The 288,358-nt window shown below is 44.8% G+C and overlaps 3 protein-coding genes across 4 annotated transcripts; 2 read left to right on the top strand and 1 right to left on the bottom strand.

Moving 5' to 3' along the window:
* The first annotated feature begins 67,458 nt into the window (after positions 1–67,458).
* LDAH (lipid droplet associated hydrolase) lies at positions 67,459–179,897 on the top strand. Of its 2 annotated transcripts, none has more exons than XM_045447604.1 (8): positions 67,459–67,970; positions 81,981–82,136; positions 96,861–97,004; positions 110,806–110,975; positions 144,908–145,142; positions 159,947–160,029; positions 177,423–179,030; positions 179,293–179,897. In XM_045447604.1, the coding sequence occupies exons 2-7, from the start codon at positions 81,983–81,985 to the stop codon at positions 177,645–177,647; spliced, it is 1,011 nt and encodes a 336-aa protein (XP_045303560.1). In that variant the 5' UTR covers positions 67,459–67,970; positions 81,981–81,982; the 3' UTR covers positions 177,648–179,030; positions 179,293–179,897. The 2 variants fall into 2 exon arrangements, with proteins under 2 accessions (XP_045303560.1, XP_045303561.1); XM_045447605.1 differs by having other exon boundaries at positions 67,906–68,176.
* Positions 179,898–193,508: 13,611 nt separating this feature from the next.
* On the bottom strand, positions 193,509–200,180 carry GDF7 (growth differentiation factor 7). The gene is made up of 2 exons (XM_045447606.1): positions 198,104–200,180; positions 193,509–195,231 (listed from the first exon to the last, which is right to left on the bottom strand). Exons 1-2 carry the CDS (start codon positions 198,501–198,503, stop codon positions 194,264–194,266), a joined length of 1,368 nt encoding a protein of 455 aa, XP_045303562.1. The 5' UTR covers positions 198,504–200,180; the 3' UTR covers positions 193,509–194,263.
* A 13,807-nt stretch (positions 200,181–213,987) lies between these two features.
* HS1BP3 (HCLS1 binding protein 3) lies at positions 213,988–245,453 on the top strand. The gene is made up of 7 exons (XM_045447607.1): positions 213,988–214,094; positions 218,794–218,959; positions 222,924–223,131; positions 225,594–225,813; positions 237,427–237,590; positions 238,463–238,577; positions 243,295–245,453. Exons 1-7 carry the CDS (start codon positions 214,063–214,065, stop codon positions 243,545–243,547), a joined length of 1,158 nt encoding a protein of 385 aa, XP_045303563.1. The 5' UTR covers positions 213,988–214,062; the 3' UTR covers positions 243,548–245,453.
* Positions 245,454–288,358: the final 42,905 nt, after the last annotated feature.

The raw sequence follows: 288,358 nt of genomic DNA on the forward strand, positions 1-288,358 counted from the left end.
ATTCAGAACAACCCTCCGAAACAAAGCCTGGCCTTGGAGGCCAGCTCGGCATGCACAGAACATCAAATGGCTGGACATGAAAGGGCTGAGGAGGATGCTTGCTGGAGAGGCACTTAGCCCGGAAAACCTGAAACCATCTACTTGACTGAGGGCCGCTAACCACAGCTTCAATGAATGATTAATGATTATGGCCAGAGCTTATTGCAAACAGGCATGTGACAGCAGAGCCACTACCCACCCGCAGGACCTGCCCGTGTGATTGATGAGCCACCGAGGGGTGCAGAGGGGCTGCAGGGGGAATGGGCCAGCTCAGCCTGCAGCTGCCAGGGAGCACCCATCCTTGGGGGGAGCTGGAGGGACACCAGTGTTTCTGTTCTGGGTGGCGGGCTTATCTCATGTCATACAAGCCAACCTGCACTGACCATCCACCTAGGTGATGAGGAGAGGGCACAAGGGGCCTGGGCTAAACTCTGATGAGGACAGAGGTGCCAAAATGGATGATATGTGGCCCCCGGCCTTGCAGTGTCTCTATCCAGAGTTGTGCATCAAGAAATAAAACTCTACTTCCAGATCCACGAGAGAGTGCAAGGTGCTTCAAGAGACAACTGAGGGCTCTGTGTGGACAAAGCAGGTTGTGTGGCCCAAGACACCTCCTCCAGTCCTCCCACCACTGCTGCCAGCCAGAGACCACTTCCCTGAACCTGAAGTCACTTTTCAACAGGATTCGTAAATGAGAGAAGAGGTAGCTGAAGTTCCTACTCTCATGCTTTCTCTGTCCTTCACCAGAGAGGTAAGTTAGCCTTGTGTCCCCACCCTCTCTACCCCTCTCAACCTGCACCCTCTAGAATGGCCAAACCAGGGTTTCTATGTCCCCTTCCAGAGCCTCCTCAGTCAGAAGGCAGGTCCTGACTCAGACACATAGAATCGGTACAGACCCGCGGATTCCTTGAGCACAGACTGTGGGATCTGGCAAAGGCACAGCCCTGCCTTCAGGAGTTTGTAGTCTCATTAGTGAGGCGAGCTTGCCTTGTGTGAAACACAGACAGAACAAAGCATAGCCCCCAAACATGCTGCCAAGAGAGAGTGAGGAAAGGGAGAGTGACGTTGAGTGAGAGGCCATTGAGGGTGGCCAAGGAATCTGAGAAGGGCCTGTGAGGCCCCCTGGGCTGCAGGCCTCTTCCCCAGCAGAGCCACTGTCCAGTCTGGACCATCTCAGTGCCCAAGCCTACCACTTCCGACCAGGGTCTCCAGAAGCACCTCTGAGCAGACATGGGGCAGTGGCAGCAAGTAAGCTCAGCAGGGACCTGTGAGCTGGCTCTGAGATGACCCAGAGAGCCGGCTGGAAGCCCAGGACGACCCTTGTGGGGGCTTGGCTGCTCTGCAGACTCTGGCTCCGTTTCATCTTAATACACTCCTGCGTGTACCTGACATTGGATACTCGTCCTAGAGCATACAAATCTAATAAATTCTTGGCTCCTGCAAGTTTCTTTAAAAAATATAAAAGAGGATCATATATAAAGAAGTTGATTAATATACACCCTGGTAAAACAGCCTGGAACATCTGTGTATTAAGTTCATTTATTAAATTACACCAATCTGTATTTTAATGAGTGAAAGATACAGTACTTATTCTGTCATCCATCAAAATAAACTCAGGAAATACTTAACATTATAATCATTTTTCTTGTTTGAACACGAGTTATGAAATATGAATCCCGCACTAAGAATGCTGGACTTGCCATCATGATCAAATATGTTTTCACAGGTGCAGCAAATATTCAGTTTTCATTTCTCTCTCCAACTGTTGAAAATATAAACCATGCTTTCTAGTTCATAGCTGGGTAACATTGCCTTCCCTTCACATGGCAGCCATTATTGCAGACTTACTACCCCACCGTCTTTCTTTCCCCATACTCCTCCTAAAGTTGCTTAGTAATGAAAACACAGGCTTCTGTGGGGGCCCCTCGACATGGGCTCTTTTGGCTTAGGCTGGGCACTGTGTCCCCTTTTCCTCCATCCTTGTGGCACTTATATCCTGTTGATTAGGGACTGAGTTGCAAAAACCATTTGAAGGAAACAGTACTTGTTTGAAACACAAAAGGCAGTGGGACCTTGGCTTCACTGTAGACCACCCCCCCAGCCATGGGGCACACATGCCCACTCCTTCCCACTCAGTGACAGTTCTATTCAGACGAGGAACAGCTTTAACATGGACTGGAGCTTCAGGAGAGAGTCCAGGCTTTATCTGCGTTCAGCTCTCCCAGAATCAGAAATCCCAGGACCCACGGAGCAAGACCATTAACAAAGAAGCCAAGGTTGCATGAGCCAAGGACGGTGCTGGCCAGTGGCCAGTGGGAGCTCATTGAGACCCAGGAGCCTGGAGAAAGACTCCAACTGGGTAAGCTCCTAGGTAAAACCACAAGAGGAGGCTGAGGAAGCCCTACTATAAGCTGGCCAGGCTTGCGTCTGCTTAACTCACCCAGTGGCTCCCCATTGCCAGAAGCAAGGTCCCTGCCTATCTCTTTCATTTCATTCCTGGCCACCCCCACCCCAGTCCCCCAACAAACATACAAAACAAAGATGTAATGGGGATGGAAAGACAAAAGGTCAAGGGGTGGGGGTGAGAAAGAGGGTTGTGGGACATGGGACAGGTTGAGAGTTGGACCAGTTTAAGGAAAGTCTTGTGCTGGGCTAATGGATTTTATGCTATAGACAATAAGGAGCTTTTCTTTCTTCTTTTTTTCTTTTTTCTTTTCAATTCTTACTTTAATTCTTGGCATATTAAAAAAAAAAAGCCCAAGTCCTGAGCTGTGGACATTAAAAATGTGAAACGATGAATGCAACCATTCAGAGTAGTATAACCCAAAAACAACCTCAGTAATACAAGATTTCCTTCTCATGCTTTTAAAATGTTTACATCTAAACACTCACCATTCTAAACAACTAAACTATATATAAACTTCCTTTTGTGGTGAGGAACATTTATATGTTTATCCGTTGTAAAGCTAAAAGGGCCCCCAACCAATTCTGCTCCCTGGATAACACAATGCTAATAAATAATGAGGAGCTTTTGAAGGGATTTGAAAATTCAATAGATATGTCCAGATTTGTGTTTTAGAAATAAAGTTTACTTGGGATTTAGTGTAAAGAAGAGGTGTTTGGGAGACAGCCCTGAGCAGGCAGAGGCTAGTAGGGCACAGAGTAACAGAGGCAGGTGTGTTGAGCTGGTGTGAAGGCCACAGCAGGACACCTTCTCCCCTATGCAACCCAGGGATGGCCACAGTAGGTGTTCAGTAGAGCTTCCTCAGGAATGTCACTGATTACCTGGGTTCTCAGTACACACAGGTGCAGACCCCTGCTCTTCTGTGCCCAAGGAACCCCCAGTATCCTCAGCCTCGCCTTCTCTCAGGCCCTGAATCTGTTTGGCCCATGACCTGGAGACCTGCTGATTCTTGCAGGGGCTAGCCTAGGGAGGTACCAGCCTAAACCCTTCCCCCTCACCTACCCCATACTCACCACCATAAAAGCCCTGAAACCTGAAACAGCATCCTCCTGGATAAAGTTTCAAAACTCCATTGAAAGATTACAGAAAGTTACAGACAGGCAGTTCAGGGAAAGGAAACCATAACAGCTCACTCTCAGGGTGCTTTTCAGAGCAGATATGGCATGGGCACTGACCAAAAGAACAGACTGTCTGAATCACGGGGGCAGGGGCAGGGAGGTCCCCTGGGGTGCTAGACACCCCTGTGGATACCGGATTATGGGGAGATCCAGGGGGTCCCAGTGGAGGGGATGAGTGGGTTGGGCCAGGTGTTGGGGAGCATTTGGGGGTTCAAGCATTGGCTATTTTAACATCTGGTTCTAACTGGCTGAATCAGCTTTGCTAATGGGCACATAAAGACATTTTCAAACTCACCAGTAATCAAGGAAATGCAAATCAAAACAGCAATGAGATACCACTTTCTCAATTCACATTGCAGGGAGATGTATGCCCAGAGTCCCATTCAAGAAAGGACTTGCTTCCTACCTTCAAGGTTCAGGTTTGGCCTCAGCTGTCATGGGCACAGTGGGAAAGAAAGGCCTGACCACTTCAGCCCAGCACATGATGCTGATGGGCAACATTCACTTCACAACTTCATGCAGGGTCGGCCATGACTTGCCCAGGCTTCCCCAGGCCCACATCACAGCTCAGCCTCTCCCTCTACTCAATCTTACTCCTTCCTCCTTCCCTTATAGGTGTTGATCCCTAATAAATACCTTCTTACTCACCAAACTCCATCATGGTGCCTGTTGCTGGAAAATCCAGCCTGCAAAACAAGGAAAGTCAATTCACACACTGTGCTAGTGATAGAATACATTGGCAGAGCCACCTTAAAGAGAAATCTGACAATACTTAGTGTGTATGCTCCCTCAACCTCAGCCCTCCTGTGCCTGCATGTCTACTCCAGAGAGGCTCACTGACCCATCCACATGGATAGGCGGCCAAGGGTGGCCAGTGCAAGACAGGTTAAGGGCAAGGGAGCTGTCACCAGGGAAATGGGTGTATAACTGTAGCAAACACCCAATGTTGGGATCCCATGCAACTGAATGTATTTGTATATAGCAACACGTGGAGTTCTCACACACAGCATTGGGTGAAAAACAGAAGCAGAACCTAAGGCAAGGATCTGAGGGTAACTAGTTTGTGTGGATGGTGATCACAGGAAGAACTCGTAGGTGACAAGGGAGGTGGGATGTGGAGAGGAAAGACGGGAGGGAAGGGAAGAGTTGGTTCATGAGCAGGGCTCTTCTGTGGGCAGCTGGGCCTCCCTCCCACTGAGGATCTCAGGGGAAGAGCCTCGAGCAAGCCCAGGGTTGTAAGAAAGCTGGGTTTTATAACCTTCCTTGATTGACGACTGCTCCCAGGGGTGATGACCACCCGGCACTTGCAACCTGCCCCACTCCTACAACAGAGAAAGTTCCCCCGAAGTCCCAGGAGAATAAATAAACACTCAGTGACAAAAGGATACGGGGGACACTAGAAGCAAATGCTCCAGGAAAAAAAACTGAGATTTATAGCACAACACCTTCTGCGAAGTAAAAGCACATCATGCAATTTAAACGGCTATCCATGCATCTAAATGAAATTGTGGAAGATGGTTTGGAAGTCCATGCATGAAATGCACGGAGTGCTGTTCTCATTACCTACTGTTCAGCCCATTGGTGAAGGAAGGATCCCCTGTACTAAATAGTATGAGTCCTGCACACACAACACCTGACACGGGACAGACAAGATGGACAGCGGTTTATTAATCATGTGTACTCACAGCCAGGGGGAAGACACTGCACATGACACAGGGCCATCCGGGGCTGCACTTGGGAGCACAGGGAACCCACAGAGTCTGTAGATAACACGCATTTATTAACTGAAGGGTGGGGTGCCCCTGGTCTCCAAGGGAGAATGTGATTGGCTTGTTTGAATAATTCCACAGGCTGGCTGGGAGGTGAAACCATTAGATGGAGAACCAAATGGGGAGCAGCTGGTCCAGCTGGGAGGGGGACTAGCCAGGAGGAGAGACTTTCCCGCTGGGTGGGGACATGTCTGATAAGAGCAAGGTGGGGCTCTGTGAGGCTCAGAGAAGTCAAGGCAGCACACAGCATTTCAGGCCTTGCAATACAAGCATGTTCCTGCAGAGGGAGAGAATGGGACAGAGATGGAGGGAAAAAATAAAACGAAAGGCCTTTATGCTAGTGTGACATGAACTGGGGGCATATGTATACTTCAATTCTGTAAACTTGAGGCCCTCAGAAATAAATAATATTATTAAAAACAACAAGGAGCAAGAAAGAATGGGGTTTGGACTGGGGGAAGGGATGGGCTAGGCTCTCAAATGCAACAAGGCTACAGGCCAGGGGCCTGTGTTCTCAGCAGAACAGAAAATGCTATTTGTTACAAACTGTCCTGGGAATGATTGCCCACTGAGATAACAAGAATAGAGGCAAATAAAACTTCAAACAGAGTTTAATGGCTAAGCTTAGCCAGTTGGGTGGTAAGGCTGACTGCTCTGTGTGTGAGCAGCGTGGAGTGAGTGGGCAGGTGGACTGAGGGGCTGCAACACGGCTCAAACTTGTTTTCTCTGTCACTCAGACACTTTCCCCAGGAGAAATGTTAATGTTACCTTCTGGGGTCCACAGGGAGCACTGAGAAGACCTGGACACCTAATAAAATATAAGGAGGCAGGTTGTGATCACAAAGCTTCTAGACGCCAGGGCTTTTCAGAAACTTTGACAGGGACAGGCTGACATCAGCCACTGCAGATACCTCGGCCGGTTGGTAGCACTGACAAGGGGATAACGAAAGGAGTGTGGATCATCACAGCACCATCTGAGATCCAGCAGGAAGCCAAGTTCAGTCTGCTGCACCCACATATCTAGAGTCCCCAGATCAGATAGAAAAACCAACTTTTCTATCAAGGGAGCCCCGCCAACAAGAAATAAGTGGTCAATCAGGCTGAAGTGAAGGATTTTCATGGAGCCCGTACCCAAACATGTGGGACGGTTTCCTCCCTCTTGCTAGCTGTGAGCAATGAGACAGACTTATGGTGAAGTGATTGTTTTTTAGGGACGTTAAGATGGTTCCCAGTGACATACTACCTCCACCCACTAAACAGACTCCATTATTCATTCATTCACTCGACATGTATATATAGCATACTCATTTGCCTATCTTATAATAGGGAAATGAAACAATATCATTCATGGTTCTTAGTGTAGAAGGAGGCGGGGGGAGCAGAGAGAGCATAATAAAACAATGACCACACATACATGCACACATACAGTTGTCACCAAGCCCAAAATCAGCAGAGAAATTTGATTCTGTGGGAGTCTGAAGGTGGGCCTCAGGGTCAGGAGCTCAGGGAGATGGAAGGAGAAGGAATACATTCTAGCACAGTCCCATTCTAGAATATGTAGGATCCCATAAAAGAGCTGTTCTGGATTGAGAGACACTCACATTCATATTCAGCCAGTAGGCATTCATTTATCACTGGCTCTGGATTGAGTCCATACCTGCAATGGTGATATGACTCTGTGAGCACACCAATCTTTCAGAGGATGCATAAACAGTCCTAACTCGGATGATCTGGTGCAAAGTTCAAAGTTACCCAGTGAAGGTGCTCTTAACTCCACCCAGGGGGGATTCAACTATACCCCAGAACCCCAAGACACTTCTCCCCCTAAGAGGCCCAGCCATACAGAAACACTGAATCTTGGAAAGGGCTCCAGGATAGAAAAGAGCCAGTTATCACCCAATTTCCCTGTGCTCCATATCTGTAGCAGCTGTAGGCCTGGTTCACAGCCTCAGGGATAAACTGCTAGCCAACTGCTCTTGGGCCATGGGCCCTGAGAGTCAGGGGGTATGTGTAGCAGGTCCTATCTCTTCCATTGAGGTGCCTCAGCCAAGCCACCACCACTTGAACTTCACTCTGCCCAGCCCAGCTCAAAGGGCATTATGAGGTTCCAATGAGGAAATAGGAAAACAAATTCTTTGTTAAATGCAAAGTTCACACACACCTGAATGGTTAGAAGCAGCCATACAAAGCCAGAAACCCTAAGGACACATAGGTGAGAAAATGGCTAAGGAAACATAGGCATTCTTCTCTACCTAATGCCACCCCTACTCTGTCCCTGTCTCTATTCCAACACCCAGGCAGATGACTGCTTCTAGCCAGGAGATAGTCCTGCTCAAGGTAATATGAAATAGTACTTCCCCTCTGCTGACCTGGGGCACAGGAGAAATGGAGAGGCAGGAAAACAAGAATGGCCTGCTATGGGAGCCAAAGACTCATCTTAGTGAAGATTTCCAAATTTAATCTCTGACAAAAGGAAATGGTCAGGACCAGATGTGCACCTTGTTTGTGTAGATTGTTCCCTATCTTAATGGAGCAGAAGAGAAGCTTTAAACACTGAAGATGGAGGAGGAGAGGGGAGAGGAAGCTAAAAATACTAAAAGGCAGTCTGAATAGGTGAATCTCCTGCTAACTTGTCTCCTTTTCTTTATTATGGAACAAGGTTTATCCCCTATCCGGCCTTGAGTTAGATGGTCAAAAAATAAAAATACGCGAATCTCTCAATCTTAGGAGGAGACTTAAACAAGTGGAGGTGATGGGGTGCAGAGTACATTTGTATGGAGAAAAGACTGGCAGAGTATATGTCAAACCCTAGCAGTGTTCCATTTAGGGAGACAAACTTTCTAAATGACTGTGTGAAACTTTCTAAAATACCTAAATTTGGCATTTTGTGGCACTTTTTCTCAGAATAACAGTAGATTCTTCACATAAATGGAAACATAAAGTGCTATTTAAGTGTGGTCAAAATTGAAAGAAATTGAAGATGATACAAACAAAGAGAAAAGATATTCCATGCTCATGGGCTGGGAGAATAAATATAATTAAAATATTTATAGTACCCAAAGCAATCTACAGATTTAATGGAATCCCTATCAAAATACAAAAAGCATTTTTCACAGGGCTAGAACAATCTTAATATTTGTATGGAACCATGAAAGACCCAAAGCAATCTTGAAAAAAAGGAACAAAATTGGAAGTATCCCAATCTTAGATTTCAAGATAAACTACAAAGCTGTAGTAATCAAAACAGTATGGTACTGGCACATAAACAGACACATAGATCAATGGAACAGAACAGAGAGCCCCAAAATAAACCCACAATTACATGGCCAATTAATCTTTGACACTGGAGGCAAAATATACAATGGGAAAAGATAGTCTCTTCAACAGATGATGTTGAGAAAACTAGAAAGTCACATGCAAAAAAACTGGACCACTCTCTTACACCATACACAAAAATAAACTCAAAATGGATTGAAGACCTAAATGTGAGACCTGAAACCATAAAAATCCTAGAAAATAACACAGGCAGTAATTTCTCTGACATCAGCCATAGCAACACCTTTCTAGATATGTTTCCTGAGGCAAGGGAAACAAAAGCAAAAATAAACTATTGGGACTACACCAAAATAAAAAAACTTCTACACAGTAAAGGAAACAATCAACAAAACTAAAAGGCAACCTATTGAATGAGAGAAGATATTTGCAAATGACATATCCAATAAGGTGTTAGTATCCAAAATATATAAGGAACTTACACAACTCAACACCCCCAAACAAATTAATTCAATTAGAAATGGGCAGAAGACATGAACAGACATTTCTCCAAAGAAGACATACAGATGGCCAACAGACACATGTAAAGATGCTCAACATCACTAATCAGGAAAATACAAATCAAAACCACAAGAAACAACAAGTGTTGGTGAGGATGTGAAGAAGGAATCCTCATGCACTATGGTTAGGAATGCAAACTGGTGCAGCCACTGTGGAAAACAGTGTGGAGCTTCCTCAAAAAATTAAAACTAGAACTACCATATGATCCAGTAATTCCATTACTGGGTATTTACCCAAAGAATATTAAATCACTCATTTGAAAAGATACACACACCCCCATGTTTACTGCAGCATTATTTATAATAGCCAAGATATGAACGCAGCCCAAGTGTCTATTGATAGATGAATGGATAAACATGATGTGGTGGGGCACCTAGGTGTCTCCGTAGGTTGAGCATCCAACTTTTTAAAAATTTATTTACAGGATTCTTTTTATTTTATTTATTTATTTGCTTTAATATAATTTATTATCAAGTTAGCTAACATACAGTGTATACGGTGTGCTCTTGGCTCCAGGAGTAGATTCCCAAGATTCATCACTTACATACAACACCCAGTGCTCATCCCAACAAGTGCCCTCCTCAATGCCCATCACCCATTTTCCCCTCTCCCCTGCACCCCCTTCAACTCTCAGTTTGTTCTCTGTATTTGAGTATCTCTTATGGTTTGCCTCCCTCTCTGTTTAAAACTATTTTTTTCCCCTTTCCTTCCCCCATGGTCTTCTGTTAAGTTTCTCAAATTTCACATATGAGTGGAAACATACATCTGTCTTTCTCTGACTCATTTATTTCACTTAGCATAATACCCTCCATTTCCATCCACATTGTTGCAAATGGCAAGATTTCATTCTTTCTCATTGCCAAGTAGTATTCCATTGTATATACAAACCACATCTTCTTTATCCACTCATCAGTTGATGGACATTTAGGCTCTTTCCATAATTTGGCTATTGTTGAAAGCATTGCTATAAACATTGGGGTACATGGGCCCCTATGAACCAGCACTCCTGTATCCTTTGGGTAAATTCCTACCGGTGCTATTCCTGGGTCATAGGGTAGATCTATTTTTAATTTTTTAAAGAACCTCCACACTGTTTTCAAGAGTGGCTGCACAATTTGCATTCCCACCAACAGTGCAAGAGGGTTCCCATTTCTCCACATCCTCTCCAGCATCTATAGTCTCCTGATTTGTTCATTTTAGCCACTCTTACCAGTGTGAGGTGGTATCTCAATGTAGTTTTGATTTGTATTTCCCTGATGATAAGTGATGTTGAGCATCTTTTCATGTGTCTGTTGGCCATCTGGACATCTTTGGAAAAGTGTCTATTCATGTCTTTTGCCCATTTCTTCACTGGATTATTTGTTTTTTGGGTGTTGAGTTTGGTAAGTTCTTTATAGATTTTGGATACTCTTTATCCAATATGTCATTTGCAAATATCTTCCCCCATTCCATCAGTCACCTGTTAATTTTGTTGATTGTTTCCTTTGCTGTGCTGAGCTCTTTATCTTGAGGGGTCCCAATAGTTCATTTTTGCCTTTACTTCCCTTGCCTTTGGAGACATATTGAGTAAGAAGTTGCTGCGGCTAAGGTCAAAGAGGTTGTTGCCTGTTTTCTCCTCTAGGGTTTTGATGGTTTCCTGTCTCACATTTAGGTCTTTCATCCATTTTGAGTTCATTTTTGTATATGGTGTAAGAAAGTGGTTCAGTTTCATTCTTCTGCATGTTTCTGTCCAGTTCTCCCAGCACAATTTGCTGAAGAGACTGTCTTTTGTCCATTGGATACTCTTTCCTGCTTTGTCAAAGATTAGTTGGCCATACATTTGTGGGTCCAATTCTGGGGTCTTTATTCTATTCCATTGGTCTATGTGACTGTTTTTGTGCCAATACCATACTATCTTGATGATTACAGCTTTGTAGTAGAGGCTAAAGTCTGGGATTATGATGCCTCTCACTTTGGTTTTCTTTTTCAACATTACTTTGGCTATTCGAGCTCTTTTGTGGTTCCATACGAATTTTAGGATTGTTTGTTCTAGCTCTAGGAAGAATGCCAGTGTAATTTTGATTGGGATTGCATTGAATGTGTAGTTTGCTTTGGGTAGTATTGACATTTTAACAATATTTATTCTTCCGATCCATGAGAATGGAATGTTTTTCTATTTATTTATGTCTTCTTCAATTTCTTTCATAAGTTTTCTATAGTTTTCAGCATACAGATCTTTTACATCTTTGGTTAGGTTTATTCCTACATATTTTATGGTTCTTGGTAAATGGGATTGATTGTAGATGGGATCAATTTCTTGATTTCTCTTTCTGTTGCTTCATCATTGGTGTATAGAAATTAAACCGATTTCTGTACATTAATTTTGTATCCTGCGATTTTGCTAATTCATGTATCAGTTCTAGCAGCTTTTAGACATAGTCTTTCAGGTTTTCTATGTAGAGTATCGTGTCCTCTGTGAGGAATGAAAGTTTGACTTCTTCTTTGCCAATTTGTAGAGCATCTGACTTTTTACTTCAGGTCAGGTCATGATCCTAGAGTTGTGGGATTGAGCCCCGTGTCGAGCTCTGTACTGAGCGTGGAGCCTACTTGAGATTCTCTCTTCTCTCTCTCTGTCTCTCTCTCTCTTCCTCTGCCCCTCTTCCCCACTCGAGCTTGCTCACTCTCAAGGGGATATTAGCCATAAAAAATGAAATCTTGTCATTTGCAATAACATGAATGTATCTAGAGAGTATAATTCTAAGCAAAATAAGTTAGAGAAAGACAAATACCATATGATTTCACTCATGTGGAATTAGGAAACAAAACAAATGAACAAAGAAAAAAAGAGACAAACCAAAAAAGACTCTTTTTTTAAATGTTCATCTATTTTTGAGAGAGAGACAGAGTGTAAGTGGGGGAGGGGCCGAGAGAAGGGGAGACACAGAATCTGAAGCAGGTGCCAGCCTCTGAGCTGTCAGCACAGAGCCCGATGCGGGGCTGGAACTCACAAGGTGTGAGATCATGACTTGCACTGAAGCCAGATGCTTAACCGACTGAGCCACCCAGGTGACTCTTAAGTATACTCTTAACTATAGAGGACAGAGGGTTACCAGAGGGGAGGTGGGTGGAGGATGGGTCAACTAGGTGATGGGGATTCAAAGTACACTTAACATGATAAGCACTGAGTAATGTATAGAACTGTGGAATCACTATATTGTACACTTGAAACTAATATAACACTGTATGTTAACTACGCTGGAATTAAAATGAAAAAAACTAAAGTGTGATGAAAGCCATTTGCTTTGGTCACTATAAACAGGCATGGAGGTGTGCATGGGGTATCTCTGAGAAGACAGTAGACATGTGCAGGAGCTGGCACTGGGCACACTCAGAAGCCTTCCAAGCCGAGCAAAAGAAATAGAAAGGCAATCAATCACCAAAGAGGCAGATAACCAGAACGAGAAGTACAAGAGGGACTCATGATGGCAGGTCCCGAATACTGAATGATATCAATTAATGTGACACTATTGTTTTAAACTAGAAAGTCCTGTTCACCTGAGAAATGTTGCTGTTGTCATCACTAGTGGGGATGGGGAAGGAGCCCTCTCAAGGTCCAGGCATACAAAAGGGACAGAAACTCCGTCAGGTTTATAAAAGAACTGAACTGCTGCCCCAAATCAGGGAAATGGGAAATGGCAGCAACTGTCATAAATACCAAAGAGCTAGAAGAACCTTACAGATCATTCTAATCCAGTCTCCTCATTTCCCAGGGAGGAATCAGGGACTCGGAGAAGCTTGGGCAAGTGCTGTGGTCACACGGCAAGCCCTGCTAGAGCCAGGACCAGGATCTCGGTGGCACAGAGCTCACTGGCTCACACCTGTCATGGCTGGGGTGTGCCAGCCCCACCAGCCACGCAGCCCTGCTGTGCTGTGAGCACGCCTCCTTCAAAAGTCAGAGAGGCAGACGTGGATCCCAGGTAGCAAAAGCCCTTCTCACCCAGATTCTGAAGACAGGGCTGGACTCTCAGGAGACAGAGCAAGGACAGAACTCCTTGCTTGAGGCTCAAACATGAGCTGGCATCTTCCTCTGGCCACAGGGTGAGGGTGTGTGTGAAGACAAGTGAGTGGACACTCCTGGATGCTTTTGTCATGCTAGCATCACATTCACTAGCACCTGGGCTCGGCCATGTGGCCCCTCACCCCAACCACCCCTAGGCAGCCCCACAGCTCTAGTGGGTTTCCTCCCCAGAACGTGGGTGTGGGAAAGAATTATGGAACCATGGGTAGAGGTGTGGGTGGAGTGAGGCAGAAAGGAAAGGTGGGGGAAAGTCTGGTTTATACAGATCCTACAGCAGGTTTGGATCCTTGCTCACCACTCAGGTGTGAAATTCACCTGTTTTTCTATGACTTCATGTTTGAATCCCACTGCACAGGGGCGGCAGAAGCTTGGTCTCAAGCTCCTATTTTCTCCAGGACTGTGTATTCCAGGAAGTTCACTTAGGGCTAGGGGATGGGGTGGAAGGTCACTTAGAGGCCATCCAGGCATCCTCCCTGCTGGTCATCAGGTTTCAGTCCACACAAGTGCTCAGCAGGACCCCTCATTCCAGGCAGAAATCCTTTAGATCTGACTATTCCATTAGCTTTCTTGTGCTGCCCATGAAGGCACAGGACTCATTTTATGCCCTATTGGAGCAGGAGAGTCTTCCCAGATGGAATTGCCAACAGGTAGAGCACAGAACTCTCTATCAACCTTCCTTCACCCAGGAGGGCCCTTCCTAAAGAGGACAGGAGTGGCCATCTCTGCTCTTACTGAGGATGTCCATCTCATCTAATCTTCATACAGAGGCCTTGCTTCTCCCTTAACAGTATCAGCTTCTCAGGAGACCTAGGTGGCTGAGTCCGTTAAATGTCTGGCTCTTGATTTCAGCTCAGGTCATGATCTCACAGCTTGTGAGTTTGAGCCTCTCATCAGCTCTATGCTGACAGAAAGGATCCTGCTTGGAATTCTCGCTCTCTCCCTCTCTCTCTGTCCCTTTCCAGCTCATGCTCTCTCTCTCTCTCTCTCTCTTTCAAAATAAATAAATAAACTTAAAAAAAAAAAAAGAATATCAGCTTCTCGGGGTGCCCGGGTGGCTCAGTTGGTTAAGTGTCCAACTCTTGATTTCAGCTCAGATCATGATGTCAGTTCATGTTGGGCTCTGCACTGACAGTGTGGAACCTGCTTGGGATTCTCTCTCCCTCTCTGCCCCTCCCCCACTTGCACACACTCTGTCTCTCTCTCTAAATATATAAATAAACTTAAAAAAAGAGCATCGGCTTCTGGAAACATATGTGAAGACAAGTCTTCCCCTTCTCTGTTTCCTGCTTTTCCCATGCCTTTCCTGAGGCACTGAGCACAGCACAGCCTAGTTGTTTAAATTGGCTGAGTGGGGAGGGAAGGGCCAAATAGATAACTACAGGGAGAAAAAAAAAAACCACATAAGTCATAATGTTGCCATGTTATACATCCCATTCGTACGTATAGGATATGGATATGCAAGAAAATCCTTCATGTTTGCTGAATTTGTGCGTGGGAGTATCACTGAAGAAGCTGAAAAGAAGTGGGAGAGATCAGGCACTTGGGCGAGATGGCATTAGATGTGAAATTCCTCTATTTCTGGTCTCTCCTCAGCAGTAGCGAAGCCCCAGTGTCATCTGGAGGCTGAGGGCAGGGAAAAGCAGGCATCCACAGGAACGTGGCAGACACACCTTGCAGTGCTTCTGGCCAAAAGGGTGCCCCTCTGAGATGACAAGTTACAAAAAGATGTCCTATCCTCTACACTGACACAGTCTGGGACCAGAGAGCAAGGCCTGGCAAGCAGAGGAGGGCTGCATTCCAGCCGGACAAGCCCCGTGCCCCACCCACGCCCCTTCCCCACCCTGGCCACACACTTTTAAGCCTCACACCAACCTCATGACTCTGAATGGGAGCCGGCTACTTTTCATTACAAAAAAAACCATGTTGTGTTTTAGATAAGATTTCAAGGGAACCTGTTGGAGGGCATGGCTCTATACTTAATAATCATGGGTAGTTAAGAAATTCAAAATAGAAAACACCAAGGTAATCAGACATTAGCTGTCTGAGTACTTGGTTTATGTTGGTCTGTTGTTTTTGTTAAAGAAGGGATCTCCACCTCTCAGGTAATGAGCCAAAGCTTGAGAACAAAACATTCAAAAAGTTCTATGCCCAAAAGCTTAGTTGCTACTATAAATGGTTTTCACGTGTTCTATATCTGCGCTCCTCAATGTCAACACCACGGGACACTCTATAGGGAACACAGAACTTTAGAAATCACCTCCCAAGGTTACCAAATGATAAACAAGAGGAGAGCAAAGACTAAAGTCGTTAAGCCAGCCTCTGCACATGCCCAATTTTCTGTTAACCCTGATCACATCTGAAGCCAAAGCTGCTTCTAATCAAAGGTGGTTGCATAGCTGTTATAATACTTTCCATATTGGACATTTTAACTAGTACGTGGTGTATCAGGAGGCCTGTGCATAAACAGACTGTCAAGTTGAGCAGATATGCTCTCTCTAAGGAAAGTCTACATAAAAAAGTTACGATAAACCTCCAAGAAACCTCCCTCCCTCACTCACAATGACCCAGTGGAACACTGCTGAGCAGGTTGCCAAGTTGACCTGATTGTAGGCTGCCGTTCATGCTATGGAAGTGAACTGTTCAACTGAGGAGCTTTCTAGTATCATCTGAACCACAGAACATGAAAAATTACTATATGACTATTCTCCCATTTTTCCAAGGATGGTATAGAACTGGTATCATTATGAATGCACACAAGAGAAATTAGTTCAGTATACACTCCTGAGGTTGCTAGACCATCAATCAATGAATGAAAATCCAGCAGAGTGTTACGGAGGGTGGGAGACACTGAACTGCAGAGTGTTTATGATCTGGTTGAGAAGGTTCTGGTTTTACACACATAACCAAGAAGGAAGAATGTATTCTGGCTGTGCAGAATGGGCCCAGATGGTAGGGTTACTCAGTGGGCCACCACACAGGAGGCAGCGTCTATTGCAAGGATGATGATGCTGGTGGTCAGCTCAGCTGTCATCTGGCCTCAAGTTCCTCCAGGATAGAAGACGAGAGAGAGGTGAACACTGTGCAAAATCATTTAGAAGGGACAGCAATCAAACCCTTTGAAAAGCATGACTAAGAAATTTTGGAAAATGTGAGGGTGGGTTCAATGTCAATGAAGGATTAAGATAATTTTTCACAGAAGACACAAGGCCTGCCATGCCTTTGAAGGAAAATGTAATCAGCACCCGGCTATGGATTGTTTCCATGTGTTTATTTGTCAACAGCTTAATGAAATAATGCAAACGCGGTGAGGATGTCCCAGCCCCAGATCTTCCAACTTGGGGTGCTAAGCAGCCCACCAGGCTTGAGGGAGCTGGGCTCTATTTCCTTCTCCTGCTCCAGAAAAGCCTTCAGCTCTCAGAGGCAGGTTGATAGGGTTTCACTTCAGCGGGGACTTTGCCTTTTCTCCTCAACAATACTTTTCTTGTTCTGCCCCAGCACACACAGAACTTGAATGCCTTCTCCCCTTTGCTGGGGCCTCCTTCTTTTATACATAAAATGGTACAAGTTCCCTGTCATCATAGGGTTGGGGAAAAGGGCTTTTCTAAAACAACTGGTGTGATAACAATTGATAGATCTAATGTTTGCTCCATCCAGGGGTCAGCACTCTAACCCTTTGGTATCACGGAGAGGATGCTACGTTGGCAATGCTGGGCTCTCAGACCTGGTAATAGGCTGATCCAGGATAAGAAAACCAACATTGGCCATACTCATCGACTAAAACCTGTAATCATTTTTAAAATGTTTTGTAGTGAATTCGTTAGATTGTAAGGACGCTTTTATCTGAGACACGCTCCTTAAGTCAATCTCCTGAGGTAGTAGTGGGGGGAATAGAAAAATTATTCAGAATAATACAGAAAAAAAGCAAGCACAAGTTTGCCTGTCCAGCTCAATGTTTAGTTGTATGTAGGCCATAAATTAGAAAGAGGTTCTCACCTAGGGAAGGCCCAGTATTTTATGTCATCCTGACATTTCATAGGGAACATTTAATGAACTAAAACATGCTCCTTCTCCAAGGCCCTGATGACACAATCCCCATGTCTTTCCTGGTTGGCATGCTTCTTGTGCTCCATTATCAACCATCTAAGGCTTTACAAACACCCAAAAATGTCTGTCCATTGCTAGGGAATGATTTCCCAATCTGCCTCTGAAAACCAGTCACTTTAAATCTTCATTCATTGATTTATTCATTCATCACTCATTCATTTGGCTATCCAAAATTACCTGAGGACTTTCTGTATGCCCTGAACAATGGTAGGCATCAGAAATAGATGTACCGACCTCAGCGAACATACAGTCCAGTGGCTGAGGCAGAGGTTAACAGATGATTATGGCAGATGCAAAGAAATTAAATGGCAGAAGCGCATACAGAGGGGACACAGAGCAGGGGTTGTGAAGTTCACTCTGTCAGGGATAAGAAGACCTCACAGAGAGGGGAAGAGGAGCAGGAACTATCCAGAGAACCATCAGTCATTCCCAGGAGTTTTGATTTTCCTATTCCCCATTGGACCTAACCATACAACAGTTATAATTGTAAGGATTCTAAACCCTCAAAAATCCTTCCCTAAGATGCCAACAGTTATTGCCAGGCTGGCTGACTGTAGTCACGGTGCTCTGGCATTGGCAAACTGTTGCTGGCTGTTCAGTCGCAAGGCCCTGAGTCAGCCAATCCCAGAGAAGAACTCTTGTAGGCCCACCCTCGTTCTACAAAGATCTCCACTTGTGACAGGACCTATGTATTCTCAGTCATTGTATGGCTGTATTAATATCGGTTATTGTTCAATTTAGAAAAGAAACAAGTGGGGCTCTATGGGCCTTTCCTCAACTCCTACTCCTGCCCACATTTGTCCTTTGGCCTCCTTCCCCTCCCCCCTAGGCTGTTGAAAGTCTTCACTTTAGGGGTGCCTGGGTGGCTCAGTTGGTTAAGCGTCCGACTTCAGCTCAGGTCATGATCCCGCAGTCCATGAGTTCGAGCCCCGCATCAGGCTCTGTGCTGACCGCTCAGAGCCTGGAGCCTGTTTCGGATTCTGTGTCTCCCTCTGTCTCTGACCCTCCCCCATTCATGCTCTGTCTCTCTCTGTCTCAAAAATAAATAAACATTAAAAAAAAAAAAAAAAAGAAAGTCTTCACTTTTGCTCTGCACTTCCCTGAACACAGTGATCTCCTCCTCCTGTTTTCCAGAACAGTGGATTACAAAGTAGCTAGAGAACCAAGCCTCTTACTTACAGGAATTAGGGAGAGGTTTGAGGACGGTTCAAAGATAGGAGGACAACAGATTTTCCCATATATGTAGGTCATCTGTTTTGCCTGTCGTTAGTTGGGGATTTCTTCTTTGCTTCTTAAGAACTATAAAATTAACTTATCCATAGTCTATGCATTCAGTCACCAAAACTCCCAACTTGTCCAGTTTGAACCAGACATGCTTCACCTGCAGCTTTGGGATATGGGTGCTGGAGAAGATCCTCTGAGGAAGGATTGATTGCATAGTACTCTCTTGAGCCTCTCTCAGTTGCTCTAGGCCCATTGTAGCCTTCACTGCGGGGACCTGGCCGAAGAACCAAGAGATTGTTCACAAGTGGTTTGAAGAACAGAGAGCTGCAGCTGGGTTCTCAAGGAGCTGCAGTATCCGAGGCAGAGGAACAGGGTCCTACCACAGACAGTGGTTGGAGGGAATGAAAGGGGTAAAATGCATCAGTCATGCCAAAAGGATGCACTGGTGCCATGTGTCACATGCCCCAAGGAGGCCAGATAGACAAGGCCTGAGTGGGTATCCACTGGATTCACTGATCAGGAGGCTGCTCACAGGCTCAGCAAGAGCAGTGCCATAGGCCAGACTACAGTGACTCAGAGTGGACAATGGTGGTGACAGTTGCACAGGGAAGTCAGCCTCCCCTGGGGCCACCATAAGGCAGCCTATGAGTGGGGCAGTGGAAAGTTCAAGACCACTGTGGTAAAGCTGGCGAAAGCGCTCACCTAGAGATATATGAAAGGTCCCCTATTTTTCATACCGAGTTCATCAAGTAACAAAAGGGGATGAGTCTTCTACTCGTGGTCACTTGCTCTCGTCCTGACTCCAGCTGCTAAAGTATCTTTAGAAGGACACATAGACAAGTGCTCCTCAGCCCAGAGGCCAGGATGTCAGGCCACCATAGCTGGGGAGAAGCCAACAGAATTCTGACTGGACCCCCAGGCTCGGCTTTGGGCAACCAGACACAGGCCTAAGGATGACCCCAGGTTGGCAGCACCCCCAGCAGAGCTGCTGGGACTGGAGGGACCTGCAGTCACTGGGACCCATTACTTGGGCTTCCTGTTCAATCAACCAGGACAACACACACCAGGCAGTGCCAGTGTCAGGATCCCCCCTTTGGTTTCTGCTTTTCTCTTTTATCATCCCATGGTTGTTGTGATTGCTGTTAGTACTATTACCATCATCATCATTATTGTGGTTGAATCTGACCCAATGGGATTTGGAGGCCAACATGGAACACTGATGCAGCACAAAAGCATTTTTTTTTTATCTTGCCTCCCTCATATATTAAGTTTCAGTTTTATGGGATTAAAACCAGCTGAGGTCTGAGGGCCTCCTCAGGCCCACTTGACTACCTTCAGGCGTCCTGCTGTGGTTTGCCACCCACAGCGGCGAGGACCCTTCTGGGATGCAGACATCAGGGCCTTAGAGAGGCTGATAGGCGGGTGGTCTGGAGAAGCCTCTAATTAAAGTTCTTCAGACCTGCAGCCATGGGACCCTAACCTCTGCTTCTCAGTGTCTGAACACATCTCAAATACCAGACCTTTCACAGGACTCTGAGGGACAGAAAATCCAAAAAGTCCGGGGTCTGCACTGAGGGAGGGCGTGAGGGCTAGTACTGGGCTGGAGGCTGGACCTAGCTCACAGTCACCCCAGTTCTTCAGATGGCAAGCGTCTGTGCTAGCCCAAGGGAGGAACAAAGGGAAAAGGGAGCAAGAGCCACCATCGTGGTCTGGGTACAACTGTATGAATAACCCCCTGGGAAAAGGAACATAAAACACCCCATTCTAGAGTTCTTTTTCAGGAAATTATGGCATCATCCCTGGGGCTCCCTGGCAGATCCGACGTACCTTGTGGCTGAAGCTCACAAGTAAGCATGGACACCCCTTCCCTCCCCCACTTCCCCATTTGCTCTCAGAGGCCCTGTCAAGGCTTCCTACACTGAAAGTCCCTCTTTGCAAAACAATCCCCTGTGAGAAATGTTCATTCATTCAATAAAATACATTTATTGGATTTCTCACATGCACCTGCTTAAAACACAACACCGCAAAAGAACTTCAATGCTGAGTGCCCCTGGTTTTCACACTGAGAATGAGTTTCAGATCCCTATCTGATAGGTAGAGAGCCAAGGGTATGGGGTGGCAGAGTGGTAGGTGGGTAGCTCAGAACAGGATCGAGCCTTGCCTGCTGCACTCAAAGACTTCCCAAATTTCTTGGGTGTAAAACTCCTCTGATGTCATAGCAAACACCAGAGCACACCTTGAGGCTACTTTCAACTTGGGCTTTCTGGAGGCTGTGATAAGTGTCCCTGGAGCCAGGATTCCAATGCAGGATGTCCTGGTTCCAAAGCATTTGCTCTTCCAGCTTTACTTTGGGCTAAGTTCTCTTTTGCCTGCTCCCACAGATGTTCCTGGGACAGCATCTATCCTCTGGTTATCTTGGAAGATGTGTGTTCCCCCTGGATGTGCTTAAGAGGTGGGCTGGAACAAGGAAGACTGCAGAAATGAACACGGCAAAAATTAGTCTCTATTGGGCCACAGATAGATCCTTGCCCACTGGGCTCAGTTTTGGTTCTTCTTTCCTAGAGGGAAAATCCACACAGAATCTAGGGGCCAAAGGACACCATTGTCAGAGAAGCTGTTGGCCTCCTGGGTGCTCCAGTGGATGTAGTGGGAAGGAGAATGGATAAAGCAGAGAAAAGACCAGCCCTATGCTAGGAGAACTGCATATCACTGCGACATACCAGAAAGGAATAGAAACTGGTCTCCTACAGGAGAAACAGATTTAAGAATAAGAGTAACAGCCTTTTTATGAAAGGCATGAAGTGTCAGATCAGAAGAGAGGCACAGCAAACTGAAAGAAAAAATACAAGGAAGATACGAAAAGTGAAGAGGAATTATATGAAGACGTTAAGAATGAAGAAATGACTGATACAAAAAAGATACATTGTCAGGGAATAGCGAGCTTCTAACTTGGGTTTTCTCTAGCTTCTCTGAAAGTTAAGCCTATTTTCACAGACTATGATGGAGGAGGGCCATCCAGCCTTCCTCGAGCATGTGCATTGCAGAACATCAGTGACACTCAAAAGGGGCAAGGATAGAGTCGAGTCTAACTGGACCCCAGTATATCAGACCAGACCTTTCATCCAGTCAGCTCACAAATGTATGTGACAAATGTATGTGGATTCATGTCATATTTCTGCAACTTACAGCCTTATGGCTTAGGGCAAGTTTATTTAAGTTGTCTGGATCTTAATCTCTTTATCAGTAAAATGGATTTGTTACCTACCTCAAATAGTCATTGTGGGGTCTACATTAAATAAGATAATGTTATAAACACCTAGTAATATACCTGGCACTCACTAAGCCCTCTCTAAATGTGGTCATTCTACTTAGCCACCTGGATTTCTCGCATTTAATTACATTTCCTGGAGCAAAATATCCAAGACACCTCAAAAATTAGAGTGAACTTAAAAACCAGGCAAAGTCCAGTTAACATCTACAGATATTCAGCCATGCTTCCTTATAGTGGTTTGACCAACCTTCAAATGGCCAGAAAATAGATCCCACTACTCCAAGCCCCCACCACTATTAAATAATGTTTAGGTTATTGTTTTAGGCTACTATCCCTTTGATATGGGACTCTGAGCTTGCAAATGGCATGCTGCAGCCAGAGTATTAACAAATCCTGGCTTATCTCTCGCCTGGATGTGGTGAATGGTTAGGACACACCATATCACCCTCTGTGCTCTAACATTGCTGCCATTTAAATTCTGTAGTCAGAATTGTTTCAGGAGTGTAATATGTAATATGGGTTTTGGTTGAACATGTAAAGAACTTATACATACCTTGAAGATAAACTCTTCATTCAACAGGCTTACAGCGATGAAGGCAGAGTGTTCCATAGCACAGACATTAGAATTCAGGAGTTAATATGTAATATGGGTTTTGGTTGAACATGTAAAGAACTTATACATACCTTGAAGATAAACTCTTCATTCAACAGGCTTACAGCGATGAAGGCAGAGTGTTCCATAGCACAGACATTAGAATTCAGGAGTTAATATGTAATATGGGTTTTGGTTGAACATGTAAAGAACTTATACATACCTTGAAGATAAACTCTTCATTCAACAGGCTTACAGCGATGAAGGCAGAGTGTTCCATAGCACAGACATTAGAATTAGTTCCTTACTGTTCTTTGTATTTTCTATTGAGGCAAATGGTTTTCTCAATGGAATTGCTCCTCTGAAATGGTATGGGAATTAGAAAGGAAATACATATTTTTACTTTTCATTCAATTTTCCATAACAAATATAAGTAAAATAAGATCTATATACATGTAATGTACATTGTGTATACACAAAATACTATGTTATATACATAATGTGCTATAAGGATATGAAACACATGTTATATAGTATGTATCTATAAAAAATATTGTGTATACAGAAAATATTATGAAGATCACATAGTAACTGTGGCAGAGGCAATAATGCTAACCATGCAGTTCATTTGCTCTCCTTCTAGCCTATCTGGTAAATGCACTTTGGTCATAAATGATACTTGTCACTTTCAGATCCAATTATAGAAGAGCACATGTGATTTCTCTATGCTCCTCTTTTCTTCTGCTTTGGCAAATGAGATGTGTTCCACATGGGTATAGCAACAAGACGGTGGAGCATCCATCGGCTGGATGCCAGGAGCAGAGCCCCCTCTCCTACCCAATCTCTTGGCTGACTCACAATGAACAGGTAGCATGAGGGGTAAATCTTTGTTGTGTTAAGCCACTGAGATGCTCAGATTAATCTGTTATCCCAATATAACCTATTCTATCCCGGCTGACATAGCAACTATTCCTTGGAATTCTCTAAATCAAACCTCAAGTAGAGCTTTGAATGCAGAGTAAAGAGTAGCAGGTATTAGAAACAATGATTGCATTTTATTGTCCTTTTTCAATTTGCTGTTAAAAATCAAGTAATCACTCGATTTTATTAAAAATATTTAAGTGTTTTCCTCTTAAATCTGGATAATCTTGTTTAAAATTCCAAACTCTTTTATCTGGATGAAGTTTAAATGCTTTTAAGTCTTTAAGTTTCCTCTTATTTCTAGACTATCTTTCAAGCAAAGGGACTTTCCCTAATAACAAATAACAACATTTCCAAATCTAGTGAGGCAGAGGCCTTGGAGTTGTGTCTCACTCATACTAAAGAAGGTATTTTTATGACATTAAGATAATTGAGCTAATTCTTATAATGTAAAAAAAAAATAATAATAATAATAATAATGAGAACAGCAGCCCTCTGCCAGCATCATGGTTTATAGGAGACAAAACGAAATGGTGAAAGAAACATTTTTCACAATTCATCCACCCTAACTGGATCCAAGTGATACAGGAGTAAGCAAACACACTTCAGTGGTTGGGGTTCAAGACTATGAAGTGGGAATAATGTACTGCTTGCTGACTTCCTCATTTCACAGGGATTTGCTGAGGATTAAATGGTTAAAACACTTCGAAGATGACAAATGCTTAAGGGCTAGGCATTATTATTATCTGAAACTATTATTACATCAATTCCTTGTGTAATCAAGTATTATTATTGGAAGCACTGCAAGAAAAGCTAATCTTTGGAGATTTTCAGCTCTATTTGCAGAACAAAGGGGCATGGGTATCATTCATCCTAAGTACTTTAGACATGTGAATCAAGAGTATCTAGACAGTGAGTGAGTATTTCTTGTTTGCCCATATTTCAACTAATAAGAACTTTGTATTTATTGGCATGACCCAAAAAGCAATATGGTACTTTGGGGAGGAAAAAACTCACAAGATTCAGATTCTAGAATAAGGTAAAACTAAAATGGAACCCACCCAAACATTTTCAGCTGAGATTAAAACCCCTCCTGGCTATTTGAATAAATTGCTCTTTAAGTAATTAAAACTGTAACCTATGGTCTTTAGTAAATTCTAGTAATTTCTCTGTAGTCAATTTCAAGTATTTTCTAGCTGGCTTCTTTCCAAAGAGTACACCTGTGTGTTAGTTGAACAATGTCTTACTGAAAGATGAAATTAACTAATTTTGTTTGATTTGGATCTTGGTTAAAACTCTGAAGTTAGATATTTATATGCAGAGCCACATAAAGAACACTAGCTTAAATTATTCCACCAGGGACTATAATAAGATTTCCATTTAGCTAACAGAACATTAGAATATGCTTAGCTAATGAAAACGATTTATCTCTGTTTTTCTATCAAACACAAGAGTTGGAGGAGGAGCAAAGAACTATTATTTTAAGTATAGAACTTCTAGTGTTTTAACTTTCTTCCCTTTCCTGCTACATCTTCTTCCTAAACTTATTCACTTTTGTTTCTGAACTTTGAAAAGACCTTGATCTATTTTAATTCATGAAACCCAATAAAACATTGTTTTGACTTTAAATAATGGGTCTTTAATGCCTTTGATCCCCCTTTTCCATGTAAAGTAAAAGCCTAATGATTCCTATTAAATGGAGGGAATAAAGTTTATTCCAATAACTTTTCATTTTATGAGGGTAATTTAAGTTTTCACTTTTGTGCATTAATTATATGGGATGTCATAAATGTTGGAAGATGGGATTTGTTTATGTTTCCAGTTTTGATCTCAGTTAGTTTTTGCTTTGTATGGAATTAACACATAAGAGCACAGGTCCCACCAGCCACTCCTGTCCCACCTCAAGAGTACAGGTGTGTGCAATAAGAAGCCGGTCCCATTCACAACTGTACTACAATTCCTGAACAATCATACTTTCCATGGCCCCACAATGGCCTCCAAGAAGCCCCCATCTTGCTGTCAGAACATGCAAGCTCTCCTCACACTTGGATATGTGGGCTTTACACAGCCTTGAGGAGAAGAAATGTGGCTGATTACCCCTGCCACCCATGCTCTCTGGGGCCCAAACATGGTCAAGACTGGGAGAAATACTTCAGTTTATGAAAGGAGACTTCGAATTGTACCTCTGTGCCTCTTATATCACCTCCCCAGTTTTTGCAAACTGCCTTGGGGAGTAATAAATAGTAATAAATGTTTGTGATTTTTTGAAAAGAATATTCAGGGGTGCCTGTGTGGCTCAGTCAGTTGAGCATCTGACTCTTAATTTTAGCTCAGGTCATGATCCCAGGGTTGTGGGATTGAGCCCCATGTCAGGTTCCATGCTCAGTTTAAGATTCTCTCTCTCTCTCTCTCTCTCTCTCTCTCTCTGCCCCTCTCCCCAGCTTGCACTTTCTCTCTCTCTAAAATAAAATAAAATAAAATAAAATAAAATAAAATAAAATAAAAATTCAATTCTACAATTAAAACCTTAGAGAAACAAGTAAGAAGGATAAATAAAACTAAGTATAGAAATATGTATCATGTGAGAAACATTTAAAAAAAAAAAAAAGTAGAAGAAATGTATACTAAAACAGACTGGAATGGATGCAAGGCCCAAGTAGGCACTTAATATTCATGAGGCATGTGATCCATCAAATTTTCATGAGGCACTAAATAAGTATTCATGAGACCTTTAATTAGCCATTTGGTGGTAGTCCCATTTAACCTCCATTTGTTCTCGATGCACCACTCAGTTTGCATGCTCGTTCTGCAACGGTAGTATCCATGGGACACTAGTGATCCACAGGACTAAAGTTCAAAAAGTAGTATTTGCATCCTTGCAGGCCATGTGTTCTAAAACTTTAAACATATACATACAAGAAAGTCCTAATTGTACTAATATATATAAAGAGCTCATATAACTCAATAAGAAAGTATAAACAATAAAAATTTGCAAGAATTACAAACATGCAGATTCACAGCAAAAGACATATACGTTAAAGCATATTTTAGAACTATTTAAGATCAAAGAAAGAGAGAGTCTTTCAGATGTTCTCATAGCCACTCTCTTCTAGCTTCTCCAGTGTTGGGTTAGGACCAGGGAAAGGGCGGGGGCGGGGGGGGGGTAGCCAATGGATTCTGCACCCTCTTCTCTGTGGGCTATTGGGACAGCTTGATGCTGGCTCTCCTGTCAGCACAGTGCAGTTCCTTGGAAGGCTGTGTATTTTTCAACTTTTATAAGGTTCACCAAAACAGTATTTTTCTAGGCATTCCCAGAGATGGTTTATGTACGCTCCCTTATACTCTTAGATTTCATGTGGCTGCTTCTGTTCCAGTCCTTATCCTGGAAAACTGATGTCTCTGCCCCCAAGGTTTCCCTACTCTGAAGTCATGGTGTCTCCCAGCCCAAAATGAGGAGAATGAACCACTCCACATTCTGCATTACCACCACATTCTGCATTTTTCACACAGATTCAAGAGAAGTCAACAGCCACAATTCTTACAAGAAAGAATTCTGTTTTGGACCCTACTCAGGAGATTCAGTTGCAGAAGAAACTAAGGACCTCATCTAGATAGTCCCATGGTGTGATCCACAGAGAAACTCTTAGGGTATCTATCTCTCCATCCTTCCTTCATTTCTTTCTTCATTCTTTTTCTACCTTATCTTCAATGTATAGCCTTGCCACTTAAAGTGGGGGGGGGGGGCAGCAACATCGAATCACCTGGGAGTAGTTATGAATGCAGAACATCAGTCCTACCCCAGAGCAACTTCGTCAGAATCCACATTTTAACAAGATCCTCTGGCCATTCAAAGGCATATCGAAGTTGGAGAGGTACTGATTTCTAGAACACAATTTCTGGATTCTCCTGCTCCAGTTTTTCACATCCACATTCATGCTTAGCTGGAGTGGTTCTAGAAAGAAAAGCTTTATTCTTCCTCCTTTCTCCATCAGACTCCACCTTATACAAAGCTGTCCTTGGCAACACTTTAGTCCTATACCCTTCTTTTCCGTTTTCTGTTACCCTTTCTTGTGACCTTTGGCCTTCCCTTCCTGTTGATAAATGTCCACTCAGGCTCATTGGCTCCATTTAGCTTCCTCCCAGAGAGGCTAGAAACATACTCCAAGGATCAGCTGTGGCTAGCTTGAAGGACCTCACCCTGCCTCTTCTAATGCCAGATGTAATTTAATCATTCCCAGAGTTCAGAGGTTTATGACTTGTTTCTTGTAGTTCCAAATGTGCGGTCAAGATGCCCTGGTGTTGAGTTGGCAGGACTAATGGCTTATTTAAATATTTTCCAATTCTGCTCTTTCAGACCACTGCTTCCATGTTGCTATCACTTGGAAATATGAATTTAAGGAAATCATGAGGCTCATGTCAAGTTTGTCTTTAAACTTTTATACTGATTAAGTCAATATTCCAGCAGTTTCCATGAATTAAACCTATTCTGAAAGAAAGAGTATCTGGAATTGGGACCCAAATCTTTCCATAGGTTCTTGGATGTACTTTGTGAGTGTGATTTTGTTTCCTAAACATGGAAAGAAAATTATATTTGAAGTCCACAAAGTTAGAGGATGACTTTCTGTGTTTCTGGGGTACTTGGAGAATCCACCTGCATCCACAGAATAAAGTGCTTTTATCTGAATGCACACACATACACACAACTGCTATACCTTATTGTCCAAACTTCTTGTCCCCATCCAAGATGGAAACATACACACACACACACACACACACACACACAGGTTATCTCTAGGAAGAAAAATCGACTCTAAAACAGGTGATATTACGCATCTTATAGGCATTGGAATATTGAGGACAATTCAGCTTAAAGACATCACTTGTTATACAACTCAAGACAGTTGATACTGTGGTTTACACAGGCAACAAAAGAAAAACATAGATAAACTGGACTCCATTAAAATTAAAAACTTTTGTGCATCAAAGGACACTATCAACAGAATGAAAAGGCAACCATGGCAAGGGGGAAAAATCTTTGCAAATCATGTATTTGATAAGAGGTTAGTTAATATCCAGAATATAGAAGGAATACCTACAACCTATCGACAGAAAGGCAAACAGCTCAATTAAAAAATGGGCAAAGGCTTTTAAAAGACATGTCCCCAAAGAAGATCTATAACTGGTCAATAAACACATGAAAAGATTCTGCACATCACTAGTCATTAGGGAAATACAAATCAAAACCGCAATGAGATACAACTATTAGAATGGCTGTAATTAAAATGTTTTATCCCATTGTCTATATAAACCACAATTTCTTTATCCATTCATCAGTTGATGGACATTTAGGTTCTTTCCATAATTTAGCTATTGTTGAGAGTGCTGCTATAAACATTGGGGTACAAGTGCCCCTATGCATCAGTACTCCTGTATCCCTTGGGTAAATTCCTAGCAGTGCTGCTGCTGGGTCATAGGGTAGGTCTATTTTTAATTTTTTGAGGAACCTCCACACTGTTTTCCAGAGTGGCTGCACCAGTTTGCATTCCCACCAACAGTGCAAGAGGGTTCCCGTTTCTCCACATCCTCTCCAGCATCTATAGTCTCCTGATGTGTTCATTTTAGCCACTCTGACTGGCATGAGGTGGTATCTGAGTGTGGTTTTGATTTGTATTTCCCTGATGAGGAGCGACGTTGAGCATCTTTTCATGTGCCTGTTGGCCATCTGAATGTCTTCTTTAGAGAAGTGTCTATTCATGTTTTCTGCCCATTTCTTCACTGGATTATTTGTTTCTCGGGTGTGGAGTTTGGTGAGCTCTTTATAGATTTTGGATACTAGCCCTTTGTCCGATAGGTCATTTGCAAATATCTTCTCCCATTCCGTTGGTTGCCTTTTAGTTTTGTTGATTGTTTCCTTTGCTGTGCAGAAGATTATACACAATGGAATACTACGTGGCAATGAGAAAGAATGAAATATGGCCTTTTGTAGCAACATGGATGGAATTGGAGAGTGTTATGCTAAGTGAAATAAGTCATACAGAGAAGGACAGATTCCATATGTTTTCACTCCTATGTGGATCCTGAGAAACTTAACAGAAGACCATGGGGGAGGCGAAGAAAAAAAAGTGGTTAGAGAGGGAGGGAGCCAAAACATAAGAGACTCCTAAAAACTGAGAACAAACTGAGGGTTTATGGGGGGTGGGAAGGAGGGGTGGGTGGGTGATGCGTATTGAGGGCACCTGTTGGGATGAACACTGGATATTGTATGGAAACCAATTTGACAATAAATTTCATAATAAAAAAAATGTTTTAAATAGTAGGTACTGGTGAGGATGTGGAGAAATTGGAACACTTGTGCATTACTGGTGGGAATGTAAAATGGTGCAGTCACTCTGGAAAAGTCTGTTGGTTCTTCCAAAACACTAAACAAAAAATTACCGTATTGGACCAGCCATTCCATTCATAGGTATACACCTGAAAACAGGGACTCAGATACTTGTCTGCCAATGTTCATAGTAGTGTTATCCACAATAGCCAAAAAGTGGAAATAACCTAAGTGTCCATCAACAGGTAGACAAACAGATAAACAAGATGTAGTATATACATACAAAGGAATATTTTTCATTAATAATAATAAAAAAAGAATGAAGTTCTGATGCATATTACAATGTGGGTGAAAACTGAAGACATTATGTCAAGTGAAATTAGCCAGGTAAAAAAAAGTATTATATGATACACTTACATGAAGTATCTAGAACATGTAAATTCATAGAGACATAGATAAAGTTTACTAAGAGTTGGAGGGAGGGAAGAATCAGTAATTATTGTTTAATGGGTAGGTCACTAGATTCATACAGACAAGCCATACACTCCTCCCTCTGAAGAAAGGAATCTCAAAGAATTTGGGGCCATGTTTTAAAATCACCACACCCTCGGGGCACCTGGGTGGCTCAGTCGGTTGAGCATCAGACTTCGGCTCAGGTCATGATCTCTCGGCTCCTGAGTTTGAGACCCGTGTCGGGCTCTGTGCTGACAGCTCAGAGCCTGCAGCCTGCTTTGGATTCTGTGTCTCCCTCTCTCTCTGCCCCTAACCCACTCTCATTCTGTCTCTGTCTCTCTCAAAAAAAATAAATAAACATTAAAAAACAAATTAAAATCACCACACTCTCAGGAGTGGGTTGAATTGTGTCTCCCAAAAAGAGATGCCCAAAATCCTAAACCTTGGTACTGTGAATGTGTCCTTGTTTGGAAATAGGGTCTTTGCAGATCTAATTAAGTTAAGGGTCTTGGTATGACATTATCCTGAATTTAGGGTAGGCCCTAAATCCAATAACTGGTGTCCTAATTAGAGAAAGGAGAGAGAAAGTTAAGATGCACAGCCATAGAGACATGGGAAAGAAAGCCATGTGAAGATGTAGGCAAAGACTGGAGTTATGACAAGCCAAGGAATGGCAGGACCAGCAGAGGTTGGGAGAGGCAAGGAAGGATTCTTCCCTAGAGACTTCAGATGGAACATAGCCCTGCCAACACCTTGAATTCAAACTTCTGGCCTCCAAAACTGTGATAGAATACATTCCTGCTGTTTTAGGCTGCCAAGTTTATGAAAATTTGTTATGGCAGCACTAGGAAACTAATATACTACACCTGTGAAGAAATGAAGAATGGCGTAAGTTTTTAGCTTTTACCTCTTCCAGTCAATTTGGGGATTTGGAGGGTGCTGCTGTCAGTAGAGAATCTCTCTCCTCTACTCTTCTTACAATATGGCAGGGTCTCTGATACAGCACTGTCTACCTTTGACAATCCCTGGTGGCAAATCAAGTTCAAGAGCCCTCCGGCTGTCACTCTGCTCATGATATCCCCATTGTTCCAAATAAGAAATTGTTGATTTTGCCCCTCAGGATGGGCCATCCACTTTAGAGAACTCTGTTCTGCCAACTTTCTCTGAGATATCCAGACACACGCATCATCTCATGGTTCCTCTTGCTCAACCTCCACTGCATTTCCTCATAGTTTGTGGTTTGAGGTTATAGATGTTTCCTTTTTTGTTGAATATGGAAATATGCCTGATTTTTGTTTTCGTTGCTGCTTTGATTTAATCTCCAAGATGAGAAGGTGGCACCATCTTAACTTTATTCTGCCATTTAAAAACCCACTTAAAAATCATCCCATCCCAAATTTTGATGTTCTACAGAAGAGATTAGCAAACTCTTCCTGTCAAGGACCAGACAGTAAATATTTTAGGTTTTGCACTGCAACTACTCAATTCTGCCACCATAGTACAAAAGCAGCCATCGACAATATGTAAACAAAGGAGCATGGCTGTTTTCCCATCAAACTTCGTTTATGGACAACAATGTAATATAGTAGAGACAACGCGATGTGATTTTCGAGACTGGATCATGAAAGGCATGCAGTTTCTGTCCTGTTTTTGGAGACACAGCCACTGTGTAAACAGTCCAGCCACCCTGGAGAGTCCAGCCATGTTGGAGAGTCTTTAAATTCCTTAATGAGATACTACACACAGAGACACATGAGGGAAGCTCCTCCTCACTGCCACCAGCACCAAATATTTCTAGCCCTGTGCTCTCCATCACCGCCATCACCAGCCACATGTGGCTATGGAGCACTTGACATGTGGCTGGAGCAACTGAAGAACCGAATATTAAATTTTGGTTTACTTTAACATCAGAGCTAATGTAAAATACAACATAACTAATTTTTACACTAATGGCACGTTGAAATGGTAACATTTTGGATATAGTGGGTAAAATAAAATATGTTAAAAATTAATTTTACCTATTTGTTTTTCCTTTTTTTAAAATGTGGCTACTAGAAAATTCTAAATTAATTATGGATCACATTGCATATTTTTTAAATATTTATTTATTATTTGTTTGTTTTAAAACCATTAAAACCAGTATGATTAACATGGTGTTATATTAGTTTCAGGTATACAATATTGTGATTTAAAAATTCAATAAATACATTACTCAGTGCTCATCAGGATAAGTGTACTTTTAATCCCCTTCACCTATTTCACCCAGCCCCCTTCCACCTCCCCTCTGGCAACCAGTTTATTCTCTGAGTCTGTTTTTTTTTTGTCTCTTTTTTTTAGTTTGTTCATTTGTTTTGTTTCTTAAATTCCACATATGAATGAAATCATATGGTGTTTGTCTTTTTCTAACTGACTTAATTCATTTAACATTATATCCTCTAGATCCATCCATGTTGTTACAAATGGCTAGATTTCATTCTTTTTTATGGCTGAATAATATTCCATTGTATGTATATACCACATCTTCTTTATTCATCTATCAAGGGACACTCAGGCTGCTTCCATATCTTGGCTATTGCAAATAATACTGCAATAAACATAGGAGTACAGATACCTTTTCAAATTAGTGTTTTCGTTTTCTTTGGGTAAATACCCAGTAATGTAATTGCTTTATATTTCTATTGGAAAGAGCTTCTCAAGCACCATCTCCGGGTTCAGGAGCCCAGAGCTGGGGACCTGAGCAGATGTCGCCCACCTCACCAGGTAAGTCACATGACCTTCCACAGGCCTTCCATGCCTCTTTTCTGTCCCCAGGCATGGAACAGACCCCAAGTTCACAGTGGGTCCTGGTGGAAGTTGAAGGATACTTTGCCTGATGTTTATTGCTCCTTTAGAGCACTAAGGCATTTTAGAACGATTTTAGTTGCTTGCTTCAAATACCTGCTAGTCTCATTATTAACTGTGTGATCTTCAGCGTGTTACTATCCCTCTCTGAACCCCTTATTCTTCATGTCTAAAATAAATGATTTATTGTGAATCCATTGAACCCACCCTACTAGATCTGTGAACTTCTTAAAGATGCGACGTGATCCCTACCTGGCAGACATGTCCTGAGGATCAACTGTCAGGGTGTAAGTAGCCCAACATCTAATGCTAAATAAGCAAATAAACAATATTCAGTGCCTAAGGGTTCTGAAGGAGCAGGAAGGAAAAGCCCTGGAGAAGACAGTAGTAACTGAAGAGTTAACATCTGTGTGTGTGCACGTGTTTGTATGTGTGTGCACGCATGTGTGCACACATATGTATGTGTGCATGTGTATGCTACTTGAGGGGGATGGGGTGCAGGAAACCAACAATAAGCAAATAAACAAATAAATACATAACTTGGACTGGGGTCTGTACTGTGAGGAAGAATGAAGTAGGACAAGGAGTTACTGAGCACCAGGGTGGAGACGCTGGTTGGGGAAGGCTTCTTGCCACAGGGACCTCCCCTGAGGGTCAGTGCCAGCCATGTCTCCACTTTGTTAAGTTCCAGGCCTGCAGGGATATAGCCTTTGGGAAGAAACCTGTCCTTTAACACTGCCTCATTTTACTTTTCCTGTATCCACCTACACTGTTTCTTTTTACTCCAAAAACTTTCGTGTAACCCCAGAATCACCAGAGCAGTGCAACTTTCTAAGAAAACAATTTAACTAAAGCCAGTTGGCCTAAAATCAATCCCTCTAAAGTGAATTTGCATATAGGCAACTTGCTCAGGGGTTCATGCACCAGATGCTCCTTCCACCTCCCTTTTTTAAAAAATAACTATTAGAGCATTTTCTATGAAGTCAGTCAGTTCTAGCCTCTTGTGAAATTTAGGTTTTTGCTAATTGCTTTCTGTTTCAGTCATTTGCTAAAGGTATTTCCTATTTTCGTGTTTCTGATAAGCATGTATGTGATTCTTCCCATATGATTCATCAAACGGATCACTTTTGCAATTTCTACCTGGTTGATTCTTTGTTCCTTTATACCTGTGTGTCTCTCTGGGATTACCTACACAAATCACCCCTCCTGTGTTTGATGCATTTAATGCAGATTACTACTGAGACCGACACAAACCATTCTGCAGAAAGCTTCCTAGTGGAAAGTTTATACTATGTGCTTCTAACTTCGTAAAGTGGAAAAATAAGATGACAATACCCATGTGGGTGTGCCACACATGTCCACAGGAAGCCCATTTGGCAAGGGTGAGTTGCCATAGCCCACATGTGTGGGCAGAGCCTGGGCCGCAGGTTTTCTGACTCCGAACTCAGTGCTTCAGTGAAGCATTCTACGCTGCCTCCATTAATAATTTTCCAAATGTACTGATTATGCTGCTAATTAGTTAAATAAGACACAGCTGATCTACCATTTGCTCAAACACGGTCTCATTTGAACTTCCAAAATGTCCTTTCTTGTTACCACTACCCCTTTAATGATGAGGAAACTTGATTGAATGAATGAACAAATTAATTACAGAAAATGGAGTTTATAAACTTAGTCCAAGGATGGAAAAAAAGAAAAACTGAGGCCAGGAAATCGTTGAACAAAGTAACAAACAAACATCCTCCTTTAGAACATCTAAGCAAGTTGTTCCCAGACAAGGGAGATTTTGTACCCCCATGGGCATCTAGAAATGTCTGGAAACAGGGGCGCCTGGGTGGCTCAGTTGGTTGAATGTCTGACTTCAGCTAGGGCATGAGCTCACAGTTCTTGAGTTTGAGCCCCACATTGGGCTTGTTGCTGCCAGCCTGTCAGCACAGAGCCCACTTCAGATCCTCTGTCCTCCTCTCTCTGCCCTTCCCCTGCATGCACACTCCCCAAAATAAATACATATTTAAAAAAAGAAATGTCTGGAAACATTTTTTACTGTCACATTGGGGAGAGGGTGCTAGTGGCATCTAATAAGTAGAGACCGCAGATGCTGCGAAAACACCCTACAATGCATAGGACAGCCCCCTCCCACGAAAGTACTACCTGGCCCCAATGCCAATAGTCGCTGAGGCTGAAAAACCTTGACTTAAGGGCTGCATGTTCAAGGAGGTAAAAATGCGATGTACGCTGAGGACAAACTGATCTTGAAGGAAATGCTCTTCTCCGTGTAACCTGTTTTCCCAACAGGGCCTTTACATGTTTTGCCATTTACGGCCAAGCCCCCACATCAGAAAGAAATCCATGTTCCTCTGTCCATTTTCTCAGCCTGCAGTCTTGGGTGAGGTTCTGTTTTGCTTGTCTGTTTTCTCTGGCACAGCCCCCTCTCCACCAAGTCTCTTTAAATGAGCTTAACTCTGGCTCTCGGTGGAAAGAAAGGCCATTATAGCCTCAGGCTTTGTCCCTGCTCCCAGACCTGTTGTCTGCTTGTCTGAGTGAGGCTCCCCGGTCAGCCAGAGCGGGTGGGATCTCTGGCTGAATCTATTCCCCTTTCAGACAAGGCAAGCCCAGGAACCAACAGAGGCAAGGGAGGGTTTTCTATTTCTTTCCATCTGTCCTTCCAACACCATGCTCCCCATATCTCTGGTCTTCCTCTTCTTCTGTCTTCCCTCCCTCACTCTTACAGATGACCTGTGATATCCTTATCCCTGGTTGTCTGGGCAGCCCGCCCCATCAGTGTCTAGACCTCAGGGCTCCTTTTTTTTCTTCCTTTTAAACCTCATTCTCAGATAGGGTCTCTCAGCAAAGAGTCAAGATGCTGATGAGTGATAATTAGTGTCTGACCCCTTCCAGGCAGACTAAGGACTTTGCCTTAGCTCACAGGCTAATGGTGGGCTATCAGACATTCTAACACAAAGTGCTTCCCCATCCTTCACCCTGCCAGCTTTCAGATCTCCTTTCTAGCACTAGGAGGAGAAGAAGGGATTGTTCATGCTCAGTAGAACAATGGAAAACATGCTCATAACTCCAGGTGACCCAGCCGGCTTCTAATGGTGCCTGCATGAAACACAAGGCTGTAGACCCTAAGTCTGGTCTCCTCAGTAAAGAGACACCGGCACCTGCTTGGTGGGGGTGAGGGGCAGAACCCTCACAACATATCCCATGTTCTTAAGCCAGTGTTTCTCAGACAGGAGAGTGCATCAGGAGCCCCTCTTTTGCTTCCAGCAAAAGGCAGCCAGCCCAGCAACCCAGAAGGGGACTGCTGTCCTCCACTCTGGGGAAGGCATTCCTCTTTCTCCCCTTCAGTCTCTGGTGCTTGGAGCTGCATGGTTTGATGCAAGTTGGAGTCCTCACCAGCTCTCCCTGGTGAAAGCCTGACTTGCCCTCACGCAGTCAGCATCCTCCTCGGTGAGGACACTCCCCAGCAGGTGCCCGCTCCTCCTGGGAGGGCTGCCATGCTTCCATTTGTTTAATGCCCAGATTTCCTCTCATTCCTTCCTGGCCTGGGAGGACTCCAGTTGAAATGGCTCACATTCTTCCTCCAGGTTCTCACTCTGTTCTCTTGCCTCACTAAGTAAAGGTAATTATAAAAAGGCAATACAAAACTTAGAATTTCATCTCAGACAAAATACAAAAACATTTAAGAAATGGCCTGAAGATCCCCAAGGGGCCCTCAGTCTCGAGGGGAAACAGAAAACCCAGTTAAATACAGTTTGAGAAATGCTGTAGTGGATAATGTGCTTGCTCATGAGGCGGCAAGAGCCCTGAGGAAGGAGAGGCTGCCTGGGTGGGGTGACAGGGGGATGGGGCGAATGTCAACTGCCCTCATAACTAAATGACGTAACATCCTCAGGTGAGAAACAGGGCCTGGCTGGCTTTACTTCCCATTGAGTAAATGACTTTAAAAATCAGTGTTACTTAGCATGCAGTGCCACGTTACCAGAATATCAAAGTTTGGAAGTGATTTTCCATATAATTCAAGAGGTAAAATAAAATCGAGAAAATGTTAAATTTTTTGTTGTTGTTTTGGCCCAAATTATGCTCTACTATCTATGTGCTTCTTCAGCCTATTGAACTTTACCCTGAACTAATCATTCTCTGATTCCAGGTAAAGTTTTAACATTACCTACTACTGGCTCCACACCATGTTTTCACAAAGTAATCACGGCCAAGTTTACTTCACTTCACGCCAGCTGTGGCAAAGTAGGACAATTACCTAATGCACGCCCAACAAATGAGGTGACACTTATCTTAGGGCCTGCCTTGATGTTATCACTGCCATGGTCATCTGATGTTATTACTGTCTCCATCTAAGCCTCCTTAACCCAGCTGGCCACTCCCTGCCCTTTCCTTGAAACTCCCACAGCGATGCTACCACACTCCGTCCAAAGTTTTGCTTTGCTTGTTTTGTTTTCACAGGACATGTATGTGTTTCCAATAACTTTTTAATTTTTAAATAAGTGAAGCAGCAAAGCTCCCAAAAGTGCATTGGTTTGGGGTGTTCTCCATCCACAGATTCAAGGCATAATAATTAAAGATCATGGGGATTATGACCAACGATGGGTTGTCCTATTCTAAATTAGAAGTAGAACCAGACAGACTGACTCGAGAGAGAGCCTGCTCCCTCTTGCACCTCACACTAAGCCCTCCCAGGATGGCTGTGACCACCATAACACAAAGCAAGCACTCTGGAAGTATAGGAGAAGCAGTGATTACTAAAATCCAAGGAGATACTGAAAAATTGGGAACCTTAAGGTTGGGTAGGATTTCAAACAGTATAGAACAGGATAAAGGGCCCCCAGGAAATGGAACAACGTCTCCAGCCTGACACCATGGTAGAGAAAGACCTGAAAAAACAAATTAGCTCATCAGTATTGTTGGAGATGGAAGCTCTGGGGTGCAGGAGGGCACCGAAGGAGAGGCTAGGTAGTTGGGTCAGAGAAGACCATGAAGAGCTCTAGATGATGAGCTGGATGTGGACTTTATTCTGTGTGGATTCCAATGATAAGTGACAGGTTTTGGAACTTTAACTAGGACATTTGCTGCCAAGAGGAGAGGAGTGGGAGGGGAACTCTGTAGCAAAGTGAGCAGATCGAAGTCAGGTTGGATTGGTAGAGTAGGGCTGAAATGCTGGTATGAAGACAAAGCCAAAGCCAAAGATAAGGCAATGCATATCAAAATATTTTCCCAGTGCAAGGTCTAAGGTAGTCACTCAACAAATATTTACTGAAGTTGATGGTTCCGGGATTTGGAGTGTAAGTGACTGGTGATGACATTCACTGGGATCAGGAAAAGAAAACTGGGCACTGGGAGGGAGATTGTGGGGTAAGCCATGGGCATGTTGCGTTTGAGGTGCTTAAGAAACATCCAGGTGGAGATGACTAATTGGCATTGGAGATACAAATCTGGAGCTCAGGAAAGAGGTGTAGGACGGAGAGGAAATCATCAGTGTTTAGAGCATAGGTGAAATCACAAAAATAAATGATATCTTCTGATAACCGGAAACTTCATGGTTCTTCTGGGATTCTTGTGTTTGCTCCTTTAACTGACTAAAATTTATCATTTTCTAAGAGCCTCCATTGTACAACATATGGGAAGAAGATATGGCTCAGCCCACAACAAGCTTGACATACAGCTCATTCATGTGCACACATGTATGCAAAGAGTTACCTGCAGTATAATCCATAGGTAGCACTGTGTTCTGGTGACACATAAAAAACAGGGAGCCTAGTTCTATCTAGTAAAGATAAAGGTGGGAAATCATGGAATTGTTCACAAAAGAAAAAACACCAAAACAGAGCCTTGAAAGCTAAATGGGTCTTGGGGATTTCTTTTGTCATTGTGGTGACTGTTTTTTCTAGGCAGAAGGGGCCACCTAAGCAAAGATGATAAGACACCAGGTGGCCTGAGTTTGAACTGTTTGAAAGCTGGAGCAGTGTGCCAGAAAGATGAGTGTGACATGACTGGATCTGTGTTTTGGGAAGGCACTTCTGGTGGCAAGTGTGGACGGTGGATTAGAGCCTGCAAAGATGCCTTAACTAAGAGCTTCGTGACAAAATGCCTTCCTTCTCATCCCTTTGTCTGCTTCCCAAAGGCCTCAGGAGGGCTGGGCTCCGAAGACCCCCATTTGTGAATGAGGTGAACCATTAGAATAGGCTTAGACCTGAACGTACACGTGAATGCCTTCGTGGCCAGCAGAATGCCAGGCAGGTACAGACACAGCACTGGGGGGAATAAAAATAATGCTGCTCAAGAAAGTAGCTCAATGATTTGGTCCAATTTGTACTTACAAGTTGGTTTATCATAAATGAGATTTCTTCCAATCATTACTAGTTTTGCATTTAGCTTCCTAAATCCCCTCTGTTTTCTAAAGAATTGTTTTATATGTCAACACTGGCCCTGGGTCCAGCCACAATCCCAGCCCCAGCCCCAGCTATAGGGAAAATGCAAAGCTCCTAACTTTGAGGGACCCAAAGGGAGGGTGCCTAAGCTCAGCATAGATGCTCTTGCCAGGCTTTCCACTCGATAACTTGCATTTTAACAACTGTTAACACAAAACATCATGCTACAAAATTCGAGGGGATTTGCAAAGAAACTTTCTGGCCTAATATAGTCCCTAAATTGTATCTGAGAATATGGGATCAGGATTCAAGAGTTTTAACTATCCAAAACCTTTTTTTAAGTGCTGATTTAATTGCTCTTATCTTTAGCTGCATTTTCACACATGTGCATTTTGCACATATGTAACCAAATGAACTGGAGGCTGAATTTCTAGAGTAATTTCTTAAGAGCCAAGAAATGAGAATGGGGGATTTTATTCCACAGTTCAAGATGTACCAGCCCTAGCATGTCTGGCAACAGAGAGAAGCACAGCCATAAAAAGGACTGTCCTGGGGCATCTGGGTGGCTCAGTTGGTTGGGCCTCTTACTTTGGCTCACCTTATGATCTCACATTCATGGGTTCAAGCTCCACATCAGGCTCTGTTCTATCAGTGCAGAGCCTGCTTTGGATTCTGTCTCCCTCTCTCTCTCTCAAAAGTAAATAAACATTAAAAAAAAAAAAAAAAAAAAAAAAAAAAAAAAAAAAAAGGACTGTCCTTTGCAGTGCTGGGATACCTCTACCTGTGAATTCTCTCTCTAAGCATAAAAATGCATTGTTCGATCTGGGCCTGGGAAAGTGACCTCCATCCCACAGTGGATGATGGTGTTAGACCAGGTTCTGCATCAGAAAATTTTCAAACAATGATGACAGTCTAGCATGTGCCTTCTGAGTCCCATCTCTGCCTGCTTTCATTCTCAGCATCTCCTCTCCTCTGGTCTACAACTAATGCCTTAGAGGGAGGTTTCTGAAATTTCCTACTAAGTAGCAACCCACATTGACTCTCCAGAGCACTGCCATCCATCCATCCAGTGCAGAGTGTGGAAGAGAGGTGTTTCCTCTAGGAAACCCCAGCAAAGCCTAGCAGGACTTCCACTTTCACTGCATATGGGAGTGTATGCTGAGGGTCTCCCTAGTAAGAGATCCTACTAAGAAAAACACCCTGCTAACCAGTAGAGTCAGTGTTACCATTTACTCCCTCATAGGGCTTTATTATTCCACAAAGCTTATTTCCACCTTATATCTGAATTGTAAAAAGACATTTTAACCCCAGAAAGTCTATTATAATGTTCACCAAATTTACTACATTTAAAAAATTTTGTATATAAACCTACCATTTGTAACAACAGATGAAAGTGAACTTATTTACCCCTTTCTTTCTTACGTTTTATTTTCTTCCAATGTTAGAACAAGAAAGAGCACTGGATGAAGAGGCCAGAGTTCTGTATTTCAGTCTGAACTCTGTCAATAATGCTGGAAACCTCTGAAGGTGAATCAGCCCTTCTAAGGTTCAGATTCCTGGCCTCTCAAAAGGCACAGAAACTTTCTGAGCCACATGCCCCACAAGACTGTTGTGAGCTTCAGACAGGAACGGTGTCTGTGAAAACAGTCTAAAACCCATCGTGAGCCAGAGCAAAGAAAGGGAGCCTCAGATTTTCCACAGATATTCCACATCAAACATCACATCGTTTCAGTGTACTTAATTTCCTTTGATATTGTCCATAGCTTTGGCCCTAAATAGTTCACATTCTTAGAATTAATTTAATAATAATCTGATAACTGCTTGTGCTTCCTGCAATATTTATAGCCAACTATGAAGACAATAACCTTCTCACCTAAGAACTAACGACTATGATGGTTATTATTCCATATTTAAATCCACTTAAGTCGTGTAGTATCAGACCATCACTGAAACCATTTCAGATCTAAGACATTTGCCAATGTGTCCTCATGTACTGTCTGCTCCTGTTGGATCATTCTTTGAGTCCACCAACACTGACTAAGCAAACACTCCACAGAGAGCTAGCCACAGAGACCATGCAGCTGCTGGGAACTAAGAATTGAGTGAGAAGGGGGATAATGAGGAGCATACCTTATGGATAGTAAAATTTTTGGAGCATTTTGAGAGAAATCTTTTTTTTTTCGCAAACCTTCTTTTCAGATTTCCATACTTTATCATTAAAAATGACAACGATTGCCAAAATGTGTCTTTGGCAGTAGAGATCATATTTGGTCTAGTAAAAATCTTAGCAGCTTTGTCTTTTAACCAACAGCTCATCTAAAATCTTTTATCAAATTCAGAATGTGAGAGAAATTACAGTGAAATCTGGAGAGCTGGAGACCAAAATCAGCTGATAGAAAATTAAGTTTTGCTGCAAGCAGCCTCCTGTGCAAAAACATCTGCTCGGAGCAATGTCTGTGGTGCTGAATGCAAAAGCACCAGGTACAAGGAGCAATGATTAAACTAGATCAAATCCAGGAGTGTGTCCTGGGACTAGAGAGAGGGGTTTTCCAAAAATCTTGAGTTTTGTTTTCATCTATAATTGTGCAAAGAAATAGAAATTCCATTACGTGAAATCTGCGCACCTTTTTGGTTGCATAAGAACCATGTGTACAATTACTATGAGCTGTTATACCTAGTCAATTCTAGATCACAGGGAAAGAAGCATAGATACCTTGTAACAATAGTTAATGATCTCCTAATGAAGTAGCATTTCTGCACTTCATTGATAAGGACAATTTAAATATTTGTAACTGGGGGTGCCTGGGTGACTCAGTCAGTTAAGTGTCTGACTTACGCTCAGTCATGATCTCATGGTTCGTGAGTTTGAGTCCCACATCGGGCTCTGTGCTGACAGCTCGGAGCCTGGAGTCTCCTTCAGATTCTGTATCTCCCTCTCTCTCTCTGTGCCTCCCCGACTCACACTCTGTCTGTGTCTCAAAAATAAATAAAATTTTTTTAAAAATTAAAAAAATAATTATTTATAACTGATTATTTGAGTTTCATTTATCCATTAAACAAATATCTGTAATGCTGAAGAGTATGCTCCTATTTGGGTTTATATCTTGAGGAAAATTTGAATTGTCTTAATATTTGCTAACCATGTCTAGAATTCAAGCATCATATTTTCAAATTAAGCTTGCTTTTGCTTGATATCTTTCCTTTAAAAATATATAGACTTAGCTGAATAATCTATATTTTATTGTATCTTAAGCAAATACAGAAGGAAGCTTTTAGGAAAAAGTTAGCATGCACTGTTTTCTTTTTCCCAATAGCTTTAGAGGAAAATAGTGTGATCAGTCAAAAGCAAATGACTGAAAGGATTGACAGGTTGTAATACTGTAGGTCCAGGAATTGGGGGGTAAAGCACACTGTCTTCTTCAAGGACTGCAGAGAAGAGATTAGCTCCCTGTATTTCTAGCAGCATGGTAGAGTCAATCCTCTGAATGAAACACCCTGCTAAACACCACTACAATTTCTGAATAAAATATTTTAAGCACTTCTTTAACTTGACAAAAGGGTCAGGAATCTTCAGAAGAAGAAAAAAAATGGGGAACAAAATGAATACCAAAGTCAGCTAACTGAAACCACATAAGCACTAGAACACATGTGTGAGCTCCATTTTCACTTCGATAGAGAAAAAAAAAAATCTTGCTGCAACTCAAAATCCAAAGGCAATAAAACTGGGAGAAAATATTTGCGACAGTATCACAGATAAAGGGCTCCTAACTCTAATTTTAAAGAACTTCTAAAATTTGGGAGGAAAAATGGGCAAAAACACAGACAATTCACAAAAAGAAATACAAAAGTGGCTCCAAAACATATGAAAAGGTGTTGTCCTTACTCATGATAGGAAGAATAGACGTTAAAACCACACTGAAATGCCATTTCTTACCCAATAGATTAGCAAAATTTGAAAACGTGGCAATGTGCTCTGCTGGCAAGGCTATGGTTAGTTGATGGTTTCATACATTGCTGGTGAAGCTTCAAAAGGGAAAAAACCCTGTGTGAAGAGGAGTTTGGCAACATGTAACAGAACCACGTTATGTTCCTTCAACCCAAAAATCTCCCTAGAAATGCTAGAAATTTACCCAGAGTATCCTCTAGGATACACTCTCTAGGTTGCATGCTCCAACAAGGTGCATGTGACCCTTCGGGTCTTAGGGTAATTCTATTTTTAATTTTTTGAGGAACCTCTACAATGTTTTCCTGAGTGGCTGCACCAGTTTGCACTCCTACCAGCAGTGGAAAAGGGTTCCCTTTTCTCCACATCCTCGCCGACATCTGTTGTTGCCTGCGTTGTTAATTTTAGCCATACTGACAGGTGTGAGGTGGAATCTCTTTGTGGTTTTGATTAGTATTTCCCTGATGATGAGTCATGTTGAGCATCTTTTCTCATGTCTGTCAGCCATCTGGATGTCTTCTTTGGAAAAGTGTCTGTTCATGTCTTCTGCCCATTTCTTCACTGGATTATTTGTGTTTTGGGTGTTGAGTTTGATAAGTTCTTTATACATTTTGGATACTAACCCTTTATCTGATATGCCATTTGCAAATATCTTCTTCCATTCTGATAGTTGCCTTTTAGTTTTTGTTGATTATTTCCTTAGCTGTGCAGAAGCTTTTTACCTTGGTGAGGTCCCAGTAGTTCGTTTTTGCTTTTGTTTCCCTTGTCTCCCGAGACAAGGTCAAAGGGGTTGCTGCCTATTTTCTCCTATAGGATTTTGATGATTTCCTGTCTCACATTTAAGTCTTTCATCCATTTTGAATTTATTTTTGTGTATGATGAAAGAAAGTGACCCAGTTTTATTCTTTTGCATGTTGCTGTCCAGTTTTCCCAGCACCATTTGCTGAAGAGACTGTCTTTTTTTCCACTGGATATTCTTTCCTGCTTTTTTGAAGATCAGTTGGCCATACATTTGTGAGTCCATTTCTGGGCTCTCTATTCTGTTCCATTGATCTATATGTCTGTTTTTATGCCAATACCATACTGTCTTGATGCAGCTTGAAATCTGGAATTGTGATGCCTCCAGCTTTGGTTTTCTTTTTCAGGATTTCTTTGGGTATTTGGGGTATTTTCTGGTTCCATACAAATTTTAGAATTGTGTGGTCCAGTTCTGTGAAGAATGCTGGTGTTATTTTGATAGGGATTGCATTAAATGTGAGATTGCGTTGGGTACTACAGACATTTTAACAATATTTGTTCTTCCAATCCATGAGCATGGAATGTTTTTCCATTTCTTTGTGTCTTCTTCAATTTCTTTCATAAACTTTCTATAGTTGTCAGAACTTTTACCTCTTTGGTTAGGTTTGTTCCCAGGTACTTTGTGATTTTCGGTACAGATGTAAATGGGATCTGTTCCTTGATTTCTCTTTCTGCTGCTGCATTATTGGTGTATAGAAATACAACCAATTTCTATACACTGATTTTATACCCTGCAACTGCAAATTCATGTATCAGTTCTAACAGTTTTTTGGTGGAGTCTTTCGGTTTTTCCACATAGAGTATCATGTCATTTGCGAAGAGTGAAAGTTTGGCTTCTTCCTTGCCAATTTGTATGTCTTTTATTTCTTTTTGTTGTCTGATTGCTGAGGCCAGGACTCCCAGTACTATGTTGAACAACAGTGGTGAGAGTGGACCTCCCTGTCATGTTCCTGACCTTGAGGGGAAAGCTCTCAGTTTTTCCCCATTAAGGATAATAGCTGTGGGTCTCTTGTATATGGCCTTTATGGCCTTTATGATGTTGAGGTGTGTTCACTCTATCCCTACTTTCTTTTTTTTTAATTAATTTATTTAAATTCAGGATTTCTATGTTAACTAACATACAGTGTAGTATTGGTTTCAGGATTCATCACTCAAATATAATACCCAGTGCTCATCCCAATAAGTGCCCTCCTTAATGCCCATCACCCATTTGGCCCATCCCCCTGCCCACCTCCCCTCCAGCAACCCTCAGTTTGTTCTCTGTATTTAAGAGTCCCTTATGGTTCATCTCCCTGTTTTTATCTTATCTTTCCTTCCCTTCACCTGTGTTTATCTGTTTTGTTTCTTAAATTCCACATATGATCCCTACTTTCTTGAGGGTTTTTATCAATTAAGGATGCTGTATTTCATCAAATTCTTTTTCTGCATCTATTGAGAGGATCTTATGGTTCTTATCCTTTCTTTTATTAATGTATTGTTTCATGTTGATTTATTTGTGAATTAAGGCAAACAACAGAAACAAGAAACAAAACAATAGGGCTTCTAAGAATCTTAAGGGCCTTGTCCCATTGACTGCAGTCCCTCAGGGAGGTTAGGTAGAGGAGGGCGTATCTAGAGATTTGTGAGTGAGACTTTGGTCTAATGGAGAGGCTTATAAATTGATACAAAAGCTCACATTTTTAAAGGAAGCATATCAACTTAGACAAAAAAGAGTGATACTCAATGGGGTGCCTGGGTGGCTCAGTCGGTTGAGCGTCCAACTTCAGCTCAGGACATGGTCTCAGGGTTTGTAGTTTTGAGCCCTATACCGGGCTTGCTGCTGACAGCGCAGAGCCCACTTTGGATCCTCTCTCTGTCCTTCCCCCACTTGCTCTCTCTCACCCTCTCTCTCTCAAAAAATAAATAACAATATTAAAACAAAACAAAAGGAATGTATGATACTCAAGGAATTGTACCTGAGGGATGGTACCCCACAGAGGACCTTCGCCTGCACCTGGACCTGATCTAGATGGTGAGATACTGACTTCAAGCTGATTTTTAAAGGGATGAGAATGGATGGTCTTAGGGATAAGGGATGGATGTACTTCGCACATGGAAGGGGTGACAACTCTTATGGCCAGAGGGCAGACTGGGACAGGCAGAGTCTTTTCCAAATATGGGAGCAACAATACTGTCATTCCATTTGCCCTCCTCAGAATGTGACTTTGACTCTTCTCTCATCAATAGAAGAGGTCTGTAAGAGGGTTTCCAGATGTAACAAGTGAGAAAATACAGGAAACCCAAAAATTTTTTTAGTATACGTATGACCTGAAAGTTGCATGGGACACACTTAATACTAAAAAATATTGTTATCTGAAATTCAAATATAACTAAGCATTTTTGTATTTTATCTGGCAACCCTAGAATTTCTCCCCCTTAAGTCTGGGCGGGCTTGTGATTACGGTTGAGATGATGCTATGTGAGTTCCTGGGCTAGGTCATAAAAGGTGGTACAGCTGCCTGGTTCTCTCTCCTAGGTTGTTTGCTGGTTGGAACACAGTCACTATGCTGTCAGTCACTAGCCTGTGGTGCACATGGACAGGAATGGGGCTGCTGGTCAATAGCTCTGGCTAAGCTACCAGACAGCAGCTGGTACCAGCTTGCTAGCCATGTGTGAGAGTGATCTTAAAAGTGAATCGTGGGGTGCCCGGCTGGCTGGGTCAGTGGAGCGTGTGACTCTTGATTTCAGGGTTGTGAGTTCAAGCTCTGTGTGGTGTAGAGATTGCTTAAAAAAAAAAAAAAAAATCTTTTAAAAAAAGAGTCAATCTTTATTCCAGACCATCGCTGAGCTAGCCTAGCTCTGCCACTAAGTTTTAGGGCTGTTTGTTTTTTGTTTTGTTTTGCTTTTAGGTTTCATTTATTTATTTTGAGAGAGAAATAGAGAGCATGAGTAGAGGAGAGAGGACAGAGAGAGAGGGAGAGAGAGAAAATCCCAAGTGGTTTCCGTGAGCAGTCAGTATGCAGAGCCTGATTCGGCGATCGAACTCATGAAGCCATGAAATCATGATCTGAGCCAAAATCAAGAGTCAGTTGCTTGATGGACTGAGCCACCCAGGCACCCCAAGTTTTAGGGTTGTTTGTTATGTAACAATAAGGTAACTAGAAAAACAGGTCACATGTTATATCAATCAGGGTTCTCCAGAAAAATGAAACCCAACAGTGTAAATATATACACACAACATATAAAGACAGAGAGAGAGAGAGAGAGAGAGAGAGAGAGAGACAAAGAGACCAAGAAGGATTAAGAATTCAAGGAATTGGCTTAAATGATTATAGAGGCTTGGCAAGTCCTAAATTTGCAGGGTAGTCCAGAGGCTGGAGACCCAAAGAAGAGTTGCAGCTGCCATCCAAAGTCAATCTTGTGGTAGAATTCTCTCTTGCTTGGAGGTAGGAGGAAGCCAGTCTTTATTCAATTAAGGCCTTCATCTGATTAGATGAGGCCCACCTACATTATGGAGGGTAACCCAAGTCCACCAATTTAAATGTTAATCTCATCCAAATAACATCTTCGTAGAAATTATCCAGAATAATGTTTGACCAAATATTTTGGCACCATGGCCCAGCCAAGTTGACATATAAAATTAACCATCACACACATTAAAGGCTTGTAGCTCATGATTTGTCTAAACCAGCATTTCTCTTCTGGGCCCTAGAGAGGTCTTGACACTTTTGTATATATGACTTTATAGGAAATGACAGAAGTACACGTTCTCTGCTGCCAAAATTTACCATGATTGGCATTGAAATTGCAACTCTGGGGTGTAACATTCATTAGATGACAGAACAGGTTTGAAAAAATCCTTTTAACACCATATAGAAAATGACCCACGTGGCAGGATCTTTATCAGAACCCCATAAACTGTGAGAGGAGGGCAAGTTATAGCCTTGATAAAAGGCATATGTGTTTCCAGGCTTTGACACTAATGACTGGAGTCCAGAGATGAAAATGGATGGGAGGGTTAATTAGTACTGCCACCTCCCTCAGTACTTCCACTTACCCCTGACCTGTGGGAATGGGGAGGTGAGAACATGCAGCGCTGCTCCAGCAGTGTTTCTGCAACATACCCAACAAGGGGTGGACATGACAAGAGCATCTCTGCCCATCTCGCAAGAGTCACATGGTGGGTGGAAGAGTGTATTGCTTCAAGGAGGCCTTTCTATTGGTCTCTTACCTCTCCACTGTTGTACCTTATTCTGGCCACATTCCTTATCTTGCTTAGCCAAATCAACTTCCCCTCTTTGACAGAAAAAAAAAGGGGGGGTGGGGGGGACTCTTCGTGCTGTATACCAGAAAATATTTAAAAGCCTAAACCCAAGGTCACGAAACTTTTGCTTTCACTCAGCACAAGACTTACGGACAAGGACACTGCCTTCCTTCAGAGGGATTGTGAATGCCCTAGAACATCAAGTAAGAGGTATTTCCACACAGTGTGATCTGGTAGAGTCCAATCAAAAGCTCTGGAAAGAGGGGCACCTGGGTGGCTCAGTCAGTTAAGTGTCTGACTTCAGCTCAGGTCAAGATCTCAAGGTCCGTGAGTTTGAGCCCCATGCCGGGCTCTGTGCTGTCAGTTCAGAGCCTGGAGCCTGCATCGGATTCTGTGTCTCCCTCTTTCTTTGCCCCTCCCCGACTCGTGCTCTGTCTCTCTCTGTCTCTCAAAAAATGAATAAACGTTAAAAAATTTGTTTCTTAAAAGCTCTGGAAAGAAAGTCACAACTACCTCTGGGGCCACTGGTAGCATGTTGACTAATGCAAGCGAAATTCTCTTTAAGAAGTTGGCTCCAAGAGCAAGTGTCATGTCTCCTCAACTCAAGGGATACTCAAAAGGAGACTAGACATCCTGTGAGTACTGACTTAACTCCTTTATGGCTCATGGATAGTGAATACCTTGGCTGTTTGCTCAACTGAACATTGAATGTTCTCCAGATGCCATCTTTCTTCTTCTCCCATGGTCCATCCCATTTTCCCCAAGCTCTTCCCTAATTAATCGTATCTTCTCCCTTTCTCTCTCAACCCTCCTAGCTTAAGAAACGTCTCCAAGTTTTCTCTTATCATATAGGCTTCCAGTCTACAGTCCAGGTCCTAGAGGGGAATTCCTCCCCTTTCACTGAGACTTAAGAGTTTTGAAACACAAAAGCAAGGATTGCCTTCTTTCTGCTTTCTGCCATGCTTTCCTACCCTACTGTAGGGAATGTGGAATGTCCACTTGACTGGGTGGGAGAAGGGCCAGAAGAATACCAGGAACAAAACTGGATTCATTATTATTTCAATAGCATGATACCACAGCATGCTGGTTTTGAAAGCAGGCCGTAAGTATGAGACACCAATGACTCAGTCAAGGCGAGTGGCAACTCAGCACATTCCATTGGCAGCTACACCTGGACCCAGTGTTTCTCCTTCAAAATGCTGCTTATTCATTCATTCATTCATTCATTCACCCACTCAATGATGTTAACATTTTCAAATTTATTTTGTTAGCTATTTTTTCTGAGAAAAGGGAGTGTGATGCATAAAATATCTAATAAAATAAGTAAAGAAATAAACCTAATTTTCAGAGTCAACATAGGTCAGAAATGATATTGAATGAGTGAGCATCCAAGTTCAAATTATCATGTTGAACTGAGCAAATACTTGTGAAGAACAAAGGAAAATATCAGAACTGACTGAGGAGCACCAGGCCTTTCAGTGCAGTCAGTGCTGATAGAAACAAACATCATCCATATGCAGGTAGGATTACATATGGAAAATCCACAAGCCTCTGAACTGAGCACCTACTGTAGTTAAGGTATTTTCCCATCAAAGCTTTAGTTACAAGTATAGTGAGACATCAAGGGAAGATTACAGTGAAAATAAAAGCTACTTACCTTCAGGAGAAACTTCTTGATCGATGGAGTTAGGGAGTGGGAAGGACTTGTCTTTTGGAATCTCATTCACAGGAACTTGAACAAACAGATGAAGAAGTTACTAAAATTGCCATTCTCCCAACATTTACTATTTGTGCTATGGCTCATGAATGCCCTTGCAAATTAGATTTTTTTTTAGGGGTGCCTAGGTGGCTTAGTCAAGTTAAGCATTCAACTCTTGGTTTCAGCTCAGGTCATGATCTCATGATTCATGGGTTTGAGCCCCATGTTGGTGGCAGTGCAAAGCCTGCTTGGGATTCTCTCTCTCTCTTTCTCTCTGCCCCTCCCCTGCTCATTCTCTCTGCTCCCCACCCCCACCCCCCACCTCTGAAAATAAAATAAACTTAACTTTTTTTTTTTTACTTTTTAAAAAACACCTGTGGCTTTCTTCTCCATAAAAATACACAAACACACAATTTTTAAAATTTATTTTCTTTCACTGAAAATTGGTTTGTTCAGTGACCTGATATTAATATTGCATAGTGGGAAGAACATTGAATTGGCTCTGTCACTAACACAGGCAAGTTCATGTAACCTCTATTGATCTCAGTTCCTCATCTGTAAAATGAGAAGATTGGATTAAATGACCTCCATATGTCCTTCTATTATGATGTGTCCCTAACTGAAGGGAAGTTCAGTATTCCTTAATGGAGGGTCTTGCATTAGAAGCAGTACTCTTGGTGAAAGGTGTGGCTGGCCCCTTGATTCACTTTCCTCACTCTTTCCTCCTGAGTTCTCCCTTAATTCTTGTGGACCCTGGATGATTCTTACAGCTACCATCATACTGACTTCGGAAGGACTCTACATGGACACAGGCCCTTGCCTTGGCACCTCTGAATACTACTTAGATAGGGAAGAAACATTTAAAGTGGAAATACACAGAAAGGGCAGCATGCATCTAGAGTGAATCAACTTACAAGCTATGGCTTACTCACTTTTACTCTGTGATGCACAACAAGGGTCCCACTCAGTCTGGGTCCCCATAGGCCTTCTCACCTAAAAGTATCCTTATGGGAACGTAAATTCCTCATAGCTCAGGCTCAGAGAGGATGAGAAAGGCCCAGTTATTTATCAACTGAGTTCCCCCTTACAATTGTTCTGGTTTTATCTGAAGACTTTGCCTGGTCTCTAGATGATAGACACCAAGATGACCTTCTGGGAAGTCTCCACTCTTACCAGTACCACCAATTCAAGGATCATGCCCTGACAGAACTCAGCATGATAGTCTTGTTATTTTAGAACACAACATGGGGCGACTGAGTGGCTCAGTTGGTTGGGCGTCCGACTTCAGCTCAGGTCATGATCTCATGGTTTACAGGTTCGAGCCCTGGGTAGGGCTCTGTGCTGACAGCTCAGAGCCGGGAGCCTGCTTCAGATTCTGTGTCTCCCTCTCTCTCTGCCTCTCCCCCCTCGTGCTCTGCCTCTCTCTCCTTCAAAAATAAATGAACATAAAAAAAAAAGAACACAATACAGTAACCCCAGCTCTCCTCCTGTGAAATAACAGAGTAGGGGAGATATATATGATAAGACACCAATGTTATAACTTTGCTAGTTCTCATTTTGCAGATGCATTAGTCAAGAGTTGGTGAATGTAAGAGAAAACCCAACTAAAGACTGCATTCCACAAGCATATTTCAAAAGCACGAAGTAGATAAATAAACTTTTATCTCTCAGGTAAAAGAAGTTCAGAGGTACATAGTCCAAGGCTGTTAAGACAGCCTTACAGTGCCAGTCTCAGATTTTTCCATCTTTCTGCCCCACCATCTCTAATACATAGTGTTCATTCTCATGAGAGCCTTATGGTCCAAGATAGGTGCTGGAGCTCCAGCCAATACACCCATATTGCAAGCAGTATGGAAATATAACAGGTCAGTGCCAGATAACTGTCTGCCTTTTGAGATTTCTTAGAAGTTTCACCCACCATATATTTGTAGTTTATTGGTCACTTGGCCACAATACATTTGGAAACTCGGCACCTGACACCCCAAATAAAATTAGAAATCCTTTATGAGGGAAGGAGAGAATAGATATTGGATTGACAGTAAATTAGCCATCTCTGCTTCAGTTGGTGTGTAACAAAGTATAGTGGGAAATCTGGAGGATGCTCCAGGCAGGTAGAAAAGGCTTCCCTGAAAAGGTTTAGCATTTGAACTAAAACAAAAGAATTAATTAGCCTCCCCAGTTGGTGAAGGCCATCTAAGACTAAACAAATAGATGTGTAAATACAAAGGGATCAAAATACAGCTTGTAGAAAAGCTCTAGATTTTTAAAACTCCTACAGCAAGGGAGAAAAGACCAGAATGGAAGATTAGAGCCAGAAAATGAAGACCTTGTAAGCTGAATAGAGGACTGTGGGTTTCATCCTGTAGGTAAGAGAGAGCCAATAGGCAATTTTAAGCATGGGAGTGACATACTCTGATTTGCACAACTGTAAGATTATTCAGCACTTACACTAGGATATGTCCATAGGTGAGTGGTACAGGGGAATTCTCTCTTATAAATGGCTCACCTCAATAGAGAGTCACTAACAGATGTGATAAGGACATCTTTGGTAATGGGGGGGGGGGGAAGGAGGAGCAAGGCAAACAACTGGGCTAAAAACACTTTCCAAAATTTCCTTGCAAAGACAACACACACATACACACACACACATACACACACTGACACACTGCACATGAAACCCAGTATAAACACACTCCAAATCTGCGGAAGTTGTCAGGGAATCTTGGGACTCAGATAAACATAAAGGAGGGAAAAAAATAAGAGAAGGATAAAAAAGTCACAGATCTAATTCTGATCTATTCTTTTGTTCTGTCATTTACAGATCAGTCTCCCCCACCACCACTTAAATTCTATCTCACTCTTAACATAATGGAGAGCCAATTTTTTAATCAAAAGCCATTTTTAGGATCAAAGAGAAACATATTTCTAGGCGGATAGTATGTTAGCTATATCTTGTAATATCATATGGTGAGGGGTATTCAACTAAAATTAGAGATGATATTTACTGAAATTCTCAAAAAATCAAATGCCTCCAAATCCAGGGGGAGGCAAATTGAATCTTTTTTCTTTCAGGATATTTTTCTCAAGTACTAGCGGAAGTGCTAATGAGAGACAGGCCTCCTTGCCATCCAGTGACAAATGTAATAGGTTACATGAAACCACAGAAAATGAGTCTATTTAAAAATGTCAGATACAACACTAAAGGAAAACTCGGTCTTGTATTTTTTCCTCTTGATCATGGTCTAATAGAGACAATTCAGAAATGATTTCTTCTGAACTTGGTGATATTCATGATTGAAATAGTGTTGCTAATGATAACAATGTGTAGAATTATTACATGGAAAGTACTAATAATGCAAATCATATGGTCTGTAGATGCAGTTGCCCGCAGATTATTTTTTTCCTAGGCATATTTGATTACTCAGAGATTAGCATACTAAAACTCAGATTTGTACTAACATATTGAGAATTGGGGTTTATAAGAACAAAATTAGACATTTAAAAATCGCTTCTTAGCCTTTTAGCTAAGATCAAGTGTAAAATTAGATATTTAACCAAATTTTCTTATGCCAGCTTTGCCATGTACAATAATGACAATACAGAGAAGAAGGTATTGAACCAAAATTAATATTTTCAAATATTTTTTTGATCTTATGTTTTTGCTTAGATCTACTACAACAGTGTTCTGTAACCCATAATATTAAAATAATTGTAAAATTATAAGTACTTGCTAAATAAAAGTACAGCTCTTAATCTGTGGTTTCAAAATAAGATGCATATTTTAGACTCTTTAAATATTACCTGACTTCTTGACTATGGCCTCAAGAAAAAATTAGAACATTTCTTTTTCCTATTTAGAGGAATTTTTTTAAACTATCTTCGTATATCATGCTGATAGTTACAGGAGACACTTTTGTTCTGGAAGAGACAACATTTATAAAAATATGTTACTAAGATTATGGGTCATTTCCACTGGTTTTGAGGAATAATGAAGTCAGAATTTTTAAATTGCAAACAAGTAGAGCCAGTGTTTTCTTTTCTTTCTTTCTTTCTTTTTTTTTCGTATTATTAGCTTTCTAGAACCATGTCCCAAAGGTGATGGGTATAGAGCAAGGAATTTTCTCAAAGAAAAAAAGTTGTAACAGAGGAACTTTTCTGACCCAAGACTTAGCATCAGACAAATCACGGCTATGACTACAGATGTGTCATAAAAGCAAAGACACAACTATAAATTTTTGTAATAATTTAATTAGCAAGAATTGCATCTGAAGCCCCATAAAACTTACTTATACCTTATTTTTCAAAAGATGTTCCTACATTATATCTAGGTATACATGATATATAGTATATAGTATATAAAGGTACATATGAAGGAGTATAGAATATATACCTATATGCGTTTGTATATATATTCAGTACATGCTATAGCAGACAGTTTTGCTAGCTTATTCTACAATAACAAATAACTCAAAAATCTCCGCAGTTTACAACAACAAAGATTTATTTCTTGCTCCCATTACATGTCTTTAACTGATTGGTTGCACCTCTATTCTGTATCTTCTTCATTCTGGGACCCTGCTCAAATGAACAGTCCCAATATGGGACATACTGATCTTGGGGTAGAGAGGAAAGACAAATGGGAGAATCCTTCAATGAACCATCTGTTAACATTTCATTGTCCAAAACAAGCCATATAGCCAAGCTTGATACCAATGGGTCACCAAAACCAAGTCTTTCGGTGGAAGGGCAGGAAATTATTGGGAATAACTTTGTTGCTTAAATGACTTCCTGAAAACATATTTATCCAAACAATAGATCACTCAACTATCTCCTTCACAGGACAACAGATCTCTCAACTGGGCACATCTGCTTGTTTATCAAATGACTTTACTCATCAGAATCATGGGATACAAGCAAAGCAAAGCTCAGGGGAAAATTCATAGCTAAAAAAATTTATATTTACAAATAAGACTCAAGTTAGGAAAAAGAATGCCAAGGAAAGCAGAAGGGAAGAATCATAAATAACGCATATGCAATAATGAATTTAAAAGGAAAAAACATATAAATCCAAGAAATGTTTTTTCCAAAAATCTTAAACCTACATTAACATAAATCTTTAGGTCATCTGATCAAGTGAGGAAATGGGCAATACCATGAAAGCACAAAAGTTGGAAATGATAAGGGAGTAACCACAAATAGAGGAAACTGCAAGATTCATAAGCGAATATTTTGCTCAACTCTTAGTAAATTAACTTGAGAAACTGAATTAAAAGGGTGGTTTTAGGAAAATATAAATTGCTGTTAGTTCCAATACTACTCAAATTATTCCAGAGCATAGAAAAAAAAAAAAAAAAGGAAAGAAAATGTCTAAATTCTTCTTATGAAGCTAGTGTAATCCTGGTAACAAAAACCCTAAAAGAAAGCCACATATTAATCCCACTTACGAATACCAATATAAAATCCTACATAAAATATTAACCAATAGAATATAGTAGTGTATTAACATAACATTTTATGATTGTTTATGTTTTTGAGAATACTCCCAAAATAGTGCCCTCCATTTTCATCAGGGTTCTTAAAAAAAATCTGAAGACTAGGAATAGAACATATGGAGACCAAAACATCATCTGGATTTCCAATAAAGGCTATATTAGGGTCCACAGTTGACATGTTAGTCCAAAGGGGCTGCACAGTGAACCCCAGAATTAGATTTACTCAAATAGCATTCAGTTAGGGTGGAGACTTGCCCAGGTTATATCATGGAGAAGCAAAGACCTCCTACATGCTGTGGGAAGCTAGCTCGGAGAAGAAAACAGAAATGAGCTAAGCATGCCCGGTTTATTCTTCCAAAACTTATATATCATGCAAGTCACTCCACTTTCCTGGGGCAGAGAGAAGAAGGGATTGAGAGAGGCCAGGAATATTACATTCATTTAGATCCTTCACCTTAGAGAGAAACATTGGAAGTGGAGAATACATTTTAGCTTTTTTAAAAAAAACAAAAAAATTCATTTGGTTTGACCATGAGTCTATGGTCTACATCCCTCAAGAAAGAGACCCATAAGGAGAGTCCTGCTCTTACCCTCACGAGGCTATTCCACCTAGAATTGGGTGATCTGGGGCTTCGATGGACAAGATAGATTTCTCCCCCAGAAGGCTATGAACTGGCCCAGAAGAGTACATTATATAATAAATCCAAAGCCATGCTATCCTCAAGGCTGAAATTTTATTCTCCATTCTTTTTTCTATCTTAATTTTTGTTCCTGCTGTGCTAAAACAGAGGTTATGCAATCAGTTTAAATGACAATCTTAAGGTACTCCAATGGTAAAACACAAATCCTTTTGTTGTCTTAGAAGCCCCCAACTGGAACCTTGAGGATGCAGTCAGCTAAATCCATTTTAGAGAAATTCAAGAAATTGAATAAGAACTGGGTAATAAAAAGATATTACTGAGTTATTGTTAATTTTATGAGGGGTGATAACAGTGCTGCTGTTTCTGTTATTAAAAGTCCTTATCTGTTAGAGACTCACACTAAAATATTTAAGGTTAAAGTAGTATCATTTTAAGAATTCTCTTTTAAATGTTTCAGCAAAAAAAGCAAACAGACAAAAGACAGTCAAGTGAACATACTGTAGATGTAGTAAGTGCTAGACTGTTAGAGATGTTCAAGGTATCTCAAAATCCCAGGAGCCTAATTCTGCTGCCTAGGAAAATTAGGGCAGTGTTACTTGAGTATTGGAAAATGCATACAGACTTTTCTGGTCTATTTGGGGGTAGGGTTACCAAGGAAGGCAACTGCATTCTAAACACAGGACATGGGATATGTAAGGGCACACAGGTTTGGATGTTGAAATACACATGGAAGAGCTCAGGGCAATTCATTAGTAAAAAATGTGCACAACCTTAGTGAAAACATATAAGGTACAAAGTGTTATTTGTTTTGATTGTGCAGAGTTATGACTAGAATCAACTTTTTTCCACTGGATCATGCCATTTCAGACCAGTTAATTTTGTTAAATTATCTCATCTAGAATGCCATTTTCCTTTTCCTTTATGAAAATACCAGCTATCTTTCAAGACAGGACTCAAGAATTCCCTTCAGTCAAAAGCTCTCCTTACTCAACATATAGTTAACTGAATTCCTCCTCTTCTGACTTAAGAGCATGCTACTCACTGTGGCACTGGATGATGAGCTCGTCTACAATATCAGGACAGTTTTATGCGGGATAATCTCATCTCCTGGGCTAGAAAAAGTTAACTCAAAGCAAGTCTAGAACAATACTTAAGATCTTATAGGACTTATCTGTGGGGCATTTCCCCAGACACAGGGAGAGGGCCAGATGTAAGCAGTCAAAAGTTCACACATCTACTCAACTCCCACAGATGCTCTTTGGGGTTGATATTTCAGTTTTACTAACCAGGAACAAGAATCACCCCCAAAATGAAAATGAATGTGGTTCTATGACCTCCTTAAATGTTACAAAAATGGGTAATGCCAGAACTAAAAGCTGAGATCCTTTAGTAATATTGGAATATTAACATTTCTTTTAAAAATTTTTGTTTTAACTTTGTTAATTTCAGTTAAGAATTCTAAAGAAAAGCACGAATGAAAATGGAATCTAAGAACGGATTTGAACTCTATGGTAACAATGTGACTACATTTTATTTTTTTTAGGAACTAGGCTATGAAAAGACAGGCAAGCACGACTCTTTTAAAGGTATCTAAATCCAAGAAGGCAAAAGTTTAACAGAGAAACCATAATGCAGGGCAGGAGAAGAGTAGACATTTTAGTTCCTCTGTTATGTGGTACCCAGGATCACAGAGGGCGGTATCTCTGATGGATAATTTAGAGAGCTGAATTGTAGGCTTGGGTCTCATTAAAGCTATTAAATATGTTAGCTTGGTTGGTTTAGGCTGAGAATAAGATGGCTTTGCAATTTTTAAGATCACAACATAATGTCTTTTTAAACTATAAATTAAAAAAAAACTAACACATATGGCTAAACCCAGAGAAAGCTCAATATTAGAGAAAAACATAGATTAGCTGAGTCGGTTGGCTTTCTGTCAAGACTAAATACTTGTCAAAAGTCACATCAAGCAGGAATATTCAGCCAACGACAGGACAAAGGTACACTGAGGGGAAATATTTGGTGGAAGAGAAGGCATAGTGTTTTGGCAATAGCTAACATTCTGAAGCTTGAAATCTACTTGTTTAATATTGTTCATTTGTTTACAAAACAGAAATGATCTAAGCCTTTATTTAGTTGGTATATTCCTTTCCTATTGCTGCTTCCACAAATTACCACAAATCTGTGGCTTAAAACAACACAAATTTACTCTCTTATACAGTTCTGGAGATCAGAACTTCAAATTCAACTTCACTGGGCTAAAATTAAGGTGGTGACAGGCTTTTGTTCTTTTGGGAAGATGTAGGAGAGAATCCATTTCCTCGCTTTGTCCAGAAATTGGCTACCTACATTCCTTGGTTTGTGGCCCCTTCCTGCATCTTCAAGCCAGCAGCATAGCACCTTGTTATCTGTTTCTTTGATAGAACTGTTGCTTCCACCATCACATTCTCCTTTCTGATTCTGCCCCCCTCCACTTTGCTCTCCTATGGCCCCTTGGTATTACATTAGGTCCACCTGGATGATCCAGGATAATCTCCCCATCTCAAGATCCTTAACACATCTTAATCACATCTGCAAAGTCCTTTTTGTCATGTAAGGTAACATATTCACAGGTTCCAGAGATTAGGACATGGACATCTTTGGAGGACCATTTTTCAGTCCACAACTGTTCAACAAATGGATGATATGGAAAGACATTTTGATTTACGAAAAATTCCATTTTTATTTTCCTAGGGAATTTCCATTAAAGTCTCCAATGAAAAATAAGAAGGAATAATTTGTAAAAGTAACAATATTACTAGTCCACAAAAACTAGGTTGAACAGAGCAATTCATTTCTGAGGAATCCAATAAAATGGAAACATACTGTACTCTAAAGGAATATTCATGTGTAGCTAGTCCCAATCTCTACTTTGTCTTTAATTTATAGTGATAGCTGAACTACATCTCCCATATTTTTCTTATCCTCACTGTACCCTGCCCTGACATTAAAAGCTTCCTTATGATGTGGGTTTCATTGAGGGGAATTAATGGGTCATATTGATGGATTAAAATGAAACATTTGGAGTTGCAGTTACATTATGTATGGTGAATGACCTTGAAAGTCTTAAAAATATTATTTTAGTCTCTCTGTAATATATATACATATATATATATATATATATATATATGAGATGTATCAAATATCTAAATGTTGATGTTTGCCAGATTTAAAAAAAAAAATCATTCTTTTTATAAGCAATGAACGCAATGCTATCATTGAACAGTACTTTTGCAAGAATTTCCAAGTCTCACAGCTCAAGTGTGCTGGCTTTTAGGGCCATCTATCTCTTTGGGTCTCTGCATAATTAAATGCCAGCTGGCACAGGATAGCTATAATATAGGAGTTAAATATGGTTTTATGAATGGTTTAGCTATTGATTTTTAGCTTACATTTAAGATAAATAAATCACTAAGTGGATCAGTTTTCTTGATCTAAGGTATTTGAAAAGATATTAATGTGGATCTCAGGGTACAGCAGAGCTATCCTATGGAGGCTGCATGAAGCAATTGTATGTTTCACAAGCTTTTAGTATTATCTATACTTAAAAATTCACAAAGAGGGGCGCCTGGGTGGCGCAGTCGGTTAAGCGTCCGACTTCAGCCAGGTCACAATCTCGCGGTCCGTGAGTTCGAGCCCCGCGTCAGGCTCTGGGCTGATGGCTCAGAGCCTGGAGCCTGTTTCCGATTCTGTGTCTCCCTCTCTCTCTGCCCCTCCCCCGTTCATACTCTGTCTCTCTCTGTCCCAAAAATAAATAAACGTTGAAAAAAAAATTAAAAAAAAAAAATTCACAAAGAATAAAATTCACTATTAGAGCCAATGGAAAACCACAATTCAAAAGTCACTGATATTTATGACTAGTGGTTCTATCTCTAGAACATATATTAAGAACAAATATTAGTTTTCTTCTACACTTAGAAAAAAAACTTTATTTTCTTCTGTGTCTTTGCTCTTTTTCTTCCTCTCGTCCCTTTTTACATAATCTTCAACCTACATATCCTAGTTCAAAGGGGGTCTAACCAAGATTTTCAACTTTATGTGCAATGGAATAATGAGGAAGAGGGGAACATATTCTACGACTAAGTGCAGGTCCTTCTGACATCCTTATAACATCCACCAGAAATATTCCTTCCTATCATAAATATCTAGGTGTTAACATTTTTCTGTTTCAATCTCACTGCTATTGTGGGCTCTCCATCCCTTCTGCAGTGTCCCCAACTACTCTCTTACTTCCATGAAAGGGTCCTCAACAACTGTGGCAGTTTCTAGGAGTTATCTTCAAGTGTCCCCACATAGCTGATCTGGGCCATATCAGAAATGCAGCCAATTTTCCTCTCTTTCTCATCAGCAACATCGCCCATGAAATGCCAAGAGGCTCTGACGCTACCTCCACTGCACTTTCTTCCTTGTAAGGGCTGCATATGGTTGACAGTCCCCTAAAATCATTTCATATCCTTGGACACCGTGCAGACATTTCTGTGCTCAACAAGAGACATATTTCCTTGGTATCATATTTAGTCATGGTAGTTCCTGAGGGGAACTACTTTGGGATCCCAAAATCTCTCATAGATTTTGTGGGAAAATTACTTCTGTCTGCTTCCTGCTATAATCCTTCTCTCTCTAGGACTCAGACACGAATTTGAATGGATAGGGCAAAAAGAAGACTATTATCTGAGACCATCATCCTGAACTCTGACTTCAAATTTCTCTTCCCCTTCTAGAGCTATATAAAGTGTTTGGCACAAAACTTGGCATGTAATAAATGTTCAATAAATATTAGATGACAAAAGTCTCTGTCTCTTCTTTTGGTCATTTACATTCCTTAGAGTTCCATAATTAGTCTATTCGACATAAGCCTCAATTTACATTTTAAAGGTTGCTTTCCATAAATGATTCCTTGCCACTCAGTCATGAAGTTAAATAATCAGAAAACCTTGCATCGCATCTTTTTGTGGACATTGCTACATCAATAAAATGTGGAGTCCATTCCTGAATGTTCTTATAAATGAGCCCCTGGATGTCTCTAGAGTAGATCAGCCACTGGCCAACAGCCAGTGAGGAACAGTGACTGGCCAACAATCACATGACTGAGCTCAGCTGTGGATTCTCCAGCCCCAGGGGAGCTTTGAGATGTCTGCGTTTCTGACCAATGAGCTTGGCTGCAACCTCATGAACGACTTTGAGCTAGATCCTCGCATCTAGGCTACTCCTAGATTCCAACCTTGCATCTAGGCTACTCCTAGATTCCTGAGCCTCAGAAACTCTGTGGGATAATAAATGCCTGCTGTTTTAAGCTGCTATGTTTTGGGTAATTTGTTAAGCAATAATAGCTTGTTAAGGAATAATAGGTAACTAATGCACTCCTTACTCTTGATTCTTACCCTTTTAGCTCCCCATCATCAGACATTAATGCCTTTCATTTGTTTATTGTGTTTCTGTGAGACCAAGTGTTTTCTCTTTGGATTGCCTTTGTGTCCTCAGCGCCTGGAAGAGTTTGGAATGTAATAGGTGGTCAATAAACATTGAGTAATGAGAGTCTAAAATTTTCATGTAAAAGGTTAAAATTTTTCAATTTCATATACTGTTGTTAAATCAGTGTACAATTGTCTAATTTTTTTTTTTTTTCAAAAATTTTTTTTTCAACGTTTATTTATTTTGGGGACAGAGAGAGACAGAGCATGAACGGGGGAGGGGCAGAGAGAGAGGGAGACACAGAATCGGAAACAGGCTCCAGGCTCTGAGCCATCAGCCCAGAGCCTGACGCGGGGCTCGAACTCACGGACCGCGAGATCGTGACCTGGCTGAAGTCGGATGCTTAACCGACTGCGCCACCCAGGCGCCCCTACAATTGTCTAATTTTATAGCCATGTGTGTTTACAGTAAACACTCTTGTGGAATGTTTGCCTACTCCCTATGATCCCCTTCACTGGAGCAGAGGGCCCCTCTGTATAAGGTACAATATGACCCCTAGTCCATGTCACTGATGATTGGACGACTGCTAAAAACCAGATCCAAGCTGAGCCAATCTGAAATTCTCCCTCTGAGTATTTGGAATTAAAATCAAGAGAGTGAGAAGAAAGAGCCTCCCTGTGTGGCTGTTCCTGTGTGTCAGTCTGCACAGCCTACAATGTACTGCCATAACCACACCAAAATTAACACAGAGGTGGATTTCTTTCTTCTATGTGTTCATCCCAGGATGATCAGAAGGCTTTATGCAACAGCAGCTACTCAAGGATACAGCCTGTTGGGACAGACACCATCTTGAATGTTGTCATCACTGTGCCAAAGAAAAAGCTAAAACTTTGAAGGATCTCACACAAGGAATCAACTGCTCAGCCTGGAAGTGACATAACATTTTTCCTCACAACTCATTGGACAGAACTGCTCACATCCTCTTGGTCTCTCTCCTCCTCTCACTCTCCCCCCAAGTATAAAGGAAGTACATTCCTAGCAAATGCCTAGAAGGTAGGAAGTAGAAACTATTTGAACAGCACTAATGACTCCTCATCTAAACACAGATTGCATGAGCCATGAACAGCCATATACTTTCAGGTAGCCTAGGGATTGAAGAATGATGACAAAACAGATGTCCAGAGAGAAGTGAAGTCAGGAGAGAATTCTACCTCAGTTCCCAACTGTTTGTTTTTCTTTTTCAGGTCCTGTTTCAACTTTGTACTGAGATCTGAATGCATTCTTGCCCTTGGAGTTGGAAATCAATAATTCTATGTGGGATATGTTAACTTTGAGATGCCTATTTGGCTTTCAAGTGGAGATGTTGGGGAGGCCATCTGATCTATAAGCCTGGAACCTATGGGAGCAGTTTAGGCTGCCGATGTGACTTTGAGAGTTGTCTATAAATGGTATTTAAAGCTGTGGGGGAGGAGGGAAGCATTTAGATAGAGCAGTGGATGAAGGATAGTACTCTAAGATACGAGGCAGCTAATATTAAAGGACAGTATAGAGGTTTCTCAAAAAATTAAAAATATACCTACTATATGATCCAGGAATTGCACTACTGGGTATTTACCCAAAGAATAAAAACACCAATTCAAAGGAATATATGCACCCTATGTTTATCACTGCACTATTTACAATAGCCACATTAGGGAAGTGGCCCATGTATCCATCAATGGATAAAGAAGTGGTGGCATATACATTCAATGGAATATTATTTAGCAATGAAAAAGAATGAAATCTTACCATTTGCAACAACATGGATGGATCTAGAGTACAATGCTAAGCAAAACAAATTAAACCAGTCAGAGAAAGACAAACACCATATGATTTCACTCATATGTGGAATTTAAGAAACAAATGAACAAAGGAAAAAATAAATAAAAGAGACAAGCCAAAAAACAGACTCTTAACTATAGAGAACAAACTGACGGTTATCAGAGGGGAGGTAGGTAAAATAGGTGAAGGGGATTAAGGGTACACTTACCATGATGAGCACTGAGTAATGTATGGAACTGGTGAAACACTGTATTGTACACCTGGAACTAATATAACAAATATAACACTATGTATTAACTACACTGGAATTAAATTTTTTTAAATAAATAAAATACACGCAGGGAATGAGAATGAATGTAAGAATTATCTTCCACTAGATCTTCTGGCTGATTTCTTACCATTTAGGTCAGTTCAGATACTTGCCTGACTGCCCAACCTAATTTAGCCACTCTCTTTCACATTGTCCTTTAATTTTCTTTTATTACTTTCTTCTTTCTTACTTTCTCAATTATCTGATGTCCTTCAAGAAAGCAAAGATCCTTCTCAGAGAAGATATTTACAAATGACATATCAGAAAAAGGGTTAATATCCAAAATCTATAAAGAACTTACCAAACTGAACACCCAAAAACAAATAATCCAGTGAAGAAATGGGCAAAAGACATGAATATACACTTTTCCAAAGAAGACATCCAGATGACTAACAGACACATGAAAAAATGCTCAATGTCACTCATCTTCAGAGAAATACAAATCAAAACCACAATGAGATACCACCTCACACCAGTCAGAATGGCTAAAATTAACAACAGGCAACAACAGATGTTGGCGAGGATGCGGAGAAAGAGGATCTCTTTTGCATTGTTGGTGGGAATGCAAGCTGGTGCAGCCACTCTGGAAAACAATATGGAAGCTCATCAAAAAGTTAACAATAGAAGTACCCTACAACCTAGCAATTGCCCTACCTGGTATATATCCAAAGGATATAAGTGTGCTGTTTCGAAGGGGCACACGCACCCAATGTTTATAGTAGCACTATCAATAATAGCCAAAGTATAGAAAGAGCCCAAATGATGTCCATTGACGAATGAATGGGTAAAGATGTGGTGTGCGTATATATACGTGTATATATGTGTGTGTGTGTGTGTGTGTGTGTGTATATATATATATATGATGTGTATATGTATATATATATACATATATATGTATACATGGCATAAACATATATATACATATACACCATATATACACATATACACCATATGTATATATGTATATGTGTGTGTATATATATATACATATATATATATATATATATACACACACCACATCTTTATCCATTCATATGTATGTATATGTATATGGACACCATATGTGTATATATATATATATATACACACACACATATGGTGTGTGTGTATATATATATATATACACATATATATGTACATACACACACACATATGGTGTGTGTGTATATATATATATATACACATATATATGTACATATACAAACATACAATAGAGCGTTACTCAGCAATCAAAAAGAATGAAATCTTGCCATTTGCAACAACATGGATGGAACTAGAGGGTACGCTGCTAAGCAAAATAAATCAGTCAGGGAAAGACAAGTATCATATGACTTCACTCATATGAGGAATTTAAGATACAAAACAGATGGACATAAGGGGAAGGGAAGTAAAAAGAACATAAAAACAGGGAGAGGGACAAAACATAAGAGACTCTTAGATACAGAGAACAAACTGAGGGTTGCTGGAGGGGTTGTGGGTGGGGGGATGGGCTAAATGGACAAGGGGCATTAAGGAGGACACTTGTTGGGATGAGCACTGGGTGTTATACATAAGGGATGAATCACTGGAATCTACTCCTGAAAACATTATTGCACTATATGCTAACTAACTTGGAGGTAAATTAAAAACAACTAACTAAATAAATAAACAAACAAACAACAAAAAAGAAAGCAAAGATCTTTCTCTCTTGTCCCTAGCATCTGAAACAATACCTAGCACACAGCTGGCAATATATTTTATATATATATATATATATATATATATATTTTTTTTTTTTAAGAATAAATAAATGAATGCTGCAGTGCAAATCCATTTCACAAAAATATTTTGTGGATGATCTGTTGTAAATGCTAGAAGTGATGACAATTATACATATTCTTAGGTACAAATTACTATACATCAAGACGACTGTCCTCCCACCAAGCATTTCTCTATGACTACCATGTAATGCAGAGCCATGAAAAGAGTATGACCTGAGAAATAGCAGTAGCAGCAGCATTATCCCTGAATTTGTTTGAAATGCAAATTCTAGGCCCCACTAAAGACCTACTAAGTAAGAATCCCTGTTTCAACAAACTCTCTAGATGACTCTTATGCACACTAAATTTCATAAGCATTGATGGAGGATAAAACTAGAAAAGATTATTTGATTTCAAAATACCCAGACCTTCAAATAAATTAATACATGCATAAGAATATTAACACAGTCTTTATTCAAGGACTGCATGGAGCATAATTTGCAAGGAAGTCTCTTTCTTAATTAGACCTGGAAACCAGTGTGGAAAAAGATACTCACGTAAAAATTCCACAATGCAAGTTTACCTGGAATAAATGCCAAATGGATCCTATAAGCCTCACAGCACACTCCACTCCACTACTTGAGCAGAATCATCTGAACACAGCTTTACAGAATGCTCACCATGTCTCATACCCTATTCTAGACCTAGAGAATACAAAGATAAAAGAAGGAAGGGGTACTTGTCCTCCAGGACCTCACAGTCTAATGCTGAAGACAAATAAGCAACCTAACAGAATATAAATGGTGATATAGGACTAAAAAGGAGGGACCTCACCATACCTGGGGCACCAGGGAATGCCATTCCAAAGTGAATCTTGCATCATATTTTGCAGTTGGGGGGGTGGTGGTGGAGGGATTAGGGAATGGAGGAAGAAGAGCATACTGGACAGAGGGAAGAGTGTGCACAAAACAAATGAAAGCTTTAATGAAGACAGCACGAGCATTCCAGAAACAGCAAGAAGACGTGGAAAACAATGAGGCTGTTTCAAGTAATCAGGTATAGAAGAGTAAGTGCTTCAACAATAGCAGAGGGAGTGGGCACTCATCCAAGCATTATGTACCATATAGAGTTGTAGAATCCAGCTCTGCCAAGTGAGGTTGGACAAGTTAATTTTCTGTGCCTTACTTTATCGTGCAGATAAAAATGGAGATAATCATAGAGTGGCCATCAGTCTGGAAAGAGATTTTTGTTTTTAAGTGATTGAACTCTCTTGGTTAGGTTTTCTGGCATAGGCTTATTTAATGAAATCAGAGACATAAATCACTTGAGCAAAGCACCACAAATGTATTCACAAGGATTCAAAGAAAGGCTGCATTAGTTAATCATGTTCATTGAAATGCACACACTGAGTTGTGCATTAGTGATGAGAAAAAATACCTTGAACATATCATGTAATGCCATTGCAATGTAATCACTCATTTAGTTTGTGTATTTGTGTTGCCAGATTCTATGGTCACATGTTAATACTGACCTCATTGGGCTGTTGGGAGGATTAAAAATGAGTTAATTCATAAAAAAAAAACAAAAAAAACAAAACAAAAAACAAAACCTCTTAGGAAGTGAGAGGCTTTTTCTAAACTCATTAACTATTGTTATTAAGGAAGTAAAACTGAAAAATGGAGAGGTAATGAATAAGAGGTACCAGTCCACTGCTAACAACCCATTGGATGGTGGTCCTATCACTGGAATGTTGAATACAAAAGAATCAAAGCTTGTTTCCTAACTGTGGGTAAGATTACTGGTTTGCCAGCCTACTTGTCTGCTTCCCTCCCTGGCTATAAAACGACGTCACATTCACTACTGCATTTTTGGACAGATGAACACGGATCAGCTACTATGCGCTGGGTACTGAGAATGCAACAGTTCACAAGATCAGTGTAACTGTCTTCACGGAGCTTGGGTACGTTAAGTTCGAAATATCTCTGGAATCGACATTTTCCACATTTTTCTAAAGTGTGGAGTAGCAGAGGCTGGCCCTCTTAAGGCTAACAAACAAGGTCCACTGAGAATCAACTTTCCTATGTATATGGGTAAGGGAAAGAAAGAGACGAAACCATTAACGGAGGAAGGGAGGACAACGCGATAAGGGAAGAAGCAAACGAGATTGACTGAAATAAGAGGAGGATAACATTCAAATGAAAAGGAAGACAAAGGTCCAGAACAGCTACACCCTCCCGACGCTCTCGCTGAACAGAGAACACACGCCCCAACCCATGCTCAAGAGCCTCGCAAACCTGAGAACGGCGCGCATCTTCAAAGGACCGCCTCTCCGCAGTGGTGCCCGACGCAGCGCTATGACGTAAGGGTAGACGGGACTTCCGCTCCGAGTGCCGCCTGAGCAGCAAAGTTGGGATAGAGCCTGCTGTTTTCTAGGCTGACAGGTGAGGCATTGCCTTGGGGGGACGACTTTACGCGAGAACCGACAGGCAAGCAGGCACAGGGGAGCCAGAGACCTTCCTCTGTGTGGCTTCTCGTAGAGCCTGTGTTGCCCTGGGCCAGACGGCCCGCAGGGCGTAAATAACTGCTGCGACCGCTCGAGGTTCGGATCCACTCTGATGCTGTCCCAGCAGTCGCTCCTATGGGCGCGGTAAGGAGCCATTTGTACTAACTGCAGCCTGCCTGCGGGACGTTTATGGCGGCCCTTTTGGGAGTAGGGGCTTGGACATTGGGCAGTTGGCCGGGAAGAAGTGACTAGCAGGGGCCAGTCTGGGCCGGAGACTCCACAAAGATCAGAGTTCTTGCACCTCTAAGAAATTCTAAGAGTTCTAAGCCTCTAACTAGCCCTGGACTAGTCACTGTCTTCCCTGGAGCATCCCACTTATCCATCGGCGGGGTCATTAAAGGCTGTTTTCGTTTGACCTCAGTTTTCTCCGTCGGATCAGCCTCCTCCCCCCATCCTCTTTCAAATTTGTTACACCAGGTACCCTTGAGTATTGACTCGTGGGCCAGTCTCTGAACTTGACACTTCCCTACCACATGTTTGATGTTCAGTCTTAGTTGCTCAAGTATTTTTCTGTGGCACCAACGTCAGAACCGAGCTCCTTCCTTTGAACTTAGAATGTAGCATGTTGGGGAAACCGTTGGGGCTTTCAGTTGCCTCAACTGCTTGCCCTGCATCATGGTATTTTAAAGAAGGAGTGTGTGCCTCAATTTTTCTCATCTGTAAAATGGGATACGTTGGTATCCATTTGTTAAGATTGTTTTATCAAACAAGATAATTCTTGTGGCACTTAGAACAGTGTTTAACACACAATAAACACTCCATAATCATCCACTGTTACCGAATGACACACCCATACCCACACCCACTTCACAGCTCTCTAGATGTTCTTTGCAGCAGGCATCTTGTGCTCACACTGCTTTATAATCACTCTTCACCCTAAGGCCTTAACTGTAAATTCTTACCCTTGAGTTTTTTTATTTTTTCACACAAGGCAAGATGAGACATGTATTCTTTGATTCACAAATTCATTTCTCCTCTCACAAGTAGTAACAGAACACCTGCTTTGTGTCTTGTATGCCAAACACTGGAAGAGTTCATAGTCTATATCTGAACCCGTAGTTCTTAGCCACTTTTGTTCCAAGAGCAAATCCCTGTGATGAAAGAGATAGATACAACAAAAAGAAACCCAGAAAACTTAGGGGAAATCTCTGAAATCTTTATTCATGAAGTTTTTTTTTTAAGCTTCTTTCTAAAATGATAAATAGGAAAGTCTCTTTTGGTTCCCCCCATCCCCCATTTTTCCACCTAAAGGTGAATGCCTGCAGGATTTTGGTATAATGTGCATCATGCCCATTCCTTCTCTGACTTTCTCCTACAATACTGTGCTATTTATTCAGATTCTATAGTACTACATAAAATTTCAGAGTGCTATGTGACTGGAAAATACTGGAATAGGAGTCAGAAGACTATAGAATTGATTTTGCCATTTAAAAGCCCCATAACCTTGGACAAATAACATAACATCAGTTGTACGTCCTGTCGTGCAGGCATTGTTAAAGTCAGGAGAGAGGACGAGAATGTACTGCACAAATGAAAAGAATTACAGAGAAGGTGGTTTTGTTGTGACTGGTGAGATTATCATCAAGTCAATATAGAAAATGATGACTTCCTCTAATATGTTATTTGGAGAAAGATGAAATGAATATAAATTTAATAGTAAGCAGACTAAAAAAGGTTCTGTTTATGCATCTATTATGTGTTGACTTGCAGCTGTATGTTTTGAAGCTTACCTGTGACCGTGTGGTAAGATTCCTGGTTTTTCTCTTTAATTCCACTTATACCAATTGCAATTAAATAAATACATGTGTAGTTTCAACAACTTTCTTATTCTGACATAAATTATATACTGACAGGAAGTTGCAAAAAAAATGTATAAGGAGGTCCCCATGTGCCATTCAACTAATGTTCCCCAATGGTAGCATCTTGTATAACTATAGTATAATTTTTTAAACCAGAAAATTGACATTAATGTATCTACAGAATTTATTGAGATTTTCCCCATTCCATAAACACTCATTTGTGTGTGTATATAGCTTCATATAACCACCATTTTCTTTATAGCCACAACCTTCTCATCCTACCTCAGTCCTTAACCCCTGGAAACCACTAGTCTGTTCTCCAACTCTTTAATTTTGTCTGTTTCAAGAATGTAGTATAAACACAACCATACAGTGTATAACTTTTTGAGATTACTTCGCATTAATTCCTTTGAGATCCATTCAAGTTGTTGAGTGTATCAATAGTTTGTTTCTTTCTATTGCTGAGTAGTATTCTATGGTATGATTTACCATAGTTTGTTTAACCATTCACTTTTGAAAGACATATGGGTGGTATCCAGTTGTGAACTATTACAGTTACGACTAGTATGAACCTTTGTTTGAAGGTTTTGTGTGAACATGTTTTTATTTCTCTGGGATAAATGCCCAAGAATGCAATTGTGCTAGGTCACATGGTGTGTATTTAGCTAATTTATATGATATGATTTTTCTTCTTTACCATCTTGATATGGAGGATTACATTGATTTCTTAATGTTAAATGTACCTGAAATAGATCCCACTTGATCATAGCATATAATAATTTTTATACATTGCTGGATTCTTTTTGCTAATATTTTATTAAGGTATAGATATGACAGGCATTGGTATGTAGTTTTCTTTCTTTTTTTGTGCTGTCTTTGTCTGGTTTTGTCTTTTATCAACCCACTAGTACTCTAGAGTCTTTAGTGATAAACCCCTATTTCATTCCTAATATTAGTAATTTGTGTCTTCTCTCTTTTCATCTTAGTGGAGTTTTATTGATTTTACTGATCTTTTTCAAAAAACTGCTGTTCATTCCATTCATTTTTCTGTACTTTCAACTTCAAAAATTTTTTTAATGTTTACTTTGGAGAGAGAAAGAGAGAGTGTGCGCATGAGCAGTAGAGGGGTGGAGAGAGAGACACACACAGAATCTGAAGCAGGCTCCAGACTCTGAGCTGTCAGCACAGAGCCCAAATCAGGGCTCAAACTGTGAGATCGTGACCTGAGCTGAAGCTGGCCGCTTAACTGACTGAGTCACCCAGGCGCCCCTACCCTTTCCACATTTCATATGTAATTGTCCTATTTCCTCTATATGCATTGAGCACCACATCAAATAATGCTATGAACTTTTGGTTCAAGCATCAAATATGATTTAAGAGCTTCATAAGGAGAAGGATAGTCCCTTATATTCGCCATTGCTTTTAATCATTCCATTGTTCGTCCTCCTCTGAAGTTAAACCTTATTCACTTACTTCTTTCTGTTTGGAGAACTTCCTAAGGATAGGTCTGTAAGGGACAAATTCCTTTAGTTTTTCTTCATTTGAGAATATCTTTATTTCCCCTTCATTCTTGAGAGGTCATTTTTCTTGATACAGGGTTTGTAGTTGATAGTCTTTTTCCTTCAGCACTTGAAAAATGTTGTGCCACATTTTCCTGGCCTCCCTGATATCTAATGAGAAATCTGACATTCTAATTACTGTTCCCTTATAGATACTATTGTCATTTCTCTGTGGCTCCTTTAAAGATTTTTTTCCCTTATTTTGGTTTTCTGAAGTTTGACTATAAGGTGCTTTGTATTTCTGTAGTTAAGAAACTCTGTCCCGGTAAATATGAAAATTTATTATGTGAAAAAGATTGTATTTTAATTCAGTGGAGGAAAAGATGTTTTCTTTATTAAATGGTATTATCTTAAAGAAAACAAAGCAGATACTTATACAGGTGGATTAACACTTTAAATGTAAAAACTAGAATAACAAAAATGAAAATAAACATCTAAGAAGCTGTATGTAAAATATAGGAATCCAGAAAAGGGCCAAGGGTCAGCAATATACAAAATTCTCTTGCAAGTCAATAATAAAAAGATAATCCATTTGGAATGTTGGCAAAGAATATGAATAGACAATTCATAGAAAACAAAGTCCAAAAGCCCAGCAAACATGAGAAGATGTTCAAATGCACTAGCAGCCAGAGAAATGCAAACTAAAGAGTGCGATGTTTTATACCCGAAGACTTAAAAGAATTAAAAATAATGGTAACTCTTACTGATGATAGGATTATAGAGGGAAAGATACCTTCCTAGATTGCTGGATGAAATGTGATTCTTACACCCTTTTGGAAAGCCATCTGGCAACACCTATTAAAATTCAACCCAGGAATTCCACACTTGGGAATCTGGCCATTAGAAACAAAAGAACTGGTGTATATGGATATATGTAAGAACATGGGGATTTAAGAGTACTTATGGCAACATTGTCTCAAAATACTGGGAGTCAGTGGAGCTCCTGTCAGCAGGGAAATGGCCACATGAATTATAGTGTATCCATATTATAGAACCATTGAAAATAATGAGTTGGAGTTACACTATTTGATTTAGCAGGATTTTTGTGTGTTATTATGAAAGTAAAATACATCGGAGTGTGTATAATATGCTCCTACTTACCAAATACTGACAATTCATATTTATCAAAATTCATATAAATGTTTATGTATATGTGTATGTGATTATAGAAAGATATGGAAGACCTTATACTGAGTTAGTGACTTGAGTTTAGGAGTAATATGCATGGACGTGAAAAGCAGAGGTAGAAATGAGGCATATAAAAGATTAAAAAGTAATTGACCATTTTTTAAAAATCCCAGTATATATTATATCTCATTTATACATTCAAATGAAATTGTGCGTGTGTATGTAAAATTTCTCAAACGAAGAACATGACCCCTGGAGTCATTCAGACATCTGGGTTCAAATTCTGACTCTACCACAGTCCAGTTTACGGGTTGTGTGACCTTATGCAAATTCCTTAGTATCTTTCAGTCAATTTTCTTCTCACATGTTTTGTTGGGGTAGAGGGAGGAAACAGTAGTACCCATCTCATAAGATTTGTTGTGAGGGTTAAGTGATGACAATATGTATAAAGTGTTTAGCACAGTGCCTGGTTTATAGAAAGTACTCTTAAAATGTGAGTTCTTACTATTGTCTCACTTCTTTTGCTCTTTGACATTTGTATGTTTTTAAAAATTCATTACCAGCTCCTAACTTTCTGGAAACATTCCCCTGTGGCTTATATGACTTTACATATCTTCTTAGTTCATGCCTGTTTCTAATTGTTCCTTTTCATTTTTTAGCTGGCTTTTTTTTTTTTTTTTTTTTTTTTTTTTTTTCTTGCTTAGGGAAATTCCCCTCCCCCAAAATTGCAGCAGGAGCTGTCAAAGAATCTTTTGAGTTAGGTGACTGGGTGAATAATGGTACTCTCTATAACAACAAAGTCAGGATCTAGGATGGGATCTGTAGAGTTTATTTTTGAAACAAGATGATTTTAATTTTTGACACTTATAAAAGTTTGGTGCATCAGTGAGGCACCCAGATGAAAATGCTCAGTAGTTAGCACTCAAAGGGATGAGGGCCTGGGGCAGAACCTTTGGGTACAGTCAATGGAGGAGGAAAAGGTTCTCAGTGAGGATGGGGAGGTATCATAGAAGCCAAGACAAAGGAGCTCTTTAAGAAGGAGCTGGGCAAATCATTTCTCTACTGTGACCTTTCTGGAGCTTTAGCTCTGTGGGCCCCACTTTCTTCTGGTATTGTCGCTTATTTTCTTGAAACTTGCTGTGTTTGTAACTGAATCAGCTTCCTTTCCTCAACTAACTTCCTGTCCCCAGTATTTCCCCTTTGTGTGGACTAGTGCTTTCATTGTCCTCATCTTTAGCGTCAGAATCTAAGTCAACTTTGCACTCACCCTTCCCTGGCTTGTCATACAGAATCATTACTAAGACTCTAGTCTCTCATTCAACTCCTTTATTCCCAAACTCATTTCCTGCTTAGGTTATTTTGATAGTATCCAAGATTTAGTGTATTCTTCTGGTTTTTTTTTTTTTTTTTCCTCCGTCTTTCACAGTCTTTTTAAAAGAACTACATTGGGGTGCCTGGGTGGCTCAGTGGGTTAAGCGTCCGACTTCAGCTCAGGTCACGATCTCACGGTCCGTGAGTTCGAGCCCCGCATCAGGCTCTGGACTGACGGCTCGGAGCCTGGAGCCTGCTTCTGATTCTGTGTCTCCCTCTCTCTCTGCCCCTCCCCTGTTTATGCTCTGTCTCTCTCTGTCTCAAAAATAAATAAACGTTAAAAAAAAAATTAAAAAAAAAGTTTTTTTAAATAAAAAAATAAAAGAACTACATTAATCAAATCCTTCCCCATTTTAAAAACCATCAGACTTCCTGTGCCTTCAACACTTTCCCAAACTGTTCAGAAAAAGAGAGTGAGACGTTAAAGGGAAAAATTAATACGATCACCATTGACAAAATTGGTCAAATCAGCTTTTAGAAGGTTGTATGTATATTCTGTCCCTCTCTTAAAGGCTCAAAAATTCTTATTAGTGTAACTTGAAAAGTTCTGCAGAACTGAAATTTATGTATCTTTGTTTAACTTATTTTGGTAGGTTGTGTTTTCCAAAGTTGGCCACAATAACTCCCATACCGCATATTCTTCCTGCAATGATTTTGACATGCTTCATTTTGAGAGAGGTTCATTTTTCCTCTCTTTGAATATGGGTAGGCTGTGGCTAACATGCCACTGGTGCCATGTGACTTGTGAGGCCAGGTCTTAAAAGGTTACTGTTTTAATTTGGTCCTCTTGAGACAATTGCTGTTGAAACTCAACCATTATGTTCTGAACAAGCCCAAAATAGTCCATGTGGAAAGACCACATAGAGTTGTCCAGTGCAGGTGTTCCTGGCCAAAACCTATCTGACAGCAGCATCTGTCATCAGACATGTAAATAGAGATACTTCCAGATGGCATCTCCTGCCCCCAGTGTACATATCGCACACCCGGCTGTTGAGTCTTCTCAGCAAAGGTCCCCAACACTATGGATTAGAGATAGGCTATTCTTCTGCTGTGCCATTTGTCAATTCCCGACCCAAAGAATCCATGAATATAGTAAAATGGTTGCTTTAAGCCACTAAATTTTGGGGTAATATGTTATGTCACAAGAGTAACTGGAACACTCATAAAATATATACGATCTTGTTTGTGAATAATGACAGCTTGCTTTCTTTTTATCCAATTCACATACTTTTATTTCTTTTCTGTGTCTTACTGTATTGGCTAGGACCTCAAGTACAACACAGAATAGAAGTGTTGATAGCAGATTTGTCTTGATCTCAAACTTTCGGGTCGGAGGTGGGGGTAGGGTTGGTTTTCAGCACTGCACCCTTAATAAAATGTTTGCTCTAGGTTTCTTTTATAGATACTTATATTTCATCAAGGAAGATCCCTTTTTTTCTTTTTTTTCTAAAGAGTTTTTTCATGATTCTTTATTGGATTTTATCAAGTGTATTTTCTGTATTGGTTGAGATGGTTATATGGCTTTTCTGCTTTATTCTGTTAATGCAGTAAGTTGACTAAATTTTGAATGTTTAAACAGCCTCACATTTCTGATATATACACAATCTGATTGTCATGTATGGCCATGGTATGAATCACTGGATTTGGTCTGCTAATATTTTGAACAGAGTTTTTGCATCTATGTTCATGAGCGAGGTTGGCCTGTAACTTTTCTTTCTTATAATGTCAGGTATTGATACCAAGATATGCTGGGCTCATAAAATGAGTTAGGAAGTGATCTCTCTTTTTCTGTTTTCCGGGCAACTCTGTTAGGTTGGTGTTATTTCTTCCCTAAGCATTGACTCTCCTCTGGCCCAGGAATTATGGACTCAGTGTCTTTACTAGCTATTGGACTATTAAGAGTCTTCTAGCCTTTTTGTGTTTGTCTGTATTGGAATTTGCCCATATCAAATGTATTGGCATAAAATTCTTCATGATATTCTTTATCATTTTGATGATATAACTCCATTATATTTTTAATGTCCATGGAACCTAGAATGATAGCCTCTTTTCCCATCTTATTGGTTATTTGTGCCCTTTTTCTTTATGCGTCTTCTCAGGGGCGTATTTATTTATAACTCTTTTGAAAGGCTAACCTTTTGGCTTTGTTAATCCTCTCAAATGTAAACTTTTTTTCCTATTCCATTAACTTCTATTCTTTATTATTTTCTTTTTTCTATTTTTCTTTATTTGGATTCATTTAGTTTTCCTAACTCCTTAAGATAAATAGTTACATCTTTAATGTCCAGCCCTTTTTCCCTAATATTTTAGAAAGCATTTTAAGACTTTAAATTCTCCTGCAGTCATACCTTTATCTGCATCCCATACATTGAAATTTCTTATTTTCATTATTTATTTCATTATTACTTAGTTTTCAATTACATTGTGAATTCTTCCCTTACTCATCAGTTATTTGGACATTTATTGCTTAATTTCCAAAAATTGGGGGATTTTCTTATTATTTTTGTTATTTTTATCTAATTTCCACTGTGGTTAGAGAACATACTCTATTATTTCATTTTTTTGGAAATTTATTGAGACTTGCTGTATGGCTCAGTATATGGTCAGTTTTGGTAAATGTTCATGTGCACTTGAAAAGGATGTGCATTTTGCAATTATGTGGTACAGAATTCTACACATGCTGATTGTGTTAATTATGTTAATATAAATATTATGTAATTCAAGTTTTCTATATTTTTATTGGCTTTTTTCTTTGTTTATTATTTCAGATATTGAGGTATGTCAGAATCCTCTACCACGATTGTGGTCCAATCTATTTCTCCCTTTACATTTGCTAATTTTTAATTTATCTCTGGAGGCTAAAATATTATGTACATACTTATTTAGAATTGTTATGGTCTCCTGGTGGATTGACTTTTTGAAATGTTCCTGTTTATGTCTCATGTGCTTCTTACTTTAAAGTTTACTTTTTAAATCTGACTTCAGTATAACTATACCATCTCTTCTTTGATTAGTATTTCCATGGTTTATTGTTTCCATCCTTTTACTTTTATACATTATGTATCCTTATTCTTAATGTGTATTATTTATAAGTAGCACACAATTACTTGTTTTATTTTTATCCAATCTGATCATCTTTGCCTTTATCTAATTAGTGTAATTGGTCTATTTACATTTAATTTATTACTGTTATATTTGGGCTTAAGTAGTTTTACTGGTTGTTTTTTTTTTATTTATTTGTTACACTTGGTCTGTATTACTTCTCTGCTTTCTTCTTATATTTATATTAATTATATTCTCTATTTCTTCTTTTATTACACATTCTTGAGCAGTTCTTTTATTGGTTACTGATTTTTCTAACAGATTTTTTTTCCAGTACTGTTTTTTCTCTAGTTTTTCATATGGTTTCAACACAAACAAGGCTTTCCTTGCTAACATGGGATTGAACTTAATTCTAATGTACGCTTTAAACTAAATTTAAAACAACCCCCAGACTCACCAGATTCATAGAGTTCTCCAGTATGTTAACGTTCATTAATAGAGTAACTAAAAACTTAACAGAACTCTAAATAAAGCTTCTGCTGCTGTTTTTGTACGTATTTGTACTTCTTATGTTGTGTTTTGAAAACAATTACAAATTTTACATCTCATCACTGGGACTTAAAAAATTCAATTTTCACTTGTTTAGTCACTAAATATTCTACAAGTAGTTTTAGTACTAGTGCCCAGAAACATCATTAATTAACTGTCAGTCAGGGCTCAGGTACATGCAAAGTATATGCTCTGCTCTGTGTAGTTGTGGGACATTAACGCAGCCCTAGTGTTTTAATTCTGAAAGAAAATCATCTTACTACCTCTGTTTCAAAGTTAGTGTACTTTAATTGAAGACTATCTGGACATTGCAACACAAATTTGGTTGTGCTCATCACAAGTGCCCTCCTTGATACCCATCTCTCATTTGGCCCATCCCCCACCCAACTCCCTCCATCAACTCTCAGTTTATTCTCTATAGTTAAGAGTCTGTTTTGTAATTTGCCTCTTTTTCCCTGTCATCTGTTTCATTTTCTAAATTCGACATATGAGTGAAATCATAGTATTTGTCTTTCTCTTATTTTGCTTAGCATATCCTATAGCTCCATCCATGTCATTGGAAATGGCAAGATTTCATTCTTTTTTATGGCTAAGTAATATTCCATTATATACATATAGCACAACTTCTTTATCCATTCATCAGCTGATGGACATTTGGGCTCTTTCCATTATTTGGCTATTATTGATAATGTAGCTATAAACATCGGGGCAGATGTGCCCCTTCAAATCAGTATTTTGTATCCTTTGGGTAAATGCCTAGTAATACGATTGCTAGATCATAGGGTAGTTCTACTTTTAATTTTTTTTTTAACTTTTATTCATTTTCGAGAGAGAGAGACAGAGTGAGAGCAGGGGAGAGGGAAAGAGAGAGGAAGACACAGAATCCGAAGCAGGCTCCAGGCTCTGAGCTGTCAGCACAGAGCCTGCTGTGGGGCTTGAACTCACAAACCATGAGATCATGACCTGAGCCAAAGTCGGACGCTCAACCCACTGAGCCACCCAGGCACCCCTCTACTTTTAATTTTTTGAGGAACCTCCATACTGTTTCCAGAGTAGATGTACCAGTTTGTATTCCCACCAAGATCGTAAGAGGGTTCTTCTTTCTCTGCATCCTCACCAACATCTTTTGTTTTCTGTGTTGTTAATTTTAGCCATTTTGACAGGTGTGAGGTGATACTTTATTGTGTTTTGTTTTGTATGACACAAGTTTTTTAAAAATACTTCTATCATTTGCGGTTATTACATGCATGAATAAAGCAGAATTCTTATTGAGTAGCCAAAATGAAATGCGAATGTTATTTGGATTCGGATGCTAAAGCTAAATGAGACTCATTTATAACTCCACTTGCAAATATTTTTGTTCATTAATGTAGCCTCACTGTCTCACCGGCTGACTTTATAATAAATATTATAAATTTGAACTGTAAAATTTATACTGATCAAATGCTGCTTTTCTGTTTTATATATTGTCTAGGTTTGTGTAAGATTTAATTGGAAATTTTTTTTTCTAAATAAAATTAAACCCATTAATAAAAACAGATGAACACCTATATTTAGGTAAGTAAAGCTTACCTAAGTTACACAAATTGTATTCACACTTGGTTTTTATCCACCCTAAGTCTTGCTGGTTATCAAAACTGATTTCACTTAAGATTGCTTATAGGCTGTGTTTGTAGGTAGGGCCATCAGCCTCTACTATTTTTTTTTTCAATGTTTATTTATTTTTTTTGGGACAGAGAGAGACAGAGCATGAACGGGGGAGGGGCAGAGAGAGAGGGAGACACAGAATCGGAAACAGGCTCCAGGCTCTGAGCCATCAGCCCAGAGCCCGACGCGGGGCTCGAACTCACAGACCGCCAGATCGTGACCTGGCTGAAGTCGGACGCTTAACCGACTGCGCCACCCAGGCGCCCCCAGCCTCTACTATTATACACTTAGAACACATTGTCCCTTCTTAATTGGACACTTGTTTGCAGACCAAATCACCTTGGATTCTTAGGTAACGAAGAACTTGAAATTTCTTACTGTTAAGGTTTCCTTTGCTTTTCATTTATTTATTTATTTTTTATTATTACTATTATTATTATTATTTTTGGCTATGTGGGAATCAGAAACAAAGTGTGAGTAAAATTAAAAGATGCTCTGTTGGGGCGCCTGGGTGGCTCAGTCGGTTGAGCGTCCGACTTCAGCTCAGGTCATGATCTCGCGGTCTGTGAGTTCAAGCCCCGCGTCGGGCTCTATGCTGACAGCTCAGAGCCTGGAGCCTGCTTCAGATTCTGTGTCTCCCTCTCTCTCTGCCCCTCCCCTGCTCACATTCTGTCTCTCTCTCTCTCTCTCTCTCTCAATCTCTCTCTCTCAAAAATAAAGATTAAAAAAATTTTTTTAAATAAATAAAAACACTAAGAAATTAAAAAAAAAAAAAAAAAGATGCTCTGTAATACATAGGTTTACTCCAGGTCTCTTAGTTGTATTTTATTTGAGGTATTTTAGAGGTGTAATTAATTTTTTGTTTTCCAGATTTTATAGACTGTGTTTGAATTTCTTATCTATTGGAATTCTCATTAATTTTGTGGCTAATCAAACTCCCAACATGTCATTTGTTTAAAGTTAAGTATTTATGAATAGAATATAGTTAATAACTTTGGATTCTCTTCTAGTGCAAGTATGCGGTTTATCCAGTGTCTTCTCGGATGGTGCTCTAATTTAATGTAGTATAGAACAGTTAAATCTCATTGTTTCCAACATTTTATAAATGTAATAAGAGCTTTATAAATATACTCTGTTTTGTGACAGTTTCAGAGATTGGAGTACAGTGACATGTATTAGTGAACTAAAGATCGATACTTAAGAAAATGTGAGATGATACTTTCGTTTATTTAGTCAATTTATTTTGAATGAAGAGGAGTCCCCACTCTTTGAGTAATAATTTTTTTATTTTCTAAGTCATTTTATTTGGGAAAGTTTTAGACTTTGGGTTACACATGGAGATTGGGGTGTATGTTAATGTTTTCTTCCTTCCTGTGTCCAATCCTTACCTTAACCTAAGGTGGCTGTCAATCTGGGGAGGTTTGGGTGGTGCCGGTAGTGAGTTTGTTGACTGTTGTGCTGTGAGAGTATGGCATGACATGAATAACAAGTGCATAGATTACCAGGTGAAGTTTACCTGGTTACCTTTACCACTGTTGACTTATGTTAAAGAAAGGTGCTGTGAGTTTAGAGTTTATTTGAGGAGTTCAGGGAAGACCTCAAGTAGGAGGTAGGATTTGAGCTACGTCTAAGATGGGAAAGATTTGAAGAAAAAAATCTGGATAGACAATGCAGGATGTATCAATCTAGATCCATTCAAGAGACAGAAGCCACACAGTAACTCACATGGTTAATTTAATATAAGGAATTATTAAGCTGTGGAAGAAGAGAAACTATAAAGTTACTGTATAAGGAAAACTCTAAAGATCCCCTAGGGTTGAGAGAAAGTACCCAAGAAGAGACAAACTGGGAACGTGGGTTTAGATCTTATTTAAAAGGTGTGGTTGCAGCCCAGTGTGTGGTAGAGAAAGTTGGTGGTTGCCTGCGCCAAAGCTGATCCACAGTTGTCATGTCAGGACGTGAACCAAGACTGGTGGGAGGGTGTGCAGAGTGAACCAGGGTGCTGGTGTAGGTGTGAGGTCTGGAGCGTGTGGTGCCTGCATGAAAGGGCCACAGGAGCAACTCCAAGTAAGTTGAGGCTGATAGGCAGGTACAGAGGAAGTTGGGACACTGCTTTGGTTACTGCTGGAATGGGGAGTTGAAGAAGCTTCCTTTTTTTTTAAGCAACCCAGAGCTCTATTGGGCAAGGCACTTCCAGCCTACTGTGTGTGACAGAGGTCAGGTGACTGGCTCTTCAGTGTGCATGTGAGCTGAGGAGAGGGTGCAGGAAGCAGCCACCTGGTCTGAGGTACTATCTGGGACTCTTGCTACATTGCTGCTGCTGCCAGAATAGAGAGCTAGAGAAAGAAGAAACACATTGCAGCCAACCAAATGCTGGACAAACTGTACTCTATAGGCACCTAGTATTAGAGTAGGGTTTTGTTTGGTTTGGTTTGGCTTTTCAATCTTGGCGCTGTTGACTTTTTGGCTAGATAATTTTTTTGTTGTGAGTGTTATCCTAGGTGTTATAGGATATTTAGCAGGATCTCTGGCTAATCTGATCCTGATTCATACTCCTGTGAAGTCTTTCACTTCACTGAAGATGGGTCTCCCTGTTTCTCCTTACTCTTGTGGTTTGTTTTAATTTTGTGTGTGTGTGATCCTATAATCCAGAATAAATGAGTGGTCATATACCTACCGTATATGCTTGTGTTTATTGAAATTTGCCTTTTTTAAAAAATTCTTGAATATTGTCTTTGGCCCAAGGTTTTACATTTTAGCAACTCATTTTATTGTTTTTCTCCTCTCATTTAGAAATGGACTCCAGTATCAAGGAGGAAGTTCCTGTGCATGAGGAATTCATTTTATGTTGTGGAGTTGAAACCCAGGTTCTAAAATGTGGGCCCTGGACTAATCTCTTCAATGAGCAGAGAGCCAACAGGCCTAAGCTGCTTATTTTTATTATTACAGGTAAGTTTAAAAATGTGGATGAGGAGTCTTTATACAGATACTTCTATAACTTTTTCAGATTTTAAAGAGAATTTGATAAATATAAAAAGCTTTGTGGAAAGAAATAAAATCACTCAAACTATTGATAACAACCACGCTTAGTACTTTAGTGGCTGGGCTTTTTGTTTTTCTTCAGTGCATTTATATTATGTATATTATGTTGTGTATTACATATGCATTTTATTTTTATTGTTTTTAATATGAAATTTATCAAATTGGTTTCCATACCACACCCAGTGCTCATCCCAAGTGCCCTCCTCAATGCCCATCACCCACTTTCCCTTCCCTCCCACCCCACATCAACCTTCAGTTTATTCTCAGTTTTTAAGAGTAAAAAAAGAGGATCCTGGGAAGATGGCAGTGTAGGAGACGATGGGCTCACTGCGCGTCCTGCTGATCACTAAGATTCCACCTACACCTGCCTAAATAACCCAGAAAACCACCAGAAGACTAGCAGAATGGAGTCTCTGGAGCCAAGCGCAGACGAGAGGCCCACGGAAGAGGGTAGGAAGGGCGGCAAGGCGGTGCGCGCTCCACGGACTGGCAGAGGGGCGGCCCGCCGGCCAAGCAGAGCCCCTGAGTCTGGCTTGCAAAAGCAGAGGGACCAGACGGAGGATGTTCTGACAGCAAGCAGGACTTAGCATCTGGGAGGTCATAAGTTAACAGCTCTGCTCAGAGAACGGGAGGGCTGGAGGACAACAGGAGGGAGAGTTGTTGAGCCCTGGACGACAGAGCTCAACTTGGCGGGGAACAAAGGCGCTCGCCAGCGCCATCTCCCTCGCCCATCCCCCAGCCAAAATCCCAAAGGGAACCGGTTCCTGCCAGGGAACTTGCTTGCACCACGCAAATACCCAATGCTGTGCTTCTGCGGATCCATCCCTCCGGCAGATCTGACTCCCTCTCAGTGCCGCAGGGCCCCTCCCCAAGCGGATCTCCGAAGGAAAAGCGAGCTGAACCTGCCCCTCCCGCCCCTGTGGACCTTGCCCATCCACCCCAGCTAATACGCCAGATTCCCAGCACCACAAGTCTGGCAGTGTGCAAGTAGCCCAGATGGGCCACGCCACCCCACAGTGAATCCCGCCCCTAGGAGAGGGGAAGAGAAGGCACACACCAGTCTGACTGTGGCCCCAGCGGTGGGCTGGGGGCAGACATCAGGTCTGACTGCGGCCCCGCCCACCAACGCAAGTTATTCAAGACAGCACAGGGGAAGTGCCCCGCAGTCCCACGCCACTCCAGGGACTATCCAAAATGAAACGGAAGAATTCCCCTCAGAAAAACGTCCAGGAAGTAACAACAGCTAATGAACTGATCAAAAATAGATTTAAACAATATAACAGAAAGTGAATTTAGAATAATAGTCATAAAATTAATCACTGGGCTTGAAAACAGTATAAAGGACAGCAGAGAATCTCTTGCTACAGAGATCAAGGGATTAAGGAACAGCCAGGAGGAGCTAAAAAATGCTATCAATGAGGCGCCTGGGTGGCTCAGTTGGTTAAGCAGTGACTTCAGCTCAGGTCATGATCTCACGGTCTGTGAGTTCGAGCCCCGTGTCGGACTCTGTGCTGACTGCTCAGAGCCTGGAGCCTTTTTCAGATTCTTTGTCTCCCTCTCTCTGACCCTCCCTTGTTCATGCTCTGTCTCTCTCTGTCTCAAAAATAAATAAATGTTAAAAAAAAAAATTTTTTTTTTAAATGCTATCAATGAACTGCAAAATAAAATGGAAACAACTACGGCTCGGATTGAAGAGGCAGAGGAGAGAATAGGTGAACTAGAAGATAAAATTATGGAAAAAGAAGAAGCTGAGAAAAAGATAAAAAAATCCAGGAGTATGAGGGGAAAATTAGAGAACTAAGTGATGCACTAAAGAGAAACAATATATGCATAATTGATATTCCAGAGGAGGAAGAGAGAGGGAAAGGTGCTGAAGGTGTACTTGAAGAAATAATAGCTGAGAACTTCCCGGATCTGGGGAAGGAAAAAGGCATTGAAATCCAAGAGGCACAGAGAACTCCCTTCAGACGTAACTTGAATCGATCTTCTGCACGACATATCATAGGGAAACTGGCAAAATATAAGGATAAAGAGGAAATTCCCAAAGCAGCTAGAGATAAACGTGCTCTAACATACAAAGGGAGACCTATAAGACTCGTGACTAATCTCTCTACTGAAACTTGGCAGGCCAGAAAGGAATGGCAGGAGATCTTCAATGTGATGAACAGAAAAAATATGCAGCCGAGAATCCTTTATCCAGCAAGTCTGTCATTTAGAATAGAAGGAGAGGTAAAGGTCTTCCCAAACAAACAAAAACTGAAGGAATTTGTCACCACTAAACCATCCCTGCAAGAGATCCCAAGGGGATCCTGTGAGACAAAGTACCAGAGACATCGCTACAAGCATGAAACCTACGGACATCACAATGACTCTAAACCCATATCTTTCCATAATAACACTGAATGTAAATGGACTAAATGCGCCAACCAAAAGACATAGGGTATCAGAATGGATAAAAAAACAAGACCCATCTATTTGCTATCTACAAGAGACTCATTTTAGACCTGAGGACACCTTTAGATTGAGAATGAGGGGGTGGAGAACTATTTATCATGCTACTGGAAGCCAAAAGAAAGCTGGAGTAGCCATACTTCTATCAGACAAACTAGACTTTAAATTAAAGGCTGTAACAAGAGATGAAGAAGGGCATTATATAATAATCACAGGGTCTATCCATCAGGAAGAGCTAACAGTTACAAATGTCTATGCGCCGAATACGGGAGCCCCCAAATATATAAAACAATTACTCATAAACATAAGCAACTTTATCGATAAGAATGTGGTAATTGCAGGGGACTTTAACACTCCACTTACAGAAATGGATAGATCATCTAGACACACGGTCAATAAAGAAACAAGGGCCCTGAATGAGACATTGGATCAGATGGACTTGACAGATATATTTAGAACTCTGCATCCCAAAGCAACAGAATATACTTTCTTCTCGAGTGCACATGGAACATTCTCCAAGATAGATCACATACTGGGTCACAAAACAGCCCTTCATAAGTATACAAGAATTGAAATCATACCATGCATACTTTCAGACCACAATGCTATGAAGCTTGAAATCAACCACAGGAAAAAGTCTGGAAAACCTCCAAAAGCATGGAGGTTAAAGAACACCCTACTAAAGAATGAATGGGTCAACCAGGCAATTAGAGAAGAAATTAAAAAATATATGGAAACAAATGAAAATGAAAATACAACAATCCAAACGCTTTGGGAGGCAGCGAAGGCAGTCCTGAGAGGAAAATACATTGCAATCCAGGCCTATCTCAAGAAGCAAGAAAAATCCCAAATACAAAATCTAACAGCACACCTAAAGGAAATAGAAGCAGAACAGCAAAGACAGCCTAAACCCAGCAGAAGAAGAGAAATAATAAAGATCAGAGCAGAAATAAACAATATAGAATCTAAAAAACTGTAGAGCAGATCAATGAAACCAAGAGTTGGTTTTTTGAAAAAATAAACAAAATTGATAAACCTCTAGCCAGGCTTCTCAAAAAGAAAAGGGAGATGACCCAAATAGATAAAATCATGAATGAAAATGGAATTATTACAACCAATTCCTCAGAGATACAAGCAATTATCAGGGAATACTATGAAAAATTATATGCCAACAAACTGGACAACCTGGAAGAAATGGACAAATTCCTAAACACCCACACGCTTCCAAAACTCAATCAGGAGGAAATAGAAAGCTTGAACAGACCCATAACCAGCGAAGAAATTGAATCAGTCATCAAAAATCTCCCAACAAATAAGAGTCCAGGACCAGATGGCTTCCCAGGGGAGTTCTACCAGACGTTTAAAGCAGAGATAATACCTATCCTTCTCAAGCTATTCTAAAAAATAGAAAGGGAAGGAAAACTTCCAGACTCATTCTATGAAGCCAGTATTACTTTGATTCCTAAACCAGACAGAGACCCAATAAAAAAGAGAACTACAGACCAATATCCCTGATGAATATGGATGCAAAAATTCTCAATAAGATACTAGCAAATCGAATTCAACAGCATATAAAAAGAATTATTCACCATGATCAAGTGGGATTCATTCCTGGGATGCAGGGCTGGTTCAACATTCGCAAATCAATCAACGTGATACATCACATTAAGAAAAGAAAAGAACCATACGATCCTGTCAATCGATGCGGAAAAGGCCTTTGACAAAATTCAGCAACCTTTCTTAATAAAAACCCTCGAGAAAGTTGGGATAGAAGGAACGTACTTAAAGATCATAAAAGCCATTTATGAAAAGCCCACAGCTAACATCATCCTCAATGGGGAAAAACAGAGCTTTTTCCCTGAGATCAGGAACACGACAGGGATGTCCACTCTCAACGCTGTTGTTTAACATAGTGTTGGAAGTTCTAGCATCAGCAATCAGACAACAAAAGGAAATCAAAGGCATCAAAATTGGCAAATATGAAGTTAAGCTTTCACTTTTTGCAGATGACATGATATTATACATGGAAAATCCGATAGACTCCACCAGAAGTCTGCTAGAACTGATACATGAATTCAGCAAAGTTGCAGGATACAAAATGTACAGAAATCAGTTGCATTCTTATACACTAACAATGAAGCAACAGAAAGACAAATAAAGAAACTGATCCCATTCATAATTGCACCAAGAAGCATAAAATACCTAGGAATAAATCTAACCAAAGATATAAAAGATCTGTATGCTGAAAACTATAGAAAGCTTATGAAGGTAATTGAAGAAGATATAAAGAAATGGAAAGACATTCCGTGCTTATGGATTGGAAGAATAAATATTGTCAAAATGTCAATACTACCCAAAGCTATCTACACATTCAATGCAATCCCAATCAAAATCGCACCAGCATTCTTCTTGAAACTAGAACAAGCAATCCTAAAATTCATATGGAACCACAAAAGGCCCCGAGTAGCCAAAGTAATTTTGAAGAAGAAGACCAAAGCAGGAGGCATCACAATCCCAGACTTTAGCCTCTACTACAAAGGTGTAATCATCAAGACAGCATGGTATTGGCACAAAAACAGACACATAGACCCATGGAATAGAATAGAAACCCCAGAACTAGACCCACAAACGTATGGGCAACTAATCTTTGACAAAGCAGAAAAGAATATCCAATGGAAAAAAGTCTCTTTAACAAATGGTGCTGGGAGAACTGGACAGCAACATGCAGAAGATTGAAACTAGACCACTTTCTGACACCATTCACAAAAATAAACTCAAAATGGATAAAGGACCTGAATGTGAGACAGGAAACCATCAAAACCCTAGAGGAGAAAGCAGGAAAAGACCTCTCTGACCTCAGCCATAGCAATCTCTTACTCGACACATCCCCAAAGGCAAGGGAATTAAAAGCAAAAATGGACTACTGGGACCTTATGAAGATAAAAAGCTTCTGCACAGCAAAGGAAACAACCAACAAAACTAAAAGGCAACCAACAGAATGGGAGAAGATATTTGCAAATGACCTATCGGACAAAGGGCTAGTATCCAAAATCTATAAAGAGCTCACCAAACTCCACACCTGAAAAACAAATAACCCAGTGAAGAAATGGGCACAAAACATGAATAGACACTTCTCTAAAGAAGACATCTGGATGGCCAACAGGCACATGAAAAGATGCTCAACATCACTCCTCATAAGGGAAATACAAATCAAAACCACACTCAGATATCACCTCACGCCAGTCAGAGTGGCCAAAATGAACAAATCAGGAGACTATAGATGCTGGAGAGGATGTGGAGAAACGGGAACCCTCTTGCACTGTTGGTGGGAATGCAAACTGGTGCAGCCACTCTGGAAAACAGTGTGGAGGTTCCTCAAAAAATTAAAAATAGACCTACCCTATGACCCAGCAACAGCACTGCTAGGAATTTACCCAAGGGATACAGGAGTACTGATGCATAGGGGCACTTGTACCCCAATGTTTATAGCAGCACTCTCAACAATAGCCAAATTATGGAAAGAGCCTAAATGTCCATCAACTGATGAATGGATAAAAACATTGTGGTTTATATACACAATAGAGTACTACGTGGCAATGAGAAAGAATGAAATATGGCCCTTTGTAGCAATGTGGATGGAACTGGAGAGTGTGATGCTAAGTGAAATAAGCCATACAGAGAAAGACAGATACCATATGGTTTCACTCTTATGTGGATCCTGAGAAACTTAACAGAAACCCATGGGGGAGGGGAAGGAAAAAAAAAAAGAGGTTAGAGTGGAAGAGAGCCAAAGCATAAGAGACTCTTAAAAACTGAGAACAAACTGAAGGTTGATGGGGGGTGGGAGGGAGGAGAGGGTGGGTGATGGATATTGAGGAGGGCACCTTTTGGGATGAGCACTGGGTGTTGTATGGAAACCAATTTGACAATAAACTTCATATATTGAAAAAAAAAAAGAGAAAAAAAAAAGTTAGAGAGGGAGGGAGCCAAACCGTAAGAGACTCTTACATATACATTTTAAATCATAATTGGAAGTATGCATATAGTTTTGTAATCTTTTTAAAATTTCTTAATACCTAGAATAATTAGAACTACCAAACTTGTGACATTTTTCTAAATAATTTTTTCTGTCTCATTCCAAGATGATTGTAAGTTTACTGTGGAACGTTTATTTATTCTGAGATGTGGAAGCTGGGTCATTTGTGACTTTTGCAGAATCACTATCAATAGAATGTCCGGGGTAGTTTCTTGATCGTAGATATTCAAAGCCCTTTTAAACTTGTAAGTTAGAACATATTATATGTATATATATATATATATATATAGAGAGAGAGAGAGAGAGAGAGAGAGAGAGAATAGATATCTATCTATCTATATAAAGATATATCTCTATATATCTATATCTCTATGTCTCTATATATCTATATCTCTATATAGAGATATATAAATATATCTCTATATATCTTTATATCTCTATATAGAGATATAGATATATAGAGATATAGAGATATAGATATATAGAGATATATCTTTATATAGATAGATATATCTATAGATATATAGATATATAGATAGATATCTCTATATATCTGTATATCTCTATATAGATATATCTATCTGATATATCTATATATCTATCTATATAGAGATAGATAGATACATATCAGCCTTAAAGATTAAGATTAAGAATGAAATTGTGACTACATATCATACCGTATATAGCTAAGCCAATGAGGTATTATGATTGCATTTCTTTTCTTGTACATTTTTTTCTTGTTGTTCTCTCTGAGCTAATTATTGTCTTATTTGCTTAGTTTTCTACTTTTGAATCACTAAATTATCCTAAAATTATTCTCTAGGAAATGAGAAAAAAAGTCCTTTTAATGCATTTGAGTAATCAGTCTGGTTTTGGTTTTGTTTTTCTCATTTTTGTTTTGTTTTGTTTTGTTTCTTTGGAGATACGCTTTCCAGAACTCTCAGTTCATTGGCTCCAGTCTGGACTGATTGCTCTGTAGGTCTGCTGCCCAGGCCATGCTGGGAATTCCTGTCACTTTTCTCCTGAGTTAGATTCCATTTCCTGGATCCCACATTTTCTTATTTCTTGCTTTATTGGTTAAGCACATCTCTTAGTAACTTCCTGAGAAGAGGTACATGGGAAGTCATCTTTTAAAGATCTGTCATGTCAGAAAATGTCTTAAACTTCTAGTTTGGAGATAATTTTTCCTTAGAATTTAGAGGGCATTTTAGCTATTTTCCATGGTCCAGAGCTGCTTTTGAGAAGTCTTGATATCATTCTGATTTTTTATCTTTTGTATTTGAAGCTCACCTGCAAGGAAAAGCATTTTAGATCTTTTCTTTGTTCTAAGATTCTGAAACTTTACCATAAAGCACGTTGTATGGATATTTTTTTCATACACTATAGGTTTTTGTGTACCCTTTTAAACCAGAGAGTCATATACTTCAATCCTAAGAGCTATGTTTTCTCTTCTTTTTTTATAGTCACCTGTTTCATGGGTAAATTATCATTTTCTTTGGCTTCTTGCATTATTAGAGTTTTTACTTTCTTCCTTTTTCTGTTTGTTTGCATTAGCATTTGTTTTTCCTCAAATGTCTGGTAATCCTGACTACCCTTTCATTTTTAAGAGGAAGACACAAACAGCTATTGGAATCTTTGTGTTCAGGGATGAGGCTTGTCCTCAGGTGTGCCTAGAGTGACCAGCTATTGTAGTCTGAGAGATTTTCTAGGACACATGCCTTTCAGTACTAAAACCACAACAGTCCTATGCAAAACAGGATGTCTGGTCACCCTAGATCCCATGCTAGGGTAAGGGTAATTGGGTAGGGACCCAGCATTTCACTGGAGAATTTCCAGCTTTCAGTTATCTCTACCTATTTCTTGGGTCATTCAGTTTTCCTAGGAAGGAATCTCCCAATATCCTGTTTGAGGAGTGGAAGCCTGTTTGTGAATGTTCAGGGCTGACCAAGGGAAAGAAGGTAGGAAGTTTCAGTGTTTAGTAACAGTTAATCAAAGCTCTTCTCAGTATAGTGCTTCTGTTTTCAGTTGGCCTAAGATTCCTGACCCAAAACCTCTTCCGTTTAACCTCTTCTGGAAATAAAATTTCCAGTTTCCTTTCATGATATAACAGTCATTTTAGAAAGCAGTCTGTTGGCATCTATTGAAATTAAAAATACATATGCTTTAAGAGCAGCTAGGGAGAGTTTGAAATTATAGGCATGACAAGTACTGTTTGATGGAGCAGAGATTTGAGGCCATGGTAGAGTATAGGATTGAGAAGGTAAGTAGAAATGTTGTCTTGGACTGGAGACAGGATATTCTTCAGAGGCTAGCATGAAGAGGGTGAAGTTAGTTACCCAAGTGGAGAAAGTGTGAAAGCACGTCAGAGAGAGTAAAGTAATTTCCTGCCTCCTGAGCTCTGTTTTTTCTTCTAATTAAGAGTTGAGGTGATCTGTTGAGAATAAATACGGCAGAGGGTAGATAAGGGCCCTGAGGAAAGTGGTCAGCATTGAGAATAGCAGGTATACAGGATGAAAGGAATTATCAACTGAAACAAGTAGATTTTGAGGAGCACTGTGATGGAATAGCAGGTATATTGGGAGTGAAGTCTGACCTATCAGAGGTAGAATGGTTTGAATGTTAACCATTTCTGGGTAATGAAAAAATCTAAACCAGTGGTTCTTAAAGTTGGTGTTGGGACCAGCAGTATCATCTGAGAACTCATGAGACATGCAGGTTCTCGGGCCCCACCCAGACCTTCTGAACCAGAAACTCTGGGGGTGGAGCAGTCTGTGTTTTAACACGCCTTCCAGGAGATTGTGATATGCTTACCACTGATCCTAGGCTGTGGCTATCAGAATTAGTTGCTTAAGTTTCATGTGCAGGAAGTTCGTTGAATTTGATCAGGGTAATGAATTATGGGACAAAGGTGTTGGCTCAGTGAATCTACCCAGATTTTGAAATCTCCTGCCATGGAATGGCACCTAAAATTGTTATTTAAGGGCCAGGGTTTTCAGGGAATGTGTGAGAGTGACTAAGAAGTTGATAGACGGAGATGGAGGAGGAGAGGTTGTTGCAATAAGGTAGACGAGTAGGTGGAGCTGACAGTTCCCTGTGCTTCCCTACTCAGAGGTGTCCGTTCACTCACTCTTACCCTCAGAGCTGGGAAGCTTGTGTTGCAAAAGTCTTTGCTCTCCTTGAGGTGCATGAGGTGTTAGAGAAGAGTGCGGGCTCTACTGTGGACCCTTGAAAGGAAGAGTCCACCACAGGGGAGAGCCAGGTTTAAAATATGAGGAAGAGACAGATAGAGGGAGCATTCAGTGAAGACACTGTGAAGAAAGAGAAGCTTAAAACATTTGTTGCTTTGTGGTGTCATTGTTTTGTGGTGCTTTGACATTTTCAGATCATTCTTAGTTTTTTAGTGTTCTTTTATGTTTGCCCTTCTATTCTCATTGCTGCCCTTGGCCCTTTTCCTTGGAGTTCATGGGAGCTGAAGGCTGGTGCTGCTCATTAGTTTATGGAGTTCAGAATTGTATTTTATATTTGGGCTTAATCTATTTATACTGTGGGGAAAATTAGGATGACAGTATTTCAAAGATTGTTAAACCACTGAAGACATCATATTTAGTCTGTCTCTGATAGATTGATGTAACATGTCATTTTAAATCACTTTGCTTTTGCAGCTAGCAAAATTAATCACTTTTAAGTTGGTAATGATAATGAGGAGTGATTTATTAGAATCCACAGATTGGGGAACTTTTAATTTAACTTTGTCTTTTCCAGTGAAGCTTTGTTGTAGAATTTCTGTTAAGTAACAATATCCTTGGACTTTCTTTAAATAGAGAAATGACCAAAGGGAACCAATTTGAGAACTCACTGTAAAATATATTGAGTCATTATAACTCTCCAATGGTCATATGGGGATAATAGAGTCATGCAATATGTCTTAGATTTGAGTACAGTGATCAGAAATGGAGCGGACAAGGCTCCATGTGCAAGCCCAGTGTTCTTTCCATCTGACAACCTTCTGTATAGATGCTATGCCACATTAACTTTATATGTGGCAGGTTTTGTCTCCTACAAGATTAAGTGGAAGGCAAAAATCTACAATTGCAATGTTGAATAGTTTATTGGCAGTTGGGGTCTAGAGATGGTCACCACAGCCTCTGTTATATGTTACTCAAGCACTTGACTATATGTTTGATCAAGCATATGTTTATAACACATTTTGATATCCTTTGATAAAAAGTTTTACTAGCAGTTTTGTATTGAAATGTTTTCAAACATCCCTATACCTGAAAATACATGTATACATACATGTGTGAATGTGTGTATATCTGATTTTAGCTGCAGAAATAAGACCCTTTCAATTTTTTGTGGTTTCCTAACCAGAAAGTTAAATTCATGGGTCATAAAGTGTTATTTAAGGGCCATGATATTTAAGTAGTGAAGTATGCAAAGACATTTAAACGGTTTGCATTACATTTTCCACTTCTATCTCACTTGTCAGTCGGATCTTCCTGATACTTACTGGCCATTGTGGACTCTTCTGTTTCTTCAGGAGCCAAGCTCTTCATTGCTTGAGGGCCTTCGTACCTGTTCTTCTCCTGTTCTGGTATCTTCTTTCCTCAAATTTTTACAAGGTCGATTTCTTTTCATCTTTTGGGTCTTAGCTAAAGGTCATCTCCTTAAACATTTTTCTCAGGCCACCCTAATCTCTTCCCTTGAGGATCCTCCCACAATCATCATATAACTTCTCCCACTCTTGAATTAGCTTCTTTATTTATTTAGTTATATGTATATGTTTTCCTACTGAATATGAATTATAAAAAGGCCTTTAACTGTCTTGTGCCTGACACAGTGACTTCCATGTAGAAGGTGATCAGTAAATAATTGGTAACTAAAAGAATATACAAAAGAAGCTATAGTACTGAATAGAATGCAATGAACATGAAGCAGTTGAAAGTATCATTTACTTGATGATGACAAAATAGTGAACAATAAAGCTTCAAGGTATTTGCTTAAGATCTTATAGTCATTAAGCAAAAGAACTCAGAACCCAGAGATAGGTGGAAAAAATTGTTTTGTAGCAATTCATTAGCAAGTACTTTTCAGGTTCATATTGTAACTCATTGTAATTCGTGGTAATTATTGCATCTAACTCATGTATGTGTTATCTTTGGATTCTCCTTAAACCAGTTTTGATGTGCTGTGCACCTTAAATTTCCAGAACACGACATGTCAGATTTATTCAATAAAAAAATAAATATATAATAACAATTACAGTAATAATAGCTACCATTTATTCAGCCCTTTCTGTGTGCCAGGCATTGTGCAAGTAATTGCCCATTCATTATTCCTAATGATAAGGCCAGCTACTCTGTGGGGCTTTTGTAAGATTAACTAATACAAGGTATGCAGAAGATCCTAAACCAGATAGTTTATGATGAAGAACTGAAATGATGAAGAAATCAGTGTCAGGTAGTTTATGTTCTTTTCTAAATTCAGTATTATTATTTTCTTTTGTATACTCTTCCAGTCATCAAATACTTATTGAGCACTTATCATCTGTGTGACCTTGGGCAAGTTGTTCAACCTCTTTGTACCTCAGTTTCGTCATTCATAAAATGGAAGTAATAATAGTACTACCTCAGGTTGGGACTAAATGAGTTAATACATGTAAAGCACTCAAATGCTGCCTAGCATGTAGTAAGTTCTAGCACTTTAAAATGTTGATGACTAGGGGCGCCTGGGTGGCGCAGTCGGTTAAGCGTCCGACTTCAGCCAGGTCACGATCTCGCGGTCCATGAGTTCGAGCCCCGCATCGGGCTCTGGGCTGATGGCTCAGAGCCTGGAGCCTGTTTCCGATTCTGTGTCTCCCTCTCTCTCTGCCCCTCCCCCGTTCATGCTCTGTCTCTCTCTGTCCCAAAAATAAATAAACGTTGAAAAAAAAATTTTTTTTAAATAAAAAAAATAAATAAAAAAAATAAAATGTTGATGACTATAATTTTCTACCCATGTGAAAAAAAATGGTAAAACTTAGCTGAGAGACCTATAACATTTAAATATGAGACATAACCCACTCCCAGAAGATTATACTCAGTAATATAAAAGACATCAAACCTTTTTAAATTAATGTATAAATGAGGTGAATTTCATCAGAATTCCAAAAATAAATTTTAAAAATTGAACCTGGTGGAAATAATTCTAAAGGTTATGACACCAGCCTAGAAAATTTAGGGGAAAAAATTAAGAGAAGGGATTTGGCCTGCCAGTTACCGAAACATTTAAAAAAAAAAAAGAAAGGAAGGAAGAAAAACACAATGTAGTAATCAAGGCAGTATGGTGCTGGCAGAAGAGAAAAGGAAAAAATAAATGGAATTATTTGGAATCAGAATTAGCAAGCAAATGTAAGAATTCAGGGTTGAATTCAGAAGACATTTCAAATCAATGCAGAAAGAATGGGTTATGTAATAAATGGTCTTGGGGCACTTGGCTAATCATTTGGAAAGAAGTTGGATTGCTACTTTGTACTTGATACTAAAAAATATTCCAAACTTATTAAAGATTTAAATATAAAACATGAAACAGTGCTGTCCACACCCACCTTAGATGTTATAGCCCCAGTGCTGTACATCCCTCCTCTCTTCGTCAGCCAGTCAGCTGACCAGAGAACATATTACTGCTTTTAAAGAAGTTTCTGTACTATTTAACAAAGATGTCACTGGCACAGTTACAAAAAGGAATTTAGAACTCAAGTCACTAGGTCTGAATGCAACAGAAGCAAACTAGCAATATGGACCGCCATCGCTAGCCATGACACGTCTGAGTAACTAACATTTATACAGCACTCACATCGAGCAGTGTTTAGGTGCTTTACCTTTATTAATTCACTTAGTTCTCACATTAGGTAGTGCAGTTATTATCCTCATTTTGAAGACAAGGAAACCAAGGCTCGAGAGATTAAATAACTTTCCAGAGGTCACACACTTAATAAGTGCAAAGCCATGATTCCAACTCCCACAGTCTGGCTCCAGAGTCTGCCCTTAACCGCTTTGCTACATTCCCTGTCAAGAAAACTGAAATGATGAAGAAATCAATGTCATTTGACAAGGGTGGCAGAGGTTATATCAGTGCAACAAAACCATGTCATCTAATTACAAAGAAGAGAAACCTAATAGCATGAAAAAATAATAAATTGTACAATAGATATTGCTGGAAATGAACTAGTGTCTGTGAAAGCATTATACAGATGGTGACTGCAAGATGAAACCCCATTTCACTGTCATTTCCCCCTAAGATATATCAGATTGACTCTTTTTTCTAAAAGGTTATTATTCATTCTGTTTCTCTCTAGCAAGCCCATGTCAAAAATACCTTCTGTACATACACAAGAAAAATCTATATGTTGGTGGTCTTTTTCCCAAAAGGTCAAACTATACATATGTTTACAATAGAGGTACTTGTGATAAATGACAAGGAAACACTCAGTACACTCCTCAAAGTACGCTTTGTGAATGATTCTTACACTGATTTGTTTTCATGCAGCTTGGTAACTGAGCAGAATAATATCTTGAAGGGCTTTAGAGGCAGGATTAATGACTTTAAACCAATAGGATGATAATGGGAAGCCAGTGTAAGGTGTTTAAATAGGATACAGCTATGATTTGATCTGAAGTTTGAGGGTATCTCTCTGGGTACCTGAAGAATGGATTCCCGGGGGACAAGAGTAGCCAGAACTCCCATTGGGAGACTAGTGCAGAAAACTTGATGGGAAGTGATAATGCTAATGGAGAGAAGTAGACAGTGTGAGGATGTATTTTGGAAGCAAAGTTCACAGGACTTACTAGGGAATTGGCTGTGAAGAACAGGGACAAACCTGGTGTTAGTACTTGAGCGTTTGGTGTAGGGTTGGTGGCTCCATTTATTAAGGAATAGGGAGGAAGAATTTATCTTGAAACAGTTGGAGAACAAAGCAGGAGCAGGAATCTTCTGAGCGATCATTCCCAGACTTAAGGCAGAAAGGATATTAAAACTGAAGTGTATGTGTCAATGTTAGTAGATTTGTAGAAGAAAGTGTGAGGATAAATCCATCGTTTCCACTCTGCACATCTTCTTATGTGAGCTTAGCTTTGGTTAACTAAGATCTGTGTTTCTTTTCTTAGGTAATCCAGGTTTTTGTTCCTTTTATGTACCATTTGCAAAGACTCTGTACTCCTTAACAAACAGACGCTTTCCAATTTGGGTTATCAGTCATGCTGGACATGCTTTGGCGCCCAAAGACAAGAAGATTCTTACAACCTCAGACGGTATGTCTTTATTAACATCTGCTTTCCTTTACAGTGAGTGAGTGTTCATGAATCTGGAAAGCCTGCTAAGGTTAAGAGTTACATCACTGAAAACCTCTGCTTGTGGCATTGGGCCCAGGCTCTCACATTTTGGTAATTTTAGGGTTTTTAGAGTCATTTTAATTTTTTAAGGTAATTTTCTCTAAAAATTTGAGCAGATCAAACAATTTGTGTAAAACTTGCCTTTTCTGTGTACCAGCTAGTAATCAGCTATATATTTATTGATCAAGCACTGTATCTCCAGAGTTGTACCACGAGGTGGTGGGGGGAAAAAGTATTGTAAGCCATGGTCCTTACTCTAAAGAGGCCCTTACTCTAACATTTAGAGAATGATTAAGTGATAAACCCTGGCCTGCTAATCATGTAGATATCGAAGAAGTGAACAAAGGAGAGAACACAGTATCGGTTTGAAAAGACTTTGTGGAATAGATGGGTTTTGACAGTTGAGTAGAATTTGGATCTAGGGGGTAAGGCGAGTGCACAGGTGTAACAGGCAGAAGAATTAGCACAGCAGGGAGAGAGATTCAGTAGGTGTGCCAGTGCTGGGCAGGGCCAGACACGGGAGGAGCCTTGGACCTGGGGAGAGAGCTCTGACTCCATTGCTGGAGGCCTTTAAATGCAGGACATAAAACCATATAGCTGCAAATTACTTGCTTCTAAAGCATAAAAATTTGGCATGTTCACTCTTCTAAAATAAAACAATGAGAGGGAAAAAAAAATACAACTTAACTTCTCTGTAGGCATCTCATTCAAGGGCCATTTGTCCTAAGCATGTCCCTTAGTTAATTTGAGGTGGGAGAGAGGTGGCTGTGGTGTCATTGCTGAGTTGCTCCTCATCCTGGTGTGCCTCTCCTGTGGTATGAGCATTTTAATGAGCATCTAATTATATGGGAAACCACATGTGGGTAGGGAGGGAGAAAAGGGCAGGTGATAAGGGAACTCTCTGTACTAATCAGTAAAAATTTTCTATAAATCTAAAACCATTCTTAAGACCTGCTAAAAATTACTGGAGTTTAAAAATAATTTAATATTTACATTGTGCTCTTTATCACTGTTTTCACTTGGCCTGCCATAACAGAAACCATAGACTAGGTAGCTTGATTAATAGGAATTTATTTTCTAGTCGTCTGGAGGCTATAAGCCCAAGATGAAGGTTACAGCATGGTTAGGTTCTGGGGAGAGCCCTCCTCCTGGCTTACAAATGGCCTCTTTCTCTTTGTGTCTTCATATGACAGGGAAGGAGACAGAACAATTTCATGTGCTCCAGGAAGCTCTCTGATGTCTCTCCTTGCAAGGCCACTAATTCCATCATTAGGGCCCCACCCTTATGACCACCTCTAATCCTAATTACCTCCCAAAGGCCCTATCTCCCAGTACCATCACATGGGGTTTATGGCTTCAATATAAGAATTTTAAGGGAGACAAACATTTAGTCCAGGACAGTCATGAGTAAGAATGTTTTATACATATATTTTTAAGCTTTATTTATTTATTTTGAAAGAGAGAGAGAACAAATGAGAGGCTGAGAGAGAGGGAGAGAGAAAGAATCTTAAGCAGGCTCCACACTGTCAGCACAGAGCCCAACTCAGGGCTCGATCTCACAAACCTTGAGATCATGATCTGAGCGAAATCAAGAGTCAGACACTCAACCCACTGAGCTACCCAGGTGCCCCACGAATGTTACGTATTGACATTCCAAATATGATCACAAGTATAGGTCAGCATATATATATATATATATATATATATATATATATATATATACCTGAATATATATTGTACCTGAATAATACTAAAACATACCAGTTACTACTTGAAATAGTTTTACTAAATATTTAATCAAGTTTTAATAGTTGCCTTTGGTCTGTCCTCAGAAGTATTTCAAAACTGGTCCTTTGAGGGTACCAGGGTGACTCAGTCAGTTAAGCCCCCAACTCTAGATTTCAGTTCAGGTCATGGTCTCATAGTTCATAGGATTGAGCCCTGAGTCAGGCTGTATGCTAACAGTGTGGAGCCTGCTTGGATTTTCTCTCTCTCTCTCTCTCTCTCCCTCCCCCCTCTCATAATAAATAAGTAAACATTAAAAAGGGGAAAAAAAAAAAAAAAAAAAGAGGGGCGCCTGGGTGGCGCAGTCGGTTAAGCGTCCGACTTCGGCCAGGTCACGATCTCGCGGTCCGTGAGTTCGAGCCCCGCGTCAGGCTCTGGGCTGACGGCTCAGAGCCTGGAGCCTGTTTCCGATTCTGTGTCTCCCTCTCTCTCTGCCCCTCCCTCGCTCATGCTCTGTCTCTCTCTGTCCCAAAAATAAATAAACGCTGAAAAAAAAATTAAAAAAAAAAAAAAAACTGGTTCTTGGAAGCCTTGAGTAATGAGGGAAGTTTCTGTTCTAAGTAGAATTTCTTCCCACATTCATGAACATCTGCATGTGTGCTAAATTTGTAATAATTGCCTTATTTGAAGAAGCGGGTGACAGGTAAGAGGTGTCTTATTTTTATCCACATCCTGTTTTTGGCTGTTAACTGGAACATACGGTCAAGACACAATGTAGTTTTTGCAGAATTTAGGAACCAGAACCACCCTCATGACTACAAGGTTGATGGCTCTTTGGTTCTGTTGTTAGTATGGAATTTGGTTCTCTCTTCTTTTCCCTCCTGAAGCTGTAGCTCAAACTCTTTGTGTGTCACCTCGCTGTGAACATCTCAGCTCCCTGGCTCTTGACCTCCCCTCTTAATTCTCACATATGGTAGTAAAGATCAGCTTCCTGAAATGTTAGTTCTGGTTCCAGAGTCCTGTGTTAACTTTAAGTTGATTTTAACATGAGATACCAGCTGCTGAGAATGGAATTTAATCTCCTTCCTCCCCGCCCCCGCACCCCACCAATTTCACTTAATTTACTCATTTTAACTTGTCTCTTTGCTAGCACTTAGGGAAAAATATGCCTGCACTTACAACAAATCTGTTGGACTTACATTGTTTATTGTTAGGTAAGTCATCAGCCAGATTTCCTATGCCCTCCTCTTTCTTTAAGATATCACATGTAAGATTACCCTCATCTCAGGGGCACCTGGAGTAACTCAGTCGAACATCCGATTCTCGACTTTGGCTAAAGTCATGATCTCACAGTTGGTGAGATGAGGCCCCCCATCAGACTCTGTGCTGACAAGCGTGGAGCCTGCTTGGGATTCTGACACTGTCTCCCTTTCTCTTTACCCCTCCTCTACATGCTCTAAACAAACAAACATTAAAAAGAAAAAGATTACCCTCATCTCCAGAAACCCTCCACTCCTCTCTGCTCAGTTTCCACTCTGTGCTCAGGCCTTTGGTAAGTCAGACTTCACTTCAGTACTTTAGTCGCTCAGATTTCTACTGCTACACTTCCACCATCTTTTTTTACTTCCCTAATTATCTTCTATGTAGAATTATAGATCTACAGATCCAGTGCAATCCTTGTATAAATTCCCACCAAAATTCCAATGGCATTTTTCACAGAAATAGAAAAAAAAATCCGGGGTGCCTTGGTGGCTCAGTCGGGTAAGTGTTCGACTTCGGCTCAGGTCATGATCTCATGGTTTGTGGGTTCAAGCCCCACATTGGGCCCTGCGCTGACAGCTCAGAGCTCAGAGCCTGCTTCGGATTCTGTGTCTCCCTCTCTCTCTGCCCCTCCCCCACTCGCACTCTGTTTCTGTCTCTCAAAAATGAATAAATGTTAAAAAAATTAAAAGAAAAAAGAAATAAAAAAAAAATCCTAAAACTCATATGGAATCATAAAAGGCACCAAATAGCCAAACAAACCTTGAGAAATAAGAACAGAGCTGAAGGCGTCATGCTTCACGATGTCAAACTATATTGCAAAGGTGGTAATCAAAACAGTGTCACACTGGCATAAAAACAAACCAGTGGAATAGAATAGAAAGCCCAGAAATGGACACACACATATAAAGTCAATTAATCTTTGACAGGGGCTCCAAAAATGCACAATGAAGAAAGAGATAGCATCTTCAGTAAATGGTGTTCAGAAAACTGTATATCCAAATGCAGAAGAATAAACTGAAATACAGTTTATAAACTGAAATACTGGAAATTAATTCAGAATGGATTAAATACTCACATTAAGGCCTGACACCATAAAACTTATTCTAGAAGAAAACATAAGGAAAAATACTCCTTGACAGTGGTTTTGGTGGTGATTTTTTGAATATGACACTGGAAGTATAGGTATGAAAAGCAAAAATAAACAGTGGGACTATCTCTAAAAAGCTTCTGCACAGCAAAGGAAACAATCAACAAAATGAAAAGATAACCTGTGGAATGGGACAAAATATTTGTAAACCATCTATCTGATCCAAAATATATAAGAAACTTACATACTTTGATAGCAAAAAAATTAAAAGTCTGATTTAAGAATGAACAGATTTTTTCAATAGCCAAGAGGTGTATGAAAAGATGTTCAACCTCATTAATCATTAGGGAAGTACAAATCAGAGCCACAGTGAGACTCACTTCACATCTGTTAGGATGACTGTAATCGAAAAGATAAAAAAAAGTAACAAGTATTGCCAAAGGTGTGGAGAAAGGGGAACCCTTCTGTACTGTTGGTACAATCATTATAGAAAGTAATATGGGAATTCCTCAAAAATTGAAAATAGAATTTCCATATGATCCAACAATCCCACTTCTGGATATATATCTTTTTAAAAAATATTTGTTTACTTATTTTGAGAGAGCGTGCGTGGCGGAGGGGCAGAGAGAGAGGAAGAGAGAGAATGAGAGAATCCCAAGCAGACTCTGCGCTGTCAGAGCAGAGCCTGATATGGGCCTTGATCTCATGAGCTGTGAGATCATGATCTGAGCTGAAATCCAGAGTTGGACGCTCAACCTACTGAACCACCCAGGCGCCCCTGGATATATGTCTAAAGGAAATGAAATCAGTATCTCAGATATCTGATATGATATCCCATATTCATTGCAGTGTTATTCACAGTATATGGATAATTCCAGGATATTGAAACAACTTAGTGTCTGTTAATGGATGAATAAAGAAAATGTGTATGTAGAAACAATGGGATATTATTCAGCTATAAGAAAGAAGGAAATCCTACCTTTTCAACATATTGATAAACCTGGAGGATAGTATGCTAAGTGAAATAAACCAGACACAGGAAGACAAATACTGTATGATCTCAGTTATATGTGGAATTGAATAAGTCAACCTCCCAGAGCCAGAGGCTAGAATTTTAATTGCCAGGATTTGAGGAATGGGGGAAATGGGAAGGCATTGGTCAAAGGGTACAAACTTTCAGTTGTAAGATGAATAAGTTCTGGGGATCTAACATACAGCATAATGATTCTAGTTAATAATACTATATTGTATAACTGAAATTTGCTAAGAGAGTAGATCTTGGTGTTTGCACCATCACAAAAAAGAGAAGAGGTGATTATTCCCTCCATCTCGAGCCTACTGATGGCAGTGCCCTTAGTTAGGGATGCCTGCAGCACTTGCCCACACACACATCGCTGGTAGGGAGCTCCACAGACATTTCCTCCATCAGGGCACATATTATGGCTGTACTGGCTCTTGTGGTTCTTCTTGTGATCCGCAGGATTCACTTCAGCAAGAAACCATCAGGGAACTCCGAGGAAACAAGATTTATTACCTATAGTTCCTGGAGGGTACATGGCACGGGGAACAGATATGGGGCTCTGCCTTTATTCGGGTCTGAGGGTGGGGTGTCTACAATTTTGGAGGTTTACTCTGTAGAGCCAGAATTAGGGTTTGGGAAGGTAGAAGTGGGTCACACAACAGTCAGTTATTTAAATTACCCAAGGCTTGAGGGAGGGGAGGGGGGTGATGGGTATTGAGGAGGGCACCTTTTGGGATGAGCACTGGGTGTTGTATGGAAACCAATTTGACAATAAATTTCATATATTGAAAAAAAAATAATAAAATAAAATAAAATAAAATATTCAAAAATAAATAAATAAAATACTTAACTCAAAAAAAAAAATAAAATAAAATAAATTACCCAAGGCTTTCTGAAAGGTACCTTTGTGGGTGGGGGGGGTGGTCTAGTTCCTTATCTGGTTGTTTTGCTAGCAGCTGTGTCATAGAGATGGATGTTTATTGAAGATAAACACCTACTGCGTAGGTGATGGATATGTTCATTTGACTCTGGTAATCATTTTACATTGTATACACATATCAAATCATCACGTAAAAACAATCCTGTATAACCTAAATATATACAATTTTTATTTGTTAATCATATTTCAATATTTCAATAAAGCTGAAGAAAAACAATTATAGATAGTGGATGATGGGTACTTGGGGATTTATTATACTATTCTCTCTACTTTTATGTATGTTTGAAAGTTTCCACTCTTGAAAAAAAACTTTAAAGAAATAAAAATAATTATAGAATCTTAGATCTAAAAGTATCTACAGTAATCCTACCATGAACCCTTATTTTTTAAGGAAAGAAAATGAGGCCCAACAAGGCTAAATCACCTGCTGGTGAGTGGCAGAATTTTGCCAGAAGTGCCTTTTTCATAGTGTCTTTTTCTCTGTGTTATTGTGTGTGCTTGCACACACTTGTGTGCATGTGTGTGTGTGTCCTTGTGTCCCTCTATGAATGCAGTTCACTTGAGATTGAGAGTCTTTTACACTTTGCAAAAGACTAGGGTATACTTTGAAAAGTAAGTCGATCCTGATTACCTAGTGTGAGAGATTTTCAGAGCAGTAGTAAGTGAAACTAAATACACAGATCTTGTTGCCTTGATTAAAAACATCTATTTTAACAGCCATTGTATTGAAATGTAACTGAAGGTGGACAGAATGTAGAGCAGATACTTGCTCTGCTATGAACTATTTTAAAAGATACATCTTTATTGTTTTAATCTACTTCTTCATAATGTGCCCAAAGAAATTTGGGGGTTCAATACCATAGTTTTTCCTTTGTAAGGAAATTTTTTTGTTTGCTCAGAGTGTGTTTTTGCTGTTTGGAAAACAGAGGTGTTAAAAGAATTCTTCTTAGAAAACAGACTCAGTTAACATGCTAAACCTCCAGAAGCTGCCGGCCCTTCTGGCCTGTTATCTTACCTCTGGCAAGAGAAGAGACAAGCCCAGGACAGAGGGAGCCAGGAAGTAGTGGAAATACCTCGGGATACTCAGTGAAGGATAATGCATCTTCTTTTCTGTAATGTAATGGTGATTAGCTAACATATCTGATTCCTACATTCTTAACTGGGTGAGAAAGACCATCTACAATAGAAGCTGTGTACTGAATTACCTAATGAGAGCAACATTCAACTCAGTTATCAACAGTAAGTCCTTAAGTGAAGACAAAACCAAGCATTTGAACATGATGAGCAACTTTGAAAGTTGAAAATAGATTCAAAGAGTAACCCTAGATGAGGGCTTCTCAAATTTTGGCCAGCATCAGAATCACCTGGAGGATTCGTTAAAGCAGATGAGTGGGTGTCACCCCAAGTTGTTGATTCACATAGGTGTGGGGTGGGATCTGAGAATTTGCATTTTTAACAAGTTCCTGGGTCATGTTGATACTATTAGTCCTGAGACATTTTCATAACCATTACTGTAGATCTTCACCAGTAAACACTAGTGAGGAAAACCAGTAGAAATTAACTGTTGTAAGTCTGGATTTCTGAGAAATGTCTTTAGTTCTTGTTTTATTGTTCTTGTTATTTATAACTTTGAGTATACTTGTTGCTTAGGCTGCTTCTCTAGTATTGAGTTAATAACTTAGTAATTAGAGCCTGGTTCCTTTGCTCCCTAATGAGAACAGTGCCATCTAGAGGCATTAGCTCAGAGGGCCACCAGAGGGCCAAAGGAAGCTGTGGTTTATCTAGAGAGGGTGAATGGACAACTCATCATCATCGAGGGTTTATTGGCAACCTACTTGGTTATTACATGAAATTCCAGTCTCCGCCTTTTAGGTTAGTGCCTTTCTAAAAATTTGTTCAAATGTTTATTTTTGAGAGAGAGAGAGCATGCGAGCAGAGGAGGGGCAGGGAGAGAGAGGATCTGAAGCAGGCTTTGCACTAACAGCAGAGAGCTCAATGTGGGGCTCAAACTCACAAACAGTGAGATCATTACCTGAAGTCAGATGGTTAACCAGCTGAGCCACCCAGGTGCCCCAGGTTAGTGCCTTTCTGTCTGTTCTGAGGAGCCAAAACCTCTGTGCAGGGCAGGGGAGGGTGCTGTGGGCCCCACTTGCACCCTCATTTAACCAGAACAGTTCTGCTTTCATCTGTTTTACAGAGTGAAAGTTATGTTTGCAAATGCAATCCATGGTAGATTGCTTTGGATAGGCAGGACAGATATATTATTCATCATCCAAGATTATTGCTCTAAAGTACAGGTTTTTTGACATGCAAAATATGGCGTGAAAAAGATGTAATCATTGAGAGAAAGGACATAAGCTATAACCACCCATCAAATGTTGAAAGTATGTTTTGCTTCATATTAGCACATGTTAAAATTATGAACAGTTGGAAATAATATTCTAGTTGCACCACATTATCACAATCATAAATTGAGTATAATTGGGAGAACAGATGTTCACCGATGTCAGGAGGGAGTGATTCAAGACAAAAAAAAAAAAAAAAGCGTGAAAAGAAAATGTGAGGAATTAGAAGTATAAACTCTTTCTGGCTTTGATTTACTATAGAGTCAGCTTACTTGATGGCAGATTCATTATCAACTATTTTAAGTCACTTCTTCAAAAAGTATAACATAAAAGCTAGAAATCACAGTGGTTTAGTTTCAGCTGATAAAACATTACCTAAAAAAGTTATACAATCTTTCAACTAATGATGAATTTGGGTCATGCTTATCCAAAGAAACAATAAACCACTCCCATTCCAGTATTCAAACAGAAGGAAAGAGAGAAAAATGGAGTTTTCTCTCTTGCCAGAACCTTGATTGTCAGAGGAACATGAAGGTAAAATGGAATGGTTAGATGAGCCCAAGGCAAGGACAGTCAGTCAATGCTCGGGGCTCACAGTCATTGGAAATAAACAAGTCTCTAAGTAAGTGGGAAGAGACAGAAAACCAAAGGGCAAACAAGAGAAGAAGAATCAAGCAAATTGTAGAGTCTTGGGGGAGACAGAAGTAAGAAGCACAGCAGGACTAAGGAGAGTGACACTGCAGTTAGTGTCCTGTTACTGGGGCTCTGCCCCTTTCTTTGTGGACCTTAGGTATCTTCTTACTGCTCATGCAGTGGAACCCCGACTCCTTGGTGATGTTCAGTGTCCTCCTTGATCTAGTTGCAGCCTTCCTTTCCGACTTCATTTGTCTTGTCCCACCTCTCTATAACCATAGACACAGAACTCATCACTTTCCAAAATTACACCTCACACTTTTATGCCTTTGAGCTTTTGCTATTTACTGTAATAACATTATGTTCTCCTTGCTGAATCAATCTCTCTGTCTCCTTCTCTCTCATTTCCCATATTTTCCTCCATTGAAATCTTTAGTGGGTCATTGGGTTTTGTCAGGGTTTGGAAAGCATAATTTGATGACCCTGGTTTTCACCATCTATTTGGAGAATAATAATTAAAAATTATTTTACAAGGCATGTTTGGGTTTTACAAAGGTTTTTGTTTGATAGCGGTTTTAAATAGAGTGCCTGACGTCACTGCGTTACATATCTTAAAGGCTAACAGAGTCACACCAAATGGCCGTATTTACCATCATTGCCTCAATATTTTCTGTTAATAAATAAAACAATACAGAAAATTTTCATTTTTAGATCCTATCTCCAGTTATAATTTAGAGTAAATTATATTTGTAGTGACATGAATGTAATGATGCACAACATGTGATATTGTTTTGTGTTTTTAAAGCTTTACCTGAAGAGTAAATCATATATGTCTTCCTCAAAGCATTCTTTAAAATATGAAGTGCCATTTTTAGCCTTTTAATATCCGTATGTAAGTTGTTTAATTGAAGTTATTATTAATAAATAGCTTTGGAGTAATGATGGGGGCAGGATGGAAGAGTCCACTAGTTGAGAAATTCTGGTGTGAGAGTGGAGAGCTACTGTCTGTAGACTCAGTCCCAGCAAAAGGTTCATGTAGTCTAATCTCCAATTTTGTTAGTTAGATTGCATTTGAGTGTATAGAGTTATACATTTATAGTAGTATGCACTAGTAAAGAATATTTCCCGGATGTTTATCTTGGTTTATTTGGAGAAGGACACAGTAGTTTTCATGAAACCAGTATGCATTACCTTTCAGCTGTGATGCAGTAAAAATGTGTCCTTTTCTCGAGGAAATGCTTGATATATACTTATTTCAGTGTTTTACAGTTGTGTTTTTATCTATTTCTGTTTGCTCTTATTAGATTCTGAACTCCTTGAAGGGAAAGGGATTATATTGTATTTATATCTGTATTTTCAGAGTCAGCATGAGCCAACTAGTCACCATTTTCTGTCAGAGTGGTCAATTCAGTTGATGTGAAATGGAACAAAATAATAGTTATCAGATTTCCTGTATCCGGAATCTGTCAGGGATACATATTTTTTTATTTATTTTTTTAATTAATTAATTTATTTATTTATTTATTTACTTACTTACTTATTTATTTATTTATTTATTTATTTAGAGGGAGGAGGGGCAGAGAGAGAAAGAGAGGGAGACAGAGAATCTCAAGCAGACTCCACACTGCCAGCACAAAGCCCAATGCAGGACTTGAACCCACAAACCGTGAGATCATGACCTGAGCCTAAATCAAGAGTCAGATACTTAACTGATGAGCCACCCAGGCACTCCCATAATATTTTGATCTAAGATTGACAGAATGTTAATAACTGGATCAATCAATTTGAATAACTAGATGAAAAGTAAATATGAAGTGCTAATATTACTTAATTCCTCTATGAACTTTGTAGAAACAGATTATATATACCTTTTGAAATAAACTCCAGCATCAGTAAATGAACTATAAAGTAAATTCCATAGAAATGGGCCTAAGAAATAGGGCCAGGTTCTAAAATGGAATTGTCAGTATCATATTTAAGACTGTATCTGGATAAAGATTATGTTCCAAACATACTTTGTTGATTGTAATTTGGAGTACATTTTTCTATAGAAAGAATAGCTTAAGTAATTTCCATATTATTATTCTTCTGATTTGGGTACAATTGAATGTAGTTTTTTTTTACTGTATTTTGTGGACAGTAAGTAATGATTTCTAGCATTTTTTCTGAGTATATTAAAATAAAATATGAAAATACGTAGTGAAGTTTATAGCTTTTTAACTTCTAGTTTTTGCTAGCAAAACAGTGTCCAGGTAGCACATTTAAATTTGCTATCAACATTATTTCTAGGAAGTGCTTTCTCCTTTAATCTCATTACTACAGCAGACACTAATAAGTAACGTGTTTGCCTTGGGAATCTTCTGAGGAGTTCCCAGAGGTAAAGCCAGATTTACTTCTGAAATATTCATTTGAGTAATCTTTTGAATTTTAATATGCATTAAAGTTTATCCAAAATATAATCTTTTAGAACCTTATTTCTGCTGCCAGTGAAGTTTTAAAATGTTCACTGCATTTAGCTCGTTCCCTTTCTGTTTACACTATCCACATAAATGTCCTTGGTATATATTCGAGGGAGGACATAAATGACAGGAACTGAAGTGACAGCAATCGTAACTATCATTTCTGTCACAGTTTATGCCAGACAGCTGTGCTCTGTGCTTCAGAAGCGTTGTGTTTACACTGCCAAGACTACCTCCATTATATATGAGGACACTGAAGCCAGGTTAAGGGACTTGCCCTAGCCACCCTCTTAGTGAAGTTCTCGGCTGGGATTTAGACCCAGATTTATCTTGCCCCTAGCACCCATGATGTTTACTACACCATACTATCCCAACGAAAGGAAGATTTTTGACATTTTCAAACATTGGGTATTTTGAAAAATAAAGGATTTGGCTTGCAGGTGTTATAGATGCTTGTTTTTAGAGTATCTGAGAACAATATGATCCCTTCTGGGTAGACTGATCAGAGAAGATAAACTGAGAGGGAAGCATAAACTACTCAAACTTAAGTGTAATATTAAATAAACATTTGGGTTGGGAGCTATCGGGGGCCCTACCAAAGTCAGACTTCCAGATTCTGTCTCTTCCCAAGTCTGTTTGATGCTGAACTTCCTTGTTAAATGGAGAATGGATTCGAGGCTGACGTAGGAAGAAGGATTAGGGCAGAACACATCTTACCCGAGAGATCAGTAATACCATGGAAAAAGGGAACTAAGCCTCACTGACTGGGTAGAAAGGTCTTCAGAAACTGTATGCCAGGCATTGGGAGACAGAGATAAGAGACATAAATTGTAAAGTAGGAATAAATCAGGAGTAGTGTGGTGAGATAAACGTGGATGGGATGTTGTGGGATCCGAAAGGAAGGCTACTTTCTCCTCGCCTACTGAATCATAAAATGGCTTTTCAGAGGAGATGACACTTGTTGGGAGGTTGAAGGATGAAGAAGAGTTGGCCAGATTAACAGGGGGGAGCTGAGCACCGAAGAAAATGAAAACAGCACGTACAGATAAAACTAAAGAGCAGTCCTTTGCAATGAGTTTCGGGTACCTTTCGAATGAGCCACGTTGTGGCTCATTATAGTTCGCATGAGTAACTTGTAGGAGTCAAATTCTAGTAAACCAAATTTTAATAAAGAATTTATTACACCTTATGATACTTTGAAACATTACAGGTTCATAAGGAAAACCTACTGACGTTTTCTATATGTATAGAATATCAGAGCTGACAGTGTCCTCAGAGAATGTCTAGTCAGTACATATATTCACGCCACACAAATATTTACTGCGTGCTAGTAGTCTCAGAGGACACAGATGAAAAGATGGACCTTGCCTCCAAGGAGCTCACAGCCTCTGAGAGGAAATAAGCAGGCCATAACACAAGTGTGATAAAAGGTTGTAATAAGGATAGAGAGTACTGGTTAAACACAAAGGAAGGCTCATTCATTTTTCTTGGAGATTAGCTAGATAAAGTTTTAATTAGCTCTTGAAGATTCCAGAAGACAGTTCATTTAAGGAAGGAAAGGAAGAAAGGATATTTCAGTTAAGGCTGCTGGTTAAAAGGAACAACTTACAACATTTCTCCTTAAGCCCTTCAGTCAAAGTTCTTCAAACAAAAACTACCTCAAATAATGAAGCACTGTCATGGATAGTTGTCTATTAATAATATAAACTGGCCTAACCAGTGGTTCTCAGTGTGTGGTCCCGGGACCAACATGTCCGGGAAGCTTAGAAATGCAAATTCTTGGGCCCCAACCCAGACCTACTGAACCAGGAGGTTTGGTGGTGGGGCCCAGCAGTCACCGCTTTCACGTGTCCTGCAGAGGATTCTGGTACCTGATCAAGTTTGAAAACTAGTGGCCTAAGAGAACTGTAGTTCATGGAATAGTTGAAAGTTCATGGGCTTTGAGGACAAAACCTGGGTTTGAATCTCACCTCTCTCACTTATTAGGTGTGTGACTGTCAGTCTATCACCTAATGTCTGTGAGCTTTGGGATTTTCATCTATAAAATGAAATCACTAACACTTCCTCTCCAGGACTGTTGTGAAGACTGGCTGATGTAATTTAAATAAAGTGTTTAACACTGTAGCTAGCACATTTGTAGGCTTTAAATGTGACTGCTACTGTTGTTAGTTTTTTTAGATATTTTTCCCAGTGAATTTATTACTTTCACTAATTGAGTGAAAACATATTCATATCTTTTGCTTTTAGATTCAAATGCTCAAGAAATCAAAGACATCTATGGACTACAAGGTCAAGTGGAACACAAGCTAGCTTTCTTGAGAACTCATGTGCCAAAGGAAATGAAACTTGTGGTCATTGGCCATTCAATAGGCTGCTATATTTCTCTTGAGATTTTGAGGCTTGCTCCTGAACTGCCAGTAAGTATGCCTCAGGCGGTGACAGTAGGTGCCTGATGATGCTCTTGCACAAATCCTCCTCAGCTCTCCTTGCCCCTTTTGTCTCTTGTTTAACTGATCAGTAAAACAGAGAGGGGGGTTATTTGGTGGCTGTGTTTACTTTTATTTGTATTACTGTGGGCCTGTGCTAGTGTATGTATGTTCATGCAATTTCCATGTGTTTCAAAAAATAATACGGTAAGAGGTAGGGATTTTTCCAGATGGATGCCATTGAATCTAGGGTTATCTGGAATTCTTAAGTTGTATGTAACTCATTGTCTTTTATAAAAGAATATTGAAGAGCAGTTACCAGCTACGACCCAGCAAAAATCTTTATTAGGGGGAGAGAATTTTGCAAATGTTCATGCCTCCTTTCAAAAGGAAGAAAATTTATCATCATTATCATCATCATCATCAGTAGGCAAACAACAGCTGCCCTTTATGGAACACTAAATCTTTATTAGGTCATAAGTCTGGACTCTTATCTATTCCACAGCTTGGCAGCCTTTTTGAGACATTCACTTATTCATTCACAAATTATTGGGTGCCACTAGGTGTCAGATATTAAGTGAGACACTGGAGACACAGAGACCTGTTTAAAGTGCCCAAGAAAGCTAGTGAGCTAGAAGAGACTTAAAACAGAAACTTGTACTTTCACTAACATGTACCATTGAAATGACCTTTTGAATGGATGCAATTCACAACATAAAATATTTCTTTATTTGATAAACATATATTAAACACTGGCCATGTGTCAGGCCCTGAGCTGTGTTTCAAGGACATCCCAGTGAGTAAGACAGCCTTTGAGGTAAGAGAGTCCAAAGTCTCATGAGGGAGACACACTAACCCATAGGTCTGATAACTATGATCTTGCATAAGTACGAGGTGTGAGGGAGTACTATTTATCCTTGTAATCCAAAAGCAAGATTGAAAGTGATTCCTTCCTGGAATCTCATTCCATATGATAAAATACATCTAGTGGAGTTTCGGAGCTCACTAGGAATTTTCTTTTTCTACCAGCTTGGCACACTTACTTCTTATAATCGCCCTTAGGAAATGTACAACTATAGCCTCCGTGGGTGTGTTTTTTAATACCAAATGGAAATTGTGAACTTTCTTTTATTGAGTATAAGAAAATGTATTTTTCATTTCTGAATGTGATTTTGATAAATTCAAGATTGCAATCCATTCGCTGTTTTATTGTTTCTATTTTTTTTCCCATGGATAAGCCACCTTAATCAGAAAGGAGAAATTTCATTTCTGTTTTTAGCATTTGGCTTGGCTTCTAATCTCTTTTGTGCCTTCTAAATCTCCTCCAGTACTGTGTGATGAGGTTACCATCTTCACAGTGCCCAGCCCTGCCACTCAGTGCTTCTGTTTATACAGTTGCCATAAGCCCTGGTTCCAGAGCTAAGACACCTACATTCAAACAGTCAGTGTTGTATTTTGTCTGTGTGACCTGGGACAAGTTATGGAGTATCTCTGTACCTCTGTTTCCTCATCTGTGAAATAGGGATAATAATATGTTCCCCAAAGGATTTTTGTGAGGAATTATATAAAGAAGCAAGAATGCTGTCTAGACCTTAGAAGTTCCGTAATAGGTATTAGCTATTATTATGATGATGGAAATGACAGTGGAACCATTGGCTCACTAATTAAGTTAAGTACTATATTAATTATCAACAGCAAGTAACAAATTGCCCCAAAGCGTCATAGCATAAAACCATACTGTTTATCCTCTTAGAGTTTCTGTGGGTCTGGGGTCTGGCTGATCTTATGATCTTCTGAGACTGCAGTCAAGGTGTCTTCCAGGGCCACAGTCTCATTTGAAGATTTGAATTGAGACGGAGGTGGTGCTTCTAAGGTCACTTATGGGGTTGTTGGCAGGACTCCATTCCTTGAGGGTTTTTGGACTGATGACCTTGGTTCATTGCTGGCACTTGGGTGGAGTTCACCCTCAGTTCCTTAACATGGGAGAGTCTTTCTAACTTGCCTCATTAGAGCAACTAAGGTAGAAGAGCCAGAGGAAGAGTCTGATTGCAAAATGGAAGTCACAGACTGTAACCTCATTACAGAAGTCATATCCCATTACTTTTACAGTATTCCATTTGTTAGAAGTAAATCACTAGGTCCAGCCCCACCCCCCCGACTCGAGGAACAGATTACACTACAGCATGAATATTAGAAAGTAAGGATCACTGGGAGCCATGTCAGAGGATGCCTGCCACACCACTACTACAGTTAGGACTCCACTTGTGTGGTGTACAATCAAGTATGTAGATACATAGATCTATATAAATTAAAATACTGCATTTATTTCCCAGTATAGAGGTGAGTTTATCCTGTCAAATAGAGTATAGCAAACTGATATGAAATAGAATTTTGGGTTATTAGTTATCCCAGGTGTTTTAAACACTTAAAAAATACATATTTTAAAGAAAAGAGTCCTTGGCATATTTGAAATAATAATAATAGCATTACCATTTGTGATAGTTAATTTTTTTTATTTATTTATTTTGAGAGAGTGCATGCACAAGCAGAGGTGTGGGGGTGGGGGCAGAGAGAGAGGGAGAGAGAATCCCAAGCAGGCTCTGTGCTGGGCATGGGGCTCAGTCTCACAAACCATGAGATCATGACCCAAGCCAGTATCAAGAGTCTGATGCTTAACTGACTGAGCCACCTAGGAGCCCCCATTTGTGGTGGCTAATTTTATGTGTCAACTTGACTGGGCTAAGGGAAAGCCAGATAGCTGGTAAAACATTTCTCAGTATGTCTGAGGATGTTTCCAGAAGAGATGAGCATTTCCATCAGTTGACTGAGAAAAGAAGATTTGCTCTCATCATTGTGAGTGGGCATACTCCAATCCATCCAGGTCCCAAATAGAACAAAACTCAAGAAAGGAGGATTCTTTATCTCTCTTCTTCAGTTGAGACTTCCATCTTTTCCTGACCTCTGACACTGGAGCTCTGAGTTCACTGGGCTTCAACTCTGGGCCTTACACCATCAGCTCCTCTGGTTCTCAGGCCTTCAAACTCGGACCGAATCATACCACTGGCTTTCCTGGTTCCCAGCTTGCAGATGGCATATTGTGGAACTTTTTGGCCTCCATAATCATGTGAACCAGTTCCTATAATAAATCTCCTTTTATATATATCTATATCTTTGTGTGTGCGTGCGTGCGTGCATGTGTGTGTGTGTGTGTGTATCTCCTATTGGTTTTTTCCTTCTGGGGAGCCCTGACAAATACACTATTCTGTAAACATAGAGAAGAAAATATTCATTTCTGAGTCCTTCACAGTCTATTAACTTAATCACCGATCTTTTTGGTTTTTGTTTGCTTCTCATCGATCCTGCATGTGACGTATGGTTTCTCTTGTGCGTATTTGAAAGCAGTTGTTGAACACACCTGTTTTGAACCCATCTCTCCATTTTGGCATGCATTCACAGATCTACTGGGAAAAAAATACAAATGCATCTTAAGGTTAATGCAGCTTCTTACAGCTCCTTTAGCTCTAGAGCTTTCTAATTGTTGCTCTACTTCCAGGTGTTCTTGCCCTTGGAATAGTGGTGAAAAGGGGAAAGGAAGATGAAACATGAGCTTAACATACTCTGTTTGTGAAGACATAACTCATACTGTGATTATAGAGTTTTCAGAGGGACACGTGAAACTGTGTTTTCTTAAAGCGGGTGTTTTCTAGAAAATAACGCGTGCGATAAATTGTCCATAAAGGTCACCCGGGGAAGAGGGTGAACATCTGTATGATTTTTTTTTATTATTATTCAAAAGCTTTATCTGGTTTCAATTAACTGCATTGTTGAAGTTCCCCCCACCCCTCTTTAAACACCTGGCCCAGTTAATATCGGTGGTGTGATCCCTGCTGAAGTGTTGAAATTTCAGTGTCTCTGGGCTACTCTAAGACGGCATGGTGCCTGCATGCCTGAAGTTAGCATGACACGCTCCATTTAAGATGCATTGGACAATCAAATAAGTTTGTGTAAGCCAGAGTGTTGCAATCCCTAATCATTTTGCCAAAAATAAGTTAGCTGTTATGTTTTATAACATATGAAGTGTGATAATAAGAAACTTGTGTTTCCATCTCTTCTGTTATTTTTACTGGAATATTTGACTCCCATAAGATTTTGAAGACATATGTGTAGTTTAGTAGCTGGTTTATTTGGTTTTATTTTGGTTCAGTTCTTTATAATATTTTTATAACTAATTATAGGAAACTTTGGTCTTAAAATCATTTTAAGTAACTTATTGTACACTTTAGATGTATTATCTGACCTATATTTAAATATACCAAAAAAAAATGACTATTTTTAAAAGTCTAGAATTAAAATTCTTTTTGTTTCTTTAAGCAAATTTGTTACATAGAATTATCGAAATTCTTTCTATGTTTTGACAGTAATGTCCAGAATAAAGAATTTATTTTTTTTTTATTTTTTAAATTTTTTTTAACATCTTATTTATTTTTGAAACAGGGAGAGACAGAGCATGAACAGGGGAGGGGCAGAGACAGAGGGAGACACAGAATCTGAAACAGGCTCCAGGCTCTGAGCTGTCAGCACAGAGCCCGACGCGGGGCTCGAACTCACGGACCGCGAGATCATGACCTGAGCCAAAGTCGGCCGCTTAACCGACTGAGCCACCCAGGCGCCCCCAGAATAAAGAATTTAAATAGAAGCTGGAGAAAATAGATATTTGGAAGACTGTTAAATAGTAGCTGTCATAACTTCTAATAATAAACATAGTTTTAGACTCATAGGATCTTAGAACTGAGATGGGCTTTGGGAACAGTCTTGTCCCATCTTTCTTTTCATGGATGGGAACTGAGAGCACAGTCCCTTGCCAGGATGCAGCCTCAGCTCTGTCTGAATCCAGGGGTGGGGTCCAGTTATGTTAGCTGTGGGTATAAAGAGAGTGTAAGAAGATATTTGATGGGTCTTTCAAACTTAGGATGATAGCAGAGCCTGCTGATAGCTCACTATACTCGTGGACTATACGCAACAAGCTGCATGTGGTCCATTACATTGTAGCTCAGGGAACAGGAGATTCCATGAATGAATGCTGTTTTAGCAATTCGGAGCTAGAGATGGAGTAATCAGAGCAGAAATAGTAGTCTTATCCCCACTATTTAGAATCTTCTTTCAACATTGATCCTATGTATGTTAAAAAAAAATGTGCCATCTGATTTTGCCAGTAAATTGCGTAAAGTTCAAGGTTGGGAGTTGAAAGCCCATGATTCTTTTTCTTTTTTTTTTTTTTTAATTTTTTTTTTTCAACGTTTATTTATTTTTTTGGGGACAGAGAGAAACAGAGCATGGACAGGGGAGGGGCAGAGAGAGAGGGACACACAGAATCGGAAACAGGCTCCAGGTTCTGAGCCATCAGCCCAGAGCCTGACGCGGGGCTCGAACTCACGGACCGCGAGATCGTGACCTGGCTGAAGTCGGACGCTTAACCGACTGCGCCACCCAGGCGCCCCTGAGAGCCCATGATTCTTAAGTAGACTCAGCACTGAGTCTTGAGGTGAACCTCAAGTAATTTAACTTTTATTTTCCTCTAAGTATTTATATAGCATTTTATGAAAACACTTCATTCCCTTCCAGGGATAGCAGATCCTTCAAAACCTTAATTTTTTATATCATTTGGCCTTTTCTTGGGGAAAATGCACAATAACATAGAGCTTCCTTTGTCTGTCTGCTTGGCAAAAATGTCTTCTCTCTAAATGAAATTTCCAGATTACTTCAACTCACTTTTTGAAACACCAGGTTCTTTTATCCAGTTGGATAAAACTGTGTCTAAAATTTATTATTTATCTGCATCCTTATCTGCATCTGCATCCTTCAACAATGCATATTGATTATGGAGGAATTAGTGGTTCAAGGACATCATTTTGAAAAAGTGTTATTATACTATAGTAAAACACAATCCAAGGAAGTTTCCTATGTCCTAAAGTTTCTTATATAATAGTGCTTTTAAAAAATAAGAATAAAAACTTGTCTGTTTATTTTACAGTTTCTCTGTCTCCTTCCTCAGTGTTAGGCTCCGTGTTTCTTCCCTATTGCAATTTCTTACTGCAGTTTGCTGCTAGTAGAGAAAAAAGATAACCATGTTAGAATTTTGTGTTAAGGATGGACAGGTCTTAAATGAATATACAAGAGTAAAATTGATGAAATTAAGTGCATTGATTTTGTTACTGCTCGGAGCTTTCTTTTGTTTCTTTTGGGATCCCTGGTGGTGTTTTAGGTACTCAAAATTTGCAAGACTCAAAACACACTGCAGGTACAGCTGAGAAGCTTGAAAATTTTTACTGAAAGGGTTAAAATAGCATGTTAAATCACATGTGTGTTGATTTAAGAGTGCCTCTTGTCTGAAGTAAGGAAAAAAAATATTCTGCAAGCAATGAGATTATTTAGACTGTGGTGCACTTCCACTATTCTGATGAACCTTCATGTCTGCAGTCAAAGTTAGATACGCTTGTGAGAAACATCCATATAACATCAACAGTGGAGGTAAACTGGAGGGAGGGGGAAGAATAGGAGATCATTCACATGTCAAAGTGACTGTTGTGAGAGACCTGTCCCTAGATTAAGTGTTAAGAAACGGAAGGCAAAATGAGGAGGTACCTTAAGGCTCTGAATGTTTTGAAGAAAGAGATGGCCCCTCACTGAGAAGATCGGAAGACTTTGTGAAGAGCTGGTATTTGAGCAGGGGAAGACTGAGTTAGTACTTAGAAATGTGTAGGAGTAGAGAGTTCGATGTTTGGGTGGTAGGGGGTTGTTATATATTCTAAGCGGTGGGAACAGTATGAAAAAAAATGGTTTTTTCCCTGGACACATGAAGAGAGCAGTGAGCGATCTGATTAGGGTGCAGCATAGTGTGCGTGAAGGGAGCCGTGGGAAGTGAGAACCGAGGCTGATAGAAGTGGGGACAAGAAAGTTTGGGCTCGAGGTTTGGACTCTATTTCTTGGACAGCAAGGAGCCACTGAAGGACCTGTGATGATAATAGTCCTGCATCAGATATATTAATGTCTCAAGAAAAAGGAGAGTGAACTGGGTAGAGAGTGTAGACTAAGAAGCTAACAACCAAGTGATGGGCAGGTTTACTACTAGTTCAGATGAGAAATAATGAAGACAGTATATGGAATTTGCCAAGGGAAATTGTTAAGAGAGGAAAGAAACAGGTCATAGATATATATGAGGAGAATGACTTTCTTTGATAGAGAGGAGGATGAAGAAGAGGAAGAGGGACGCCTGGGGGGCTTAGTCGGTTGAGCGTCCGACTCCGGCTCAGGTCATGATCTCCCAGTTCGTGGGTTCGATCCCCACATCGGGCTCTGTGCTGACAGCTCAGAGCCTGGAGCCTGCTTCAGATTCTGTGTCTCCCTCTCTCTCTCTCTGCCCCTCCCCCACTCATGCTCTGTCTCTCTCTCTCTCTTTCTCTCTGTCAAAAATAAATAAACATTTTTTAAAAAATTTTTTAAAAAAAAAGAAGAGGAAGAGGAAAAAGATGTAATAATTTTCCAAAATAACAACTGCAGTCCATTCGTGGATTCTGAAGCCACTGCAGTGGCTTCAGTCAAGATAGGGTAGACCGTGCTATAGTAACACAGGGTCAGTAGCTTTTAACAACAAACGTTTATTTACTGTTCATGATACAAGTCTTTTGGGGATTAGTCGCCCCATGTAGTTCTCACCTTGCACTCTTAATCTAGAATCCAGATTGATGGAGTAGCTTCCATCTGGAATATTCCAGTCTCATGGCAGAAGATAAAAAGGAAATAATGAACCAGCCACTGCATTTTAAAACCTCTGCCTGGAAGTGGCATTTGTTGCTCTTCACACAGCACTAGACACAGCAAGTTATACGACCAAGTCTGCCATCAACAGACTGCAGAGTGTAAGGAGGCTGCAAAGTGTCATCCTCCTCAGAGCAGAGAAACTTGTTTGTGAACAATAAAATCGCATTTGTAAAAATATATCTAATAAAGTGGAATAGAAAGTATTAGTGTATTGTATTGTGAAGCTTCTGTTTCACTTTTTATGGAGTATGTTGATATCCTACATTACAATGTAGAATGTATATCTTACTGTGAGTTAAGCTTAAAAAAAAATTGAAAGCCATTACCCTAAGCTGGAGTGTACCACTCAGTAAGAGAAGAGAAAGGAGAATGTCAAGGAAGATGTGGAATGATGGTGGATTAAAGATGGCCAAAGATTCTTTGCCATTCCTCTCTCAAGAGATGAACTCCCTTTCCCTTCTCTTTTGCATTTGGGCTGGGCATGTGACTTTCACCAATGGGATACAGTGGAAGTGATATTCTGATAATTCTCAGCTTAAGGGGACTGGGAGCTTCCATTTCTTCCCTCTTGGAAGCCAGCTGCCATATACAAAAGTCCAACTGCCTGAGACCATCATGCTGTGAAAAAGCCCATGCTGGCCACATAGGAGGAACCAGGTGTGAGTGAAACTGTGGACCTTTCCGCCTATCTCATTTGCTACTGAATGCAGCCCAGGGAGTGACCAGCCAATGCCACATGGAACAGAAGTCTGGCTGAGCCCTGTTTGAATTCCTGACCCCACAGAATAAGAAAGAGTAATCATTGTGGTTTTAAACTGTAAGTTGAGGGATGGTACATTATGTAAAAATAGATAACTGAAATAGGGTAGCAGAGTTGAGTTCAAAGAGAACTTCAAGCTTCTAGTATTGGTAACCAGAAGGCCATTAATGACCCATAAGAGAACGTTTGTAGTGAAATAGTGGGAGAAGGAGATTGTACGCAGTTAGGTGATAAATGGATCATGTTCCAGGAATTGGCCAGTGAAGAGGAGGAGACAAGATGATAATTTAAAGAGGACACTGGTCAAGAGAACATTTTTCTCCCTGTAAGTGGGAGAGCATTTCACATGCTGAGAGGAATAGCCCATGCAGAGAGCGATGTTGAGAATGAAAGAGAAATGGGAACATTTGTTGGAGGATCATCATCATCTATTTGTCTCTTAAACTTGCACACTTGAAAACTAGGAAAATTGAATTTTTATTAGTCTTGGACTAAACCCTTTCAAAAGTGTTTTTGTGATTTAACTTGGTTCTTCATTTGAGTCTAGAAACCTGAAACAGTTTTTAAAATTGATCTATTGTCATCACTAACAATTATACCCAACATTCATGTGAAATTTGCAAAACAAGTTTGCATGTAATAAGGACAAGAAACAACCTAATTATTTCCATTTTGTGATGGAGAGACCATAGTTCCAGAGAGTTACGTGTCTGACTTTTATGTCAGTTAGCCATGAAGCGGCAGAACCAGGATTCTGCCTTCTGTTTTCTGACTTTTCCATTATCTGTTTTCCAGGTGAGGTAGCTAGGGGGGGTCATGATGATAAGGGGTAGAGTAAGTTACTTTGACAAACCACCAAAACCTCTTGGACCTAAATGTAAGATTTCTACTGCTGTTTCTTTAATACTTGAGCTCTTTAAATACACAAGGAAGACTTTAATGGGAAGCAGGTTGATGCTTTCATGGGGAGTTCAGAGAGAATTAGGAGGAATGAGAACCTGTGTGTTTTCTAGAGCAAGGAAGATAAAGGGACTTGGTGTTCAGGCATGGGCCAAAGGCAGAAAGTGAACTCAGAAGACAATCAGAATCCTAGGACGGAGCTGGGGGCAGAGGGGAGATGGAGTATGGAAGGAAGTGGGTGGTTCTGTAGACACAGTGCACAGGAATGCCACACTTGTGTCCTTGTGAACCATGAGTGAACCCTGGTACGTGAAAACCACAGAGGTCAGGCAGTCAACAGCTAGCTACTCTGCTTGGTGAAAGACTCCATTTCAGAAAATAATAAATCCCCTGTTCTGAGGAAGGTTTATACAGAATATGATGAAATGCTATTTTACCAATCACTTATGCATTTATTTAAATGTATTTACTTATCTGTTTATGTGTGTGCATACACATTATCTTTTCTGAATTACCCAGGAGACTACCTTGCTGAAAGCTGAACACATGGAAAGTTTCAACTTTTTGACTTCAGCCATTTTTTAGTCATCTGCATATTTTTTAAAAAATCCTAAAATTGCTTTCAAAGTGGAAAAATTGTGTGGGCTTTTTTCATCTTTTCATAACTCAAAAACTATTTAATATATTTTTCTCAAACTGTGCAAAAAAAAAAAATCACCTTTGGGCTGAAACCAAGCATGGAAAATTTCACCACAAAGGGCTAATTTTTTTGGAAAGCTGCAAGAAAGTGAAAACAGGGGTTTATAATAAAACATTCTTCATGCATGTTAATACTTAGTACTTTATCTAATGCATTTCATCTGAGTATTTCTGAGCACTTTTCTGATTTAAATATTGAACCATTTTAGTATTTGTGTATCCATGGTACTATCAAATATGGAAAATTCTCCCCATCCTCTCACAGACCCAGTATATTGGGAGTTAATGACATGTGTTTAAAGGAACAAGTAAGGCAAGTGAAGTGAAGTGGCTACTAGCCAGACAGCCTTATATGCTGCCTACACTCATGTTATCACCACCGCTTCCTGGCCCAGGCATAGTTGTGAGTAGAATATAATAGATGATATGAGGCACTCATTCAGATATCTAAGCCGGCATTTCTCAAAGCAGCATCAGCATTACTTGGGGTCTTGTTAGCAATGTAGATTATTGGGTCCCACTCAGACGTACTGAATCTGAGACTTTAGGGCTGAGACCTAGCTATCCGTGCTGCAGGTGATGCTGATGCACACTCCCACCAAACTTTCCGGAAGCTGGGAACACAGAACGTATGGAGATTCCGTGGACAATTAAATCTACCCCTGGTCTTTCGGGAACATGTCAGCTCTGTCTTCTCACATCCTCCCTTGGAAGCAGGAGGAATGCTAATCAGGTTCTCTACAGGAAAGTTCTTTTTTTCTGTATTTCATGTATCCTAGCTCTTTCTGCCTACGATCCGATCCACAAGCACAGTGACCCTCTTGAGTAGAGGTACGGATATCCAGATTGTTCAGGGAAACAACACTCCCAAGAAGTATTTTCTCATTTCCTTGAGTTATCAGGGTCAAACCTGGGGTGGGAACGTACATTTCACTGTAATTGCTTGGATTTAAGTGGCAAGGTAGCAGAAGTCTGTCAGCAGAAGCTGACTTAAGCCCCACACTTCAGGGTGCGAGTTCTCAATCTTATGTTTTGCAGTGGCCTCTGCATTCCAGCAAACCCCAATGCCTATGTTATTGTGTCTCTAGGCACTGAAGTAGCTGTATTTGTGGCATTATAACAAATTCTGAGAATGTTCTTCTGGTGGCGGAAGTCATCAGTCAACTGTTGTATGTGGGCCTTTAGCTAACCACCTTGTTTTGGAGATAGGAAATTTAGACATAGCCTGGGAAAGGTGTTTAAGTAGTTTAAAGCCGTGTAAAGGTGGGGCGCTTGGGCAGCTCAGTTGTTGACCATCCGACTCTTGATTTCAGCTCAGGTCATCATCCCATGCTTCATGGGATTGAGCCCCACATTGGGCTCTGTGCTGACAACGTGGAGTGTGCTTGGGATTCTCTCTCTTCTCTCTCTCTCTCTCTCTCTCTCTCTCTCTGCCCCTCCCCTGCTTCCTCTTTCTCTCTCTCTCTCTCTCTGTCTCAAAATAAATAAACATTAAAAAAATATAAAGCAGTTTAAAGTTATATTCAGTTGCAGTCCATCTCAGCAAAGCACGAATACAGCTATCTAAGCTAATATAGATGGAAAGGAAAAAGAGACTCCTTTTTAAATTGATCATCTAAAATTTCTATCATGAAAAACTTCAAACAGAAAAATAAAAATAATTGTAATTGTATAATGAATTTACAGAACCCATTATCCAGATTAATATAGCTACTAGTATCTTGTTACCTTTGCCTTTTTTTTTTTCTTAAATACTTTCAGTTGAATTGTAGCCCTCATGGTATTTTACCCATAAAGACTTCATTGGGCATCTTGAAAAAGGAGCTTTTTGTTATATAATCGCCATGTCATTATCACAGCTAACAAAATGATAATTCTTTGATATCATCTAATATAGTCAATATTCAGATTTTCTTTGTCCCCAAAATGTTTTTTTTTTTTTACAGTTGGTTTGTAAGATCTTAAATTTCAGGAAGGCAAAAAAGTAAATGTAACTTTGAAGGTTGATGTAGTAGACAGACTTAACATACTAAATGTACCATAAATTGCTTTTGTAGCTCAACACGTAGCTTTTTAAACTGAACGTGAAATTGTTTACAGAAAAGTGTGGATAGATCATGATTTTATGTAGGTCATTTTAAACCTATCTAACTTGAGTTTTCATGCTTAGAGAATAATACAGCACCTCCTCTCAATATTGTTTTATCTAATAAGAAAACAATGAAAATTTGAACTGTTATGCATTGTTGCATATTAGGGTATAAAATTTTGTAGAAGATACTTACTTCTCTTGTAGATATTTAGAATTATTAAAGATTAAATTATGAACTATTTTTTGCTGTGGCAGTTAGTATATTACTGTTGTTATCATTTGTGGGCCTCACTTAATCCACCCAGCAACTCTTTGAGGAGCTCCTGTTCCCATTTTCTACATGAGGAAACTGAGACCTCAGACAGAAGTAACTTGCTCAGGGTTAGACAGCTGGTAAGTGCCTGGGGTAGGATTTGAACCCATGTGTGTTTGACTCCAAAGTCCATGCTCCTAGCCACTAAGCTAAAAGGTTAGCTTCTTATTATAGAGAAGTTGTAGAAATCAATAAAAAGAACAGTAGCTTTTCCAATAAGGCACAGAGGACATGAACAGATAATTCACTAAAGAAGAGCTAATAAAATCTATCAAAAAATATGTACCTAGCACAATACATGACACAGTGCTTAATAAATTAGTATATGGTAGTACTTAATAATGTCTGCTTATTGAGTATATAGAAGCACTTCATAATGCTTGCTAAATGGACCTCAACAGTTATCAAAATGAGCTGCTACAATAGTAGCAGTATTTAAGAAAAGTTTAATGTTGTATGTGTATATACTTCTGTATACACTTTTAGAAAGTCTGAACTGGTAAACACCAGGTGGCTTGTATTAGAGATCTCTGGGTTTAGAGTTAAGGGTATGTTGGAGGTAGAGACTCTATATTGTTTCTGCTATTTTACAATGACTGTGTGTTATCAGAAAAAAATAATTCCTATAAAAAATGTCCATACCCTTTGAACCTACTAATTCTTTTCTTTGGAATCTATATTAAGAAAAAAATCTCAAAGATAGAGAAAAAACTCATGTACAAAAACTTGTGATTTGTTGTAGCAAAAAATTGGAAACACCCTAATGTTCTGCCCTAAAGGAAAGGTTAAGTGGACTATAGAATGTGCAACTATCAAAATATATCCCCGAAGGGTACTGTAGTACACAAGAGTGATAGAATGTTAAGGAGAGTATTAAAATATTAAATGAAAACATACATTTAAAAGCTTGAAAATAAAATAACCAAGGTGAATATAGTGATTGTGTTTGAGTGGTGAGTTTGGGGGTGATTTTTTTTCTATTAACTTTGTGTTTTAAAATTTTCCTTTCGGGGCGCCTGAGTGGCTCAGTCAGTTGAGCGTCCGACTTCAGCTCAGGTCATGATCTCACGGTTCGTGGGTTCGAGCCCCACTTTGGGCTCTGTGTTAACGGCTCAGAGCCTGGAGCCTGCTTTGGATTCTGTGTCTCCCTCTTTCTCTGCCCCTCCCCTGCTCATGCTGTCTCTTTCTCTGTCTCAAAAATAAACATTAAAAAAACTTTTTAAAATTTCCTTTAATGGCATATGTTTCTTCACTGCTATAAGCATTTAATGATTATGTATTTTCTTTGTTTTTTAAGAAAGCACTTTGTAAGAGTTCATAACAGAAAGTTGGTTCAGGAGAGAAAAGTTTTGGTAATTTGTTAGACAGCAATCGATAACAAATAAAAGGGTGAAAAGTAAAAAGGTGAGGTCAACTTCCTGGTCTCTCTGCAGGAAAACCCACCCCTAAGACCAGTACTGTCACCAAGTCGGTAGCCGCATCTTTCGCAGTATCAGCAATGCTCAGGTCTTACCTGTCCTACCTACTCTTCATCCTCTACTCAGTCAGCTAGGCTTTTGTCCTTCCTGGTGATTTTTTATTAACCTGTGTCCCCCCACCACTCCCAGAATAATTTCGATTGTTGATAGGTATGTGTTTTGATGGTCTCTTCATGATTGTTATTTGAATGTGATTTTTTTTAAAAAAATCACAGTTGGGATTAACTCATCATTCATCATACTGCTAGAGTAAAGAAGGTTCCTTTTCAGAACAATACAGCCCTATTCAAATCTCATCGGACTATAAGGTTCATAGTGGCTAGGACTCTAAGAAGCTCTGGGATATGAGTGAGTGCCAGTGCTAAGGCAGAGGGTTATCTTTATGAATACCCTCACAGTTAGAAGGATACAGGTATGAAAAATATGCTCATACCTTGCTACATTTAGACCTTGTTATGCCAGTGAACTGGGTGTTCACAGACATACAGACTCGTAGAGCCTTAGTGGATGGAGCACAGCAGTCAGAGAAGAGAGAATCTGCAAAAGTCTAAAAACAGATGAACAAGATTCTGTGAAGTTCTTCTGTGGCTAGTGTTCATTTTAGCCAGAAGATTCTTTTTTAGGTCTATCAACCTATGGAGATGAGAACTGCGAATGTGGTCTTTAGGGAAGGAAAAGGCTCTCTAGTATGGTTGTCCAGTGCATGAGGCTCCTTCCCCCTCCCTTCTTGCTCTGACCGAAAATCTGTGAGCAATATGTAACGTAGGCCACAACAAATTCCCTCAAGTGGAAAAAGCCCAGCAGGCACTGAAGCGGAGATGCTTCACAAGAAGAAAATGTGGTCGCCTTGAGATCTTGCATTCCAAGCCAGTTCAGACTAACTGCATTGGGTTGGGAAGAAGCCAGATTATCAGGTGTCAGAAAGATACACTGATGAAGGGATAAAGATTGAAGCCAGCATCATTTCTGGCAGCCTGTCCCTAGGAAAGCAGACAATACAGCATTCCCAGTATCAATTTTACAGAGACCAGAGGGAGCACGCATAAATGAAGTCTGTAGATAGTCCAGAAACTCCATTTCAACAAATAATTTTAACTTATCTCCTCACCAGTAGAGTCCTGAGAGCCTCTATAGTAAACCAAATTGAGTGTTAGAGATTCAACCTTTTCCTTTTCCATTGCTCAGTACCCTTAGGGAAATACTGAGGAGCTTTGTGAGCCCCACTGCAGGCGAGAAAGGCTCTGACGGCTTCCATAACATCATACAAATGTTGACTGATGCTGACTCAGAAGTGATTTCATGAAATCTTAGGGCAGATTCTGGTTATCTGAGTTGCAGGGGAATGTTCCTCAAGGTCCTCTGAGAGAGATGGTCTCCCGTGGCCGTAGTCCCTGTGCCTGCCAGTGCATACCTAGTGCTCCCTCCTAGCTATTATCACTTCCTCTTATCCACTTCTTTTCTGCTTTTTCCTCCCAGCACCCAACAGATGCCTTCTGCCCGTCTTCTAAAATCATCTCAGATGCAGACTCTTGTCAGAACTCTCCTGATTCTCCTTGGTCATTTTTATTGTCCTTCCTTTGAAACCTTTTTTTCACAATTCTTATATATTCCACCTTGCATCATAGGTATTGTAATTCATTTGATACTATCAGATTTTTAAGCTTTTCTTTTTTTTTTAAGTTGGGGTATAATTTACATAAAAGAACTCTTTTTCTCTCCCCACCCCAATCTACATATTTTCTCCTACACTGCTTTTCAGTTCAGCAATCTTCACTTCTGCTACATATAAACTTTTAAACCCAACTTTTGCGTTCTCAATTCAGTTATTCTAGTTTCTGCTTATAAAATTTCCATTTTGTAATTTTTGTTGTTACAAATTCTTAAACTTCTGTTGTGTCTGATAATCTCAGTATCCAAGTCTCATGTTGCTGCATTTCTTTCCTGCTGTCCCCTTCTTTGTTTTTGGTCATGTCTTCTTGTCCCTCAGTATATTTGTGTAGGAGTCAGAGTTCTCCGGAGAAACAGGACCAGTGGGATATGTGTGCATATAGAAGGGGATTAACTCTAAGGAATTAGCTAACGCAATCCTGGAGGCTGACAAGTCCTAAGAGCTGTAGTCGGTAAACTGGAGACCCAGGAGAGGCAGGTGGTGTATCAGTTCTAGTCCCAGAGCAGGCAAGCTAGAGACCCAGGAAGAGCTCACGTCTCAGAGTCCAAAGGCAGAAGAAAAACAATGTCCGGGCTCAGAAAGAGTCGTCAGAAAGAATTCTCTCATACTCAGTCTTTCTGTTTTATTCAGGCCTTCAGCTAACTGGATGAGGCCACCTGACATCAGGGAGGGCAGTCTGCTTGACGTGGTCTACTGATTCAAATATTTATCTCATTCAAAACACCCTCACCAATGCACCCAGAATAGCGTTTGACCAAATATCTGATCATCCCATGGCCCAGCCAAGTTGACATGGAAAATGAACCATCATTGCTTAGTAAGCTGTTCTTTTTTTTTTTTTTTTTTTTAATTGAATACCTGACGTTCTATGTGAAAAATTGTTACGACAATATGAGGCTTCTAGATTCCTCCATGGAGAATTTCCTTTTGCTTTTGACTAGCAATTATGGTGAGGGATGATCACTTTATATATTTTTTTTTTCAACGTTTATTTATTTTTGGGACAGAGAGAGACAGAGCATGAACGGGGGAGGGGCAGAGAGAGAGGGAGACACAGAATCGGAAACAGGCTCCAGGCTCTGAGCCATCAGCCCAGAGCCCGACGCGGGGCTCGAACTCACTGACCGCGAGATCGTGACCTGGCTGAAGTCGGACGCTTAACCGACTGCGCCACCCAGGCGCCCCGAGGGATGATCACTTTAATGCCATCTGGAATCAGGCTAAACTAACAATATCTTTGTGAAAGTTGGTCTATTTCCAGTTGGTCACTACTTCTAGGGGGTAGCCCTTTGGTAGTTCCCACTGAAAGGCTAGGGTGCCTTCTCTTTAATGGGCACCAAATGCCCAAATTTAGACCATTGAGCCATATTATATGTCAGCCTCTTGTCCTCTTAGCTACTGCTCACAAATTGGTAAATAAGAAAAGCTGTTTCAACACACCTCTCTTGAGTTTCCTTTTTCTCTAGAATTTTGGCCCTTTCAGTCTCTTCTGCCTTTGATGCTTTCAAAGGCACTTTAAGAAAATACTTTTTCCAGCTTTTCTAATTGTTCTTGGCAGGACGATTGCTCTGCAGTAAGCTAGTCTGCCCTCCCTGCTCCACTGTGACCGGCTGTTGCCTGGCTTTAAGTTCTTCAAGCTCTGCTGTTGAAAAATATACCATTTTGAGTTTTTGATTCTTTATGTGACTTGTTTTTTCTCTGGGCAATTTTAGGATCTTTACTTTATCCCCATTATTACATTTTATGATGATATTCTTTGGACTGTTTATCCTTTCTGATTTGAAAACTGGCATCCTTATGTACCAAAACCCTCTCCTGTATATTTTTTTTCCTTGTTGTCTCATTATTTACATATTAAACATCCAGAAATGATTCTCTTGATTTATTTTATTTTCCATTATCAATCTCTTTCTTCTCCCCCCCACCCCTGCTTTTTCATTCTGTACATTGAGAAATATGGGATATTTTCCCGACTTTTTCTTATAATTTATATAACTAAACTTTTAATTTTAGCCTTCATGCAAATAATTTCTAAGATAACTTCTTGTTCTTTTTTCCCTTTTTGTAGTGTCCCTTTTATTTTATGGCTCACTCGCTTTCTCTTTCTGAGGAGAACAAATTTTTGGAGTTTTGTTGCACTTTTTGTACTATCGCGATTCATTCTGGATTCCTTTTTTCGTATTTTGTTTTTGTTGATCTGTGTAGTATAATTGAAGCTTTGCTCAAATGTCTGACATTCCTTTGTTATCTCTTCATGTTTAAGAATGAAGCACCGAAAATCCTTGCCGGTTTTGTGTGGGAGTGGGCCTTATCAGTGAGTCAGCCTCGTTGCAGGGTGATTGGACAGGTATCCTGACATTTTTTGTGTGGCATTTGTCAGTGTCACTGTCTGTATGGTGTTTCTCTGAAGCCATTCATTTTCTCCAAAAAAGCGTACAAATCTCCCCCCTAAGGGCAGCATCATCAGAGCAAAGCAGCACGAGAGGCTGGTGTTTGCATGCGAGAGTGTCCGCACTCAGTGTTTAAGCTTTCATTTGATCCGTCTTTCCTGTGGGCCCTTTCCTCTGCCTTTCTCTGTGCCTGACCCAGCTCCAAAAGCTCTCTCCTTCAGTTTCTATACAGAATAAACCTGTAGTCCTGAGCTGGCTTGCAGAGGAGGAATTGCTTGAAGGTATTGGATGAGGCAGTCATTTTGGAAGATTTGCTCCCTGTCAGCCAGACCTGCATTCATTCAGTCAACGAGGTGCCATGCACTGTCACTGAGCCCCTGTACTAGACGTGAAGGTATTCGTGAACAAAACAGAAAGGAAGCTCTGTGCTTTCAGAGTTCACAGTCTGCTAAGGGGAAATGGTAATAAACATGAAAAATGCCCAAATTAATATGTTCAATGGTGATACTACCTTGATAAAGAGTAGAGCAAGACCAAGGGGATTGGAAGTGCCATGGCTGGGGATAGAGGGCAGTGGTGGACTGTACTTAATTATTTAATGCTTTATTTTGAAACAATTTCAAACTTAAAGAAGAGTTGGAAGAATAAGAATAGTACAAAGAACACCATATACACAGGGTGCCTGGGTGGCTCAGTCGGCTAAGCATCTTTGGCTCAGGTCATGATCCCACGGTTCTTGAGTTTGAACCCCGGGTCAGGCTTTGTGCTGACAGCTCAGAGCCTGGAGCCTGCTTCAGATTCTGTGTCTCCCCCTCTCTCTGCCCCTCCTCTGCACATTCTCTCTCCCTTTCTCTCAAAATAAATAAATAAACTTAAAAAAAATACCATATACACTTTATCTACATTTATAGTTATCATTTTACCTCATTTGCTTTACTACTTGTTCTCCCTCTCCCTACCCTCTCATATTCCATCTGTCTCTGTGTCTGTGTTCTCTCGTGTATCTAGTGTAGGGGTGTATATATACTATATATATATATATACATATACAGTATATATACTGACTATATTTATATGTGTGTATACACGCTCAGATATATAGAGAATATTAGTTGCTGGCTAAAATTTAAGCTGATAACAAAGTCCAATAAAACCTTGGTTTGTGAGCATAATTCATCCTGGAAACATGCTTGTAATCCAAAGCACTCATATATCAAGGCGAATTTCAAGAACCATCGGCACAGTTGTGATCACATGACATTCAGTGTCACGTATTACTCGTATTGCAAGACATCGCTCGTTTATCAAGTTAGATAATTTGTTAGAAATCTTTGCTCATATTGTGGAACACTTGCAAATCAAGTTACTCCCAATCCAAGGTTTTACTGTACATGATTCCCCTGTCCATCACATAGCATTTTCAGGTACCATAGAACATTTTCAATTGATAAATTAGTGACCTATTGGGTGTGTATGCCAAATACTCTTAAGAGCAGATGTTTACAGGCTGTCAGGAATGCATCCACCCCTGTTACAAGAAGGTAAGGAAGGGCCTTCCCCAAGGCACTTGTCCCCTCTCTGGGCTCCATAGAAGCTAAGGTCTCAGGAATGCAGTGAGGCATGTGGGAGGACTTGGAAACTACCTCAGGTGTTTGCTGAGCCTAGGAGACAGCCAAGAGGGATACTACCATAAGGAACCTGCTATATCTGTGTGTCAGTGGGAGCAGGAACACCCCCTTCAGAGACCTATGAGGAAGAAGATATGTTAAGATACATCTTTGATACATCTATTTTTTCCTGATCTGAAAGGATAGATCCTTACCCGTTTCATTACCAAAGCTGGTAATGGGGGGCGTATGCATGAACTTCAGTTATTTGGGCCAAATAACTTGTTTTCCCAAGTTTTCATTTCTGCCTCCTAGAGTCTTAGCTTCCCTATTGGATGTGCTTGTCGCCACATAAAATGAATCTTGAGAGCCGTACTGTGAGCCTTCCTTTTGACTTCTGAGAAGCTAGGAGTGTTTACTGGGACAGCTTCTGAGCAGAAATTCCTTGTTGTGTGCTGCTTTGGCATGCACCCAGAGTGCGCCTCTGGCCGTGGGCCTCTCCATTGTTATGCTCTCCCTTGGTCTGGAAACCTGTAATGGATACCTTTGCTCATCTTAGTTCAAGTACTAAAATGGCATTTTAGTATATGAAACTGAAGTGTACATGTTTCCCAGTGTCTTTCAGCAAAGTTAAATGGGGAGGAGTCTTTTGTACAGGTTTCCCTGGATTACCCTGAGCAAAGTCGTCAGCACTTTGCTCATGTACGTACTCAGTGAATATTTGTCAGCTTCTCTTTCCAAAGCCCCTTTCAAAGGTTTCTAGGCCATGATGAATCAGAGGTTTCTGGTGCCCATTGTATGGTTCTCTTGTACTCTTTCTTTCCCATAGCATACTACCCATCCTGCGTTATTATAAATGTCTCTCTGCTTAGACTTAAGTTCTCTGAAAGCAGAGACTCTCTGACTTATTCACCATTGAGTCTCCAGCACTCACCGTAGCATTGGCATATGGTAGGTGCCAATTTATCCTCAGTGAATGAATGAATGAATCAATCAATCAATCAAAAAACAAGCAGTAGGCCTAATTAATGACCCTTCCTTCTCAGTTATTCTTGGCTTAAGCTTTTAAAGACTGGAGTTTTTAATTTTGGAAAGTCCCAACCCCACTGCTGAACAATTGGAATTTTTGTTTCCTGACCCACATAGGCTACTCCAGCTCCAAGTTTAGGGAATTGCCAAGTAGCAGGTTTTAGGTCAGTAAAACCATCCTTTTAGATTCTGTGTCGCTTTGCCATTGGAAACCAAGAAAGAGCTGAAATTGCCAAAAGCCCATGGTAGTCACATAGACATGAGGATGGGTCTGCTGTCGTCACCATTCGCTGCATTCTGAGGCTACCTGGAGGACACAGTTCAGTTCAGAACAACAGATGCTGTGTCATGGAGTGCTGTACTGCAAGGGTCTGTGAGCATCGTTATTTTCTATTTGAGTGCTTTGTGATTCTGAATCTGAAAGACTCAAAAGAAAGTGAATTCCAAGAGAGATTAAGCTGAATAGAAGAGAGAGTTTTTGCATTCAAAATAAATATGAAGTGTATAAAATGACAAAAGCTTGTGAAGAATGGGCTATGGGAAGATTTTGAACCCGTGTTTTAAACATTTAAGTGTAATCATAAGATATAAGTATACCTGCAAATATGCAAGCATTCCTTGTAATTAGCAACATTGACATGTAGATTAAATGCATGGAATGGCTTTTTTTTTTTTTTTTTTTTACATTCAGGTTGTTAAATTGTAGAAAAATCCCTTTCCCAGAAAGTCATGACTATAATTCAAATGCATGGAAAATGGTAAAAGTAGTCATTTTCTCGAACGCCAATTTTTTCTTAAGCAAAACATGTTGAAGCGGCATAATTTTTTTCAGTAATCAATAGTTGAAGTATCCCATGTTCTATTTCGTAAGACATAGGGTTAGTTATTTCTGAAGCTGAATGGTTCAAAACACTTGTAAATATTGGCATGCCTCTAACAATAATGATAGTGACTGGCTCAAACATAAGAAATTGTGTCACCAGATAATATTGATTGCTAAGAAGTTATTTTGTATGCAAGTATATAGTGTATATAGTCATTAATGGCATGGGCTCTAAAGTTATGCTTGACTGCATACCTCATCTTTGTCGCTAAACCTCCATTTTCTCATCTATGGAATGAAGACAGTTACTTGATAAGTTTGTTACAGGTATTAAATGAGATAATGTACACAGGGTGCATTAGCATAGTTCCTAGGAAGTAGTAAGCTAACACTACCACTGCTATTGTAAGCACTTTCTTACTGTGGGGCATATTCCTATCTTACTCATGTATGAAATTGTTAAGCAAAATATAAGATCTCAAAAAGCAAGCACTTGATCATTAGAATAGAATGGCATCTGCAGTTTATAAACTGCATATGTGTGATTAAATAAGCTGAATAGTCTTATCCTCAGGAGAGGAAAACATGGCCTTATGGAAAGAGAGAGAAACAGGTTTAAACTAGGATTATTTCTAGGTCTGTGATCTGATCCTAGCAACTTTATCTTTGAAGGCTATGTGGTTTATCGTGCATGTTTCCTAACATGTCTTAACAATGTTGGCAATCATATAGAAGGAAAAACTGTGTGCCATCCATTCTTGTTTTTAACATGTGCAGCGGAGAAGCACCCTGACATTACGACAGAAGGTGGGCTCAGCTAATAAACAAATAGGGAGAGTAGCAGTGATGCTGTTCTTTTGACCATGTTAAAGGAGCATGGGCTTCATTTAGTCCTATCATAGAGGCATCCTTGCTGCACCCTAGAAGAATGGATGCATCTGTAGTACATTATCTGAACAGTAAAATTCATTGATGGTTTTTTTGGATTTTACTCTTTAAGAAAAAAATACCCATTTAATGAAACAGATTGCATACAACCCACACCTGAACATCATGCATCTTACCTTATGGCTATAGTTCAAATTGTTCCTAACTTCCTTTCTGTAAAGTAATTAATAATAATAATAAATTCAGGAAAAATAAACATCAAAATACTATATCTAATCCCCCAAAATGTACCTCTATAAAAAGTCCCAATGTGTATATTTACTTTCCTGTACTAGTCAAGAAAACATGGTTGTGCTTCATCATCAAAGTTGACTCTGGTAGATTTCAAGAGAATGTAAAATATATGAAAATGTTTCCTTAGAGTAGAATGAATTGGCCAGCCTAGAAGTTCTTTCTTTAATGAGACAGTAACATAAGAAAATGTTTTGTCATGTACACAGATTTGGAAACCTTCTCTGCACAGCTGTGTTATAAAATTGGGTACACTTTCTTGACCTTGGTGATTTTTTTGCCAATGGGTTTCTATATGAATAAAAGAAATTTTTATTACTGTGGCTTATCCTATCAAATTTGGGCTATAAATTTCATTGAAGTTACTATTATGGTATCTAAGGAAAGTATAAGTTTCACCCAACAGGTAATAACTGTTGTTCTCCAAAGGCAAAAGAGGAAAACCAGTCTCATCAACTAAGTATTAGTTGTGATAAACAATCTTTGGTCTTCTTATAGTTTTGAGAGGCAATGATGCATTCAGAGTATATATTAGAACTTCCTTATTGTTTCGGTACATTCCCATGATTTCAGAGTGCACTTTAATTCTCATTTTGTTATTGATATAAATCAACCACATGTAACCCTGTAGTTGCTCGTGTATTTTTAGAGTTTCCCTTGCATGCAGTTTTGTTTAACATGGGTCACAGTAATGGATCATTTATACAAAGTAACGGATTGCTTCCTCTTTCTGCCAGCTGATTTGATCAGTCCGAAGTTCCTTTATATTGTGGGTTACATAACTAGTATGGAATCTGTATGGTATATTTTTTAGTAGGACAGTAACTGTATTAACCATTTATATTCTCTAAATCTTTTAAGGACATTTTAATAATCACAAGGAAGCCATTGTTTTGAAGTGAATAAACTTGAAACTAAAATGAGCAATGAGTTATAATAAAGGACTAAACTACCAGACTTCTTAGAAAACAGATCATTTTCAGGGCGCTTGGGTGGCTCAGTCGGTTAAGCGTCCATCTTTGGCTCATGTCATGATCTTGCAGTTTGTGGGTTCAAGCCCCGCGTTGGGCTCTGTGCTGACAGCTCAGTCTAGAGCCTGTTTTGGATTCTGTGTCTCCCTCTCTCTCTGCTGCTCCCCTCCTTGTGCGCGTGCGCTCTCTCTCTCTCTCTCTCTCTCAAAAATAAATAAACATTAAAAAAAAACAGATAATTTTCATTAGGTGATTGTTCTTGTTTAACTGTGGATTGGCCAGGAGGGGGAAAAAAAAACAAAAACATTTCTTTCTAGCTTTCCCATTTAACATATTTTTCTGCTTTGACAAACAGAGTACGATAGAACATAATAGTTTTACTTTCCTAATGAAGAATTGTAGTGCCTAAAGGTCCTAGTTCTGCATATATTCCTTCATCATCCATGGTGCTATTCTATAAATGGCAGAAGGTTTAGGGATTAGGATTAAAGGTAGTGATCTCACATTATTCCCTGGAATTATTTTTTTAACCAAATCCCTGATAGTGGTTGGTTTGGTTATTTACTAATATAGTGTAAAAGTTGCCCAGATGAGGGAATAAGACTGAGAGCTCAACAGTTAAAGTCCAGTTAGTGGAGGGAGACTGCACTATCTAGTGACATCTCCAGGTATCATTTATAGGACATAGTTGAGGAACCTGAAAATAAGCAAAATCACCTTTGTGTTTTCTGAATTAAAAGCCCAAAGAGCATATGAGCCCAAATGCATAGAATGTCTCATTTAAAGCTTGCTAAATCCCAACCAGCTGGTTTCAAAGAAGAGAGAGAAATTGGAAATCCTTGTTGTCTGCAGGTGCAAATCTATCTGACGTCTCATTGTAGTATAATGTTCCGTTGTATGGGTGCACCACAATATGTGGGGCCACTCCTCATTATGAACTCTCATCTCCAGCCCTTTGCTGTTCCAAATAATTCTTTTTTCCAGTTTTCCCTACTGCATTTAATGAACAACTCCTTTTTTTCTCCACCGATGCCTTTATGCTAAATTTAATTCCCACATGTATTTCAGGTTTGTTTTGAGACTCCTTTTTGTTCCACTGAATTATGTGATCCTTTTCTGATATCATACAGTTTTAACTATTGTAGCTTCATAATCTGCCTAATATTTAGGAGAGCTAATCTCCTTCTCTTCTTTTTCAGAATTCCTAGATGGTTAATGCATGTCATTTTCCAAATTAACATTAATATAATTCATTAAATTTCAAAATAACAACCATGTTTTAGTATTTTAATTGGGACTGAAATGAATTAATAAATTAACTTGGTGGAAGAATTTGTATCTCTTTTGCAACAGAAGAACAAAGAAATGCCCCTTTGTGTATAAAATTTTTTTTAGATAAGCACTACATTTTTTCTTACATTTGTACTTAGCTATTATTTTTATACATGAGATATTTTTTTAATATTTTAAACAAAAGTCATATGGTAATTTTGCCTTTCCAATATTTAGAACTCATTTTTTTATCTTGTCTGATTTCATTGATTTAGTACCTTTGAGATAATATTAAACACCAGAGTAATTCTATTAAAATGGAAGTCAGACATACCACCTCTGTTTCCAAAACCCTCCAAAGGCTCCTCGGCTACCCAGAGTAAAACTCAAAGTCCTATTAGACCCTCATCCCCTGTCCCCTTGCCGCCCCTGTGATTACAACGTGAAATGCTCTCCTTTTACACACCCCACCCCAGTGACACTGTACTCCTTGCTTTTGCTCAACACAACAAATTAGGTTCTGTCTTACGGCCTTTGCACTTGACTTGCTCCTCCCTCTCCCAGAAAAACTTTTTTTCCAAATATTTCCCAGCTTACTCCATGACTGACGTTGCTCAAATGTCACTTTTCACTCAACACCCTGTTTAAGGGAATACTGTCACTTCCACCAAGTCCTAATCTTCTTTCATTATTTTATTTCTTCCCTCTGCCACCGCGGACATTTTACTAACATATGCATTTTTCTTATTATATTATTATTCATCTCCATTCCTTAAATTGTCATATATTACTTTAGAATTATTAATCATTTTTGTGATTTACTGACATATATTCTTTATTCATTTTTTGTATCACTCAATTATTTAATACTTACTATCAATTATATTTTTATTATTTGTATCTTTCTCATGCAAAAAAAATAGTAAGAAAGAAGAAAAAAATAAGGTGAGGATATACAAAAAATAAAAAGCAACAACGTAGGATTTTAGGTTTATATTTTAGATGTAGCTTCAAAATACTAGGAATTATTTAAATAAAAATGCAGTAAAAGTATTAAGCATATTAGGTAAAAGACAAAGATTTTCAGGTTAGATAGAGAAAAATAATCCAAATATATTCTCTAAATATAAGGTCATAGAAAGGTAGAAAGTAAAAGAGTAGGAAAAGTTACATCTTGAAAATTCTAATCAAAAGAAAGCTGGTGTAGCTATGTTAATATTAAAATAACCCCTAAGGGAGAAGCATTAACAGAAGTGAAGATAGTTCCTTCATAATTGTAAAGGTTTACTCTATCAGGCACTAATAGTATCAGTAATGAAAGGAGGGATATTGCTACTGACTGTCCAGAGATTGAAGTATAATTGCAGGATATTATAAATAATTTTATGCTAATAATTTTTGAAGTTTAAATGAAATAGACAAACCTGTAGGAAAAGTTAACATCAAACAGATTCAAGAAGAATTTTTAAAAAGCCTGAATGGTCCTAAGACATTAAAGAAATTGAATTCATCAATAGGTACAGCTTTTTGTTTTGTTTTTTAGTAGGCACATCTTTCTAAAAATACACTCTAGGCTTCACTGGTGAGTTCTATCAAATATTCGGAGAATAAATCATTATTATTTTATGAAATCCTCTAGGCCATGGAAGAGGACACCATACTCTCCAACTCAATTTCTTCAAACTAGCAAACCTTTTACATCCAAACCTGGAAAAAAATAATATAAGAAAAGAAAGTTATAGACCAGGCTCACTTAATCAACACACAGAGAAGTCCTACACAAAGTACTAGGAGACCATGTAAAAAAGATGTATCATGACCCTGGTGGGTTTATCCCAAGAATGAAAAGTTAGTTTCACATTAGAAAATCAATTGATGGTGGGGCGCCTGGGTGGCGCAGTCGGTTAAGCGTCCGACTTCAGCTCAGGTCACCGTCTTGCGGTCCGTGAGTTCGAGCCCCACATCAGGCTCTGGGCTGATGGCTCAGAGCCTGGAGCCTGCTTCTGATTCTGTGTCTCCTTCTCTCTCTGCCCCTCCCCCCTTCATGCTCTGTCTCTCTCTGTCTCAAAAATAAATAAACATTAAAAAAAAAATTAAAAAAAAAAAGAAAATCAATTGATGGTTTACCACATTAATAAATGAAAGGAGAAAAGTCATATGACCATCCAATAGGTACAAAAAAGGTAAGTGATAAAATTCAACATTCATTTATGATTTTAAAAACCAATTAACAAACTAGGAATAGAGGAAATGTTTTTAATCCAACAAAGTATATCTGTAGAAAACCTTCAGTACACATAGTGCTTCTTAGTGATTACATTGGGAAAAAGTTTTTTTTTTGTTTGGAAACAAGAATTATTTCTGTCAGCATTGTATTAAGGTTTTGGTTAACTCGGGTAATATAAAAGAAAAAAGATAAAAAGATTTGAAAGGAAGAAACAACACTGCCATTATTTGTGGATGAGTGTGTACTTAGAAAATTCAGAAGAATCTGCAGACAAGTTATTAGAACCAATAAGGGACTTTAAATTTTGCTGGACAGAAAATCAACATGTAAATATTATTTGTATCATATATATAAGCAACAACCACTTAGAAAATGAATTTTTTTAAATATCCTATTTACAATAGCATAAAAATATAAGTACCTAATACTCTGACAAAGTTGTGCAAGATGACTATATGTAAAATGTCTAAAACATTTTCAGAGACACATAAAAGGAGAACTATCCCATGTTCATGGCTTGGAAAGCTCAGTATTGTAAAGATATTACTTCTCCTCAATTTATAAATTGAATACAATCAGAATCTCAATGAGATGTTCGTGGAACCTGAATAGGCAGCTCCAAAATGTGTATGGAACTGCAGAGAGCCAAAAATACCCAAGGCATTTTTGAAGAACAACAAGGTGGGGTTTAACTTCTTCTACCAAATATCAAGATATTGTGAAGGTTTTAGTAGATAAGACATTGTGCTATTGGCCCAGAGTTAGATTAGTAGGCCAGGTCAGAGAGCCCTGAAAAGGACCCATTCACATCTACACAGGATTCACAACAGGAGTGTCACTGCAGAAAAGCAGGGAAGGGGCAGCCTTTTCAGTTAATAATGCTGGGACAATCGTGTTTCCATATGGAAAGAAATTAAATTAGACCCATATTTCACAGCACACATGACAATCAGTTTCAGGTAGATTATGAACCTAAATGTGGATGACTAGACCACAGAGCTTTTGGAGAAGCTATTAAAGAATGCTGGCTGCTGGGGAGCCTGCCGTGACTGAGGACTGTAGCCAGCCTGGCTTTCTCAGCATGGCATGTTCCTATAGCTCCTGGTGAGACTGGCCAACGAGAGGCCAGCTGAAGCCAAGAAGTCAGTTCCTTCATCTTTCCCTTTGTGGCCACCGCAGCTGCTGACACACCTGCTTGCAGCCTCGAGGGATAAGACTTCCTGTGGTTGGGGCGAGTAGCTCCTTCATGGTCCTTCAGCTGGGAGGCCTCAGCAGGGCAGTGAGAAACCTGCCTCTCCCAGCACCGAAGATTGCTTTGCATAAATCCACTCTGTTAGAATTTCTCGAATCTGGTTAAGTCCAATAGAACATTGGTAGCACTTAACAGGAATAAAAGGACTCATGATGTTAGAACTACCCAAAAGAGAGGGAAAAGACTTCTGAGTTTGAATGTGTAAAATCGATGGCTAATTGTAACACCACTCCAGTTGCTGAGAGAGCTCATCATTTCTACCTCCTGGACTCTTAAAGTATGCTGCTTGCTACCCAAGCGAAGCATCAGATCCCCGATTTAAACTTCTAGTGTTCAACAAAATATGAACAATGTACTTTCTGTGTGAGTTCTAGACACCCCCTAAAGAGCATGTACTTTGAGAAACAGAGGAGGAAAGTCTAATAGTTAATGCCATGCTGTGTAAGTGTTCTCGTTGATCCACATCTTTAATACTTGGTGTTGTTAGACTTCTTTAATTTTGCCAGTCTGAGGGTATATTCCATATCTCTAAGAGAGACAGCAGTCACACTTGACTTTGAGCCTCTGGCCACGGTCCTGAAGGATGTCTTTGGGCAGAAAGGCAAAGGTGAAGTAGCGACATACAACTGTTCACCGAATACAAGAACAGGGAGGTCTGTTCAAGGGCTCGGAGATGTTGGAAAGCTATGGGATTCTTTACAGGTGCCTCCTGCAACAGAAGAGGCCTCATGCTGGCGCTTTCACACCCTGCTTACCCTGGTCTTCACCCCATGGTGGTTACTGCTGAATCAGGAATGCTGTAGCCCAGTGGGAGGAGGGCTAAGTGGCAGGGGGAGGAAGAAGACCAAGTGTCAGAAAAGTCCTGGGATTCTAGAGCTGATCTCATTCCTGTCTGTGTTTGAATACACGGAGTTGGAGTTCACACTGAAAATGGCATCCAGGGAGGATTCTTTTAGCTGACTTTTCTCGGTTAGTCAGACTTCACAGAGATCCCATAACCTTTATGTGAATCTTTGTATATAATCTTTGTATAAACCCATTGCAGTACAGGCAGCTGGCTCTGACTGGAGGATTCTGGATCATCTCTGACGTTTTGGAGCCCAGATCATCTACATCACAAGTCCCCATGAGTGCCTTTATTAAATACACACAATCCATTTAGCTTCTTTGCTGCTTTGTACTTAAGAAGATGCTAAGGTGGCAGAAATTCCCAAATTCTAGCTGAGACCCTGCATTCATTCCAAATGCATGTTATGAGCATTTGCATGTATTGTTGCCAACGCAGCATTTAAAAAATCGTCTGAAAAGACTGTGGCTCCCTGCTCCCAAAGAATGTCTTTTATTCACCACCAAGGCCACAAGGAATAGTACATTCTTATTTATGTGACAGAGGAGAAGACGTAGTAGAGGTCAAATTATTATGAGCAAAAAAAAAAATATCTCAGCTACTGTTGAGAGAAAAGGAAAAGTCTATAGGAAATGGCTGAGCACTCAGCTGACAGATATGACCAAGGAAAAACAAGAACGATGATTAGAAAGAAAGGAGTCCTCCATGGTTGTACCTTCAAATCCCTGTTCTCGGGGCACCTGGCTGGCTCAGTCAGTTAAGCGCCTGACTCTTGATTTCAGCTCAGGTCATGCTCTCACAGTTTGTTAGATCCAGCCCCATGTTGGGCTCTGCGCTTACAGCCTGGAGCCTGCTTGGGATTCTCTCTCTCTCTCCCTCTGAAGCTCTCTCTCCCTCTCTCTCTCTTTCTCTCTCTCTGCCCCTCTCTCTTTTAAAATAAATAAACCTTTTTTAAAAAAATCCCTATTCTCTATTAGTAAGAAAGACACTAATAGACCATATATTAGTTCAAATTACAGATCAACTTGAACATTTGGTTAATGTCACTCAATGTTACTATGGAAAAGGACTGTCAATGGTAGAGAATGAAAAAGAGTCCACAAAAACCCACCTTTACTGTCAGCCCCTACCAAGAAAAGTGCATTCAGTTCATCCAGAAGGAGGAATGTAAATACAAAAGGGAAATGGCGAGTTACTGATACCTGAAATCAAAAGAACACACCCACAGCTGTAGTTGAACACAACCAGAGGCTTAAACATACATTGTAGAACAGCTCAGAGGTAGCATTACCTAATTTCTAAAAAAAGCATTTTGAACGAAAAAAGTAGTATCTGCATGATATGAGGTTGGACAAGAATTTTTTGAACTAGGCATAAAGAGAGGCACCTGAGTAGCTCATTCGGCTGAGCATCCAACTCTGATTTCGGCTCACGTCATGATCCCAGGGTTGTGGGATGGAGCCCCACATTAGGCTCTGTGCTGAGTGCGGAGCCTGCTTGAGATTCTCTCTCCCTCTCCCTCTCCCCTGCTCACTCACTGTCTCTCTCAAATACAATTTTTTTTTAATTTTTTAAAAAAGAACTAAGCACCAAAAACAGTAACTATAAAAGACTTAAATTCAACTGCATCAAACTTAAGAAATTAGGTCCATTGAGAAAAAAATAAGAGATGAACAGGCAAGCCAAGGACTGCAACGTGACAAAGGACTAGAATGTAGAATTAAAAAACAAAAACAAAACACACACAAAAAACCTACAAATCAAGAAGAGAAAATGGCAGGCAGCCTAATAGAAAAGGGTGCAAGAGACTTGAATAAGCACTTCAGGAGATATAGACAATGTCCAGTAAACACATAAAAGCTGTTCAACCTTACTGGTCATCAGAGAAAAAAAGGTCATAGTGAAAATATGTCAGGGTAGTTGAAATTACAAAGTTTGCCAGTACCAAATGTAGTGTGGATTTGTAACAATATGAACTCTCATGTCTGTTGGCATGAAAATCATTTGGAATCATCTACTAAAGCTGAACTTATGCATACCATATGACATAGAAGTTGTACTTTGTCATCAACAGAAATACATACATACATGCATCAAAAGACACATATAAAAATGTTCCTAGCAGCATGTTTGTAATACTTCTGCACTGAAAACAACCCAGATATCTATCAGATAAAATAAATAGCAATATGTTCATGCAATGGAAAACTATATAGCAAAGCTAATAAGCTATTGCTGCATATATCAACATGAATGAATCTTACAAACAGTGTTGAGAGAAGTAAAACACAAAAACATACTACATGATTGTATTTATGTAAAGTTCATTAACACACAAAATTAAACTATAGTGTTAAGAAATATGTATTAGTCTGCTCAAACTGCCATAAGAAAATACTGTAGACTAGGTGGCTTAAACAACTGACATTTATTTTCTCACAGTTCTGCTGGCTGGAAATCCAAGATCAGCCTGCCAGCACGGACAGTTTCTGGTGAGACGTCCTGGCCGGTAGATAGCGACCTTCTCCTTGTGTGTTCAGCAGACCTCTTCTTTGAGTGTGCCTGGGAAGAGAGAATGTGCTCTCTGGTCAGTCTCCTTATAAGGATACTAATCCTATCTATCAGAGCCGCACCCTGTGACCTCATTTAACCTTAATTACCTATCTCTACATATAATCACAGTGGGAGTTAGGGCTTCAACTTACGAATTTGGGAGAGACACTTCAGTCTATAACAGGACAATAAGTATTAATGTAAAGCAAAATAAGGAAGTGATTATAGTATTAAGGAATGATAAGTATTTATATAAAGCAAAGTAAGGAAGTCAGGATACAAGTAACCTAAGATGTGAGGAGAGGTAGGAGTTGAGATTAGAAGATGCCATGCTGTCAGTGTTTTGCTTCTGGAGCCACATAACTGTTCATTTTATACATTATTTATTAAATTGCATATTCATATTTTATATGCTTTATGTATCTTATATTTAGCTTAAACTTTTTTTAAAAAAGAGTAAAACCATTGTGTCCATTCTCGTTTCCTGTTCTACACTCTGTTAATACTGGTGATCTATTTCATTTATATTACCGTATTGTTAATAGGGACTGTGCTTAACTATTTGCCTTTTCTGATCCCCCATAGAAATTATTTTCATTAATTTTTAAAATATTGGTATAGTACGTAATGGTAAATGTAAAATGTTTTAGCAATGCTCCTTTCTTGTGGAGTATTATTAAAATATATTTCCTGACATCCTGATGAATTCAGTTGAATTATATTTTTGCCCTTAAACATTCTCCTGTGTATGTAGAGATTTCTAGCTTTGCTTGTTTCTAGCCTGCACTTTATTAAGGTTAAATCATTTGTTAGAAATGTATTTGGTCCTGTTAAAGATTGTCTTTTATCGGTAACAGTAAGGAATAGAGGAGTGTTTCAAAAAGTGAACTATCCCCAAATATAATCAGTAAAAGAAATGCTGACTAGACACATAATTTTTTTTTAAGTTTATTTATTTTGGGGTGGCTGGGTGGCTCAGTTGACTGAGTGTCCTAACTTCAGCTCAGGTCATGATCTCACTGTTTGTGGGTTCGGGCGCCCCGTCAGACTCTGTGCTGACAGACGTGGAGCCTGAAGCCTGCTTCAGATCCTATGTTTCCCTCTCTCTCTCTGCCCCTCCCCTGCTCATGCTCTTGCTCTCAAAAATAAATAAATATTTAAAAAAATAATAAAGTGTATTTATTTATTTATTTTGAGAGAGTGAGCAGGAGAGGGGCAGAAAGAGGGAGGGAGGGAGGGAGGGAGAGAGAGAGAGAGAGAGAGAGAGAGAGAGAGAATCCCAAGCATGCTCCACACTGTTAGCTCAGAGGCTAATGCAGGGCTCAAACTCATGAACCATGAGATCACAACTTGAGCCAAAGTCAGATGCTTAACCCACTGAGCCACCCAGTTGCCCTTAGAAACAGAGTTCTTTTGGGGCACCTGGGTGTCTCAGTCGGTTAAGCATCCAAGTCCAGCTCAGGTCACGATCTCATGGTTTGTGAGTCCAAACCCCCACGTCGGGCTCTGTGCTGACAGCTCGGAGCCTGGAGCCTGCTTCGGATTCTGTGTCTCCCTCTCTCTCTGCTCCTCCCCCATTCGCACATTCTCTCTCTCTCTCTCTCTCTCTCTCTCTCTCTCTCTCTCTCAAAAATAAAAAAAAACATTAAAAAATTTTAAAAATACAAGAAACAGAGTTCATTATGTAGCTCTACTTTCTTCTGTTATCATTAGTCAGTCAAGGTGGTATAACATGGTATATGAATTCCTAATTTCGGCAGTCCTTCAAAGGGATTGTGAATTGCTGTCACAATCAGGAAGTTATCTAGGAATCTGATTTGCTCCTCACCCTGAAAATTAACCCCAATAACTCAAGGGACATCCTTCTATGCTCCCCAGATTGTTTGTGCACTGAGAAGACAGCATATGGTGATTCTTCTCATTTAGAACAGATCTTCAGTCATATTCTGAAACCCAGTCATTTGTCAGTACTATACAAAAGAAACAGTGAAACAGTGGGTTATCCCTTAAGAAACTTCTCACCAAAGTATGTTTTTTATTGTAGATAATTCGCTCCTTTCTGCTTTTTCCAACAATCGAGCGACTATCTGAGACACCAAACGGCAGGATCGCCACTCCACTTCTGTGCTGGCTTCGATATGCTCTCTATGTTTTTGGCTACCTTTTACTTAAACCATGGCCTGAGAAAATCAAGTCCCTGATAACAAGAATTGGCCTTCAGATGATGAACGTGCAGTACGAATTTTCGGTCCTGAATATATTGGAACCATTCTGCATTGGTAAGCACATTTTAAAAGGTTTATGTTTATTCTTGTATCAGAAAGTAGTAAGAGAACAACCTCAGACAGTCCATGAATATCGAGCCCCAAAGCTTAAAACCAGACATAAAATAAAAATAGAAATAGAAGCTTTAATTTTAATTTCATCAAGCTTTAATTGTAAACCTTACCCTTCTGATTCTCCCCTCTTGCTGCCAGATGGTGGGAAGGAATATTTGCAGGAGTCTAGCGTGTGCCCTGTTAGTCCAGTGTGAGAAATTAACAGAAACCAGCCAAGGAAACCAGGCCAAATATTCCCATAGAGGGAACAGGCTATGCTTTTATTTTTCCTCTTTAAATGTTTTTGGAGGAGTTTAAATGATAAAAGTAATAAATAATAGTCATGGTAATACAACACTGGGTATTGTGCTGAGTATATTTTCTGAATGTGCCAGGGAACATTTGCTACTTTATCTTTTGCCTTCAACCTTTGTTTTTAAATGTAATCTACCTTTGTAGGTTAATACTAATTCATAGAATGCTTATAAATTATTTTCATCGGGGCGCCTGGGTGGCGCAGTCGGTTAAGCGTCCGACTTCAGCCAGGTCACGATCTCGCGGTCCATGAGTTCGAGCCCCGCGTCAGGCTCTGGGCTGATGGCTCAGAGCCTGGAGCCTGTTTCCGATTCTGTGTCTCCCTCTCTCTCTGCCCCTCCCCCGTTCATGCTCTGTCTCTCTCTGTCCCAAAAATAAATAAACGTTGAAAAAAAATAAATAAATAAAATAAAATAAATTATTTTCATAATAAAATAATCCTTTTTAATCTATACCTCAAGAGGGTATTGCAGAATTAAATATGATATATGCAATGTGTCTATATAATATTTTATTTATAATAAGCCTCCAACGAATGATATAACAACAGTTGCAGCAGCAGCAGCTAATGGCACCGTTCTAAGCTTTTATTTGTAGTTCTCAAAACTAATCAGGTTTGGGTATTCTACTGTCCCTGTTTTACAGATGAAGATACTGAGGTACAGAGAAGTTACATGATTGGCACAGTCACACACCTAGTGGGTAGTGTTTAAACTTTGACAGTCTACCACTGTGCTAAGCTTCCTTTTACCATAGTTGCTACTATTGTCTTTCTGCCCCAGTCAATCATAATGGCAAGACTCCTGAAGAAAGTTTACCGTGTTCACCTGTGTTAAGAGCACCACACAGTCATGTACATAATGAATCCAGGAATAAGTCACAGCCCTGTTGTACAGCTACAGATTGATTATACAAGGTTATTTTTCCAAATATGTAGCAAGAAGCAATCATTACAAATACAAGTTCAATATATTTTCTGTATTTGTATGGATTTTTGTCTGCTCCGTACTTTCCCCAATGTCCATTCTTTATTACAGCCTTAGCATAGCAATGGAAGAAGATGAGATAGGAAGAAAGGAAGCAAGGATAAGGACAGTTATAAAAATCACCAAAGATTGAAGTTGGAGAAGTCCCTTAAAGAAGGATAAGGTCCAGCCCTTTATCCTTCCCTCATATTATAGAAGAGAAAGAGATGGCCTAAGTGAAAATAGTATTGACTGCAAGTCAAAAACGCTCAATTCTCATTTTGGTTTTGCTTTGGTTTTGCTTACTCATTTTGGTCCAGACTTACTCTGTGACTTCAGTTTAGTCCCCTCCCCTGTCTGGCCCTCAGTCATTGTTCAAAACAAAGGTGAGACTAGATGATCTCTAAAGGAACAGTACACTTTGGAAATTATTTGAAACCAAAGTGGAAGTTATGTGAAATTCTGGCAAACATGTATAAAATTACTCCACATTTACTTCAATAAATCATTTTATTTTTCTTTACAGTTTTTCCCCCTTTGGTATTTTTCTTTTTACCCTATAGAGGGAACTATGAAAAGCATTTTCCAGTTAGGGACTCCATTTTTCTCCAAGGAATTCTGCTTCCAGGAGGATGGTATAGACGTACTTTTCCCTGCTTTTCCTACTAAGTGCTAAAACCCCTGCATATTAGGGAACACAGCAAACAAAAAACCATGACAAATAGAAAACAAATAATAAAATGGCATACAAGCTCTAACATACCAATAATTACATTAAATGTAAATGGAAAAAATACACCAATTAAGAGACAAAGATTGACAACATGGATTAAAAAGCATTACCTAAGTATATGCTATCGTCAGACAACCCAGTTCAAATATAATTATATATATGTAGATTGAAAGTAAAAGAATGGGCAAAGGTACATCATGTAAACAATAATCAAAAGGAATCAGGAATGACTGTATTAGTATCAGATAAAGTAGACTTCAGAACAAAAAAAATTACCAGGGACAGAGAGGGACATTGCACAATAATAATAAAAGGTTTAGTCTACCAAGATGACAGAAGGCAGCAATCCTAAACATGTGTGCACCAAACAAGACATCTACAAAATATATGAAGCAAAAACTAATAGAATTGAAAGAAATAATGGACAAATCCACGATTATTGTTGGATACTTAAGCACACCTCTCTCAACAGTTGATAGAACAAGACAGAAAATTAGCAAGGATATAGAAGAATTCAACCACAGTGTTCACCCAGCAGGACTTAATAGACATTTATAGAACACTTCACCCAAAACATGAGTTTCTGATAGGCATTAGGTAGACAGCTACCTGTGCTTTTCTTATACCTCTTTAGAAATATGTTCCAGGGGTGCCTGGGTGGCTCAGTCAGTTAAGCGTCCCACTTGGGCTCAGGTCATGATCTCATGGTTCGTGAGTTTGAGCCCCACATCCGGCTCTGTGCTGACAGCTCAGAGCCTGGAGCCTACTTCAGATTCTGTGTCTCTCTCTGCCACTACCCCGCTTGTGTTCTGTCTCTCTGTCTCTCTCTCTTTCTCAAAAATGAATAAACATTAAAAAAAAAAATAGAAATATGTTCTAAACTCAAACCAGGACATGGAGTATACAAAAGTTTTATTTGTTTTTCTATATACATTTAGTAACTATGTAACACATATGATATATAGTCAAGTATTTAATGTTTTTAACTAAAAGATAATTAAAGATGTTTTCCAATTTTTCTCTACCGGAGTTATAAGCACCCTTTTAGAGAAGTAGGCTGTATAAGCTGCACTTCAGAGAAAGGAATCTTCCTTTCAGCTATAGTGATTGACCTCCTGCTGCATCTTTCAGTGGCCCCAAGTGCAGGCATTCAGGAACAAGATAGTTTGGACATGACACACTATCGTCCCAGACTCAAGGCAACCAGAACCTTCTAGCCACATTGCTGCCTGGGGAGCCCTGGGATTCCTTTTTCACACAACAACCCCTGTAGAGTTACACTATGTGCAAATTAGACTCTAAAGCAGACTGAGCCCTCAGCTGCCTTACTTCATCTCTGTTCCAAATAACCAACGTGCAAACAAACTTTTGGAACATAGCTCTCCTATTTCAGACATCCTTCCTTCTCTGATGTTCTGTTCTCTTTGTTCTAGATCAGGCCTTCTGATGTCCATGTAAGCAGTATTTTGGCAGTCTCTTTTTTTCCCCATTACTCACTCAATCTGTGTAACTTTGGGTAAAGGGAAAGCAGGTGAAAATTACTCATCTTTCTTCTTTGGGTTCTTGGTTCATTGTCTACTTGGGTTTTAGTTAAGTCTCATAGTAGTGATCCTAGGCTGATCCTTAACCAAGCATTTTAATCATACTAGCCAGTCTCTTCCTACCTATCCCCTTTGGGTCTCATATCACCCTTGCCTCCTCTTGCAACAAGTACCATAGAAGCTGTTTTGCCTGGGCTTGCCCTGGCAATCCTTTAGGCAATTCCTATTACCTTGCTTACTGCAAAAGGAAGAAGGTCCCAGCTGAGAAATACCCATACTAATAAGACCCTGGCTTTTGCAGGTGATTAGTGGACTTCTTCCAAGCTTATATCCCATGAATGGTAAATGTAATCAGTATTCAGACCAGCCACTTGAATCAGCAGCATGATTTTTAGGTTACACAAAGAGAGGGTTTATCAAGACAAAGGAAGACCAGCTCCAAGATCATTCTCAGGGTCTGTGCAATCTGTGACATCCTCTGTAGACCTGTTTCTCTGGCTTTCCTGTCATCCAAAGAGTGCCCTTGAACATGCCAGCTTGACTTTTAGGAGGGCTTGCAGTGTTTGCACATTATGTAATGTCTGTGCTTTAGTAGAAATCTTACAGAAACAAACGGAGGAAGTTTGTTAGTCCAAGTAGTGGATAATAAATCCTGCCCTATCTAGATAGAAACTGATTTTCTGTATCCTTTAGTTTATACACACATTTTTTTGTTGTAGTAAGGTCTGAAAAATTCAAGGAACCAAAATATTCAAGTATTTCAAATGCTGTTGCCCTTTTGGCAAAGACGGCCCTTCCTGTAGGCTGAGATTCTGTGTATTAGCCTCCTTCACCAAACTGAGTGAGTAAAACCACTTCCTATCCATCATTCAAAGAGTAGCCCTAATTCAATTACCATACTTTATAAACTTTACCACAGTGTCCATCAGATGAATTTACATAATTAAATTGTTTTAAGTGTTGTTTTCAAAGAAAATATATGAGGTTTTTTACTTTAATTCTGGAATGTTTGCTACTACATATTTTCTTTACAATAGATGTTCTTCTATTTCATTAGACATAGGCTTTTCACTGAGACAGCTAAATTGGATTTCCTGATCAAAGCTGAAAGCAAATATATTTTAGCTTAGCAGTATCACAGGTCAAGATAATTAACTTTAAAAAATATTCTGGGGTCTTTTCATTAGGCCAAATGGATGTTTTAATTCCTCTCAGTTACCTAACTAGAAAAACAGTGCAGAGACAAAGGTCATTCCTGGTAGGTTATGTTATTTTGTTGCATACATTCTTGTAAAAATCAAAACAAAAAACAAACAAGCAAAAAACTTTCATTATCTTTCCTTTACTTGATCTATATGGAAATAGCTTTTTAAAACATGTACAATGATATGAAATGAACTCTTCAACAAACTGAAACATAAGCTTTATTACGGAATCAAATTTCTTCTCAAAATATTTTTAATCCAATCTCAGAATAATTTTTTGAGTAAGACAAAATCAGACTCCTTTGTTACCTCTCCTCTCATTTATGTGTGTAGCTTAGAAAAATCTATTTATAGAAGGCAACTATAGCTTTACTAATTAATGGAAGTTTAGCCTAAAATGCAGCATGAAGGAGAAGTTGTGTGTGTGTGTGTGTGTGTGTGTGTGTGTGTGTGTGTGTGTGTGTAGTCAGTATTAAGATTTAGGACAAAAGTTGATTGGATACAACACTAGAATATCATCTCTGGTTTAGAATTAAATCATTCAATGAAGGTTTTACTATGTTTTTCTAAATAAACATATATATATAATCTGCCACTCTAAAAAGCTGTATTATTTTTTCTAAAAAAATACCTGCAGTTGTGGTTTTCACTTTGGTGAACTTAGTGTCACAGAAATAAGATGATCTGTTTGCAGACTAAATGGATAGTTATAATCATCAGTATAATGGCAACACCAAACGAACTGAAGCATTTTGTGGAGCCCTACTAGTGGCCCTGGGCCACCTGCCACCACAACAGCAGGACAACTTGGCTTCCAGTGCCCAAGCTCTACTTCAGACAACTATGTATGCATCTCCCCCAAACTTCCTGTTGTATCATTAATTGTGGGTTTACTTACCTCTGCATTGTCCCCCACTGCTGAGACCAGTGTTTTACGAAGCCTAATTTTCAGCCAGTCTCAGCAGAAGCTCTTAGACTGTCCCCGTGCCTGGAGTGATTTGTCCCAGTCTTATACCACTACCTCCCCGCCGGGCTCACCGGTGTCAGTGTGCTTCTGCCTCCACTTCTGGCCTCCATTGTGGCCAGACGTCACCTCTTGCACCGCTTCAAGGAAAGCAGCAGGTTTTTCCTCTCACCCCCCCCCATCCCCCCCAAAAAAACCAACACCAGCTCAGTCCCTTCCCATTTCATTTAACAACCCTCACTGACACCTGCCATGAACCAAATACTCTGATAAGCACTGGAAAGAGTAATAAATGAAACATAGCTCCTGCCTTTAAGTTAACTTCCAGCATGGAAGAATTTTAATACATCACCATTAGGGCTGTCATGAGAATAACCACAGGACATGAGTAGTACCAATAAAGGAGAAATCAGTTCTACATAAGTAAGGAAGGGAAGAGAAGACAAATGAATTCGGACATGAAGATGAGTTGGGATTTTTCCAGAAAGATGAAAAATCACATCAGTACAGGTAACTGAGGTCAGCAGAAGGCAGTGTTCTGTCGTATATTACGTGTACTTGGAAGCGCTTAGTGACGCTTAGTCTGGCCTGTGAGATGCAAGTCCCACTGGTCCCTCCAGCGCCGGCCCCCACTCCTTTTGTTCCATTAGCCACTCTCCTGCAACGTGAAGGCCTGTAGTGACACTTGAACACTAAGCAGGTTCAGAAGATATGGTAGCAAATAAAATAGAGTATCGGACTCCTTGGCGAGTTTTTTTACACCTGTATTTGGATTTGTAATGGAAAAAAAAATAAACAACTCACACTCTCCGAAATCATTCTCTTTCCTTCATGTTTTTGTTTCCATTACTCCTACTTCTGGATATTTCCTTCACCGTGGTGCTTGAAACTCTGAATTCTGCTGGGTTTCCAGGAATGCTGTTGACAGTCATTGCCAAGAGAAATGTGTTTTCCCCTTAGGAAATTACATGTCCATTTGGTATTATTATTTCTGACCACTGTGTTGTGTTATGAGCATTTCTGAGGAATGAAAAAAAAATGGCTTCCTTGGAGCAATTACAGGAAAGGAAGCTGGTATGTTACTTTCTTTAAAAAAAAAAAAAAAAAGTATACTTAGATGAGCAATTATCAGGAGAAAAAATGGAAAAAAAGGTAGGGTGAGATACATTCCCTGATAAAAACTTTACTTTTAGAAATATAAAATTCCTTACCAAGTTATTCAGATTTTTAAGTTGTTTCCAATTGAGGAATGACACTACAGAAAAGTGATTAAAACATAAATGTTTTTACCTCCCATGAATTATCCCAAAGCAAACTCCCATATAACTCCCACTCATCTCAAGAGTCACCGTTGCCTGGATCTCAGAAACCTCCCCAATGGCCCTGCACGTCCAGAAACCCACTTCAGAGCTCATTCAGGTTCTTGGCAAAGTCTGGTTTGTGTGGCTTTATGACTGAGGTCCCCGTTCTCTGGCTCACTGTGAGCCAGGGTCCCTCTCAGCTCCTAGAGGTCACTTTCCATTCCTGTCTACATGCTCGATCTTCAAACCAGCAATGGTACCTCTAATCCTTTTAGCACTTTGAATCTCTAACTTCCTCTTCTCCCACCAGCCAGAGGAAAACTCAGATTTTGAAGGACTTATGTGATTAGGTTGGGCCCACCAGGATAATCACCCTTAAAGTCATCTCTGCTCTATAACGTAACCCAGTCATGGGGGTAATATGTCATCAGATTTACAGGTTCCACCCACACTCAAAAGGGAGTGGATTCTGGGAGGGCAAGGATTATTTGTTTCAATTTAGGATTCTGCCTGCCACAGACCACCTATTTTCTGCTGCTCTTCAATGCTACCTCTGTCAGAAATCCAGTATCCACATATGTGTAGGATATATGGAAGAGTTTATGTAGAATCAACATTATTTCTTCCTTCAATATTTGATAGAGTGGACTAATGAAGTCCTCGTGCCCTGGGGTTTTCTTTGTGAAAAGGCTTTAAATTACAAATTTAATTTCTGTGATATAAGACTTTTCAGGTTATCTATTTTCAAGTAAGCTTAAAACTTTTGTCTTTGTTGTAGATTTTGTACGTTTTTATCTAATTTGTTGAATTTCTTAGCATAAAGTTGTTCACAAAATTACCTTGATTATCTTTTTTGGCATCTGTAAAATCTATAGGATGTCACTTTTCTTTCCTGATATTTAGTAATGTTTTATGTCTCATGTCTTCCCACATGTTGTTTTTTCCTGGTCAGTCTGGCTCAAGGTTCATCAGTTTTACTGAACTTATTCTTGGTGTCATTTATTTTCCCAACTGTTTTTCTGGCTTCTATTTAATTAATTTCTGCTGTGAACATTCTTATTTATCCCGCCTACTTTGAAGTTAATTTTCTTTTTCTGGTTTCTTACAGTGGAACAGAGGTCATTTATTTGAGATCTTTTTCCATTTATAAACTGGGTTTTTGGTGCTTTACAAACTTCTCTCTAAATACTGCTGGGGTCATGTCACACAAATTTTGATATGTTGTGTTTTTCTTTTTATTCACTTCACAATGCTCTTTTATTTCCCTTTAGATTTCTTCTTTGACCCAGGGGTTATTTAGAAATGTGTTACTTCATTTCTAGATATTTGGAGATTTTCCAGATATCTTTCTGTTATTGATTTCTAATTTGGTTCCATTATGGCCAGAGAGTGTATTTTGTATGATTTTGTTTTAACGGACTGATACATGTTTTATGGACCAGGATATGACTTAACTAGGGAAATGCTCTATGGATACTTAAAAAGAATGTATATTCTGTTCTCATTGGGTAGACTGTTCTATAGATGTCACTTTGGTCAGGTTGATTGATGGTGTCCTTTTCTGTATCTTTACTGATTTTCCTCCCTAACTGTTCTGTCAGTTATTAGAAGATATCAGGGTGCCTGGGTGGCCCAGTCAGTTAAGCATCCGACTCTCAGTTTCAGCTCAAGTCATGGTCTCACAGTTTGTAAGTTAGAGCCCTCCATCAGCCTCCACACTGACAGTGTGGAGCCTATTTGGGATTCTCTCCCTCTCCCTCTCTCTCTGCCCCTCCCTGCTCATGCTCGCTCTCTCTCTCGCTCTCTCTCTCAAAATAAATAAACTTAAAAAAATTAATTATTAGAAGATGAGTATTGAAATCTCTGACTATATTTGTGGATTTGTCAGTTCCTTTTTGTATTTCTGTTAGTTTTTACTTCACGTACTTGAAGTTCAAACATACCAGGTGCATAAACATTTAGGACTTTTATTTATTCCTGATGAATTGACACTTTATCACTACAGAATCACCCTCTTTATCTCTGGTAGTATTATTGGCTCTGAAATCCATTTTGTCTGATATTAATATAGTCATTCTACTTTTCTTTTGACTAATGTTAGCATGATTTATTTCTGTTTTTTAACTTTTAGCTTATTTGTGTCTTTATATTAAGATCCATTTCTTACAGGCAGCAAATAGTTGAATCTTGGTTTCTTACCTACCTTGCCTTTTGATTTGAATGTCGAGACAATTTGTATTTAATGTAGTTATGAATAGAGCTGGGCTTAAATCTGTAATCTTGATATATATTTTCTATTTGTCTCCTCTGTTCTTTGTTCCAATTTTGCTTTTTTCTACCTTCCTATGAGTTAATTGGATATTTTATGCTTTCATTTTATCTCCTGCATTGGCTTATTAGTCATTCTTTGTTTTGCTGTTTCAGTGGTTGCTTTAGGATTTACAATGAACGTTTTTAACTTTTATAGTCTTCAAATGACTTACCACTTGAAGTATACCGTAAGAAACTTAACAACAGTAAGCCTTTTCTCCCTCCTAGCATTTGTGATATTGTTGTCATATATTTTACTTCTTTGATATGGTATTACTATTTTCTCTTTAAACAGTCAGTTGTCTTATAAAGAGATATAAATAAAAATTGTATTTTAAATTTAGCCACATAATAACTATTTCTCCTTTTTTTTAAGGAGAGAGAGAATCCCAAGCAGGCTTTGCATCTCCAGCACAGAGCCTGACATGGGGCTGAACTCATGAACCCTGAGATCATGATCTGAGCCAAAATCAAGAGTCAGACGCTTAACCAACTGAGCCACCCAGGCACCCCATCTAATGTCCTTGTGCAGATACAATCTCCATCAGATATCATCTTTTTGCTTCAAGTATTTCTCATAACAGTTCTTTTACTTCCACTGGTAGTTAATTCTTTCAGTTTTTGTATGTCTGAAAGCTATTTGCACTAACTATAAAATTCTAGATTGGCAGGCTTTTTTTTCTTTCATTACTTTAAAAGTGTTCCTCCACTGTCTCCTAGTTACATCATTTCAATAAGAAATCTGCTGTCGTTTTAAGTTTTGGTTCCTCCGTAAGTAAGATGGTTGACCCTTAAACAATGTGGGGAATAGGGGCGCCAACCCCCCATGCAGTCAAAAATCTATGTATAACTTTTGACTCCCCAAACACTTAACTATTAATAGCCTGTTGAGCAGAAGCCTTACAGATAACATAAACAGTTAACACATATTTTGTGTATTATATGTATTATATACTCTATTCTTACAATAAAGTAAGAGAAAAAAAATCATAAGGAAGAGAAAATATATTTACAGTACGGTCCTGTATTTATCAAAAAGAATCCATGTTTAAGTGGACCCACACAGTTCAAACCCATGTTGATGAAGGATCAACTGTGTATCATTTTTCTCTGCTTTTAAGATTTTCTCTTTATACTAGTTTGAAGCAATTCCTTAGGTACTTTAATATAGTTTTCTCCATGGTTCTTGTGCTTTGGGATTCTTTGAGCTTCTTGGATTTGTAGGTTTATGGTTTTAATATTTTAATATTTTTTCATATATTTTTTCTGTGCTTCCCTCCTTCAAAGACTCCAATCACATGGTATATGATGCCACTGAAGCTCACTTGTGGTTCACTGATGTTCTGTTCTTGCCCCTGTCCCCCTCCCCCCCACTTTCTTTCTCTGTGTGTTTCCCTTTGGATAGTTTCTATTGCTGTCTTCAATTCACTGATTTTTTTTAATGATGTCTGCTCTGCTATTATCCCATCTAGTGTATTTTTCATCTCTAGAAGTTTGATATGAGTCTTTCTTATATCTTCCATAATTCTATTTAACACGTTCAATATTTCTCACTTCTCAAATATATGGTATAGGTTATAGAACTCTCAATATCTGCAAATACCAATTTTTTTAAAATAGGTTAATTTTGATGTAATTAAAATGCCATAAAACTCACTCCTTTAAAGTGCACAATTCAGTCTTGTTGTTGTTTTTTTAGTATATTCTCAGAGTAGTGCAACCATGACAACTATGTGACTTTAGAATATTTTCGTCACCTCAGAAGAATCCCCATGCCCATCACTCACCATTTCCCCCTTACCCCAGTCCCTGACAACCACTAATCTATTTTCTCAATGTATTTCTCAATGTATTTCTCAATGTATAACGGACATTTAATTATAAAAGGAATTATACAATATAATAATATATATACAATATACAATATAATACAATATTATATACAATATTATATACACTATATATTGTATATTGTATATTATATACAGTATAATAATATAATTGTATACAATATATATTGTATATTATATACAATATAATAATAGCCTTTTGTGACTTGCTTCTTTCATTTAGCATGATGTGTCCATGGTTCATTCATGTTGTAGCATGTATTAGTACTTCATTATTGCTCAGTAATATTCCATTGTATGACAGTATCATATGTTTCTTTTCCATTTCTCATTTGATGGCCATGCACATTGTTTCTACTTTTGGGCTATCACGAACAATGCTGCTATACACATTCCCGCAAAGTTTTGTGTGGACCTCTGTTTTCAGGTCTCTTGGGTTTATTTACACCTACAATTGGAATGGCTAGATAGATGCAGTAACTCCATATTTAACATTCTGAGAAACCGTCCAACTGTTTCCACAGTGCCTGTACCAATTTACAGTGCTATCCACAATGTATGAGGGTTTCAGTTTCTCTGCATCCCTGTCCACACTGACTTTCGTTTGTCTTTTTTCTTGTAGCATCCTGGTAGGTGTGATGTGGTATCACATAGTTTTGGTTGCATTTCATTGATGGCTAATGATGTTGAGCATCTTTTTACATGCTTATTGGCCATTTGTACATCTTCTTTAGAGTAATGCCTGTTTAAATCCTTTGCCCATTTTTAATCAAGTTTTTGTCTTTTTACTGTTAAATTGTAAGAGTTCTTTATATATTCTGGATACTAGATCCTTATTAGATGTACAGTTTTCTTTCATTCTGTGGGTTATCTTTTCACTTTTCTTGACAGTGTCCTTTAAAGCACAGTGTTAATTTTTATGAAAACCAGTTTATTTTCCCTTTTCTCACTTGTGCTTTTAGTGTCATATCTTAGAACTCATTACCTAATCTGAGATCATAAAGATTTATTCCTATGTTTCCTTGTAAGAGTTTTATACATTTAGTTGTTAAATTTAGGACTGTGATCCATTTTTAATTAATTTTTGTGTATGGTATGAGATAATGGTCCAACTCATTCTTTTGCATTGTGTATATACAGTTTTCCCAGCACCATTTCTTGAATGTTTACCAATTTTATTATCTTTGTCACTTTTGGGTCAGTTTTTATTAATTTTTTCCTTATCTTGGGTTGTATTTTCCTGCCTTGCATACTTGATAACTTTTTATGGGATGCTTTACATTGTTAATTTTACTTTGTTGGATGCTGGGTATTTTTGTATTTATGTAGATGTTCTTAAGCTTTGCTATGGGACAGTTATGTTACTTGGAAATAGTTTGATCCTTTCTGTTCTTGCTTTTAGGCTTTATTAGTTGCTTGCAGAACAGCATTTAGTTTAGGGCTAATTTTACCCCTCTACCAAGGCAAAAACCTTTCCAAGTTCTTTAGTTGATACACCTTTTTTTAATGTTTATTTTATTTTTATTTTTGAGAGAGAGAGAGAGCATAAGCAGGGGAGGGGCAGAGACAGAGGGGACACAGAATCTGAAGCAGGCTCCAAACTCTGAGCTGTCAGCACAGAGCCCAACACAGCCTCACAAACTGTGAAATCATGGCCTGAGCCAAAGTCGGGCACGGAACCGACTGAGCCACCCAGGTGCCCCGATACACCATTAATTACAAGACTTTTCTGCTAGGCTGGTAGGAACAGTAACTACTTCCAGTTTGGACACTGTTCCATCTAAATCCTTTCAAGTGGTTCTTTCCCCAGCTTCTGGTGGTGTCTCACATGATAGTGCCAATCAGTACATAGCTGGAGCTGAAGAGGAACCCTCTGCAGACTCTGGAGCCCCTCCTTCAGTAGCTCTCCCCCCCTCCACTACTCTGCCCTACAAAACCACCACACTGACCTCCCCATACCACCTCTGCCTTGTTTGAAAATGTGCCCAGAATTTGTTTTAATCAGCTGTGGCAAAATGACAGACATGGAGAACAACTGCCTTTGGAATAAGAGTTTATTACCCACAGCTCCTAAGAGGAGACAGGGTAGAAGGAAGGCATGAGGAAGGTTCAGGGATGCTAAGAGTCACCTTATTGGAAGGAGAGATTATAGACACTGATTAATTCTAGACTGCAGTAGAAAAAAATACGTTTTACAAAATTTTAGGTACAGCTAACCATTCAGTGAATAAAAACAGAATTTATGCGTTCAGACTATTAGTGAAAAGAAATTTTTTAAAGATAGTAAAGGGGCGCCTGGTGGCTCATTCAGAAGAGCATGCAACTCTTGATCTTGAGGTTGTGAGTTCAAGGCCCACACTGGGTGTGGAGATTACTAAAATGAATAAATACATTTTAAATAGATAAATAGGAAAAGAAAACTCATCATTCACACAAAAGGGTGTGGAAAGAAGAGTTAGAAATCACAAGTAAGTGAAGCATATACAAAACAGGATGACAGGAGTCAGACCAAAGATCTTTTAGATCAATAGATGTGACTATGTTAAGTCCTTTATTTAAGACATACTTTCAAATTATGTTTTTAAAGAAACCTATGATTTAAAGAGACATACTTCAAACAAAATGAGAAAAGATTGAAAATAAAGAAAAGGACGCATATACCAAGCAGTGATGACAAAAAAAAAAAAAAACCAAAGTGACAATAATACCAATCAAATGAAAAGGAACACGGCATTGAATGACAGTTTTCATAGTAGTACAAGAAAGCCGCATAAATTCATGTTGTCTCTTGTTTTCTTCTTTCTCAGGTGTGTGACATCTTGAAAGGGAGATGGTCAGTTTTGCTCATTATGCAGTCAGTACAATGGGACTAACCCTCATTAAAAACGTTTAGCCTTTAAATTGACTTTAAATCCTTTTTTTTTTTACATTTATTTATTTTTGAGAGACAGAGCGTGAGCAGGGGAGGGGCAGAGAGAGAGAGGAGAGGGAGACACAGAATCCGAAGCAGGCTCCAGGCTCCAAGCTGTCAGAACACAGCCTGACGTGGGGCTCAAACCCACGAACCGTAAGATCATGACCTGAGCCGAAGTCAGACGCTTTACCAACTGGGCCACCCAGGAGCCCCTTGACTTTAAACCCTTTTAGTTGTATCTTTAATAAAAAAAAAAAAAAAAAAGTCAGGATAGTTTCACATTAGTAACTGCATGCAGTTTCCCTGGTATACATGATTTATCTGTGAAAGTCTGTGCTTCTAATCCTTAAATCATAAAAACACACTGATCAGGTGCACTACACGCCATCTACTGAGGTGTCTGACATTAGGCCATCGTACTGCTGTGTGTTGCTATTGAGAAAGGCAGGTGAGAAGAACAGGTTCTTTTGTGGGACATGCTCTTGCGTCCGGAGGCCATGCACACTGCCTGACTCACACGCCTCTCTTGGCCTAGTGATATCTCACATCAGGTAGTGCTTGCTGAAAGGAAAAGGGGGAACAGGAATTAAATACAGTGGATTTGACATGTGTGTTTGTTCTGCATATTCCAAGTGTTTGACTCTTTTTTTTTTTTTTTTTAATATAGCTAATGCTGTCTACCTTGGAGGCCAAGAAATGATGAAAGTGGTGGAGAGAGACAACGAAACCATAAGGGCACATTTATCTAAGGTAATCACTTTAATGCTGCAAAGCAGTAAGTAGATGGGCAGCAAAGTTTACTGAGCATGAAGGGCTAGAACTGGTTAGTCTGTAAGATCTCAAGGGTTTGTAGATTTCATACAGAGTTCTACTTCTAGTTAAAATATGGCAGTTCTAAAAGTTGCATAGGAAGGAAGTAAAGCTGACTACATACTTAAATATATACTTAAATATAGTTTACCACCTGTTTTTGTTAGGGTTTTTTTTTTTTTTTTCAGAATCAATGCTTCTCTCTAGGGCCTTATTCTGAGAAGACTCTCAATAATATTTATAGAATAAATGAGTTATATTAACATGTGAGTAAAACACTGGTCAAGAACTGACATCACTATGACCTGTTGACTCAGCTTGTCTTTCTTTATTCCCCAGTGCATTAGAGTAGGAGTGTCCAGCTCTTACCCCAAGACCAGATTTCTATACAAGCAGATGCAGAAAGGCCAAGATTGAAATATTTAGTACTTGGGAGTTACTGCTGCAAGTTAGCTAGAGTCTTACACGAACACATTTGGAAGCACCAGACCCTGAAACTGTGAGGGTGCCATGGTTTAGAATATGTCTCAGTACCCTAGAATTTAGGTGGCCCTGGTACTCCCATGGCATCACTTGTCTGTCTCTTCATCCTGAATAGGATAGAGCTGCACTGTCTAAATAGGATAGCCGCCAGCCACATGTGGTTTCTTGTGGCTGGTCTGAAAGGAGATGTGCAATGAGGGTAACATACACATTGGATTTCAGAAACTTAGTACCCAAAAGGGGTACATGTTGAAATGATAATATTTTAGACCACTGAATTAATAAATAAAATAGATTATTAAAAGTAATTTCATCCATTCCTTTATGCTTTTTAGTATAGTTACTAGAAAATTTTAAATTACATTGTGCCCTTATGTTTCTGTTGGGCCGTGCTAACCCAGAGCTTTATAGTCAGTGCTGAACTGTGGCATCTGCTGGGTATAATGCAGCACCCTTACTGAGTGGCCACAAATAGGGCCCGGGAGCCTACAGTCTACAAGTAAAATTTTAGATACCCCACCCCAGGTTTAGAATGTCTTTATAAGCTTTGAGACTTTGACTTAAACTTGCCACAGTGTTAATTCGTATTTCTAGAACCTCCCAATACACTTATCTTAAAGCATGAAATGTACATATGTTCTTTCAAAAAGTATTCTCAGAGTATTGATCTATAGTAGCTTCACTCAGAGAGAAGACTTTTGAAAATCTGTGTTTGTCTTAACGGCCACAGTGGTCATCTTTTTCTAAAATAGCATTTGGCTAGAGACTGAAATTTTGAAGCCAGAAGGAAACCCTCACTAGCTGAATGGAGGAGGTTGGGGCCTCAGAAGGACACTCTCTCCAGGCCTTTCAGCTGTTTCCAGTCATTGAAGGATGTAAAAATTCAAGAAAAACAGTATTTTATTTTTCAGCTAGATTATAAGTGAATTTGTTTCAAAAAAGCATTTAAGTTCTCAAGGCTAGAAGTTCATAAAAACAACTCAATTCCCAGTTAATAATAAGACTGGCAGAAGCTCACTTCCAAAATTCACACTTGCTGAATGACTAGACCCGTCATGTGTCGAAGCCCATCTTACCACCTGTGTAAGCCAGCTGCTGTAAAATACTCATCATTTCGGGATTCTGTTTGTATGTTGTTCTCAGAAAGAGGTCAAAAGAAGGTGCTAACTTATTCCTGTCCTAAGTTAAATCCATATGCAAGTGTAATCATTCCCAGATCGAAGTCTGCTTACGGTAACTGTGGGAGCACTGTAAGTTTCCTGAAACTTTCAGGAGAGAAATACGGGAGTATAATGGTAGATGGCAGGCATTTCAAGGTTAATATTAACACAGTCACAAGAATAAACTTTTCCAACTACGGAAAACTGTTTTGTTTTGTTTTTAAGATAGCATTAAATGTGCTTGTGGAATTTTGGAAAGTAAAGCATTGTTTAGTTTAATGATGCAAAACTACTTTGCAGTTCATTGATTATCATTTGTACCGGCTAAGTTTGATCTCTCCACTAGAATAATATAGTTGCAATTCCTAAGTGAAACGAGGTACAGAGAGACAGGAAGTTTATTGCAACTTTTTTTCCGTAATGAAAAAAGAGGAAACATGCTGTAATTTAATATTGGTAAAAGTTGAATCAACATATGTTTCAGTCTTGCTTGAGAAAATAAGGAAACTTGAAAGGGTACATACTTTTAGGAAGATGGTGGGCAATGCCTCTTGCCTTCCAAACACCCTGATAAGTAGTTCAGCTTGAAAACCGATTTCCAAGACTAGACATATCCCTTTTTAGATACTCTAGTCAAGGATACCCAGTTCCATTTCAGCCCAAACATATATGTTCAAAAACTTCATACCTATCCAGGGCTTCCCTTCCAGGGAAGGGCTTCCCTTCCAGCCCTTCCAGGGCTACCTTCCAGTGTGAAGACTTTTTGAGCCATATATTTTGTTACAGAGATCTTATAGTGTGTCTCAAATATTCCACTAATTTAAGACAGTTCTAAAACACGCATCTTTGTGCCATCCAGTCAGGAAGCCACAAGAAAGTTAGTCTAAAAATAGTCTCTCTGCTACATCATGTGGATGGCTTTTGGATTCTTTCTCATCTTCTAGAAAACTATCATCACCAGGCTTTGGTTCTAAATTCAAATTTTCTACCACTGGATTTCCATTGTCCACATGAAGAGAACTTTTTATCTTCTTGAGGAAACTGGACCTTTTTAACTATGAAAAATCCACCAGGCTGATTGCCTGCCTGCCTGCCTTCCCTCCCAACCTCCCTCCCAGGTCTAGAGACTTTATATACAGTATCAGACAGTTATGTTTATTAGCAGTGCTTTAATACTACATAAAATTATGTCCCTTTCCTGAAGCAAATATACCAGACTCAGAGTTATTGCCAAAAGACTATACTGTGTCCTTTGGCATCATAGGTTGTGTTCTTTCTTCACCTGACTGAATCCTATCTGCCCTTTAAAGTTCATTTATTTAGGGGCACCTGGGTGGCCCAGTCAGTAGAGCATCTGATTCTTGATTTTGGCTCAGGTCAGGATCTCATGATCCGTGAGGATTCATGAGTTCGAGTCTCACGTCCAGCTTCACACTGACAACACAGAGCCTGCTTGGGATTCTGTTCCTCCCCCTCTTCTGCTCAAGCTGCTGTTCTCTCTCAAAATAAATAAACTTTAAAATGCATATATTAAAAAATAAAGTTTATTTATTTATTTGGAGAGAGAGAGGCAAGAAAGAGGGAGAGAGAGAATCCCAAGGAGGTTCCATGCTGTCAGTGTAGAGCCTGACATGAGACTCAGTCCCATGAAACGGGAGATCATGACCTGCGCCAAAATCAAGAGTCAGACACTTAACTGACTGAGCCACCCAGGCACCTCTGGATCTTATCCATCCTTTAAAACCTGGCTCCATTGTCATCTCCAGGAGGCTTTCCCAGCCCCTGGTTTTGGTTAGGTGTCCCTCTCCCAGTTCACCTGGCTCCCTGTGTAAAGTTACAATATTACATTTATCACAGAGTATTCAAATGGTCGGTTTGCCCTTTCCTCCACCTGCAGGTCAGGAACTGTGTTTTTCTCATCTCGATATCTCTAAGACTCAGCACGATGTACGATACCTGCTGAGTAATCAACAAATGCGTACTGGATGGATGGATGGGGAAGCCACTAGGGTAGAGAGTCTAAGTCTTCCCTGTGCCATGCGTCTCTTTGGCTCTCTCATGTGTGGACCCCTACGCAAAATAATTTGTCTAAGTGCATAAAATAAATACATGAAATTACTATAAAAAAGCAATTATATTGAAGTATATTTATCAAAATAACTTAAAAACAAATTTGTGATACATAGTATACATACCTTTATTAACACATTAAATAGTGACATATAATAGCAGTCAGAATTAATACTGAAAACGTTTATTTTGAGAGAGAGCATGTGTGTGAGTGAGGGAGGGGCAGAGAGAAAGGAAGAGAGAGAATCCTAAGTAGTCTCTGCCCTGACATCGACAGCAAGGAGCCCGATGCACAGCCCAATCTCACAGACTGTGAGGTCATGACTTGAGCCGAAATCAAGAGTCAGATGCTTAACTGACTGAGCCACCCAGGGTAAATTTATAGCAATGAGCATAAATAATTTTTTAGTTATCCTCAACAAGTTTACTGCGATTTGAGAATTTCCGTAATTTTATAGGTGATAAAATATAGGTGTTACTCATACTATTATCATTTATTGCCTGCATACATAATTGAAGGAAATACTAAATTATAGTTAGAGGTTAGCAAAAGTAAAGATGTCATCTTTTTCCCAAGCAAGTGTACGTTACCCCTCCCCCACTGCCACTTCTATACAAACCCACATGGACCCAGAGACCCCAGTGAAGAAGCCCTTCCTTGGAGACACTAGAATATAGGTTAGGCAGCACGGTGTTGTGGCTTGCGCACTGGCCTGAAAACAAGAAGCCATGAGATGTTACACTAAAAAGACTAGATTATTTTGAGATGCTAGGGAGCCATTGTAGGGTTTAAGTAAGGAGTGATATTCACAATGTTTGACAACCATATGACACAGCCATTGACCCATCAGAGCATGTGCCATCTGTGAACAGCCAGCCAGTTGAGAGCTACCAGTTCACATCAGTCAGCCCTAGGAGTGTGGCTAGATTAACAAATGAGAGGGATTATTTTGGGGGAACATACGGAAAATATGGGATAAGAATGAAATTTGAGGTAGGGAGATCATTCAGAAGGCTTTAACAAGGACTCAGGCAGTGGGATGGGGGTGGAAAGGAGGTAAGATAGGGAAGATTTAGGAAGTAGAAGAACTTAGTACTTGGGAGCAGACTCTGTAACTACTGACCTGTGTTGCTGTGGGCCAGCGTAAAGGTGCCCTTCATGTGTGCACGTTAGTTCACTGATTAAAGTTTTGAGTCTATAACAAAAAACAACAGCACTTAGTACTAAGTGAAAGAATGAGAGAATGGAGGTGGAAGAATCTCAGATTATTTCTCTGTATTTAGATTGATAACAAGATAGGGAAGGAGGATCAGCTAGTTGGGGGAGGTGGTTGAGAGAGTAGTTGATTTGGGTACTTTGTTTGAGATACCTGTGGACACCCAAGTGGGCACATGTCTGGCAGGTAGCTGGCCGTACGGTGTGAAACTTAGAACGGTAGTCCGGGCTGAATTTTGATTTGGAAACGGTAAGGATAGATTTGAAGCCATGAGCTCGGGTAATAGTAAGAAAAGGAAGTAGTAGGTGGAGAGAAGACATCTAAAGATTGACCCTTGGGGAACACAGCTTAAAAGGTTGGGAGGAAGTAGAGCGGCTAATGGATGAGACGGGAGGGGGAGGGACAAGAATGAGAACCAGAATAGAAATAACCCCAAGGAAGAGAATCAACTGTACGTCTTTGCCACTCCTGTCCCAATTCTTTGGAGAACCCCTGGGGTATGTTCTGCGTTAGGAGGCACCTGGTGTGTCTGAGGCAAATAGGTCAACATTCGTGTGTTCTGCCCTTGTTCTAAACTGTACGAGAATGTATGTCTCATTCACAGAAAAGTGAATTCGTGTTTGGTTTAGAAACTTGAAGTTTTCATTTAAAACTCACTTAGGAGGGAAATTCTAAACTGCCGTGACCATCTCTGGCCTCGGCAAATGGAAACAGCTGGTGTGTGCTACTGCCAGACGGAATCTGGGCATCACTGCCGGTCAGCAAGGGTCTAAAATTGTTCCCGGCGAGAACACACGAGGTGCAGCTTTCTGACAAAGGCAGACAGCAGTAGAAGGGCCGCCCTGCGCCCAGAGAGCCAGGCCAGGGTGACAGTGTTGTTTGGGAAAAGGGGCAAAGTGCCCTCAGGAACAGGAACCCCTCTGCTACGGCTTTTTCCCCATCCTGCTTAGCCCACCCGAGCCCAGAGGTGCATGTTGCCTTTGGGAACAAACGTTGTGCAGTTGTTTGCAGATTCGGGCATGCAAATCCTTCAGACATGCACACGTCCTGCTTAGCGGAGCATGGGAAGTGCTGCCTGGACCTACTAACCAGGTCTGCTTTCCGCCATGCCTCGGTCTGAAACTGATTGTGTTAGTTCTGCCTGTCTCATTTGAAGCCTGTTCAGAATGTCATAATCATCCTGGAAATACATAGGCTTGTTTTTATGTCAATCGTTTTGACCTTGAGAGCTTCATGTTACGTACGTGTGTGAGCACACCCTGAGTGCTCAAGTGAAGAGTGATTGAAAGGGGTGGGTGTGCACTGGGGAGCAGAGTCTTCTCCTGGCCTGGGGTTCAAACTCCAGGTCCACCACTTGCTCACTTATGTGACCTTGGTTAAGCTACTTGACCTCACTCTGTCTCCTTTCTCATCAATAAAATGGTCTAGTAATAGCATCTAGTACTATACATTTGTTCCAAAAATATAATGCTATAATTCATATAAAGACCTTTTAAGAGTATCTGGCATGCCCTAAGCATTCCGCTAGAAGTTTATTAATATTATTACAAATTTAGTCATACCCTAGATGTGCCTCTGAGTGCTTTAAAAAGACTATTTGCTTAACTTCTCCTCCCCCCACACACTTCTTCCTAGATGTTTTCAGTTCATCCTATAGTTAAAGATTTCGGTAATACTAAATATATAGCCAAGAGACCCTGGAATGCCCCAGTCCCATTCTAGATCCCAGCCACTGCTCCCCTTGAGATGCCCGAGGGAGATGTTGAACAGGAATGAACAGTGGTGAAGGAAGGCATAGGAGCACTTAATCTTTACCAGGACTTGGGCCAGTACCCTCGTGCAGAAGATTCAGATGAGCTGAAGGTCCTAAACAGGACCCTTCAGCACATCTGCCAGTTTCCTGAGGCATATGACCAGGGGGAAACACAAACACAAGGGGATAGATTTGTTCCCGATGCCTTATACTCTGTAGCCTCACCAGAGGGAAATTGATGCCTCAGGTCAGCTTTGTACTCTAGTCCCAGGTAAGAAAGAGACAAAGCTAATCACTGGCTGGTCCAGCGCCTTCTTTTTGGGAGTAGGTGGGTTCTGACCCTTTACGCCTGCATTTAACACGGAAAGGAAAGAGCTCCACTTCGCAAGTCTGTTGGTTGCACAGTCATTCCAGCCACTGGAGAGGGGTCCGGTCAATAACCCGCCAGCCCTCACCTCCTCCTTGGGTGGCTTGATTTCCACCTGCTCCCCAAGGTGCCTGCAGAAGGGAGAGGGCTCAGTGGTCTTGCCCCCATCCTCAGCCACTTTTCTTAATCTTTGGGGATTTTAATTCTCATGTTTTCAAGAATGGTAATTGAGCCAATTCTGGATAAAAGGAAGAAAGGAAACAAGGTAAATTGGAAAATGAATTTCCTAAACTGCCTCCCTTTCTTTAACAACTCTTCAAGTTCCTAAAAATGGTTGCTTGGAAAGACTTGCAGTGAAATTGTAAAAGTTTGAGGCTGCTCTGTTCCCAGGAGGAATATGATTTTTAAATAACTGAAATGAAGAGGCTTATGTTACAAAACAGGTCTCCTTCACAGGTGCCGGGTCTGACTTTGGGGAGGGGATGAGCAGCAAGCAACCTGTTTTGGATTCTCCCCAGGGGTGGGATACAGTGCAGGAGGGTTAGTACCTGAGCCTGGGAAAGCTGGAGGGGGGTGAAAACAGGGAAAAAAAGGCAGGACAGGGAGATCTCGCTGGGAAGTACCTAAATGTGTGTGGGTACTAATTTGACCTCTCTGTAAGCAGCTTGCTGCCCTATATCTGATCTTTTGCTTTTTTGATCAAAAACAAAATAGGGGCGCCTGGGTGGCGCAGTCGGTTGAGCGTCCGACTTCAGCCAGGTCACGATCTCACGGTCCGGGAGTTCGAGCCCCGCGTCGGGCTCTGGGCTGATGGCTCAGAGCCTGGAGCCTGTTTCCGATTCTGTGTCTCCCTCTCTCTCTGCCCCTCCCCCGTTCATGCTCTGTCTCTCTCTGTCCCCAAAATAAATAAACGTTGAAAAAAAAAATTAAAAAAAAAAAAAAACAAAAAAAAAAAAAAACAAAATAAAAACAAAAAACAAACCCACACCTGTTGGGTGGCAGTTATTTCTGAAAAGGAAATAAAAAGTGGAGAAAGCAGGAATGGCGTAAGTTTTTTGACTTCTCAGAGCACGCTAGAGAATACACGTCTCCTCCCTGAACATCTACACCGTTGCTCCTTGGTTGCTTTCTCAGGGCGGCTGTTTCCCCTGCCATGCGGCTCGAAGGCTCGGGGTACTCTTTCTAAAGAAATCTGCACGTAAACATACTGGGAAGCCTGTTCATTCAGCACCCAGGGAAGCAGTGGGCCTTATCTCCACTCCCAGGGGCTCCCTCTGTGAGCCCTACCAGGAGGGTAGTCTCCGAATGCTGGTGCCATCCTTCATTTTGGAAGATACTCAGCCAGGAATACCCAGATGGTGCTGCAGTGTAGGCTCCAGGTCTCATTTATAAGTCAAGTGGCTGAGCGTCCACTCAGTGAGCGGAGCATGAGTGGTGGCTTGCAGACAGGGGTTGTGCTTCACTGTTTGTTTGGTTGATGACTGATCTTGGATCTTCTAACTAATGTCTTTCCCCATGATCTTTTCACGGGAATACAGTGTGTGTGTGTGTGTGTGTGTGTGTGTGTGTGTGTGTGTGTGTAGAGTGCATGTTTGCTATACATGATAACGTATATAATAACACACTTTGCTTTAGGCTTAAAGAAAGTGTATATTACTTCCATATTTCTTTTAAAATTTTTTTAATGTTTATTTATTTTTGAGAGACGGAGCATGAGTGGAGGAGGGGCAGAGAGAGAGAGAGAGAGAGAGAGAGAGAGAGGGAGACACAGAATCCGAAGCAGGCTTCAGGCTCCGAGCTGTCAGCACAGAACCCGACGCGGGGCTCAAACTCATGAACCGCGAGATCATGATTTGAGCCGAAGTCGGCGCTTACCCGACTGAGCCACTCAGCACCCCTCCATATGTTTTTAATATGAAATTTATTTGTCAAATTGGTTTCCATACAACACTCAGTGCTCATCCCAACAGGTGCCCTCCTCAATGCCCATCACCCACTTTCCCTTCCCCTCCACCCCCCATCAACCCTCAGTTTGTCCTCAGTATTTAAGAGTCTCTTATGGTTTGCCTCCTTCCCTCTCTCTAACTTTTTTTTCCCTCTTCCCCTCGACCCTGGCCTTCTGTTGAGTTTCTCAGGATCCACATATGAGTGAAAACATATGGTATCTTTCTTTCTCTGCCTGACTTATTTCACTTAGCATAACACTCTCCAGTTCCATCCATGTTGCTACAAATGGCCAGATTTCATTCCTTCTCATTGCCAAGTAGTATTCCATTGTATCTATAAACCACATCTTCTTTATCCATTCATCAGTTGATGGATATTTATGCTCTTTCCATAATTTGGCTATTGTTGAAAGTGCTGCCTTAAACATTGGGGTACAAGTGCCCCTAAGCATCAGCACTCCTATATCCCTTGGGTAAATTCCTAGCAGTGCTATTGCTGGGTCATAGGGTAGATCTATTTTTAATTTTTTTAAGAACCTCCACACTGTTTTCCAGAGTGACTGCACCAGTTTGCATTCCCACCAACAGTGTAAGAGGGTTCCTGTTTCTCCACATCCTCTCCAGCATTTATAGTCTCCTGATTTGTTCATTTTAGCCACTCTGACCAGCATGAGGTGGTATCCCAGTGTGGTTTTGATTTGTATTTCCCTGATGAGGAGTGATGTTGAGCATCTTTTCATGTGCCTGTTGGCCATCTGGATGTCTTCTTTAGAAAAGTGTCTATTCATGTCTTCTGCCCATTTCTTCACTGGATTACTTATTTTTTGGGTGTGGAGTTGGTGAGTTCTTTATAGATTTTGGATACTAGCCCTTTATCTGATATGTCATTTGCAAATATCTTCTCCCATTCCATCGGTTGCCTTTTAGTTTTGTTGATTGTTTCCTTTGCAGTGCAGAAGCTTTTTATCTTGATGAGATCCCAATAGTTCATTTTTGCTTTTAATTCCCTTGCTTTTGGAGATGTGTCAAGTAAGAAATTGCTGCGGCTGAGGTCAGAGAGGTTTTTTCCTGCTTTCTCCTCTAGGGTTTTGATGGTTTCCTGTCTCACATTCAGGTCCTTCATCCATTTTGAGTTTCTCTTTATGATTGGTGTAAGAAAGTGGTCCAGTTTCATTATTCTGCATGTTACTGTCCAGTTCTCCCAGCACCATTTGTTAAAGAGATGTCAAGCTTTCACTTTTTGCAGATGGCATGATACTATACATGGAAAACCCGATAGACTCCACCAAAAGTCTGCTAGAATTGATACATGAATTCAGCAAAGTCTCAGGATACAAAACTAATGTACAGAAATCAGTTGTATTCTTATACACTAATAATGAAGCAACAGAAAGACAAAGAAACTGATCCCATTCACAATTGCACCAAGAATCATAAAATACCTAGGAATAATCCTAACCAAAGATGTAAAAGATCTGTATGCTGAAAATTATAGAAAGCTTATGAAGGAAATTGAAGAAGATACAAAGAAATGAAAAAACATTCCGTGCTCATGGATTGGAAGAATAAATATTGTAATGTCAATACTACCCAAACCAATCTACACATTCAATGCAACCCCAATCAAAATTGCACCAGCATTCTTCTTGAAGCTAGAACAAGCAATCCTAAAATTTGTATAGAACCACAAAGTACCCCAAAGAGCCAAAGTAATATTGAAGAAGAAAATCAAAGCAGGAGGCATCACAATCCCAGACTTTAGCCTCTACTACAAAGCTGTAATCATCAAGACAGCATGGTATTGGCACAAAAACAGGCACATAGACCAATGGAATAGAATAGAGACTTCAGAATTGGACCCACAAATGTATGGCCAACAAATCTTTGACAAAGCAGGAAAGAATATCCAATGGAAAAAAAGACAGTCTCTTTACTTCCACATTTTCTGAGCCTGACTTACATCAAAAGCAGCTTATCAGAAGAAAATATATTTTCTCAAAAATTATTTTAAGGTCCTGTGGCTTCTTTTTCCTCTGATCTGAGCACAACTCTCACTGTAGGGAAGAATCTAGACAGATTTTGCCCCCACAGGAGATCCCTTTGTCCTCATTGTTATCACCAGTATAACACCATGTGTCCTTTAAGAGTGCTTACTATATGCCAAGTGCTTGATGTGCTTTGTTTTCTAATCCTTACCACCCCACAAGGTAGCTGTTCTATCCCCACCTTGCTGATGAGGAAACAGGCACAGACAGGCTAAGAAACTAGTCTAAGGGAACAACTAGTGATAGAAGAATGCTAGTGATAGAAGAACCAAAATTCCAGTCTAGGCAGGTATGGCCCAGGGCCCAAGTTCTGCACGCTGCACCATGCTCTCTCCCTGTGACTGCATAATGAACTTGAGCAGTTTCACAGATTATTTTACCATAATAGAACACAAAGGCTTTATGAGAAGCCCTTTCACTCTGAGCATGATGGCCCTGAAGCGCTATTTGCTCCTCTGCTCTAGTCTACACCGTATCATGAAACAGATCGCTCGAAGACCACTTGAAGGGAGGAAGTTCACTTTGTTAAACTGCCAAGAACTAGCTTATACCAAACTTGGCTTTATGATGAATTATATTCTAAGGAGCTTCTAAAATTCAGCTTATGCATGGGGCGCCTGGGTGGCTCAGTCGGTTGAGCGTCCGACTTCGGCTCAGGTCATGATCTCACAGTTTGTGAGTTTGAGCCCCACGTTGGGCTCTATGCTGACAGCTCAGAGCCTGGAGTCTGCCTTGGATTCTGTGTCCCCCTCTCTGCCCCTTCTCCTTCCCTCTCTCTCTCTCTCTCTCTCTCTCTCTCTCTCAAAAATAAACATTAAAAAACTTAAAAATAAATAAATAATATAAAATAAAATTCAGCTTATGCGTAAGGTTAATAAAATGAATGAATGAATGAATGAGGAAGGAAGGAAGAAAGGAAAGAAAGAGAAAGAAAAGAAGTAACGTTCTAAGACTATGAAACACTTTTATTAGGCCTGTGATTCCTATAATGCCTGTAGTCCTCTGGATTGTTGAATAGAGAAAAGTAATAGAAATAGAGATTTTTTTTCCAGCTTTATTGAGATATAATCAAGGTAAAACATTGTATTAATTTAAGGTATACAACATAATGAATGTGATATATGTATATATTGCAAAATGATTACCACAGCAAGTTTAGTTAACATAATCACCTCACATAGTTACAAATTTAAATTTCTTGCTATGAAAGCTTTTAAGATCTGCTGTCTTAGCAACTTTTAAATACACAGTACAGTGCTGCTAACTCTAGTCAGCAGGCCCTGCATTAAACCCCCCAGGGCTTACTCATAACTGGAAGTTTGTACTTTTTGACCCCCTTCACCCAATCCTTCCACCCATCCCCACTGTCCGCCCGTCTCTGGCAACTACCACTCTCCTCTCTGTTTCTATGAGTTCCTTTTTTTGTTAGATTCCACATATAAGTGAAATCATACAGTATTTGTCTTTCTCTGACTTACTTCACTTAGCATAACGCCTTCAAGGTCCAGCCATATTGTCACAAACAGGATTTCCTTCCTTTTTATGGCTGAATAGTATTCCTCTGTGTGTGTGTGTGTGTGTGTGTGTGTGTGTGTGTGTGTGTCTGTACATCACCAGATAGGGATTCTTGTGGGTTTTTTCATGTTTAATATTTTGAGATATATCATTGAAAGTGATTTTAGTTTGTTATCAGCTAAATCAAATATATAAACTTAGGTCATAAGATGGTTTCTGGTATTTCTTTTGTTCTTAAAATAAATCCTCTGTTAGTAATGCATAAAAGCCAACAACTCAAAATGTGTTCTAAAAAAAGATCTGTTGAGGCACCTGGGTGACCTAGTCGGCTGAGCATCAGACTCTTGATTTCAGCTCAGGTCATGATCCCAGGGTCGTGGGATATAGCCTGCATCGGACTCTGCACTGAGAGCGGAGCCTGCTTAAGATTCTCTCTCTCTCCCCCTCTGGCTGTCCCCTGCTCACCCTCTCACTCGCTCTCTAAAATAAAAAAAGTAAATAAGTATTTTTAAAAGGTTTGTTGACTCCGTCAGGGCAGAATCCAGGCTTTCCTCCTTTGGACTCCAGAAGTACTTTATAGCCTTCTCTGCCTCGTGTGTTTAAGGGCCAGTGTGTACATGCCTGTGTGCTTCCCTAGTCTGGCAGCTTCTCCCGAAGTGAGATTTACTCCCTTGTGAATTTCAACCACTTAGCCAACGCCAGATGGGAAGGAGGGCTAGAGTCATTTTTGGTGAGACTGCTTTGAATCTGTTAGTTTCAGCAGCAAAAAGTGAGAGAAAAAACACCCACATGAGAAAAGACAAACGTGGCTTCTCACTGGTAGCAAACTGCAACAATTTGCAGGGACATAGCTCCTTAGGGGCACGCTGAAATGTTTAAGGAAAATACGTCTGTGAGCACAGGCACTCTAGTAACTATAATGCCACCTTACTGCAGAACACACATGAGGAAAAGCAAAAAGCACAGTCCTGAGAAGTTAAATTTACAAAAACTGGGAAAATTAAATTTTGTGTTTAATAGAGAAACGGATTACTTAACATGACAGCAGTTTGGAAACACGGAATAATTTCCATTCAGTAATGTGTACTTTTTATCAATTCTCACGCATAGCAAAGCTAGTGCCAAGGAGAAATAAAACTACAGGAAACAATTATTTATCTTCTTATAAACCTTTGAATTTAAACGTCCTGCTGATAACCTGAGGTTCTTAGTTAACAGTTCCGGTCATGTCCCAGCAGTTACTACAGCCGTGACACACAGAGCCCCAGAACTCCATAGACTTCGAGAAGGCTGTAAGTGAAGGTTGTTGGGTTTGCTCCTGCCCTTGATTGTCACTCTCAGTTTTCATGGCCAGTTGAAGACCACCCAGTCTTCAGGTTTTGTCTCTTCACAACATGGGTCAGTTCACTGTTAATTGCAAATCATAGTAAAGGGTACAGATTAGGAATGTTGTCTCTGGATTTATACCCCAGCCTTACAACTCACTAATTCTTTGAATTTAAACAACTTAATCTCACTATGCCTCAGTTTCCTTTTCTGTAAAATAAGGATAAAATACCTTCCTCAAGAGTATTGTTGTAAGGACTCAGTGAATATAGAGCTTAACATATTATTCTCAGTTTTTAGCAGTTCATTATTATATGTTGTGATGGTTCTTTGTTTTGACACATCGATAGTATAATAGTATATACACTCTTAACCACCGTGCTTTGGTGTCCAGTTCTTTCTTTCTTTCTGCTTCACCTGTCTCCCCCCACCCCCCACTAGTAGCTCCACACACCCCATACTTTTTCTGTTTCCTGTTTAGGGTTACAGATGCAGAGCCTTCTGCCCAGATCTATTGCCTGTGACTTCTAATCTATAGGGATGGAAAGTATCTTGAGCCAGTGTATATAAAGGCATTAGAATAACCACATGTTTTACTTGTAAGCCAAGATTTTCATAGAAGGCTGCCCTTCAGTGAATATAGTCTGAAGAAAACTTTCAAAACACCCAAGCAAAAAGACCTTACCCCACCATTACTTAGAGATTTAACGAAATACAGCCACTCTAAATGGTTACCGGTCATAGAGGCTTAAGAAGTAAAATTAGATGAACCTATGGGAAATCTGGAATCCTCACTGCTAATGCCATCTTGCACACTTTGTGTTAAGGGTCCTCGGACATGTCTTGGGTAGCTTAACTACTTGGACACAACTTGTCTCTGGATACCCTGAAGTAGGTGTAAGGCCTCTGTAATCCACGTGTGTTATTCCTGCTCAACTGTCCACACCTTCATTCGTGAGGGAAGGGATGGTGTTTCCCAGCCCATCAAGCTGGACTTTTCAATGAAGACATTTTAAGTTGTAATTCCCTCACTGAAAAGTAAATGCTAAACTCTCCAAAGGAATAGTCTCTGAAATATGAGGCAGAAAGCAGCAGCAGGTGCACAGAGTGATGGGGCGCTCCTTGTCAGAGACCCCTGGAGAGCTCTTTCTGCCTTGCTGTCCCTCTAGTTGATCCTTCTACAATAGAGCTTTTCACAAGACTTTGCCAGCTTATGCAGGTGTGAGGGCTGCCAAAGCACCTTTGTCGGCATTCAGGAATCTTAAGGCAAGAGAGTGCACTGGGGCAGAGGAACACACATGACGGTCATGGGCCCAAGTCAGCACTTCCAGATTTCTCAGCACTGTTTCATACTCTGAGGAAGTGCCGAACCACTGGGCATGAGGACTATAACGTACTCGATTTCCTGGATATAATTTAAAAGATTCTTGTGGGTAAGGGTAGGGTATGGTTTAGAGAGAACCTAAAGTTATTAGCCCTATTGGTAGGTAATTAATGCCTGCGGGCAGGGTGTTGCTGGCCAGAATCGTCACGCTCTGCTGGTGGGGTTGCAGCATGGCAGAGCTGTAGAGAGACTGATACCCAGGGGAAGGAGCCAGGCTGCCACCAGGTTCTCTGTCGTCCAGCAACAGAAAGAACTTCATACGCTGCTAAGAGCCATGGCAAAATGAATTTTGGTTTTAGGGGCTTTGGAGTACCCACAAATGGTTGTAGTGAGCAAAACACAGGAGAATGGGAAGAAGAAGTGAGCAGCCTGTGAGCCACAGATCCTTCACAGCTTTCAAAACTAAAACCTCAGGTGACAACCAGAAAGCTGTCTATGAAGTAATTCAAAGTAAGTCTGCAACTCAAGGTTTAGTTGTTAGTAACTGACTCTCTGGAGTAGTCTACATATTTTCCTCTTTAAAGTATTGTTTTAACTGTTCCTTTAAATATTGGTTAAGTCATAAGGTTATTGTAACAAAGACCAGTGTCTTTATCAAAAGAGTCTCCCTTGTCCATATTCAGATAATGGATTTAATGACTGTTAGATCAAAATCACCTAGTGGGCAATAACACATGTGTCCCGCGTCGTCTTCCCGACACACTTTGACTGCTCCCATCTCTCTTTGCCATTGTAGCCAGAGTACGTGACCTACAATGCAGACCTGATCATGTCACTTCATTGTGTGAAGTCTTTTGTTAGCTCTTATCAGGTTTCCCCCACTATCCAAAAGTAGAGCGTTCCTGTAAAACCTTTTATAAGTTGAAGTGGCGTAAAGCAAAGAAGTAATTACCTTAATTTATATGGAAAATTTTTTGAGTGTTCCCAGACCCAAAAAATAACCTCTCTTAGGCTTTTCAGATACTTTAGGACACATCATGCTAGTGGGTGCCCAAAATAAATCCAGGTAAAGCCCAGATGCTTGCAGCCACAGTTCAAAGCTATGGTGGCTTGATGTGAAATGTAGTTCCAGGGGAAGGAGCGTGGTGGAGCCACTCCCTCTTCCAGGTGTGCGCTGCCTCTGTACCTGCCCACTGCCAAACAAACACTGAACACTATTTTTGCTTTTAGCTTTTGTTCATAAAAATGAAAATCCACTTTGGGTGTCTTTCGTTTAGCGAAAACAGATGCTAACTTAGGTGTTTCATAAAAGCAAAGTGGCATAACATGAACTTTGGAAAAGCAGGGGATACCTGTATGTGCATATATACGTATGTACCCATGCACATATACACATTCGTGTATATACGTACATACACATATTTGTGCGCATGTGTGTGTGTGTGTGTGTGTGTCATGGGCAGGTATAGATCAGTATCCAGTAAGGGTCTTAGTAATGTCTTAAAGGAGGCTCTGTCTCCATGCAGCTGCTTGCTGTCACCTGAAGCATGATTATATCACCTGCCCACTGAATCTGCATACTCTCCTGCTGCATGGAGCCTATTCAGAAATGTTACAGACACTCTCAGGATTCTGATCACTTTCCGTCTGCTACATTGAGAAGCCTGAGTCTCTCTACTTCATCTTTGGATGCATTCAACAAACATATCCATATGTCTACCCTGTGGCTGCGTGAAAACTGTGAAGTGTGTATGAATGGTCACTAGTCCTTCAGCGATCATGTCTCAGTCACTCCTCCCTGTCCTCCACAGCCATCTCTCCAGTGTCCATCCCAGCCTCAATGTACACAACTTTGCTGGCATGTCCTTTTAGTGAATCATGGGGAATCTATCACACAAGACTCTCCCTATGTGGGGATGGGTTTCTTTCCATCAGATGCCTCTTAATTCACTCTCATAAACCATCAAGGTCACTTCCTTAAGAGAGCCATGGTCTGGAGGGAGGCTTGCAGCTATCTTATAGGGCCAGGTACAGGGGCTGTTACCAGAGCATTGCAGGTTGCTGGTGTCATGTTTGTGTTGGCAGAGGAAGTGTTTTCTAATAAAATGTTTTTGTCTTGTCTTTTAGCTTACATTTTACTATGGTACTATGGATGCTTGGTGTCCAACAAAATACTATGAAGACATCAAGAAAGATTTTCCAGAAGGAGATATTCGACTCTGCGAGAAAAAATTACCTCATGCTTTTATCATCCATTTTTACGGAGAAATGGCTGGCATGGTAGCTGACTGGCTAAAGGATGATCTGTCCAAAATAGAAGCCCTGACACATGGAAGCGTCACTGACAGCTAGTACATAGCAGTGGTAGGTGTGCTGTCTCTTAGTAGTTAGTAGTGTACTTAGTAGGTAAGTGTCCGGTGTTAATGTCTGATACTAGAAGACTTGGCTTGCTGTCAGCTCCGAGCTAGCTCCCCACACTACAGACTGAAGTAAGCCCAGTTGGTGAAATATGCCATAGGCTTAACAGAAACATTCTCCAAGACTCAGGGAACACAGTGATCAGTGATCTAAACAAGACCTTTTCTGTTTGCACGGGATACCCAGTTGGCACTATGCAGTTTATTCTAGTGGGCAGGATCCTTGCAGACAAAAGGAGGTCTAAATTCAGTTGGTTTTAATTGAGTTACCTTGTAGAACAGGCTCTCCTAGAGGAAATTACAAAAATGTAAAAGAGATCAGTGAATGCTAAGTGTATAGTCAGAAATGTAAGTGTATGTGATCATGAGGACGCACATTCCAATAGCAGGAAGTGATGACTAGTGGGTCTTGGCAGTGGACCTGGGTCTCCCTTAAGGACAGGAGCTAGAGATCAGCCCGGACTAACTTTGTACAGGTCCTGGCTGAGCTCATCAGAATCAGACTGGATGCCAGGCCAGCCTGCAGGACCTCCCCCAACCCCCCGCTCCGACCTGTTACTACCTTGCGTTGGGTCACAGGCCCCCAGCGGGGCCAACATCAGGGGAGGTACTGCTTGTCTCCATCTCTAAAAAGCTTCTCTGAGGAGTGAGACTTCCTGATCTTCCTGCATTACACAGAGAATAAAGTTCACCAGACATTCCACTGGTGAAGGAACCAGGAAGAGCTGTTGAAGGATCCTGACTGAGCCTCCTGCCGCAAGACAGCCAGCAAGCTCTGTGCTGAGCCTGCCAGGTTGTGAGCTCGCTGCAGGCTCCTCTTCTGCAGGGCCCGGATGGGGAGGCCCCGGGTTGTCCAAAGCCAGTCTGTACCTGCCTTGTGGACTTGCCCCTTCTGTGTTTTTTCCAATAAAACTACACTGAGGGCCAGCTATGAGCTAAGTACTGTGCTAGGCATTGAGGATAGAGTGCTTAGCTATGCCATGATTCTTTTCTTCTGCAAATCGTCCAGTAAGTAATTTTTGAGAGGGCATCTTTCAATTGCTGAATAGAGAAGGACCATAAATGAGTTCTATATTTCTGCCTTGGCTTTGTGAGTTGGAAAGAAGTTATTTTACTAATGAACCAAAACAATCCATTAAATTATGTGAATTCACCTTCTCTGGATGCCTTGAGGACCAGTAAAGAAGAAGCTTGTTCTCCAGCCTAGAACAGGCCCACAATATTTCTGCCTTCCCTAAAATGACTCAATCCTGGGATCCTAGGAGCCAATAAATCCCACTGACAGCAGTAATAGTTGACAGTTGATCAAAAACATTCAGTTTTGGGGCGCCTGGGTGGCGCAGTCGGTTAAGCGTCCGACTTCAGCCAGGTCACGATCTCGCGGTCTGTGAGTTCGAGCCCCGCGTCGGGCTCTGGGCTGATGGCTCAGAGCCTGGAGCCTGTTTCCGATTCTGTGTCTCCCTCTCTCTCTGCCCCTCCCCCGTTCATGCTCTGTCTCTCTCTGTCCCAAAAATAAATAAACGTTGAAAAAAAAATTTAAAAAAAAAAAAAAATAAAAAAATAAAGAAAAAAACATTCAGTTTTTTTCCTAGAGGAGACCCCTCATGGCGTTATCATTCCGAAAGAACAATAGAATGTTGTCCTTCCTTTCAAAGTCTAAAGCCCCCTGATGAAAGCTTCAGCTCTGATATGCTGCCAACCCAGTGGTGAGGGTTGAACGAGTTACTGTCCCTTGGCATGGCATCTGCATCAGAGCAAATGACTTCTCAGAGGGGAAGAGCCAAGTGCTCCTGGCCCCGGAGATAAACCAGGAGACACAAAGGCCACTGGCATAGGGCTACACACGAAATCCTGATTGGCCGCTGTGTGGGTGGGCCTTCTGGAAATCTGGTGTCAGAAGCTCAGATTCACGGCTCTGAACTGCTTGTACATAGGAGATGCTCATAGTACTAACTTTGAAGCCCTTGACCAAGTCCTGGTGAATCACACCTACTCAGAAAATAATAGCATCGCCAGCTCCTTTCAGCATTAGTTTGTATTACTCTGTCCGTATATATGACATTGTGTCTTATGGTGGTTTTTCAGAGCTTAAATAAATGATGAAAAGTAGAAGATACGGGCTCATTTTCTGTTTATCATCTAATCGCCAAATGAATTTTCAAAATAAATGTTTAACCAACACTTAGAACTGCCTGGCCTGACCTCTGTATGGGGGGCGGGGGTGCATGGTACCGTCTGAACAGGCCTCCTGAGTTAGACTTGGACCCAAGTCTCTCTGTTGGATTTTCTCATTCCTCCTTTTAGAGAAGAATCTGATTTCAGGAGATTGGAGTTCATTTCCTTAGGAATTAAACAAAGCACTGAATATTTCCATGCATATATATGACATGATAAGGTATACAGGAACTCTGGAGGCCTTGTCACCTGTGTGATTTTTAGACAACTTTCTCTAATTTCTCCGTGCATCAGTGTCCTCACTTAAAAGATAGGATTAATGGGGCGCCTGGGTGGCCGGTTGAGCATCCAACTTGGGCTCAGGTCATGATCTTATGGTTCATGAGGTTGAGCCCCATGTCAGGCTCTGTGCTGACAGCTCTGAGCCTGGAGCCAACTTCAGAGTCTGTTGTCTCCTTCTCTCTCTGCCCCTCCCCCACTAACATTGTGTGTGTGTGTGTGTGTGTGTGTGTGTGTGTGTGTGTCTCAAAAATAAACATTAAAAAAAGTATATTTTGCTTCATATGGGTTTATCTAGTGCTGAGTGAAAAGTCTAAGCTGGAGTCATGACCAGTGGCCTTGGCCAGGCTGCTCTGGGCCAGGGGACAGAGAGAATCTCCAGAGGCAGTTCCTGGGGCTCTCATGTTCGAGGTGGCCAGGCACCTCTCACCATCCACTTCTCCACCCAACCCTTGGAGAGCCAGGGACCTCTAAAGGCTTGATTTTTTTTATTCACCCTACATTATATTAAAATTAATTCCATATTAGACTAAAAAGACATGATAACTTAATGCAATGCTTGATTCTGAATTAGATGCTTTCTTTAAAAACATTGTTGGGAAGTTTGCACAACTTGACTGGGATCTATAGATGAACTGGGAGTAAGAGTTCAGTGTTCATTTTCTGACTTCAGTGGTTGGATTGTGGAAAAGAGGATGTCCTTATTTGTACTCTGCACACACTCAAGTGTCTGGGGGTGGGCTGGGGCATCATGTCCGTTTGCTCTCACGTGGTTCAGAGGAAACAAAATGTTCTTGGTACTTGTAACTTTTTTGTAAGTTTGAGATGAGTTTGAAATCTATAAAAATAATTTTTAAAAAGCCACCATGGGGGCGCCTGGGTGGCTCAGTCGGTTAAGCGTCCGACTTCGGCTCAGGTCACGATCTCACGGTCCGTGAGTTTGAGCCCCGCGTCGGGCTCTGGGCTGATGGCTCAGAGCCTGGAGCCTGTTTCCGATTCTGTGTCTCCCTCTCTCTCTGCCCCTCCCCCGTTCATGCTCTGTCTCTCTCTGTCTCAAAAATAAATAAAAACGTTAAAAAAAATTAAAAAAAAAAAAAAGCCACCGTGTTCTCTCCTGCATCTGTCTCTCATGGATGCTTTTCTAGAAAGTAAAGTTCTTTGGGGCGCCTGCATGGCTCAATCAGTTACGTGTGTCCAACTCGGTTTTGGCTCAGGTCATGATCTCACATTTTGTGAGTTCGAGCCCCACATTGGACTCTGCACTGATGGGATTTTAGATTTGAGGAAGGCTTTTGTTTATTTTTTTTTTTTAATTTTTTTTTTAACGTTTATTTATTTATTTTTTTTATTTTTTTTTCAACGTTTATTTATTTTTGGGACAGAGAGAGACAGAGCATGAACGGCGGAGGGGCAGAGAGAGAGGGAGACACAGAATCGGAAACAGGCTCCAGGCTCTGAGCCATCAGCCCAGAGCCCGACGGCGGGGCTCGAACTCACGGACCGCGAGATCGTGACCTGGCTGAAGTCGGACGCTTAACCGACTGCGCCACCCAGGCGCCCCGTAACGTTTATTTATTTTTGAGACAGAGAGAGACAGAGCATGAACGGGGGAGGGGCAGAGAGAGAGGGAGACACAGAATCGGAAACAGGCTCCAGGCTCTGAGCCATCAGCCCAGAGCCCGACGGCGGGGCTCGAACTCACGGACCGCGAGATCGTGACCTGGCTGAAGTCGGACGCTTAACCGACTGCGCCACCCAGGCGCCCCATTTAATGGGTTAATTGAGCTCATGCGTATAGCATCTAGCACCTTGTCTGGCTTACTGTAGATGCTCTGTAAAATGGTAGCTAAAAGAAAAGGCTAGCAAACTTGCTTTTCTCTTACTGTGTCTTCTCTTTGGTGCAGCGGAAGACCCGGTGACATCTCAGCTTCTGCATTTTTTCACCCAGCCTGCAACTTGATTCTTGCAGTCTTAACATTTCTGGTTCATACTCAGGTGGAGGGACAGTTACCCCCCTCCCCCCTCAGCTTTCTGGCCCAAGGCCATGCAGTCTTCCCACACAGAGCAGAGGATGCTCAAACAGCACCTTGAGGACCTTACGGTAGATTTAGAAAAGATGCAGGAAGCAAAACATTCCTTAACATGAGACATCATCTTTATTCCTAGCCTTCTCTTGCAGGAAAGAAGAGAACATACTTGGGCCGCACTGTCCCATGGGAAATGAGGTTTAAAGAGAGGTCAGTGGCTGGAACTAAGTGTGCTCTGTGAACACATCTCACTTTGGGCCATGTGGGGAACCACTGTGGGACATGGGTCTGGCCTCTCCCACCAGACTGAAGGCTCTAGGTTGCCATAGTTCTGTGAAGAGGAAACCCCCAGAAGGAGAGTGGAGGAGACTGCTCCTAGTACCAGAAGGACAGGTGAGAGAGAGGAGAGAGCCCATAGAAGCCACCGCCCTCCCTTCACATTGTTTCATGTGGGCCTCATGGTCCCATGAGGCTATGGCCACACTCACTACGGATTACCACAGAGGTGACAGGTAAGTGACTGGCTGAAGAGCTCACAGCTACTGAGAGGCGGCAGGAATTCAAAGGCAGCCTCTACTCCAGAGCCAAGATCCCTCCTCTTTACACGGCACCGTGCTGCCTCCTGGAGGCACCAGTGGGCAGTCCAGCAAGAGCAGAGGGCTGGCACAGGAGTGGAGGGAAGGGAAATGAGGGCCAGGTTGGCAGGTCACGTGGTTGGTAACAATGGAATAGTTTGAGAAGAATGAGGGAGCAGAGTGTATGGCGGGAGGTGGGGCTGGGGTGCATAGGGCAGTGAATTGCAAGGAGTCACAGCAGAGGCTGCCATCCCTCCTTCTGACCTCTGCTCTCTGCCACAGCTGCCTTGTCCCTCCTTCTGACCTCTGCTCTCTACCACAGCCGCCTTGGCCCTTCAGGCACTGGTGTCTCTGACCGCACCTGCACCCTGAGAACATTGGAGTCAACTGCTCCAGCTCTGAGAGAGCCCATGTCTCTACTGCCCACCCCCAGACTCGGCCCCAAACGCCAACTACTCCTGCCCCCCAGCATAGACCCTTCCTCCCCCCAGAGGGAGGGAGCCCTCACGGTGCCCTGGCCAGGTCTCTCCTGGAGTACTTACCAGCTATTCCCAGAATTCTACTTTTCCAGTCTGCTCCTCCCCGCCCCTGCTGCCAAACTCTTCCCTGGCCTTAAAAGGAAAGTTGAAGACATGGGACTTGTGTCTTCATCATCTCTGTGTTCTCAGGGCTTATAGAATAGGGCCTGCCACACAGAATATTCAATAAGTTTTACCTAAATTAATAAAAGTTTCTACCATACCTGAGGGTCAAGTTCTCAAGAAACACAGTCCTCTCAGTCGGTCGGACTTTCAGGGAATCATGTCTCAGGGACTCTTCATCCCTCACAACTGAATGTGTAAATGGAAATGTAAGGTGGACCAGCTCTTTTCCGCCTTAAGCCTTTCCTCAGCTGAGCTGTGCACAACAGGGACGGACGGACTCAAGGACATCGACTGTTGGCTTTCTGGCTCCAGGGACTGCAGAAAGCGAGGCCCCCACACTTCATGGCCATTCTGGTCCCCTCCAAATGCAACTGTTATTTCCATTCTTCTATGGTTAGAAAGCCTCTGGAGTTTGGGTATTAGCAACTACCAAATATGCGGTTATTATTTGTTGAGCGTGAACCCCGTGCAGCACCCCTGAGTGGGAATTACAGCAACAATGCACAAGACCACGCTCCGGGACAGCAAAGCGTTTTCATTTTGTGGTACATTCCTCAGACATTCTGGCAGAGGGACCTGTGCTGACCTCCCTGCATTGGGACAGACTTCCTCGCTGGGTTAAGTCTATGGGAAAATTCCTCTTCCCTGGGAAGGGAATGTGACCCTGTGACTGGGCGTCCATTACAGCCAGGGGGTGCGGGTGCACCTGCAGGGCCTCCCTGCTCACAGAGGGACTAGGATCCCGCCTCTGCAAATCCACCCTGCTCAGGCCCCGCACCGCAGCTGGGCTCCCTCCTACTGGCCACTGCCGAAGGGCCGCGCACCTGCATGCTATTAGGACTGGCAGACGCCCACAGCCTCGCAGGCGGTGGCTGCACACTGGTGACACGTTGCAAAGGATGAGCTTCTCCCCAGATCACTGTTCCTTCTGGATAGAAGAGTGCGGGATTCCCGGGAGCACAGGAGCACGATGCATCCACAACCAGGTCAGGCAGCGCCACCCTCAGCGGGACAGCAGGTGGCACGCATGTGCCTTGGCTGCTGGGCAGTGAGTGGGCACTGGGCACACCAGGGTGCGCCAGAGGGAGCAGGGCTGGAGGTCTCCACCTCCCGTTAGTCTCGGTCACTGTGGACCTTTCAGACTTGCTCTCCTCAGTGTTTGGGGAACAGGATAAAGTGCTAAATGCCACCCCTGACTTTGCTTTCTCCCTGTAACTACCCCTTCTCTGCTCACCGGGTAACCCCCTAACCACGGAAGGCCAGGGTAGGCCAAGTGCAGACTGAGAAATAGGAAAGTGAAGAACCAGCCAAGAATTGTTGTAAACAGCATAACGAGACTACACTTTTCAATGGCACGGTCACAAGTCTTACACTTTCACATACCTACCACATAAGTCAGTTGAAAGGCGAATATAATTCCCTTCCAATGAAAAAGACTCTTTAGTAACGAAATTAAGAAGCGAAAGGGGAGCAGACTTTCTTGAGCTACCTTTCACGGGAGAGAGACTAGCATTAACACACTGCAGGAACAGCCAATTACAGTAGACATGTGCTGCCATCGCTCTGCAAATAGGTGGGTCCCACTGGCCGTACCCAGATCCCGGAGGAGGTCATTCTGGTAACAAGTCATTAGTGAGGGCAGTTCCTGTCACCTTCCCACAACTGCTGCTCTGTCACTCATCCTCTCCCAGAAATACTTAAGGAACAGATGAAATCACTTTCTCTTTCCTCTGTTGTAGAAAAAGTTGTGAGGGCGGAACAGCTGTAGAACGCTGTGTAGCCGGTGCTCTCCTGCCTGGTCTGGGACAGCCAAGTCAGTGCCGCTGAGCGCACATCTTTGTACTTGTCTGAAGAGTACTGAGCAAAAGCGGCCTGTCCCATTTGCTGTAGGACTCTGTTGGTTTCCCTAAAATCTATAATTGGCCTTGCAGAGCAAGTTGCTACCGTCGGGCGTTATGCCTTTGGATTTCTGAGACTCGACAGTGCCACCTCTGGAATGGGAGTGCTCAGGCTTTCTGAAGTGAGACAGATCCCACGGCAGCCTGGCCTGTAAAGAGCACAACCTTTCACTCGGACTGTGTTTGCAGTAATGATGTTCACTCATCCCAAGTGGCAGTGTCTGGGGTGCCGGGTGGCTCAGTCAGTTAAGCATCCGACTTCAGCTCAGGTCACGATCTCATAGTTCATGGGTTCAAGCCCTGCATCAGGCTCTGTGCTGACGGGCCTGGAGCCTGCTTCAGATTCTGTGTCTCCCTCTCTCTCTGCTCCTCCCCTACTCCCTCTCTGTCTCTGTCTCCGCGTGTGTGTGTGTGTGTGTGTGTGTGTGCATGTGTGTGTGTGTGTGTCTCTCTCTCTCTCAAAAGTAAATATAACATTAAATAAATAAATAAGGCACTATTCTTTTTCCAAAGGGACAGTGTCTTCCACTGCATTCTGGCCTCTTCAACTCTGAACCCAAGCTGGGGTGCTTCCCCATGCAGTGTGGGGCTGTGCAGTGTCCTGCAGAGCCACACCAGTCACAGAGCCCCAGGGAGCAGCAGCCCCATGCAGAGGCCCCCATCCATATGCACTTGACAGCCTGAGGTGTGTCAAGGGGGGACGGTCAGCATAAAGACGGACAGACCCAGCGATACCCCGCAGCCCCCTTTCCATGCAGTCATCCAAATGCCTGAACGGTTGGCTTCCATTCTTAGTGTTGAGCAGTGGGAGAAGACCATCAGAGAAAGGCTGAATAACGAGGCAAAAAACAGTTCTCGAAAGACCAGCCAGGAGCAGGTTTATCAATAAAATATTTAATCACCTTATCTGTACAAAATATTAAAATGGTTAACGAAGAGTATACAAGCATGTTTAACAAATATATACTGCTATAGAAACGTCAAGAAAAATAGAGATTGCTGTTTTACAGTTCATTTACATTCCGATATGTACAATCTATTTAAACTTGAGAATACATATACACAGTGGATTTGTACCTGACCTTGAAGAGCTCCCTGCCAACCACCCTGGGCATGGGCAGCATTCACGACATCAGTTCATGCTGCCCCAGTGGCCCATGGAACAGCAGGGATACAGCCTGGTCTCCAGCCTCCAAGTCTCAGAGCTCTGCTCTGGCCAAACCAGAGCTGGAAGGACTGCCAGCAAAGGAGAGTTCAACTCGCATTAAGTGAGTTTAAAATTCTCACCACTTTTCCCGTCTTACTCCCGAGCAAAGCTGAGAAATAGTGGGTATCATTGCGAAATGAAAGGGACTTCAACCCCCATCAAAATAATACATTTTGGTATGTATTGAGCTGTGACAGCATTCCTGTCACTTTGAGTTTTGCCCATTTCCTTAAAATCACAGTATTGGCAGCGGGGTCAAGGTGGCTCACTAAGGGGCAGGGAGCTACTGGCCACCTTAAAGCAGAGCCTGCTTAAACAGAGGGATGCTACAAGCTGGTGCAAGAGTTCTGCAGAAACCTCTTTATACAAACATATATATGTATGTGTATTAAAAGTTTTCCAAACTTTTCAGAATATCCTTTTCTCATGTGCTGAAGGGCAAGTTGCAGTCAGCATGCTAACCCTTGTAAAAAAAAATGCATTAACATTTTCATTTGGGACGAAATACTTCCAGCTGAAAGGCCTAAGGTGACTCAGTTATGATTCTTTGTCACAGAAAATATAAAAGTTGTTTGCACTACTGTAAAAAGTGAAATACAAAACAAACAAACAAAAAAACAAAAAAACACAAAAATCCAAAACAACAACAGCAACGACAAACCAGCAATTATTGTAGGGAAGCTTATGTTCAAGCTGTGATTTATTCAAGGCAGAGAATGCCAGAGAAATTCCACTTTCCAGAGTCTCTGTTCCTGGCTTGGAACACTTGAGTATTTCCCAGCCAGAAAATACATTCTTGCTTTCTCCCTGAACATGCATCATCATTTTCTAAACAGAATGCTGAATGGCTGGCTTTCCTCGGACTCTGATCGGCCCTGACCCGGAAATATAAGTTGCAAAGAAAAATAAGTCCTGCTTGTGAAGGCACCCCTTCCTCAAACCAGCCTGCTCAACCTCAAGCCAAGTTATTGCTGTCCCGAGCCCCGGGGGAAACCTCGGACACGTGTGTCTTTTGCTCTCCTCGGCAGCCTTCACGCACTCAGACATAAACATGCAGACCAGGAAAGGCTTTCTGTACACCTTGTCAGACTCACTCCGCTGAGAAGTCCAGGCTAGGGCTGCCCAGGTGTAAGAGGTCTGAGAGAAGCCAGGCTTGTCGGGAAGATGTGCAAGTATGTAAAACAGCTACAAAGTGTGGCAGATTCCCCAAACCACCTTGCCCCTTCCCATCTTGCAGCCCAGGGAGGGCCCTCAGGGGAAGTGCGGCCTGTGTGCCTCCCACTGGTTTGTGTTTGCCTCCGATTCAGCAGGACTCCGATGAATAAGCCTTACAGGGAATCTGGTTTTTGTTCAGCCACAAGCACACCTTGGCACCAGAAAGAAGGTTCAGATGAGGTTCTAGATTCCTGCAGCCAAGTGTCGGAGCAGGGCGTAAGCTCAGAACAGGCATCTCGCCCCGCGGTAGGCGGGTGTGTTCGCCACTGCTAGTTGGAGCAGTGCAGAGAGGACTTTGCAAAGAAGACAGCCACGGGCCCACCTCCTGCCTGGCCACATCTCCAGCTACTGCTGCACCACACTCCTGTTTGCCAACAGCTCAAAAGATCGTAAACTAGAAACGCAAAACCAAAGCCGCTGGCCGCATCCGGAAAGGTCTGTACTGCCAGGCTGAAAGGTGCCTGGGACTTGACCATCAGAAGCTTTTCCTTGTTTTTCTAGACAACTTATTTCAGCTTCCTATAACTGACTTAGAAAAAGGATACAAAATTTCTGCCACTACAGCTTTTACCAGGTGAGCCTCTCTGGGATGAAGAGTTTCTAAACTCGCAGAAGAAAGTGCTTCATATGCCAGCGTGCACAGCTGTCCGTCCCGTCAACAGACTCACCTGACTATAGGTACCCCTCTCTCTGGAAGCTTCCATGCAAGCTGCAGCCCTCTTGTCATTGTAGGGGGATGCACGGGAGAGAAACCAGCCCTTTCTCTCGCAGCCCAGACCCAGACACTCACACACACCAATGTGAGTGACATCACAGGATTACTCCCTGGAGACCTGTCGCCCTCCACTTGTGCTGCTGGGAGGACGTGCTTGTACTTTTCAACAACTCTAAGCACAGCCTGAAATGCAGACCAGTTTTGTGGCGCCTGGGTGGCTCAGTCAGTTGAGCGTCCAACTTCGGCTCATGATTTCTCGGTTCGTGGGTTCAAGCCCTGCATCGGGCTCTGTGCTGACAGCTTGGAGCCTAGAGACTGCTTGAGATTCTGTGTCTCCTTCCCTCTCTGTCCCTCCCCTGCTCACGCTCTCTCTCTCAAAAATAAAATCAACATTAAAAAAAAGAGAAACGCAGACCAGTGTTTTTGATGATCTCACACTCTTTGACTCCACCCTCCCCTGGTTGCTCTGCCGAAACTGCTGCTGCCACCATTGTGAAGCCCCAAGCGATGTCTGCCCAGTCAGGAGGACTATGGCCCAGTCCCAGGCCAGCTGCAGGCACAGAGCCTCCACAGACAGTTTTGGGGGCGGGTAGGGAGAGGCCAAGCTCTGGGGAAGCTGGATGTGTGTGCATCTTGAGCAGAGAGTATCCCCGACCCAACGACCAGAGCCAACCCCCAGCCTTCATGCAGCTACATCCAGGTAGGAGACTCCACAAAAGGGAAGCGTGGACTTCCAGACAAGAACAGGCTTCTCTCGCCTCGAGCCCCATCAAGATTTAACTATTTAACAGATTCAAGTCCAAAAATGGCACAAAAGGAGGAAGAAGCTTGCTCTCGCTGAAATGGCCAGAAGGCTCCAGGCACAAAAGGCAGAGCTGCCTGAAAAACTATGGATAACATCTTTTGACTCTTCCCTTCTAGTGTTTCTTCACGGTAAACTCTGCCACCATTATCCAGGCCATAAGAAAGAAAGAAAGAAAGAAAGAAAGAAAGAAAGAAAGAAAGAAAGAAAGAAAGAAAGAAAGAAAGAAAGAAAGAAAGAAAAGAAAGGAAAGAGAAAGAAAGAAAGAAAGAAAGAGAAAGAAGAAAGAAAGAAAGAAAGAAAGAAAAAAAGAAAGAAAGAAAGAAAGGAAAGAAAGAAAAAAGAAGCTGTCCTGAAAGAAAGAGAAGAAGAAGCTGTCCTGATGCCTGCCCCTGGGTCACTCCTCCAGCGAGCTAACCAGACACAGGCATGGCAGTGAGGAGGGCTGGCGCACTTCACTCCTACATAGGCTTGCTTGCCTTCTCCAGGGACTCTGGGACAGTCCCAGTTCCCTGTCTGGGCTGCCAGCAAGGCCCAGCCTTTCTTTCCTCTGCTGCTCCCACAGACGCACCAGAAGCAGGGGACAACCTTCCCAGGATCTGGTCACAGAACAGTCTCAGCAAATGTGGCTCTACCTACCCCTGTGTGAGCACAGGTCCCTCACTTGGGACACAGGAAAGGTCATGGCTCTGGGGAGGTGAGCTCTACCCCCGAGATCTTAGCCTCTCCTGCACCTGCCTTGACCCAGGTAGAAATCAAAGCCACATCCAGGAAGCACCAACAGAGGCCAGGAGTGTAATGGACACACACATACACATACATGTACACACAGGCAAGAGCCATGATACTTGTGAGAAGCACCTACGATATCGGAAGGGGACCCTTTCCAGGAACAGTCACATCCGCTCTGCCTGTGAACTATGTTAGTGGGCTTTGGGATCAAGTAGAACCCTAGACCCACGGAACTGGAGAGCTCCTCATTTTACAGGGGCGGAAGTGGGAGCTCTGGGCAGGGAGATGGTTGCCCAGACTGACCCAGACCTCTCAGGAGGTGCCTTGCAGAGCTCTGGCACCCAAGTGACCATGCAGCAGGCAGACAGCAGGTGACAGCATGGGGCAGTTCACTCCTGGGTGTGCAGAAGTCCACAGATACACCAGTGCTGCTGAGACAGACCTCAGAGAGACCTAGTCCCTCCCATCCCAATCCCAACGTCTTCTAACTGCTGGGTTCACTTGCCAGCTGCCTCTCCTTCCCAGTCCAGACACCTGGGGGGACAACCCAGGTCCTTCGCTGCCTCTGACAGATGGCTGCTTTCCAGACCCTCGGTGCTCCCAACCCACCTGGCATCCACTGGAGGCTCCTGGCCCAGGCCCACTGAGAGGGCCCTGCTTTCTGGGCCTGGGGACACTTCTGCATCCCCATGGACATAGGCCCTAACGATGTTTGTGTCCCAGACACAGCTGTTGTACTTTCTCTTCTCATCGGACTTTCTGGACACCAGATTCAAGTGAGGCGAGAGTCTGCCTTTTTCTGTGCACAAGCTCCTCTTGGAAAGAATTCAATTTTTCTCCCTGCTTTAAGAAAGAAAATCAGTCTACAGTCCCGGGTTATTTTCTGCTATGAGTCTGAATAAAATTACAAACAGGATAAATGACTTGTAGGATTTGAGTTACACTCTGATTACATCCACAGGGTGGTCTATACTCCCCTCAGCACTGACAGCAAGAGCCCCAGTCCTGTTGACACTTCCAGGAGACTGTCAGGGGACCTGACACTGCACTGGGTTTGCTGGATTTGACTCGACTTCACACAATCCACAGCTCTTCTTTTTCCCATGCCACTGATAGTGAAATGCCAGGACGCCAGGGCGAAGGGGAGTGTGTACATAATGGAGGGGCAGAGCTCAAGCTAAGGCAACAGAGCCTGCCACCCTCTCAGGAGAGCCCAGTGCTGCTGCTTGGAACGCCAGAATTCAACCAGGGAAACATTTGGGCATCAGTGGACACAGCTATCTGCCAGTGGAAATGTCTGGCTTCCAGAAGCAGTGACTAGCCTGTCCTCGTGTTTGGCAGACCAGGCACCAATGCCCCAGCTGACCAGCCCTGTGCTCCCCAAGCAGGGATGCCCACCCTGTTCTCCAGCAAGGAGGAGTGGTTCAAATGGTCTCAGCTAGAATACACAAGTCTCTCCCCACAAAATGGAAAACTCGACGTACTTTAGGAAGAATATTTTGGTGGCCCTAGACCCAGGGGGGCCCAAGCTGGGATAGGGTGGGGGGCTGCCTTCACTCACAGTCCTGACACACTTTCTCTCTGCTTGCCAGCAGCCAGCTCTCCCATGGCTGGGGACTGGGGCTCCCAGCTGAGTGATTCGCCCCCCCCCCCCCCCAGTGCCCCACTGCCTAGAAGACAGTACCATACTACCAAACGTACTGGCAGAATCCTTCTCCAAATCCTGGCCACGCTGGTCGAACCACATCGTAGCAGCAAAACCCAGAAGCGGTGGCCCTTTTGCTGTCATTTTTACAAGGTGTGACACATCTTCTCTGTTCACCTGCTTTGAACTCTAAGATGCCAGAGGCCCAGGCAGAGTTGTAGAGGGCACAGGTGGTCTGTGGTGGCTCCACCCAATTCCAGAGCAATTCCGGGAGGCATTCCTTCCATTCAGTAAACAAGAACACCCTGAGGGCATCTGAGACCCGGGAAGGAGCTGTCACTGCCCAAGGACACATGATGCAGCCTGGACCTCAAGACATAGGAAGATGCCTACTTCCCACATCACTTAACAACACATCTCGATGGAAGGAGGTCATTAGGAAGAAACAAAGAAAACGGACATTTTTTTCTTGCCGCAAAAAAAGCTCAGGCTAAATCAAAACATGTCTTCCCCAAAACTTGTTTTTCCTAGTCACTAAAAAAGAATCAAAATGTTTCCTTTTGTCCAAGATATTAAATAACCTAGAATTTCTTCAGAATAATAGCGAGTTTCTTATTAACTCCCTTTCTAAAACTTCAAATACTACAACTTTTTAGTGTCATTTTTTATTCTTCATTATGACAGGGCAATCACCATGCAATTATTAAAATCAATTTAGAAAAGTGAAGCTTCTCTGGCAAAATCCACAAACGTAATGGGACCATGCATATACCAAAGCTGCCGCTTTGGGAAGTTTGTTTTAACCTAAAGAGACTTACATCTTATTATTTATAGCTACTCACATAGCCACAGCATATAAATTCACATTATAAATGTATTTTCCTTTGAGGGAATTTTACAAGATAAAAAAGGACTCAGGTGGGGCCCTTAAGTCAATTAGCTGTCTAAATCTTCAGTATCTCTCTCTCTCTTACACGTTAAATCACTGAGAATTAAAATTTGAATAACTCATCTATGGACCTTACCATCCAAGACCAGAAGGATGGAATGCTTGCCTTTCCCAGGAACCGTAAAGGAGAAACCCCAACAGAGCCTTAAATAGGAGTACCCAGCAGGGCTGCAGGGTTTTTCAAAGAAGCCCTCCGAGCCCTGGACAGGTGGAATCCAAATTGTTTCTCCTCCTTCCCTCAAAGCCACAAAGGACTCCCAGGCAGAAATGAACCAAATAAAACAATGGGGACTGGGAGACAGGCTTCCACCTCTGCTTGGCCACACCAAGGCCCCCCAACGCCCTTCCGAAGGGGCCACAGCAGCCAAACTGAAAATGCCCCTCCACGCTGCAGAGGGAGGGGGGCCTTCCTCCCCGCTCTGCACCACTGGGTTGTGGGGAGCTGAAATCTCACAAAAGCACTTTTGTGTAGCTTCACTTCCCGTTACTATCACACTGCCAAAAACTACAGCAACAACACTGTGAAGGCGTGTAAGAGCCGACACAGACTTGATAGCTAAGCGCAAGCACATGTTGGCCCATTGTGAGCACACCCTTTGGAGCCGGTTGCGCCTACCTGGCAGACAAGCCTGAGTCTTCTGCAGAAGCCCGCCCCAAGACGCCTCCCGGCCTCTTTCCCAGCTCCCTAGCAAAACCTCCTGTCAGGTCTCTAGGAACAGGCAGAGCCGCCCGCCTTTCCCCATTCCCAGCCACTGCACCAAGCCTCCTCCTCAGCACCCCAAGGCTTGCTCGCTACCTCCTTGAGCTGCCCATAGGAGCTTCAGAACCTGGCACATGCCACCCCACCCCCCAACTCCATATCACATCAGGCTGGCAGTTAAAAAACTCTCCTCCATTTAACTTCCCCCCAAAAGAAAAACACTTTTTTTTCCCCCACATTCTAGATCATTCCTAATTGGAACTGATTTTTTTAAAAAGGGTAGTGCTGGCCTTTGCACAGATCTGGGTAGTTCCCCGCGATGCATTCTTTCGGACAAATGTTCCCTTTCAAAACTGACAGGGCATGTTAGACTTTTTTAAGTTAAGGAAAAAAGATGCCTTTTGCAGCGGTTCCTTCCCAGAGTAAATGGCCTCCGTGCCATGCACACCTTCAGAAAGGACATTACAGCTGTTCAGTTGGTCCCAGGGTGTAACACCAAACACTCAGCCACCCAGCCAGGTGCTCCCCTACACTCAGCCACAAACAGAAAGGGGTCAGACAAAACGTACTCCAGTACCCCACTAGTCCACCCATTCCGGAGCCCCCAATTCCCTAACCCGTTCCTACCCGATTTAGCGCCTGTGACTGCTAACACTGCCACAAACACCATCCTCTCTCCAAAAGGGGACGACGGGTACAATGGGGATGTGTCATTCCCCATCGGTAAGCGTCATTCGGTAGCGTCAGGTCGTCTGCTCCCAGGGCTGGCGGACGCTGCCCACGGTAAAGGTGTGCATGAGTGAACGAGTGAGTGGGTGTGAGTGGTGGTGTGAGTGTGAACGTGCGCTCTCCCTCCGTGCGGGCGCGGGACGAGAGGCGGACGCGCACCCACGCTCAGTGACAGGCCCCGGCCCACAGCTGCTCTTCAGCAGGGGGTCCTCGGTGGCGCGGCTGCCTGCCCCCTCCCTGGCCGGGCCGGGCCCTCACGCTACCTGCAGCCGCACGCCTCCACCACCATGTCCTCGTACTGCTTGTAGACCACGTTGTTGGCGGCGTCGATATAGAGGATGCTGATGGGGCTGAGGCGCGCGGGCACGCAGCAGGAGGCCGGCGCCGCGTCCGGCGCCATGGAGTTGAGCAGCGTCTGAATGATGGCGTGGTTGGTGGGCTCTAGGTGGGAGCGCAGCGGGAAGTCGCAAACGCCCTCGCAGTGGTACGCCTCGTAGTCCAGCGGCGCGATGATCCAGTCGTCCCAGCCCAGCTCCTTGAAGTCCACGTGCAGCGGCCTGCGGCTACAGCGGGTCCGGCCCCTTCGCCCGTGGCCCCGGCCCGAGCCCCCGCCCCCGCCGCTGCCCTGCGTCGCCCGCGCCCCGGCCAGCGCCGTCCGCCGCCGCCTGCGACCGCTGATGACCGCTGTCGGCGACCCGGAGCCGGGTCCCGGGTCCCGCGGCGGCTCCGCCGCCAGCGCGGCCCCGAGCGCGCGGGCCTGGGCGCGGATCTCCCGGAACAGGCTCCCCTTCCTCTGCGTGCGGGAGGAAACCACGAGCAGAGCGCGCTCTTCGGCCGCCGCGCCGTCCCTGCCCGGGGAGCCAAAGCCCAGCAACCGCAGTGCCAACGGGCCCTGCGAGGGCCCGGCCACTGAGCGCAGCAAGAGGCAGAACGCGCGGGTGGCGTGCGGCTCCTGGCGGTGGCGCCGAACTGCGTCCGCCACGTCGAACACCTCCCAGCGCGCTCCGGCCAGGGGCTCGGCGGCCCGCGAGTGCAGCAGGCGGGGCGCTCGGGCGGCGCCGGGGCAAGTAGACAGCAGGAGCAGCGGCAGGGGAGTCGCGCTGCCGGGGTCCAGCTCCGGGGACTCGCGGCGCAGCACGCGCAGCTCGGCTCCCACCACCTCGTCGGCGTCGGGAAGGCTGGACACGTCGAACAGGAAGCTCTGGCCGGTCTCGGCTGCGGATTCGTCTGCAGAAGTCGGGCAGAGACAGAAAGAGCGCGGTGAGAGCGGAGAGCGAAGCCCGCACTCCGGGACGCGGGGCCTCCTAAGTGCATATAGCCCAACTACCCCGGATGCGGGAGTAAGCCCGCTGGAGCTGGCGCCAGCCCTGTCGTCTCGGCCCAGCCAGACACCTGCCAGCCTGACCCAGAGTAAAGGGAGCCTTCGCCCTGACTGTCGACTATCGGGACCGGGGCTTCGGTTCATCGAACCAAAGTTCCACCACCTGGACAACCCACGGGCACTCACTTATCGCTGAGCCTCGGGGACAGGACCATACCCCCTGCACCCGATGCCACGGCAGGTCCGCTGCCTGACCCAGAGCCCTGGGTTTGCGGGGTCTAGGTCGGAAGCCAGACTTTCGGGCCGGTGGCTGAAAGAGGGCTCCGCGGGAGGCGTATCTGAAGTCCTGTGCCCCTTCCGAGGTCTGGAGGCCAGGCCGAGGTCCCGCGCTGTACCCGGACTGCTCATTATTGCCCCGCTGAGCCCCCAGGAAGGCCGCGGAGTCCTGGCTGTACGAAAACGGAAAAATCATGTCCCCTGAAACCTCTGCTTCTTCCTCTACCTCTCTTCCCCAGCTCAACCTGGACATGCTTGCGGGCCACGATCTCCCGTGCTGGCCTGGCCAGGCGTGCGAGTAGTCCAGAGGAAAACGGGTCAGCGGGGCTGCATAAACCCTCTGGTGTATCCAGCCTCCTCCTGGCCATGCTGAAGGGGAACTAAGGCCCAATTAGGGAGGGGCCCGGCTCGGCCCAAGGTCTCAGAGCGAGGAGCGCTGCTGGTCGCAATGGGAAACTCCCGGCTCAGCTTCTCCCAGCTTTCCGCGGCCTCCGATGGAGGAGGGAAGGCGGCAAAGGAGCGCGAGGAACCTTCTCCGAAGGGTTTGGAGCAATGGGGGGGATGGGGGGGGGGGGGGTTGCAGTGAAGCCGCGCTGCAGTGAAGGCAGTGGCTCGAGGAGGTCTTGCCTCCAGGACCCACCAATCCCTCCGCGGACATATTATTTCCCTCCGTTATGACTTCTCTCTCAGGGTTTGGGGGTTTTATTTCTGGTCGTGGGCACTTTTTTCTTTTTGGGCTGGTGGGGGGGGGGGGAGTTGAAATTCCAGCGAGCAGCAGATAAGGAGCTCCCTTTGAAGAAGGTCATATGGTTTCGTTTTGCCCCAAACTCGGTGAGAGTGTGCAGACCGCCCCCACCACTGGAAATCTGCTGACGGACTACCACGCCAGGCCCTCGCCTCCCTAGGTCCCAAGTCTGGGCTCTGCCGGTGGCTTCTGGGGACCTCAAGTAGCTCTGCTCCGAGTTGAACCCAGAGGGGAGAGCGAGGGAAGCTCCAAGTGCTAGGCTATAAGGGCTCCTCCCCGCCACTGCTTTCTCCCAGGGCTCCCTGTGGGCACTTTTTCTGAGCTTCCCCCCCCCCCCCCCCCCCCCCGCCCCCAACAGCATCTCCCTTCTTGAATGTGCTACCACTGCATGCCCTCCTTCCAGAGGCAGGAAGGAGAGCTGCCTTCAGAGCCTGGCCAGCCAAGTAGAGCTCCCCAGGAAAAGATTTAGCTCAGGCTGAGGCTAACCAGAGGCCTAGCTCTACCTAAGAAAGAGCAGCTGGTGCCTCCGCCGGCTTACAGCCCTGCGCATTCACCTCCTCTACATCCTGGGAGCCCACACAGCAGCCCTAGGGCTAGAGCCTCCCCTGGCCTAGGACTCAGGCTTTGTATCCAGCATCCAGTCCAGGGGGGGCACACAGAATGCTACATGGTTGCCACTGAACCAGAGAGCCATCTGGACCCAGGATGTCCCACACTCAAAATAAAGCAGTCTGTGGGTAGGCATTGTGTGTGTGTTCCAGGAGGAGGGTGACTTGGTCACATCTACCTGCTTTCCCAGGCTAGGGTCTGGGATGCACAGCCAGCAGAGGCTCCCAGAAACGGCCAGTCTGCCGCTTCCTTTCCAGCCCTATTCCCCCCCTTTTTTCCCCTCCTGCCTTCCATGCTGGATCTTAGGCTGGATAGAATTAAGGCAAACATTACTTGCATTTCCGCCTGAAATTAGTTAAATTTTCCCTATCTATCTGCTTTAATGACTTCAATAGAGATTAATAAAATCCAGATGACACACAGCCACCACCACAATCTCACCCACGTCCTACTTTTGAGAGACCCAGGGCAGAGTAAGGTGGGGTGCTGGGTCCAAGAGAGGCCTGCATTCCTGCACGGTCTCACTGACCATCCTCTCCTCCTCACACAACTGGGGTCCTCCACCTCTGGCTGTCCCAGGGGCCCGGCACAGACACCCATGGCCACACACCTCCACCCTGACACAGCCTGCCAGAAAGGGACCTCCGTGTACCTGGTGGTGCCACCAGCCTCTCCGGGGCCACTTATTTCAGTCTAATGCCTGCCTCTTTCCCTCATTCCCCTGAATTCCCCCCAATTTGTGCGCCCCCCCCCCAGGAGACTAGAAGCTGCAGAGGTTGCTGCAATGAAAACAGCCGCTGCCGCCTCCACCACCATCACTGCGCAGTCCCTCTCGGCCCGGGCCCCGTCTTGCTTCGGATCTTGGACTCAGCCTGCCTGCCTCCTCGAGGGGACCCGCCGGCCGGCAGGGCCAAGACAATCCGGCGGAGGGACCGGCTCAGCCCTCTGGGACCGGGCCCTGAGAGCTGCTGCGCCTCTCGCCACAGTCCAGCGGGTTCGGGTGCGTGGGACTCGGCGGAGTTTCTAACACCTGAGGCTGGGACGTGAGGAGGCCGCGCCCGGAAGGGTCTGGAGCAGGGGCTCGGCTCTGGCGGTGGCCTCAGCCTAGGAGCGGACAGGATGGACGGGCGCAGAAGAGGCGTGAGTACCTTGGTTCGCCTGGTCTGCGAAGCCGGTGATCGTGTCCGCGCGGCCGTGGCGGCCAGAGCCCGAGGTGGAGGCGGCGGCTGCCCCGGCCGGAGCCCTCCCGGCCAGGTTCCGGTAAAGCGACATCATGAACTGGTGCGGCACCACCGAGCCGTTCCTGAAGCCGGAGCCGGCGGCGCGGCGCGCGGCGCGGACTCCGGGAGCCGCGGCGGCCGGGGCAGCGGAGACGCCCGCAGCCGGGGCGAGGGTCCGCCCGCCGCTGCCGCTGCCTCCGTCGCCCCCCGGACTCCCGACCGGCCCTGCCCCCGCCGCTCGCAGCACGGCGGCCGCTTCGAGCCCGTCGCGGGGGCGGCAGGCGCTCAGCAGCCAGAGGCACAGCGCGGCGGCCGCGCTCAGGTCCATGGGCTCCGTGGGCCAGGCGGGCGGGCGGCGCGGGCTCCGTGGCTCCGGGAAGTCCCCCGGCGCCTTTTGAACATAGTGTTTAATAATGGGGGAAGTGTGCGCAGCAAGTTGCGGCCCCCCTCCTCTCCCACCCCACCCCCGCCCAACGCCCGGAGCAGCGCCCCCTGCTGAACACTGGAGTGGCAGCGCCGCGCCCCCCACTCCGGCCTAACGCGGAGTCCGGGACGGGAGCCTCCTCCCCGCGCCGTAGCGCTTCGCCCCCACTCTCGCCTTGCAAGTCTTACCCGCCCGAGGCTCCCGCCACAAACTGGGGCCCCGCCTCCCTTCCCCAAGGCGATGCGCCCCCCGCTGCCCACCCCGCCCCCGAGCCAAATGCGCCCTCCGGAGTTAGAGGCTCCGAGGCATCGCGCGTACCCGCCCAGCTTCGTCCCCACTCCCCTGCGGAGAAGCACCCGCCCCCCGCCCGCTCCAATTCCTTGAGTGCTTGAGACGCCAGAGGTGGGGCCACGGAAGGGCTCGGCCCCGCCGGTCAGTGCTGCGACCTCGGGGCCGGGGCGCACAGAGAGGCCACAAGGGCGCACGGAGGCCACAAGGCGCGCAGGGCTGCCACAAAGGCGCGTTTTTCATCACCGGTTCGAAGGCTGCCCAGCCTGACACAGCCTCCAAAGATCGGACCGCGCGGCGGGAGCAGGGGAGGGGACCCGTAGGGAAGAGAGGGCTAGCGGCTGGAAGAGCAGGCCGGAAAGACAGATGGATGTGGACCGACAGTTGGAAAGCAACGGTTTGCGCTCAGAACGTGCGCTTAAGCCGGAGCCAAGACCTCAAAGGAGCGCAAGAATTACGGTGGCAGCCCCGGGGTGATGTGGGGAGTCCTGCGCGGGAGCAGCGCCCTGGGTTCATTTGTGCAGCGAAAGTGACGACCTTCCGCCGGCCTTCTTGGGGGGCCGGCCAACGGAAACGGGCTACCGGGTATGTTGGGGCGCGGCCAGACGCCGGGAGGGCGGGCAGCAGAGAGTCTCAGGCTGGCGCCTCCGTACTTCTCTGGCCGCCGTTACGGGTGATGGGTGGAGGGGACGCCCCGCAGCCACTGCGCGGCATCTCGTGCTCACTCGAGCGGGGTAGGGAGGTCGTCGACGGGTATGGATCGGCTCAGCTCCACCGGCAGCCCAACATGCCCCAGTGCGGAAACGTCCAGCGGATGGACGAGGTCTTCTTGGTAGGCAGGTGGAGGACCTGAGCCGGAACGACACTCAAAGCAACGCAGACGCGTTCTTTCTCCTTTAAATTTCACTTTTGCTACCAAACTTGAAATCTGGACGGGGGTCGGTGCGTCATGGTCACTTTGAGTTGATCAGCGTCAACATGACACCACAGGACTCAAAGCCCAGTGAGTCCCAAGTCTCTCCCGGTTGCGCCACACTGGCCCACGGTCATGCCCGGCCCGGGGAGTTCCCTGGCACCAGCGGTTTGGTCCCAAGCAACCTCTTCAGTGATGACCATGCTGGCCACCGCGGAGACGCGGCACCTGCTCATCTGGGCACTTTGGTCCACTCATCACCCCCCCGGGACGTATGGGGGCAGGAGGGGAGGTCTGGCGAGGGCCAGTTCCCCGGGACCCCAGGCCCATCAGGTGGGCGGAGGAGAAAGGCATTAGTGCCGGGAAGCTGTGGTTGGGGCCGGCAGGCAGGGGAGGGGAGGGAGGACGTGGTGGGGGGGGGGAGGGGGAGGGAACAACAAGGGCTGCCTCAACCCACCCTGCTTTAGGTACTGAGGATGGAGTGCCAGCAACAAACAAGGCCTTGGCCACAGGTCTCCCTCTCTGGGCGGTGCTGGTACAAAGTGGCCCTGCAGGAACCCACGCAGGTTGTCTGGCAGTGCCTCCCCCTGGAGACACTGGTCAGGCTCTTGGCAGCCCAGCCAGGGGGGCCCCTCGGTCCTTGCCAGTGCTGGGTCCCTGCTGTCTTTCTAGCTCCTTTCCCCCTAGAGCTACATGCGAGCAATCTTTGATTATGATTTGTACAAACACCCTGGGAACCCAGGGCCAGGGTCACTAGTGCAAGTTCTAGTCCTGGCTTTGACCTCTTAAGAGCAAGGACAGAATGGGAAGGTGCTGGCAGAGACTTGGCAGAGCCCCTGCTGAACGAACACGTGTTGATTATATGATTCTTCTGTCCTGCGGCTGCCTTGGGGTTTAGGAATTAGTGTTCCTGAATTCTTGCTGCCCCTTAGCTTCTTTGAGGCCAAATTTCCTCATCTGTAAAATGGGAGGATTCTCACCTCGGGGAGTTTGTGTGTGGCCAGGATAACAGGCTGGCACAGATGAGACTCAGTAGCCTTGCCCCCCACCCACCCTGCCCCCGGTCTGCTCTGGGGCCCAAGGGTGATGGTGGCTCGAAGAGAAGTGGCTCACAGGCACTGGAACACTCTGGAAAAGACTGCCCACCAGCTGTTTGTGCTTGAGCCAGGACTTAACCACTCCCACCTGTGCTTCTTGTCTGTAAAGTGAGCTAATCATTCATTCGTTCATCATTCATCCATCCCCCAATTCATTCCTTCTTTCCAGTAAATACTCACTGCCAGTAGTCTTCTATGTGTTGTGGCTTTAGCAACGCACAGGACAGACACATGGGAAGCCGGGGCCGGAGGGGTGGAGTGGGGTTCGATCAGCAGAGGACACACCAGAGCTGAGCCCAGAGAGGAGGGAGGCACAGGGATGCTTGAGCCGTGTCTGGATGTCTGGCTCCCTCTCCTTCCCCTGAAATAGTGACAGTAACCATTTGTTCTCTGGACGCTGGGCATCAGGCCAACTGCTTAACACACCTCCTGTTACTTCATTCCCACCACTGCTGTGTCCCGTGAGGTAGGTATCATTACTCCCATTTTATAGACAAAGAAAGTTGAGTTACAAAGAAATTGCACACCTTGCGCAGGGTCACTTGGTAAGTGACAGAGCCTGGAGTCACCAGCTGTTTTTGCCCATCCCGTGGCTGCCCACAGGGGAAGTAGGAATGTGAAAGGCTTGGTTTGTAACACCTCCCAACCCCAGTGAAGAGGCAGAGTGTCCTGCCTTTCCTCTCTAGCTCTCCAGAAAATTCTTGGCAGAGAATGAACTCTCGGGTCAGGTCTAGGTGAAGACCATGAAAGCATCCGCCTGGGGACTCCTCCCCGCCCCTGCTGCCAGCTCACAACGTCTGCCTTTGAGCACATTCTGTCATCACCAGCAGCAGGGCCCGCCTGCCTGCCTGTGGCTCCAGAAGCCACAGAGCTCAGAGTAGGACGGGCTACCAGGAGCACGTGGTCCAACTACTAAGTTTCCATGATGTGACCTGATGGCTTCACGAGTCAGGCCCACACCCAGGGCTTGACTTGATCCACGTCTCTGGATGCACTGGGGCCCATGAATCAGTACCTGTCTGGAGTGAAGGTGGCGCCCTCCCTGAGGATGGGGAGACGTGAGACCGGGAGTTCCTGGTCCTCCACCCCTGACTCCATGAAGCTGAGGCCTCTGGTGAGTAGGTGGCCCTTGTTGGACCCGCGATGCCAGGCTGGCCCAGGCTCACTTGGGGCTTCCTCTTGGGGGATGCAGGGAGCCTCTGGTAGGCGGACCAGGCAAGAGAACTGGAAGTTGTGTTCTTAGCGCTGCTTTCGAAGGGAGTTTCCTCTGCCTTCTGTGTTGCCCCGGACGTCCCTGGGAAGCTGTTGATGAGGCCCCGACACCAGTGCAGGAAGTTCAGAAAACCAGGCAGTTCCAGCTTTCATTGTTCATCAGTCTGATGACCACCTCCCAACTCCCCAGCACTCCAGACTCCAGTGGTTACCACCTCAGAGACAGGGAGTGAGACTGGCTCCAAAGGCGGGGGGTGGGGAGGGTAAAAGCAGCCTAGTTGTGGGCTGGGTGTTTATTGACTGAGGTGGAGAGGAATGGTCCCCACATTCTGACCTCCAGACCCTTCCCTCGGAGAGTACTTTGCTGCTCATCCCTTCGCTGCAGAAGCTGTCTGCTCACTCAGAGCACCCAGAATTTGACCAGGTCACAGAACCCTAGGATCCAAAGGAACATTTTGGGTTATTTGGGCCAGCTTGGCACAGCATGCCTGAATCAGGACAAACTGCTACCCGGCTGTGCTTGTGTACCTGTAGAGATGGGGAGCCTCATACCCCACATAGCCTCCTGATAGCTCTGAACGTGAGGAAGTTCTTCATACTGCACCTGCAAGGGCCACAGCGTCTCCCAAAGGCACCTTTACATGTCATCTGGAGCATGAGCCCGGCACACTGGGTTGGGTTGCCACTTAGGAAGTTACATTGGACCCTCGAACAAGGCAGAGGTTAGGTACCCACCCCCACCTCCTGAGCGGTCAAAAATCTGAATATAGCTCTTGACTCCCCCAAAACGTAACTACTAATAGTATACTGTGGACCAGAAGCCTTGCTGATAACATAAACCGTTGATTAACACACATTTTGTATGTTACATGTATTATAAACTGTATTCTAACAATAAACTACAAAAAAATGTTAAGAAAATTGTAAGGAAAACACATTTACAGTACCGTCCTGTATTTATCAAAATGAATGCATGTATAAGTGGACCCACGCAGTTCAACCCCTTGTTGTTCAAGGGTCAGTCATTGTCCTGGATTCTGCCAGCTAGAGCCACCTTGTGGTGACCTTCAGGGACCAGAAATTGCACCGGCCCCACCTGCAGCTTGCTCAGTCTTGAATAAGTGACTCCTGCCACACCAGACACTGGGCCTCCACGTGTGATGACCGGTCCCTTAAAGATGGCCTGCTCCAGGGCTCTGTTGTCCACCAGGAAGCCAAGTCTCTGGGGGAAGGAAGTGACTAGCATCGAGCCATCTGGGATGGCGGGTCCCTTCTGTGATCCTGTGCCTTTGCTGTCCATGCAGCTCAGCAGGTGTCACCCCAGCTGTGCCTCAGGCACCCTGTAGGTGAGGCAGATGGGGGCTCAGCCTCCGCCTGTCCAGGGCAGCCAAGCATTATATTGGCAAATAAGCCAGATGCCCCCTGGCTATGATTGGTTGATGCTCCTGAGAGTCTAAAGACCAGAATCCAACTCCAGCCCCTAACCTTGGGCTGCGTGTCTCTCAGCCCTTCCTGCCAAGTGCACGGTGAGCTCGACAATCAAATGGCCACGGTGGGTCCAGCTGTGAGAGGTGGCGAGCAGGTGAGGGTGGGCCCCACTGCCAGAGACCCAGATGGGAGCCTCCCTCAGTCTGGACCCGCCAGGCCTCTGCTCTTCATGACTCAGAGCTGGAGAGAGGGTTGGTGGTGAGGGGGCAGGGCCCTGGGTGAGCCCGGGCTCTGCCCCTGGAGAAGGTCTCTCTGGGAGGGTGTGAAGGGAAGATAGTGACATCGACCCACAGAGGGAGCTGCCTACTACTGCATCTGGTGCAGCCAGTCTCCCCTCAGTTGGAGATGTACTTCAGTCCTCTCTCCCAGAAAGAGCTGGGATGGGGCTGCCTGGGCTGCAGGTGTGGGAAGATTCCAGCAGAGCTCTGGCTCAGCCCTCTGATGCCCGGGGCTGGGCTTCCTCAGGCTCCCAGGAATTTCCCATGCTCAACCCAGGGCTGCCTCTCCCCGTTACCCGGCAACAGCTCAGGCATCCACAGCAGGTTGGCTGCAGCCTGGCCCGGGGGCCACCTGCTCCAGCTGGCCCCTGGGCCAGGTCTGCTAGGTGGGGGGAGGGGACAGAGAAGAAGGGAGTGGGTGGCCTCTTTCCTGGAAGTTCCACAGGGGACATCTCAGAGCCCTTCCTTCCCTTAGGAACAAATGGTGAAGGGCTGGTGGACACTGCCATCTGCTGGTCACTGGTTATAACAGCATCACAATATGGCAGCACTCGGGCCCATTCCGATCTACAAAACCCAGGCCTGCCTGGCCAGTCTGGAGGAAGACCAAGGAGCCCCTGCACCAGGACCCCTGCAGTTGAACCAGGTCACCTGAAGCTGTAAGGTATCCTGGGAGATGAGGGGACAAGGGCCACAGGCCTCCACTGAGGCCAGGAAAGAGACTACAGTATGGGGTCATGATAAAGACCTGGCTTCCAAACCAGGAAGTGCACTTCGTAGTGCACTAGCCTTGTGACCTTGGTTAAATTAAGTAGCCTGCCATCCCCCACCTCCTCATCTTTATTTTTTCTTTTTTGAAATTTTTTTTTTAACATTTATTTAATTTTGAGACAGAGAGAGACGGAGCATGAACAGGGGAGGGTCAGAGAGAGGGAGACACAGAATCTGAAACAGGCTCCAGGCTCTGAGCTGTCAGCACAGAGCCCGACGCGGGGCTTGAACTCACGGACCACGAGATCATGACCTGAGCTGAAGTCGGCCGCTTAACCGACTGAGCCACCCAGGCGCCCCATCATCTTTAAATGGAGATGGGATCCTACCTGTCAGGGTGTGTCAAAGTGTAAAGGAAATAAAGTAGGTAAAGTCATCACAGTGCCTGGCTCACTGGTGGTGGCTTTTATTGTTTTCTGGGCAAGTCTTGGTTTAACCTTTGGGAGGCTAGTTGCTCTAACCTGTGCATCCAGTATCCCCCGTATGACCTCTGTCTTGGAGGCATTTCCCTTCTATCAGCTTGCCATCTTGTGAATATCAGTAGTCTGAATGTTCTGGAGATTTTCTTGGAGACCTTTGTAGAAAAATAAGATTAAAAACACAAAACTCCTTTTGGAATAAAAAACAGGTGCTCTTAGAATGTTCAATGATTTGTAACGCCTCGTCCTTTAATCTTGGTCAAATAGGAGTCCAGGGTTTCTGTTCTAGGCACACGATGAATAGGGGACCATACTGTCTTCGTCTGGGCAGATGTGGGCTGGGCATGGGCCAGGAGCAGAATTGGGGGAACCAGTTGTGTCCCCCAATCCCAGAAGTGAGACCTCGCAGCTGCCCCCGAGGATGAGGACATTGGGACCAAAATGTGCATGGTTTCCACAGCAGAGTGTCCAGTGGGTAAGCATCATGTGGCTAACCTGGGGACCCAGTGTCAAATGTTGGGTGGCCTCTCTCAGGTCTTCTGGCCCGTGTGGCAAAGGCATCTGTGAGATTTGTCTGCAAGAGACAGTCTCTGAGGCTGTGCCGCCCAGGAGGAAGCTGCCTATAAAACTTGGCCCTAGGCCATGGCCACCCCTATGTGCTCCCCACCTTTCTAGGTAGCTGGTCTACCTCTAAATAACACCTTAATTTAGGGCAGCGCCCTAGCTCGGTTGTCTCCCTGACTTCCTTCCTGGGTTGGACAAAAAGTTGGAGGACTCTAATCAAAATGCTTATCATGATGTGTGGGGACACAAATCTGCGAGAGTTAGGAAAATATTGGGTGACAGAATCAAAATCCCAAAAGCCACCAGCAAATCATTGCAAATTAAAAGAACACTGAGATGCCATTTTTCTTTGCCTCTCAGGTTAGTAAAACCACAGAAGATAAAACCCATTATTGGTGAGCAGTGGACAAGTGGGCATTCTGTATACCCTTGGCAGGAATGTAAGTTCATAGATTTTCCAAGAGCAATGTGACAGCACCAACTTTTTATTTATTTTATTTATTTTTTTAATGTTTATTTATTTTTGAGAGAGAGACAGAGTGCGAGTGGGGGAGGGACAGAGAGAGAGGGAGACGCAGAATCTGAAGTAAACTCCGGGCTCTGAGCTGTCAGCACAGAGCCTGACATGGGGCTAGAACTCATGAACCGCGAGATCATGACCTGAACTGAAATGGGACACTTAACCAACTGAGCCACCCAGGCACCCCATGACAGCACCAACATTTTAAAGAAGGAAATCCTTTGACTCAGCATTTTTACTTGTAGGAATTTAATTGTTATGCATCTACTCACACAGGCAAAGATGAGTATACAAGGATTTTTAAAATTGAGGAAGTTGTGGAAACTAGATATTACCAAAATGGCTTTTAACAGGGCCATAATAAAAGAAATTATGATACACCCTCACATGGATTGCTCTTCCTCTATTATGAGAATGAGTTAAGGGGCGCCTGAATGACTCAGACAGTTAAGCATCTGGCTCTTGATTTCGGCTCAGGTCACGATCTCACGGTTCATGAGTTCAAGCCCCACATTGGGCTCTATGCTAACAGCTCAGATCCTGCTTAAGATTCTCTCTCTTCGTCTCTCTCTGCCCCTCCCCTGCTCACGCTCTCTCTCTCTCTCTCTCTCTCTCAAAATAAATAAACTAAAAAAAAAAAAAAAAAGAGTTCAATTTTGGTGTGGGGCATGGAAAGATGCCCTCCACATATGACTCTGAAAGGCCAGGGGGACTGAACAGAGGAGGAGGAAGGAGCATCCACACCAAAGCTGTGTGTCTGTCACTCTGCTTCCACCCATGCTCGGTGGCCCAGTCCTCTGCCCTCCTCAGGGATCCCTGTCACTTCTTTCTCCTCCATCTCAAATCAGATGCATGTTTTTTACATCGTCAAAAAGTAAATCTGCCTCGGCGAGCTTCATTATTAGATATCCACGTAAAGCAATTCCCGTTTAGCACTCAAGGTTGCGTTGACAGATCAAGGCAACGGAATAGGGAGTCCAGATAACAATGGTTGTGAGTAGTTAGCATATAAAATGGTGACAATTACAGTGAGAAAGGACAAATTGTTCAATAAAGCCTACCAATGAGATACTTGGCTAAGTATTTGGGGGGGTGGAATATGACCCTTATCTCAAGACATAAACCAAAATGAATTCCTAGTGAATCAAAGAATCGATTGTAGAAAATATATTTGGAGAAAAGTTGTGAATACTTACATAGTCTGGGGTAAGGAATACTTATCAAAGTATAATTTCATTGTAAAAAAAAAAAAAAAAAAAAAAAACACCAACAGGAATGTCCAGGTTGGAACTACATAAAAATCTTAAAACCTGCATGCAAAAAATTCAAAAAGCAGAACTGACCTTAAGAAAATGATCCAACTCAAGGGCACCTGGGTGGCTAAGTCCGTTTAGTGTCCAACTCTTGATTTCTGGTTCAGGTCATGATCTCACATTCGTGAGATCGAGCCCCTTGTCAGGCTCTACACTGACAGTGCAGAGCCTGCTTGGGATTCTCTCCCTCTCTCTCTTTCTCTCTCTCTCTCTCTGTCCTTCCTCCCCTCCCCCCAAATAAATAAATAAACTTAAAGAAAAGAAAATGATCCAACTCAATGTCACCAATCATGGGAGACACTGGCATCACGTGCTCCCTGATGTGATTACGTGCCAAACAGTGACCTGCATCAAACCATGAGAAATCATGAGACAAACACCAGCTGAGGAGTAGCCTGCATGATTGCTGTGGACCCCTCAAAGATGACAGCATCCCGGGAGATGGAGAAGCCTGAGATCCTAGAATGGAGCCTAAATGCACATGACATTAAATACCATGTTAAATACAATGCATGATCCTCGATTCAATTCTTGATTGGGAGGAGGGAGCAGTTGTAAATAAAAACTGGGCACACTGAAATATGACTGTATGTTAGGTAACAGTAATTAGGTCACATTTCCTGGGTATGACCATCACATTGTGGTTATGAAGAAGAACGCTGTCCTTCTAAGAAAGGATGAGCCAAAGTATTTAGAGTGAAGTGTCATGGCGTCTACAACCATTCAGGAAAAACACAGGAGAGAGAAAGGATAAAGCAAATGGTGATGTTAACACCTGTACAGCTCCTCAGCTGCCCCACTCCCCTCTGCAGGGCTTAAGTGCTTACCCTCTCCCTGCTGGGAATACTTACTGAGTCTCCCTGGGACTCAGGGTAACTGAAGGACGCTGCCTCACCAAGGTCAGACCCCTCCTGGGGTGGCTCACAACCAATGACTGGCCTAGTCAATGGGGGTATTCAGTCCTGCCTCCTCATCTCAATTCAGGAGGACTTGGGGTGGGGGTGGGGTGTTATCAGAGTTCCTCCCGACACAGGCTGAGCCCCTGCTGTGACTGTGGGGCTCAGCCCCCTCTGCCCAGCCCTGCTTCCTCCCCGGGTAATCTAGTTCCATCTCAGAAACTCACCGTGAGTCTAGGTGAAGGGTGAGCAGATGTGGCATGAACCCTTCCCTTTTTCTCTGAGTTTGAAGCTTTTTCAAAATTAAAACTTAGGGGAAAAAATAAGTTAAAGACAAATAGGGAGAATACATATCAGAAAAGGTTAGTATCTTTTATAATGCATTCTTACATATCAGTAAGAAAAAGACAAACAGCCCAATTTTTAAAAACTGTTTATCTATTTTGAGAGTGTGTGTGTGTGTGTGTGAGCAAGGGAGGGACAGAGAGAGGGAGAGAGAATCCCAAGCAGGCTCCACACTGTCAGTGCAGAGCCTGGCATGGGGCTCGATCCCACAACCCTGAGATCATGACCCGAGCCAAAATAAAGGGTGGGGATGCTTAACTGTCTGAGCCACCTAGGTGCCCCCAAGAGCCAAATTTTTAACACACACAGAGGAAATAAACAGGAGCATTAGGATGAAACATTCTGAAACCAACAAACTGGTGGAAACATGTTTAACCTCGCTAAGAATCAAATAAATGCACTTCTAAAACAAGAAATCTCACTGGTGGCTCAGTTGGTTGAGCGAACGACTTCGGCTCAGGTCACAATCTCGCGGTCCGTGAGTTCGAGCCCCACATCAGGCTCTGTGCTGACAGCTCAGAGCCTGGAGCCTGTTTCAGATTCTGTGTCTCCCTCTCTCTGACCCTCCCCCATTCATGCTCTGTCTCTCTCTGTCTCAAAAATAAATAAACGTTAAAAAAAAATTAAGAAAAAAAAAGAAAGAAAATGAATCCAGGGCTGGCGTGGCTTTGGGAGGAGCAATCATCCCCCTGAGGAACGTCTGGTGGCAATTACCAAAGGCACTGAGAGGTTTGTGTCTGTGTGGGTGCACCCGAGTTCTCCAGACTTCGGAAGTCCCTTTACTTTACCATCCAGACACCCCAGGAGGAGCCTCACGACAGACAGGCTCAAGGCTGCCGCTGAGTGCCATCACGCCACAGGGACCTTCCCCACCTGGCTGGACGCCCACCCATCTCTCCCCAAGCTCAGAAGTTGCCAGCAGACAACTCCCAAATGTCGATCACTCTTTGACTCGAAAAGATGAAGCTCTTGGTCTAACTGCTCTTCTCCCAATATCCTGAGACCCTGCCTTATTCAAGAAAGTACACAGAGACTCACCAAAGTGTTTTCTGACACACTAACTCTTATCTCCCAGGCTTCCTCCTGGTGTATCTGGCTGAAACTGCTAGCTAGCATTCAAGAGATCCCAGCCCCCCATCTCCCACGTGGACACACAGCACCTTCCCATTACATAGCCATAGCTTAAGGACTGGGCAAGTCAGCGACACTACATTGGCACATGGCATCTTCCTAAGTAAGGATTTCAAACGATGGCTTGGGAGGTAATTTAACACGGAAGGATATTCACAGCATGGTAAATGAAAAAGCAAGTTACAAAACAGGACCTCCAGCATGGTTTTGTGTTGTCTAAAAGGTGTACATAGATAGAGAACAAAACGCCAAGAGGGCAATGGTTGTTATCCCTGGTATAGAATGAATGAATTTGATTTTATTTTCTATTTGTGCTAGCCATGTTTTCTGTATCTTTTCTGCAAAGACGAATGATATCTGTGTAACCGTTCTAGGAAGTCACCTGCTTGCCTCCTCTGTTTCAGAATCAAGCTTCTGGAGTAGGGTGCCACACCCACCATCCTACCTTCTCAGCCCATCCCGTCTGCCCACCCTGACTCTGGCCTCACTTCCTAGAAAGGCACTGTGCATCAACACCCCAGTCCCCATCCTGAAATACTCTTCCTTTGTTCATCCTGGGCGTCCACTCACTTCTTTGGGATAAATGTCAACTCTTCGGCATGGCACAAGGCCCCCCAAACCTCTTTTCGCCACCCCTCTGCATGCTCTCCTCCCCGGCCCTGAGCACACTGTGCTCTCTGGAGGCACCCTGGCTTTGCACCCCCTGGCTAGGACACACTTTATGTCTTCTCTTCCTCCTCCTCTTCAAGCATCCCTACCATCCCTCCCATATTGAGCAGTTTTTATTTTAGGCTTTATGTAAGTACTTTACAACCATACCAACAAGGAACCCATTGCAGAAAACCTCACTTAGACTGGTCTAAGCGTCATGCAAAGAAAAGTCTTAATAAATCTCAAGAAAGAGTCTGGGGCTTGTATGAGAGTTCATAAGCCATCAGGTCCCCAGCCTCCTCCATCCTTAATGTGTAGGCCCCAAATTCAAGCTTGTGCCTCATAGTCACAAGATGGCTGCTGCCTCTCCAGCATTACATACCCTTTCCAGGCAGAAGACAGGGAAGAAACAAAGAGTTTTCTCCTAGAGAGGTAAACTGTCCACAGGGACTTCTGTATACATGGCCAGAATTGTCACATGCGTCCTTCTAACTGCAGGGGAGGCTGGAGCCATGAGTGTTTTACCTTTCCAGGCTCCATGGCAGTAAAATTTAAAGAGGAAGGGGTTGTGAATGGCTTTGGGTAGCTAATCTACAGTGCTTCCCATACACTTCCTCTCATTCCTGTCATATTTAATCTGAAGTCATTCCCAGCAGTACTTTGAATTAAAGGTTTCCATTACTCGTATTTCACCAATGAGAAAACCCAAGGCTTCAGAGATAACATTTTCATGACCCAGGTCTGTCATGGCCTCCTCTTGGAAGAATTCCTTGTCTGCTCCAACGCCAGGCTGAGTTAGTTATGTGCCCTTCCCTGTGTATCTTGGGCCTGCATCCATGTTGACCTTTCCAAGTGTTCCTGAGTGATGTGTGAGTCCCACCAAGGAAGCCTGTGTCTCTTGCATCCTGGCAGGGTCACAGGCCCAGAGCTGTGCCTGGGAGTGCTTGCTGAATAACCAGGGCAGTGGTAGCCTTGCTCCACTTGGGACGCCTAGACCCCTAGAGTGCTATAGCATTGCTTTAGAGGACAGAGCCAAGTCAGATCCCCAGAGGACAGAGACAAGTCAGAACCCCAGAGGATCTGCCCCACCGGGAACAAGGTCCGTGCATGGTGCGGCCAGAGCTCAGATCTGACTCCCTGTGAGCTGTGAACTGCACTGCCCCTGGGGCCCTGGGGTTGGGGAACGACGGGGAGGGGAGACTGACGCCTGGAGCATTCCCCCAGGGCAGTGCAAAGGGAAATTATAAGATCCTCTGCAATGTGGTTTGCATTACTGCAGCTTCAGCCATGGAGGGGGCTCCTTGAGTCGGGCAGGAAGCAGAAAATATCAGATTTAGATCCCACATTCCGTGCATTGTATACAATTATCCACTGGAGCTACATAGGGGTGAGCAGGACCCAGAGAGACAGAAAATGGGATTGCTCTCAGGGACGGGGTCGCTCTATCGTGGGGGACCAGTCATATTCTTGGCAGGCACCATGAGCGCCACATCCCTGGTGGTGTGCACTTAGGAACCCTGGGCCAGGGCTGAGTTTCACTAGCTGCAAGGCATTGGTGACTGGCAAGCTGCCAGCTGCAGCGACAACGGGGGGGCACAACCCCCACCTGTGCTTGGGAAGTAAGTGCTACCCGAGATCCTCCTGGGCTGTCTTCTCCACAGGCTTAATGCAGGCTCAGCCCCAGGAGGCTTCAGCAGCTTCGTATCCATGACCCCAACATCAGGGGCTGCACCCTGCCCCCCCACAGGGCTGAGCATCCTGTCCACTGAGCAGCTTGAGCCTCCACAGGGCCCAGAATGGAGGCCCAGCTCAGGAGAGAGAGAGAGAGAGAGAGAGAGAGAGAGAGAGAAGGAAAGAAAAGAAAAGAAAAGAAAAGAAAAGAAAGAAAAGAAAGGGAAGGAGGGAGAGAGAGAGAAAGAAAGGAAAAGAGAGAGGGAAGGAGGGAGAAAGAAAAAGGAAGGAAGGAAGGAAGGAAGGAAGGAAGGAAGGAAGGAAGGAAGGAAAAGAGAGCAAGAGAGAAAGAAAAAGAGAGAGGGAGAGGGAGAAAGGGAGGGAGGAAGGAAGGAGGGAAGAAAAAGGAAGGAAGGAAGGAAGGAAGGAAGGAAGGAAGGAAGGAAGGAAGGAAGGGAGGGAGGGTAAAGGAACGAATGCATGAAAAGGCCATGAGAGAAAGCAGAGTAGTTTTGTGATGGATTCTGACTGCTGGCAGAAACCAAGCAGAATCCTGTTTTTTTCATTTCTCAACATTAGAGCAGCACAAAACACATTGACTAATGTCACTATCTGCCCACCCTGGCCTAAGAGCTTTACAGGTGTCTACAGAACTTGTTGATAGGAGTACTGGATGGTGGGGGTGGGGAAGGGAAGCTGGTTCTTTAGGAAAATGCAGTCAAACAGAAGCCTCCTCTCCTCTTCCCAGAGGGTGGGAAGCATTGTGGGAGAGGGGTGTCATTAGGAAGGGAGGGTACCTGGAGAGGGGGGTCTGCACACAGAAGGGAGGGAGAGTTTTAACAGCTCTACGAGGGGAAAACTTTAGGGTGACAATGACTGGCTCCTTGACCAAACTTTAGGCTCCTCGGATCGTTCTTTTCCAATCAGCCTTGCCCTTGACCCCACTCTCCCCCTTCAGTTTGGGGGATGGATGGCCCAGTCTTAGCAAGAATCCTGTTAAGTCAGTTGACACACAATGCCCCCACCTGGGATATCTGATCACCTCCATATCTGATCAAGTTCTCCACCTCCGCCTTTGATGTCTTAGGCCTTGGCCTGCCTTCTGCAAGAATCCCCGTTTAGCAAGAAACCCCCTACCCTTGCTGTCTCCTCCAGTAATTTTCCATCCCTGACCCTCACGCAGACCCTTGGCCACCCCCGCTTCATCCTTGCTGTGCTGAGCTGGGCTGGACCTCATCCCCCTGTGTGATAGTCCAGAGCCTATTTGCAGGGGTCTCACCAAGTCTTCCATGGAGTGGGACTAGGTCAGAACAACACCTCTTTCGCAGGGGACAGGAAAGAGCTTTGAGAAGCTCTTGTTGAGAAGGCCCTGGAAGGCCTTGGAGTGGCTGCTGCTTCTTCAGATAACACCCCACAAATGGGTCTAATTGATCTTGTTCACTGGGTTGTAAAGTTACCTCATTTGACCCTCTGAGCCATGGTCCCCAGGGCCATGACCACTGGTTGCGTTGTTTCCCAACACTCTCCCCAAGGCAGAGGAGCCAGGTTATTTACCTTCTGAACCCGGACACTGGGCACTCCTAAGGGTGAAACGGGTGCCTTCGGGTTACTGACGGGCCTCCTCTGTTTTTCCTTGCGTGCCTTCTGGCCACTGCGTTGGCTCAGGATACTGGTTCGGGCACGGGGTGCGGGGGGCGTGGGGGGCACGGCGGGTGGGGTGGGGGACAGGGGGCGTAGCCCAGGTGGACCCAGGCCTCCCGCGGTCAGTGCTCAGTCAGCACCCAAAGTTCCAGAAAGGCTGGAAATTCTCGGCGACCGCAGGTCGAGTTTGGTGGCCACCAGGGGGCGGGCCGGGGCCGGGGCCGGGGCCGGAGCCGGGGCGGGCCGAGCGCGCGGGGCGGGGACGCGGCGACGCCGGCGCCAGCGGGTCCCGTGACCGTGCGCCCCGCCTGGAACCGCCGCGGTCATGCAGTCTCCGGCGGTGCTCGTCACCTCCAGGTGAGCCAGACCCCCGTGCCCCGCGCCGCGTCTTGGGCAGCGTCGTCTCCGGGTGCGCGCGAACGAGCCCGATGCGCCCAGTCGGAGAAGCAGGCGGAGGCGGCCGACCCCTTGGGCCCGCGGCCCGGCCTTCCCTGCGGCCCTGCAGGTTCTCTGGGGTGGACCACCCCACCGTCCTGCAGGAGCGGTGGGCGCATTGAGTATCCCCGTTTTACAGATGGGGAAAACTGAGGCCCTTGAAAGGGTGACGAACTGGCCCAAGACCCAGTGGAAGGCCGGGATTGGCTAGTCCCGCAGGCGGGCAGAGAGGGGGTCTCCTCTGCCCTTCTCTGCAGACGTGCGTTCATTTTCTTTTTCGCCTGAAAATCTAGTTTATACCTCCTTTCAGTGCTCACTCTGTGCCGGCCCGGTGCGCGGCCCTGGGGATGCGGGTGAATTAGAAAAGGCCGGCCCTGCAGGGGAGACGGAATGAACACGGACCTGCGGCGGGTGGGGGGGGTGGGGTGCGAAGCGGGACCAAGCCGGGACGGGGAGCGATGGTGTGGGGAGTAGGTGCAGGTTGCCATAGGAACACGGCGCAAGGGCTGAACCCAGACTGCTCGGCAGTGCGCGTCCCGTCCCGCAGGGAGAGTAGGAGCGAACCAGGTGGAGGGGAGAGACGAGGTGGCAGCTGCTCACGAGGTAGCTCGGGAGAAGAGCAAGTGACAGCAAAGGCCCCAGAGGCAGAAGGTGCAGTGTGGGCCCACCCTGACCCAGACCGGGAGGACCCAGGGCAAGGTGGATCCTGGAAGGCCTGGGGTGCACACGCTTTTACTCTTCCGCAGAGTGACTGACTCACTGATACACCGCTCTTGTTCCCCCTACACAAAATCTTGGTCGAAGACGACAGTTTATTGCCTAAATAAATGTATTGCCTAGCCCAGCTGTTATCTTTCCCGCTGTGACCTGAACTTCTCTGTGGCTTGAGGTCTAGAAAACGTAATTCTGTAAGCAAACCCTGATGCCAGGACCTGCTTGGTGTCCTCTGCATGATGCAGTGAAGTGACAGGTTGTGTCTTGGTTGGCAGCAGAGGTTTACCTGGTCCTACATAAGTCACCTGTCCCTGAGCCTGCTTTATTTTCTGCAAAAAGGAGGTTTGAGATTGGCAGGTATGAGTAGGGCCAGCAACGGACGCCCGCTCAGCCACACGCAGATGGAGTGTGACTTTGGTGCTGGGTGCTTGGGAAGGGGGTAGGTAGGTGGCTTCCCTCCCTGCCCCAGCCCGGACGGGGCTTGCTCATGGTCTCACGTGCTGGTGATGACGGCCAGTCGGGTAGTGCTCACTCCGTCCTGCTGGCAGGTGCTGGCAAACCTGAGGAGCTGTCCACAGGGTAATTCCAAAGGCTTGAGACCGGCCATCAGGCAGGCTCTTCACGGTTGGGCCCCAACTCAGCTTTCCATTGCAGCCCCCCACCGCTCGGGTTCGCACCTGCATTCACCCACCAGCTACTTATTGCATAGCCACTCTTTGCCAAGTACTGGTTCAGATTCTAGGGTACAGCAGTCACCCAAATGAAGCCCATCTCATGGAGCTTTAGTGGGGAAAGCTGGACAGGAGGTAAATGGATGATGTGTCAGGGATGATAAATGGTATGAAGGAAAATAAAACGGTAGGGGAAAAAGAGGAGGAGTGAGTGGTTTATTGGTGTGCCGTTTTGTCCAGGAGTGTTGTTCTGATAGAGTGGCAGTTGGGCAGATCCTGACAAGCTCTGTGAGGGAGAGAGCCGTGATGCTATCTTGAGCAAGACTGTACCAAGCAGAGAGGACAGCAGAGCCAATGTCCTGGGGCAGACGGTGCTTGGGCACTAGCGAGCAGGCCAGCATGGCTGGAGTGGAGTGGGCCTGGGGGAGTGTTGGGTGAGGCGGTAAGGCACTGTGGGCTTGGGAGCAAGGGGATAGTGTGCTCAGGGGAGAGAGAGCCGGAGGAGGGGGAGGGAGAAGGAGAAGGCAGGGGGAGGGGGAAGACTTACATGAGCCTGCCTTGAGTAGGTGATGGCCTCAGGTAGGAGCCGGCCAGTTTGTCCCCAGTGGGACGCAGGCCAGTTGTGAGGGGGAGGCTTGGGGATTTCTGCGATTGCTGCCCTTCTCAGTGAACCAAGAAGCAGGGGTGTCACGCGAGAACAGGTACTGGGGGTTTACTGGGGGTTTGTTGAGAGAGGCGGCTTAGACGCCATATCTTGCTGCTCAGCGGGTCTCAGGAGCAGCTGAGAAGCATTAGCATCACCTGGGAGCTGGCTGGAAACGCAGACTCTCGGGTCCCACCCCAGACCTGATGTGCATACTGGCAGCTTCCCCAGGCGACTTAGATGCACTTGTGGTTTGAAAAGCTTGGTCTAAAGCATAGGTGGGCAGACTGTACCCGTGAGCCAAATCATGCCCACCTCTTGCCTTTGTAATAAAGTTTATGTATTGTCTGGCTGCTGTCACGCCACATGACAGAGTTGAGTAGTTGTGACAGAGACCATATGTCCTGCAAAGCCTAAAATGTTTACTACCTGGCCCTTTATGGCAAAAGTTTGCCTGCCGTCTAGGGTGGGTGGGAGAGTGAGTGAGTCAGGCTCAGGGCATCAGAGTTACCCGGAGGAGTTGTCAACACGAAGATTATTGGTATCCCCCTCCCACCGGGGTTTCTGATTCAGTGGCCTAATTTTCCAGGTGACACCAATGTGGCAGGGACCACACTTTGAGAAGCCTAAGTCTAGACCAAGGGAGGGGTGCCAGGCCTAGGCTGTGGCTTGCAGGTTGTGGCGGTGAATTTCAGGTGGGACCAGGCAGCACCTCTGTGTGTTTATCCCAGTCCCGTGCAGCTGCTGGGCACCAGGACAAAGGAGGCAGAGAACTGGAGACTTCGGGATGGAGCAGGGGAATGGAGGCCAGAAACCGTGGTTCACCAGGACCTCCTAGCTGAGGAGGTGTGACAGGAACAGGAGCATCAGTGGAAGGCAGTGGGACTGTGGACTACAAGTCCCGATGTGGTCAAAGAACTGGGAGGTGTGCGGTACTAAGAGGGAGAGAGTGAGCCCCGCTGGCGATAGAAGGTGCCTCTCAGCAGAGAGGCCAGGGTTCCTTCACGCCTTCTTTCCTCCGCCAAGAGGCCCCCCTCCTCTGCACTCCCACCTATGCTCTGTAGCATAATGATCCCAATTGCTGCCGCCCTCCACTGGGCTCTGGGGCAACTGCCTGGGAGGACACCCTGGCTCCCCCTCTGACCTGCTGAGACCTGGACTCCCTTTGTCGTGCCTGGTTCCCTCTCGGGGAAATGGTTGTGTCCCTTTGTAGAGCTGCCAGAGCGGGAGTGACTTAGGTAAGGTCCGTAGAGCGTGCAGAGCCTGCAGCAGTGCGGGCTGCCACCAGGCTCATGTTTAGTCCGCTCTGCGCTCCCGCGCTAGTAACTGGAGCACCGTGGACACCGTGTTCAAAGCCGGGAGCAGCACGGCCTGTACTCAGCATCAGGCCAAGCGCGCTCGTGTGATTACTGGCAAAAGGAGAAAGGCTGATATGTTAGGTGTGTTTTTCCATCTCACAGGGGTACGTTTGGGCTCGCCTGGGCCTTCCTAATTGATTTGCGCTCATTACCATGTGCCTTGTGTCACATGAAAATGTGTGTGTGCGGGGGTGTGTGGTCAGTGCATGTATGCTCTTCATACGCACTTGTCCTCTCTGGTGGGTGACAGACGGCATCACCATGGTGACAGTGTCGTGTGCTAGCATGGAGGTGGAAGGAGCCCTGGGGGAGAGTGTCTTTGATGTGTTGGGACATTAGGCCAGAGAGGGAGAGGGCCTTGCCCTGGTACAGTGTTAGCCCAGAAGCGCCCTCCTCAGAGCGTCCCTTTGCTCGTGTTCTGGAAGTCCTGCCCAGCACATAGTAGGTCTCAACGTTGATGAGGAGGGGTCCTGTCGTAGGTGTTTGCATGATGTGTATTTGCCTGCATGGGTCTGCATCAGACCCTTACGGAGGATGAGGACATCCTTATTGTTTTTTCTCACTTCAGAGAAAATGTCTCGTGACTTGTTGGCACCCCATACAATTCAGTATGTTTGTGTAGCATTTACAGATTCTGCAAGATGTTTGGCCAAGCACCCTCTCACAACCTTGTACAGCGGTCTTCTCAGTGCCTTGTGCCCTGCACTCAGCGCCCTCTCCAACCTCCCCCTGCTAGACAGGTTCTGTAGTAGCCAGGTTGCCCCCCACCTCCCCCCAGGTAGCTGAAGAGATGTGTCTCTGCCCAAGTTCCTGGCAGTAGTCATTCTTGCACTGTGTGCAGATAGCCGGGCACTTTCCTTGGTGGGGATACTGCCCCCGCATGCATCCCCTCCATCCTTCAGAGGCACATGAACTGAGTGTGTTAGCACACCTTCCCACTGGTGATTTTCCATGAGCCACATCTCCTCCGCTCCCACTTGTTTTCCTGCTGGGGACAGCTCCTTGTCCGGGAGCAGCCCAAGGGCAGGGCCCAGGCCTGGGGCTCACGAGCCAGGCCCCGTGAGAGGCCGGTGTGTGGTGGGCCAGGTGGCCTAAAGCAGTGACCGCTGAGGACAGCCAGCAGAGGAACCTCGTACCCCAGGCCTGCAGGGCCACCGCGAGGTCCTGTCTGCATTTCACTCGAGAAGCCTGCTGACTTGAACCTGAGCTTCCTTTGCCTTCTTTCCCTTTGGCAGGCGAGTTCAGAATGTCCACACAGGCCTCGACCTGACCGTGCCCCAGCACCAGGAGGTGCGGGGCAAGATGATGTCAGGCCACGTGGAGTACCAGATCCTGGTGGTAACCCGGCTGGCTGCGTTCAAGTCGGCTAAGCACAGGCCCGAGGATGTTGTCCAGTTCTTGGTGAGCTGGGGGCTCTGCCAGGGTGCTCCTGAGGGGGCCCGGGGGCCAGGTGCACAGATGTGAGGAGCATCAGGGAGCAGGCGCTTCTCTAGCCAGAGCGTGCTGGGTGGTAAGGGCACAAGAGCGATTCAGGTGCTTATGGTCGGAGGGGAGACAGACTGGTAAAGAGACAGGTGCAGGCCATGACAGGAGCGCACGGAGCTGTAGGTGTGCAGAGGAGCAGCACCTGGCCCACCCTTGGGAAATGTTCTGGAGGATTTCTGGAGGTGAGGAGCGAGCCCATAGAGCTATACAGGAGAAGGGAATCCCAGGCAGAGGGCGGGGCGTAAGCAAAGGCACGGAGGTTGGACACAGGGTGTTGTGTGTGGGGAACTGTGCGCAGTTCAGTGTCATCCTGGATGAAGTAGAAGATGAGGGTGACGACGGGCAGGATCCAGGTCACAGAGGGCATGTGGGGAGCCTGACTTGTCTTGCAGCCAAGGAGGACTTTGAAGTAGGGGAGTGACTCGCTGGCCCATCTGGTGGGGAGTGGAGTTGGATTGGAAGGAACCGGGCAGGAGGCAGGGGGCCCAGTCACGAGTCCAGTGATGCCCCAGGGGAGTGCTGGAGGCAGGCCAGCAGGAGTTGGTGGGAGAGGGAGGGAGAGAGTTGTAAAATACAGTATTTCCAAAGTAACATGCATATCATTTGCTGGCTGACTGCACCAACTGTAGAGCACCGGCGGAGGGGCGGGTCTAAGGGGGATGTGTGGAGTCTGAAGTGTCCCACAGACACATGAGGCTGGAGTGAGGGACTGGGCAAAGGGAAGGGTTTAGGAGGAAGCCCCAGACACACAGGCAGCTCAGGGATAGTCACGGAGAAGGAGGAGCCTCTGAGGCCAAGGGAAGAGAAGGGGGCATCGTGGAGTCACAGGAGCTAAGGGGAGAGAGAGCTTTTAATTAAAGGTAAAATGAGCCAGAGTCCTGTGGTACAGACAGGATCAACAGCTACAGGTTTGCACATATTTAGTTCTGAATCTCCTGGCAGCCAGGACAGAAAGGAAAACCACGAATTACCTAGCTCTGGTGACCTATTAGAAGAGACATCACCTTCTAAGAGAGAAAAATGAATGGCACGGTCTTTACAGGATATTTAACACATGGGAAGCATCGAAAAGAGCACGATGTCTTTCATTTGCTCCTTAAATTGACCTTTTTTTAAAAGTTTATTTATTTATTGGGGCGCCTGGGTGGCGCAGTCGGTTAAGCGTCCGACTTCAGCCAGGTCACGATCTCGCGGTCCGTGAGTTCGAGCCCCGCGTCGGGCTCTGGGCTGATGGCTCAGAGCCTGGAGCCTGTTTCCGATTCTGTGTCTCCCTCTCTCTCTGCCCCTCCCCCGTTCATGTTCTGTCTCTCTCTGTCCCAAAAATAAATAAACGTTGAAAAAAAAAAAAATTAAAAAAAAAAAAAGTTTATTTATTTATTTTGAGAGAGAGAGCAAGACCAGGGAAGGGGTAGAGAGGGAGGGAGAGAGAATCCCAAGCAGGCCCCGCACTGTCAACGCCGAGCCCGTTGCGGAGCTCAAACTCACAAACCGTGAGATCATGACCTGAGCCGAAACCAAGAATCGGACGCTTAACCGACTGAGCCAGCCAGGCGCCCACTTAAATCGATGACGTTTAGGGAGAATCAAGGTCTAATCTCGGGTGCTGGATCTGGTTCTGCTTGGCTCTGAGTGCTGGGGTTTTGCAACTCCTGATCATCTGACTTGACCCACCGTGGAGCTGAACACACACGTTTTCAGGGCTGGGAGTAGAAGAGAATATCTGAGGTGCGTGTCTTTGGGCATAAGAGAGAAGCAACATCCGGGGAGCCCTGGAGGAGCATCCCGGCAGGTGTGAGTCCTGCACAGAGGGCCATCCTTATGTGCGAGGCCATAGTGGAGACATCTTTACACCCCCGTGCATCACCCCAGTGCCAGTCTTTTGTGGCCAGTGAGAACTGCAAAGGGTGTTAAGTGCGTGTATGGATGGCCATGCGTGCAGGGGCTTCTCACACATTTTGAACCACCTGCGAGGGCAGAGGAGAATGCATTTATCCCCCACGAAACCTCTGAAGGTTCATGATTTAGCTTAAAAAAAAGGAGGGGGGAGCATTTTGCATTCTATTCCCGAAAAGGATACACGTCGCAATAAAAACATGAATTTAACTGCTCATCAGAAAGTAAAACAGCCCCCAAAAAGGGACACTGGGTGTGCTTGCTGTTTAGCGGCGCCCACGTGTGCTGGCGGTACGAGCACACACGCCTCCCCCGGAGAGGCTCAGGGTAGCAGTGCTGTGCACCCTGCCCGTGGGGGCCCCAGGTGAACAGCCGCTCGCATCTCCGCACCCATGGCCTCTCCCCGAGCCTCTTCTCCCAGCTGTTCAGGAAGCTGCTTGAGAAGCCCTTGCTTTGGAACACTGATGAATGTGGGTCCTGGTTGGGCGGGGGGGGCACCCCTGACTTAAAACTTCCTGGCCTCTCACGCTATCAGTGCTCGGGAAACCTGAAGCTTCCAGGACCCCATTCCACTCCTGCTGGGTCCAAGGGCCAGACCCGCGTGGGGCTGTCAGGCCAGCAGAGGGCGCTCAATCCTCAGGGTCACAGCTTCCCTGATTGGGCCGAGTCACTGTTCTCAGGACCCAGGGGTTAGAACCTACATCTCTTTCCTGAAAGGATCCTCTTACTTTTTTCCTTGAGGGCTGTTCTCAGGACAGCTCCAGAGCCAGATCCAGCTCTGGAGCCAGCTCCAGATCCAGTTGACAACTGCAGGCTGCAGCCGCCTGGCCCAGGGAACTCCCCATTGGCGGGGGGAAGGTGGAGAAGGGGGCTGGGGGACTAAATTCCTCCAGTGCTCCAGCCACCTGCTGGCATGTGAAACCTTCACAGGCTGGGGGTTCTGGTGACAGCTGTAGTTAGCCAGGGCCGTGAGCTCCAACACAGCTGTGCACCGGGATCGCCAGGTCTCATGTCAGCACCTCCAGACACCCCCAGCGTCCTCAGCCACACCAGCATTCAGTGCTGTGCTGCAGGTTTGGCCCTGGCCCGGGAGCAGAGGTGGATCTATCTCTGTTTTTATGCTCAGTGCTCCGTCAGAGGAGCTGGGGAGCCAGGCCCAGCATACAGAGTCCAAGACATGGGAGGATGCTGGGCGATTGATGGGTGGGTGTGTGGTCAGAGCAGGTGACTCTTTGAGCACCCCCGCTGGGTTGCACAGACTGCGACAATGCGTCTGACCCACTGTGCCGCGGCTGCTCCCTCCGTGCAGGGCCTGAGCCTTGTGGGGCAGAGATCATGCAGAGGTGGCCTCATAGAATGTGAACTCAGCTGGGAACTGAGTGTCAGGGTGACTCTGGTGGCCTGGGACCACCTGCCGACCTGCTCCCCCGAGGTCCCAGTGTGCATTGGGGTTCTGGCTGACAGCAGGGCTGAGAAACAACCTTGTAATATCCGGTTCTTCTCCACTGGAGCCCTGTAGGGATGGTTCCACCTAGAAGGGTGCTGCTTGCACGCGGGAATATGATCCAGAGATCTGTGCTGAGAAAAGGTGACTCATGTGGTTGTCGGAAGATGACCTAACAGCTGGCCAAACCATGAGGTCACCCCACTAGTATGCTGAAGACCCAGAATGGAGGCAGCCGGCCTCCTTGGTCACCTGTGGGCCGGGCCAGGGTCCCTGTGCCAAATGTCTCTACCTGGACCTGTGACAGTGCCTGGAATCCACCATGGCTGTATCTTCTCTCTGGCTACTCAGACTTTCATAATTGAGCCTAGTACTGATTAGGGGTGTTGAGAATGGAGCTGAGGAAGGATGATGGGTGGAGGGTCAGAGGTGCCCCAAGGCACCTGTCCTGGGGACAGGCTCTCCAAACAGCCCAGCCTCTGGGCTGTCTGGTTGGGGCAAGGGGGAGAGTACTCAGGAAACCACATGCCCCTCTCATTCCAGGTCTCCAAAAAGTACAGCGAGATCGAGGAGTTCTACCAGAAACTGAGCAGTCATTACCCCGCGGCCAGCCTTCCCCCACTCCCCAGGAAGGTCCTGTTCGTTGGGGAGTCTGACATCCGGGAAAGGAGAGTCCTGTTCAATGAGATTCTGCGCTGTGTCTCAAAGGACGCCGAGTTGGCAGGAAGCCCAGAGCTGCTAGAATTCTTAGGTACCTGAGGCTCTGTCCCAAACCCCTGAGGTCTCCCCTGTTCCAGAACTAGGCCTCACTCCCCTGGCTGGGCCAGTATGGGTCCACAGCTGCTGCCTGCAGTCAGGAAGCTTCAGCCAGGCTGTTGAGGCAGGTGGGCCTTAGCCGCTGCCCGGCCGTGGTGGTGGGCAGGGAGAGGCTGGCACCTGGTCTTTGAGGACTGACTGCCTGGGTGCCAGATGGGGCTCATACAGGGTGTTCTCTGTAGTCTGATTCCACCAGAGGCCCATGCCCCTGGTGCCATGCCCCTCCTGGCATCCCCAGAGCTCCACCCCGTCCCCAACACACACACCCCATTTTGCCTCCTGCCAGCCAGGCCTGGGGACCTGGTCCCTGGGGACATCTCCCTCAGCTTGCCCCCCACAGATGTGTTTTGGGTATGGCTACAGGTGGAGGCTCAGCCCACACTGGCCCAGTAGCAGGGACTTCAAACCCTTGTAGTGTGTGTCCTCAGCCACCTCCTTCCCCTTCGAGTTTCCTTAGCTGTCAGATGGGACAATGCCTGGCAGCCAGGTGGCATGAGAATCCAGTGAGCTCATGCGTGTAAGCATGTAGAACAGAGCCTGCTGTGCAGAAAGTGCTGTACAAGGGTGGCTGACGTTTTCCTTCCCACTCGGTACACCCAGGCGCCGTCCAGGCTTGCTGTCCAAGGCAGATGAAGTGCCTGTGCACCCCTGGGTGGGGAGAGGTCCCATCAGGAGGTGCTGGACTCTCCCCCTGACTTTCTCCCCTCTTTGGACCATTCTGTTTAACTCTTCCTAATGACCGTGGTCTCTAAGCTTCACAAGACAGATGGGAGGTTTTCAGAAGACAATTAACAAATAGCAAATACACCCCCCCAAAAAAAAATTAAGGGGTGAGGAATAAAAGCAAAACCAGTGAATGCACAGAAGGCTGGGACGGGGTAAGGCTGCAGAGCCCAGGTTTCTCCTCTCCTTTTCCATCCCCCCCTACATGGGCTTGTGGGCCCCGGGTTGTTTGCTATGAGATCACAACCTGTTTGCCTCCCAATGGTCTGTGTTGACTGTGAGATGGGGACTCCAGCTGATCCATAATTGGGGGGAACTCCCGATCTCCTGGCCCCCTCTGTTATGGAGAAGCAGGATAAGGTGGTCTGACTTTCCTAGCCTTTCTGTGCCTCAGTTTCTTCATCTGTAAAGTGCAGGTGCAAACAGGATCTCTCGCATGAGATTTTTACAATATGTAAATAAATCCATACTTGAAAAATGCTTTTTTAAAAAAATTTTTCTTAATGTTTATTTGTTGTTTTTTAGAGAGAGAGACAGAGCATGAGCAAGGGATGGGTAGAGAGAGAGGGAGACACAAAATCCAAAGCAGGCTCCCGGCTCTGAGCTGTTAGCACAGAGCCCGACGCGGGGCTCAAACCCACAAACTGTGAGATCATGACGTGAGCCTAAGTCAGAGGCTTAACCAACTGAGCCACCCAGGCGCCCCTACCTGTAAAATGCTTTTTACATGATGCCTGTTACATGACATTGAAGGTTCGTGACATTTTGAATGGTATTTTCACGTTTGTCCTAATAAATCAATAGCAAAGCATAACATAAGGCAGTGTATCATTACTGCTTAGTTTTACTTATTACAGTAACACATATTACTCTTGTATACGTATTCATACCATACGTGCCATGCGTTCTGTAAGTTCGTTACTTAAGAATGATGTTTTTTAAGAAGGAACTGCTTTCAAAGATCTACCGCTCAGTGGCTGTTTAGGTATAGATGAACATGTGGTCTAAACCCATTTCTCAATCCATCTGTGGGGAAGGACTAGCTCTTATATTCCCAATCTGTCACAGACAGATATTTTCACAAATAACAAAAATCCCATGCTTGGATGTCGTGACAGTGTCAAGCTGCTATGGAAGTTTCCGGATGCTTGCTCTCCCTTTCCTTGTTACCACATCATGGACATCCGTCAGTGGATGCTTTGAGAAGCGCTGATGTAAGCCAGTTTGTAACGGAACCGTTAACAGTTTGTGCTAAATCTTCTGCAAGCTCACTGTGCACTCCTTGGGCTCATAGTCTAAGTGCCCAGACCCTTGGAGCAGATCTTCACTGGATTACGGAGCTCCCTGATACACCCCGCAAATGCACGCTGGCTGGCTTGTCCGGCCCTTAGCCCAGGCTTGCAGGTTCGGCCGCCACTGTGATGCCAACCTGTTCCTCGGCTCCTCCCTGTAACCACTCCACTCTAGGCTTCGCTGGGGTGCGTCACCCCTGACAGGCTGCAGCAGGGGCTCAGAGCCCAGGCTGCCCCTTATCCACTCAGACCCACAACCCTGGTCCCAGGGTGCTGTAGGAAGCCCCCAGCTCAGGTCCTGGCACAGAAGCTTGGGTGTGATGCGATGCCTCTTCATTCTCTGCCATGGGTGTCAGGTACCCTCTTCTGTCTCCTTCCACAGGCACCAGATCCCCGGGGGCTGCGGACCTCACCAGCAGAGATGTCTCTGTCCTAGAGGCACACAACCAGGCCCGGGACGACGGGGAGGCTTTTGACTTCTTCAAGCAGCAGGACCAAGCGGAGGATGAGGGTCTACCCATCCCAGGCCTGCAGGGTCAGGATGCAGGGAAATCCTCTGAGGAGGAAGAGGAAGAGGCACTGGACCCTCTGGGCATCATGCGGTAGGTCTCCCCATCCTAGATGGGCCCTCCTTCTGGCTTGTTCCTGGTGATGGCTCTTCTCGTCCTCTGTCCCGAGAGTCTGAGAAAACCTGTCTCTCTGGATCATCACCCCATGTACCTGGGGTGCTCAGAGAACTGGCTCTCTACTCACTCTCGACATGCCTATTCTTAGAGCTAGGCTCAGGCATTGCCTTCTCCCTGGCCCCAGGGCGGGCCCCTGATCTCCAGCTCCGCACTGAGTCTTGGGAGTCCCGACCCCTGACACCCCACCTCAGCAGCCCAAGAGCCCCCGGGTCTCCACCCAGGTCACCACTGATAGCCTGTGACTTGTGGCATGTGATTGGAGCTCCCTGGGCTGCGTTTCGTTGTTCTTAAAGCAGGGGTGTTTACCTTGGCCCTGCCTCCCCCAAGGCGGTTGTAAGGCCTGTGAGTTACATGGGTGGAGGAGACTGATAACCCTCAGGGTGCTGACTGTGTGATGAAGAAGGTAGAGTGAGCCCTGGGGTCCCCTAGCCAGTCAGCTGTGTCCCCTTTACATGCACATACATGCACACAGGTGCATATACACGTACGCTGGCTGGAGAAGAAGAGGTAAGCCAGCTGCAGTCTTGGTGGTCCCTTAGTGTCCTGATTCTGTCATCTGATTCCTTCTCCTTTCCTGGCCCTCTGACTGCCTTAGCCAGTCACTGAGCTGCTCCCAAGCCCCCACTGCAGGACCACCCTGTGCTGGGAGTAGGGGACCACAGGCAGGATAAGCCCAGAGAGACATCTGTTCCCAAGGCCTGTCTGATGGGCACAGGCTGAGGTGTGTGGGAAGGGCCTCCCAAGCAGACAGACTCAGCCACTCGAGGGCCCTCACCGCTGCTTGGCCCAAACCTGCGAGAAGCAAGGTGGGAACTCCTAGGTGTTTCTGAGCACCTACCACACACGGGGCTTTGTACTTTGCACTTCACATACTGTGCCTCATTGATGCCCTGCCTGCAAGCAGATGCTGTAAAATGGGACATTTTACAGATTAAAGAAACAGAAGCCCGCAGAGGCCGAGTGCCATGCACAAGGCCAGACAGCTGGTAAATAATGGTACTGGGATTCAAATCCAGTTCAGGGCCCCGGACTGTGGTGTGGACTAGACTGCTTGGGCTTGAATCCTGGCTCTGCCACTTGCCAGCGTGTATCCCTGGCAGTTTACCCTTGTCAGTTTCCTGCAGTGAAAATAGAGCACTGCCGGCACCTCTCTTTAGGGCTCTTGTGGCGACCGCCCTTCTCATGGTGCCAGCTTGCTGCCCCAACACCTCCGCAGAGCCAGCCGCAGACCCGCAGCGACACTCCCTCTGCCCTGGTGAGAGATTGAAGTTCAGCCAACAGACGAGGGAGGCCCGTCTCGCAGGTCCTGTTCCAGAAATTAGAGAGGGGCAAGTTCCACTTAAATGACATGGAAATCACGGTCCAGAAAACTCTGCCCGCCATCCGCCAGCTTTCCTCTCCTGGAGGGGATGTGAGGCTGGGCACACACAAGAGGGGTGGCTGCAGGGCCCCCGTGAGACCAGCCTACAGGGGACAAGGGTTCACTCTTGGGAAAGATCTGGTGCTCTGGGAGACACAGCACCAGAGCCGGAAGTCGGGCAGCGCCTTGGTGTCCAGGAGTCAGGTCCCCCTGGCCCTCTATGGCCACCTTGACCTGGATGAAGGATCAGCGGCCCTGTGGAAGAGGCAGTGAGGTTATTTGGGGAACAGTTTGTAATAGGCACTCCTTATCAGCCTTGCACAACCTGCAGGCCCTTCTTGGGCTTTATTTTGGTAAAGATAAGGCTTTGTTTGAACTCATGCTCTCTGTTGTTCTGAGTAACCACACGTAAAGCAAAACGGAGAAGGACTTCAGTGGTTTGCGCCAGCCTTTGGCTGAGGGTCATGCTTAGCCAAGCGGCTCCTTTTTTGGGTAGGAAAATGCTCTTTGGGGTTGGCAAGGGCCGCCCTGAATTTTCTACTTATTTCAGTAGCAGATTGTCGGGAGATGTGTCAGCCATCTGGGACCACCCCCTCGCCCCCCCCCCCCCCGCCCCCAGCACTGTCCCCAGCTCTGCACTCCGGGGTGGCAGGGGTGGGGGGTGCTGATTTCTGAATCCTGGGAAAGCTTAGCATCTGAAAGGGATCCCAGAGGTCTAATAAGACCTCCTGCTAATTTTTCCTTTAATGACTGGTGTGACAGTGGTCAGTTCTGTTGTTCCCATCAGGAAAAGTAAAAACTAACATTTTTTGAGAGCTTGGTAAATGCCAAGAACTGATTCCCATTCTCGTGAATAGATACTTCTATTTCTGTTGTTGTTTTTTTTTTAAGGTCATGACACACCACCTTGCTCTCAGGACCTGTGTGGGTCTGGTTTGGGAAATGGTACTCTAGGAAGCCAGTAGAGGCATCAGGCTCTGTGTGTGTGTGTGTGTGTGTGTGTGTGTGTGTGTGTGTGTGTGTGTAAGCTGAAGTTTGGAGACAAGTAGCTCATCCAAATTCATGCAACCACAAAAGGCAGAGTCAGGACTCAGTGCCCTCCCCTTGCATGCACTGTCCCTCGGTTCCAGTCATTCTGCAGTCTGGGAGGTGGGCAGGGGCTGGGATTATCCACAGATGGGAAAACTGAGGAGAGTTGAGCAGGCACTTGGCTGAGCCTCATAGATATGTGGCAGAGCCCCACCTTGAACTCAGGCTTCCCCCTTGGCCTCTGCGAGGGCACCCAGGTGGGCCTGTTGACTCTTGCACAGTGCTGTCCCCCCTGCCCTTTAGTGGGGAGCATTCTGGTTTTTGCAGGAGACTTACGCTTTGCATGTACATCCCCCACCCTGCCCTCAGTTCCTCTGCAGATGCGGCACCCACTGTCCCAGATGTGCACCAACCCCCACCCCCAGTGCCCATCTGGGCCTGGCTTTCCAGAGCAGCCACGTTTCCAGGTGACAGGCATGAGTCCTTCCTGCCTTGGACCCGGTGGGGCGCTGTCGCTCCACCACAGGGCTGCCGGAAGGGGGGGAGGTCGCCAGCACAAAGCCCCGTGCAGGGACTGCCCGGGCTTTTCTTTGTCTCTTAAACCTGATTTTGATTAGGGAAAAGACGATTTGCTACACCAGTAGAAAGTGCTTAAAGATAGAAAGAGCTTTCACTCAGCCCATCACAACTCTGCCGCTCTCCTGCTGCTCACAGGGTTTTGGGCATTTGTGTCCCCGCGTGACCCACATCACTACATGCACAGCACACATGCCTTTTATGCTGTGCTTTTCACGGTGGATTCTCTCACAGTCGCTTTCCATGTCCTGCGTCATTTTCATGTTTAACTCTATTGTAGAGACTTCACACATTTGCAAAAGGTGGAGTTCTACTGTAATAGTTCTGCCTTCTGCTGGAAACACTCTGTTAAAACCATTTTTAATTGTAACTTGAATAATACAGATTAGTACAGAAAAATTGAAAACACAGCAAAAAGGCCTTTTGCCATGGAGGTATAGCTCTTGGATATACATTTTTAATACCAGAATGGGGTGATGTTGTGTGCACTGCTCTATAATTTGCTCTTTTTTTTTTTTTTCAGCATATGTACTGGGTCTTTCCAGATCAGCAAATAGGTTTCTACATTCTTAATCCTGTGCTAGTCTGTTGGGTCAATGCCCCGCACATGGCTTTGCCAGGCCTGCCTGAGGCATTGTGGTGGTTTCCGTACGTTTTTGCTGTTACAGGCAGTGAGGAAGTTTATCACGTATGGAGTTTTTCCTCCCAGATAACTGCCCCAGAGCAAGGCCCTGGAAGCTTCTGCCCAGGGGCCTCAGTTGTGCTCCTTGGTTATGTAGAATTCTTTAGGGACTTAATCCCTCTCTGTTGGGAAGGCGTTTTTGCTTTTCTAAACCCTGCTCATCTGAGAGGTCCTCTGCCTCTCACGTCTTCCTCCAGTGCCCAGTGAGCCCCACTACACCCCCAGGTCCCTGAGGACCCTCAGCTCCCCAAGGGACAGGCTGGTTCCTGCATGAACATGCCTTCTCTTAAGGCCAGGCTTCCCGCTCTCTGCTCACAGGAGGGGGAGCCAGCCCCCACTGCACTGGGCGTGGCCTCAAGTGGGGGAGCTGGACGGTTTTTTTTGGAGTGAATCACATATTTTGTCATAATTATTTATACAAATTTTGCCTTATCTTCATAGAAGAGTCATACGTGTCTTAGTATAAAAATGTTTTACTCCTTGTGTTTGGATAAAGTCACTCCTCTGGGATGACTCTGTGGTTTTGAAAACCTCCTAGTGCACTGCCTGGTACCCCCAGATTTGCTCCAGTTGGGGATTTACTTATTTGTGCCCCAGCTTTATTGAGACCTAATCGGCACATGACATTGTATGAGCCTAAGATGTGCAACGTGGTGATTTAATACACATATAAATTACAAAATAAACCACAATAAGGTTAGCAGAGTCCTCCATCTGAGAAACTAGTTCTGAGATTTGGAAGTGAGATGTCCTCCAAGGTGGGCTGTGGAGGGGCCATGCAGGTGGCCCCAGTCGTACCTGGTGAGGTACCTCAGAAGCTGCTTCTCCTCGGCCACCTCACTCACGGGCCTGGGATCCCTTTAATGTTCTGGCACCTCTCTAGGACAGCAGGCCCCGCTGGGAGTCTCTCCCTGGAGCTTGTGAGAAGCGCCCTCAGACCTGGGCTTTAAGGAGCCCTTTAGGTGATTCACAGGGAAGTTCATGTTTGAGAAGCCCCAGAAACCAAAGTTGATGACAGTCTTGGATATGGTGGGAAGGAAACGACGCAGGAGCAGCAGGCCCTCCGGCCACGGCTCTGCCATCCGCTGGGGCTTCCAGAAGGGTGAGTTCAGGGGTCCATCCTGCTGCCCTCAGTCCCCCGCCCTTTCCAGCTCTCAGGCTTTCTCTCCTGTCACCCGCCACCTGCCAGAGGGCAGTTGTTCCTGGTCACAGTGGGGCCTTGTCCTGTACCTCAGTCAGCAGACAGCACTCAGCCGCGGCCTGGCCCAGAACCAAAATCAATGAGGAGCATGGTGACAGCCACCCCCAGCTGCACCCTGGAGCCGTCCCACTGATCGATTGCAGCACGTCCCCCGTGAGAGCAGCACTGCGTCCATTTCCCCATCCGCGTCGGTGCGCGGTCTGGGCTGAGGGCACCATGTGACAGTGCTTCCCTTTTTTCCTTCAGTAGCAAAAATTTCAGTTCAAGAGAAGTCTCCTACAGAGCCTCGATATATATAAAACAGAGTGAGGTAGGGTTGGCCTGGTTGGGACAGGACTAGAGGGAGACTGGATCTCTGCCCCCTTAGCCTCAGCTCACCTCGCACGTGGCCCTGAGTGGCTCTGCAGAAGGTCCGGGCCTCTTAGAGCGTGGTTTGAAAGCCACTGGGAAAGCTGGATGTGCGGACACCCCAGAGCAGAATCGGAAGCAGACGGTGCCGGGTTCAAAGCCCAGAGGTGCCCCTTTACCAGCTGGAGGGCACTGGGCAGTTTCTGTTTTTATAAATTAAAGACAAAGTCCCAGGGGCGCCTGGGTGGCGCAGTCGGTTAAGCGTCCGACTTCAGCCAGGTCACGATCTCGCGGTCCGTGAGTTCGAGCCCCGCGTCGGGCTCTGGGCTGATGGCTCAGAGCCTGGAGCCTGTTTCCGATTCTGTGTCTCCCTCTCTCTCTGCCCCTCCCCTGTTCATGCTCTGTCTCTCTCTGTCCCAAAAATAAATAAAAAAAAAAAAAAAAAAAAAAAAACGTTGAAAAAAAAAAAAAATTTAAAAAAAAAAAAAAAAAAAAAAGACAAAGTCCCAGTGACAGGAAGAATAAAATGAGAAGTACAAGAAATTACCCTGGTACAATATTATCAGTATTTCAGATTTGCTTTGTGCTGGTTTGTGTAAGCCGAACTAAAGGCAGCCTTTCCACTTCCTGTTGTGTTACGCAAACATCAGCACTTACCTCAATGCCAGGTCACCTGGTACAGCCTGTCAGACTTGCTGCAGCCAGGTTAGAGGGATGCCTCCCGCAGCCTTGGTCTCGAGCCAGGGGCTTGATTGGCTGTCCTTGATGGAATTGAATGGTTGCTTGACTCCCTGGGGATGGAACCTTGAGAGCTCATGCCTGTCATTCCCCTGCCTCAGGCTGCCTGGAACTCTTGTGGCAGCCCCCAAGTAAGAGCATTAAAACGACAGAGCCTTTGGGGCACCCCGGTGGCTCAGTTGCTTAAGTGTTTGACTCTTGGTTTTGGCTCAGGTCATGATCTCATGGTTTGGGGGTTCGAGCCACACGTCAGGCTTCATGCTGACAGTCCGGAGCCTGCTGTCCGGAACCTGCTTGGTATTCTCTCTCTCTCCTTCTCTCTGCCCCTCCCCTACTTGCTTTGTCTCTCAAAATAAATAAAACCTTAAAAAAAAACAAAAACAAAAAACAGAGCCTTTAAACTGTGAGGGACTTGAAGGCAAATCCACTGTTTACTCGTGGATATTACTGAGGAGCCAAGACCACACAGCCATGTACCTTCCTGGTGGGAGCTCCAGCCCCCTGACCACTGGCCCAGGAATTCACCCATTACCCCCAGCCTGAGACCGAGTCCGTGCCAGGGTGCCAGCCTCACGACCCTTGTCCACGCGTTCTCCATGTTGGGTGTTAGGGGTGATGGGGTTGCTCAGTTGCAGGGACTGCCAGGTCCCAATGGTCATGTCAACATTTGGGGTGTTGTCGGGGATGTGGGAATAAACCAAGGCCGCCCAGGTGAGACCAGGCAAGGGCCTTGATTCAGAACTGGCCATAGCAAAGGAGGGGTCCACCACGAGGACCTGCATTTAGCAGAGGCTCAAAGGCACGCTGGGAGTAGGAGCGATTCTTGGTGGGAAAAGAGAAGGCACAGGTGTGCCCCGACTGGAGGCTGTTGGCAGGGGAGGCTGCTAACTGGAAAAGGGGCATCCTGCATGCTGGGCGGGTGGTTGGGGGTTTGGTCTCCTGGGCTGGTCTCTGCAGGTGGTGGGACAAAGTTCCGTCTTCCCTATGCTCTGCTGGCTGCCCATTTGTATATTCAGTCTTGCAGGGCCGTTTTGGGTGTGGCCAGAGCTGAGTCCTTGCTTTCCACTGGGTGCAGCCAGTGGTGTGGGTGCCATGGCGGGTGAGGGACAGTGTTTGGTCCCAGTGCATAAAGGAGGAATGTCCTCACGCACAAGCCCAGAAGGGAGGGGGAGTCACTGAAGTCCTGGTCCGCCAGGTGGGGCCAGTGGCCTGGACAGTCAGGCTATGGCTGTTGAGAAACAGATCCTTGAGGGTGACTCTGGGGTTACAGCAAATGATGGGTGTTTACCAGGCAGGCCCTGTTTACTTTTTAGGGCCCAGAATGAAGTCTGTTGGGCCGAAACATGACGTGACCCTGGACAGTATCAAGTGCACCTGTGATCACAGGCTTCTGCTGTGCCGTGGGCCAGCCTGCACGTGGGCTCCACACGCAGCTTCCAGAGCATTCCTCGTTCCCATTTAACAGACAAGGAAACAGATGAGGGAAGTGAAATGACTGGCCTGAGGCCGAACATGGGTTCCCTTGCATCCCCCCACCCTCTCCAGTGCTCCTCCCCAGGAACAGAAAGGCCAGAATCTTCCCCAGACCTTTTAGGCTGTGGCCCCAACTTCCCCTCAGACTCTCCTCCTTCACCTTAGCATTTTCACAGGGCTGTTCTCTGCCTGGAGCACAGCTTTCCCGACTCTGCTCATTCCCCATCCAGCGTTTCCCTGAATCTCCTGTCTGGGAGACACCTGTCCGGTTCGTGGGGTGACAGCCTCTCCCCGGTGACCTGCACTGCCCTGATGATTGGGCCACTGTGGAAGCCCCAAGACCTGGTGCTGCTGCAAATAGCATTGTCCCGGAATAAGCTTCGCAAAAATGTATTTATTGGCATTCAGAATTTTCTCTAAATGCAATAGAAACTGAATTTAAAATTAAAAAATGAAAAACGCTTTATTTGAAAGCAGGAAAATTGTATGACTGGAGAGGAGATTAATTTCCTTATTTGGTTAAGTGTCACCCTGGCTTTGAAGGTAAGGTAAGTCATGTTGTCTGTGAGTTTTGGCTTCAGGAGGGCCTTCTGTTTAGTCCAGGAGATGCTCCTGTAACTCAAGTGATGCAGGTCCTGGGCAGCTGGTGCCCATCGGTGGTCTGCCCGGGGGGCAGGTGCATCCGGGAACATGGACACGGGCCCCCTTAGTGGCCAGAGGGGAGGCTACTGTCATGCGTCTGTCACTGTCACCAGAACTGCCTGAGCCACGTGAGCAGGGCCGTTAGCCTCAGCGTCTGCCACCTCCATCTCACGTTTGCACCACGTCCGCCCGCCGAGTGCGGCCTGGTCTGGACATCTGTCTTCCATCAGGCACGCAGTGCAGGAGAGCTGATGTCTGTCCATGCACATGCCTGCATGCTACAGGAATGTGCTTCCCCATGCCTGCACCCATCCAGGGAGCCTGCCCCCCACCTCCCGCCACCCGTGCTGCGCCAGAGCCTGCACAAGTTTAGGTGACCTCCTTTGTGCCCGCCAGGAAGGCAGGAGCAGGTCTGTCCATGGCACACCTCTCTGCTCAGGGCCCAGTTGCCCCATTGCCCCATCCCTGGTGACAGGAGACTAAACTGGTGAAAGGACAGGCGGGGCATCCTTTACCGTGTGGGTGCAGAGGCAGGGCTGGCGGGCGCAGCACAGTGGGGAGGTGCATCCCGCAGACAGCCGGGTGGACGCAGGAGGAGCAGGGGCAGAGCAGGGATGGTGGGGGGCGGGGGCCACGGCCTGTGTGTGCAGCTTGAGTCCGCACCCACGTGATCTGTGAGCGAAGGAAGAAACCCGGCTTGGAGACTCACCTCACACATGACATTCCTGACCCTGTCCCAGAAGCCAGAAATCTGGTATCATTCTGGATACGCCCCTTCTGCCCACTGATCACCTCACAGTCCACATTTTCTAGGAGCGCTTTTGCCTTCTGACATTCTCCCTGACCCTGTCTCCTCGTCACACTGCAGCACTCCCCCAGGCCAAGACTGATCGTTTTCGTGGATCACGAGCCAAGCTGCCGTGGGGACCTGGTTCATAGTCATGCCTGAGTCATGCCCCTGGCAGACCCCCCACAGCTGGAGGCCTCATTCCCTCTGCCTGGGTCCACATCTACATCGCCTCGCCTCGCCTCCTCTGGGAACCCCCTGAGCTGGGTGGGCTCCTTCCTCTGTGCTCTGCGTGTTCTGGAACTGTTGCTCTGTGTGGTCATGATTGGTTTATATATCTCCGATTTTCAGCTGTGAGCTTCTGGGGACTGTGGCAGGTCTAACTGCCCTGCCCAGGATCTTGCACAAGGGAGGTGTCTAGCCAGTGCTGGGTCACAGAGGGCACTCGGAGTGAATGCCTGAGCTGCTTACAGGGTGGCTGAGGGCAGATGAGGAGGCCAGCTGACCTGTCTGCCAGCTCTGGAAGAGTGAAGCTTATATTCTCTGTCTCAGACTGGTGCTGGGAACCACCTCTCTTCACTCTTTCCACTCCTCCTGGGGGAGTAGGCAGAAATAAGTCTGAATAAGAGCTATACTGTCACCAGTGTGTCCATCCATCTATTCATTTGTCCTCTTTCCCCTTCCTTCCTTCCTTCTTTGCTTCCATCCATCCATCCATCCCTCCATCCATCCTTCCATTCTCTCAGCCAGTATTATTGGGTGTCTGCTCTGGACCGGGCACATTGTGGGTCCCAGAGACTAAAGTTTGGGAGCCAGTGAGGGCAGGCCCCTGGGGCTTTCAGCTGTCAAAGCTCCATATTTCCTCCTTGTTCACTGTCTCCCCTGGAGACAGTTGGGGAGAGTTGGGGAGACAGACCGATGGCCTGTGTGGAATAACGGGGTGGAATACAGATGGTCCCCAGCTGAACAGTCGTATGTGCCACAGATTCAGTTAATTTCAGTTCAAGGCAGCGAAAGATCGGAAATGTCTTCAGGAAGAAAAGACAAGAACATTCATCCAATCTGAGAGGAAAACGAACATAGCAGGAAAGTCAGGCCTAGTTTGTGCTCTCAGAACCAGAAGTAGGTGTAAGGAGGGAAATTGTTGAAATCTGCAGGGCTTCTCCAGACGTAATCAGTCACGATTGTTCTCTCGCACTTGCTTTGTTCTTCAGACAGTCCCCTTCTCTCCATGTTCCCTCTGGTTTCTGGTCCACGGGAGGCCTCTTTCCCCTGTGCCGCTGGGGGCCTGTGTGCTGGAGGAGGATTCGGGCTTGCTTTCCTAAGGAGCTGTTTCAGGGCCTGCTAGCATCTGAGCAGGACGGACCTGCGGGCAGTGCTACAGGTGGCAAGGCCTCAGCCCTGCCCTCCCTGGTCAGGTGCGGATGGGGCACAGGATCCAGGAGCAGGGCCAGCTCAGGGGTGGCTGTCAGGTGATTGAGGGAAGCAGTGGGGCAGAGCCCACAGGCCCCTGGCTCCACAGAACCTCCAACACAGCTTCCTGGGCTGGCCCCAGGGTTCTGACTCAGCAGGTCTCGGCTACAGCTGTCTCTGGCTGGCCTGCCACGAGGGGCATGGCCTGTCTTTGGTACCCACTTCCCAGGGGTCATTAAAGCTGAACTGGCCCTTCAAGGTGTGTGCCATGGCACGCCTGAAGTTTTCTGGGAAGTATTTGCTGTGAGGAGGGAAGAGGCCAGGCCCCTTTCACCTTGCCCAGCACCACAAGCAGAGCCTGGGGTGGCGCCAGAGCAGAGACGAGTCCCAGGTGGCCTGTGACGTGAGCCTGTCTGGATGTGCCCAGGATGGAGAGAGAGCAGGGACTGGGGCACGTGGGGCACAGCCCTGCTGCTGAGTCTCTGCTCTCCATCTTGTCCTTGACCTGTGCCACTTTCTCCCAAAGAGCAGTAGGACCGAGCCCCTTATCCTCACCCTATCCCGAATCTCCTTCCTGCTCCTGGGACACCTTGAGGGGCCGAGAGCACAAGACCATGAGGGGGCCTCGGCACTGAGCGTGTAGGTGTGCTCCGTCCTGGGTGTGGGAGCCTCCAGCAGGTGCGTTTGCAGCTTTCATAGCTTCTCCCATCTCAGCTGGAGCCTGAGATTCTACCAGAAGTCCACATCCAGAGCGTGTGGATGGTCGCCTCTGAGCACCCTGCCCTCCAACCCAGCAGATCGTGTGTGTGTGGAGGAAACGAGGGAGCATTTACCAAGGCTGCTTTCTGCTGTTCCCCGGGTCCAGGCCCTGAGGTCTGTGTCCAGCCCCCTTTCCAAGGGGCTGTGCAGTGACTCCGAGCCTGGCCCCTGGGAGCATTATGGGCATTGACCCCCGCAGCCTCCAGAAGGAGAGCAGCCTCTCTCACCTGTGACCATGCATACAGGCCTGAGTCCTGGGTAGCCCTTCAGGGCTGGGAGTTGTCTGGCAGTCTGCTGGCTCACTCACTCACCTGCTCCTCCCACACATCCTGACGTCAGTGGTTCCTGGGGCACAGGGCTCAGCCACTTCCAGTAGCAGGGTCTCACGTCTCCACTGTCAGGGCACTGGAAAGTTCCTTCTTGACACGAGCTCAAACTCACCCAGCCTCTGACCAGGCTGCCTGCTGGCCATTGGGGCTCTCATGAGAAGTCCTAACCTAGAGCTGTGTCTGATTCCCTAGCTCCAAGAAGCCCAAGAAACGCCCAGAAGTAGCCATGAAGCCCAAACCCTCACCCCGACTCACCATCTTTGATGAGGAGGTGGACCCTGAGGAGGGGCTCTTTGGCCCAGCTCCGAAGCTCTCCTCCCCCAAGGGCCCCGCAGAGGACATGCCCCTCAAGGACCGTAAGTAGAGCCTCTGGGTGTTCCCATTCCTCTCGGTGACCCAGCCAGCCTCTGTCAATGGCTTTGGACCTACCACACGGGAGCATGATGGAAATCTCCTCGTTGTCCTGTTTCAACATGGTACAGACTCAGCTTATGGAGATTTTCTGCTGGAGAAATCTAGCCTTGCGCTTTGTGTCCCCATAGCCTGGAACATTCCAGGGCTGTATGTTTATTGTCCTCATACTGTGGAAGAGGAGGGTGGTCATCTTTATCACTTGAGAAGTATGGGTTGTGATTGGTGCAAAAGCATCTTTGTCATTCCGGGGCCAGGTGTGGCCACCGGCTGGAAAGTAGACACAGCCACCCTAGCTGTGCTGTGACTCTGTACAATTTGGATTGTGATGAGAGATTTTGTGTTGCCTGCATAGACCCCACGGGAGGGTCCTGTGCAGATCTGGAAAGGGGAAAGCCGAGTGGCCTGGGAACTTCTGTATTTGTCCATAGGTCTGATCTTTCCTTATCACACCCAGCTTCTCATTCAGGGTGGAGAGTAGATGCTCCCCATTGATGCAGCCGGCACTTGGTGACCACCCACTGGGGCCAGGCTCTGCTGAGCCTGAGAACACATGGATGAGAAAGACACAGTCCTGGCCTCAGGATTCCCACAGGAGACCGGACATCCCCTGACAATTGTAGGGCAGCCTCTGAGCACCTGTCCCTTGCTCCCTTCCTGCCCTCACCTGGGCCCATTCCTCTGGTTCTTCTGTGCTCTGCCTTGTCCCTTGCTCACTGTCTCCTGGCTGGGCCAGCCATCTCCACCCTGTCCCCCTCTGGCAGCTGAGGATGGGCCAGGACTTCCTCTGACCACTCTGCTCCTGCCTTCCCCACAGCCCTGAAGTTGTTTGAAGATCCTGATCTCGGCGGCGCTGTCCCCCTGGGTGACCCCTTACTGCTGCCTGCTGCCCATAGGAGTGGAGGGCCCATGCCCCACCCGGAGCTATTCAGGTACCACCTGCCCCCAGCGGTGCTCTGCCTGCTCTGAGAGTACCTGGATGGAGCCAGGGACCCATCTCAGCGTGGGAGCATCTCACCAGCTTCGGCCTCCAAGGGAGGCAGTCTTGGCTCATCAGAGGCAGGAGCCTATGAATGGGCACCGGCCAGGGGGCAGTGGCAGGGATTGGGGCAGGGGGTGGGGGTGGTCAGCAGCCCAGGGCAGCTCAGCAAGTTCCAGAAAGGACTTCATGAATGCAAGTCTTTTTCTTTTCCTTTTCACACTCATACTTTAAAAGTTTATGTGAAGAATAATCAAATTAGGTAGTCGCAAGAGCAAGTGTAGCTGGCATAAATAGGTTTGGGAACAAGTCAAACGGACTCTTGGTAGCTTGCAGCTCTCCCAGAGGGAGGGAGCACAGATGTGCTGGACAGTGGCTGGACCGGGCAGGGTCCCATCAGCAGGTCTCCGAGGAAAGAGCGAGGCTTAGTCTCTACCACGGGGGGCTCCTCCTTCCAGAGTGTGTGCCAGGCGTCAATGTGCTGGACTTTGCACACTGCCTCAGTCAGTCCTCCAGCCTCCAACATAGGTGCTCTTATCTCCATTTTAGAGAATAGAGTGTGGGAAAGGTGACTGGCCCAAGGCCACAGTTCCCCAGGGACAGAGCCAGGATCGGAATCCAGCACACCGCCCATGCCCTGTCCTCCCCGTTCCTTCCAAGGACTCTCTAAGTACTTGGAGGAGAGGCTGGGAGATCTGCCTCCCACCCTGGGCCAGCAGCTCTCCCTGGGCTTCCGAGCATGCCTGGTATTGTGCATCTCTATTGGGTCACCTGTGCGCCCCAGAACGCGGCTGTGCTCGGCGATTTACAGGAAGCCGAGCCGTCTCTTTCCAAGAACGGTTACGTGGAGCCGGGACATGTGGTTCCGGAAGGCTGTCATCTGCACCCTCGTTAGCAGTCTCGGGCTGTTAGCCCCGTGAATGCCCACCAAACCTGAGTCACAGCGAAGGCCTCTTGTCTGTACATCTCCCCATGGCCCCTGGCATCTGTTCACTGTCATCCTGTGTCTTACCCCTGACAACTCCGACAGGCTGGGAGAAGCTGGGGTCGTTACATCTTCAGAGGAGAAACTGAGGCACAGGGAAGCAGAGCACTAGAGTCAGCCCCAGGGAGGGTGGCAGGGCCCTGCTGAGTGTGCCCTGCCCAGGGAGGCTCTGCCATCTCCAGGACCCCGCGTGACCCAGGGAGGCCACTGCAGTGTGACTTTCCTGGCACAGCCTATTCTAAATCCATGACACCAGCATTTCCCAGCCCATGTTCTTCGGAACTCCGTGCTCCCTTCAGAGGGGTTCTGTGGCCAGACAGCTAGGCAGTACCGGTGTTAAGCAGGACTCTGTGGGCATGAGTGGGAAATACCATGTAGCATTTCACATTCTTGTTGGTCCCTGGGACTTTTTCCTCTGTGGCGTTTCTTGGCGTCCCACAGAGCACTCTGGGAGCCACTGCTTTAGAGAACGTGAGTCCTGCAGCCCTGCCTTCACTCTGCCAGACGTCTGGTGACAGAGAACTGACTTTTTGAGAGCGGCAGCCATGTTTTCTTCTGCTTTGTGCTGGCTCTGTGACTATCCAGGCAGTGATCGGGGTTCCTGATAGCAAACTTCTTAAGCCTCATTCATTCACTGATGGCGCCACCCATCCATTCATTCTGTCACGGCCGTCAGCTAGCACGAAGTGGCATGGAGTGGCGTGCCTGGCAGGATGCGGATAAGCCCCCAGTTCCCTCTTGCTGTGCAGCCACACCAGTGGGAGGCTTCCAGGTGTGGTCTTTAACTGAGGCCTGTCCTCTGCAGGGGCCTGGGGAGAAGAGGTGGGACTGGGGTCTTCAGAACTCCCCACAGCCTCTCCGTGGTTGACCTTGCACTAGCAGGGCCTGGAAGAGAAGAAAGCTGGACCGTGCCTTAGTGGAACCTATTTCTAGCCGTGACTCAGGGAGCCCACGAGGAAAGGGGTGCCCCTGCAGCCACCTGTTGTCCGAGTGTGACTGCCACCTCAGAGCAGCTTCTGATCGGTTCCGAGGGTGTGGATAATTCAGTCCCTCTGAGCTTTTCCTGGGCTCCAGCCTCCTGTGGAAGATGCAGGAAGAACCAGCACCTGCCCCAGGAGGGTGCTGCCTGCAGGGAGCCGGGGCACGTGTGAGCTGAGGTTGTCAGGAGCTGCCTGCCTTGGGTTACACTTCTTGGCATCACCTCAAACCCGGGACAGCTGCCTCTCTTTGAAGGCCTGGCTTGGGCTGGTCCCTCCGGGTCTGGGCTGGGAGGACACCTTTTGCTCAACTTGTCTGCCATCCACAGAAGCTCTGAATTCTCCCTTCGGGGTGTGTCCCCCACCATGGGAGGCTGACCCAGGAAGCAGGCAGGGTGACCCAGAGCTCCTTTGGCAGCTGGTACTTGGCAGGCAGCCCCTCTAGGGGACGGTTGTGCCGGGCGCTCCACGCTCAGACAGGCCTCTTCGTAGCCCTGCTGATGTCTGAGCTGGATCCCATTTACAGATGGGGAGACTGAGGACCAGGGAAGTGGAGGTGATGAAGCGGACCTGAGGCCCCTGATGAAGGAGTAGCAGGAGCAGGATGGGACTGTGCTGTGGGCGCAGTGCTGTGCTTCTGGGTCCACAGTGGCTCTGCAGCCCTGCTGGGTGATGCCACCATCACCATCCTACAGATGAGGACACCGAAACGTGGAGAAGCCAAGTGGCCTATGCAAGCCCCCCACCCCAACCTGGGCCTTCTGCCTCCTGCACCTGTGCCCTCCCTCCCTGACCCCGGCCTGGCCGAATGAGGCCTGTTGAGACATCCTGAGACACTTGGCCCAGGTGTGGGCCGCACCTGTCTGGATATTTCTGCTGGTCGGTGGCTGAAGAAGCATGTAAAGGGCCAGGAACCCTCATTTAGGAATTCAAACATCGGCCCTTGGATTTCAATGGGAATTTTCCATGTAACTCCGTGAAAGCCCCCAGGACAGTGTTACCAGACCCTCCCCCCTCCCCAAACCCGGGTCTCCTGCTGTGGTTCCAGATCGGACCGAACAGTGCACAGCTTCCCCCAGAGGGCAGGCTAGAGGCTGCTGTGCCCCTGGGAACGGGAGGACAGCGTGCTGTCCTCCCTCTGCCCGGCCGAAAGGAGAGTGTGAAAGCACTGGTCAGGGCATTCTTAGCATCTTGTGGAAACGAGAGCATCCCTGAAATGACCTCATCCAGCCCCTCACCAATTGGGAAATGAGGCCCAGGGAGGGGAGGAGACCTGACAGTCACTTGCCTTGCAGTTCTTCTTGCTTTGGGTCTTCTCTGAATCACCGTGTCCCAGATGGGACTGTCATCTGTCAAGGGACAGAAAAGTGGACAGCAAGTGTCCTGGAGCCTGACCCAGGGAGAATTCCGAGGGGACACAGGTGTGTGGAGGTTATCACAGAGTCCCAAGGGAAAAGAGGACTCCCTGAGGAGGCAAGAGGGGTCTGGGTCAGGTCCTTAGAGGCAAAAGGTCCAGCAAGTGTCACCTGAAGGGCCTTGGGAGCCTGTGGCCTCAGCGTAAGGAGGGATCCTCCACCCTGGAGAAACCCCAACCTGGGAGGGCTTCATTGCATTGGTGCCCCAGGAGGGCAGACACACCCAAGAGACCCACCCATCGCCAGGCCAAGTCTTGTTCCTTCACAAGCTGGCCATGGGCCCCAAGCAAAGCCCTTTATCTCTGTACTTCAGCTTTCATATCTGGAAAATGGGGCTAATACCTGCTACCAAACAGTGTCTTGTGATTATTCAGTGAGTTAACGAATGTGGAAATGCCTGGCCACAGTAGGTATTCAGCACAATGTTGATTGGATAGGTGGGTGGGTAGTGGATGGATTGAATGGGTCTTGCATTATGCATCTGGTCTCCAGAAAGTGAGTTCCTCCACCAGGAGCTGGCAGCAGGAGCTCCCTCAGGCAAAGAGGGCAGAACCAGGTTGTGGCATGCTTTTCTTAACTGCCATCTGGTACCTGGGGCTGGTCCTGTGTGACCATCACACTGCTGTGGGCTTTAGTCCCATCCAGTGATGGCTGTCAGGTCCCGGGCCATGGTGGCTCTAACCCTCAGTAGGCTGTCTGGCACCCGTGTGGCCCTCAGTGGGCACCATGGATGGGCAGCCCCACCCCACAGTGGTCAGAGCCCCTTATTTATTCTTTCTCTGGCTGAACTTGGCCTACATAAGGGCTCAGCTTCTGAAGTCTGACGCCTTGGTTCTGACTCAGGCACTGTCACACGCTGTCATCTCAGGCGGGTAGCTTGGCCTCCTGGGGCTTGAACATCCACATCTGCTGGGTGGAGATCAGCCGTGCCCCTAAAGGGTTTGGGGATAAAACAAGATAATATGTCCAAAGTGCCTGGCACAGAGCAGGCGCTCTGTATCTGGCAGCTGTTGCTATTATTTCTTGAGAGGTTGAAGGACAAGCCACCTACAGGGCCATCGTCTAGAGGGGGACCACCTGAAAAGGAGGCCCAGAGGCCGCCAAGGGGCTGGCTCTGCTCCGGCTATGTTGTGCGGCTGCAGGGAAGGAGAAGCCTCCCCTCAGTCCTCCCCTGGGGGCAGGATGGGGGAAGGCCAGGTTGGGGCGGGGCCTGGGCACAGTCCCCAGGGGTGCCTTGGGCCTTGCTCCCTTTGCGGGAGATTCTATTCAGGGCTTCCCCCTCTGGTTCCCTAGAGTTGAAGAAGACTTGGACCAGATTCTGAACCTGGGGGCTGAGCCCAAGGCCCAGCCTAAGCCCAGACCACCAGTGGCAGCTAAGCCAGCGCTACCCAGAAAGCCAGCTGTGCCCCCCAAAGCGGGCCTGCCTGAGGCTGTGGCGGAGCAGCAGAAGCAGCAGCAGCAGATTCAAGCCATGGACGAGATGGACATCTTACAGTATATCCGGGACCATGATGCACCTGGCCAGGCCACCCCCAGCCTCTTCTGACCCTCCCACCCCTGGGCTGGCAGAGCCTCTCCCCTGCAGGGATGTGGTGAGGTGGGCACATGCCCTGCTGGGGTGGGACCTGTATTCCCAAGGGAGGGGGGTGGCCGCCCAGGTCACAGGACCCCTGTACTACTACCTTGTTCCTTTTTTGTTTTGTCTGGAGTGTCAGAGAACCCTGTGGGGCACAGAGAGAGAGGTCACCATAGGAATTGGAGCCCAAATTGTCTCAGCCATGTGGCTGTGGAGGGAGAGCTAACCAGCTCAGCCCCCAGGATGAAGGGAGACCAGAGGGGCTCCAGGAAACTGTATCTACTGCATAGTAGGGAGGGTCTGCCCAGCCTGGGGGGAGGGGGTGGAGTCCCTGTGATGTATGGCTCCTGGGGACCTGTAGGCTCTGAGAAGGTCCCCAGGGGATGGGTGCTGAGTGGGTGCCTGGGAGAGCTCTTGGTTGGGCAGGGTGTCCCCAACCCTGGGCTGGCTCTGGTCACCAGGTGCTAATAAGCAGCATGGAAACTTCCCATGTTTCCAACTTGAGGGAGACCTGAAGCCCAGCCCTGCCTCTCAAGCCTGACAAGCCGCTGGTCTCCCTCCCTCCTCCTTTCCCAGGGAAGGCCTAGCCACACATTGGCCTTTTTGGGCCTCTGGCCCCATGGCCAGTATCCAGCTTTGCAGCTCTGAGCAGAATGGTCATAGCATCCTCTAGCGCTCTGCCTGGGCCTCCAGCTGGGGTGTTCTACTCCCAGTGGGCCTCGGCAGGACGCTCTTGGCTGCCACTTCGAGCACTCTGTCCAGTGGCACATGCGGCCAGGCCTCCCCTGTCCCCCAGATCTGGACATGCTCACTGGCCTTTCAGCAGTCGGGGCCGCCTTTCCAGGGAGAAGGAGCCCTGTGCCGGAGCAGGGCCAGTGCCTTAGACTTCTCCTGGATGCCCCACACCCCGGCACGCGGGTCTGCGCATGGCACAGCGCTCAGGAAATTCTCAGTGAATGATCTTTAATAGAGCAAAGAATCTCTTTTTTGATATATTCTTTGTGTCCAGAACTAGTTTTTAACGAAACACAGTTTTTAATGAAACACAACCACTGTTGTTCCTTGGCTTTTCCTGCTTGACAGAGACATTGGAAGGGGGTTTGGGGCTAGGCCCCCAGACGCTTTCCTGATCAGGGCCAACAGCCAGCCCTGAGGGAGGCCCCCTGGCCAAGCTGGATTCTTGCCGCCTTCAGAGTCTCTAGAACCCTGCTTCTGTGCTGTGCCTGGTCCTGCGGGGTGGGGGGGGTGGGGGGGCGAGGGGGGGGAGGGAGGGATCACTCCCTCTGCCCTGTGCTGTGTCTCATGTACCCTGGCACCCTCGTCAGCTGTCCAGTCTGAGAAGACTGCCCTTCTCCAGCCTGGGCCAGAGCTACAGGAAATCGGCACTTGTGAGGTCTGAGAGCTGAATGCCTTCTCCTCTGGCCTCACCCGGCCTCCAAGGCCGCTCTCTCCAGGGCCCGGAACTGGCCCCGATGGCTGCACTTCCCTTTCACTGCCAGACCTCCACGTCCCCACCCCGGAAGGCCTCGGAGAGAGTGAGTGCCGACGTGAGGGCTGCCTCTCTGTTCCCTCTCCTGTGCCAGCTCCCCACTCACCACCGCCCACCAGCTGTGGCATAGGGGCAGAGGGCTCAGCTGGCAGGTGCCTGGAGCCCTTGGGGGCTGACCCGCTGGAAAGGGTCACAGATGGAACCTGCCATTGTGGTATGGGTGGTGTGGGTTCATCCACTGTGTCTGGTGCTGCCTAGACACTTATGAAGATGTGCACGTCCCCCGTAATGATGCTCAAACTGTGGCTGGTTCTCCACCATGGGTCTGTGACCTACTGGTGAATTGATGACACCCAGTAATCCAATAAAGTTCATGTCAGTGACTCATTCCAACTGGTGTCTTTTTCTGTGCCTGGGCTGAGGGGGAACAATGGGGGGGAGGGCATCTATTAACAGTGAGCTCAAGGGAAGCTGTCCTTGAAGGACCCTGGGGTCTGCCACAGCTCCACTTAGCCCTCCAGGCTGCTGCCTGGTAGGGCGAGTTGGGGCCAGAGGGAAGATTCCACTGTGTAAACTGAGCCAGAGGGACTAGAAGCCCAGGCCCTGTAGGGGTCATTGAGTCAGTCACTGGCCAGCCAGGACTCTTGAAACAGTTTGGAAAGAAGACCCTTCCCTTCTCCAGACTTACTATCTCCTTAGAGTGGGGACTGGCCCAGGCTTGGACTGGTCTTAGGCCCTTTACTCTCTGATATCACACAGCCCTACCAAATAAACCCCTCCATCCATACACAAGCCTGTCCTGGCCCCCACACCCCTGCCTGAGCTCAGATTCTGAAGTGCTGCTTTGTGCCTGGACCCCAGAGGTCCTGGGCAGCTGCCTCTGTGACACTGACAGTGGCTGGAGAACTAGATATGGGTCCCCAGGAGCCAGGGAGGCCCCAAGCAGGGACAGCCTGTGGGCCAGCATTGGCCTCCCCACACTGCTTGGTTTTGGATCTCATAGCCAAGCTTGAATTGGGGTCTTGGCTCCCAGGAATAAACAGTTGGGCTCTTCTGAGAAGGAGCCCACAGCCAAGAGCCCGCAGCCGAGAGCTCACCGTACAGAGAAAACCGAGAAGTCGAGTTTGGGGCAGCAGCCTTTGTTAGGAAGCCCCTGTGAGCCCTGCGGACAGGATGTGCCGTCTGTGGCAGGGGCCCCGCTCCCTTCCTGCATTGTTCCTCTCAGGAAACCAGGAGCTCAGTTCTTCTGGAAAGTCCCCATTCTAGCTCCTGTCCCAGCCAGGCCATGCAATGGGGCTGACTGGAAAGTGCCCACCTTCTGAGCTCTGGTGTCCCGTAATCATGTCCCTGCGACTGTCTAGAACTCACCTGGCCTCCACGTGCACGGTGGGGGGGCTGCCTGCAGCTCAAGTCCTCATACTGGATGCATCAAGACAGCACAAGTCCAGCCTCTCTTCGGGGCCCTCTGGCCTTAATGCCCAGCTGCCATCGTGGATGGCACTTGATACACTCTGTGTGGAGATTAAACACCCAGTGTTAGGCTTTGGTTTGTCTCTGCCCATGGAATCTGCAGGGAGGCCTCGTGTGGAAAACCATGTTCATTCAGATCTCCGGCTCCCCAAGTGTCCAGTTGAGCAAATCCTGGGGAAAAGAGAAGGGCAGTGGAGCTGCTCTCCCTGGCAAGGCGGCCCCGGCCAGGCAGCAGGCGCCTCCCGGTGCTGCTGGGTCTTTGCTGTCCAGAGCGGGCACAGTCAACACTCAGAGGCTTTTTGAATGGCTGACCTTTCAGTGGCCAGTTTTGGATGCAAACTCTGACCACTCCAAACCATTCCCTGTCAATGCCCTGAGGCCTCGGGGTGGGGATAACTGATGAAGGACCCTTAGAGAAATCAGCCATCCGGCTCTGGGCATGGAAGGGTCTAGGTTTCAGTCTAGCTCAGCTGTGTGACACCCTCCCACCCCGTAGCCCACAGTGCTGAGTGAAGGGGCCAGGTAGACTGACTTCCTCTTCGTGCTGAAGGAGATTCCATAAGCTGGTCAGACTCTAGCTCATCACAGAGGGACCCCCGCCCCGGACGAGCTGGATGCTAATGGGAAATGGCAGGCTGTTGGATGGGTGGTCAGGAGGCACCGGCACCCTCAGCCCAGTGCCCAGTGCACAGCACCCAGTGCCCAACCTGGGCACTGAGCACAGATGGCAGGTGCTGTGCTCCATACAACATGGTGAATGAAACAGCACAGTGAGAATAACCTGGAGTTCCAGTGTAATCCCTCTCGTGGCTGACCTCGAGCTCTTGTTTTCCATGGCTCGGCCACCAAAGACAGCTGAAGGATTTCATTTCTCAGCCGGCATTCAGGATAAAACCACAGCTTCTGGAGCAGGGCTTATGGGCTGAGCCCCTGGCCTCAGTAAGCGGAATCCCTACTGACAACTTTCAGAGGCGCTGATGTCTCTCTGACAACTCAGCAAATAGCAGCCTCTAAATTGGTTTTTTAGTAAAGCTGAGTTAGCTCCCTCCAGCCCAACTGGCCAATCAGGCCATCAATCAGTGAGAAGGAGAGGGAGGCCAGGGCTAAGCAGGAGGCACAGCCTGATGCTCAGGGGACACAGGGAGCGAGAGACCCCATGAACATTGCCTGAGCACCTCCGGGGTACAGTACCTTTCCCAGGCACGACGGAGGACGCAAAGATGGAAAAACATGAGCTGGTAAAGGTGGATCTGCCACGAGCCATGCTGAGCCCTGACTCTCGGTTCTGTTCTTTGGGCCGCCTGCCCAAACAGCAGACGCAGCTGAAAGAGGCACCTCGCTCATCCTGTGCAGGCTCCTCCCCGTCTCCTGTCCTCTCTGACACCTGCCAGCCCCGAGCATTGGTGTAACCTGAGCCCGGCTCTCAACCTGAGCCCAGCTCTCCCAGCTGCTGTAAGAAAGTATCACAAATTGAGCGGCTCTGAACAACAGGACCTTACTCTTTCCCAGTTCTGGAGGCCGGAAATCCGAAATCAAGATGTTGACAGGGCCACACTCTCTCCGAAGTCTCTAAGGGAGAATCCTTCCCTGCTTCTTCCAGATTCTGGTGGTTGCTGGCACTCCTTGCAGTCCCTGGCTTGTCGCTGCATCCCTCCCAACTCTGTCTTCATGTGGCCATCTCTTCTGTGTCTTCTCTGTGTCTGTGTCTTGTAAGGACACCAGTCACTGGATTAGGACCCAGTATAGAAAACCCAGTATGATCTCATGTTACCTTAATTACATCTGCAAAGACCTGATTTCCAAATAAGGTGTGGTTCATGGCTTCCGGGTGGACGTGAATTTGGGGAGGATGCTGCTCCACCCGGTACAGTCACTAAGGGACTGGGACCTTCAAAGCAGGCTGACTTACTCGATAGCAGAGTGATGATTTCTGCATCTTTGGGGCCTGGCAAAGACCTTCTCTGAGGGCCTGTTGGGTGCCATTTGATACTTACCATGGAAGGTTTGGGAGACGCTGGAATCAACATGCCGCTAATCGTCCCAGCCTTTGTACATCGCTTGTAACCAGAGGTGGGAGCAGGACACACCGGGCATGTGACATGTGGAACTCTAGGTCCTTCCCCACGTGGCCAAGGTGTGGCCTGACGCTGCCCCACCCCCCACCCCCCCACCTGTGGACCATCGTGCCTCCCCTTCCCCGACGCAGTGGCAGGCCCGGAATGGTCTAAATTACTTCCTGTTCTAAGCCATTGGGTGTTGGAGGCAAGGTGAGGCAGGCAGCATCCCATCCTGTCTTGTCCCATCCTGTCCTGTCCAAGCCACGGCCTCTGTGCCATCCTGTGGCCTCTGTGGGTATTTCAGCAGTACCCTGTCACTTCCTCCCTATCTGTGTCAGGGAGGGAGCAGGGAGGGAACGGTCCTTGTTGGACACTCTCCACGTGCCAGGGGCAGAGTACTCTCATTGGCAGCTGCCACCTGAAACACCCAAACTTCCTGATCAAAAGTTGCATGTCATTATTAAATAGGGAAACTTCAAAACTTACTGAAAGATGACTCTCTGGAGCAAGCTGTGGCACAAAATGGAGAGTCAGCGGTGCTCAGATCAGTTCTGGGGAACGGCGGGCTGCGTCCCCTTCCTAGAGGGTCGCCTAGAGGGGCCATGGCACTTCCTGCTCAGCGCCCTGGCTCTGGACACCCAGACGCTCTCCCAGGCAGCTGGCTGCCGGGCTGCCCTCCTGCCGTCACCCCTTCATCTTCTCACTGGGCCTCTGAGGAAGCTGGAAAGGGCTCTGACAAAGCTGACGGTGGGTGGGTGCGGGGGGGACCTTCCTCCAGAGCGTGAGAGCTGCTGGCCGCCTCCCTGGGTGCCCGGGGGGCTTTCTTCAGTTGGTTTTCTTCCTTTGTGAGACCTCTCTCGACTTCCCCACGTGTGCGTTTCTGCTTTTCCTTTTGGTTTAATAGCCACTTTGCTGATTTCCCCCAGCAAGTGCTGTGGGTCCCAGAAGGTGATTCTTTCAGAGTAGATGGCAGAACAGCTGACTTCTTGTCCTCCTGATGGTCCCCCACCCCCCCACCCATGGTCTCTCCGGCCATCAGGAGCAGCAGACAGGCTCTGCTTGAGCCACTGGTGGCCCGGGGGCCTCATTTTACTGCCTGGTGGTCTGGGATTCTCATCAGGCTCGTTGGGTTTTATGGGTGGCCCTGGGATTGGAACCCCGACCTCACAGACTGTAAAATCCACCAGCATGGGAATGGAAAATTCTGCAGCACCTTGGTGAAAGTTTGGCAGGTTTTTCAAAGTTGACCATGAATTTACCATAATGATCTAACAATTCTACTTCCATGCATATGCCCAAAGGGAAAGGGAAATCTATGGCCCCACAAAGACTTGTATACAACAGCAGCTTGATTCATCACGAACAGTGGAAACAACCAACAAGCCCATGAGCTGGCCAATGGACAAGCAAAACGTGTGTGTCTGCGTGGGGTAGACACGCAATGGAGTATTACCCAGTTGGTAAAAAACAAAGTGCTGACACCTGTTACAATGTGACTCAATCTCAAAAACATCAGGCTGAGTGAAAGTTGCCAGGGTCAAAAAGACACAGAGTGGGCCGTCGGTTAAGCGTCCAGCTTCGGCTCAGGTCATGATCTCAAGGTTTGTGGGTTCGAGCCCCACATGGGACTCTGTGCTGACACCTCAGAGCCTGGAGCCTGCTTCGGATCCTGTGTCTCCCCCTCTCTGCCCTTGCCTTGCTTGTACTCTCTCTCTCAAAAATAAATACACATTAAAAAAAAATTTTTTTAAAGATCACAGAGTGTATGATTCTATTTCTATGAAATTTCCAGAAGAGACAAATCCTCAGAGACAGAAAGTAGATTAGTATTTGCCTCAGGCTGGAGGTCAAAACAAACAGTGACTGCAAACGGACACAAAGGATCTTTTGGGGGGGGTGATGGAAATGTTTTAAAATTGGTTTGTTGTAATGATTGCACAGGTCTATAAATCCACTGAAATTATTTTATTGCACACATAAAAAGGATGAATTTTAAATTAAATTATACCTCAATAAAACGGTTTTAGAAATTAATGACTGGCACATGAAACAAGCAAACCACCCCACGGGCAGCAGAGTGCAGTGGCTGAAAGTATGGGTCAGCTCTTTGCTCTCCTGCCTGCTGGCTGTGTGGCTCTGGGACAGTTAACTTACTCTCTCTGGGCCTTGGTTTCCTCACCTGTAAAATGGGGATAATAATTGCACCTGCTTCATTAGGGTAGTTATAAGAAGATGAGTTACTGTTTGTAAAGTTCTTTGATCAATGTCTGATGCCTAGTACACATTCTATGTGAGTCTTTAAAATTCTGAGCACTGTTACTCAGTTGTTTATTGCAGAACAAGCAATTCTGGGGTTCAAGTGCTCCTTCTCTTCCTCTGAGAGTGAGAGCCAGACCTTTGGAGAAGGGGGAGTCATGGGGCTTGCTGTATGAAGGTGGCTGTAGGTGAGAGGCTGTGTCGTTTTATGCCAGCCTCTGGGCTTATCTGAGCCGCAGTATGCCCCTCTGCCACGTGGGCAGCCCGCTCTGCCACGTCTCGTGGGGTGGGGGTCGTGGGAGACGGTCCATGTGGCACATGTGTCGTCTGAGATCCACAAAGGGGCCTGGTGGATGGGGGTTTGGGGATGTGACCCGGGTCCTAGATCTGGATGAGCCATGGAGGGCGACCATAGGGAGGATAGATATAACATGCTGGAAATGAGCCTCCGGAGAAGACGTCATTCTGATGAGGATTACTAATAACACCTGCAGGGCTGTGGGAGCAGGGAGCTCATCCCAGTGCACCCCTCACCCCAGACCAAGTACAGCTTTCCCAGCACCATGGAGACAAGGAAATAAACACATTGCTTCCCCCTCCTGGCCCCTGACCTTTTGTTCAGAGCAACTGGCGAGGCGGGGCTGGGAAGGGAAAGTCCAGGGGGGAGAAAGGTTTCTGGCACTTCTGGCGGCTTGTGGCCCGCCTGGCCTGTGAGGGGGCCTGGAGGTGATGCCCCTTCCTCTTGATGCCTTGAGCCTCCCTCAACCTCTTCATTTCCCTGCTTGCTCTGGGCAGGACTGGGGGTGGGGTTCCTGCATTCTCCTTTGGAAAGAAGCCACAACCACAAAGATATACGCAAATGTTCATAGCGCCATTATTCATAACAGACCCAACCAAAGGAAAGAACCCAAGTATCCATGAGCTGGTTAACAGATAAACCAACAAGTACATCCATACAGTACGATACTGCTCAGCAAAGAAAAGGAAAGCACTAATAGATACGATGACATGGTGAATGTCTCAGAAACAGGCTAGGTGAAAAAAAATGAGACCCCCACAACTGCATACTGTGTGGTTCCATTTATATGAAATTCTAGAAAAGGCAACACTATAGTAACAGAAAACAGATCAGTGGTCGCCTGGGGCTGGGGCTGGGGCTGGGGCTGGGCAAAGGGGCATGAGGAAACTTTCTGAGGTGGCAGAAATATTCTACAATTTGAGCATGACTATAAACAAAACTCATTAAACTTTGCACTTAAAACAGGGGAATTTTTACTGTATGTAAATTATACTTCCATAAAGCTGTTGAAAGAGGAACCATAGTACAAAACTAAACAGAGTCTTACCATTTAATCCAGCAATCATGTTCCTTGGGATTTACCCAAATGAGTTAACAATTTATATCCACACCAAAACCTGCACACCAATGTTTATAGCAGCTTTATTCTTATTTTCCAAAACTTGGAAATAACCAAGATGTCCTTCAAGAGGCGAATAGATAAACAGTGATCTATCTAGACAATGGAATATTATTCAGCACTAAAAAGAAATGAACTATCGGGCCACCTGAGTGGCTCAGTCAGTTAAGCATCTGACTTCAGCTCAGGTCATGATCTCACAAGTTTGTGGGTTCGAGCCCCGCGTCGGGCTCTGTGCGGACAGCTCAGAGCCTGGAGCCTGCTTCTGATCCTGTGTCTCCCTCTCTCTCCGCCCCTTCCCTGCTCACACTATGTCTCTCACTCTCAAAAAAGAAAAAGAAATTAAAAAAAAAAAAGAAATGAATTATTAAGGTATGAAAAGACACGGAGGAACCTGAAACGCACATGAAACAAGTCAATCAAAAAAGACCACGTGCTGTATGATCCCAACTATATGCCATGCTGCAAGAGGCAAAACTGTGGAGACAGCAAAAGGATCCATGATTACCAGGGACTGAGGGGGCAGAGGGATGAATGGGTAGAGCACAAGGAATGTTTAGGGCAGCAAGACTACTCTGTATGATACTATATTAATGGATACTTGTCACTATATGTCCAAACGCATAGGAAGTACAACACCAAGAGTGAGCCCTAATGTAAACCATGGGCTTTGATGATGTGATGTATCTGTGCAGGTTCATCATTTATAACAAATGCACCACTCTGGTGGGGGATGTTAATAATGGGAGAGGTGTGTGCAGGCAGGGGGGTATATGGGAACTCTCTATACTCCCTATTTAATTTTGCTGTGAACTAAAAGTTGCTCTAAAATATAAAGTCTATTTTTTTTTTTAAAAGAAGAACCACAAGTTGAGGCTCCTGACCCAGAAGATGTCTCCTACTCCTGCCACCCCAGACCATGCCCCACCTTCAATGACGTCGTCTATAGCCTCCAGGGAGCCCTGGGTTCCAGCTGAAGCTCACAAACATTTGGTTGATGGTGGGAGGGGTTCCTGGTCCAGCAGATGGGCAAAGCTCAGGGAAGGAGCTGGAAGCCTCCTGTGAAGGGAGAGACCCGCCCCATAGTTCCCTGGGGGATATGAGGGGTCAAAATCCCATCAGCCTGGAAGCACTGACTGGCCTTGGTTCCCTGAAAGCTTATCTCTCTTCTGTATGATTTCCATCTTTCCTTCCTCTTCCCTGTAGTTGTCCTGGACAGGCAGATGGAGAGGATTTATTGCAAGATGGTGCAGTGCCTTTCAGAGGTGGGTAAGATCCCCTGAGCAAATCCATGGAGCTGCACAGCCAGGTCTTCCTACTTCTCATGGGATGAGGCTGGGGCACCCCATTACCAGGAAACCATGCCAGGGACTCTCCCAAAGGCCTCATCAAGCTCCAGGGGCTTGGTCTCCATTGACCTTCAAGAAAATGAGCCTTCCTTGGGGGAGACTCAGGGGTCCACCTGGACCCCAGGAGTGGGCTTTGGAGTCTCAGTCCTGCTGAAGGCCTCCACCAGCTCTCCCTCTGGGTCAGAGAATGCATGGACCTTTGCTTGCTGGAAGATCAAGGAAGTCCTGTCATGTGGTTCTCAAGGGGCAGAGAGCCAAAGACTGCTCACGAGGCCCTGTGAGAGCAGCAGGGCAGGGTGCTGGTAGGGGTCAGGGCCAGGCCTCTGCCTCCCAGGAGAGTCTCATCCTGCTTCAGGCATTGGTCAGAGAGTTGTTTTGTTTTGTCCCATGGTCACCTAAAGGTGGACACCCTACACGGCTACATATGAGGAGGTTTACACAGGTCGCCTCACTTTCCCTAACGTCAGCCTGAGGTGCTATTATTGCTAATTAGTGAGAGGCAGCTCCTGCTGCGGCCCCTGCCTGTTCCTGAGGTAACTTTTCTCTTGGCATTGGTTTCTTTGGGCTCAGCTCGAGGAACATGCCCTTAGCCTGAGGCTGAATGGTCCCAAGTTTAGAGAGAGGAGAGGAAGGAGATCAGAGCCCCAATCCAAGAACTGGGTCCCCAGGCTCACGCTGAAATCAGGACAGACCTACCATAAAAATGACAAAGCACCTGGGCAAACCCCCAGGCCCACCCCTCCCCCTCCTCAAGGGGTGTAAGTGTGCCCTTGTCCCCACCTGTCACTCACCTGTGAAAAGTCCTGAACCTGCTCTCTGGAGGGGCTTAGCTTGTCATAATTATTTTGGTTCTTCTACGAACATGAATTTGCTCATGTTTTTCTAACTCTTTTCAAGTTGATTTTGATCATGTATATTTTTCTAGAAAATCGTCCAGATGTCAGATACATATCATGTTATTTTATTAGTTTAAAATTTGTCTTCATATTGGTGGTTAATAGTGCAATTTTCTTTTTAGGGTTTTTTTTTATTCTCCTTTCTTAATTGGTTATATTTGTAAGAAATTTATTCTGTGCATCTTTACAAAGAACCAGTTTTTGGTTTTAAAGATCTGTTTGACTTAATTTTCATTGTGTGTGTGTGTGTATGTGTGTGTGAGTGTGTGTGTGTGTGTGTGTGTGTGAGCAGAGGAGTGGAGAGAGGGGCAGAGAGAGAGAGAGAGAGAGAGAGAATCCCAAATAGGCTCCAGGCTCAGTGCAGAGCCTGACATGGGGCTCGATCCCACCACAACCCTGGGATCAATGACCTGAGCCAAAATCAAGGGTCTGATGCCCAAATGACCAGACTCCCCTACTTCTTTTCCATCTAATTCATTAATTTCCACTTTAACTGTGTCCATTTCTCCTTTTTTTTAAGTTCCTTTTTTTTTTTTTTTAGAATTACATTTTTAATTTACTTTCCCTTTTTTGTTGTTACTTTTAAAAACACAGAAGGCCACAGAATTTTCTCTGGCACAGTTTGGGTCACCTCCCACAGACTTCAAAATGTTCTCATTTTCATTAATTTTTTGGAAGTCTAAATTCATAGTTTCTATTTCCTGTTTAAAAGTGAAGAGCTCTTCTAAATACTGATACTGCTGATATGTTTGTGCTTTTGCTTCCAACGTTTTATCACTATTATTATTATTATTATCCCTCTGTGATTCATTTCTAGTCTAATTGCATTATGGTCTGAGAATGGGAATCTGTAGGATTTCTCTTTCTGTAATTTAAAAGTTTTTCTTTATAGCCTAGCACATACCCAAATTTTATAAATATTCAATAGATGTTTTAAAATATGCATTATGCTTGTAGAATATACATAATTTTTAAATTATTAATTTAGGTTTCTCAGAATTCTATATTCTTATTTACTGTGTCCACTTGACCCAGCATACCACTGTCATGATAGTTTTGTGCAATTCTCCTGGGAGTTGTTTGGTGCCAGCCTGGGCAGAGGGTCCCCAGCAGACTCTGGCAGTCTCAGAGGGGTGCTGAGGGCCCCTGGGAGGATATGACCTCACACTAGCCAAAGGAACGCGTGGTTCTGGATGCATCTGGCTTCTGTTTCTGGACTTATGCTCCAAGCCCACCTTTTTTGTGGCTCAAGCCATTGTCTTCACAGAGGTTCCTAGCCTCAGGGGCATGGGCATCACTGTGGGCACTTACAAGATTCCCCTCCAGCTAAGAGGGAAGGGAGCAAAAGTTTCTGCCCACAAACAGAGGTTCCCATGCCAAGTCAGCAGGCTCCAGCTGCCACAGATCCAGGCACCCAGAACTCCTGTATCTCATGGATGGCCACCAGGTCTCTCTGGGCACCTGCCAATCAGACCAGCAAGAATTGATGATTTGTTTTTCCTCTGGCCCAGCAGGCCCAAACATAGTTCTTTGCAGCAAGCCTGACCCCTCAGGGTCCTGAAAAACAGGTGTTTTTTTCCAAACCTCCGTGTTTATGAGGTTTGTCCCTGTCCCCTTCATGTTCAGAACTGAGGGAGAGGGCCAGGGAGACGCTACCTGACTAGTGGGGGCCACACAACTGAGGCACAGGGAACTCCTCCAAAAACTTAGTATGAAGGACAAGGAACTCAACAGAGAGGCAGAGGGCAGAGGTGGGGACTGGAGGATATGGCAAAGGCTGGAGAGTGGTTTTCCTTGGGGCAGCAGAGCCAGCAAGGGTAGGGAGCCAGACACCCTGGAGAGAGTGGGGAGATAAGCCAACAAGAATCAAGAGCATTTCCCTGAGATCAGGAGCAAGACAGGGCACCTGCTTTTACGACTTCTATTCAGACTTGTATTGGAAGTTGTAGCCAGAGCAATTAGGCAAGAAAAAGAAATAAAAGGCGTCCATGCTGGAAAAAAAGCAGTAAAACTGTCTATTTGTAGATGACATGATCTTACATGTAAGAAATCCTCAAGAATTCACACACACAAAAAAACTATTACAACTAATAGATGAATTCAGCAAAGTTGAAGGATACAAGATTAACACATAAAATCAATTTTATTTCTATACACTGGCTAAAAAAGGGAATTAAAAATAATTCCATAAATAATGCCATCAAAAACAATTAAATACCTAGGAATGAACTAAACCAAGGAAGTGAAAGACTTGTACACTGCAAATTATAAAACATTGCTGAAAGAGACAAAAAAAAAAAAAGAGGAAAATAATAAATGGAAAAAATCCCATATTTATGTACCAGAAGATTTACCGTTATTAAGATGGCAATATTGCCCAAATTGATCGACTGATTCAGTACAATTCTTATCAAAATCTCAATGGTCTTTTTTACAGAAATGAAAACGCTAACCATAAAATTCACATCAAATTGCAAGGAAGCCTGAAAAGCTAAAACAATTTTGCAAAAGAAAACAACATTGGAGGACTCACACTTCTTGATTTAAAAACTTTCTACAAAGCTACAGTTATCAAAATAGTGTGGTGATAATGCAAGGATAGACATATATAGATCAATGGAATGGACTGAGAAACCAGAAATAAACCAATACATCTATGGTCAATTGATTTTGACATAGGTGCCAGGAGCATTCAATGCAGAAAGAATAGTCTCTTCAACAAATGGTGTCAAAGGGGTTATACATATGCAAATGAATGTAATTGGCCCTACCTCACATCATGTACCCAAATCATCTCAAAAGGGATCAAAGACCTAAATAAATATAGAAGCTAAATATATAAAACCCTTAGAAAAAAAACATAGGGGTAGATTTTCATGACCTTGTATTTGGCAACGCATTCTTAGATGTGCCCCCAAAAGCACAAGTAGCAAAAGAAAAAAATAAATTGAATTTCATCAAAACTGAAGGCATTTGTGCTTCAAAGGACACCATCAAGAGAGTGGAACATCAACTCAGAAAATGGGAGAAAGTATTTGCAAACCATGTATCCAATAACGGGCTAGTACCCAGAATGCATAACCAGCTCTTACAACTCAACAATAAAATAAAACAAATAATTTAAATTGTGTTTTTTTAATGTTTATTTTTGGGAGAGAGACAGAGAGAGAGAGAGAGACAGAGACAGAGACAGAGTGTGAGCAGGGGCAGGGGAGAGCCAGAGAGAGAGGGAGATACAGAACTCGAAGTGGGCTCTGGGCTCTGAGCTGTCAGCACAGATCCGGATGCGGGGCTTGAACTCACAAACTGTGAGATCATGACCTGAGCTGAAGTCGGACACTTAACCAACCGAGCCACCCAGGGGCCCCAAAACAAACAATTTAAATATGGCCAGAGAACTTTACCAGGTATTTCTCCAGAGAAGATATACAAATGGCCAACTGGAACATGAAAATATGCTCAACACCAGTAGTCATCAGGAAAATGCAAATCTGTACCACAATGAGCTGCTACTTCACACTCACTGGGATGGCTTTAATTTTTTAAAAAACCGGAAAAATAGCAAGTGTTTGTAAAGATATGGAGAAATTGGAACTCTCCCACTGCTGCTGAGAATGTAAAATGGTACAGCTGCTGAGGAAAAAAAAATGGTGGTTCCTCCAAAAGTTAAAAAATTATCATACAATCCAGCAATTCCACTTGTAGGTATATGCCCCAAAGAATTCAAAACAGGTGTTCACACAAAACTTGCACAAGAATATCGTGGTAGCACCATTCATAAAATAGCTCACAGACAGAAACAAGTGAATGTCCATCAACTGATGAATGAATGAACAAAACGTGGTATATCCACTCAGCGGAATATCATTCAGCCAGAAAGTATCCCCACGTGAAGTCCTGATCTGTGCTCCAATGTGGATGAACCTTGAAAACATTAAGCCAAGCAAAAGAAACCAAACATGATGCCGTTTATATGAAATGTCCAGAATAGGAAATTCATAGAGACAGAGAGCAGATTAGTGGTTGCCAGGGGCTGGGGGCTGGGGAAAAGGGGAGTGGTTAGCTATGGGCTTTCGTTTCGGGGTGATGAAATCTTCAGAGGTAGATAGTCGCAATGAGCATACAACATTGTAAGTGTACTAAATCATTGGGTTGTATACTTTAAAATGGTTAAAATGGTCAATTTTACATTTAGTGTATTTTACCACACACACAAAGAGGTACCTAGAGCATGCTGGGAAACAAGCCCAGCAAGGAAGCCAGCCTTGCCTGCCAGGCCAGGAGGCCACAGAGTCACTAGATAATGGGGAACAGGGTGGTGGCGGGGAAAATCTGGGGGGCCGTGGAGGATGGAAGGCGCGAGGCAGGTGGAGGAAGGGGGCAGCGTGTTTCTACAGCTGATGTTGAAATCCTGCCCAGAGAGTCTGCTGGAGTGCAGGCCTCCCAGGTTTGAGAAGCTCGTGTGTGTTTGCATGTTTCCTGGGAATGATACGGGCTGGGGCTTGTCTTTCTTGGCCGCTTCTAAACCAAAGACAAGCTCTCCTCTGGTTTGGCAGGAAACTTGTGAAGTTATTGCCAGACATCTGTTTCATTTTTCTTGGCAACAAAAGGCATCCTGAGAGATCGTCTCAAGCTTAGAACTGGGGATGTCTATAATGCTTTCCCCTCTCTCCCATGGGAGTTTAAACCGAGGCTCCCAAGTTGAGAGAGGGCCAGACCTGGGCTGGGAGAATGGAGCAGCTGGGGGAAGAATGAGTGAGGTGGGGAGGGAGGAAGATGGGAGGGTGGCAGCACAACCAGAGGAGGCCGAAGCAAACTCTGGAAATCCTGAGTCTGGAGCAGAGTCCTCTTGCAGCTGGGGCAGTGGAGAACCCTCTCCCCTGTGACCTGCTTGACTTCGGAAATGGAGAAACTGGGGGACCATTCCAGGAGAAAGAGCATGGGCTTTGACATCAGACAGGCAGGGTTTGAATCGGAGCTTGCTTACTCTCTGAGTGACCTTGGGCAAGTCTCTGTACTCCGGTCTGTAGAAGAGGAAATAACATCTATCTCATACGTTTGATGGGATTAAGTGCAGGAATGTACTGGAACTGTAAGCCAAGTGTAGCACATAGAGGAGGTCACTGAATACATCTGAATCCTCCAGAGAACTGAGCTGGGGAGGCCACTGTGGCCGGGCCTGCCCATCTCTGTGCCTCAGTCTCCCCATCTGGAACCCCAGGGGACCTCCCACTGACTTTCTGTACTTTTATGACTCAGAACTCTAGGCCCAGCCAGGCTCTTCCATGGTTCGTGGGTTTGAGCCCTGCATTGGGCTGGGCGCTGACAGTGTAGAGCCTGCTTGAGAGTCTCTCTCTCTCCCTTCCTCTCTCCCTCTGCCCCTCCCTCTAAATAAATAAACAAGGAAACTTAAAAAAAAAAAAAAAAGTAGGGCAGCTTATATAGGGCCTGAGAGACACTGGGTGTATACTGAAAAGCTCTTCATTCCTCAGCGAAGGGTCAAGCGATTGAACGACCACTGAAGGGCAGACAGCCATACCTCAGACCATCCCAGTCCCACCCTGGACCAGGCTTCCTGGGAAACAGGGATGGATGGAAAAGGTGGCCTCAGCCACACACCTGCCTTCCAGCACCTTCTCTGAGTTTTTCAGATGCATAAAGTCTGATGGATTGTTATTTAAATATTTAAATATAATAAGACCAGTGACAGTCAATTCCCATAAGGAGAATCTGTGAGTTCTAATCATTTGGGGGGGGGGGGGGGCGGTGCTTTGGAGGGCCCTCTGGAGAGCAGCTTGCTCTGTCCCTACTGAGTGCTAGCACTCTTAGTTCCTGCATCAAATAACACTGTCTCCCTTTTAGGGAGGTGAAGTTCCTTATGGGAGAAGGTTACCCAGCTGGGAAGTGGCTGAGCTGGAGTTGAAACCCACCTCTGCTGCTATGTAGACCTGGCTTGCCAAGTATACTGAGCGGGCCAAGCATGGCAACTTCCCAGGTTTTTTTAAACAAGCTTTGTTGAGATATAATTCACATACTACACAATTCTCGCCCTTAAAATGTACAATTCAGTGGTTCTTATTATATTCACAGAGCTACACAATCACTGCCACAATCAATTTCAGAACATTTTCATCACCATATATATATATATATATATATTCATCATCTAAGAAAGCTCACTTTCTTCAGCTCTCATGTACCAATCTCCCCAACACCCCCTAACTTTAAGCAATCAATCTATTTTCTATCTTCTATATATTTGCCCATTCTGAACATTTCATGTAAGTGAAATGATCAAAGATACGGCTTCTTGTTACTTGCTACTTACCTAGGACAACACTTTCAAGATCTTTTCATGTTGTAGCATGTATCAGTATTTCATCCATTTATTAGTTGGATTCTATTAGTTGAATCTACCTTTTGACTATTATGAATAACATTTCTATGAATATTCACATACAAGTTTTTGTGTAGACATGTTTTCATTTCTCCTGGGTATATACCTACAGTAGAATTGCCGAATTATACGATGATCCCATGTTATCTTTTTGAGGAACTACCAGACTGTGAAGTAAATGCAACACTTTACATTCTCAGCAGTGCTGGATGAAGGCTCGGATTTTTCTACATCCTCCCCAATACTTGTTAATATCTGTCTTTTCATTATAGCTGTCCTCATGACTATGAAGTGATATCTCATTGTGATTTTGATTTGCATTTCCCTGATGACTGATGATACGGAGCATCTTTTCATGTGCTTATTAGCCATTCGTATATTCTCTTTGGAGAAATGTCTATTCAGATTCCTTCCCCATTTTTTAATTGGATTGTTTGACTTTTAAAATTGAGTTGTAAGAGTTCTTTATATACTCTAGATATGAGTCCCTTATCAGAATTTGCAAATATTTTTTCCCATTTTTGTGGGCTACCTTTTCACTTTCTTGCTAGTGTCCTTTGAAGCACAAAAGTTTTAAATTTTCATGAAGTCCCATTTATTTACTTTTTCTTTGGTAGTTTATGCTTTTGGTGTCATAGACTTCCTTATTTTTAAAAGCAGTATTTAACATAGTGAAATCTGCCCATACCCAAATAGCAAAAGCTATTGATCTTTTTTTGTTTTTTTTTTCAAGCTGAGACTTCTAAAGGATTTTTTTAATACTATATTTTGATCCAAAAATCATTTGATGCTACTTATGGAAATTCAAATAATAGGAAGGATACAATAAATAAAGAATTCTAGGCAAGACAAAAGTTGCATCTGACAGAGAGAGAAGGGTAAAGTCAGTGTGCAGAATTACATACACGGGGCTTCCTGGTGGCCAAAGCAAAGAGGAAAATGCAATTATTTATAAGATATACAGGCCAATGGCATAAAAATATATCTAGAGCTTAGAGGATGCCTCTCTTTTCCTGGCACAGAGGCCAGAAAGAAACTTCTCCTATGACCCCTCTTAAAGGGAGAATGTGTTTGGGCTCATCAGCTAGAAGAGAACACACACATAAACGTCCCAATAATTATCTTTTCACAGCCAAATTTCCTTCCCTTCGTGTTTCTCCACACATGAAACCATCCTTGTGGTAATCTTTTTAAAACACCAACGTAAACACCTCACTTCCCTTCTTGAAATTCTTCAATAGCTTCCAACTGCTCTCGGGATAAAGTCCAAACTCTTTAAGGTGACTTACATGATGCTACGTGATTTAACCCCAGCCTCCGGGAGCCATTCCTTTTGAACACCTCTCACTCTGCACCTCAGCTTGTCAGAGCTTCCCCTTCGAGGCCTCACTCAGCTCTCTGTGTTCCCTTAATTCACTCACACTTTTGACAAAGTGCAGTATCTACATTTTTTCCTAAGATGATAGTAGACTTGAAGCACCGGATTAGAGAGAGAGCAGGAAAAGAGTTGCTACGGGCAGGATGTTCATTCTGACGTTTATCAGCAGTGGGTGAGACAGATTGAAAAATTACAAAAAGCAAGTCTAGATACTTAATAAGTAGGGTTATCTGAGACCATTCACTGCAGATACAAATACCTCTGCTCGTCCAATAGTCCTAAAGATCAGCCTATTACATAATATGGTAGAATTCAGACCCCTCGCAGTGATAAAGCTAATGATAAATTCTTTTTTTTTAATGTTTATTTTTGAGACAGAGAGAGAGAGCAGGGGAGGGGCAGAGAGAGAGAGAGAGAGGGAGACACAGAATCCAGACCAGGCTCCAGGCTCCGAGCTGTCAGCACGGAGCCCGTGCAGGGCTTGAACTCAGGAACCACGAGACCATGACCAGAGCCGAAGTTGGACGCCCAAACGACGGAGCCACTCAGGCACCCCCGATGAATTCTTTCCATTGCACTCTGTTGTAAGAAGGCATGAGGATACACAGGATTCTTTAGAATAATGTTTCTTATATACTTTCAGTATATACTTATATACTGGTTAATGCAAAATTTCTTAAAAAATCTTTTCTTGAATTACTAAAATATTACATTATAAATATTAGAATATAAATATTCTTTATAAGAAAACATGACCCTCCGAATCAATGCCCTCCCATGCATTTTATTAACTGCAGTTTGTTCACAGAGGGAAAGAATGACAATCTTCTAATTCTCTGTACCAAACTTTAAGAAAGGTTTTTAGAAATGCAAGAGAAATAAATATATTTTCATTACAAAAAATGCAGATAAACCAAAAGAAAAAAATTACACAATCCCACTTTCCAAAGATAATCACTGGTACATTCTAAAATATTTTCTTCTATATCTTTACTGTGTATATGTATATATATGATTTTTTGAAAGAAAAATGGCATCTTGTCAACAGATTTTGTAACCTTGTTTCTATGTATTGTGAGGACTTTAATGTAATAATGTCATCAACATCGTTGTGTGAATGAGGCCAAGTTGTGCTGTGCTTTGGCTTTACCCTGCTTTGTGTGACCATCCGTTGGACATTTGGACATGTCTCATTTTCCTCCACCTCCTCCTCCTCCTCTGGGCTCAGGGTGACTTTGAGGTTGATGCTGGAACCATTCTCTTTGGTGGACTGGGCTCTCTGTGACTTGAAAACATGATGCATCTCCTGGTAGGGCCACTGCGACTTGTAATAATGGCGCTTTGTGGTGTAATGAGAACAGGGCTCTATTAATCCCTCTTTGACCTCAGCCAACCTCGCTCTCAGTGGAAGCAGGATTCTTAGGCCGCTGGGACCCTATTGAGCTGTTGTCATAGTGATTGGTGCCGGGGGCAGGGTCACTGGGGCAATGTCCCTAACCAGACCATCTCTGTCTTAATGACACACACAGGTCATGGCTGTTCAGTCCCAAACTCGGAGAGGGACATGACTAAACCTGTTACTATGCCACTGTTTGTCCTGACTGTCCTGGGCGGGGGGGGGGGCTTTCTGAGGCCTGGCATACTCTCCCCAGGGAGACAGCTCAGCTCACCTGCCCAAAGAGTCCCAGGCATGCTCCACTGTCATGCACTGCCCTGGGACCACATCCAAGCCTCTGAGGGCGTGCGTCTCAGAGGACACTGCATCTGAGGTGAACCGTCACCACTGCCAGAAGGCCCCCCCCACACACACACACAGTGAAGCCGTTTGCTGCCTCATACACACAGTGAAGCTTCCTGATGTCAGGGAAGGACCTCGGAGAATATTGGGTCCACCTCCCCGTTGTACAGATGGAGAAACTGAGGCTCAAGAAGCCAGATCCAATTCCAAACCATTCAGCAAGTCAGGAGCACTGTCTGAACCAGTCAGCCCCTACTCCCCGCCACCCCATCTCTGAAAGGGAACATGTTTGGAGTCAATTGTAAGACACCTGATATTTTTACAGTAAATTCTTTAAGTCTGGCCTTTAAAAAAGTCTTTTTTATTATTATTATTTTTACCCAAGTAGTCCATGAATACATTTTCCTTGGGGACAAAAAAAAAAAAAAAGAACATTGCAGAAAAGGCTCAAAGTCCTTTGGCCTCTGTCTGCAAGCCCAGTAGTGTCCCCTGAGACAGATTCCCAGTTTGGAACGTATCCGAATCTGATTTTAAGTACTCACAACTCATTTGCTTGACCTGGGCGTCCAGGATGATTGGGGTGATGCAGGCTCATGTCCCCAACTGGGCATGAATCCAGGTGGCTGGCTGTGGCTGGGAGCCTTGCCCACGTGAGGAGCACTTCCCTGGCCCCAGGGGGAGGGGGGGGGAGTGTGGGACATGCCGGCACTGCTGTGTCCTCGAGCAGCCCCGGGCTGTGACAGCCCCTCCATCTTCTTGCCCCAGTTCCTGTTTTGGAACCCCCACAGCCCAGGTCCTGGCCTGGACCGGATGCCAGGAGCCTGAACAGAAAAATAGGAACTTTTCCAGCAGAGTTTAGTAATCTCTCCAATAGGCCACAGGCCCCGGGGGACAGTGCTCACCCAGGCTTCGGGTGCCTGTGCCCCTCCGGCACTTCCACACCCCCTCACCTCGTGCCAGCCACTCCCCACCCCCACCCTACCCTCCCAGCGGCTGCCCTCTCCCTCCCATACTCCAGGGAGAAGCTTAGCTCACCAGCCCAGGAACCCTTGGAGAAGGAGGAAGGAGGTTTAAAAGAAGAGTTTAAAGAGCACGACAACATAGGGGCACCTGGGCAGCTCAGTCAGTTGAGTTTCCAGCTCTTGATTTCGGCTCAGGTCATGATCTCCCGGTGCCCCTCCAGGTCATGGGATGGAGCCCCGAGTAGGGGCGTGGAGCCTGCTTGGGATTGTCTCTCTCTCTCCATATGCCCCTCTCCCGCAGGTGCTCACTCTCTCTCTCTCTCTCAAAATCAACACATAAACATTTAAAGAAGAAAAAGAGCACAACAATATATCTGAAGAAGTCAGTCTTATGTGAGCAAACTTCTGACATTGAAGGCAACACACAGGGAGGAAAGAGGCTTTCCAGGCACCCCTACCTCACAATGATGTAACGACAACAGCGGTTTATGGCTGGGAACAGAAAGCGGCTCTTCTTCCCCGGAATTTCTCTCAGTCTCGATCTTTTGAGAACCTCCTAGAATTTCAGTCCACACTATTTGGATTTCTAAATGCATAGAAATCGTATCTAGTAGGTTTTAGGTGTTTTTTTCAATCAGTGAAAATTATTTTTTTTCTCGGGTAAAAAATCTTACTCAGAACTTTAACATGTCTGACATAAAAAAAAAAAAGCATTGCGTTTTCTCCAGGCAAAGTAGTTTGCTTGGCAAAAGTACTCTAACGTCTGTGGAATCCCTAAGGTTCCTACAGCCCAGTTTTGATCACTTCTCACCCAAATCTTCTTCCTTGTCTTACAGCCAAGAAAACTGAGGCAGAAGGCTCAGGGGTTTGCAGAAGCCCCCAGTAAGGCAGCGGCAGGCTGCGCTGGGACGTCTGGAAATCTGACCGGGGCTCGAAAACTGCCACAAGACCTTCCTTAGCCTGACTGTAAACTTGGACCAAATCAGAGCTTACATGGACACTTGGCTAGACTGAAGCTGCTGGGGGAGGGGAAGGGGACAGGATCATGCTGCCATGGTTACCCTGGCCCAGGAAGTGACCTTTTACTCCAGAGTCCTGGAGCAGATGCCTGTTTCCTGCTGGGCAGGGGAGGCAATGGCCAGAGCTAAGGTGGAGGTCCTCATACTGCTCAAAGCTTGCAAATCCCGTGCTTCAAGTCCACACCATAAACATGGAGGGAGCCCACTTCACGTGGAGTTTAGCGATGATGCAGGCTCAGCCCCCTTGTGTGGCCATGAGGGGTGGCCCTGAGCTGGACCTCCAAATCCCACCTAGAGTCCAGTGAGCCAAGACCCTTGGGGCTACCTCGGGTTAGCACCGAGCAGTCACCTGTATGAGGCCGATGGGGCCTAGGGGCCCAGCCCAGAAAATGCAGAGGTGAAAAAACACCAGGCTCTGAAGGAGCTCAGACACTTGTGGGGACACACAGGGAAACAGGCACTTCAAACACAGGAGAAGGAAGACTTTGATGTTGGGGTGGGGAGATGCAGTATGGAGAGAGGACGAAAGGGCCACTCTGTCTGTGTATGTGGGTGTCTGGTAGTCGGAGATCAAGGTAAGTCTCTTTGGGGAAGTGGTATCCTGGCCGGGCTCTTGAAGGATGACCAGGAGTTTTCCAGGAGAAAAATGGGAGGGAAGAGGGAAGAAAGGGAGAGAGATCAGTGTTCCAGGATGACAAAGCAGAGGGTGAAAAAACACACGAGGGCCTGGACAGAAACCGGGAGTACCTGGTGTGGCCACAGGTGGGGCTGCAGAGGTGCTGGGTGGACAGAGGAGAGAGTTATGAAGAGCCTTAAACATTTGGGTCACATCCTGTGGGTCAGTAGTTTTCAAACTACTGGTGGCCCAAAAAGTGTTTCGGGCCCCCCCCAAAAAGCAGGTAGGGGGTAAGCTCTGGGTCATGTCTTCCTCCATTTTATATTCTGGGGCACCACACAGGAAAACCTTTGATTAAGTTCCCAGAGATTTAAAACACACACACACACACACACACACACACACACACACACACACACTAAGAAATTCCAGCCATAAGCGGTGCTAGAGCTCTTGTGGGTTAGCATAAAACATTGCCTCCTGACTACCGCCTCTTCTGGGCCACTCAGAGAACTCGGGGCCCTGAAAAGGTCTCCCCACCCAGCTAGTGCTGGGGGGCGGGCACTGAGGGACCACTTGCCCAGCTTCCCTGCCTGGCAGGGTCCCATGGGGATAGCTCCGGCCCCAGGCTTCCTTGGCTTTGAAGTTGTTGTGTGTGTTGTCTCATTTGCATTGATGTCACAGAGGAGGCAGGAACCAAAATATAGAACTAGGAAAGAAAACAGCTGTGCTGGGAAAGGCAGCAGCACAGAGCAGGCCGCAGTCCCTCTGGGGGAAGTCAGTCGTCCAGACAGGGGCTGTGGTTGCCATCTTTGCTACAGACCCTGCAAGGCCCAGCTCAGACCCTCCCTCCTCCATGAAGCCTTCCTGGTGCCATGACTCCCTCTTACTGGGTCTACCTGCCTCATTTAGAGCACGAAGAATTACAATGATGAAGCTAATGGTTCGGCATGCCCGGTCCACAGGGCACCTTTGTGCCAATTAGAGAAAGGTGCCGCATCCTCGAGGTGGGCACAGCTCCGCCCCAGGGCGTGCGGCCCCCACTCACCCACTCGGCCGTCGCCTTTCTGTCAGGCACAGCTGATGCCGGCCCCACCTGAAAAGTCGACAGCAAGTGTGACTCCTCCCCCACAGATGGGAAACTGAGACTCTAATCATGTTGGGGCACCTCCTTCCAAGGCATTCATGCCTATCCAGCTGCTCTGGCTATGAAAGTCTTCCCAGCATTCTCAGAAGGGATGTGATGGCTCCGTGTCTGTCCCGAGGACAGCTGTGGAGGACACTTGGCCGGGCTCAGGCAGGGCCATGGCCTTCTTGATCCAAGCCCCGGGCCAGAAGCCAGCCTCTGCCAGCAAGCGCCACAACTACCCCAGAGTCAAAGGGCAGTGCGGGGCTCTCGGCTCACTGTCCTGCGGCCTCCACCCCAGCCTCCCCCCCCACCCCGGAGCAGCCTCTTCACTGGCTCTTGGAGGATTCCCCGGCCAGCAGTTCACACTGGCTGCCTCACAGTCACCAACTAAATTCAGCAAGGACTTCTGGGGCTGCCGTAGGCATCTACAGACTCGTGTAGACCTGTAGCCTGAAGCACCCTCACGTATCATCTCGCTGAGCCTTCGCACACCTTGGCACTCACTCTCCTCCCCGTCCCCGTCACAGACACCCCTCATTGACCACTGTGCTGCTTTCCTGGTAACCCTGGACTGAACCTCAGAATCCTTCTCAACTCAGTGCTCCAAGCAGCCACAACAGAGCTATCTGAGTCAATATATAAGAAGCAGCCTATTTCAGCTCTCCCTCGTGTGTTCCAGTGCCTGGACTTAGAGATGAGGAAACAGAAGACCAGCAACAGGAAGGAACGTGTGTGTGTCCCACAGCTGTGACGAGAAAGCCAGCGTCCTGTCTACCTCCGGGCCAGGGCTGTCTCTTGGGGACCATAATCTACCTCTACTGAAATGGAGATTCTGGTGTTGTGGGATTTTCAACCAAACGTAGGGGTGTTGCAGGGCCCCCAGGCCTGTCTACATGCCTTCCTTCAATGCCCGCCCTGGAGGCCTTCATGCCAGGCTTTAGTGGACTGGGAGGACCAGCCCCGCAATGCACCCCACCCCCATGGCAGCTCTGGAGGTGGGCAGGGGCAGCAGGGCCTGCCTATTCTTCCCACACTGGTTCCTGTGCACATATGGCTGAATGTGACCAGGGTAAGTGTGGGCCATGTGGGGGCAGAAGGGCCAGGAAAGATCCAGGGCCTGGGGCTGACTTGGTTATGGGCTCAGGGAGTGTCTGCTGAACCAGCAGTGACCCCCTTCTAGACTTAAACTTGACAAGGAGGATGCACACAGCTTGACTTGTGGGGCGCTCAGAGTCCAGGTGTCCCAGGAGTTCAGGGAAGCCCCAGGTGGGGCTAAATGTCCGTGAGAGCTTCTGGGAGCTCAGAACTCAGCCTGAGCAGAAGCTTGTTCATTCATTCATTCATTCATTCATTCATCCAAGGCCGACTAGCTCCAGACATCCAGCCATTGGGACATAGCAGTGAGCAGAACTTACGGAAACACCCCTGCCCCCTAGCAGAGGGCAGACCACACACCAGATAAAGGAGGAAAATGCATGTATGTTCGGTGCTGTTAAGTGCTGGCAAAAGACAAAGCAGCAGACAGAGCGGAAGTGCTTGGGAGAGTGTCGAGGTGCTTTAGATGAGGTATTGGCAGGGAGGCCCCCACTTCAGAAGAGTGACAACCTGAAGAACGCTGTCTCTGATGGGAGAACTGTGTGCATGTCTGGGAGAACGACCACGGTATGGCCTTCCCGGGCAGCAGAACGAGCGCCTGCGGAGCCTGGGGAGTAAGGAAAACAGCAGGGGCCTGAGCGGGAGTGGGGTACATGAGCGGACCGTGGTAGGCTGAGGTATGGGGGCCATGAGGTAGGAGGTGCAGAGTTTGGATGGGGGACAGATCCCACAGGGTCTCATGGGCCAGCGTAGACTTGCAGTGTGTAATGTAATCACCTGCCATGGGGTGAAATGTGATATGTCGCCATCCTAACCTCCTAACCTGTGCAGGTAGCCTTGTTTGGAAAAGGTTGTTTTTATAGATGTAATTGAGGATCGTGACATGAGATCATGCAGTGACAAGTGTCCTCACAAGAGACTCTGAGAAGATGGGCACGGAGAAGAGGAAAAGGCCATGTAAATATGGAGGCAGAGACTGGAGGGATGCCGCCACAAGGCAAGGGACTCCTGGGGCCACAGAAGGTGGAAGATGCAAGGTGGGATCCTCCCCTGGGGCCTCCGGACAGTGTGCAGCCTCAGGGCCAGGGCTATGCTGTCCTTGGATGTCTGTGGGAGCTGACGTTGAAATGCCTCCCTTGGGCCTTCCAGCTGCTGTCGGATTTCATAGCCTCCCCGACACAGTGGTCTGCAGCTGCTCAGAAATCTCAGACAAGATCCCACAGGCTCTGAAGGGCCAGAGGGCAGTGGGCCACATGCGTGGCCAGTGCAGAAATCTGACAACAAACACCTGGCATTAAATCCTTAAGCACCTTCTGATTCTCGGGGCTCCCAGGGTCTGAGTAGGTGAGGCTTTCTGGGGACTGGTGGCCATGCTCAAGTTTGAGGCTTTTTGTGACCTGGTGATGGGCACCTTCAAGCAAGACTTGGTCCTGTTTCTGTAAAGCAGGAGAAGGGGTCCAGAAGATGACAGAAGGTTTCTCTTCCCTTGGCAGCTCCCGTGGAGGATGGGGCTGGTAGCCTCACAGGGACATGGACACGTATGGAGATGTCCCTCTTCAGTGGCTGCAACAGCCTTTGATTTTACCCCTATAAACTATCAGTGCCTGGCTGGCTGGCTGCAGCCCTCCCTCTCTGCCCCCATGGAGACAACCCTTCCCCTGTGTCCCAGCCTTGAGCCTGGCTTTCCCCCTGAGGGCTCGCCTCTGCTTGAAGAGGTCATGCTAGCCGGTGGTCAGAACCTCTGCATTGGGAGTATCATGTAATACAGGAGAGAGCAGGGTAAGGGGCAGGGTGGGGACCCTGGGGGGCCTTGTGGAAAAACACCAGCTCTGCATCCTGGTCCAGAAACTTCATCTCTCTGCACCTCAGTCTCCTCAAACGGAACGTGGAGACAATGCACTGCTCTTCACAGAGTCCCACAAGGATCACCGAAGTCGGTAGAGGTGAAATGCCTAGCTCAGTCCCAGAGCCGTAGCCACACCTGATTGACTCTGAATCTAGAAATACAGCGTGGTCCAGTTACCCCAGTGAGCCCCATCCATCTGCCAGCTCTGTCAGGTGGGGAAGGGGTGGGATGAGGGGCCAATGAGTCAGACATAAGGACCTGGGAGAGGGAGATACAAAGAGGAGGGAGGGAGGGAGGCCCGCAGGCCCTCTGCGAAGACCCAAACTCATCGTTGCCTACAGAGAGCCCTTCCAGTGAAGGTGCTGCCCAACCTCAGTGAAGAGGAAATGGAGGGTGCCATTCACCTGCCACTGGTGTCTTCCTGAAGTTCTGGGAAGAAGGGAGGCCCTCAGCCAAGCTGGAATGGAGGAGGATACAGGGGATGAGGATTAGGCTCAAGCCTGGGGCCAAGGGACTCACACAGAGCCCAGAACCTAAGGTCTCAGCCACTCAGACAGGCCTCTACCTTAGCATGCCCATCTGTCTACCTGGAGGGGAGTGGGGAGTCCAGCAGGGGCAGCCTAGGAACTGCTGAGACCTGGATGGCCTCTGATGTATTGGCCTCATTCATTCATTCATTCATTCAGATGTTGACTAAGTGCCAACTCTGTACCAGGCACCAGGGACACAGCAGTGAATTGAGAGCTGCTGGGACCCACCGGTCCAGTTGGAGCTTCTGGAGGTCAGTATCCACAGGAGCCTCAGTCACCTTTCTCTCCACATCTGGGGCAAGAGACCTTCACCACCCCTCTAATCCTCCTCCCCACCTGTGAGGGGAATGGATCCTAGAGCTGGCTGGTGCTCCAAAGTGCAGATGTCAGAGCCCCCCCCCCCCCCATGTGGGTCTTTTACCAGGAAGTAAGTGATCCGATGGAAGGACTCTTAGTGAGCACATCGGTCCCCTTGTGCAGTGACCACATGGCTGGAGGGAGGGCCTTCCTGCTCAGGAAAGTCCATGCTGCCCCTTTTGCACAGCTGACAGGCCATAGCACTTAATGGCCAGTTCTCTGGCTACCCAAGGCTAGCGCATGAGGACAAAACTCCTCCCAGAGGTCCTCCTCCAGACCGATCATGGGAGCCCTTTCGCTCATGGGACCCAAATATTTAGTTCTGGGCCCCTGTCCTCAGTAGCTAAGGGGTCAATGTGTGTGTGTGTGTGTGTGTGTGTGTGTGTGTGTGTGTGTGAAGGGAGTGGGTGATAATTCTGTACTAGGTACCTGGGACACAGTACCTAGGGCCAGCCACAGTATGTGGGCCCCAGAGAACTGAGAATCACTGAGACCTACCGGTTTTTGTTTAGTGACAAACAAAATATATAGATAGGGTGCTCCTGGGTGGCTCAGTCGGTTAAGCCTCTGACTCTTGATTTTGGCTCAGGTCTTGATCTCATAGTCGTGGGAGGGTGAGGGTGAGCTCCATGGTGAGGGTGGAGCCTGCTTGGGATTCTCTCTCTCTGTACCTCCTCCCTTTCAGAAATAAATAAATAAGCATTTAAAAAATACATACATACACACATACATACAAAGTCCAAATTGGGGAGGTGACTGTGTGTAATTGTGGTGAATGTATTCAGATCCACAACAAGCTCTTGGCTTAGAAAGCAACCATTTCTTCTGGCCCTTCAGTGATCAGAGCCAGTCCTCCTGGACCCAGAGATGTTCTGCCCCATCTGCAGGGACATTTTAGCCTACAGGGCCTCTGCCTGACATCTGCACTAAGGCTGGGGGAGGATCAGCTCCTGCCCCAGCTCAGTGCCGAGCTGCACTATGGAGTTAAATGGAAACATCTGGGCCTTTGTAGCACAGAGGTCCAAGGCAGTGGAACATTAACCTGGAGAAGGCAATTGTGTCAGATGTGAGTCCTCAAGTGCCAAGCTCAGAGAGGTTCACACCCATGCTTAACCTCATGGTCAAGGCAACTCCCCAGTTCTACTTCCTACCTGCCATGCCCTGCAGATAGAGCCCTGCTCCAGGCAGCTCTGGGCTGCTGTACCAGGCAGGGGTGGGGGCAGGGGACAAACCCGAGGGTTCTGCGGCATTGGGAACGTTCCGGCCTGCACGTTAGTCAGAGGAGCCGATGAGCTCACCAGCTCCACCAGGGTGAGAAACCCCCCCTTGCTGCTCCCGGGGCCAGGCCTGTGGTCAGGCAGTGCTTGTGTACCTCCAGGCACCCACACGTTCCAGGGAGGCTGTGCAGGGCGTGCTCAGCTCTGTCTTTCTCAAGTTCCCTCTGCCCCAGTGAACCCAGCCTCCCTGGAGAGACTGCAACACAGCAACTCAGCTACAGAGATGCAGGGGCATACCTGGTGGCCATCCCCACCCTTGTCACCATGGTGAGGAGGACAGTTACAATTCTGGGGCCCGCGGAAATGTCTCCTTCACAGAAGCAGGGGTCTGTCCCAGGGCAAGGACTCTAGTCCTTTCCGACCTTCCCAGGGACCCAGCCAGGGACCGCAGATGTCTGAGAAGTCCTATCCTGGGAGGGCACACTGCAGACAAAACATACTGAGGGTCTCGCATGCCTGCGTTTCATTTCCACAGGCCCTGGTTTTAGATGACTAATTAGCACTTCCCCCTTGGAGAACTCAACCCTGGCTTTCTGGTGGCAGGATTGCTGTGTGCTGCTTCTGGGCAGCAGTGTTGGCTGGCCTAAAGTCAATGGGAGGCAGGGCCCCCACGGGTTTGAATAGGCTCTGCTTTTTCTGTGGAGGAGGGCAGCTGGCGATGTGTTCCTGAGAACGCCCACTCAGAATCTTAGGATTTACATCGCTTAGAATTCTGTCTTCTGAATCTCAAGGTCCTGGGGTGCTTAATCCTGAAACTTGATGCCTTTGGATCTGGAAGAGAGCTTTGAAATAATACAGCCCATCCTGGCACTTAGAAGTTGAACAGCTTCAGTGGCTGGATCTAACACCCTCCCCTCCCCCAGCAAGAACCTTGTCCCTCAGTGGATTTCCAGGGTCAACTGGTGCCAGCTCTGGTCTCCTGAGAGGCCCGCCAGTCACTTGTGGCAGTGCACACCCCCACCTCCAGGGGGTGTGCCAGGGCAGAGCAGGCATACTATTGCAGCGCACAGGGCCTGTCACCCTTGGAGAGGAGTTTGGGTCCTCCAAAAGCACTGCGAAACATTTCTGAACTGCCACTAAGGGACACTCTTCTCCAAACAGAGCTCGGGGCACTTTGAGGGGGTCATTAGTAGCCAACCACCTGACAAAGTAATTGTAAAGACCAGCTTTTCACACATGAAACAGCTGGGGACCCAATGGAAGACTAAGGATCTGTGTGGTCAGGCAGAAAGTGCTGGAGGGGTGCAGAGGGGGGAAGGCCTGGGGCTTGCAGAAAGGAAAGGTTTCCAAGAAGAAGCTGGCTTTGGAGCGGCCCATGGCTATTGAGTCCTGGGATCAGCCCCCTCCCTCAGATACCCACAGGGATCTATACAGATCCAGGTACATGTCTATACGGCCATGCTTCGGTCCTCAAAACAGGCAGGCAAAGGATGAACTAACATCCAGTGTTAGAGATGAGCTAACAGAGGCCAGAGAAGCTCAGACTATGTGGTGACTTAGGGCAAAGACAGAGGCCGACCCAGTTCTCCTGACTCCTAGTGGTAGTGGCTTCCCACACAGTAGGTCCACTCAACCCCTAAGGATGCCCGAGTCCAGAGAGCTGACCCGGGAACTGGTTCTTGGTGCTGTCATCTGGACTCAGATTGTGGTTATATTGTGGGCCCACCAGCCCTTGGTCCACTGGCCCTGACACTCTCTGACCTGTCATTAGACAGTGACACCTAAATGTCCTGCTCTCTAGACCCTGTTGCCCTGGACCTTCCCTCAGGCTCCTTCCCCATTCCCAGCCTCACCTCCATCCTCTGGAACGTTAAATGGTCTCCTGACATGCCTACCATCCTTGGTGGGTGGAGGATGGTGCCAGTTTACATGCACTGAAGATTGTGACTGAAGGGAAAGCATCATGACTTCCTCTCCCCACCATGGATGTACCTGGTTGACGATCGACATGTTTCTACATAACCACGTCATTCACATACATATATACACTTTTTAAAATTGGGATCACACAGGGGCACCTGGGTGGCTCAGTTGATTAGATGTCTGACTTCGGCTCAGGTCATGATCTCATGGTTCATGGTTTTGAGCCCCATGTTGGGCTCTGTGCTGACAGCCCAGAGCCTGGATCCTGCTTCAGATTCTGTGTCTCCCTCTCTCTGCCCCTCTCCTGATTGTGCCCTATATCTCTGTCTCTCTCTCTCTCTCTCTCCCCCCCTCAAAAATAAATAAAAATATGTTTAAAAAATTTTTAATTGGGATTATACAATTGCTTTACGGTTTACTTTGCTCAATAATATTTTACGGTTCTTTTTGCTTTGCGTGAACGCTCTTTAGAAACACCATTTTAAGGGGCTGTGCAATCTATATAGCCGTATTGCAATACACAATATTTTTCACCTATTTTGGAGTACCCGGGATTCTGGTTTTTTGCTGCTCAACAGTCCCTTTTGGTCATCTTTGCCCAGGATTTTTTGTTTGAATTTCTAATTATTTTCTCAGAGAAAATTCCAAGGCATTTATGTTTTTTAGTTAAATATCCTTGACACGTTCTGCCGAAGTTTCTAGAAGGGTTGTCCCTTACTTCTATGTCACCACCAGCTGAGGTCTGAGAGGGCTAGTGTCTGGGTCTGCACCAGCTTGTGGCAATAACAGTAAAGCAAATTTTATTATCTAAAAGGCAAATAATGTTAATTGCAAAATTATAACTTGCAGGCTTATCAACGAGACAAAAATACTCATAATTATTAAGCCATTTAAAATTTTGGAGGGGTCAATTGTCTGCTTTTTTTACCTGTTTTTATAACACAGCTTTGATGGGTTTATTTAAAAATCATCTTACGAGCTCTCTCTACATTGCCGTTACGACATTTGTGGCATATGTGTTTTACTAGTGTGTTGTTTCCTTCTATTTTTGTTTTTGATGGTTTTTAACATACCACTGCTTTATAATTTGACATTGTCAAAGCCACTGGCTTATTCCTTTTGTGATATTATCCATTACTTAGAAAGTCCTTCCTGGGAAATAGCTTTTTAAATGGGTCAAGAGGTTGTCTCTTCCTCTCCTCGGTTCTCTATTTTTGGTAAATTTTGAACAAACATCCTTTTCCCAAATCCCTTTTTCCCTGGACCATCTGGGATGTGCTTGCTTTTACCTCCCCCTCCCCTGGGACCAGTGTGTTGGGGTGGGGAGAGGCTCTCACAGTGTGATGATCTCTGGATGGGGAAACTGGAGTGGGGAGGTTTGGGCTCCAGAAATGTCTTGTTCTCCACCTTCAAGGTGGATGTGCTCTGTTCTGAATGTCGTTGGGTGTTTCCCATTTGAGAAATGAAAACGCTGTCCAAAAACCTTTTAAATGTGATGGATCTACAAGTGAAGACCATCTGTGTATGGGCCTCAGATCAGCTCACAGGGCTTATTGCTGTGCTCTTGGGCAAGATGGTCCTGGCTTCTTGGTAGCTAAAATGCCTCAGGGGTCTTTGGGTCCATAATGTGGGTCAGCCATTTGTCTCTGCCATGGGCCCATTGGAACCTCATTCCCTTGGCAGCCCAAACAAAAACCCATTGCCGACCTTCCGTAGTGCATGCAACCCAAATGGCACACTGTGGAGAGTTTGCTTGGCTCAAAGGTGGGATCACCATGTTCTGACCCCAGCTCTGCCTCCTCACGGCTGCACACCCTGGGGGAGTTTCCTTTCTGTGGAAGGAGGACCGTAACATCCTGCTTGCAGGGTTGGTGTGAGGATTAGATGCAACTCCTGGCACACAGTAGGCGGGATGATGCTCGTTCGTCTGATGACTATGATGCTTCTGCTGCCCATGAGCAAACCAGAGTTGTGCATGCTGTCTCTCAAAAAGGGAACAGCATGCCAAAGTGTGGGACTGGGAAGGGAGCCAAGGTAACTCCAGGACTTTAATTGTTATTTCTCTACTATTTGGAGATACTAGTCTCAGTCATTCAAAGCATCAAAGGATTTTAGGAGAGGAAGTTTGGTGTTGTGGCTAAGCCAAGGGGCTTTGAAGTCCCTAATGGTTTCCGGATCTGCCACTTCTAACTGGATGACCTTGGCCAAGTTACTTCTCTTCTGTAAGCCTTAGTTTCTGCATCATAAAATGGGGCTATTAGCAGTGCCCCTCTTGTAGGGCATTGTAGGGATTAAATAAAATAATATCTATAAAATTAGGGTGAAGATATACTTGTCTTCCAAACCAGGACACTTTTGAGAGGGAAAAGAGATGCTATTAATAACTGTCCAGCAACTCAGGACTGTCCCAGGCAAACTGGGGCACAGGGCCACACAGAGTAAAGGGCTTGGCACAGTGGCTGACTGAATCTGCCCTCTGAGATAGCAGCCGATTTATTGAGCTGTGTATGGGCTCTCTCCATTGCTGGGTGGCCCACGCTGGGGATAGAAAAGAACCATCTCAACAGAGAGCCCTGGATGAAACAGGGGCTAGGGGCTGCGATTCACAGCCATGACTCTGAAAGGGAGCCAGGAGCAGCCAGAGTCTCCCCAAGCCCTCTGGGAGGTTGTCCTTCCCGGAAGGAGGTAGTGAGGGACCAAGTCCCTTTCCCAGGGTCACTTGGACAGGCCCCTCTCCGCTGTTTGTCTCATGGGATCAAATTAAAGCCAACTCTGGACAAAGGAAAGGCTCCAATTTCTGATTGAATCTGGCCCTTTCCTTCTCTGGTCCTCTGGGCCCCAGACAGAACCACATCTCAGTAACTCCAGAGGTCGCAGCCTTGTCCCCCTCGTCTTTATGAGGGCCCCTCGTCTCTTGCCCCAAGCCAGCCGGACACAGAATAAACTACTGTGTGTGCAGCCCCGTCTCAGGCTCTCAGCTCTCCTCCCAGCGTTAGCATAAACACATTCCTGAAGCCAAGCCGGAACCAGAGTGACTCAGGCCTCAGGAATGTGCAATCTGATCCTCTCTCTTGGAGGACAAATTCCTCATCCTAAGGTGGGCAGCTAGCTGGCTGAGCCTGGAAGGAAGCCCTAGAGGGCCTCTGCTATGTCAGAGTGTCTGAGCTGCGAGTCGGGTCTGGTTGGACTCTGAAGGAATAAGCTCTCACTGTCGCAGCTGGACAGTGGCTCTCTTGGCTCTGCTCCTCCCCTTCAGACCCCAGAGCCTTACAGTGTTGGGAGATGGTTGTGGGGTTGAGGGGATGCTCAGGGACCTCATTCCATGTTCAGGGCCAGTATTCAGATCACCGGAGCAAGCATGCTGTATCCACAGGGGCAGGAGTCTGGAAGTAAAACCATGGTGGGACGGGCACCCCAGGGCTCCCCAGACCCATCCCCTGAGCAGTGGGAGAGGAGAGAAGCCTCCAGATCCAGAACGGAGAGAGCGGCCTTTGTCCTGCTGGCTGGGCCGGGCCAGGGAATCTCCACTCTGCCCTGCAGGACGCTGGCTATTTTTAAGTGGGAGGTTGCAGCTGCAGGCTACTCAAGCCCTGCCTGTCCCAGCCTAGGCCAGGGATTCTCTGGGGACACATCTCTGTGTCCTTGTTCAGTGCCACAAACAATTTTATAGGGAATCTTTTATTTATTTATTTATTTATTTTTTAAACGTTTATTTAATTTTGAGACAGAGACAGAGCATGAACAGGGGAGGGGCAGAGAGAAAGGGAGACACAGAATCTGAAGCAGGCTCCAGGCTCTGAGCTGTCAGCACAGAGCTCAATGCGGGGCTCGAACTCACGGACCGTGAGATCGTGACCTGAGCTGAAGTCGGACGCTCAACCGACTGAGCCACCCAGGCGCCCCATAGGGAATCTTTTAAAATCACAAAATAAATCCTCCATTTGATGGCTCTGAGGGTGGACATTCGCTAGAGGAACAAAACACTAGCTAAGCCTAAATCTGTGAGTCAGGTACCAAATACGCAGAGTCAGAAACCCCAAGTAATGGAGCACAAATTAGAAACACAGGACCTTTGGCCTGAAACAGACACCTGAGCAGCTTGGTGGGGGACCCAGTTCTGGGACTAAACAAGGTACATTGCTCACCGTCACCATATATGGAATAGTGCGCTGACCAGGTCCAAAGAGTGACCTGTCTTCCAGCCACCCTGAGACAAGTCAGGGAGACCTCAATCCCTATTGCATGGTCTGGTGCATACCAGCAGTGCTGGGCCCCAGGTGTCACAATGGCCAAGACAGGGGAGCTAACCCGAGAGTGTGGTGGCCTCTCCCTTCCTCCGTTGGACAACTCCCAAGGAAGGGGAGCCTGCCTCCTCCCACCATAGAAGATGACGTGGAGCTCCTGTCCCCTCCTCACTTCTTGGCCAGAGTAGTGGCTGGGACTCGTGCTCGACCAGCAAGACCCTTGTCCCTGGGGCTTTGAACCTGGAGAGAGGGATGCAAGGCTTCAGAAAGAGGCTCAAAGGACTAGAGAATCCAGTGGCGTCCACCTGGGGATGGCAGGTACTAGCACACTGTCCCCAAGGGGATGCTGTCCAACTGTGCTCACCTCCCTTGTTTTCCAGCCTTCCTGATAGCCCAGTATGAGTGGCCCAATATTCTTCAGTTAAAATCTTTTTCTAAGTAAGTTAGCCAAAGCTGGTTTCTGTGGTTTGCATATGAAGGCCAAGTACAACAGAACAGCATGTGCCATGGCCAGCACAGCTCAGAGGGGTTATCCATAGTGCCAGGGCCCTACCTTTGATTGCATATGCCTCGTTCTAGAATCCTTGCTTGATTAAGGTGTGAGAAGAGGCTGGGGGGCTACTGAGGATGTTTGTTCTGGGTCGTACAGCTGGCCCTGGGAGCACTCAGCTTAGGGTGAGAGTGGCAGGTAGGCCAGAATGTGAGGGGAAATTGAGGCAGACCTGAGGTCCAGGGCCCACTCTGGCACAGTCCCAGCTGGCACAGAGCTGGGACTCCTCATTGGCCTGGTCAGAGGAGGCAGGTGCCCTATCCAGCCCACAGCTTGGCAGGCACAGAGGATCAAAGGTGGTTAAGGTGCAGAGGCAGGATGGGGAGAATTTCTTAGGAACTGAGCAGGGAAAGGGGCAGGACACCTGGTCAGGATCCCAAGTTCAAGGGCTCATGCCTGCCCAGGGCCACCAGTGCCTTGAGCCTTGTCTTTCAGGAGGATGTGGAGTCCTGAAGCCTGGGCTGCCAGGACAGGCACTGGAGGTTCTGACCTTCTGAGAGGATCCCTCCCAGATTGGAACCCAGCAGTGGGAGGAGACCGGCATAGTGGGTGCTTGTTCCCATTTGACAATGTTCCTCCCTGGAGCAGGATGAGCTGAGCCCAGCAGGCTGACAATCCTCCCATTGTCCCTTTGTGGGTACATACAGTACCCTCCCATCTGCCCCTTAGCCTACCTCTTAGGTGCCCATTAAAGCTGAGGGGAAGGAGGGTTGGGTCCCCTGATGGCAAGGACAGTGGGGACAGAGCAAGAGTTTACAATGTAAGGGGCTGACATGTATAGGGAGAGGTGCCTGTCTCTGGGGGCTTCCCACCTGGAAATGGAGAAATTCAGTAGCCATCCCAGGGCCCCTGCAAAGCACACCATGCCTGCTGTGTCCACCCCTTCCTCACTTATTTATGCTGCTTGAGAGGCCAGCCCTCTCCAGGACCTCTTTTCCCACCCCTCCCTCTCTCCTAGCGACCTCTACATCTCAGGCGGGCAAGCACCCCAGTACTACCCCTGTCAGCCCTCCCCCATCCCCACAGCCCTGCCCTGTCCCATCCTGTGCTGTTCTGTGCAGCCTGAGGCTTCAACTCCCTTCAGCCATTGAGGAGCCTTCTTCTATGGAAGGGACATATGGAATATGCCCTATATTCAGTCCATAATTCCCTCCCCTTGGGTGTGGGCAGGACCTATGACTTGCTCTTAGCTCATGGAATATGTCAAAGTTGAAGGGATTTTTGCAGGGGTCATTAAGATCCCAAATCAGTTGATTTTGAGTTAATCAAAACAGAGACAATTCTGTGTAGGGCTGGCTTAATTGGATGAGAACTTTTAAACATGGGATTGGGCCCCCTCTGAGTGGAGAGCCCATCCTTGCCAGCTTGATGGAATAAGCAGCCATGTCAAGGAAGCTCACCTGGCAAAGAACCACAGGAAGTCCCCATCACGGGGGTGGCCTCCAGCGGACAGTCAGAAAGAGCTGGGCTTCTGTCCTAAAGCTGCAAGGAAACGCCTGAACTCAGAAGAAGATTCTTCCCCAGTCGAGCCTCCAGATGAGGATGCTGTCCCACTGACACCTGGATTACAGTCTTGTGAGACCCTGAGCAAAGGACCCAGCTAAGCCATCCCCAGATCCCTGACCCATAGCAACTGTGAAATGAGATGATAAAGGGGTGTGCTTTAAGCTGCCAAGTCTGTGGTCATTTGTTACCCAGAGATAGAAAGCTAATATTGAGTTGGAAGGGTTGAGATGTCAACCTGGAGCTTGGAAAGGGAGTGGGGTGTCTTGCCTTCTTCAGGGTCAGAGCTCTGAATCCAAGCCCCCAAGGGCCCGATTCAGCAGCTGGACAGTGGCCGGTTCCAGGCAGGACAGCAGGTGTGGACCCTCCATGGGGCCTGTTCTCCAGGGTTCCACGTTTTTCTGAAGAAAGCCTGCACCCTGGAGAGTGGGTGGGTGGGTGGGGGACCTTTACTTGGAGAGGGGTCCTCTGCAGTGTTACCCTAGGGCCTCATCCAGTACTCTGGGGTTTTTCTGTGCAGGAATAGGATTCCTGTCCAGAGGTTGATACACACTGAGTTTACCTACTGATTCTCAATAAAAACTCATTATTTGCCTACCTGGTGATCATTCCTACAAGTGGCTCCTGAGGGTCCCTCTTCCCCACACTGCTGGTGCTTGTTGGTATCAGTTTTGGTAATTCTGGCCAATGTCATGGAGAACATAGTACCTCATTATTTTAATTTTCATTTCCCTGATAACTAGTGAGGTTTACAACCTCTTCATGAACTTGTTAGTCATCTGGATTTTGCTTCCTGTGAATTCTTTTATACCCTTTGATTCCTTAAAAAAAAAAAAAGTTTTGTTGTTGGGTTTTTGTTGTTGTTTTTGTTTTTGTTATTTTGCTTTTCTCCCCTTGAGGTTTCTAAGGGTGCCCAGGTCCATACCCAGGGGCAGTCGCTCAGCCCTGTCCTCCTTATTCCCAGCTCTGCCCAGCTCAGGCCACCAGGCCCTGTGTCTTCTGTGCCAGCCTTGGGTCTGTGTGTCGCTGAGTGTGAGCAAAGCGTCTGCCCTACATAAGGGTGACCAGAGCCACCTCTCAGGCCTGGTCCTAGTCCCATATCGGGGGGACTTTCATGGGATTCTTATGGGATTTATGTGTGGGTGACTGGATACTGACTTCCTTCTGTTGCAGGGACCCAGGCCGCCTGGTGGACCCCTACCCGCCCCCCTCCCCCCCAGAGAAGGGGAGAAAACACAAACGACCCCTTTGAGCCTGCAGTGCCAGTGGGGGCTTCCGGGGCAAACAATGGTCCTCTGTGTCTGCTTTCTCCTGAGGGCCGGAAGCCCCTGGTGTTTGGCCCACCGATGAGTCATGCAGGATATCTCCTGGGCCTGCTTTGTTGTGCCTGAGGATCTCTCAGCCCAGCCTGAAATGGCAGATGATCTCATCGGCTGCTCTGGGGAAACCCTGTCAATGGCCAGCCCCGGGAAGCTCACCGCCCACTAATGGCTGAGAGTCCCGGTCCCCTGGCCTTGAGAGAGTTCCTGGAGGGGGCGGGGGGGTGGACACTGGGCAGAGAGAGCCAGCCAGGAAGAAGAGACCCTGTGCTTATGGAGTCCAGGGAAACCCCCACTTTGTTCTCTCTGGACACGGCACGCGTGTGGTGGCCGCCCAGCTTCAGCTGTGTCCTGTGGAATTTCCTGAACTCAAGAGAAACCCCAGGCAAGTGCATTAGGGAGCATCCCAGGGAGGGTCAACCTAGGATTGGCGGGAAGTCAAGGGCTGGGGTGGCCACCGATCCTGGCTTGGCCTGTGAGGCTGGGAAGGGAACCAGGGTCGGACTTTCCACTTGGCTGGATCCTACCAAGATTTCAGAAACAAAGAGAGCCATGTGGTACTGAGGCCACTTCAATTCTTGGAACTTGGACATTTCTGTTAATGGTTGTTGTTGTTTAAAGGATACCCCACCCCTCACCCCAGTTGGTACAGAGCATGGTTCCAGAGTCACAGAGCCACACAACCACTAATTGTGTGACCTTGACCAGGTTATTTTACTTTTCTGAGCCTCAGTTTCCTCCTCAATGAAATGGGATGGCGGTACTGCTCCTAAGGCTGTTGCGAGCACACACCAGCTTACATCTGCCAGCTGCCTTGCTCACAGCTGGCCTTCAGTAACCAGTAGCCTCCTCTCTTCCCTTCAATCCCCCAAAGTTTGAAAAGGCTCTTGGCTGGGCTTCTCTTCTAGTTCACCTCCCAGAGGCTCACAGCCCAAACATGTTCTTTGGAATGCCCACCTTTCCTCTGGGTGCAGGTGATGAGTGGGGCCACCTGCCAGAGCCTCCAAGGAAAGAACCACCCCAGTGTGTCTGAGGCCCAAGAATGGGGTCCTTGTCACCTTCTGCTGGTCTTTCACATCTGATTGGTTACCAGGACCAATGATGGCTCCAAGGACCACCTGGAGAGAAACATTGTAGGGATGAAGTCCAGGCCTACAGGGCCCAGGGGAGAGCTGTGGGGAGCCCCGGGCCCCACCCCGGAAACCACTGATACCAAGGTCCCTCCTGTGCAGACCGCACCCAGCCTCCTCTGAGGGCTTCCCTCAGCTGCAGAGCCACAGGTCAGATGCCAGGCACTGGGCAAGAGAAGCTCTTCCCAGTGGGCTGCCTTCCCACCTCTGCCCTACACCTCTGTCCAAGATTCAGGAGCACTGCTCCCAAGCCTCCTTCCTGTACCCCTTGCCAGGGACCAGCCAGTTACCTAAGGGGAAATGATGCAGCACTGAGTGTTCTGTATCAGAGGTTCCCAGCCTGGCAGAGCATCATGAGAAATGGGACACGTTACCATGGCTTTTGCAAGTTTGTGGTCACCCCCGGCCACAAAAACATGCACCTGAAGAGTCACACTGCTGAGGTTTGATGTGAGAGGCCACGTCGGCGGTTCTGAGATGGCCAGTGTGTGTGTTCGGGCCTGTATTACAGTCTCTGGAAGGCCTGTCCCGCCCCCACGCCCCAGCCTCAGTGCCGGGGACTGACTGCCTCTTGCCTGCATGGAGGAGCAGATGCTCTAAGGATATCACTTGCCTCGGGCTCAAAACCTGGTAATTTCAACTTCAGCGCCAAGGCCTTAGTCATTCTAGTCCCTGCTCAGCTCCAGCTCCTGCCAATCTCTACTCCAGTCCACCTTCCAGCGGCAGGGAAGCACCTTCACACTTCCTAAATGGGCCCTTCTTCCCCCTGGAGGGTCTTTTTTCTCCATGCCCCCTCTGCCCACATGGGAGCTATATTCAAGCCCCTGATGTTTCACGGGAAATACAAGGAGCTGGGAAGATTGCATGAACTAGAATTTCTCTCGGGGAGAACATGGTTTCAAAGGAGGCCTTGAACAAGGCCTTTGGGAGGAGGTGAGAACCCCAAGACCCATACTCAGCCCCATAGACAGTTGGGAACTTTCTAAGGAGGCTGGGCCCGCAGGCCTTTGGTCTTTCTGAATGGGCTGTGTGTGGGGCCAGAGCTGAACTGCTGAGGTCCACAAAAAGGATTCTCCTTTCTCCCTTCTTCCCACTCAACTCTCAGCCCTTTCCCCACACGTAAATATTGAGCCAACATTAAAAGAGTATCAACGTGTATTGTCCCCAGTGCCATGTCCGCCTGCACTGGGCTGCCCTGAGTCTCAGCCCTGGCCCTGCTCTCCCTGCAAACCCGACTCAGCGGCAGGTGTAGCTCTTGTCCTTTCTCCAGAACTTATCACGGGCTTGGCTGCGTCCGGGCTCTGGAATGTTTGCAATGACTGCAGGGCTCCCTGCCCTGAGTCAGCAGTGGGCACAGCATGACACCCACTTACAGCCCAAGGTGCATGACGCAGGGGTGAGAGCAGAGAGAAATGCGTGCGATTACTCCAAGTGTCTAACACCAGATTCGTGCCCTCTCCTGCACCGGATATGCTCCCGCCTGGCCCCAGCAGCCTCTCCGCCAGCTCAGCATACCCAGTCTTCTTCAAATCTGTACATCTGTTGTCTTCACCTCACCCATGGTTATGCGGGGCCCAAATACAGGTTCCAGTCCTCTCTACCTGGACCCCTCCAGACACACCAGGGAGTCAGGTCAGGAATCTCCAGCCCCAGCTTTCTTTAAGATATTACTCAGCCTTCCAGACACAGCCCCAGGCCCACTGCTACCCGGTGCCCCCCCACTTAGGGCCCTGTGACACTTCTACCACTAAGGACCCTGGGACATGGCCCTTTTTGCACAAGGCGCTTCTCTAACATATAGCCTCTGCTCTGAGCCTATTGGCCTCTTTGTGGCCCCTACACAGTTCGTGCTCAACCCCACATCTGGGTCTCCACTGCTGACTTTTTTCCACCCATCAGGCTCTCTTCTCCCCTCTGTCGGCCACCTAACTGCCGTCTCCAAGGCCTAGCTCTGTCATCAGTCATCCCCCATGTCACTCCCTCTGGCTCAGCTGTGTTGACAGCTGCCAGAATTTTGTCTTCCTCTGTACTCCTATGGGCTTGATTATTCCACAAAATTAGGGTCCTTAGAACCTTAGTCTAATCCATGTTATTATGAGTGCCTACTGTGTACAGGACACTGATCCAAACAGGCTCCCAAAGTCAGACTGGCCATGGCCTGATTGAATAGGACCCCACGCACGAAGTCCCCTGGAATCTGTGTTGCCACAGGGCAAACCTTTGGGGACACTTGCATAAGGCACAAGTTCAGGCCTGGCCTTCCTCTGGAGCAGTCAGATCTGGAGCTAGACCTTCAGGCAAAGGGGCTGGTCAGGGACTGTAGACCCCAAACAAACTGCTGCTGGGAATTTCTAGAAATCACCCATCCTGGCCATCTCAATGGCAAAGGATCCATTAGGAGGAATTCTGACCTTATCACTTGTTTTCCACTGAACAAAAGGATATGACTGGGTGTCTTTTGGTTCATAAAAGCAATGACTCCATGCAGAACAGAAACAGAAACTTCAGCCTGCATTGTCCCTCTGGTAATAAGTTCTGCTTCCCAGAAGGCAGGGAAAACCCGAGAACGGCATAGACTCGGTGTGATGGGGTCATCTTCCATTCCTGTGGTAGAATTAAAAGTCCCTGGATTGTGGCACATGCCCTGGACTCACACTGAGGGAACCACTCAGTCCTCCCTCTCTTGCAGAATGTCGGGGGGCAGCAATAATTGTTGGCACCTGCTGTGTGCCAGGCACTCACAGCACTGTGCAATAAATAATACTGCCCCCACTTTAGAGGCAAGAGCACTTGGCCAGCAACTGGCAGAGCCTCTAGAATCAGGTCTGAGTCTCAGGGAGGTCCCATACGAAGCGTAGAAAATGGGATGCCAGTGCTGTGGCTCCAGTGGAAGGAGGGTCTGTGTGGGGAAGTCTTATTGGGGGAGGTGAGGCTCAGGCTGGTTCTCAGAGGACAGGAAGGAGGAAGGGACAGGCAGAGTCTGGGTGGAAGGAAGAACATGAGCAAAGATTGAGGGAGAGAAGCCTGGCCAGAAACAGGATGGGATGGGATGGACTAGAGCACCAACCCCCCAAACAAATAGCCTGTGAGGAGCTTCTCGGACATCACCCTTGTTGTATAGGTCTATTTCTTTTTTTTTTTAATGTTTATTTATTTATTTGGGGAGTGAGAGAGTGCAAGCAGGGGAGGGGAAGAGAGAGAGGGAGACAGAGAATCCCAAGCAGGCTCCGCACCATCAGCACAGACCCTGATGCGGGGCTCGAACTCATGAAACCATGAGATCATGACCTGGGTCGAAATCAAGAGTAGGACGCTTAACCGACTGAGCCCCTCAGGCGCCCCTCTACAGCTGTGGAAGAACTCAGACCTGTGGATGCCAGACCGGTGGACAAATATTGCAGGTGCTTTGAGGTCTGAGCCTAGAGAACACAGGAGGGAGGAGATGCTTGGCTTCTTCCCTAATGCCCTGCCCCTCACCTGACCCTACAGTGAGGCCTCCACGGATGCTTAAAGAGGGGCTCACTGCCTTTGGGGACCCACACGGTGGATGCGGTGTGTGGCTAGGGTGTTGTGGAGCCTGGTAGCTAGAGGCTGTGTTGAGGCCAGACGGCACCTTGGGGTGCCAGAGCTGGAGGAAGACGGAGTTGGCACTTCTTGGCCTTTTCTGACTTTAAGAGTCAGCTGATAACTTAAAATAAGCACAGGAGGCTTTGAGCTAGGTCTCTCAGCTGCATGGTTGATATGGTAGTGTCCCTGTGCTTCTTGACCCCCAGCTTGGCTCACTAGGCTGCAGGACTGAGCCAGGTAAACATCCTCCCAGGTCCCCTGACCCTTGGAATGTGGCCTCAGCTCAGCAAATGCATCCTTTGGGGGTGTGAATAGCTGCAGAACCAACCCCCAGGACCCATTGTTCTGGAAGTCCCAAAACAACCAGAACAAACTCTCAACAATCTGGGAGCCAGGAGGGAGTACGGAAAGGGCCAGTGGGGCCTTTGTCCTTAGGCATCCAGACGTTTACATTTTCCACATTAATGAGCTAGGAAATGGCTCTTTTTATGCCAGTAATAACAACTACCACCCCCTCCATGTTCTCATCTTAATCCTGGCAAAAAACCAAGCAAGGCTAATATTAGCATCCCGTTACAGAGATGAGGGGTTGACGTTCCAAGAGGCCTGGGACCTCCAGCATAGCTGAGTCTCGAACCCAGTACCCCAGCTTCTTTCCCATTCAGCTCAGTGGGGCCAGCTGCACTCATCCAGGGACAAGGTTGGCCTGAAGGGGATTGCCGGGTACCCTTGAGCTTCCCAACACGGAGTCAGCCGCATAAGGAATCAGACTGGAGAGGTGGCCAGGAGGCCAGCCTTATCCAGCACCACCTGCCCCAAGTGCCAGCTGCGTGGGACTGGCCAGGCCATAATCCCCTTATTGACCTAGGCTGACCAATCTCCCTGGCTATAGCTTTTCCAGCCAGATAGTACTCGTCTCTGCCTGCTGATGTCCAGGCCCTTTGGGGCCTGAGAATGAGATCTCCCACATTCCCTCTCCCAGACCCGCTCAGCCCTGCTCCCTGAGCCTAGAGCCCTTTGCAGTGGTGGGAAGAAGGTAGTGACAGATCAACCTCTTAGACACAATTAGCAAATTGACTGTATCTCTTCCAACACTGTAAGATTTTCACGGGCTAATATTTTTAGCAGCAAAAGAAAAACTGCTGAACTCATAAATTGTGATTTTGCGTGCTCATCTATTTCTAAAGCTCATTGCTAGATAACTAAGAGCTTGTTCTTTGATTATGACCATTTAGTAAAAGGAATTCTAACAGGCTTGCTGGAGACTCAACAAGCCTTGCAGTTTGCACCAAGAAGCTGTGTGTGACAACACTTCCATCTGGCAGA

This window comes from Leopardus geoffroyi, chromosome A3 (assembly GCF_018350155.1).
Source record: "Leopardus geoffroyi isolate Oge1 chromosome A3, O.geoffroyi_Oge1_pat1.0, whole genome shotgun sequence".
NCBI lineage: Eukaryota > Metazoa > Chordata > Mammalia > Carnivora > Felidae > Leopardus > Leopardus geoffroyi.

Bases quoted from the DNA above. Each gene is read 5' to 3' on its own strand.
- LDAH (XM_045447604.1), top strand. From the start codon at position 81,983: ATGGACTCCAGTATCAAGGAGGAAGTTCCTGTGCATGAGGAATTCATT. The intron at 82,137-96,860 runs GTAAGTTTAAAA...TTCTTTTCTTAG, and splicing joins GCTTATTTTTATTATTACAG to GTAATCCAGGTTTTTGTTCC. The intron at 145,143-159,946 runs GTAAGCACATTT...TTTTTAATATAG, and splicing joins ATTGGAACCATTCTGCATTG to CTAATGCTGTCTACCTTGGA.
- GDF7 (XM_045447606.1), bottom strand. From the start codon at position 198,503: ATGGACCTGAGCGCGGCCGCCGCGCTGTGCCTCTGGCTGCTGAGCGCC. The intron at 195,232-198,103 runs GTACTCACGCCT...CGACTTCTGCAG, and splicing joins CGCAGACCAGGCGAACCAAG to ACGAATCCGCAGCCGAGACC.
- HS1BP3 (XM_045447607.1), top strand. From the start codon at position 214,063: ATGCAGTCTCCGGCGGTGCTCGTCACCTCCAG. The intron at 237,591-238,462 runs GTAAGTAGAGCC...CCTTCCCCACAG, and splicing joins GGACATGCCCCTCAAGGACC to CCCTGAAGTTGTTTGAAGAT. The intron at 238,578-243,294 runs GTACCACCTGCC...CTGGTTCCCTAG, and splicing joins CCCCACCCGGAGCTATTCAG to AGTTGAAGAAGACTTGGACC.